Source organism: Tyto alba, unplaced genomic scaffold (genome assembly GCF_018691265.1).
Source record: "Tyto alba isolate M040663 unplaced genomic scaffold, T.alba_DEE_v4.0 Super-Scaffold_40, whole genome shotgun sequence".
Taxonomy (NCBI): Eukaryota; Metazoa; Chordata; class Aves; order Strigiformes; family Tytonidae; genus Tyto; species Tyto alba.
Genome location: NW_024881316.1, coordinates 23840139 through 24128496, shown reverse-complemented (window position 1 = coordinate 24128496; position 288358 = coordinate 23840139). Strand labels below are relative to the sequence as shown.

The following is a 288358-nucleotide window of genomic DNA, read 5'->3' as shown; positions in this document are numbered from 1 at the left end:
GTAGCAAAACAGGGTTATGAAGGGCACCTTAGACTTGCTGTGAAACAAGCTATAGGATTTAAAGCTTTTGGAAATTTCTCATTTCCAAAATTTGTCTTTATTTTTCACTTGGTGGGAACAATTAAAGAAAATTCAAGTAAAATTTACAGCTGTTTCTGAAAGACCTCAAATTGTGTTTTAGAAAAGGATAGGAAGGGGTAAAGATATTTGCTAATTGAAGAAAAAAAAAATCATCCAACTTCAGTAGTTAGTGTAAGCAGAGCACACATCTGAATCTCTATTCAAAGCAAAACACTGGAAAAAAAGCCTGCTAATTTATCATGACAGTATAATAAAAATTAGACAATATAAACCACTTAAAATTGCTATAAATAGTAACTTTTACTTAAACTCACATGCAGATGAATTTTTCTTAGTATGAAGGGCAGGAGATTAAAGACGTTCTGCCAAAAAAAAACAGGATTAAAAGATAGAGTTCAAATGTATATTTAAGGCTGGGAAAGATGAGGGATGGTAGTGATTATTTTAGAGCTCCACCAAGCACCTTTGTCCAATTAGCCAAATGCTTTCTTTTTCAGAACAGCTTGGAGGAGTCCAGAGCTGCTGGCTGGCCCGTGGAGCAGCAATAAGTACTGCTGCTGGAGATTGTTAATCTTTATTGTCTTTAAATTTAGTATGCTGTAGAGTGAGAGACAAATATGACCACTTATTGCAAAAAGCAGAGAGCAGGTACAAGAGCTGCATAAGCACAAAGTAACTTTGCTTCATGAGACTTCTGAAAACATGTCTTTTCATTTCACAATTTTTCCTTCTCTCACCTGGACCCCAAATTTGAGATTCTTAATTCAGAAAGTTTGGATCGTATCCCTAGGGGGCCCATTTCCCTGACTGCGTCAATGATCTTGCCCTGGATGTCTTTTTTTTCTTGCATTTCCTACAACTTTGTACACGAGAGATCAAATGAACTAAAATATTTTGGTTATTCTGCAGTGATCTTCAGAGTAATTATTTTAGCAAATACTTTTTATGAAGCTGAGCATCCTCAAATCAAAAAGATAAAAATTAGAGGGTATGAGAAAGTTCCATCTGAAGGTCACTGCTAGCATCAGAATGTTCTGATAAGAAAGCCTTAAATTTTTACTATGATTTGAAAATAATGATGATAATAATAATTGGTTGCATTTTTCCTCTCCTTCTCAGCATATGTGAGGCAAACTGTCAGATTAAAATGTGGGTAGGCCATTCTCTAACTTTCCCATTGTAGAAGACAGTGGTTATTTGTATATCCAAGAATGCTCTGATGGTTCCAGATTCTTGTTGCTTTTTTTTTATTATATCAACTTCAGAGTACAAATCCCACCCCAGGGGATGCCTCTTTAGTGCTATAATAATTAACACAATGATAGCCGGACTGCTAGAACAGTTATTATCAACATAATGAGTCAGCCTTAACAAACAAAAGGGTTGGGTCAATACAAAATTATTAGGTAGGCCCTTTCATTTAACCTCTTTTCACTTAGTTAAATCTTTAAATTAAAATCTTTTCAAATGCAGGAATAAGCTTTAGGTTTTGAAGTGCCAAAATGAAAAGATTTTCCGCTTTTGGCTGAAACTATGCTCTGAATTCATTGACATTTGCTAGTTGTTTCAGTCCTCATGAAACTCCTGTTCTGGATGCGTTTACAATGTCAAAATGTTTCACCAGATGTACTTAAACACAGTAATCAAGTCACCACTTTGTCTTCTTTTTGATAACCTAAACAGATTGAGGGGTTTTAGATGTTTTCTCCAGCTCTCAAATCATGTTGCAGCCTCTACAATTTCTCAACATCCTGTGCAAAATGCAAACACCAGAGATGTCTATGTCTTTTAATATCCATCTCATGGATGGGTTTGGAAGGAGAAAATCAGCTCCCTAGTGTGTCAGGAGAACAGAATAAGAAAAATATTTGAAGTGAAATACAAAGAGAAGATTTGGGAGAAAAGATACTATGATCGCAGTGGAACTACTCTTCCTTTTAAGCTGGAGATGAGTATGGGTGGTAGGAAGACTATGGCTATGTCAATGGACAATGAAGCAGCTTTTATGTGAGCAAGTTCAGAGTGCCCTGCACATCTCATTGGAAGAAGTATGAAGGCTTGTAGAAAGAGATTTAAGAAAGAAGGTGCCTCAGTTGCAGAGAGGAGCTGATACTGATCAAAGAAGAAGGAGTTTCTCCCAGGATCTTGATGGTGCACATCTTGGGTCTCGCTGAGGAAGGAGGGGAAAGATACAGAAATATGAAACTGCCCATCCTCTTTGATCAAGCATATTTACTCCAATCTCTGCATCCCTGTGGATTTGATTCAACACAAAGCATGTGCTGCCTTGAGGGCTCAGTGTTCGCTCAGTGGTATTACTTAATGGAAATGAAGGAGATGGCCAGGAAATCAGCACAGTCTGAATCTATTGGCGGAGGAAGGGGGAAGGGTTTAGTCTTGAGGCACACACTCTTTTGACAAGCCTGCCATCAGTCCCATCTCCCGCAGCTCCTTCAGAGAACAGCTGTGTCACAGGCATGAAAGCAAAACCAGAGTCTACCACGAGAAGTATTCCAGAATTAATGTCTCAATGTTCCTGTCCCTGTAAGTCCACTAAACTGATCTTGCCGACAAACACCTTCCTCTGCCCTGGCCAACTCAGTGGCTGAGATCCCCACCACTGTTGTCAACCTTACCTTGGTAATTTTTGTCTTTTTTTTTTTTTTAATTGTTTTTGACCAACTTTCCTTATTTTGACACCCCTTTCTTGTCTTTTGCAGCATCTTCTTCTGCTACAAATGCCCAGAACACCCCATGAAGTACACTGGAAAAATCAGTCTGCCTGGCATGCTCTGGCAGATGAAAAAAGACCAGTAGAGAAGAATACAAATACAGATATAAATACAAATACATAGTTTCTTTAGCTTCACTCTTTTGGAGTCATATTAGGAGTTGTATATATGTCAAGAGTGCAGTAGTTAAATTCTTAGACCATGACCCCACTACTGTGTCGAGTGCCAGTGTCAATGGCAGTTAAATCACACAAATTCGTGGCACTCCGTTGTAGCAGACCATCTACACCAGCAATTTGCACCAGAGCACTTCCATTCCAGGAGGGGGAAAAGCATCTCGGGCAGGACTAAAAGGAACAAGTCAAAGAGCAGCGGCCACTAGAGTGGAAACCTTACCTCGTTAAAGTCAATTAAGCATAGTGGGGCCAGGATTTCACCTCAGCCTTTTTCCTGCTTTAAGTGTGTGATTTGGCAGGGGAAAAGTTCAATTGAAGGCACACAGTTAGGCTATACATACAACAAAGAGGCAGGGAGGGGAAAAAAAAGCAACACAAAGGATTACTTTAAAGTTAGACCTCAGCCTCTTTAGCTTTACACAATGAAGGAAAGCACATAGGTTTCAACAGGATGAAAGCATACTTTATTTTGTAAAGAGATATCAGGACAAAACAAAGGACTGTAATTGTACCTCCTATCTGCAAATCTGAGGTGGTGAAGGAAAAGAAAGTGGGTGGATGGTTAACAAGAATAGCTTGAAACCATGCTTTGTTAACAGAGTAAAATTAGCTTGCTGAGAACCTTTATTTTCCACATAACTTTTAACAGGAGCATTATTTTACATATCTCTATAGTAGAGAGCCCATTTACAAATTTACAACAAGTAACCACTGAACTTGAGCTAATTTTTGTCTCTGTTTTCTGCTTAATCTGCTCAATTAATGACAATACTTTTGAGTTGGGTTGCTAGCACATCTATAGCTAAAAGCCTGTCAGCGTTTCCATTCTGCATACCTAGGGCACTTTCACACTGGCTTAATTTCACCCTGTGAAATGCACTCAATCAAACCTGGAAAAAGTTTAGAGGTAAAAGTATAGTTTTGTTTGTTTTGTTTTGGTTTGGTTTTTTTTAAAAAAATCATTCATGTAGCTCTTTGAAATGTAGGATGAACCAACTAAAATTAAAACAGAGGAGCACTCAATTCATGTCCTTTATGTTTGCTCATTTTTGAAAACATGAAAAGCCATGTGTGGGTCAGACCAGATGTCTGTGCAGCTCAGCACCTGCCTGCAGCAGGAGTTACAGCAGATGCTTAGGGAAGAGTGATACCCCTGCCCTCTCCTGCCATAATGCCCAGCTACTGCCATAGTATCGTCCCATGCATTTATCATATAAATGAGTTGTGATCTACAATTTGTATCGTCCCATGCATTTATCATATAAATGAGTTGTGATCTACAATTTGTATTGTCCCATGCATTTATCATATAAATGAGTTGTGATCTACAATTTGTGCTTTTTTTTTTTTTTTTTTTTTTCAGTTACATTTTAGCAGATGTATACCATACTTGACATCATAAAACCTGCTTCTAAGTACAGTTGTATTATTAAGTGTCAGTTCATTCTGCCATTTCTACAAACCATCTGTGCTGGGGTGCACAGGAACGTGCTTTTACTCTTGAATGTATGTGCTTGCATGGTGCTTAACACCAAGGAACTGGTGAGGCCTGTTGGTGCTGTCATCCAAAACGAGAAATCACAGGCCTGTTTTAAAAATCTGGCAACTCCTTTCTTTTTCTTTTCTAATATTTTCCATGATCTTGCAAATGCAAGATACAGACTGTCCCTGTCATTCATTTCAAAACCGGATCGGTTTTTGGCTGGAAGTGCCCTCTACAACTCCACTCTCAAATTCAGAAATAGAGGTTTTTCCACTCATTTTTTAGGACATTTCTACCTTGTGGAGTGAATATCATTATGAATTATGTCATGGCAGGTGTTCATCTTCCCTCACCTTCTTAATGCAGGAAGCATATGGGGCATTACCAACAGTAATAACCCCACTGAATGTCTCTACCAGCAAAGATGACGGGAAAGCCAACTGGCCAGTCTGGAGTTCCCTTTCATAAGGGAAATTCCGTGGGAGTTATGGGGCTTGTATAATAATAGCCTTATTCTAGAATATTTTCCTATGTGAACTTCATGTTCAGGTTATGGGCTTGGGGAAATGGTTTTTAAAGAAAGGAGGTAACGTTTCTGAATAACAATTGAGGAACAGGTCGATTCAAATTTAATTTCAAATTGTCGTGTTTTGGGGATTATAGATTCAGACTCCTGATCTTATCATACTATATTTTTAACAGGTTTCGTTCTTTTTTTTAGGTGTTCATTCAAATTTATTTAGCAGATCCATGTTCAGAGGAGGAAATCCCAACTTTATTAAATTCAAGAACTCAAAGAAAGGAAGGTAGAAGTATGTATTACTTGGAAAAATCTGTTGATTAATACTGAAGGGCTCTCTAACCAATTTAAAATTAAGATTAATCTGAATCCATATAATATATGGAAAATCATTCTAAAATTGCAACTCGAGAAACTATATTTTAGTCTTGTAAAGTTCAATTTCTTCTGCTACACCAAATTGAATGTGTATTTGCACTCTGAATTGTGCACATATTTAACTCTTGTCCTCCAAATAAACTCTTTCTAGAGTATTCATTAAATCAAATACTTTTTTAACATTATGTACTAGCATTTTTTGCAATACAAGAAACACAATATAAAAATACAATACAAAACAAATAAAATTATAATTTAGCTGCAGATTCATGGATTCATAGAATACCAGGCTGGAAGGGATCTCAGGGATCATCTGGTCCAACCTTTCTTGGCAAAAGCAGAGTCTAGAGCAGACAGCCCAGCACCCTGTCCAGCTGAATCTTAAAAGTGTCCAAAGCTGGGGAATCCACCACTTCACTGGAGAGGTTATTACCGTGGCTGATTATTCTCACTGTGAAAATTTTTTCTCTTGTGTCCAATCGGAATGTCCCCAGGAGTAACTTGTACTCATTACCCCTCATCTTTTCCATGTGACTCTTTGTAAAAAGGAAGTCTCCATCTTCTTTGTAGCCAGCCACCCCTTAAATACCAGAACACAATGATAAGGTCTCCCCTAAGCCTTCTCTTCTGAAGGCTGAACAAACCCAATTTTCTCAGTATCATTCTATGAAAACAACTATTTGTGTTCTCTTTTCGCAAGTGAAAGTATGAAAAATAAGTATAAGATGTAAATTATTAAATTGAAAATAAGTATTGATATCTACTCTAAGGTGATATCTGTTAACAAAGCTGAGGGTCTTCCAGCCAGAGACTGGGAACTGGGGTAGTTGCACCACAGCAGAAAAAGAGACTGTATGAATCCTTGCTGGTACCACGCTCATGTGATGGGGAAGGCTGCACCACCAGACAACCTTCTGCAATGACATTGAAGTTACAGTGAATAAACTTGTACAGAGGCTTACTTGCATAAGGCTGCCTAAAAATCCTGCTAGTCCTAGATCCTGTGTTTTCAATTATGTATAAGTTTTCCCCTGTTATACATGCTCAGGTATTATAAAAAAGGTTTAAGTGCTATACTGGAGGAGGGCTGAAAATACTTTATTTTTTTAAATCTTTGGAAAATTAACTTAAACCTCTGTGACCCAGACTGATCATTTGGAGACAGAATCCTTTAAAAATGAGAAATTAAAGAGCCTTTGTATAGGGGGAGAAAGGACTAAAAAAATGAAGCCTAGGAACCAATTATGCTTCTATATAAACCACATTCTGCTCAAGGATGCAGGTAAGGAAGGCTGTGCTCTGGAGCAGAGCTTGCTTCTTTTGCCTTTTCCCATTTTGGATAGTTCCCAACAACAAGACTATGAAACCAACACAGGAGAAGACTCCCAGTGTTATATTTTAGTAAAGTGAGTAGTCATACACACAAAGACTGAGTAGTATCCTGATGCTATACATTAAACTTCTCAGATTTCAGATTTCACTTCTACTAGTGATTTAACTGTTGCTTCATTATAATAGTTCAGTAATGCACATCAAATACCTAAAGGCCAGATGCAGTAGAAATTTGCTTAATCTACTTTTAGACCAAACATCTATGGATGCAATAAACTAATAACTTTAGAAGAAACAGTAGATTTCAGAAAGCAGCATCAGTATTGTGTTTTGACTATAAGGATTCCACTTGACAGACTCTTCTCTCACAGAGATTGATATCTCTGTAACAATTATTCTCACTGCATTGCATTTTAGATTAAGAGATTTTCATCCTTTGACTTTTCTGGATCTAATTAATGCAATATGAAGCAGGATACAAGTTCACCACATGAATTTCACCATTTCTAACATTCAGTGGTCTTATTCTGTGCATGCAGAACCAGCAAAAATAAGGTTATCATCAGGATCAAAAGTGCTGTGACAGTAAGTTGTTCACGGAAGTCGGAAGTTAAGATGGGCTGCTAACTAAACACCATAGCATCAAAACTAATGTTAGGACTCAAAAATGGTGGGATATATAAATGACAATACCAACTCACTTTCAATATAAATTGCTGCAGAAGTTTTTGGTAAGGCCTAAAACGTACCCCAACGTGTAAGCAGCTGTCAAAATGTCACACTGTCAGTTATCTAATATGGTTGATCCAATCACTGTTTCTCAGCCAATTACAAATACCGGTGAAATAAATATGTAGTACATCAGAAGCTTGTCCTGCAAGTCATCTATTAAAATAATAAGCTGGCTTATTTCCCAAAATGTGTGATGTTTTATGTCTCCTAGCAATCTCATCTGTATATTTAGGCTTTACTAGTCTAATTCTTGGGGGTGTGAAATATACTGGTACATGTCCAGTCTCCCTCGGATACTGTCTCAATGAACTTGCAGCAATGAGTTCCACCAGCTAACCATGACTGGTATGAAGAAACATTTCCATACGTCACTTTTACATCTGCTGCCAGGAAATCACTCTGTTTTTCCTCTTTTCTTTCTGCCAGTTGATCTTTCTGCTGAACAAGGTGATCCACCCAAATCTAGCAGCTGCGACTTGCTGTGATTCACATGGTAAGGAATGTGGTATTTCTTGGAATTTTGTACGGAGACAGAAGCAGACCCATGGTTTTGGAGGGCTGATCCAAAACACACGATGTCTTTCTTTGCAGTGAAATTCTGCAGTAACCTGTAGAACTAGTTTACAGTTTGAAAGTGGATGAGTTAAGTGCCATTGAGGTATTTTTTAAGTGCCACAGGTATTTTTAAAGTAATTGACCGTATTCCTTTGATGAACTTTGCCTGAAGGCTAATGACTGTGAACATTCCTACATAATAGGAGACTTCATTAACAGATCTTCGGCAATTGTCTTTGCAAAGGAAAAAATGTATGAGAGCTGCATGGCTTGGAGGAAACACAGGCTTTTTTATTTTCTCTCTCTCTTTTTTTTTTTTTTTTTAGTGAACTGAATCTGATGATGCAGTGACTGCTAAATTTTTCTGTTCAATAACACTATGGGCTTAATATGCTCTCCCATTCTTATTCTACAGATTTGCTGAAACTTATTGTGAAATCTGGTTTAGTCAGTATCATGGACTGTTTCAGTTGCTTTCCCCAGCTCTGGCCAACTAATGTTATTAGTCTTTATTAAGTGACTAACAATGTTGTGGACTTTTATGAGCTTCTACCATAAGATATATAACTTTGGTAAAATCATAGAGAACAGATTCATCCTGGAAAACACGACATACATGGCAAATGTACACCTTGTACTTGATAGGTTAACTGTGCATACATTTATTCAACATGCTTTGCTATATAAAGCGTCTGTTGTGTGATCTTTTGAAAGCTGAATTTTTTTTTTTTTTCAAAATATCTTTTGAAGGTTTTGCCCTTTTGTCATTATGGAACATTTGAAGGAAAAAAGTGTGGAGTTTTTTTTTTTTTTCCCCTAGAAATAAATCTCTGTGGAATAGACATTGATACAAAACAATTTTTCTTCAGTCTTATTCAGGGGAAATTTTAACAGGAAAGGTTTGAACTTAATTTTAAACTTCCTACATAAAAGTGTTACAGTTGCAGGCAGTATAAGACACATTAGAGGGTTTTTAAAAATAAATCGTTGATAGTTATGTAGACAAACCTTTTTCTATATCTACTAATCAGCAAGAGTACAGATAACCCTCTCCCAATCTTTATTTCCTTTTTAATAGTTTTGGCATGGTATCACAACTGCTGTCAGCAAAGCCAGAAAGCACATATAGCCGTTCATTTCCTGGTGATACCACAGCCATTACTCCACCTGATATTACCCAGCTTTGATGGATAGAAACAATCTCTCCATGCCCACAAACCACTACTATTGATTTCACCATGCTCCTTTCTTAGCATTTTGACACTAAGGACCCCTGGCACCCAAATTTTTCAATGTGGAAACTCTTTATCACCAAGGTAAATAAGGAAGCCACAGTTTTAATAGCTGAAGCTCACGGCAGGTCAGCTTTTAATTTTCTCAGTCCTGTAATGACTGGTAATCTCGTCACTTTGAGCCTTACTGTACCTGCTGGTCTCTGCTTAATCTACCTGGAAAAGAGATGTGGTGGATTCTCCTCTTCCAAGACATACTGCTTCTTACTTTACATTGTTGCCTCATTGGTCCACCCCACCCTACTGGTTTAACTTCACTGAAATGCCATATTTATCTACATTCTTGAAATATGCTATAAAATAATTTATATTAGGGCTTTATATGTCAAACTAGGAGTAACCCATAGGAAGACTTGATACTGTGTCTTTCACTGGATGGAGATGATTTTCCTTCAATGAATTAAAAGTTCATTTGTTATTTTAAGGGTATTCAGTAAGAATTTGTTCTGTGGGAGGGTGGTACAGTGGGGAAAGAGTGAGGTTTGGCTTGCAGCTTGAATTAGCTGGAGAATTTCTGGTTTTTGGTTGCACTTGCTGTAATAGTAGATTAGTCTATGCTGAGAGATTTACTGGGGCCTGCACAAAATTAGAAAACCAAATCTGCTTATGGTGAAAACTTCTCCACCATGTCAAAGCCTGCTTAGGTATTCTCTGTGCAATCCACCACTACCTGCCTTCCTCAGTCATCTGACACCTGGATCATAACAAAGCCATCTAGGAACATATATTTTGTTGCCTTGGATATGCTTTCTTGTATGCATGACAATGGAAACAAAGACAGACAAAGAAGGGAAAAAGTCTAGAATTCAATTTTCTTCATTTTTTCTTCATAGCCTAGCAATTATTCAAGAGATAAATGCCTGAATTTTTATATACATGGCAAAACATGTTTCCATGCATATTTGTGAATGAGCTACAATTATAAAATGGGTTTTCTGCCTCTGATTTTTTTGGTCAAAACTCTTCCAGACAGGCTATTTTTTGTCATAGGAATCTGTGATGAGCTTTTTATGCTTAAACATAAATTTAAGCTCATTTATTTTGATTTCACATCAGTACAGATCTTGGCATTTCTCTTTATTTAAAGCAGTGGAGATCTGAGCAGAATCTGACTTAATAAAAAAACCTAAAGTCCTATGGATAGTGAAAGTCATAGTTTTTTAACAGAAAAACTTTTATGCACATGTCAATGTTATTGAAAAATGTTTCGTGCCACAACAATTAGTGTGTAAATCTTAGTTAAGTCTTGGTTTGCTCTAAAGGATCCCAGTGTCTTTTTCCACATCATTTTTGGAGCATTTTTTTCTCTTTGCTCATACAATTTGTATATTTGTGTTTTATACTGAGTAACTTCTAGCAGAGAAAAGTTATTTGCATATGTAAGTCAAATTTAGGAATGAGAAACATGAGAAATCTATTTCATGGTTTTCTGGCCTGATAGCAGGAAACTGGAGAAGTAAACATTACTTCTCATCTATTGACCATGAAGTCATGTTATATTCAGTTATGAAAATTCATTTATAAACTACTACCTCTGTGGTTTTGGGGGGGAGATGGGTATTAGTTTGCACCTTGAAAATCACAAACCCAAAGGGTTCACTCTCATGGGAAGTCTGTGAGTTATATTAGTCTACGACTGGATGCTGTTTTTAAAAGCAGGGGTTTTGTTACTTAAAAAAAAAAAAAAAAAAGAAGAAAAAAGCCATGCTGGGACAGGAGGAACAAGTTATTTGCACTGTAGCAAGAAATCCTCAGATCAAGCAGCCTCTTTTCAAAGTGTGGCTGTGGAATGTAACAGCTGCTCAAGATTCTGCTAACTTGTGGGAGATTCATGACCAGTAGATTAATTTGCTTTTCACCAATTATAATTTATCTTACATCATGACTGTTTACATTTTCTCTGTCATCTACATGCATTAGCACCAGGTTAATGTGCAAACCATGTACTAAATTATGTCCTGTATAAATCTTTCCTGCTAAATACCACAGTCCTTGTCCTTACTTCCTGAGAATAACCTTTGATCTTCACATCAACAAAAAAAAATAATTACCATCTCTGCCCAACCCAGAACAAGTAATTTCACTCCTAAATAGCTGCACAGCTGGAGACAGATGTGTTCTTCTCCCTGGGTAGACCCTACAGGGTCTTCCACGAGGCTTTATATCATACTTGTCATTCGTTTATCAGTGTCCAAATGTTGTACACTGGAAATGTGTGTAAAACATTCTCAGAATTTCAAACAATAACAAATCAGAATGGGGGGGGTGGGGGTGGTAGAAAAGGTTGCAGGAAAAAAACAGAAGTCTCCCAGCTGTGCAAACTTAAGTAGCTGTATTAGCAGAAAATACACTCCAAAAGTTACATTATTGTCATCTTCAGCAAAAGTTGATTCAAGGAATGCATTGTCAATTTTCAAATCCAGTACCAGTCTAATGAAAAAATGTTTATAATCTTCCTTTAGCATATACAAAGACATACAGACTATGGCATGCTGTTCAGAACAACCATGCTTTTTTTTTTTTTTTTTCCAGAAACTTGTTATTTTATGACTGTGTTGTGGAACACCAGCGTCTTCTAATATCTTTCTTTTTTTCAGTTAAAGAAGATTTTTCTGTTGAGCATGTCTCAGTGCTTGATTTCTGGTTTTCCCTTAATTTTGCCTTCCTGTCTCTTTTATACATTGTGGGTTTTTGTTCCTTAATTGTATGAAAGATTGTATAATATCTTCTATATTAGAAAAAAATAATATTAAATAAGCAATATGATTAAGGGAAATTACGTATTTAAAATATTTTTTTTTCTATGATGTAATAAAGAGAAAGGATTTAAAGGAGAACAGAAATAAAAAAGATAGATTAAAGAAATATTTTTAACATTAACTTGTGAAATTCAATATCACAAGCTTATTGCAATCAATTATATGGCTACTGATAAACAGCTTATCAGAGTTAATCTTAATAAGCAAAGTTGTATATCCTAGGAGGAATATAAAAACCTTCAACGCAAATTTAATGAGCCAACTCATGTTAAGGAAAATTTTAAAAGCCCCTCTGAGATAAAATGTCATATGATTTTGATCCAATATGACATATGTAACTCAAAATGGCAAAGGAGCATGATGTTAAGCAGTCTGAGTAATTACTCTTTTAAATATATTTTTTTCTTTTAATTCAGAAATCAGTAGGATTCATTCAAAAAATGTCAATCATCTCTAAATGAGGAAAGAGTTTCCCAATTAGGTTGATTTTTTTCCTCTGCTTTATAGCTATTTACTTTGTCATCAGTCTTCCCTCATATTTGCAGGAAGCATGGACAGCCCTGGGTTGCTGCTCCTTTGTTCACCACCTTTCCACCTGACAGTGGCACCTCTCCCACCTCTCTTGATTTAAAACATCACAGTGAAATCAAGTAGGAAAACAATCTGGAGGGGGAAAAAATGAAATGGCCTACTGTCAAATGGCCATGTTCCCTTGGGTACTCTTTCTATACTCTGCTATTTGAGAAGTCTGGACAGACCAGTCTTCTCTGCCGAGACGCAAATCTCATCCTTGCTGAATGCTCTTTTTTTTTGTCCTGGAGGTGGGTCTATCTCCTTCTGTCAGTAGAAATTACACCCATACTAATGAATAAAATGAGCCAGGGTTCACCATGTGGCTGAAAGAACAAAGGATTTGGCATGGTGCATGTCCGTAGAGCTAAGTCCACTCCAGTCCCCCTAGGCAAGATGGCCTCACCCATGCTGCCTGTTGGGAACAGTTCCCTAGCCCATAACATCCCTGGACTGAGTCTAGATATGACAGAGTGATAACTAGCATGAGCCAAAACTATTTCCAGGGAGAATATTAGCAATTATTAACCAGCAGTTTGGAGATGGACAACAGGATGGACACAAAAATAGGATGAACCCATGCCCTGTCTTTATTTCATTTAGAGTAGACATAGAGTGACTAAAATCACCATCATGAGATATATTTCAAGTGTATATATGAAACAAATGGTCAAAGTTTTTGTGTGCATTTGCATATCTGTTGTCTTACTATTTTCCAGTTATAGATAATTCTCAAGCACTGCAGTCACAAAAAAATTCCTTCAGTCACATGGAAAACACAATTTTAATTTACAATTGCAGAGCAGAATTAAAGCTAACAAAACAAGATAAGGAGAAAAAGCTACTGTACTTTTAAACTGTTTGCTGAAATACAGTTGTATAAGCAATTCCTTTCTTTTCTGCAGTGAGATTCCCCAAAATAGTGAGCTGAGTCTGATGAAAATTAGATCAGCTACTATGTGAGGGTCTCATATTACATTCACTAGAGAAATGCAGTAAGCTTTCTTGGTCTACATCTCTTTAACATGTCTGTGAATGGAAGGCTTCACAGTGACCACAGGGTTCAGAGTCAAGATTACATATCCCGAAGCAACCAGGGAGTATCACATTCTGTATAAAACATTTTTCAGTTAATACGGCAAGCAATGATACTTTCAAAAGCTTCTAAGGGACTTAAAAGTGTAAGTCCCCTTTCCAGCCAGGACCCTGGTCTGTATAGGGTACAGTCATCAAAAAGCTGAGCACTATGACCCCAATGGTTTACATATCTCACCATCCACAGGAGTGATCAACAAGAGTGAAGTTGCTGTCTCTGGAGTTCAGAAGCTGAATGGAGAACAGACTAAGCTAATTAGCAGATACTGCTAAAGCAGTTTTGCAAGATTTGCTAGAGAAGAAGGCCCCACATAGCTGGAATTCATGCCATGAATTCCTTTGTGAACTAATATTTTTGCAGTCTTAGGAACAAAATGCGGTATTGGTGGTAAAAAGTAATCATGTCAGTGTTCCCTTTTACCTGAAAAGCTGAGTGTTAGAGACCAAGATGCGGTGGTGTGGGGTTCAGAGCAGCTTGAGGGGATTACAGCCCACACCTCCCACGTGAGTTCTTCAACCATTAAGGTAATGACCCTCATAATCATAAGCATATTTTCTCTCCTGCACAAATATATAAGTATACTACCAAAAGAAGAACTCTATCAGATGATATTAAGACCACTTTATCCCAAAATATCCTTCAGAACAAAAAGCCACCTTGTAATATCTGGTTAAGGCATATATATGTCCAAGAATGACAGATTGTATGCCATGTACCTGAGAAAACAAAGAAGACAAGGAGGAGCTGCAGGAACAGTCCATGAGTGGAAGATAGCAGTGGCTGCCCAGACTCCTGTAGGATGGAGAAGGCTGGGCTGGATGCTCAGCTAGGTCCCAGAAAGATCTGGTAGTGACTTCTTCAGTTCTTGAGTCACCTGCTACTACAGAGACAATTCTGGATGTGCAGTAGCTCATGTGATGCAGTCAGGTGCTCATGAGCAAATAGGGACAGATATGAAAATAGAAGTGCAAATCTTCCCCAGTTTAAGTGGCTGGAAACTGAACCTTCACAACCACTGGGGAGGATAAAACATCTTAATTCCTGTGTTTTTCATGTGGTCTAATCCAGTATGCTCTGATGTTGGGTGTCCACAGCAGTCCGAGCCAAGTGATCATCCTGCCCACCCTTTTCTCCCACCCTTTCTACTACACTGACTTGAGCATTTGACCAGCATTTTGTTCAGCGCAGTCAGCATGATGAGGAAACAACTGCCTTTTTTCATATCCATTTTCTGTTGGACTTGCATGTTGAAATGACTCAGCACAGGGAGGGCCAAAAAACTCTGAAAGGGAGAGGTTGGGACTCTGGCAAAGGGAGGGACCTTGACACCCAATAGTTAAGTCAGGTTATGCTTGCATGCCAGCCTGTTGAACCAGCCAAGGAAACAGGTAGGGATTGCCTGGGCTTTGCTGTAAACGTAAGGCATCTGGCTACTAAGCAAGTGTAGCCATCCCTAGAGCTCTCAAGGGGAGGTATTTAAGCACTTTCAGGGTACTTCACTGGAAGAAATTAGACTTAGGCAACTTGAGGAATCAATGATGCCTAAGCTAATATTTTTCTGAATTTATGTTTGGATGAAAATGTTTTTTTGTAGCAGTTGAGTATCATTTGGTTTCCTAGATCAATTTAAGATTTCTAACTTCTAGTATCAAAATAACTTTTGAAAATGCAACTAATGTCCCTAATTTGCCTAGGTATCTTTGAGAATTTTAGCCATTATATTTCCAAACCATTCAAGGACAGCTGTAAATTCTGTAATAACTTTTGTATTTTACAAGTGACTCCTGACTCCAGCTCCAAAACCGAAAAATTCATGGGATCCAAAGAGGGAAAAGAGTTTATACTGGAATTCTAATCAGATTTCCATCACCTAGTAAAATTGTTAACTCATAACATATATAACTTTTTATCAAAAAACAAGAATAAGTTTAGAAATCATAGAAATTAAAGACTTTTCAATTGCCAGTACAACCCATGGACTAAAATCTGGGGGTTTTGCATCTTTCCATTAATTGTCATTGATATATATGCTAGCTGTTGGATAAATTCCAGATCTAGGTTTCCTTTCTGTGTGCACAACACTGTCATAGTATGCCATGACACCAGAAAGCTTAATTTTTCACTGCTGCAGTAAGATGAGAGTGTCAAATCTCCAGGTGATATCAGTCAAATATAATAAAGCTGCTCCAAAATACACCAGCTGCAGATCTAGCCCAAGAACCAAAGCTTTGAGTCTTATGCACAATATCTCAAAGCAGATTAGTATACAGTAGTAATAACACAGCCCAAGCACTACTGTTTTCATGCAAAGAAACTGCGGCCTTTTGACAATGTCAAATTGGAATTGATACGAGTGGACTAAATGAATGCCTGTGCTCAACAGTCCCAAAATACAAGCAAAACTTACCATGAAAGAGGACAAGGGGGCCCTTAAACCATATGCTATGCGTGCAGTCCTTCAGAGAGGTCTTGTACTTTTGAACACACAATGCTGCATACACTGCCTGGGAGAAGCCACAAATCAGCCAAGCACAGGTGCACTGTCCAGAGAGACATGGATTTTTCCATCTCACTTTTACTTGTCTCCCAGAGAATTCAAAAAACTGAACCCAAAATGTAGAGCTTGAGACCATCACGTCTGTCTTCTGGCCTGTCTAGCAGTATACTGAGTCCATAAACTAATTCTTTGTGCTTAACAGCTCATTGTTTATTTGAAATAGATTCAGTGAAATAAAGGCTAACATGCTTTTCAAAGGCCCATCTGTATCCCAACAGGAGAAATTTTCTTTATTTATACATGCAAATAAAGCACAAGAACATCGCATGGAAAGACACACAGATATGAAAATACTGAGAACATATGCTAACAAATAGCTATCTAAAACCATTTTTCAACAATAGCGTGTGAAGAGGGAAATCAAAGATGTCAGAGAAAATGGTGATTCTGGGAAGGGTAAAATCAGTAAAGGGAGAATTATCATGACTTAGAACTTGTACCAAATCTCATGGCTTAAAGTAACATAAATACAGAAGTAAGTTTTCATAAATATTCTGGGGTTTTTTATGACACACTGTTCTGAAAGAATAGATGGTAGTGCAGCAAAATGGACATCTACATTGCCACTCTGTGCATAAGAGATGATGTTGCATTTCCTCAACTTTATCCTCTGTTGAACTTTGTACTGCCCAAAATCCACTTTTGCCTTACATTTTCTGTCTACAAAGTTTAGCATGAGGAGCAATTTGAATGAATGGGAGGCAGATTTGTGGATTGGGTCATGGAAAACTGTGATTAGAAAAGGTACAGAGCTATTTGTGTGAAAAGCAGGCAGTTGAACAAGGTTGCATGCAAGGTTAGGGTCTTAACAGCTAGCACAAGGAGAGATGTGATAAGAAACAAGAACAGACTGGTCAGACAAATAACTGTTCAAACAGGCCTTAGTATAGAAGGTGGCAATTTTTGATCACTAGTTCAAAAAGTACTTAATGCATGCTAGTGCAACAGCCAGAGGTGCAGATTGGAGACCGTAATGGTGGTGGGGTTGCTCTTCAAGTATTTAGATATCGAGGGGATATGCACGATGTAGACCTATCTAATGTAGATGTATTGAATATCCATTATGGTTCACCAGTGTGTAAACAAGGTTAGAGCCTGGAAAGTTAAGAAGAAAACTAAGACAAAAATGTTTCTCAGGGCATCTATATTCTTCCTTAAGGGCTTTTGATCACTCAGGATGTTCTGAGTCTACCATTTGTTGTGCAGGAGTTGAAACAAATATGTATAGCTAGAAACCAAAACAAGAACTAAACACATCTGGGGATATCACCTCACCAATATTTTAATTGAATGCACAGTCTTCTTGCTCCAAGCTATTTTAAGATAGTTCTCCTCTTTCTCATGACCTTTTAGATGAGGCCTGCAGTTACACCTGCCTTTCTTTTCGTCTGAAAATAAATAGCGAAATGATAGCAGTGAGTATTCTGATCCAGCAAGTTCACTATGATTTTGGAGATATACTTTCAAAGTGAAAAATTGTATATGGCACCGAGTGTGTGTGAGCCCCAAACCCTTCAGTTTCTAGAGACACTCAGTAAAAATCCCAATGGAGCTATACAGTAAAGAATATTACTATAACCACCTGTACTTCTGCCTGGCTTATTCATTCATAAATCAATGTCATCAGGGAAATAAAGATCAACACAACTGCAATGTATATTTGGGAATTTATTTCAGTTGTCTACGGCCCTGCACCTTGCATTACCATGTAAACCTCTTGTAAAGAGTCCTATAATACAATGAATCATCCCACTATGTCACTAGTTAGAGAAAATTCCTTTCAGTTCCAGTGAGACATCAGCTCTGCACATTATGTTTCTCAGACTTTTTCACAATACGTAAAAATTCAGAGAACAAGAACACTAACATTTCAGACTGGAGAAAGTCACTTGAAAGAATTTAATACCAAAAAAATTGATAGCCTGAGAAAATAACATCCTTTGGTAAAGTCTAAAGGAGTTCTTTAGGATGGAACAAATTATTACCTTGAATTCAAGTGAGCACATTAGAAAAAAAATTGGAAAAGAAGAGCCCAGATGAGTAACAGGCACAATTTTCTATTGAGGAAATGTATCAGATGGTGTGTATATGCAAATAACATATATGCACTAGCATGACTATGTATGTGTCCAAGTCTCTCATTATTATTAAGATATTTATCCTCTTAATTCTCCTGTGATATAAATAAATGTTGTTATTATTGTATTACAAATGAGAACTGAACAAGGTAAACATATCTTTGAAAATTTTGGCCTATCACAAAAAAAATCATATGATAGACTAGAATTCAGAAAGTCAAACAACATGTAATGCCAAAAGTAGCACTATTTCTGCTCTGCTCAACTGATTTGAATGTAAAAATGTCTCACAAAATCTAATTCATTTCACTTGTCCTTTATACATTTATGAGAAATACATGTAGATATGGAATATGTGTTTTCCAAAGTTTCATAGTGAATCAGTGACAGAAGCAGGGAAACAATCCAGAACTTCTGAGCTCTGTTCTTTCTCTTGCACAAGTGAAGCACACAACTCTGGTTTTGTGTCCTTGAAATTGTACCTTAGGTTTTAATAATTTATATGAAATGAACTTGGTATGTGACTTCAAATACCAATCCCCAGCCTTTCCAAAATTAATTGACTAAAGAGTTTTGATAGTCATCTTCCAGTCACTATTGTTATTTCTTTACTGTCCAGACAAAAATGAGAAGACCCATATGTACTAGAACATAGCCAAGAGTTAAAGTAGGCATGATATGAAAATTATACAAATGGTCTCCCCTAGGAAAATAGCTCCAACTTTTTTATTGATTTGAAGATCTACATCTTTGTGCATAAAAAAAGCAAAGGTTAAATAAGATGAAAACTTTACTAACGGGCCTCTATTTAAACTGTATTAGACTCTTCAAAATATCTAGCATACAATCTTGACCTTGGAAGAGGTTGAGAAGACAAGCGCTGTCAGTGGCTCTTACTCATACAAAACTGAGCCAGCATCAAAGTGTCAGTGGAACATTTTCTATTTTCATTTCATTCTCTCGGCGTTTTCACTGGAAATGTGTGTACATTTCAATATCACACTGCCAAAGTTAAGGAATTCTCAGCTTTGCACAGATGATTGCACTGTTCAGTATCTAGTGTGGTTAACCACTTCACTGCATCTTTGGAGCAATGCATGAAGGAGAGGAGCAGTCACCTTTTCACAAAAGTAGGACCCTCAGATATGCAATGAACCAAAGATAAAAATACTCAGAAGTACTCCTAACAGGACGTTAGTCAGAAGATGGTGCTATTATAACAGAACTTCTGAGGCAGCTGGGGCTCTACAAGAAACTGGAGCATACAAATCAGGCTCAAGAGAAAGTAAACCCCAAGTGTAAGTTGAAAGTTGATTTCAGTGTGAGTTGATGTTCAGCATCTCACTGAATATACCTTAGAGAAGTGTGTTCAGTGAAAGACCCTTTGATTCTACACCTTGGCTTGCTTGCACTGTTCACATCAAAAGGGAAATACACAGAAAAACATATACTTTAAACTGCCATTCACAAACTTTTGCAAACTCATTTGGATCTTATCAGCTCACTTCAGAGACCCTTGAATGATCAGCAACATTTTTATGTATTTATATACCATATAGTGTACTTCCATGTCAAGATATAGGTTCTGACTGAATTGCTGATGGAATTGCAAACAACCTGGAAATATGCAGTAATACAATTGCACTGCCTCTGTAGCAGGATTAGCGGAAGTATCTACACAGAACTGCTGTGTCATATAGAATTAGCCTTAGAAACACTTCATTTTCTCTTTCTAAGGGAAAAAATGGAGGTTCCCCAACTTTTCATAAACAGAATACTAAACCTTCTGCAATGTAAAAAGATTAAAGTGTGACCATGAGGGAGAAGAAGCTGATGTCAGTGGGAAAATGAGCAAACAAGAATATAATTACTGAAACATCTGTTTGCATGTAAATGAGTGTGGCAATTACCCACATAGCAAATGGGTGATTAGAAATGCATGAAATTAGAATAGTCCACAGGAAAGCTAATTGCAGTAATTGATATGATGAGTGAGATGGATTCTGCAGGATTTGAGCAATTGAGGGAATTAGATTATAGACAAAAAGGCAGAACCGTTAAGCAGAAAACACCACATATGGGTTTTACTGTCTGACAGAGTTCTCTTCCCTGCCAGAAAATCCATAGTATAATTTTTAATATCTAGAATATAAAGAATGTACATTTACATAATGAAAATCCTACTGGGGACAGGTGTCCTCATAATGATTCAGGTATGTTCAGAGGTTACTATTCCTGGCTGCACTTCAGTACTCTTTTGAAGGATGCATTGAGTAAACTTCTAGCAGAGAAACCTGTTCAAAAAATTGCAAAAATCATATTTGTGAGCTGAAACACCTTGATTAGTCTGACATTGTTTGAACACTCAAGCAGACTGCTCTGCTGGAAAGCTGATGGGCCATAGTACTTGGAGTCAGGGAAGCGTAAGTAATGACTGTAAGGAGAGGGATATAATAGGTGTCTATTACATTTAGTTACTTAATTTTAAAAATATAAATACAAGTGTGCCATCTGATTCCTGCCTTGACAATTATTATTTGGCTCATTTTTTTATAGTATTTTCAATAGTAGAGGTCAGTTAAAGGGAAAGATTTGGAGAAGTGAGAAGAAAACATTGTAGGAAACAGTTTGCAATGCTACTTAGTTATTCTAGAATAAATCTGGAGGAAAACTACTGCTTTTAATGCAGTGTGTATTTACATCATGGAAAATACTAGGAGAATGGTAAAAGACTTAAAGACAGTCAGTGGAAATGGGGTGTAACATGATTGAAGAGAGGGGTCAAATTCTTTCCTGCCAAAAATGAGCAAACCTCTGTGAAAATGTCAGTGAAGCTTCACTCAGAAATGTCAGGAGAAATTTTAACCAATGTGGGAATTTCACAACGAATACTTTTCTGTTGCTGAAATAGAGCCCTATCTTTAAGCACTTTTCTGATTAAATGCAGGCACTTTCAGCGAGCTCTACCATGCACCGTTCTGCGAGACACCTCTCCTGTTTCCCTGCCTTAAATATAAAGATGCAGAGCTCGGACAGACCCCATGTCTGGACTGTGTCAGAAAAGGGAACCCTGCAGCTTCCAGGCTCCTTTCCACAAATGCGGGAACTCGCAGTCCCTGGGGCTGCTGGCTCCTCGTCTGGGTATGTCGGCACCCCGTGGCCTCAGCCCCTGCCAGGCTGATGGGGCTTCTGCGAGGTACCGACACAGCCCGGGCTCCCCTGCCCTGGTGGCCCCTTCCATGACACTGGTGTGGACTCTGCAGATCAGCAATAATACTTTTCAAAACTTTTAAAAAACTGTTTTCATGTTCTTTTTTCAAACTTCTAATTGAAGTTTGGGAATTTCCACATTCAGTTAAATTCTCAAACTTCTAATTGAAGTTTGGGAATTTCCACGTTCAGTTAAATTCTGAAGCATGAAATTCTTTCCCCAGGATTTTAAGTCATGACCTTCAGACATTTTTTGTTGTAGATGAGTGAAAGGAAAGAGTAAAAGCATAAGGACTTGGTTATAAGAAGAAATTTGAAAATTAAACAGTTAATTGTATTCTGGAATGAATAATGTTCTCATTACCTCACTGTCCAATATGGATAAACAGAAAGAATCAGAAATACATCTACGAGTATTTCAAGGGTGCTGTTAATTTTGATAGATTTTGTATTTACACAAATGTATCTGAGAATAAAAATCTGGTCCTTGGATATATGTCCTGAGATACGCAATGTAGGTCCTGCTAGTTAGCCACTCTTTAATGTTGACTAAATTAATAGATTTTAAAACGCGAAACATAATCAGGCTCAGTTGTTTGCTAAAAATTGTTTCCTCAATGGGAATCTAAGCCTTTACTAGCTCTAACAATTTCATTTTTAAATAGTAAAACAATTGTGATGTTCTGCTTCTTGCTAAATGCACAAACACTTTTCACAGGAAGTTTTCATAGAACTCTATGCACTTACCTACATACCTTTATCCACAAGAATTCATACCAAGATAGCAAACCAAGAAAATTCCAAAATGCACGCAAAAAAGAAAGAAAAAGTGAACAAAAAGATTTCTCAAAGATTCACATCCCAATTAAACAAGTAACTGACTTGGCAGGTCTTCTCTTTGTTCCATCCCTTCAGCACAGTCTAGGAAAGAGCATTCCCTGTGGGAGCTCTTAGTCTTGAATAATAAAACAGATAACATGCAGAGAAGGCTAAAAAGAGCCATTGCAGAGGTTAAGGGAGAAACACTAATTTTGAAAAGGAATCCCAGTGGTGAATGTGTAATTGGACTGAATAAAAGAGAACACACTTTCTTGTGGCAAGTTAATATGAGACAGATCAGCAACCAAGAAAATAATTAGTCATGAAAAGCTTTGTTTTCCAATTAGATCAGTTTAGGGAGTTTGATATATATGCCATGTTTCTGCACCACATCTTGTCCAATTTTTGGTCTCTGTGCAGTTGATTAGCTCAGGGTTTGAGCCTGGATTTCTCTTTTGTGGAAGGACTTATCGGGGCAGAGATGCCAGAAAGATCCCCCTCCAAGTTTTCTCCTCACAATTTTATTAAAGAGCTTTGTCATTTTTATAAATGTTTCTGCTCACAAGTCAGTTGGAGACCCAGAAGAGACCAGGACAAGTTATACAGAGAAGATCCTGCTCCCACTTCTCTGCTTCAAAATTATTCTCTGAGAGAGCTGTTCCCTAGGAAATATGTTGCTGTCATATCTCCAGCCAACATCTGTCCTGAGACCCCCTGCTACACAGATATTAACTCAGTCTCAGTCTTAACGCATTGTTGAACTTCTCACTGAGCAGGAGCAAAATGTAAGGAAGAAAAGGCATCACTGCCTTCAACTCTATTGATGTAGATTTACTACACTGTTGAAAAGGTACTCCAAGATCTGCTTCAAGGAGATCTTGTTTGATTCCCTAGAAATAGCTTTAAATATAACCAGTAGCACATAGGAAATGTGTGGTCTGCACCCTGCACGTCCTAGTTTTATCAGTCACTGCTCAGGTTTCCACAAACAGTCATGAAACTAGAAAAGTACTTAGTAAATGCAAAGTATGGGTAACCCCTAAGATTACCTATCATCCATGAAAGTTATGAACTACAGGGACAGGAGTGTCAAGTATATGCATCACTCCACCAAGAGTGTGGGATAGGGGTTAGAGCACTGGGACACTGGAGATCTGGTTATCTCCCCTATACTGCCTCTCATCTGCTCTTCTCTTAGGCAAGTCTCTCCACTTTTCTGTACCTGTAAAGTATCAATACTAATAACACATACCTCTTTTGAAAAGCATTAACATCTGCTAAAGCAATGAAAGTATCTTCATTCATATTAATAATAATAATTGATGGTGCCCATCTGGAAGCAAAAAAAATGCAGGATCAGAACAGAAAGTATTTATCTGAAAATATAGCAGTCAGGAGAAGTGTCTGTGTCATGTGTTGTAAATATGGAAAACAGAATACAAAAGGCCCATTTAATTCACATGAGATTCCCAATCCCTCATGTACCATGTTTGGTGCTGATTTATTTGAATTAAGATGGCAAGAAAACCTTCTCTCGCTGTTTTTTGTTGGATTTTTAGTTTAGTTTTCTTTTGTTTTTAATCAAGCTCTTGCTCAAGCCCTGTGAGTAAGAATTCAGTAACACATTGTAAATCACAGTTTGCAAGTTCTGTGACTGCAGATGAGATAGTAAAAGATAATGCTGTATAATTCACATGTGGCTTGTTCGTCATTCAGGCACCACATGTCAGATTCTCCCTATGCACAGATGACTGTGTGAGCAGAAAAGTTGGTAGAGATTGCAAAGAACATAATTTTAAAGTTCTGGTTGTTAGAATCCTTTGGTTATTGCTTAAACAATTCAGAATCTTATGAGTACAAGCCTAAGCCATTTTTTTAACCATCTTTGAGTCAAAGTCAACTTACCATGAAACTGTTTCAAAAGAAGAGCTGACAAAAAAAAAAAAAAAAACAGAAGAAATACAGAGTCAGCAATACAACCTTTTCCAAGTGAATGGTGGAGAAAATTATATTCCAAAATGGAAGTGTCTGACATTCCATCATGATAACAAAAGATTTCTCAAAACTTCACATCCCAATTAAATATCCCAGTGAAACTTTTTCAATAATATAACATTATTTTAAAGGTGTCAGGGATTGTCATTGACCCCAGTTGCTCAGACAAGGTCTATAGCAGAGCCATTGTCCTAAACTCACTTTGTAGTCTTTGGAGAGCAATAGGAGAATTGTAATCCAAAAGAGTAATTTCTCTATGTTGTCCCTAAAGAAAGTCTCTGTTCTGGTGTCTACAGTATAGATGTAACTGATACCACTCATGTATATACCATTTAATAAAATGAAGCTCCAAACTGTCTGAATATTGACTCCTGTCGTAATATGAAGACTAACTACTGTTCTATAGTTCTATAGGCGTCAGTATGCAAAATAAACAGCTGTACTCTCCTGTGCAGCGATAAAGGACTGGTTTCTTATTCCTGAATATACCTGAGCTCCTCATATGGCTCCATTTATATTACCTACTTGATCACTCAACACAAATTCAAATTTACCTAACAGCCTAAACAGGCCACTGCAGAAGAGTCATGGGGTTGTAAAGAACATGTTGGTCAGGACAGCCCTTCGGACAGATACACAACAGAACAAGGAATGATCATCCCTTTTGTTTGAAGATATGCATGCCAATGTCTGCCCAAGATATCTCTAGCTAAATTTTGTACTGATTGAATGTATTGATGAGTTGTCAGCTACCAGACAGCTCTACATGAATTTAATGTTTAGCCTGATCTTGTATCAAAAGAAGGGCTAATGCAATACAAACAAGTATGTTTTTGACTATCAGCAAGTGCCCTGCTCCCTAACTAATTAATTTGAAACCTTTGGCCAAAATCAGAAAAGCTCAATCCTATAAATACTTTGTAGAAATGAGCGTTGAGATAAAGGAGAGATGCCCATCAAGTGGTCTAACTAAAGGAAGACTGTTACGTGGGTTCACAGCTTAGCACATCAGAGAACTTACAAATGCTCCACACTTCAGTCAGTCAGAGCTTACCTTGTCTTGGACATCAAAATCACACTCAGAGAACAATGTGCTTCTAAAGGGAAATTAAATCACTGCTGCAACACTATTCACCTCTCAACTCTGACTTACTCTGGGTGAATACTCCTAAGCCTTAGAAGTGGTCACTAGTAACATCCTGTAAGCATTTGATTTTTGCCCAGAATGTGTGGCAATTGTGTTAACATTATGAGTGAGTTGAAGTTGAAGAAGCTCTAAGTCATAACATAACATGAATTCTGTACAGAACTGCTTCTGTTTTCCTGGTTTTCATCCCTTTAGACTCTTTGGTTATTAAGGATATAGAAAAGCTTGAAGAACTTTAAAAGGAACAAAACTCTTGTGTTCTAAATGGTAATGGAATGGTCTTTGTAACTATAGAAATAGATATAGCTATAGATATGGGCATATATGTAATACAATTTAATATAATTACATAAACATTGTTATAAATATTTGTGTATATATTATGTATAAATATATATGAAATAACAGGTATGTGAGAGAACCAAGCAAAAGAACAAAAAGCCCTGTATTAAGTGCTAATGGAGAAGGTCTTACCTGAACAAGTTTATATGAAAACACACAAGTATACATGTATCCAGCGGTTGCAGAAGGTGCGGTGCCACTATCCTTCCTTTCACACAGAGGAATGACCAGTTAGGGATTTATGGAGATTTTTAAAAACTGTTTCTCCTTTGTAGTATATTTTGAGTAGGGTATCAGCATTTGGAGGCATGATTTAAAAGCATGATTTTTATTAATAGTGTAGTTGGTTGGCCAGCTGCATCTTAAGAAATAATAAAATAAAAGTAATTTTGCAAAATTCCTGTACTAAAGAATGAAATGTAACAAAATCTGTCCATAATTATTGGTGATCTATTGTTTTTACCTTTAAAAGAATATACAAAGTCAGTGTCATTTCATCATGTGTCTCAGAAGTAAAATCACAGTGGAAGAAAACAGTATTACAGGTTTATTATGTCTCAAAATATAGAATATATTCCAACAGCATATTTTAAAGAATAATATAACAATAATCTTCAGTTTCTTATTCTCAAAATGCTACACCATTATTTAAAAATATATTACTTAGTGTACCCAAAATTGAGTTTCCATCAAATTCCATTTAGAATAAATTGAGTTCAGAAAAGCATATTCACCTACCCAATTTATACAGAAACCAGTAAATTTTTAAGACAACCCAGGATTTTAACTGTTCCAAAATGGTAATTCAGTTGGAGACATTACATTTTGCTATACACCCTCATGCATGAACTGCAACTAAACGTAGATATGTAGGTAATGTCAGTATAAAATAGAGATGGATGTGTAGAACAGAACTGTTGTATTAAGGGAAAATAGCTCCAAGACTGAAAACTGAACTGTTACTTTTTTTTTTTTTTTAAATAGTATATGCTTAAAAAGGATTTATGTATTACTCGAATAGCAAGATAAAATAAATTAGTTTCTGCAAAAAAGACAGTTGCACATTCACATGTATACACACAGTCACACGCACATGCTGAATTTATCAGTCTGTAATAATCTGAGTTTTCTGAAATATGCTTTAAATAACCAGAGAAGTCAGAGTTTACATGAATAGATTGTCTAAAGAGAAATTGTTATGTTCTATTCATTTCTTCACAACTCTCTGAGAACTGTTTAAATGAAGCATTTTTAATCAAGGCAATTAATGATAGAAGCATATATTATAATTAGCCATGTAATAAAGAGAAAACAGAGTTTCTATTTTCCAATTTTCATAACACTAAAACAGAAGGGGTGTCCAAAGACATTAAATGTGGTTTATTCAAAATAAGCATATGGATAGTGGTGGTGGGAATGTTAATCTGTAATTAGTTGTTCAATTCACAACCACAGGATTTCATTTGAGGCCAAAAATTTAGGCACATTAAAAATTATTTATATGGATTCAAGATTTTTTCAAAGTTATGATAGTTAATGCTAAAGAAAATGAAAGAGATCCCATCTTAATTCTCATGATTTAAACCAATCTCCACCTGATAGAAAATCAGATGGGACCAAAAGTAGGCTACAAATTACCCAACAGCTCATTAAGAAATGTGTTTTTTGTTTTTTCCTGAAAACAACCACCATCAGAGACAAGGTTTTTGATTAAACAAGTGACAGCTGCTGCATCCCCTGTGCCTTCCCTCACACACTCAGAAAACCCATCCAGAACTGGGAGCTAAGCAAAGCAAAGCTCTTCCACACCCTGCCTTCTGTATATTTTATGTATATAGTAATTTACGTATATAATGGGAAGGGTTATGTGGGCTTTTTGTTTGATTTTACCTTGTGCTGTTATTATAAAAATATTTGCTGGAGCAATGTAATAGATAATAGGCTGATATGATTTGAGGTAAGAATGTTGTAGTTCAATTTTTAGCGTTAACTTGGAAAGTCATAGAGGTGAGAGTCTGTCTCCACAGAATTCCTGAAGCTTTTGAGCCTTTTGCAAACTCTGCAGCCCACAAGCCAAGAAGTAACATATTCCTCCAGTTACACTCATCTTGTTAAAGAAAATAGAACAATTATGTGCAATCTTTTCACTTCTATTTTCTATCTACTATTTATTTACCTAATCACTGTTCAACATTTTATTTTTTCTAATGGAGCAGAACTTCTAAAAAAAAAAATATGTTTAGCCAAGCAGTTTTGTTTAGTTTTTTTTTCTGTGCCTTTTTCTAAATAAATACCCCGCCACAGTTTTCATTGGCACAATATGACCAAATGTATTTTAGTATCTTTAACAATATGAAGCAGTTACAGAAGTTCTGGAGTTTCTAGCTTAAAAAAAAAACCTATATGAAGGCTTTACTTTAAAATATAGAAATGGAATTAAATAGATTTCAATATGGTCAACTGAAAAATTAGTTTGAGAAGTTCTACTGCATAGTGAGGTGACCCATAAAATAAATGATTCTGAAATTTTGCTCAGACAAAAGAAACTGTATACTTTTAAATAAATAAAAGCTACTATATACATTATACTGTACATTTAAATGAGAGATGACATGAAATGGAATAAATTTAGGACTGCCTTTTCATCAGCAAGGCTCCTATCTTGACTTTATTACAATTCTGAATAAAACCCTCTGCTTTAGATTATTTTTTTTTATTCTAGTGGCAGCCACATGAACGCACCACCATATTCCTGTATTTTTTTAAAATAACATTGGAACTGTCATCAAAGTAGAGCACGGAGATTGCATTCAGTTTTGTTGGTGCACAGCACGGCTTTGGTACATGATCAGGGAACATCAAGTGAACCTGAAAGACAGATAAATACATAGCTCATATATCAAACAGAGACGTACAAGGACAATGTCAGTACAAAACATGTCTTTGCAATTCAGAGAGTGCTGTGGTTGCAGATTTTCCTTGGTAAGCAACTTTAAAGCACAGTTTACCTCCAGAATGTTGCTCTGATTTCAATTGTGCAGGCAGAGTTATACAATAATAGCAGATGGAGAGATAAATGAGGAGGAGCAGCCAAGAAAGAAAGTTGGTTTTCAGATGAAATTCAGAAAAGAGGTAGAGTTAGGCAACTGCTCAGGAAAACTCCTAAACATGTTGTCAGTGACATCTGTGCTGAGGACAGTGCTTAACATGAAGTCCAGGCTCAAGCCCTGGGTGTCACTGGGACCCCAGCACATGCTAAAATGCTTTTCCTGTATCAGGGTCCCAGCATGGAGGAAAGTCTTATGCAGACAGCAAAGGCTGTGCAGGCAAGGGCTCGTGCTGAAACTGTTTTCAGCCTATGAAATGGTAAGATGTGGGTTCTCAGGCAGCATGAGTGCATTTTAAGGTCTTATCTAGGTCTCCATGGATCCAATTCTACTTCCACTGAAGTCAAAATCAATTCATAAGTTGGGTGCCAGCTGGACAGAAGGTTTGGGGAAAGGACTGAGGCAGGGAAGGCTTTATGTTCACTAGACTGAAATGTATCAATGAAAGGTTAAAGAGAAGGAAAAGAGTTTTGAACAGCATCCCAGAATGAACAAGATCTAGTGGAAATATCTGAAAATGGGGGAAATACAAGTTCTTTGTACTTGAAAGAAGGTTGGATGTAATATTCTACACATGCTGAAGACTTGGAAACTGGGGAGGCCAGAAAAGAGGGAGTTGTAATAGAGAGGGCAAGAGATTATTAAGGCATGGATGAAGTCTTCAGCAGTAATAGGTTTCATTTGTATGTTAAGTCTTTGTAAATCTGTTAGAGCCATCTGTCTTGCAGTGATATAAGCCCAGAGCCTTTGCCAGACAACAGAGAACAGTCTATCAGGAAACGATTTTTACATAACTGTTACCATGAGAAGGTCTTTTGAAATGAGCAATAATAAATCCTGAAGTATCAGTTTAGTAAGGTTTTAGACACACATTTAAAAACAGTTTAACAAATGGATAGCAGAGCACTGGAAAAAAGAATGATTGTCCCTCATCTAGGCAGATGTTTGCCCTGCCATAACTCCTGGTCTCACCAGCCCCTGCCACCCCAGCTGGGAGCTACATGGCCCTGCTAGCCCCACATGACAGCGATGCTCACAGCCTTTTCAAGAGTGAGCCTGAAAGTCAATGCAAGTCAACTTGCTGATCCATTGACTCGCATGACCAGGAGGCCAACGCTACTCCAATGCCTGCTCTGAGGGTGATGGTAAGAGAGGGAGGAGAAGGAAGCTTATATAATTCATTAAATGCAGTCTGTCTTGTATTTATAAGCATCTGTATTGTCTGTATGCCTAAGTTCAGTCTCAGAAAAAGAAGAGAGAGAGAGGTACTGGCCCAGCATTTCCCCTATTCTTGTTACAAAAGAAAAAAAAAATGAGTCATTAAAGTTTGGAGGGGTACCAAGGAACAATCACTTCCCAACCCAAAGAGTGGGTTTTTTAGAATGGTGTAATCAGTATGGCTGGGAGATTATTACATATGGATTAGGGTGGGGTGTATGAATAATTGTTTCCCAAGCCATCCCCATGTGCACACCTTGTGTAAATCTGAATTTTGTATAATTTAAACCAGAAAGCATTCAACTACTGTTATCTCATCTAATTTATGTGCAGTTAAAATTTAATTAGCCTCATGATTTTTTGGCTGCACAACTGAATGTATGTACAGTACATGCAGAGGGAGACACACCATTCCAAAAAGGCCATAAAAAGGAGGGAAAATTTAAGTATTAAATTTAAAAAATAGGACAAAGTACACAAATTTCTTAACAGTGGGAAAGTAACCATTTTTGGAATGGATAGACACACAAGAGAAAGTAGCAGTGGGCCACTTCTAATTCAACAGTCCATAATTGAAAGAGGAAACTGTAACCTGGGAATCTCACTGATATTGGCAACTTTTCTGGACAATGTCTGAATAATGCTAAACTATTGCTTTGCTGACCTATTTGTTTTCAGCTCAGGATTGCATGTATGCTCTTCTTCATCGTCTCCTAGGCACATTGCTATATTCCTTGCCAGCTGGCACTTGCTGTTCCCTTTCACCTGAACTCTTTACCACACCTCTGTTTATTTCTAACCTCTGACATTTTTCCTTCTTTTTGTATATCTTGCTGACTCTAATTCTAGTATAGAGGAATAATGTTGCATTGGTGGCTGGACTTGGAGATTATATAAATAACAATAAATTAAAAGTTGAATGGAAAGGAAAAGGCCTCATCACATGCTAAAGGTTTAAAAATACCCCTCTTATGTAGAAATACTTGGCAATTTTCACAAGCAAAATTTGTTTTCTATCAGAAAGAAATCAAACTTTGTTTGTTTGTTTCTGTTTATTTTTTTTGTTTTTTTTTTTCATTTGTGGGTTTTTGTTTGGGGGGCTGACTTCCCAGAAGGGTAGTAGCTGCACTCATTTCTGAAGGAGAAAAGGTTTTTCAGGACCAGATTTTTAATGTCAAAATCAAATGAAAAGATCATCATCCACGGACAGACTCATCAACATAGTCTGATGGTCAGGATACTTCCCTATCATCAGTTTAAATCAGAGGGAGCTTTACACCCATGTTTCTCTAATTGCAGTCGAGTGCCTTGACCTTTCCAGAAACTAATTAGGGATGGCAACACTTTCTTATTCCAATTTTGTACTCCCACTCCCTCCTTGTATATTACCTCTCATTCCAATTCTTAATCATTCTGCTAATACTGATGTGCTTCATAGACAGTGCTTAGCTGGCACAGGTGAAAAATCATGACCAGACATCAGACTCACAGCATTACATTTAGACATAGTCTAAAGGTCTTGATTTCTGTAACTAAATGCTGCTGGTGTAGAGGAGGCCTAGCCAGCTGCTTCAACTAAGATCATCTTTTTGGCTGCTCCAATTGTTGCACAGGACTAACATAAGGACTAGCAGAGGCAGAAAGTTGGCTGCAAATCCCCTTCTATATGTACCAGGCAGAGCAACAAATCCAAACATGCTTATTTATAAATTGCATTTGTTAGCCAGGCATGACTGAACACCATTCCTTACATGCAAATGCATCTGCTTGCAAAACTTCACACTGAATCACAGTTTAAGTATCTTTGCCAAGAGTTGACAATAGAGGTCCAACAGAGTGGCCAATAGTCAACATTTCTGGAAGGTATAGCATGTAGATGTTAACATGGAGCTTCAATAAGCTGCAAAAAACTCTTGGAAATGGGACCAGGGGGCCCCTTTGGTTCCTGTCTGCACAGTTTTCCAGTAATATGACACAGTATTCTCATGTGCTATTGCATTTGAAATGGAAAGAAAACCTACCACACAGGCTGCTCTGGACAGTTCATCCTCTCTCCAGCATAATCATCAAAGCACATCTTTGAAATTGGTTATCATTTACCCAGAAATAATCAAAATCCAATAGTAGTAAACAGAGAGGAAGAGACAGCCCCTACGCCAAGACACAACTGCAAAATAGGCAACTACAACATAGGCAGAGGCATACCAGAGTCTGAACAATGGCGTGATTTGTTGCATTCATGTGGGCATTGAGGGGGAAAGAGCACTCTCCATCACAGTAAAACGCAGCATAGCCCTCCGGTGCAATAATCCAATCCTAAAACAAGAACAAATAAACCCACTCATTTTTTTTTTTTTTTCTCTTAATCACTCAGGGAATTTAAAACTATATCAAACTAAGACATGTCTAAGGACAAAACGAACTTCAGAATACAGCATGTTAAATTACTTTTTTGAAAAAAAAAAAAAAAAAAGAAGTGTTTGCTTTGTTCATGCAGAACTCAGATGACAATTAAATTAAACTTGGAAATCTGTACTGAATACCAACTAAAGAAACTATAAGTAATTAAAGGTCAAAACAAATATACTTGTCAGAATACTTTCCCAAACCAAAAATCTTGAGCACTTCTTGGTGTAAAAGTAATTAAAACACATCCTCTTTCTTCAGCATACTCAATACCATTAACTGTATTATTGCATGAGACTGAGGGTTGCTAGAGATTACTCATTGGAATGTCGCTGAATCATGCATTTTGAGTATTTCTAGCAACACAGCATGGGAAAAAGACCACAAGAGGGAAAATATTTTAAAATGTTAATGAAAGCTATGTGTTTAGTTTGCTGAATTACTCCTTTGCCAGGCAAAGGTAATGGAGGTGCTGTGGGAAGGCCAGAGAGGATAAAGTACCTATTTCTTGGGCTTTGTTTCTTTTTATCTCATGTCACACTGAAATTCACTGATCAAATATTGTACAGCGTAGCTTTGGCTTTCCAACTGTAACTTTGAATTCTTCAAGTATTTCTTGTGAAAAACATAGTTTTTCTTTTCTTTATGGACACCTTCAGTGAGTGATCTGAGAGCCTTGCACATCTTGGGGCATATCAGGATTTACTGTTTCAAAAAATGAAAAAGCTGTTGACACCTGGAAAAAACTGTGATCTACAGAAAGACAATGGCTCACTTGTTCAGTAGCCTGAGTTCAAGTCAATACCACAAGCCTGCTCTGTGGCCATGGACAGGGTGATTATGCTCTGCAGATTTGGGAAAACAGTCTCTGCCTACTTCAGGCTGCTGTGAGGATAAATATACTACAAAATACCAGGCAGAGTGGTGAGGCCATATGAGAATCTGAGCTAGATATGTAAAGGATGAGCTGTCACTAAAGAGATGATAGCACACTTTTTCGCCTCATAGGCTTGTTCTGATAATGGAGAATTGTTTTGAAATAATTCAGAGTAATGTGAAATGCACAGACAGCCATCTCTGAGTTCTTACCTACCTATGCAATATTTCTAGGTTATAGGGTGCTGATGGCCTTCTTGTTCTTTCTGGAAAAAAAAAAAACCCTAGGTTGTTCTTTAGTTTCTTTTCTCATAATATCCTGCCTCTATCTTTACGAACTTTTTCCTACAAGTACCTTCTTTGTTGTTACTGTATGGCAGGATGAGTTTTTCCTGGAAATTATATAAATTTAGCTATGGTTTTATAAAGACCACTGAGCATTGATCCAAGCTCTAATTCCCTACAGACCCTACCTCAGTTTAATTTCTCTGACCTGCAGTAGACAGTAATGAACCAGGGAGAATTCAAGTGCAAATTTCAAAAGTTCCATTGCTCAGTATTGGGATTTTGGTTTCATTTCCTGCAGATCTATTCATATATTGAGTAACAGGTCAGGTTTATCTTCATGTGAATGAACCCAGATCGTGAAGCCATTAATGTATGCAAAATCTTTGACAGAACAGCAGCTGAAAAAGGTAAAGTGATAGTGATGGGGATTAATTACAAAATGTATTTAAAGAGTTTGTGTCTCATCAGTGAAATACCGATTACCATGAAGAAAACAGAGTGGAAATAATGTGTTGCTGTAGAAGAGATTGTGCCAATTTGAACTGATAGGAAACAGCATTTATAATCATACCTGCCATCCTAAGTCTCGAAAACTCACGTAAAGTTCATGTTTCTTACATGCTTGCTTTTGCTCACTTGTGTTATAATCTAAAGGAAGAAAATAATAACAAATTGTTTAGAAGCATTGTTAGAACTGGCTAGAAATAGCTATTTTTGATCTCCTGACCAAGCTGTACAAAGGAAAGGTACAAATATACTGTCATTTATATTCCTAGGGTGGGTTGTAAAGGCAGTGTAAACTTGGAAATACAGACTCAGCAGTGTCAACCTGACACAATTTGTATACACAGATGAGACGATGCATACAGCATTAGGGGAAACAGGTTTACAAGATGTCTGTTTGCTGGTTAGCTAGGTAACAACTTTGATAATATGCACACAGGTAATCAAAGGAGAACAAGTGAGAGCCTGATTCAAGATATGGAGAAGTCATCTGTATGTTGACACAAGTTTAACTTCCGGGTAAAGAAAGTAACCCAATTCAAAAGATAAATTAACAGTGATAAAATTATCCTGAAACAACATAATTTCCAAGTCTGTTATTTAAACATTAACACATTTTGTACTCCATTTTTTTTAACCATATTTTCTGGAAATATTCACCAGTTGATGATCTTTAGTTGGTAATACTAATGTAAACAAGTAGACTAAGAGTTGCTTTTTAAAGGCCTGAATCTTTCTGCACTGTCAGATATGTCAGGATAGAAGGACACAGAGAACGTTTCTTACGTGCTTCTCCAGAGCAGTCTTAATCCTGGAGAAAAATCTAGTACTTGTTCCTTTCTGCTCCTGAGTAACAGGAAAGGAAGGGGATAGGGTCATGCCTTCATCACATTAGCACCCCAGAGCTGGTTTATAGTGCTATTCAAGTGATGTCATCAGTGAGGCATGCAGGGAGGACAGGCTGTCTCCTCCGGTTCCATTTCAAGAATGCTTAAAGTGGCTTTTTTGAACCAAAATAATCATTCTGGCAGAAAACAAACAAACAAACAAACAAAAACAACAACAACAACAAACCAACCAACCAACAAAAAAAAAACACACAAAAAAATATTCATTTTCAGGATAGAAATTTCTTCTAGGAGCAATGTTTTAACATTAAAAGACTTGAGTCCGAGATAGAAGGATCTCTACTGAAAAATCCCTGGAAAATTAAGGGAGAGTCCCTTTTCACATAAAATTAAAGAAAGGGTTCTACACTCTGTGAGATAACACTCTGTAGTGCTTCACTGTCCTTGCAGAAAACTCTTCCAAATAGCTGCCTAAAGGAGCTTTTCTGCAAATTTTCCAGCTGCTTCTTGTCAGCTGTCCTGGTCTATGCTATCACCATTTCTCTGGGTTCTCTTTAATTTCTCTGTCTTTCTGAAGATGTGATAGCCAAAACTGAACACAGTGCCAAATAAAGTAAAATAATTATTTCCTATGATTTTGGATTATTTTTCTGACAGTATATCCCATAACAGGAGTTTTGCAGCAAAACCACACTGTCAAATGACCCGTTTCTATTCTTTTTTTATATATTCCTGCCTAGTTGCACAAGGATTATGTTGTATTTATGTGAATCAATGAATATAGAACAGGTTAGGGGTGAGGATATTGATGAGAACTGCAACACAATGGAACTGCAGCAACCATGATATGATGGAGTTAAAAGGTTCTGAGAGATGACCAAGATCGACCACAGCATTGTGACCCTGGAGTTCAGGAGAACAGATTTCTTGATCAGAGATCTTATTCACATGATCTCATGGCAGACTGGCCTGGAGGTCAAAGGAGACCGGGAGAGGGGGCTGATCTCCCAGGACAACCTCTGAGAGAAGCACAAGGTAAGCCCACTTTCCTGTGCAGGTCAAGCAAATATGACACAAAGCCACTGTGGCTGAATAGGAAACTCTTGACTGAGTTCAAATTCAACTAAGTAAAAGTAATGTGGAATTGGGATGATCTACACAGAAAGAATATAAACACATTGACTGAGCATGCAGGAATGGATGTTAGGAAAGCCAAAGTTTAGCTGGAATTGAACCTTGTGTGGGATGTGAAGGTCATCAAGGAGGACTTCTATAGGTACATTAATAACAAATATAAAAATACAGATTAATTGTTCAGTAGAGCAGAGGACCTAGTGACAAGGTCGCAGAGTAGGTTAAGGTACTCAATCACTTCTTTGTCTTGTGTTTTACTGACAAGATTTACCTTCAGGAATCCTAAGTCCCCAAGCCTAGTGACTGAAGCTCTACTCACAGTAAAAGAAATAGAGTTAGGAACCACATAAGCAAATTGAAGATACATTAGTCCATGTGAGCAAGAGGGATGAATTTCAGGGTGGGGAATGAGATAATCAACATCATTGCAAAGTCACTTCCTGCCATTTTTGAGTGTTCATAGTGACTGGAGGATATTTCTGATGATTCAAAAATAGAAGATGTCACAGCCATCTCCAAGAAAGGCAATCAGCTTAACCTCAGTTTCTGGGAATTCTGTGGAGCAAATTCTCCTGGAAGCTGTGTCCAGGTGTATGAAGAACAAGAAAGTGTTTGGGAAGAGTTAGCACAGATTTACTAATACAAACTACCTGATTGATTGCCTAACCAACCTGATTGTTTTCTGTGATGAGCTGACTAGCTCTGTGGGCTTTTGCAGAGCACTGAGTGTTGTTCATTTTGCTTTTAGGAAGGTCTTTGATATGGTCTCCCATCATATTCTTAGAGTCAAATTGGTCAGACATGGTTTGGATAGGTAAAAAATATAATGGGTGGAAACTTGGCTGGGCTGCTGGGCTCAAAGGGTTGTGATCAGTGGTACAAAGTCCAGATGGCAGCTGGTTACTAGGGATGTCCCTAAAGGATCAGTACTGCTGCCAAGACTGATTAATGTCTTGTTAGTAACCTGGACAATAGAACAAAGTGTGCTCTCTGCAAGTTCACAGAGGATATCAGATCTAGGAGGAGTGATCAGTCTTCCAAATTACCAATAAAATGTTGGACTGAATTAGGTCCAGAAGAGACTTAATGACATGTCATTCAAAATACCCACCCAAATTTTACTCTTATTGGTAACGTGCTCTTTGAATATGCTTTTTCTTTTTTTTTTCCTAACAGGTTATATACCCACTTTCTGTTGAATATACGTGGGCCCCAATATATCTCCTGAAACTGTGTCATAAGTTGTGCGCAAGTCAAGATATATCCACTTGCAGTACTAAATAACTTGTTTTAGTACCACCAGCGTTGTTAAATTAGGCTTTCTAAGCTATAATACCTCAAATCCTCATTCCTTTTGAAAGATCAATACTGCCTTCTTTCCTAGCCCTTTATGTACTAATTCTCAATGACAGTCACTAAAGGTTCTCCACAGGTAGTTAGCCTCCTGCTACCTTCTCAGATACTCTCAGTTGCCCCAGGGTATGTAGGGTCAAAATATATACCTACATCCTATTGGAGTCCTGTGTCTTTCTGGAGTACCCTCTGGAAGCAAGGTAGGATACCTAAGACATTACAAGTTTTCAAAAATCTATATATGCCTTTAATATATCCAAAGCTGCTTAGTCATATTTTGTGGTGAGTTGTCTGTAATAATCTAGTATGTTCTGCACATACATTAGAAATAAGGTGAAGGTTATAGAAAGCAAAGGAACTTTAACTTAAAAAAAAATGAACTGTGTTTCACTGATCACTCTTCACAAGGATCTATATACAGATTTTAACTAATATCAGTGCTCACAGGAGGTAAATATTGAGCTTTTCTGTTTCAGCTATTAGTGGAAATTTAAAATTTGGTCATGTCGAATGCAAGTCACTTTGCAAAAAAACTGTGACTGAAGAATGTGAGAAAGATATGCATATGAGAAAGGAAAATCACAATCTGGTTTTAGATAGCACCAAGCAGGCAAATAAAAACTGAAGACTGTGCTTTTGCCAGTTTCCTCTCAATTGTGACAATTTCATATTTAAGAATATGTACAAAGGTTGTAGCACCAGAAGGTAGCAGAAGTCCCTACAGTTAAAGGAGAAAGGTTGAGTAATAAATATGTAAGTCATCACATAGATATCTTAACTGTCTCAGTACTCTGAATTATTTGAATATAGGTTAACCAGTGGTGGATGGGCGGTCACACCAGAACATCTGATAGGATGGTCTGTGTTTCATATGCAGACATATATCTGCAAGCCTTCTAACCCATACATCTACAAAGAAAGTGAGACTCTGGCAAGTCTGTATTCCTTCCTTGTATTCTATCTTTCATATAAGAAAAATGTTGTGTGTAATGTAACATTCCATATAAGTATCAAATGTGACATTTATAATAAGATCTGGTGCCAAGGATTCAATTTCACATACTGTAGCTTCAAGGCCCATATGCTTATTCTGTCAAGAATCAAACCCGTGGGCTATTGTGACTAAGAAAACATTGTTCCTCAGCTATTCAGGGACTGCAGTTGGGGTCCAAACCCCTACGTAGCAGAAAGAGATGTGGAAAGAGGGTAAGAAAATATATTTATAAGAAATTTAATGATTTTTTTTTTTTTTTGCAATGGAAGTAAAGACATTTAGATATGTCTATATATACTGTCACAAAGTGCTATGCTTTTAATTAATTAGTGTGACATCAACCAGTAAAATTCAGGAAATGTAGAGTTAAATATTGTTTTTGTTTTTATCTCACTGCATTATGAAAAAAAAAAATGTAACTTTGTTTTTTAGTTTCCTAGTGTAAGTCACTATTCACTATTTAAATGTGAATATCTTTCAGTGCCCAATTACACTGTAACTCTTTATAGATCATGTTAAAAAAAAAAAAAAAAATTAAGCCAGTCTTTGTTTTAAGGAAGAGGAAGAGTTATGTGATGTACTTCGGGAACAAGTTGTCTTGTTTTGATTTCTTTTAATTATTTTCCTTTTATCTACAGTTTGAAAAAAGTACAAATGGGTAAGTAATAAACAGTTCAATCCTCTGTGCCTGGCAGGCAGGTGGAGTCTGAATGCTAAGTTTAATTCTGTCTGTCTTCACACTGCATTGAGGTCATCTTCTCTTGATGTTCTTAGCAATACAGGGATGCTGACCCCAAAACTGTCAACAATTGCCCAGCTGTTATAATAACTGACACATACAGGCTTAATTTTCTTCATGTTGTGTTTGTCTATATCTTCATGAATAATTGAAAAAATGTGTTGTCCATTGGAAGGGAAGAACTGAGTTGCCCAGTGGGACTTTCTTTTTTGATGTACTGAGAATACAGTAAAGCTAATCTCTGAGGTCTAAGAACTTAGAACAGAAGGTGGCAAAAGGAAGAAGACAAAAGAAAAAAGGCAAGAGTCAAAAGGAAGATGAGAGAAGGCAAGGGCAAAAAGAAAGAGGAAGAGAAAAAAAAAGAAAAAGGAAAAAAAGGGGGGGAAAGAAACAGAAAAGGAAGAAGAAAAAAGCAAGGAGAAAAGGAAGGCATGACTGTAGTAAAGTTGGGATTGATATGCAAAGAGAAGTATAACTGAAGCCTGTGACACAGAAATGACAGCATACCTATCTGGGTCTGACTACATAACCTCTGGCTATGTAGATGAGCAATTTTCACTGTCAATGTGTGGTTTAGATACTGTAGGTACAAGATTATGGAACAAGCTCAGAAACAAGGACCTACATCACACAATGACATTTGCTCATCACTGTGTTTTGCATCAGGGAGTGAATGAAAATTGAATATGGTCTATTGACAGTCCACCATGAGGAAGATGATTACCAGAATTCTCAGGGGTATTCTGTGGTTTAAATTGATGAGATTCATTATTCTTTTAAAGTGCTGCTCATTACTGGAAGCTGTAGAGAACTAGAAGAATTGGCCTTCTCTCACAAGCCTGCAGGACTGTAGCATATTTCCCCATTCCTGGGGCCGGTGAATAGGAGGAAAAGGGCATAGCTTTTCCTTGATAATAGGCTTTCCTCATGGAAGGACTGTATTCTGCAAAGATGCAAAGATATGGGAAATAAGAATGTCTTCTCTCCTCCAAGTGTTTTTTGCACACTGGACCATCTGGATAGAATCTGCACATTGCCTTTGTAGCCAGTGTGCTCATCTGCAGATTTAAATGAGTATTGTTGTAATAGTTATTAAAATAAAATGTGGTTTACACTCACCTGTAGTGTGAAAAGGCCCATCACTGATCCTTAATAACACCCAAATAAAAGGACTTTTTTTATTTGTGACATGGGGACTGTTGAGGCAAACTTCAAGGCAAAAGCATGGAAGCTGATTTGCCATGGTGCAGGAACTACTTCTCCAAGCAGTTTTGCTACAGAGGATGTTGCTGTGTGAGGTTGAGGTTACTTATCTGCCTTCAGCTTTGCCAACTATTCCAGCCTGCCCACATCTTGCTGCCTCCATTTACAGTCAGAGGTCAATGCCTCTGCCTTTAATGTAACTACACATGCAATTGCTTCAAGAGGTTAGGAGAAAACATGTTTCATAATGCACATTTCACTAGAGGTGTTCTGATTTTTCTTGTTTTACAGCAGCTCTGGAGCACAACTGAAAGCACAGATGAGGTTGACTGGTGTTTTGAGACATACAGACAGCTCTTCCTGAGGTAATTCTCATGTCAATGCAACTTGCTGGCATGTGTAAGGTTGAGGTTTTCCCAAGGTGAACCATCAGGGAGCTTGTGTTCAGCTTTCCTGCTATGATCCAGGAGGCTTAACAAATCTGTTTAATTATCATTTCCTCATGGACTAGAACCATAGGATTCAGTCTGGAAGTATGATGTTTATATTTAGGTATCCTGTATGTACCATGTACTTAGATGATTTGCCCTTCCCCCAGAATAATGTTGTTATCAAAATTAGTAGACATTTTCCAGGAAATATGAAAATTCTTTTAAAAATATTTTTCTGTGCAGAGTGATTACTTACCCTTGAGGTAAGAGACTGTATTTTGGAGTTAATGCAGCTGCACAGATCATGTTTGACCATATTTAAAAAAAAACAAACCAAACCAAACAAAACAAAACAAAACGAAAACCAAAAAACCCACAACAAAACAAAACAAAACAAAACCCCAAACAAACAAACAAAAAACCCCAAAAAATCTACCAGAGAATTCTCATGTTGTGTCATTCAGTCCAAACCTCTTTTATCAAAATAGGGACATGTAACATATGTTACCAGTAAAATAAAAGGAACAGTTTCTTCAGAAAAAAAGTTGATGATACTAGAATTCAATTAATCTGCTGAAGTAAATTAATTAAAAGCGAGCACCAGCTATCAAGCTTAACTGATGTACATGCTTAAACCACATCTGAATTACAAGATGCTAAATCAATTTTTAACTTGCATTGTTTCAAAAAAATCTGAAGAAATTCAAGCAGTTAATGGAGTGTTTAGTCAATATAACTTCATAAATAATGAACAATTTTAAAAATGCCATTCAGCTATAGATTTGTAATTTATTTTTTTACTAATAAAAAGCTAAAATTGTCCATTTTTAATTTTAAAGTGACGTTTTATTCCAGTAGATCACCTGCTAAACTTTAAAGAAGTTTAGAAAGAGAAGTTATTAAACTAATTTATGATTTTTTTAACAGCTCAACAGCAGTTTTTGGTTGTTAAGGCAAAATTCATCCTTGTGCAGAAGACCAGGGAAAGGCTTATGCATTGCATTAGAGAGGTCTCTAATCTGCCACTGTCAAGGTTCTGAAATGGATATAAGTAATGCATAATGCTCATAGCAGTTCTCCTCAAATAGATGAGTTCCACTCCAGGGCTGAATTCTTTACACTAAATACTACTTTGCTTACTTGTAGACAGCCATGGGTCTTAAGAGTAACATCTGTATTGAGGTTTTCATATGCTGGCACTAGATCTGCTGTGCTTTTAGAAAGATACATATTCACACACTGTCCCTGAAAAGTAGAAATGTTGTTCAAAAGTGAGAATATTTAGGAAGTGACTTTGTGACTCCAGCTGAAAGGAGCATTTCAGGAAAGAGCTGGAGCAAAATTTATTCCAGGATCTAATGGGACTAACAATATTTTCACTTGCATTATTGTCAATACCTTTCAGGTAAATAAGGGATCAAATTCACTCCATTCAGGGATACACTGTGTATTTACATCAGTACGTGTCAGCTGGTCTGAACTCATAAACAGTTCACACTTTCATAGATTGGTTAAGCTTCCTCATTTCCAGTATCCAGATTTTTCTGTTACATCTTGTCTTGAAAGGCGGTTAAACTAGAGTCCAAACACTGTATTCTGCCGAGGCTTCCTAGAAAAATAGTTGGGGTGCAACCCTTCTCTCTCTACTTTTTTCTTATGCATAGAAAAGATCTCATCCAGTTGCCTATTACATATGACAAGTTTCAAGCTCAGATACAGCCCTTCCCAAAATAGTTGGTCATTTCACCCTCCGGAAGCCCATGATACATGTAAGTGACCTGACTCACAGAACATAAATCATGCTCAGGGTCAACATAACAAAAGAGGTTTAAGCAAAGCTAGAGGGGTAGGTAGAGACTGAGTGGGAACAGTTTCAGGCACTTCAGCCACTGAGCAGTATCTTGTTGAGCTGCCGTGACTCCACTGCATTTGAGCAGGTGCCCATAACTCCTGCAAACAGGCTAGTAAATCATAACTTCATCTTACCTCCAACACTTGGCATCCTAGAAGACTCCTGATGACTACTGGATTTGTTGCGGTTCTGATTTTTCCTTTTATTGTTGGCTGCTCGGACAGAACGGAAAAGCACTTCACTTGCCTTGAAGAATGCAACCATGAATGGTTGTTTTGACTGAGGCCCGTGTCTTCCAATCAGGCCAGCAGATTTAACATTGATACTTCGACCTATAAAGTAATGAAAACTGTAAGTTAAAAGGCGAACTTCTGTTCCTCCTGAAGCCATGGTGGGAGTTCAACTGCTGACTGAAGCATGGCAAGGATTTTGCCAATAATCACAAATTTACATGATTAAGAATCCTAACTACTTTTTGTTGAACGGAACTAAAAAGACAAAAAATTCATCAATTTAAAAAAGTTTCAACAGCTTTACAGATATGGCATAAAACTGCTGTCTCCGTGCACTATATAACTTACTCATTACACAGATACTTTAATTCAGTCTCATATACACATTTATAGAACTGAAAAATAAATGAGCCCCATTAAAGTCTATAGGCTATAGAAAGGATAATGTGATGTAGTCATCTAATTTTTGCATCACTTGAGTGTGAGATGTGGAACCTTATATCCTCAAAGCAAATCAGTAGCAAGTAGAAGTGTAGATAATAAATATAATTCTGCTTTAAATATTGTTCAGTGTTACTTAAACTGATGTTCATTCACTAGTAAATGTAGGAAGGCATTCAGTTGTTCAAGAGGACAGAGTTTGAAATATGTACATTATTGACTCTGGTTCTGTTCCCAAGGGATGTGCATATTTCTTTAAAATATTTGTTCAGTCAGGACTGTGTGGTAACCTCACTCTATTATAGGATCTAAACCTCACTAAAAGAAAAGAAAGCAAAACAAGTCACTGAAACTGCATCAGTGACATTTTAGCAAATAAACCCTTGCTCTTAACAGAATTTATTTTGGCAGCATAAACACTTTTGTGCGTACGTGTATTATGCAGAGCCCTTCAACCGTCAGAAAATGAGACAGTGTCATGTGAAGCTGTGCAGCTGTGCTGGGTGGGGGACACAGAGGTCCTTTAAATGGGAAGGTACGGGCACAGGCACCACTTGCTCTACGTGCCGTTGGGGTGCCTGGGGATCCTTCTACACCGACTGGAAAAGTTTGCTACGCAGGCGACAAAGGAGCATCTGCCTCACAAACATATAATACCATTAACTCAATCATCCTGAAAAAAAACTTGCAAATAAGCATAGGAGTAAACCTTATAGAAATAAGCATATAGGTTTCCTTTTCAAACACAAACTTACAGTGGCTGTACGCCAGAGTCTATATTTCTTAGAAAAACTCTATCACTGGCGTAAATGAAAGAAGCAGTTTGATTTGTGGTTAAAGTAGTTTCCATTCTACTTCCACTGTAACAAATGTATTAATTCAGCTCAGACTTCCTCCTTCTGGCAGCCCTTTTGCAGTAAAAAGAGAAATTAGAAGTTCCAGCCAAATACCATACCTTGAACTGACCCACTTCAATACATAAACACTTTTACAACATGTTTATTCAGGTGTAGCACTTTAAATTGGTTTAAGATGTTTCCAGTGACAGAGAGCCCAGCAAAGGCAAGAGAAGAACTGAGAAAGTTAGCAGTTATGGAGCAGAGTAACTGGCAACATATTCTGAACAATTTTGATAATTACTTTTCTGACTGCAAGGGAAAAATATATTTGTTGAAGCTTCTGATTTCATTTTAAATGGCTTTTTAGTTCTGTGTTTCTTTAATTCTTCTTTTCATGTGATTGAGTTACTATTAAATAATTCAGTAACATTAATTTCTATATGTTCCAATCTTCTGTTGCAAGTCAGATATGAAAAACTGTACAGACTATTCTCTATTCATTGCAATATGGACAAACTAGCCTCTTACCACAAAGTTCCAAGTTTCCCCTCATTTCTAGAGGGAATATTTTTATTATTTTTCTTTATTTTTTGTTCCAATGACTTTCAGAATTTTAATTTTATCTGTAAAAGATTAATACCTTACTGGTGGACATTTTAAGAATACTATTAGATTTATATACTGAGGGCTGTAAAGATGTGTGGAGGTTTTCTGAATTTAAATCTAGGTTCTCTGAATTTACAATGGTGGATATTGTGTGCGAAGCAAAATATCCTTCAAACCAATGTGAACTCCCTTTAAAATAACTTTTAATATTATTAAGTTTCCTCTGGGTTTCCTTCAGACTTCAGCAATAGATGGCTATTAAGATTCCTCAAGTTAAGGCTTACTTGGTTATTCAGGGTATAGATATATACTATAAAAAATTAATCCTGTAACCCACAGCCTTTTTACACACAGAAACAGTTTATGTGACTTTATTCCTTTATTTGCTTGATCTTTTAAGCAGCCAGCCTGAATTTTTAGGACCCATTTGTTCAGTTCATGAATGGTATATGCACTGGATCTGCTTCTAGTGCAGTCAACAGGAAAACTTTTATTAATTTCTGTGGGTTCATCATTAAATTTTTCTCTCTCGGTTTATCATATTCCTTAGCTTAACTGCAATTTTCAGAAGATGAAGCAATCAAAATATACACTGCCCTTGAGACACTATATTTCTTCCGAGGAGGGTCTATGAACTGTTTGGTTTGGAAATTCAAACCACATATGTTGTCTCCATTTTAGGTTGCTTCTGTGCAAAAGAAAGTTTTCATTTACAGAACTTCTATTATCCTTTATTAAAAAAAAAAATAAAAAACCCCCACGCATGTGGGAGATTTCCTTCAGTCTAAGAACAGAGAGCTTTGCCCCTTCCTGAACAGGAGGTATTTCAAATTAACCTGCCTCTGAAATGCATCAAGTTTTCTGCCACAACAGTAGCTCCATCTGCATGCCATGGTCTTCTTAGGTAGTCCTCACCTTTGTCCATAGTGTGGATTTCATAATACAGTAAGAAAAATCTTATCCAAACCTGAACTGGCCTTTGTAGCAAGAAGCATTCATAAGCTTCATTTTTAATAAATAATTTTAGTCTACCATTTATTGTAAGCATTTAGAAAACTCTTGGCTTCGATGACAACTGAAAATCTGGATCTCTCCAGCATGTAGTTGTTCCATACTGTGGTATTAAAGCAATATTTTCTGAAATCAGCTGAATGACTCAAGCTGACCTGCTGAACTACACCTTCCCTCAGAGCTTCACCCACATGAAACTGGTAAAATCAAAACAGCAAGGTGTGCCTCTCTGCTTCTCTTGAACAAGAATTGAACATGGTCAAGCATCCTGAAAATTGAGTTTGGTTTTATCCTTCCTTCATATCTTCAATTTTGAAGATTTTGAAGCCTTTTCTTCAGACTTCAGAAGAAAAAAAGAAGAAACTGCAAAAAAAACAGCAGTCACCTACCTGCTCCACTGAACCTAGCCACTGCAATTGCCCCTGCACATAGAAAAAACAAATAAGCAGAACAGATAGACTTACTCTGTACAGGGACAGTCCAGAGCCTTTGTATTCCTCACATTCTGGCATGCGCTTCTCAATCCTGTTATGATAATTTATTGTCTCTTCTTCATATTGACAGGTATATTTGGAGACTAAGACTTATTTAAAGCATTATATTCCAAATCTGCTGAACTCCTTAGTCCTTATTCATACGATTTTGAGTCTTTGGCAAGATGCATTTGTTTGACTTGGCTTTTAAACTTATTTTTGGCTTTTATTCTATTTGATAGTAAAGTGCCCTTAGCAGTTTGCATAAAAGCTTGTATGGAAGTGCTGGTTTGACTGGCTGAACTGAATGAATGCTACTTGCCTCTTCATGTTCTGTCCCCTTATAATAAAGGAATCACTGCTGCAAAAATAACTGTGACGTTCAGCTTATAAAAAGGTCCTACCTCGACAATTGTGATGATTCTGTTCTTTTTCTTTTAACCTACAAAATAGTAACAGCACTCAGGATGATAACCACGGAGCTATTTGCTGTATTATGTCCACTTTTCTGCTGTCACATGCAGTTATATCACACAATTCTTTTCATGAACTGATCAAGTTCCGTCTTAAAAGTTCATTCTCCTCCGCCCAGCTGCTCCAAATGGAAATGCAAGAGCCCTTCAAGCTTTCAATAACAATCTGTCTCACAGTCCGGACCTGGAGACATCACCTCGTTTTTCATGACATTCAGAAAGATGACTTCTTCTGAGATCGCCAGCATGGATGCCAATGACAGTGGTAAGATTTGTGACTTGGCTGTCTCTCCTCAGGCAGTATATATTTTATGTAAGGCATTGAGCAGACACTAATTTTGCAAGAGCCTTCAGCCATTATGCATCTTGGCCGGATTTACACTGGCAACACAGGACAACAAGTGATTCCAAGATCCATTATTTTGTCCTGAGTCATCGAACTGCAGCAAACCACTCATTTTGTTATGAAAAACAAGCACTTATTTACTTTCAAAAATGTTCAACAAGCCACAAAACACATTTTGCAGATTAACCACTACTGCTAGGTCACAGTAGTTATTTTGGTAATAATTTGATGTATTTGTAGAGGGAAATTAAAACTTTAGTGATGCTGAGAATTCATTTCTGGTTTGCTGAAAAAAAAAATTTCCAATGCCACAGCTATGGTTTCCTCCTCATGAGAAATGATATCTGAAATGAGGATTGAAAAAGACCTTTTGGAGAAAGACCCTGATTATATAAGGTCCAATAACATCTAATAATTGACCAAAAACTGTCCTGAGGCGTTGAGTCTGAAAACTCGCAAAGTAGTATTCAAAATTAGATAGAAACTTGTGTGGTTTCTCATGCCTGAACAGTACTCTTGAGAGCAATGGGACTTCACAGAAACAAAAGAATTGAGGTAGAATTTGTCTACCAAAGCTTAAATGAAGGCTTATTAAAAAAAAAAAAAAAAAAAAGAGAAGAGAAAACCTAACAACACTCACATGATGTTCCATATATAAGACATACTCAGCACTCTAACTCCGAAGTATTTTATACTGTCCCCATTGTATCTTCTACATAAACTGTTATGCAAACTTTTCCTTTGGTGGATATATTTATCTATATCAACATAAAATATACTTTTGAAACAACCTTCTTGTGTTTTATTAACTCTTCTGCTCCCTAGAGGCATTAAGGAATTCTGAAAAATGGGTGGTCTTGGATGGTCAGCTCTGCATTTCCTAGGCTTCACAGCTTTAGTTAAAACTAAAGATTCAGTTTTTGTTCTTAAAATCTTACGTTTATAGGTTTTATTCAGTTCAGTTGAAGGAATTTTGCGTATCTTTTGGTGTTGATTTTGGTATTCATAAAGCTCTTGAAGAAAGCACTTGGGAACATGTTAGGAACCATGGTATGCTGTATAATGTGGCTGTACCATGCATGCTTACACAAAAAATCAGATGTAATCATACACAAATATGCTTGCTAAGTACTAGATTTATCCTTTCAATTTAACGTACTTAAACTGTGAATGGTTTGTGGGAGTCGTAAGGCTTTTCTGCACAGTTAAAAATGTGTTCATGAAGACAATAAGATGAGGAGAGATAAGATTAATTGGTCATCCACCAACGACTAAAATGGATAAAAGCCTTCTGAATGAAATGAAAGGCAAATACCATTATCTCTAAAATGCTGGTGCTGAGAAGCAGATGTATCCTTCATCTGTCTGGGGACCAGGGTGGAGGGGGAGCCACACAGCTGTGCAGCCAGGACCAGTATGTACCAGTATGCAGTGATGGCAGGAGAAGGGGCAGGAACCCATCTCACCTCCCTCACACTCCTGCTTAAAGTCAGCGTGCCCTTACTAACATAGGGTGTGTTCACATCGCTTGCTACAAGCAGACACAAGAAAATGCTGACTGTATTTCTGACCCAGCTGGAAACAGGGGTTACACCTATATGAGTAAATTAAAGGGTGGCCAGGAGTGCTTCCAGGCACTGGAGCTGGATCATCTGCTCTGCTCAGGGTGGGAAGGTGCTCCTGGTGCACTTAGGTCCTACGCCAGCAACACCACAGAGTCCCCAGCACCCCAAGGCAGTGCTGCAGGGATGTCTCCCAGAGCGGCAGCTGCCATGGGGTCACCCTGTTTTGGAGACTGAGAGTCATCCCTCCAGCTCATTTCACACCACAGTGTTCCTGAGCATGTTTAATTTACTAGTGTAACTTTGGCCAAAGACAGCTCTGAATTAGAACTCATGTAGCTGTACTTAGGCAGTGCTTGAGCCCAAGCTAATAAAACCTGCTGAGGGGCAGGATATATTAGCTCGGGTTCAATGCTGTGCTAACATGGCTATATGGCTTCCAGATGGCTCAGAATTTAGGCAGAGCTATTGCTTGCCAAAGTTCATATATATATCAATATAAATATATATATCCCAAATTCCCTCACTGTAAGGACACTAATGAAGGTGAACTCACTTCTGATACTTTCCCTGTAAATACTAGATCCACCAGGAGACTTAAAAGTAACAACCCAGCAGCGTTCTCCACAGTACCTGATGGATACCATGGTCATATAAGTTAGGGGCCAAGGATGACTGGGGGCAACCTCAGGATGAGACTGATCACATTTAATGTTGCAAAGGTGAGGCCAAGGCCAACTCACTATGGCCAAGTATGTAGCCAACTACCTGAAGAAGTCAGGGTGCTGCCACACATTGCTATGGGTTGAAAGCAAGCTAGCCACTCCCTGAAACTCAGAGAATGTGGCTATGTTGCCTCTCTGAAGGCTTTGTAGGAGAAAAGGACCTTGGATGGCCCAGGATGAAAGGAGAGGCTAAAAAAGAGAAAGTGTGTTTCTTAATGTCTCCCCCATCATCGCTGGAGAAGGACCTCAGCAATCCTTCCTGCATCATGTAGGATGCAGACAAACCCCCTTGAGAGGACACATTTCGGAGTGTACCCAAATATGTGCTGGAGAGAGAATTGGCCTTCCCCAGCCTTCACTTGGATCAAGGAACCTATTTCTTTCAAGTTTCCCTTTGTTCTGAGGGAAAAAAGCACAACTGAAATAAGAATCAGAGGCGGGGAGCTGAGGATTCCTGCTGCCTGCCCACCTCAAACAGTGGGAAAGCCCAAAGAAACCTTCCATAGGACTATGTGGTAATAGAAATCATCTTAATGAGCTTTTCAAAGTTGCCACCCGCTTCTTCCCCTCTGATGTGCAGGCATATGGAAAATAACTGAGAGCTGCAGTAAACTAAGAAAAGGCACAGAACTACATGGCTGTAGAGGCTACCCAGGATATTCTATTTATGGCTGTGTATTTGGAACCTGTTTTATTCTGTGGATCATCTATAGTCATCATTACACATTACCTCCCTCTCCCATTTTCTGTAGACAACACTAGATTCTCTTCAGCAATAATATAAACAGCAAAAGGAATATTCTTGCAGTTATTTATACTTCACCAGTAAAAGTGATATTCAAACCGCTGCTAACTTCCAATTAGAAAAATGTTAAATGTTAATACAAAGGTGTTGATTCACTGGAACATGTTTTAAGTCTTAGGAGACATATGGTATATATACAGGAAAAACGTCGCATGGAGTTTTTTGAATTGTTTCTGCATCTGCATTGATTTTATGCTGCAATTCATCTAACACCCGCACTTCCATCAGTGTGAAAATGATCACCTCTCATTTTTGAACACCACGGAGAGTTTTGGTGTCAAAAGAAGGGAATTGGCCAAAAGGGGATGCTGCAGAATGTTGAGGAGACATTAAAAAAGAGAATCAAAAAAACCTGATCCTTAATTTACCACAGCCCCAGGGAAACAGTGCATTATATGTTGACAGCTTCCATATGTGTCATGCAAACCTTTATTCTTACTGTTCAAAATAAAATGTCCCATTAAGAGAAAAAGTCTACATTTCACGTTAAAATGAGATGTATGATACCAAATACTGTCTTAAAGAAAAAAGAAAACACATTCCAATGTCATGTGGCTTTTTGTACTTTTTCAGTATTTTCAAAGGGGGGAAAAATATGAATTACAACAACCAGACATTCTTCCAAAGTTGTTTTTATCACACTGTTATATTAAATACTTACAAATTTTTTTATTCCTTATGTAGACATTATTATTATTTATGCACCATCTTCAGGGATCACCAAAGAAATATATCTACACAAGTAATCACCTAAAAAGTCACTGAAAGATAGCTGTAAGAAAGATTATAGTTAATGGTAATGCTAACAATTTAGTAGCACCCCAGAGTCTCAGTAATTATTTGCACTCCATTTTAAAGGTGCTTTATGAATAAATCTAAAAATTAGGATGTATTTACTGAGTTGATTACCCAGGGCCTTAAGGTGAATACCTTAAACGGGGATCCTCTGATTTAACAGAATGCCATTTAGTTTAATGCTCTGTATCAGTAGAAAGGGTAGTGGATCAGTTCTTATCATAAATGTCTCTCCAGTTATGGGGGCAGTACTCATCTACCTCCCAAAAACTTAATGGACAGCTGGAGGCATGACCTGCACAGCCTAAAGTTGACTTGAGCCAAGGGAAGGTTTTTCAGCTGATTTGAACCAGTCTCTGAGCCTTCGTAGAAAACTGGTTGGAAGGAAGGTGGGTGGGGTTCTCTGGGTTACAGACTGAGTCCACTACATACTGAGTCATGTATAAAAATTCATGTTCCATCTGTACACAAACGTGTCATTCAACTGCTGGTGTTTCTAATAGCTTCCAGAAGTAACAGCAACCCAATAAAAATAATCAAAGCCTTAAGAGTGAAACTGTAAGAGCACGAAAGCATGATTTTCCTTATGCTAAACTGAAGTGTTATAGCACAGGTCTTCTCTATAGTTTTGAAAACTTTAGTCCCTAGAAGGGCACTCTTCTCACATGAATAAACTGAAAAAGGAACAGACAGTCAGGGAAGAAGGGAATTCCCTCCTCTCTCAAGCAGCTGTGTTGAGAAATTCAAATAAGTGAGGTGCAGAAGGTAAAGCTGCTTGTGGCTTTGGAATTTAAAATAGAAAGTTATCTATCACCTTTCTGATCTTGGGAGTAGGACAGGGGAAATATTTACATAAACTATTTTTTTACAATTTATTCAGTGTATTAACCTAAAGGTTTCCTTTTACCCATACAAACTTTCCTGCTGTTTACTGAACGGATATAATTTTGAGGCTAGAACCAACAAATTGCTGGTTCCAGGGTTTCTTAATGAATGGTTTTCATGGATATTTAATTTTCAAGAATTTCTGCATTTGAATCTCCTGGAAAAAAAGTCAAGGATGGAGTTTATTCTGGAGCACGAAAGCTGGCCAGAAGCCAGTCCACCCAATTTGGATGCCTGACGGAGGTGTCACCTCTCCAGAATTTTAAGGTCTTAAAAATGGCCTCACAAAACGAGGCTGCCTAAAAGAGCTGCTCTCCATTCAACCCAAGCTCAGGTGTGGTGCCTTTGAAGGACAGTTGAATGCAGAAACAACATAGTCTACTTCATGTTGCTACTCCCCTTTTCCACAGACTGTACTCCGACCTTATAGGCAGTATTAGGTGAAATGGTTGACTGCTCTGGTTTGAGCCTGCCAACTCCCTTTTTAAGCATCATGCCTAAAGGAGGACAGTTTTTGCATAACTCTCCGGCAGCCGAAGCACTTGTTGAAAAAGTATGAGAGGCTTTGTTCACAGACCAGCTGAGCCTGAGGGAGAATTCACATCAAAACCGATGAGAAAATGTAGCCAGAACAAAGAAAGAAGAAAAAAATATTAATCCTTACACCAGGGTTTCTTCTGCTACTCATTAACATTATGTCAGCTAAGGTTTAGATTAACTGGCATCATAGATCCCTTGACCTCTGACATAAAAAGCTTTTTGACAAGAAAGAGCTAAATCTGAAAGTTTGCTTGTAAAGTAGTATGGATTAAGTGAACCATCACAGAAAAAACAGTATATAAGTCTCTTTTTATTAGTTTCTAAAGAAGTCTAAGTCAAGAACATTTCTTCCAAAAATATTATTTTGCATTGAAATGCATTTTCACTTTTTAATGAAGAGCATAACTGTGAATAATGTAGTAGCCCAGTAAATTTGTACTAAAACTCCCACAGCTCTGACTTCAGTTTTGATAGTGTTCTTTCTAATTTTCATCTTATTAAAATTTTCAAGATTTCAAATTTTTAACCCATTACAAGATTTAAAAAGTTTTTACATGTTTGGTTTTTTTTTTTCAGAAGATAGTAAACCAATTCCCACATTACCCTATTGATAACCTTTCTCCAACATCAATACCAGCAGCCACGAGATACGTCCTGAACTGTCCTGAGGTTTTCTTAAATCTTTTTCCACACTTCAGCCCAAAAAGCTCTTTAGAAACTTCCTAAACAAAAATTCTTCAAACCCGCTTGAGTTTCCTGAATGTGATTATCGGTGGAAGAACATTAAAATGGAACTTCATTCTGTATGTAGGCTGTATGTAGGAGCTTATATCCTAAACTTAATTTAATTTAACTTGATTCAGTTAGCTTTGTAATTGCAATATATTACACAATTAAGAATAGTAGAAAGTTTACAAACTATAGCTATGGCAGAATAAGACTTGTGTTCTTTCCTTATAAACTTTCAGTGAATTGTCACCCGGTCAAGTTAAAAAACACCTGTCCAGAAAAGATTCCTAGCAAGAGATGACAAGAGCATATACAGCATTATGATTTACAGTTGCAATCTTACCGTCCCCGGTTTCAGCGCAGAGTTGTAAACCCAGATTGTTCTGTGGATTAATCACCCAGTGATTGCTGGTCACAGTAATGTCAAACACAAACCAGCCCACATCAGAAGCTTGAGCCTTTCTTGTGTCTAACAGGAACAAGTCTGCATCCCTAAGTTAAAGAAAATAGAGTTAAAGCATTCAAAAATTCTTAATTTTTGTCCTTAATTTCCTTGCTGACAATAACTTCCTGGAGTCCAAATGAATAATACTTTGACATATCCTTATCATGACACAGTACAGCATATGCTGTAGCTAACATGTAATTGTTAAGTATAGTACAGGTATTTCCCCTGAGAGGCCTTTCTGAAATTAGTCTCAGCATGTAAAAACTACAGCTCAGGAAAATCTGAAAAATCCAGCTTCCTGATATAAATACACAAAATATATAATTGAAGCTGTGTATAAAGTATTCATCTTTCAGCACTAGAATTTCTCAGGAAGATTAACTTTTATAAACCATTCAGTGTAAAAGTCAAAAAATGACAAAATCACGTTCCAATTTCAACTAAAATTTAAAGGCAGTGTTGCTAAAAAATCTGTTCCTAATCTGTTACTAATAACATATGACAGCAGCTATATCTTATGACAAAACATGAATAGATGATAGTTCAGACAGTTTCATATTAGTACAGATATTTAGAAAAATAAGTCTCTATAGCAAAATAGAAATGATATATCTATTCAAAAATGTAATTATTACATTTTAACCCTCAGTTCCCTGGTATATTCTCAGATTTGTTCCCATTAAATCTTCCAGTAATTCAGAAGGGCTGCTCAGGGGAGTTTATATAATTGTGTTACTAAATGTTTAGCATGGATCATTTCTTTGTTCTGTTTTCACATATCTCCTGACACAGTTGGTTTCAGAACCACATCTGTATTACAAATAATTTACTACAATGGCCACACTAAAAGCCAAGATATTTAACTCTCATCAGTTTCATTTTACATACTTCTACAAAGCAACATGCATTATTAAAAACTGTTTTCGCCATTTAGCCTTTTAAACATAGATCTATACTTATAGAAATGTAATTCTTTTCTGCCATAAATAGTAATCAAAAAATAATATACAAGAAAAAATATTTTATTCTGAATTTTGACTGTCCAAGTCAACTAAAGACAGACTTGTCTTACACAGACCTTGGAATCATATTGTTACCATACAGACAGCATGAATATATGTTTCAGAGAGACTGAAATAATAGGCTTTGTGTAAAAAAAGCGGATTTAAAATTATGATGGTCCTGTCACTGTATTATTATGTTGCTTAATCATAATGACATCACAGGAAGGTACTGTCTGTCTTATCTAGCCTAAACACTGTAAATGCATCTAGAAGGTCTGATACTGAAAAAAACATCTCTTGTATCTCTCAGAACTGTGCTTTTTCAGCACTCAGGAAAATAAGACCAAATGAGCCATGACAAGCATATGTTTACTTACATGTGAGAAATATCTGCAGAATTAGGTAAAAGAGCTCAGAAATTATAAAGGAGGGGGGTTCTTTTTTTTAAAAAAAAAAAAAAAGAATAAAATTAAAGAGCTTTCTTTCAAGTCACCTTTTTTCCTTCTGTTAAAGTATAATCTTTTGCTGGGCTCTTATCAATTCTAGTTTAGTAGAACTGTGCTAATGACCACACAAGGAGAAAACATACATTCTCCCTCTGGAGCTAACATGGAAACAGTCTTACAATTCAAAAGAGCCTGACCTGCTCTGCTAGCACTGAACAAATTAACAACGTACCACAAGCTCATAAATAGTACTCTCTGGAGTCTTAAATGCCAAGTTTTTTCTCTAATAAGCAGTTTTATCGGAACTTTAAAGCTGAAACTTTTAATTCTGAATGCGACAGTCTTTAAGATGTTTATAAATACTTTTGTAGATTTAATAGAAAACTGCAAAATGTTTTGGAATATAAAATATTACAGTATCACAGTGCTATAATTTCACATTTGTCTTGTCTCCTCTTAGCATACATAATTGTTTTCCCATATAGATTCTTTCAGCTCCAAACTTTGCTGGTACTGATATGAAATGTTCTCAAAAGTCAGGATGCACAATGTCTCATCTGCCAAATGAGAATAGGGCACTATTAATGACACAGTACAGAAATCCCTACAAAGAACAGATTTCCACTGTGAATCTCTCCTCAACGTGACTTTGTTACTTTGTACTGCAACAGAAACTCACACCAAAGTGTCTTTGGCATCGATATGTCAATCTTCTCGCCCACCTTCCTACAAGCATAGTGATCTGACTAAGATAATAGACTCCGGGAGGCAGATTGTTCTTACCCATTAACTCAGCAAATGAACCAAAAATTATTGTGGGTGTCTAGAGAAAACTAAAACTGATTCTTGAGAACACACAGTAGATTTGAGAAAATGTCTCCGGACCAATGTTAATGACTTAGTCCACATAACAGCAATTTACTACAGAAATTCAAAATATTTGTCAGGAAAAAAAAACAACTTTTTTCACAATTAATACAAAGATAGGGTGAAATTCTGATCCCTGAGAAGGCACTGCAAGCTCTGGGATCAGGATTCCCCCATTAGCTGGTGTCATTCACTCAAACTTCTCATCACATTTTGTGACATTTTAAATTTCAAAATTCTCCTTTATTCTGTAAAAAGAAAATAAGATCACACTTAAAATGACAAACAGCTGCAAATTTTGGCTCTAATTTAAAAAAAATATTTCTATTTAAAAAATCACCCACAACACATAATAAAAAAATAAGGCATTATGTCGTAAATAGCCTGAAATGCAACAGTGAACACATTCAAGAAGAGTACAGCTGATTGGCTTTACCTTTATGGAGGCAGTTTAAGTTTAGTGATCTCAATCTGGTCCCCAATGGCCAGTTGTCTACAGCAGAAATGCTACCACAGTCAAGAATTTCAGCAAAGAGGCTGCGGGCAGAACATCTAAGGAGCTCTGCATCTCCTGGGTAACTTAAGGAAGTAAAGGTGGAATAAACCATCTACATGTTTCTTGAAACCCAGAAAAGTTTTCAACAAGATCAAATCATGATTACTATGTAATAGGCCATCCCCATAATACTGCTTCACCTCTCGCCTCATTCCAGAAATCTGCTTTAGTATCTTAATGCCACTTGAGGATTCCCTAATGCAGGAAGAATCCTTGGGGTTTAGTTAAATTAGTGGCTGGCTGCCACCAGATCATGAACAAGGATTTGGCCTGTTGGACTACATGACTTTCGTCATGAGAAAAGATCCGGGTAGGAGTACATTGGCAGGGCTGTGTAGGAAAGTTTGCCTTGCTATGGGCTGTGCTTTATGTGTTTCCTTAGAACAAATAGAAAACTTCAATCCCGAAGACTGGAATTTCAGCAAACTCTGAGTGAATTCAATACACACACACTTCAGTGGCCATGCTGCCACAGAGACAGAAAAATGTCTGAGACTACAACACAGTCCTTAGTCTGCAGCTCAGAAACCCTAAACCCTGACCACTCCTTGCCTGAAAGCATAGCAGGACTGTGTTTGGGATTGCAGAGCCGTGTCAGACACTCATTTTTCCTGTTCAAAACAAAGAAGGGTGGAGGAGCATGGTCAAACCTAGTAGTTTTGCTGTGGTATGGCACTAGTAAGGAGTGTGGGACATTACAGAACCATAGATTCCTGAATGGTTGGAGTTGGAAGGGACTTTAAAGACCATCTAGTTCCAACCCCCCTGCCCTGGGCAGGGACACCTTCCCCCAGCCCAGGTTGCTCCAAGCCCCGTCCAACCTGGCCTTGAACCCTTCCAGGGAGGGGGCAGCCACAGCTTTTCTGGGAAACCTGTGCCAGTGCCTCACCACCCTCAGTGTTCTCTCACCTTCACATTCTGCAGTTGCAGCTTCTGAAAATTTTGCACCTAAAATCTCATGTACATATATGGGACACACCTGAGGTGACAAAGTCAAGAATAACACTATTAAAGACTAGGCCCCAAAACAAAAGCTATGGCTTTATTGAAAAAAAAAAAAAAAAGAAAAAAAAGAAAAAAAAAAGAAAAAAAAAAGAAAAAAAAGAAAAGAAAAGAAAAGAAAAGAAAAGAAAAGAAAAGAAAAGAAAAGAAAAGAAAAGAAAAGAAAAGAAAAGAAAAGAAAAGAAAAGAAAAGAAAAGAAAAGAAAAGAAAAGAAAAGAAAAGAAAAGAAAAGAAAAGAAAAGAAAAGAAAAGAAAAAAAAGAAAAGAAATGAAAAGAAAAGAAAAGAAAAGAAAAGAAAAGAAAAGAAAAGAAAAGAAAAGAAAAGAAAAGAAAAGAAAAGAAAAGAAAAGAAAAGAAAAGAAAAGAAAAGAAAAGAAAAGAAAAGAAAAGAAAAGAAAAGAAAAGAAAAGAAAAGAAAAGAAAAGAAAAGAAAAGAAAAGAAAAGAAAAGAAAAGAAAAGAAAAGAAAAGAAAAGAAAAGGAAAAAAAGAAAAGAAAGAAAAGAAAATATTAGCAGTAGCCCTTCTGTCTAGAGGTATAAAGAAGCTTGTGGGAAAAGTTCCTTCTTTCTAATTTGAACAGTGGAGAGCTTGTGGTCTTCTCCCATCCTGTCCCACTGAGGCATTTGACTCTATATACTCCATGTACAAGTAGAGACTTGCAAAATCAACAGTAGGAGGGAAACGTTTAGTCTACATCTGAAGCTTCTGTAGTTATATTGGTGAGATCAAATGGGCAGCATATCTTTCCATGTCCCCCTTACCAGCATCATGCTTCCATTAGAGGACATGGGGCTTTTATGTTTATAAATGGAAATATAAAACATTTATAAATTTTTGTTTATGTATTGAAAGAAATCAAGAGCATTCTTTAATGGATTTGAAGACAGCTGTCATTTTAACAAGTCAGACAATAATAAATTGTAATCTTGCTTCAGAGTAGTAAGCAGTTTTGCTTTCTCTAAAATAGAATAGAAACCACATGCTGGGAAAATATTAAAAAAAAAAAAAAAGAAAAAAGAACACAACAAAAAATAAAACTTCAAATGGATTAGGAAAACTAACTTTTCCCATTAGTCCTTAAAAAAAAGTCTGTTGAGTTTTCAGGTGAAGAGCTTACATCACCCTAGCCTTCACCTGTGCTATTTAAAAAGATGTTTTGTTCCTTCATGTTTCATTCCTTCCTCCAAAAAGTTACTTTTAGAACCTACGTCAAAAGAATTTTTGCAAGCTGATGACAGAGGTGAAAACAATATCATGCACTATTTTGTTCATCTCCAAACTTGCTAAGAAAGCAGAAGGTATTCTGGAAGGATGAGTGCTTTCCCTCCTGTTGAATCTGCACCATTGATAAATGTTTATTGATAAAAAATGTTTATAGCCTTAAATATTTTATAACTTGATGTTCAGAGATCTCACCTGGAATCTTGTGCAAGCTCAAGCTTCTGTGCCCAAAAAAGAGATCTGAACTCTGGCCCAGCCTTCAAGCTAACCGGGGATGGGGCATTGTTTACCTCTGCAAATTTAGGCTGCCATTTTCTTTGCTTTTGGTAAGCATGCCAGGATAGAAATGTTTTATCTGTTCCAAGATGAAGGAGAGTTTTTGTTTAACTCAAAAAAAAAAATGTTTTTTTCCCCCCACTTTTCTGAGAAAAGACAAATTAATTTAATTTCAATACCCAAATTTTAGGTGTATGTAGCTTTTTTCAGAGGCATCTTGGAATGGCTAATAGTTTTCAATGGGAATTTCCAGGTATTTAGCTACTTTTCCTGGTGAAATCTGGTCATTTACTTAGGTCTTGTAGAATCATAGAAATATGTCACACACAGAGTTCTGCAAATGCAGGTTCAGACATTTGCTCATGTGTAACATCGTATGTGGCACTTAGGGACATGGTTTAGTGGTGGACTTGGCAGTGTTGGGTTTACAGTTGCACTCAGTGATCTTAGAGGTCTTTTCCAACCTATATGATTCTATGATTCTATGTTTCTGTGATTTTAATTTTCAGTTATGGTGAGCAGTATGTGTTAAGTGTGCATATGTCATCTTAAAATTGGTGCATGACTTTATCTTTCAATTACGTTCTGTAGAATACTAAAATGCATGCAAAAAAGTCATGCTCCTTCAAAAATAAACAAAGATAAACAATCTATGTCCTTTAAGGAACTAAGAAAATTTTGGCTTGTAGTACCTCAGTGTCAGCAAATGGTGCATTCCCCAAATCCAGTTGCTTAGACTGTGCTTACGTCTCTACCGTTTGCTCACTGAGAACATGAACCCTCACCCCCTCTGTTCATGGGCAGATTATTTGATGAGATTGGACATGTAACTCTCCATAAACCTGGAATAAATTACACTGAAGATAAGTTTTATTCCTGCTCAGTATTTGTTGTCGTTGCCTAGGAAGTAATACTGCACAAGCCACAGTGATAGCAATGATGCCTTACCGAGGGTATGCTTATGATCAGTTACTCTCTCCTTACTTAAGATAGAAACATGAGACATTATTCAGGATGAGATATGTTCATGTCAACAGGGTACCTGTTTGGATACTCCTTGATGATCTGATATATGCTAATCTGAATGGTTTCATTCTCAAAGCGGCTGTTACTTCGATCTTTGTATATCCGGAATTCGGCTGCTGTCACTGCCTCTCCGTGTGGGATCTCAGTAAGGTCAAAGCGAAACTCTTTGTAGTGTCTTCGCTGGTGGGAGAAGTCTTTGTCCCTTTCAACTGTGAGGAAAAGAGTTGAATGTAAATTAAAGAGGTGAAACGATGCCCATTTCCCATGATTAATGGAGCGTTCCCTGTGCTTGGGAGTAAACAAACAGGACAATATAAAACTGTGCAAATAATAAAACCACAAGCCCAGACACACTTCCAGTTAAAGGAAATTCCACCAGCCCAGTGTCTTCTGTTCAAAAGAAAAAAAAAACCTCAGTGGCTTTTATACAAATTCCAGAAGCTGGAGTGGAAAGAATATCAAAAAAATCTGAAAGGGGGTGTGTTGTAAAGTAACTATGGACAAAATAAAAGCTGTGAAAGGATTTAGGACTTCAGTGTAGTCATAAGCACAGCAGTAGTAATGTCAGAGCTATAGATAACTTTGGAAAACACTAATTGCCGCTAATAACCAGGCAGATGAGAGGAAAGTTGCTCATTTCCACTTAACGTAATAAATTCTGAAGTGGTACTAAAGTGCACTGCAGTGACTATATATTTAAGAAGCAGTTACATCATATAAATTAACACATGTTGTACTCTAATGGCATAAACGTCATCTTGTCAGTGGTCAGAAGAAGGAGCTGTGGATCAGGACTGAGTGGTTCTGGCACCCCAGCAACAATGGGAGCACACTCCTGTCTTGAGAAGTCCCCTCAAACCTGCTGCAGGTGGGCAGGTGCAGCTCCCACTGCTTCTAACACTGCCACAGTTTAAAATAAAAAAAAATTAACCTCAGCACTGTTTAATTCAGGCTTGAACAGAATTTTAAGGGAGAGTAAAGAGCAGATTTTAGTTTATTTGAGTTAACAGCTGATTTGGGGCTAATTCTACTGTCTGCTGCAGTTCTGACAATGAGGTAGGAACAACTTTTTCAATTGAATATGTGTTTTGATGTGGCAAGGGAACCTACAGGCCACAGTACTGGCTGATGACCATTTTAAGGGATTAATACCTCAGATTTTATGGATGTGGAAAGGAAAATGATCCATGGTTTCCACTGCCACAGAGTGCAACGTGTCATTGACCTGTGAAGAAGCCATGCTCTGTGAGAGGAGAGAACTCCTCACTTCTGGAGAAACTTTACCTGCCTTGTGAGATAGGTGCTTTGTTTTACTGATGATGGACAAAGTCTAAAACACTCAGAGCTGGGGCTCAGTTTGGACAACCAGCTAAACATTTATGACTGCACCCAGCTCCAATAAATGCTTCCTCCTATAACTTCTGCTTTTATTGTATTTTATATTCACAGTCCTTGGATCTGAGGGAGGAACAATGTCAGTTCTGAAAAAGTACATGTTTAGATTACTAAATATTATATATATGAATGTGTACATTATTACAATATATATGTGTATTTATACTGATATGCTCACATATATGTGTACAACCATGCAATTTCGCTTACATATACAATGTGTATGTTTGTGTGTGTGTATAAATATATATATATTTATATATAAAACTGCATGTGTGTATTATTATAATGTATATGGGGTCTTATGAAATAGAAATGCACTAAAAGAAGAAAACTACATTTTGAGTTTGCCATATAAAGATACAGTTGCAGACATACTAAAGTGAGAGCTATTGAAGGAATAGGATTTACACTATTTCCAGAGTAGTAGCTACTAGTTAATCACCTGTGGCCATGTATCTAGTTCCTTGCAGTGTACTTACTTCTCACACGTTCAAAATGTAAACTATCCTTGTTTTCATTAACATATATTTTTTTAAATGTACAAATCAAAGTTGCCTTAAGAACTACCAAAAATAAAGCTTATAAGCTATAAGAACACTTTATCTTCAGTGAAAATGAACTTTCTCCTGGTTGACAAAAGGAAATTTGTCTGCTGACTGTGAGGTTTACTTGGCTCAAGTGCATGTTTAGCTTACATGGGTTTGCCATCATAGACTATGTAGAAAATGTAAAGCAGAAAATAGGCAGAAGCATGTAAACTGACTGCTCTGTACCTGAAGATGAATGGGCCGCTACTGAAGAGAAACAGGATACAGTCTATTTAACAGCTCCACTGCCTCGTTCTAAACTGTGAGATATATACAGAGATCTGACTTGAGGTTTGGGGGTTGTTTGATATTTTTTTTTTATGTCCATGTAAAACCTTTCATTTTGGAGAGAACTTGGCAGAGATTAGCATACGCAAACGCACTGAACCAGGGAGGACTTTTTCTAGTGTGAAGAGTCTGCTGCAAGATTCTAAGGTTATAACTGAGCATTTCAAAGCTGACATGGAACAGGTTTGTCTATAACTTTCAAATGAAAAATATATTAAAGGCAGACAATGTAACAACCCTTTCTGATATCTCTGGTTAGCATTTATTCAACAAGTATTTACCAGCATGCGTGGGTAATTAAGTGCTACTCACTATGAGTAAGCATTGGAAAATTAGACACTGAATAAAAGGTTTAAATGCCAGTAGTCCTGGCCTGTTCCATTTTTATTTGGGTTTGAGGTTTCCTTTTGTCTGCAAAGTACCTTCTATTTAGTAACATTAGTTTGGAAACAGCAGTTCTCTCCCTGTATGTTATAGTTTGAACAGAAACCTCTACAATACCCTGTGACAGCATCGGTGGGGTACCCTCAGGACCGTGCACAACTGCTGAAAGAATACTGAGAGCTGCTTCCTGACAGGCCCAAAATTAATTATTACAGCTCACACAGATAGTACTTATCTGTGTTTCCATGTATACCTAAGGAAGAGACAGCACTGCCATCTGAAAGGGAGACAAGTTCAAAATTTCCTTGTGTCAAGACAGCATTTACAGGCAGGCCATGACTTGGGAGCCACAACAGCCTGAAGACATGGAGGGTTGTAGAAAACAGAACATTTGAGTCCAGGGAGGTCCCACTCTCCACAATAAAGCCAGAATTTCAAACTGCAAATTTCTGTTGGCCAACGTACAAACCATAAAAACAATTTTTACAAATTTAAACAAGTTAAAATCTTGCACTATATATTAGACTGTAAAAAAAAGCAGTGATGGTGATGTTGCAATAATGACTAATGGATAGAATGATAGCCAAATTATAAAAGCTAGATGTTATTTAATGATAATGAGTATTTTAATACTGAAAATAATACACGAGTCTTGGTCTCTTCTGCATCTAATAAATGCCTTGTCAGGGAAGACTGTGAATGCTCAGTAGTATATCTCTTAGGTCCAGTGTCCTGCTGAAATGGTATGAAGTGCAGGGGGGCACCAGGCCTCAAATATTTTTATTTCATACGCAAGAACTTTCACCACTGGCAGTCTGAAAAATACAGGTTAAGATTTTTAAGTATTCAGTTCTTCCAGAGCATTCTCATGTCATTCCAGCTCTGCTTAGCTCATCTGCCAAAATACATCTCTGTGGGACTGATCAAAGCATCTAAAAACTGGTTGACCAGAAAATCAGGAAGTGCTCTTTTAACTATTGGAGGAATATAGTTTTTCTAAGTAAAAAAACCTAAAATATTAGGATCAATGCTGATTACATCCAAATTCTTCATTTGCTCTAATTGATCAGGATTCTTAGCATCAACTTTTTAAAATGTTATTTTTATACCACCTGAAACTAATATATTCAGCACTATGGTTACATCAGACAAATCATGGCTCAGGGGAATATCACAAACACCTGTGTGTAAGATGGGAAAGAATGATATTTTCCACCCATGTGGCAAACTGATGAAATATTTATATTGCATTAACACTAAGCCCAACTCTAAGAAGAATGAAGACAAATTTACACCAAAAGGATATTTTGGAAAAGGGATCATCTTTTATACCAGGGGAAATACCATGCACTTTCATTTTAAAAAGTATTTGTCTTCTGGAAAAAAAAATACAAAACACATATATGGATGGCCAATGTAATAAGTAATCGGTATTTTACCAATTCAGCTATAAATTTCTGATTAACTGTTGACTGAGCTTAAAAACTGCAAAAAGTACTAGCAATGGATTTAGGTGGTAATGCATGAGGGACTATTAGACGTGCTCTTTCGTTAGTGATTAGCTCCCCACTGACATGTGCTTTGCTTTTCCTGAAGAGGTTGGTATGTGGTGACATAGGGAAAGTGAAAGCTTCTTTGGCAAACCAGGCAACAAACCAAAGATATGTTGTAATAAACTGATTTTACAATGTAAGATCCCAAATAGATTCACAAATAGTGAAGCCTCACTAATCAATTTAGTGTCACTGTTTAACTACTAAATATACATGTCAAGGCAAAACGGAGGGTCTTACAGACCTCGAGAAACTCTAAGGGGCCATTTACACTAATCTCACTGAATTTCACTGTTTGACTCTGAATTCTTTGTATAAGCACTAAGTAAACCAGTCAGTTTTAATCACTTCAAGGTGATAAAGGTTACAGTAAGCTGATACACTACAAACGACACTCGTTTACATCTTGAATATAATGAAAAGATAGTTTATCTACAGTGAACACTTGTGGTTATCTGACAAAAACAGGTCAAAGGTTCCAGGCATTTTCTTCTGAAATTACTCAGTGCTCCCTCTAATGACTGATAATTGAAAGCAGAGGCTGGAAATATCAAATGTGGTAGGTGACAGATAAGCAACAGATTAATGCAAGTACTCTGTTACAGGACACTAAAAGGTCAGAGGCCCTAGGAATTAGCTATTCTGCTACTGTGAAAAGACAGACATCAAATAGCTGTTTACCTCATTCTTGCTCTTCCCTCCAACATTCAAATTCTGGAAACACGTCCCCTCTTCCACGATTAGACTATTTAAGGTGACTCACTTTTTAGAAAATAAGGCAACAAATATTTTGTTGGGCATGTGGATAGGAGAAAAGATGTGATCCCAGAGCAGAATGAAGGAATTATTTTTTTTTTTTAAAAAAAAAAGCTATGCTAGGTGTAAGTATTTTAATGAAGTGTATAGGAGAAAAGTTAAGCAGCATGTTCATCAGAACATCATTCTCAATTGAGGAGACTGGATAACAGATTTTTTAAAATATATTTTAAAAGTTTGGATCTAAGTTTATCTCAGCAAGTATACCTTTCATCTTTTTATTCTGGAGGTCCTAAACATGCAAAATCTAATTCAAAGTTTGTTGAAGTAAATGGCAGCTTTTTCAGTCTGCCCATTGGCCTTTGGATGAGGACTACAGTCTTCTAAAAAAGGTTTTAAATCGAGTGAATTTTTAAAGTCCAAGTGTGATGAAAAATACTTTTCCAAAGTGATTATTTAAAAAAAAAAAAAAAAGAAAGAAAAAAAAGCTAACAATGTAAATAGTTGTCTAAGTACTACTGCTTTAATAGGTTTAATCTGTGTTATAGAATGGTAAGAATCCTGAACTGGACTCAGGAAATCTATTTTGAGTTAGACATTGAAACTGATAAAAATAGTCACCCGTCCCTAAAGGATTGTTTCGGACACCAGAGACGGCTCCCTGATACAGCCAGTGGAGAGGCACTTGTGTTTGCTAAGGGTCAACTGTCTTGCACCAGCCTGCAAGAAGAACAGAGGAGTTTACCTTTCCTCTTTAGTCATCTGCAGCTCCAGAGAATAGGACTAAGAGATAGACCTTGCTCAGTCAAAGGACATTTCAATCTCTATCAGCTGCTTTCGATGACTGTGTCCTAACTGCCAGGATGTAGAGTAGCCCAGCAGTGGGACATCTTGGGCCACAGCACAGAATAAATGCAGGGGTCGGGGGTCAAAATGAGAATGAAATAAGTTTTTGTTCCAACATCTGATACTTTTACTCATTTGACATTAGGCATTTCCTAGATAATCATTCAGCTGAGTGTTTTAACTACAAAGCTTCAGAGTCATACACCCACTTGCTTGTTCTCCTTTTAGTACCATTTTCTGCATTTCTTTTTATCCATTTTCATCAGCAGAGTAAGGGAGGGCTGGTGTCCCCATGCATATTCTATAGGAAGTAGTAAGGGAAAGTGGGATCAGGTTAGGAAAGCCAAAGCACTGACAGAATTAAATCTGGCCAGGGAGGTCAAGGGGGTGTTGACTGACAGCCAGCTGAATATGAGCCAGCAGTGTTCCCAGGTGGCCGACAAGGCCAATAGCATCCTGGCTTGTATCAGAAACAGTGTGGCTAGCAGAACTAGGGACGTGATTGTCCCCCTGTACTGGTGAGGCCACACCTTGAATGCTGTGTTCAGTTTTGGGCCCCTCACACCACGAAAGACATTGAGGTTCTGGAGTGTGTCCAAAGAAGAGCAACAAAGCTGGTGAAGGGTCTAGAGCACAAGTCCTGTGAGGAGCGGCTGAGGTTGTCAATCTCTTCTCCAAGTAACAAGCAATAGGACAAAAGAAATTTGACCCAGTTGTGCCAGGGGAGGTTTAGATTGGATATTAGGAAAAATTTTTTCACAGAAAGGGTTGTCAAACATTGGAACATGCTGCCTAGGGAAGTGATTGAGTCACCATCCTTGGAGGTATTTGAAAGATGTAGATGTGGTACTTAGGGACATGTTTTAGTGGTGGACTTGGTAGTGCTAGGGTAATGGTTGGACTCCATGATCTTAAAGGTCTTTTCTAACCTAAACTATTTTATGATTCTATGACCCTTTAAATTAAAAATGTAGACAGGAGTTGAAAATAGATGTCCCCAAAATTACATTCCACACATACCCTGTCTTAAACATGAAGTTCATTGTTAGAAACTTAATCCAAATTCTGATCCTCTTCCTACTAAGGCAAAACTATTTCTGTAATCAGTGAGAATTTTGCTTAATTAGAAAGAGTAATTCTGCAGAAAATTTACTTTTTTTTCATTACAACAGTTCTGATTCTTAAGAACTGCATTATTGCAGTACTGTATATTTGAGTTTCTCTGTATTTATTATTATTAGACTGGTTGTATTTAAAGTAATTATAGATTTATAGATTTACAGATGTGGTTTTGAAAGAATGATGTAAATTGCTTTTAAATAAAATACACTTTCTTATTAAAACACAAAGCAGAAAGCTTGATAGGTCATATTCTGAAGCAAGCTACAGTGCTGTAAATTTAGTGTTATTTCACTAAATTATTCATTTTCAGTTCAGCTACTGACATCAATGACCAACATTTGGCTATTTTGCTTAACTAAACTAGGGACAGTTTGAAAATTGTTTGATTAAATACTGTGCAGTTAGTGGAAGTTTCAATAAATGAAAAATCATCTATTGTTTATCGAATCTAGACTTTTAATGGTAGAACATCCCTTCTGTAATTGCACAGAATTACAGAACTGTATGAATTACAAAGTAATTTAAGTCAAGATAAAGTGAATGAAAAAAACTGAAGCATGAAAGAGTTCCCAGGAACTCTATAACAGTGCCTGCCAGCAACTTTTATAAGCACAGACCAAAAGAAATGCCTCGATCAAAGAGGCACAACTGTGCTTGGCTTTCCAATGTGTAATCTCCCAGGTGTTCTGTACAATGTGAGATTATCTATGATGACTTCTCGTTGCTTCACACTAAAATATGAGATGAAATAGACATTTTAGTGAAATTACTGGTTTTCATTCAATAGCCAATATTTTGTTGAAAATGTCATTGGTAAGCATGTGTTTTTCATTGTTTACTCTTCTTCCAAGTCAACTGCGCTTGCTTAACTAGTCAAAACAAGTGCTACACTGCAGCTTCTCCAATAATAATTAAATGCTGGAAGGCTTTCGGTTGTTCATAGAGAACAAGTGGAAAAGCAACACCCCACTTTTCTTATGTTGGTTTGATCCTGGACAATGCAAGAGTAAGAGTGAAAAACCAGAATAAAGAGATTGAGTTTTGAAAGTGAACAGAATTATGAGAGTCTAAATCTGGGTATTATCATGATCTTAATACAAAAAGTAGTTGACAAGTGATACCTCAAAATCTAATTTTTCTTCTGGTTTCAACAGTATTATGCACAGCACCCTTCAACCTCCCAAATGCAAAACTTTCACTCCAATTGTTCAACTTTATTACGAAGCACAACAGAAAATACACTGCATTCATGTGCTTTTTAATTCTACCAAGAGTGGTAGAATGAATCTCAGCTGAATCTTCTTCCATAAATTTTAAAGCTGATCACAGATTCTAGGAGTAACAGTAACACATCTTATTTTGGATGTATTTTGTGCTTTCAGTAGTAACATGTGCCAAAAGAGGGAAATGTCACAACCAAGGGTCTGGGAGAAGGCAATGAAGAAATAATAACATGCAGTTTGCTATTTCAAATGTAGTAAGTAAGGGCCCTGTGATTTCTTCAATGTTATAAGTCACACTGTATTACAAATGCACTCTAATCACAAATGCCTCTGTTAAAAATATGTATCTACTAGGTTTTTAGTTGTGTTTATTTTCATCAGTGTTAAATAAATCTTTGCTTGAAAGAAAAGAACAGACCAAAGAAAAGATCACTGTATTATGTAGTTATGAGCTAATGCATAGATAAATGAGCTAATCCTTACACTACCATGCCTGAGGTTATTAATTTTGTCTGCATTTTCAGTGATGTCTATTTTGCCTGGGCTTTGGCAAAGCCAGTACATTTTGATACCATCTGTCAATAGGTTTCCATTATTTTTTCTCATATTTAATTTTGTTTTTCTATAATCACAGATCATCAGAAAGAAAACTAACAATTATTCCCAGGTTTCTGACTGTGTGTGCAAGTCAGGATGTCAGATCAACACAACCTCAAGGTTAACAAATGACAGAAAAAAAGATCCCTCTTGGGTTCAGCTGCAACTGAATAGGAACAAAAGCTATACCTCTGGGATCCAATGGTCAGAAAATAGGTGTAAGTTATAACTGTTTTGACACTGTAAAAGTATACAGATGGAACATAACTTTTGAGGAGGGTAAAAGGGCATATATCATCATAGGGCAACTGGCAGGGGAGTAAAAGCTAAACATTAAAGCCCATTCTATCTTCCCACATCTCCTTAGTTCCTGCTCATGTTAACCCTCCACTCACTTCCACCCAGAGGTGGCAAGTCATTCCACCATTTACCATGCACACGTCATGTCATAAACTCCATCCATTTCACGCTGTGGAATTTGTTGGAAAAACTTCCATGGAAGTTGTGTCTATGTGCTGAACTGGATACAACTAGATAGGCACTATTTTCTGCTTCCTAAATGCTCACATCTGAGTATTTTTATATTATCCATACCCATTAACACTGACTAAACGTTCCATAAAAACGAGTCCAGTTGTAACAATGATGAGGAAAGAAACCCTCAAGAATATCTCATTTAGAGAGTAGAAAAATTATTACATATGAAAAAATAAAAATTATTTTGATATGCTATATTATAGATAGGATATTAAATACATTTGCAAAACATAGCTGATCACAGACCATGTGGCTAGCTAGTATGTCAGCATGGCTCAAATGAATTCAGAGTTCCTCAGATTTATATTTTGCGTGCACAGTTGCATACTGGGCTAATCGCTGTACTAACTGAGCCATCAGCTTAAAAATCAAAATAGTAAAGAGATTGGAATTTCATTTTATATAAGTTGTTAGCCCTCATTTTGAAGGATTGCCCTGTATATGCTTGTTATTGGCCAACACGAAGGAGCTACCTAGGAGAGCCTGAGAAGGCATGCTGAGAGACAGGTTTATGGGGCCAGGAGCATAGCAGGGATGGGCCCTCCCAAACATCGTACCTAGGGGCAAACAGGAGGAAGATGAAGAAGAAGAGCAGCCATGAGACTGGGCAGCCATGATGAGGAGTGGAATTTTCAGATAGCAGGTTTTAACATCCAGTTTGGGAGCTGGCTGTGATTTTAACAGCATGTTGTACTGATTCAAACTACATCCTCTCTTCTGCAGCTCTGGTATTCTAATCTGATCATCATTTATTCTTGAAGAGATTATTTCACCCACATATAGCCCCTTCATACGGAGTAAGTCCCCTCAACAAGAAGGAAAAGACACATGGACTTATTTTTCCTGAAAGAAACTTAAACCTTATAAAATTTAATGAACATTTCAACCCTCTCTCAGGACAGAAACTCAGAGACTGTAAGTGAATTAAAAGATCTCTGCATTAAGCCTGAACTGCCAGAGGACAGGAAAAGCAGCCTTCACAAGAAATATTTGTTCCACTAAAGATCTCAGATGAGCTCCAGGTAACATGACAATAGGGGGTCATCCTTCAAAGTAGGTTATTTTGGACAGACACAGAAGTCTCAAAATGTCATAAAACCCAAGAAAACAATTTTGAAAGTAGAATGAAAATCAGGACACTTTGAACACACAGAACTGTTCACACAGTAGTTGTTTGAGTAAAAACATCATTAAAAAAAAAAAAAAAAAGTAGCAATGATTGATGTCAAAGTATAAAAGAAGAGTAAGATCTCCCTTCTCTGTAATCCCTCTACCACAGAGTCACAGAACGGTTGAGGTTGGAAAGGACCTCAGGAGGTCATCTGCCTCAATGTTCCTGCTCAGGCAGGGCCACTTAGAGCTGGTTGCCCAGGACTGTGGGCATGCTTGTATCATTCCTACATTTTCACTGTTATTCCATCTGGGAGTACGTATCTCATATTCTTCACCAAATTACTTACAAACACAATACCGAGGCTGATTGTAGAGGTATCTATAGCTGTAACACATGCCTGGAACAACAAAGATGATCTCCTGAACCTTGTATTATATGATATAATACTGACTTTTCTCCACTCCTAATAGTTGAGATGATGTGTCTCAGACAAAATTTTGGTGTCCTTCTGAGCGTAGGGTAAGAATGATCAGGGAGTGGGAACCTGACCACTAACATAGTGCTTTTATTTCAAATGAAATCTTTTTGGTACAACACCATTAAGAATATTTGGCATGTATTTTACAGTAACTGATCAGCCTTTGCCTTTGCAGATGTTTGTCTTAAACCTTTGTTTCTACTAAGGCTAGAAGTGACTACTGCCCTAATCTTTGGTGATAGTCCAGGTTTTCTTTTTCCAGTAATTTAAAATCATCTGCTACCCATCCCTGAAACTGGAAGCATCACAGTCTCTTTTGGGGGCTTGCTTTCATTCCTATTTTGATGACAGCACACTCCCTACCTGAAGCAGCATGGTTCTGTGGAGTCCACGGTAAATCTTGTTGACCCAAGGTGGTATAATGTTAATAAACGAAGCTTCATTCCTGTACAGCAGCAGATGGCAATGTAAACACAGGATGAACAGGTCATAACTTAATCAGCAGCTGTGCCCATGGAGACAAGTTTTCAGTTCGCATGTGTACCTGTTTCATTGATTTGAGTCCTGTGACAAACCTCTTTTACATTAGTTTTCTCCTGTACACACACGTGCTGGTAAGCACATCCTTTACATTTTTCCATTTCTAAGGAATATGTACAAATATAGAGAAAACAAAACACAACTGCTGGGAAAACAAAATGGGGGCAATATATTCTTAATCTTAATGACATTACTCCCTCCATTCTGACCCAGTGAAATGCAACATGAACTCAAGCTACTTGGTTTTCACTTCATAGCATAAAATGTCTCTGGATTTTCTATTATCATATATACATATATAAAAATACTGGTACATACATTTTATAAAATATTATTTAAATATATTTACTCAAATTAATATATATATACATATATATATAAATTAATCTCCTGGTAAATGTGATCTCATTATGATATACAGCCTCAGTAAACACAGCAATAAATTCAATAGTTTAAGAAGTGATGAAAAAAAATATTACTTTTTGAAGACCAATAGTTAATAGCTATAAGATTACATTAATAAAGGAGCACACCAAGGAATCAAAGAAAAGAAAGAAGTTTATTCTGAAATAGTACCTAATTTTAAACTACTTTGATAAACAATACTATATTGTGTTGCACTAAACATACCTCTCAAAATTCTGAAAAATAAACTAGCCTTCCCTGCAAGTCATCATATTTAATTTTATTTCAGTTATACTTACTATTGTTTAACACCAAAGAGGATTTAAGCATTATGATCTTTTAAATACCTATGATATTCAGCAATTATATGTTTTATTTGTAATCATATAAGCTTGTGACTTAAATCAACAAGTAAAAAACATTTAACTATGTAAAAGTAATTGTGTATAGTTGAAATGTAGGTTTAACCTTTGCTGCCTGAAAAACTTATTGCAGACTTCTGGTTTTCACAACAATACTGTTCAGTTCATGGTGATAATCATGGGCAGTACTGGGTCAGCCTAGAATCTCACAACACAGCACTAAGTAACTTGTCTTTTTCATCTAGAATGTGATGCATGCTGGATGATAAACCATTTATAGTAATACAATAATTATATGCAGTTTACTACTACAGATAAATAATTCTTTGTGGCACTTAATTCCCCAATAAGTCAGTGTTTTAATGAAATAAAATTGAAATGGTATTCTTTTGTCTTGTGATTCTTAAAATCTTGGGACTGGATTTTCACTTGATATTAATAGTTTTAAAGCTTCTATTTCTTCTTGCCTTCATTCATTTTAGGAAATCAAGTTTACTACGTTCTTATAAATCAAGTTTGTGTAAAGTGAGATATGGACCAACAACAATAGGAGGAAGCATATAAATATCTCACCTTTAGTGAGAAGAGAAGCAATATGGTCAACCCCATGTGTTTCAAAAGACATCAGATATATGTAAAGCATTATAAAATAAGAACTGTTTGAAGTTGTTCTCTGGCCCTTTAGAGTGCCCATTTTCAAGAACTGCATCTGTTTCTGGATGTTGATTTGTTTTCATTTTTGTTTTTCTGCAACTACAGGGGGTAATTGCTGCTCTTTAATGAAAACTTAGATGCGCCCATAAATCATCAATGCACAGAAAATCTCATAGTAAATATACAAGTCTCAAAAAGCTCATGGGAGCTGGTAATTCTAGGGAAGCATCAGGAACTCTGAAGTTTTGGAAAACCACAGTGAGATTACTTGTAGCAACAGCTGCTTGTGTCTCTTATATCATCATATTGTGAACTTCAGCCCTTGCAGTACTGATGATAGGCCTCTCACTCCTTCCTTGATCTTTTTGGAGAAAGCTCCAAGCTGAGATCAGAGAGGAGAAGCTCTTGTCTGAACAAAGAAAATTGTATGATTTTATTCTCAGAAGTACCAAGATCCTAAAAGGAAAAGGAACAGTTTAAGGATCCAATTTTGCAAACAACTGGACAAGGCACAGCTCTTATTGACCTCACTACGAGATTACTCAGCACCTCATACCACTGAATTCTGCTGCTGTTTTAGTCTTCAGCTCTTTGGAGCAGATCCATAAACTCTCCTCCTTATTTCAAAATGTTACAACAGGATGTAATTAAGTACAATTAACAAGGAGGTCAAATGGTCATCTGATAAACACTGGCCCAAACAGGCAGCTTGAAAGGTCAGGGCTGCTAAAGCCACATACTATTGATGGGAAAGAATATTATGATTTAAGGGGGAAAAAATCCCAATGACTAAAACTGAAGATATTTACATGCTTTCTATAGTACATACACAAAGCCATGAACACAGACTGATACACATGCACACATGCCTCAGAGAGGCACAAATCTGTATTCTGAGGACAAGAGCTAAACTAACCACACATTCTCTCTCCATTGCACCAGATCTGAAATCTCAGTTTTGGTGCTTTTATTCCAGTGTTTCTTTTTCATTATTTTGTAAAACTGTTTTAATAACAGTAAACAGACTTGTTGCTTTTATAGAAGGGGTTTTTTTAGATGTTTCTAAGATAACACTTGAGATCACCATGAAGAAACACAAGGTGTTGTGAGGCTCAGAAGTGAGGCATTTTACAGAGTTCACAGACAGAGTAAAAAAAGGCTGCACAAGAAGAAAGCTATTTTAGTACTCTGCAAGGTCAAAGAATGAGAGTGCACAGAAGGGAAAATGAACACAGAAGTATTTGCTCATCTTCATTTTATGGATTGGAAAGCAAGCACACTGTTTTCATTCTCGGTCTGAGGGTCTGCAGGTTTTTCCTATTTGACTGCTCAGACATTTCACTGTCTTTCAGGTTTAGGCTAGGCTGGGGCCAGGACAGACTCACTGCAAAATTTTTGCATACATTTCATGTGCAAGTCAGCAAGGTAGCCTGGTCAGGAGTAAGAGATTAACCTTCGGGATCACTAGCATGTTATGACTTGTAGTTATTGACAGATACCTCAGCTGAGGTAACCTTGGGAACAACCTTTCCCAAAGTTCCTGCTGGATCTCAGCCATCATAAATCACCACAAAGACTAGAGCTGTTATGGGGTTGTATACTGGGCTTGCTCTTGCTCCCATGGTTTTATCATCCACACTACTATTCACCCACTCTTTTGATTTCTCAGCTAACATTTTTGCAAACCATGCAACTAGAATCCCATGGCTGCAGTCACCAGGTGCCATCAGGTGCCATCCACCTGCTGCTCCAAAATCAGACTCAAAGCATTCAGTGTCACTTCTCTTTCATCTTCTGTAGTTTAGGGTTTTCAGGACATAGTTTAACACATCTACCTCCAAACACGATGCAATCCATATCATAAAAGTCCAACACAGCATCTTTCAGAAAGTATTTTGCAGTATCTTATAGTTGAATATTTCCCCCTCATTTTTAAAAAAGGCATGATTTCAATGGAAATGCCTAGAAAAATCGTTATAAATTTATAATAATTACTCTGGATTATGGGTACAGTTTTTCCAGATAATATCAATATAGCTTCATTAATTTGAGTACAGTCAAATACAAGAGAATTAGGAGAACAGTAATTTCATTTGATAGGCAGTCTACAATGGGATAGAACCGCAGAATCATTCAGGTTGGAAAAGACCCTTAAATTCTCATGGGGTCTGGCTGGCTAATATTTCTAAGTCAGATAAAGATAAACCTAACAGAAATTTCAGCTATTAAAATTCCTACCTTCTCCTGATTCTCCTCCAAAAAGAGAATTAGGTAGAATTCTACTTCTGCAAAGCCACTGGTTGTCAGCTATATTATGTACCATCACTAGCTGTCTTGATCAGTTTTCTAGGCTCTGATTCATTAATAATTGTTGTCTCAGTTTGCCCTGAATAACAGTGGGACAAAAAGTAAAGCCACATTCTGCCAAGGTACCACATATGCCATTGAGTTGTGTAATAGTGGTTGATAAAGCCAGGTTCTCGATTTATTGCACCGGATAAATTATTTAAAAAGAGCTGGGCACTTTTGGAGCATATCTCAATAATAGTGGGAAGTTTCTGAGTGGAGAGCTGAGCTGTGAAAGCTCTCATTTTGTACTTGTTTCATAGTAATTTTTTTACATAGAAACAAATTTATAATTCAGTACAAAACACAAAACAGCTCCTGCTTGGTGTACCCCACCCACAAACTTAAATAATGTAGTTGTCAGGGTTGACAAGTTCTGTCTGCTGTAGCATTTCTGTGTTTTATAGGAAATCTTAACCAAGGGTGTTATTTTAAGAGATGAGCAAATGGGGAAACCCCATGGCCTAGCCAATAAAATATGAACTTTAGGTGCAATGAAGCACTCATAAATATGACTCAGAACAAGGGGATTCATTGTTTCTCCCAACCCCTTTTAGCTGCTCCTCTGATCTCAACCTCGCTGTGTGCGTCATGGCAGCCCTCATCCTTTAACCTGCGGTTTTTAAAAGCTAGCTTCTACATTATTTATGGCTGCAAATGTTAGTAGCCAGTCTGTGTACTCCCCGCATACACATACTGAAGGGTGGGGGGAGTTGCATTTTATTTTGCAAGGATGAAAAGTTTTGCCTGGGGATCCAAGTGCCTGGTGAGGTTGAGGTAGTTTCTCAGCCATGAGGGATTGAGAAGAAAACTGCTCCCTTCACCTGCAAGGCTTACTAGGAGAAGAAACCCATACCTGGACTAATTTTCTCTTTCATTTGCACATTATCTATCTTTATCATGTTCTTTGCCCTTTCTCTGTCAGCCTGCACCTTCTTCTCCCTACTGCGATAAACTTTCCTTCACTTTTGTAACCTTACTGGTGTAGGAAATGCTCTCGGTGCTACAACATCACTCTCCATGTGAGGCACAGAGGAGCAGGACTAACTCTCCCAGTAATACCAGTTCCTGCAGAATCTGCTTTTCTGTTGTGAACTTTTCCCATGCCCAGCAGGTCTGTGTTCAGCCCCGCACACTGGCCATTGCCTACTGAGAAGAAGAGAGCTGTCCTCCCTGTAAGGCTTGGTCTGTGTTTTGCCATTTTTCTCTCATGCCTGCTCTCATTCCTTCCCTCTCCATCTCCCGCGCTGTCGCCTAGTCTCAACGCTTCTCGGCCTTTAATCCCTTCTGCAGCCAAATACCACTGACATAAAATTAAAGTTCAGTGACCCTGCCTAGACGGCGGGGGTTAGAGACAAGGGACAGGACAAGTAGGAGAGGATGGGGAAAAGTGTGGGAAATAATTATAAAGTCTGGTAGCCGCCAGAACTCTCCTGAAGCCCTGGGGAGCCTTTCTTTAGCTGGAGGCTGCAATTGGCACTTCATAAACTGTTCGTTCTCAGTTATGTGGAAACACCAGATGACACCTAGAATGATCAGACTGTAATCAATCAATTTGCTGTGAAACTCTATTAGTTTGTGGGTAAGCTGAAAGAAATTGCCATGTCTAAAAAGAGAAGAAAAAGGAACCACCCATGTCATAATTACCTCCATAATTTAGGCAGTAAGTAGACAGGTAGACATGGTAAAATTCTTTGCATAATTTAACATACAGAGAAAATAATAACAGGAGCAATAATTGTGGGAGATCACATACGTGCCAAAGTTGTCCTCCCATTAACGCAAACAACACGGGGTTTAGGAAGAAAACCAAGAGGCTTTCCATCTACTCCATCGCAGGCAGATTCCTCCCCTAATATTCTCTGCACAGAGGCGTCTCCACAAGCCTCCCTATTTCTCTTTCATGGCTAGCCAGAGTCACTCCAAGATTGTGTTTTCCTGGGAAAATATGTACTGTACAATACATACAATCCCCACAACCCCACCCAAAGTCTGTGTTTAGTCTGGAAAGGAGCACTTTCTAAAGAAGAAGCGGAACTGGGTCAGCCGTTCTTCCCAATGGGAAAAATATTAATAATAATATATATTTTTATATATCCATACATATATATAGCTTTTCACCATGCACGTCTAACCATCTGCTAAATCAGTTTCTCTTCAGTTATCTGCAATTTCTTTCAAATCTGTCGGCAAGGAATGTCAGACAGTTTTATATCCCAGTTAATGGAGAGCTTGACATTTTTTTGGCTGAGTAGATACAATAATTTACTTGGATTTAAAGTGTTAACTTTGGCAAAAAAATTAATTGACAGTTATAAAAACACTATTTTGTTAGATGATATTTATGGATCACACACAAACCTATTTTGAGGTAGAGCTATATAGTTCATAAGGTTCATGTAACATAAGACATTTCAAAGGAAATATAAAATATTCCAATATAAAACAACAAATGTAGTGTAATTCCAAAAATGAATATGGAGAATATTTCTTGCTCAAAATCAAAAACAATCCTTAACAACCTGCTCTGTCGTCACACAAAAATTGTTTAAAACTGCCTGATGAATTGTAAGGATTCAGTGAGGATTTTTAGGGAATGTCATCCCGTGGGTAAAGTTCTTTTGTTCTAGAAATAAATAACATTATTTTGCAAAAAACTGTCTTAATATTTAATTTTACCATAGAAAATTATTTAATCGTTAATAGCTATTTGTAATACTTGATTACATACCTAGGTCACAATAAATTATTTCAGCTCATTGATTATGTGACTAAAATTTTATTAAGTGAAAAAAACTGTTAGGATTTCAAGATGCCACTGAGGTCTACGTTGAGTGAAGATTAAATGAGACCTGCTTGATCTAATTTGTTGTAAATTTTGTGTAAAAGAGTGAAAAATATCATCTTATTGACTTTGGGTTGTCATTCAAAAGAACTTTACAAATGTTTTCTCATTTTTTCTCAGTATTGATCCAACTCCACAAATAAAGGCATGGGGTTTATTTGTTATTTAACAAGTTTTATCTCTGTAATAGCATCCCTCTGTCCAAGGCAAGATAATAGCACTATTTCCGTCACTTCAGTTAAGGCTGTGTCAATATTTTCATTAGAAGCCTGCATTTTATGGACTAAAACTGTACCACAGCCAAGGAAATTCACGTAAGGTTAAAATTAAGACAGCAACATCTGAAATCCAGTGGAAAAGAAAGAAAGAAAGTGTGCTCATTCCTAAGCTTTGAGGAGAGAAGTTAATGATCCTGAGGCCTTTTTGTGTGTATCCTTCAAACCCAGCTCCCCTTCCACAGCTCCTAGCATTTTATAGCTTAGCACTCCATATCCCTCACTGATGATATGTTAGCTGTGAGTGGAAGGCTGTAGAGACTGAATTAGTTTAATTCAAGAAACTAGCTACTATATATGCTCAAGGTCTGACTGCAGTTAGGAATCCTTTCTTTTTCATGTGTAATGAAAATACATTTGTACAGGTATTCGGTGTGGATTGATGTACTGTAGTTTTCTCAAAGTATCTGTATAAAAGTTGTTCTCTTCCATGTTAGCATTCTTCGATAAACACAATGGGCCGTAAATCTTGTGAAGTTATGTATTTCCTTAGTAATTCAGGTTTTAAAGAAGAACATAATCTTTAAGACAGTGTACAAACTTGGACTAGAGATGCTGGAGAAATATGAACAGTCCTCTATGCCTCAAACAGGCTAAATTTCCTTTGATTTCAGCATCTGATTTAAGAACTGATCACAACACATGTGGTTTGAGCATTATTATAATTAGGGTTGCAGAATCACATTGTGTGTGAAGAAGAAAAGTTATCTTTCTGGGGTATATCGGTTACTTAAAAAATCTCCGTAATATTGTATCCTCCTTTAAATTAGCATGTGTAGGTCAGGGCCACAGATTTTGTAGTGATCTTCACATCTGAGTTTTTGAAATTAAATTCATATGCTAAGAAGGAAAACATAACAGAAAGCCACAAAACTTGCATATTTTTATCTCCTATCTTAGAGAAATTTCATATCAATTAATAGAAAAATATGGATAAAGAAAACAGAGTTGCTTAGCAAATGCAGCAATCTCTTTAGGGAAAAATTTACAGATGTATTGTAAACAAATGAATATACAGACCATTTGAATTGCATGAGAAGGAACACTTAAGTATAGTGGATTTAATGAACACTTTGATGCTAATGGAAAATTCAGCCCTTGAAATTTTTAAATGTAGTTTATAAAAGTGCTGCTGTTTCTCCAAGCCTCAGTCATGAGCATTTTTTTTATTCAATTCCCCTCTTTTGGTAAGAGGTGAAGAGTGGGAACACTAACATTTATCTTAACAAAGTCCTTCCCTAACTAAATTTTGAGTGAGCAGAAAAGTGAGTAGGACTACATGAGTATTATTTGTCTGTTCTCTGAGGAACAGGGTATCCTATATATGTCATTTTGGGAGACTGGCCAAAAAGAAGATGCCAGAACTCTAAACAGCCAGGGCTTTGCAACAATATAATAAAATATAACAGGATAAAAAAACATCCAGTGAGGAAAACAAAGTCCTGAACTTGTAGGTGATATAATCAGATCTTTGAAAACCCCAGTGTATTTAGTGGAGGATTTATTCTTTGACTGCTGGACCAACCCCAGTTAACTCTTCTGTTACACTCATCAATATTTATGGAGAGCTGCCAAAGCACACAGTCTTATACAAAATACAGGACAAGACATAGTCTCTGTCTTGTCGTATCTTTCAAGAAAGAAATAGATGGAAATTCTGGTATAAATTCTGGCATAAAGAGAAGGTGTTTACAATTTTAATTTCAGAAGTAAAGGCAGTCTTGTTTTTCTCCCTGGTTGCTTGACAGAATTATAATTGCAGTTCCCTTGATGATTATTTTTTAAATTTGTTTTTGAAAGTGAGGTATTTGCAACTCTGACAGGTTGAATTTTATAAAAATTAGCATTTAAGTTTCAATTTTTATTCTTTAATATAAAATTATTCATCCTTGTCTATTTTTTTTACTTTACTTTTAAATCTTATTCAGCCTTTTCAATCTTATGCTTATTGAATATCTCAGCTACATATTTCTTGTTTTAATATATATGTCTTAAATTATTATAACTGGCTACAACTATATACAAAAGTTTCAATTTAAAATATCATGGTGATTAATAAAGCTTTATAATTACACTTTATGTAATTAATGGTGTACAAGTATGAACATGGTGAATACGATTTCCAGACCAGATTAATTTGATGCAGGTTGACTGAGACTTCAAATCTAAAACCAGTTGAGTTATTACTGTGCTACATCAGCATTTATTGATTTTAAGGTAGAGTGTTAGCATTCACTTATCACTGCATATTTTTCTCCATTGTACATTAAAAGAGCTTGCCCTCATCTGTCATGATCTTATACTGCATAAATCATGTAAAATGGTTACTTGTTTTCATGATTTATTTCATTTTTGTGTTAATTATACTGAAACATAGGATTGTTTAATAAAAATGTTGAAGCTAATCTATATAGGTCATCAATATTTCTTACGCACATTACACGGTGGAATGTGTGATAAACCACAATATCCAACATATATGGTAGGGCATTTAAAATCAATTAGGATTTAGACTCACTTAGAGCTGAGACACATTTTAATTTTACAAAGGCCAGAAAACCTGGTATTTACACAGTATTTTTTTATATGTTAATGGTGTCTATTAATCAGTCACTAGAAAAATAAAGCATGTCACCCCCAGTTTTCACAGTTTAGAAACATAGGATACACTTAATCTCTCAAAATTACTTTCATAAGGCAACATTGACTTCTCAACAAAATGAGACAAATATTAGAAACTTCCCAGTCAAGGTAAGATATTCAGTGGAAACTTGAATTCTCCCAGAGAGAGTTTTTGTCTGGGGAAGCACGGCAGGATCAGGCTAGGACATATCTGACACTGAGCCTTCAAAGACTTCTACTCAGGCACTGCAAGAAGTCCTCTTGAAATCAAAGACGTTTCGTGAAATCAAAGTCTCAATCCCATGGGTGTTAGGGCCATTGATGAAATGATCTGTGACATATTTACTGAGGGAATTTCTCAGGACACACAAGGAAAATTTTTGCAGTATCAGGGCCTTGACTAATGCTTAGGAAATCAGAACATTTCCCATTTTCCTTTATAATATTGGCATTTTAAATTCAGCTGACTCCAGATACTCTGGGTAAATCAAGGCATACAATGATAACTTAAAAGTAATACAAATATAATATGTAACTTTCGTAGGGATGAGAACCACAATTTCAATAAGCAGAGGTTTAATTTTTTTCTAGTCTGCTATTTCAGGAGCAAGAGCAACAAATAATGTATTTAGAGTTGTGGACACATTACTCTTAGGGAAAAAGATCTCAGAATTGAACACCTCTGTATCTGTCAAATAATTAATGAAAAGTAATTTTATTACTACTACAACTAAATTCCAGGGTGTAAATTCTAGAAATTTGAGTTGAGGATTTTAGTGTTTGGAAACATTTTTAATCCTGCAGCAAGTATTAAAGACCTGGTAGACATAAAAGGTACAGAATGTATGTGATAAACTGAAGGTATTTTGGAACTTGTGTCGTTTAAAAAGTTTCTACAGAAAGTATTATCCTGGAAAGCAGGAGTTCATCAGATTTTGTACGACCTTATGGAGAAACTTCACATTTTCAATTAAATCTCTTGCTTTTCAGATCAAACAAGAAGGGATTTTTGGCTAACTTTATGAGTCCTGCAGCATTTAGAATACTTATAACAATAGTAAATATATTTCATTAATTGTTTGCAGCTTTCTTAATGAGATTTAAGTTGCCTTCTATTAAAGAAATCTGTAACTACTCTTTTAACCACAGCATAACTGGTAAACATGTTTATTGTACTCAGAAGCCAATATAATTTAGTTTTATCAGTTTTTGTGTCCAAATTGATATTGGTTTCAAAAGCATTCTTTGCTTGTATGTTTCTGATGTTTAATACTCTACTGGTGATTTAATTTATTTATGACACAGAAAATAAAAACCACTGAAGACTCTGAGCACCATGGCAGTATAATAAAATACAGTCTGTGGTTATTAAATAGAAAAAACAAAAAAACAGAGACAGATTATTTAAAATCCAGCCATCCAGCTGAAAAGATAATAAAACTCTGACTCTTACCAACAGAAAAAAAAAAAAAAAACAAACAAAAAAAACCCAACCAACCTAAATAATCTAAGAAATCTTTTTTTTTTTTTTTTTCTAGAAATGGCTTAACTTTTCCCTTTTCATAACATTCTAGGCTTTAAAATATTAACAACCGATGTTTGTTCATGTCTGAGCTTTAAGCAAAACAGTGAGGGAAATAGCCAAGCAACAGGCATAAGTGTTTGATTTTTTGAGATTTAAAAAAAAAAAAAAGGAGTTAGTTGGCCTAAGGCTAGAATTTTCATTACATCAATGAAAGAAAGAAAACAGAAGCCAGCAGAGGGGAGTTATAGAAACTGACTTTATATAAACAGTGAGAAAAATCTTTTTCCATGGCCACCTACTATGTAGCTACTTTACCATCAGTACGACTTTTCTTTTACCAGTGGAACAGCAGCCCGGGCCCAATCCTGCAATTTTTGAACAGGTTATGGTCCGGCTGAGAGGTTTGTCTCTTGCAGGATCAGGCTAACAGTTTGTCAAACAGAGCAGAAACAAAAAATTTTTCCACATACCTAAATTGACAAAGCTCATGACCATGTCAGCATCATTCAGAAAGTTGGTGTCGTGCAGGCTGGCTAAGGGAGGATTCTGTGTGGTCAGGGGGGTCATGCGAGATAATTGTATTCTCCGTGAATATCCATTTGGAGAGGCAGGGTATCCTTTCCGTATCCCTCTGCTCTCTCCTGTCATTGATCCCTTTAGTGAATATTCCAGCTCCTCAGTATCCTCTTCATTTGTCATGGCATTATACAGGTCCAGCATGAAGAGGGGTGCAGAAGAAGCCTGCTTTCCTGGTGAAAATGGTCTGGGTCTGTGAGGTAAACCCAGGATAGAGAGAATCTCTCTCTGAATCTCCCTTCTCTCATGGTTCCGCAGCCTCCTGTAAATAAAACTTGAATGGACATGATTGTCTCCTAAACCTCCCTGTGCGTGACCCACCAGAACCCAGCAATTCCAGAGCAAGCCCATGAAAGCTTTGAGCGCAGTTAGGTTCATCTTTGCAAAGAAAAAGAACAAGGAAAAAAAAAAATTAAAAAAAAATCTTTTCTCCTACTTGTTCTGAGTTCCTATGAGATCTGCTTTCCCAGTGGCTGAAAAATAAAATTTACCTATTCTTCATGTCAGTGTCAACTCTAAACGTAACATCTTTGGTGATTTTTCTCCCCCCACCCTGTTTAAATATTATGGAATGTGTCAGGTTGCAGTTATTTCTAAGAAAGCTGAAATTCAGACTTCCAATTTTCCACTGTTGTTATCGATTTTTCTGCATTTATGGAGCAGAAGACCAGTATTTTGTCAGCTGACCTAGGCATTCCTATATAAACCTTAGATAACCAGGTCTTTGGTGGGGAGCTGTATTAGCAAGAGCTGTTCTTCTGACACATTGTAGTTCCCAGAGTTATCTTCCCTTGTTATTCTGAGTTCTTCGTACACCTTGCGCTCTTCCCAAGATAAAATCCTGAGTCACAGATTAGTCTTGATCTGTACCTTGGTGGTGTAACACATATTTGTCCAGCAGCCTGGTGATAACTTTAACATCTTTTGAATCGCCTGAGTGTAAAGTAATTCTAAAGCATGTACTAATCAAATTAATGTGTTGCCATGAATTTACTCTCAAAAAAAAACCTTCTGTAAATCCATTCAACCCTTTTCAGCTTCTGCACTGTTATTTCCAACTCTAGCAGGCACAAATATAACAGCTCTCTTCAAGAGAGATCTAAAGACTAATGTAAGCACAACCCTGCTGGGAAAGAAGAGGCTTCTCATTGTAATTTGAAACGGGTATAGCAAAAAAGTCCTTAACCCTTCTCTTGCCAGACAGAGCTTTAAACCTCTCCCCCCCCCAATTTACTGTAATATACCTAATTTTGGCTATCGGCTGTTTTTTTCCTAACAGCTTACATAATCAATTTTAACTTTAACAATTTTAGAATATATAGATAGCTAAAGGCATGGCGTAATGTGGAAGCACTTGTGAATCTCCTTATGAGTTTATGGTTCAGTAAACTGCAATAGGAAACTCTCATAACAGACTTAAATAACATTTCATTAATTCAAGAAATGTTTATACTTTAGGTAAGTTTAGCAAACAAAGGTGACCTTTTTAATAAACTCTGTAGGAAATTTTGTCCATAAGGCTTGATTCACTCTTTTCTAAAAATGTCGAGAATGCAATCTGAATGAATACAAATTTATTCAGCAAGCGAGATTTCAAGTTGTGCATAGCCAATGGTGTAATTATGGTTATAGTCACAACTTTCATAAACTGTAATTTGCAATGATAATTTATTCAAAGTACATTTTGACTCATAAATCACTATACCAAATTTCCCAGTAAATATCAAAAGCTAAGATTTAATCCCACAGCCTATTATTAACTGGAGAAAGAAACAGCTGAAATGAAGAAATAAGAAATATTAAATAGCCTTTAAAGCTGCTGCCTATGAAGTTAAGGTTCATCTTAGAATTTTTTGACAGCCAGCAACTTGTGTTTTCCTCTAACTAAAACAAAATTACAGTGTTAAATTTCATATTGCTCAGATTATTGGTGGTCATTTTCCCCTCTCCTATAATTTGCCTCTGGTTTTGAGGAGACTTTCCTTTGATGAAGGGGGGAAAAAAAGACCAGAAAGGTTAATACATGACATTGAGGAAAATAACATGTATAGAAAATGCATCCCATCAGGTTTTCCCTTACATGACTTACTCCTACTCAGCAAATCACACAGTTCTTGAGCAAACTTGTGAGTGTGACAGCAAGTACAGTCACACCCTAAGAAGGCAGGAACACTTTACCTAGTATATTAAGCACAAATGAGCTTCTCTCATATATTGTATGTCCTAGCTTATATATACAGCCTAGTTCAGCTATCATTAAAATATAGCTGATTCTCGCTCATAAATCAGCATGTGTAATGGACAATGCTTCTCCCAAGGAGGATTTCTCTCATGCTAGACCTGCTGAAATAACACTAAAATTAATTATGAAGCTATTTCGCAAAAGTCCTTTTGTTCTCTGCAGAATAGCAGTCAGAATCAGAATAAGTTTTCCCTCTTCATTGAGCTTTTCCCTCAAAATCCATTTGTTGTAAGAAAAGTATTATTTCCTGGTTTTGTTTTGCTTTCACTTGTCCTGCTCAGACAGTTGCAATGTTACACATGACTTTAGCATACATATATCTTTTTTGAACTTGACCATCATGTACCCTTCAACAAGGTTTATTTCTCTTTTCCAGCAATATATTTCACTTTTTCCTGTAAGCATTCATAAGCCAGTGGATTGATTGCTCAGAGGACTTAAGTCTTCAGCCTATCAGTATGTCCAGCAACAGAAACTTCCTATATTATCCAACTAGAGTGTGTGGATTTCCACATTTAGACAACCTTTTCCAATTTAAAAAGCAGAAAATGCCCTTACATTTGGGGATGCTTTTATGTAGTAAACATTTTTCCAGACAGAAACTGAGTAAGAAAACATATAAGCTAGTAATCATATGTTTGATGAAAACAGCTCCTGTTATTTTCAGATGGAGCCACATCTAAACTTGTAACATAAATACAAAGGATTTATTTTACATTAACCTACCCTACACTGAGGCACTCAACATGCTTGACTAGAACACAAAAATAAAAATAAAAATAGTTTTTATTAATATAAACACAATGTCCTCTTGTAATAAATCTGTGTTCCATAAACAATCATTGTTAACATGGATATCTCATACATGAGAGAGATAGTTAGCTCTAAAAATTAAAGCCTTTGCTAAAGAAATGAAAGGCATCTGTAATAGATGATAGGTTTCATTTCATATTTCTAATATGAATCAATTTACTTCTAAAGAGAAAGTACCACATACGATTTCAACATGTCAAGATATTTTATTTGATAATACATAAAAATAAATTGGCAGAGATATCTGGATGTAGTTCAGGTTAGGGTTCAGTTTCAAAGTCACCTTAGATCTAAGTTTCAAGTTTTACAACAAAAAATTATTCCGAGCTGTTTGCATAATATCAAAACTTAAAAGAAATGCCACATTCACACCATTTTTAGATGCAGGCAAATCAAAATAACAGTTAAAGTCAGTATAAAGTGTTGACCAAAAATCAAAACCAGGGGTTTGAACAAGATGCCCCAGAGATTCCAGTTTTACCAGCATCTAAAACTGAAATTTTGAAACATAAAACTTACATGCAGATAGACCTTCTTTCTTCCCCAGATACCCAACCTGAAAGCAACATAAGAAATCGCCTCACCAACCCCTATCCAGTCCTTTAAACATAAAAGGAAAACTGGAATTACTCCAGAAGTGAGGTCCCCTTAGGGATAGATATCTGACAGAAGAGCATGTAACCAGCAGAGCACCTGGAGAGCAGGGTCTCAGGGGCAGGAGAGCAGCAGAGCACCGTGCAGGCACCCCTGGCAGCATGAGATAGGAAGCAGTTGCAGGAATTTCTTAAACAATGTGGCCTATATATACATGATGATTGAATTCAGGGCTCATTACATCTGTACTAACTTAAACATTGTTAGAGCAAAAATCATAAGGGAAGTAATGAAACCTGGGAATCCAGATCTCGCCTATCTCAGATCCCAAGGATCCTAACACTGCAATGGTGAAAAAAATTATAACTATGCAGCAGGTCACTGCACATGAGAGTGCAATTGTTTTTATGGGCAATGCCCACTACTCAAAAATATGTAAAATCAGTGGATGGCTACTGAATGCAGAATCCCTCCAGGTTCTCAATATTACATTAGCTGAGAGTGATTTTCCACAGCAGTGGTTCTCTCTAACTGTCTGACAAAATAAACTAAAACACAGACCCTCTCCAAGATATTTTCAGTCTATATCTGAAACTTGCGCATGCACTCTGAATGATTCTGATGGCCCTTTCCCTCTTAATGACCAGCTAAAACCAGCATTCAGATCAATATTATGCATAGATGATCCAGAACTAAAAATGTGTAAATCTGTCCTTGTTATCTTTCTGCAAGGCTATTGCTGCAAAAGGTACATGGAGGAGGACTTCTATAAAAAGGTTTCATGAAAGCATGTTGCACACACACCATAGTTAGGCATACCTGTTATACTCCCTGTATCCAGGTTGGGTTTACAATGGTATGGACTGCATGAGGCGTACGTTCAAGCTGTTGGATGTAAGTATGCATGTGTTCATATGTTCCAAATGTCCAATCAACAAACCATGTATGACATCTTTCACTCAGCTTTTTTTTTTTGTATAATTTTATTCAGTTGGATGTTGCACGACAGTTGTATTCTTACCCTGCAAACATAAGAAAGAAACACAAACATATTTTTCTATATCAATAAAATATACGTCTCCTAATGCAAAGGGAGTTCCATTTGTAATGGACACAGTGTGAAAATTGGTAGAATTAGCTGCAGAAACTGGCAGTTGAGACATAAACTGAGTATTATATTTGTAAATGTTGCATATCTATATAAACCCCTTTTATTCTGAATAATCTCGCAGCATTTGTTAATTGATAGACAGGAACCGTGTCAGATGCAGAATTTGGAAAAGAAAATTTTTTCAGTGTTATTACTTTATTTAACTTTATATCAGGATGGAAAGATAGCTGTCCTGAACCACAAAGATAGCTAAGCTCCTCAACCTCAGGGGAATTTTAAGGTAACCACTGGGGTTTTACCCAACATCTATGTGCTTTGCACATATGCCTGGTCATTGTTAAGCATTATATATAGAGAGTACTTCCATTTTATGCTGCAAGCAGAGGAATGCATTGCAAAATAATACTTGCTATGTGGAAGTGTTCAATACCTAGATTATAGTGCTATTTATTCAGTTACCAATCAGTTTCCTGTAGCAAAAGAATTTTTCATCCAGGATTTCAAAAGCTTGGGCAAAATCACAAATCAGCCTAGGAGGTAAGTCATCAAGCATTTTATAGATTGCATTTAATAGAACACTTTGTTTAAAATTTACAGAAAGACCTCCAGCTTTAAGTATAATCATCTGTGAAATTTGTTCTATTCATAGTACACGCACAATATTGTAAAGCTATCAGCACAGAATAGTCTGTAGCATTAAAAATATACTCTAACATTAAGAAAATGGAGAAAAAATAATTTTGTAATCTGCCTGAAGACTTTTTTTAAGCTTATTTTTTTCAAGGACTGAAAAAAGAAAGAGAAACTTGTTTTACACATACTCTTCAGAATACATGAACCGCAAAATATACAATTAATAATATGATCCAACATCAGAGTGCTGTCATTTGCATAATTTACAAACCCAAAGAGCTCCCAGAAATCCCCTTTGGTTTACAATAAGCCTCTAATTAGTTAAAAAAAAAAAAAAAAAAAAAAAAAAGAAAAAAAAAGAAAGAGAGAAAGGATCTGCACTGAGTCAAATACAAAACACTTGGACAAGAACAACATATGTAAGTAGCAAAGCATAGCACTTTTTAAGAAGATTATTCTTGGCTCAGCTTGCAGAAGGGTTTTATTGTGCCCCAGCTGCAGACTGGTACCTGCTGATCTCCTTGTTCTCTGGCTGTAGTACTGCCACAAGCATTTTGTGGTATTCCCGGGCTGGCCCCAGCGCTTTTTTCAGGGAACCTCTTCTGCCTCTTGCTGGCCGTCTTTTTATTTTCAACTACAGAAACGTATAGAAATTAATTCCTAAATGGATGCCTTCTACGTAGCTGCATTGCACTATTGTTCATGTCATGAAATACTCTACCTATCTAAATATAGGAGTTATTTCTTCCCTCCAGCATTTTGCTACTAAATTCTATAGCTGTGGCTTTAGCACCTCTACTGGCAACTGGATGATGCAGCAGTCTCTCAATCTCTTAAATTAGTTTTGGGGGGTTTATACCTTTTTCATGTGTTTTCTTTTATACACGCTCTTCCTCTCTTTCCTATACTTCCTCCCATTGTATGCCTCTATGTTTAGGCTACAACTTCGATGTGCTGACTCTGATCCCACACGGACTTTCTTTTCAGCTTTTTAAATTTTAAACTTCTTTCCCCTACCATCTCTATTTTCACATTTCTTCTTTCCCTCCCCACATATCTGTGGACAGATGTTATTTTCTTCTTTTAAAATTACTTCCTTTGTTTAACAAAGCTTCCCCTTTTGCAAGAGATCAGCTGGCCTCTCAGGCAGTAAAAGAGGAGCTGCTGCTCCAGCACTTTCAATTAAGTGAGCACTACCATGAATCACACAGTCCTTGAGAGACCAGTCATCTCTTGCTGTTGCAGGAGGATTGCAAAAGGAAAAGATGTTCGTGGGACCATTGCTAGACTATGCACACCCTAAAATTTTCGGTGTGTGCCAACTGATCTTTATACAAGGCCTTTTTCGGGTGTGGGGATCCACCAGGGATGGAGGCAGGTCAGACCCAGATGAAGAACTGTCAACAACTCAGCTACAAAATACTGTAAAGTTTTCACTACAATGGCATTTTCAGGAAAATAGACAACATCAGAGTCAGCTAAGAATCAGCAGTACAATATCAGGGGTTTTGTGGATTGTCCAGTAATATTAGCAAATGACACTAGCTCAGTCAGAAAGGACATTTTTTGTATCCTGAGTGTTTGTATTAAATCATTATCATAAAAACCCTAAAGATGGTAGAAACCAAGCTGCATTGAGACAGGCAAGTGTGTGAACACATCATGGAAACCATTTAAACTCTCCAGGGTTGGGTCTATTCAATTAGCCAATATGCAGCAGCAGAAGTTGCAATGGCCATAACACAAGTCAAGAAGTCTTTAAAAAAAAAAAAATTGGTTTCCTGAATTTCTCTCATTGGACCATCCTCCCTTCTACCATGTAATGCCTTTATCTTTAAAAATTATTACAACTGGCCACAGTTGATTAAATTTATTTAATCAACAATGGATAATCATTGCCAAAATTTACTACAATGGTTTGTTCAAGCCAGAATTTAAGCTGGCAAAGCAAAGGAATAAAGCAAAAAGCCAGTTTATGCTGCTGGCATAGAAAAGTCATTTGTTTGACTCAGAGCTTTGTTACAGTGGTTGAGAAAAACTGAAATATTGGAGAAGGTATATATCTACATTGCACTAAAATCTGTACATTGAAGTTGAAAAATCACTTTAGATGCTAAGCTTTCCTTTATGTAGCCAGAAATCTGTAATCAAGATCTGCATAATGTTAAATAGTGTAATCCATGCCCCTCATGCTCCAGGCTTAGGCAAGATGATCATGATTTACATTGCAACCTTTGCATCCAAAACTGCATTGTAATCTAAACATGGAAGAGAGACGTACAAGCAGTACTTCATTTCTGCTTCTTTAGCTTTACTACCTCAATGCTTCTTCCTTAGCATTCAGACTTTTAATTTGGAACAAATGGTATTTCCTGTAGGAATTCTAGTTAAGCCATGTAAATTATAAAACAGCCACAGATGCAGACTGGGACTGCAGAACAGTCTTTTCCTTTGGGAAGTGGATTCACAATTATATTTTCATAGGTTTTACTATTTGTTGTTCAGTGATACTTATCAAAAAATGTATCTGCTTCTCTAGAAACTGAGCACTGAATCATAAAAATAAACTGGATTTTGTTCATTCATGTCTTAGATTAGGATGATACATGGGGAACCTGTTCAGTTTATTCAGTTGTTATATCAATAGTGGTCAATAGGTCTGGCTTACTTCCACATAGCCCAAGCACACAGGTGTACCTCCTCATGGTGATTCCTCAGAGCAAATGCCCAACATTTTCTGTGTTCATTTTCTCTTCTTTATCACCATTTGGTGATAAAATGTGCACTGGGACAAATCAATGAGAGTTTTCTATGACTTCCAGGCAGATATTTTCCATATGGTCCTGTGAGCATCACTAGAAGCAGACGCAATAGGCTGTCAGGAAAGCTTCAGCCTCAGCTTTGTTATCCACTTTTGAGACACTGTTGCTTCAAGATCTAGTCACATCTTCCTCTGGCATGAGAAGGGCGCTGGAAATCCGGGGTCAGTCTCACAGCAGAAACATTTTGCAATGATTTATTCTGAGGCCCAAATTTAACTAATTCTATTTGTTCTCACTTCTTCACTGTAATTGGAAGTTAATCAGTCTTCACTATTTCCGTAAAGAATCATGAAGTTTGTTTTCCTGTGTTTATGGACCTTCAAAGAGCTAAAATCCTCTGTTTCTAAGCAATGAAGGATCCTCTTGATGCAGATGAAAAAAGAAAATATGTTTATACTACAAGATGGCTAGAAAGTTTGAAAAGCATAAAACTACTGGCTTGCTTAGTGCTCTCCTAAAAAACATAAAGATGACCAAACAGATTATTTGTATTTAAAAAAAAAAAAAAAATGAAACAAAACTTTTCAGTCTATGAATATCTTTGCCAAGTTTCAATCTAAAATTATTTTTTATGGCTACATTATAAATTACTTAAAAATGGGGTTTATAATGGAAATGGTGACAGACTTAACTATGGCGGCACTAGCAGGCGCCAGCGTAATTACAGTCTTCTCAAGACATAACTTATTACAGGCTATGCAGCAGAGCCAGTATTTTGTATTTTAATTAAGAAACCTGGATTTTGTTTGTAATAATTGACTGTTATGCCGCCCCTCTTGCCAGGACACTCTTGTAAAAGAGACTCTTGCCTCTAGTAGTCTTTCTTTGTTAAATATTTTAAATACATTTTATATTGTTGACTGGAAGATTACATGTATTTTATAGGTCATTATTAACTGTCTTTTGGTGACTTCAGTTGTTCTTTATTTTTTAATGGACATTTTTGTTCCTCTCATGTGTGACCAGAAAAGGTTTACAGTTTAGGGGTCTGAGAAGAGGTAACACTATAGCATCTGCGTTATCTGCCTTAGTCTGTACCATGCAGGCCTTCCATAAGAAAGCATGTTATTTAGCTATGCTTTCCTAATGCCTTAGGCAGGTACTATGGACTCTGTTACCCAGTGGCACCAAAACACTTTGACCTTCTCTACACTGCCCTGACGTGGGCATCACCCCAGCTCCCGCCACAAGGCACCTCTGCTGAGACGCTACGGAGAATTTCAGTTCCTGGACACTGAGCCGTATTTACTACTTACATACAAGCTCTTTTTGTTATATGTGGCTGGAATAAAAACCACGACACAGAGTAGCCCCTGAGAAACATCAGCTCTTTTCCGGTGGTTGGGGTGAGGGCCGGGCAGGCAGTGTGGTGACGCCACACAGGATGCTGTCACCTCCTGGCTCCCTCCGCCCTCCTCACCTTTGCCCTTTCCCTCTGCAAGAGTGGCTACTACCAACACCCTCGGTGTGTTTTCAGGTTTTGCCTTTGCTTCTTGATTTCTTTTCAGTTGCTCTTCATATTGCTGGAGTGTATGTCCTCCCATAGCCAACAGTGACAAACAGCATCAGCCCCTTACATGTATGCCCCATGAGCATTGGGTATCTAATTTTAACAGGAAAACTGTGGTGGTAATTAGGTATTCAGAGAAGTACTTTGATATGCACAAAATTAAGTAGGTCACACGTGTAATTTAAAGTCATGTAATAATACTAGCACACAGGCACATACACAAATGAGATCAACAGAAGTGTTTAACTTTTTAAACTGAAAAACAAAATATGAATTGAAACAGTCCAGGACTAAGAGAATATGTTTCTCATTTTTTTTTTTTTTTTTTTTTTCTGTGCTGACTGGCACTGGGTACAGCAAAGCCTCAGCTAAAAGCGTTGCTCGCAGCCCCTTTCTTTCTCTCTGTTTGGCCCAAGAACGATGCTGTTATAACAAACAGTATTCAATCATTTTCCCCCAGGAATATCTACCAACTGGAGAGATTATCAAAGTTAATTATGTCACTTCCTTTCTTTTCTCCAACACACTCGCAGTCTAAGGAAGGAGATTTACCAGCAGATCTCTCCCTACTTCCTCCTACAGAAGTTTGCCTCCTGCCAAGGGGACCTTCAACAAGTCTTTACTGCCTTTGGATCTTCCAAGTGGAGCACAGGGTAAAGAGCATAGGAGATAATCTACCACTACATGTTTTGGAAAAATAACAAAAAAGCAAGAAAATAATTTTGTCATTTTCCTTTGAGTCCTGCAACAGCTATCACTATTACATTATTGTCGTGGTCTGAGCTTGCTTGGCAACCAACCACTATGCAGCCACTCTCTCTCCCTTCTCTTCTGGCAATAAGAAGGGACAGAGAGCCAGGCTTGGGGTTCACGATAGGACTGGGATGGGGAAAAAATCCCCCTTTATGGGCATGAGCAAAAGGCAGACTGGTTAGGGGAAGAAAAAAAAGAACATACATTTATTACAGACACTAACAACACGTAACAGAGTAGGACAGTGAGAAGCATTGCCACATCTTGAGAACACCTTCCCCCCACCCCTCCCTTCTTCCCGGGCTCAGCTCTGCTCCCGATATCTCTACCTCCTCCCCGCAGGGGCACAGGGGCAGGGAATGGGGGGTGCAGTCAGTGCTGCCACTTTCTCCATCTTTGGTGGAGGGAGCTTCTGGAACTTGTTCCCCCTGCTCCATCATGGTCCCCCTCTCACAGCAGACAGTCCTCCACAACCTTTCTCCGACATAAGTCCCTCCCAGGGGCTGCAGCGTTCCCCACACTGGTCCGTCATGGGTCACTAACTTTCTCCAACTGGATTCCCTCCCACAGCTGCAGCCCTTCCCGAGCTGCTCAGTGTGGGACTCCCCCGCATGCTGCAATCCTCCCAGTGCTGTATTACAGCAGCGGGGCTACCTTTTCCCATGAGACACCGGCCTTCTTCAGGCACAGCACCTTGATCATCCAGGTGAAAAACCACAGGCCATAAATCAATGTCTTCTTCACCGTAGGTCTTTATGGATGGCAGGGGGGGCTGCCCTGCCATCTCACCACAGGATACAGGGGGGTCTCTGCTCCGGCACACCTCCACCCTCCTTTCTTCCTCTGTTCCTCCACTGACCTTGGTGTTCACGCAGCTGCAGCGACTCCTCCTCACAAGTCCCACTGCTCGTCACCCCGTCCCTTCTTAAATACGTTATCGCAGAGACGCAGCTGATTGGCTCAGTTTCCAAGCAGAGGTTGAGCTGACTTGGTGCTTCGGGAGCTTTGAGAAGCTTTTCACAGGGGCCGCCCCTATAGCCCCCTCCCCTGACACCAAAAAAACCCCCACCAGTCACTCAACCCAGGACTAATACCAAAGAGTTATCATTATGGCCAAACAGCTGAATGAAAATGGAAATACAGTATTTGTTTTTATTTTGTGTCCTTGAAGAAAAAATACAAAGTGAAGATAAATTTAAGGGAGAAATGCACAGCAAGAAAATTGATAGAAAATTCACAGGAATTATATTACAAGCCTTTCTAAAATCACTATATTTGAGGTTTCAAATATCTCAAATATCACTCTTCACCAGCTATTTATTAGGTAGCATTGATTTCAACTGTATGAGACAAAAAAAGGCTGGAAAATATACTTTAGTGATAATGCTCAGGCAGAAAAAATGGTGAACAAGCAATAATCTATGGGATGACTAGAAAGGCTGGAGTCTGAGTCTAGGATCATCAAGACAAGGTTCAGTGAGGTTCCTAGGAACAGCAAAATCCAATTGATGCAGCAGTGGATCATTTTCTGGATGCTGACTTGAACTTTGCTTTTAGTCAGGAGAAGGAGGGAAGATTTTAAGGTGAGATTTCAAGCAAGTTCCAATCATCTGATGCTATGTGAGGGAAGGAATGCCCTTGGATGGGTTTTCCAGGAGGGTAACACTGCCCAAGCAGAGCTGTGGAGGTGAGAGCAAGGAAGCAAGGTGGGGTGCAACTATGGGGATTTAGAAAAGCCAGTAGATTTGACAATTGAAAATGAAGAATTATTGTAGTAAGCGCTACTGTAGGTTCAGCTCCCTAAGTTCTCTGCTTAGCTATATACTAAAACACCTCTTTATCTGATCCTCCAAATACAGCTCAAGTAATATTTCATCACACAGGAAATGAGAGGGACCAACAAACAGACTGTGTGTGACAATGAAAAAGAAAGAAAACACCAGCCCATCATCTGACTCCTTTATCCAAACTGACTAGACTGATTGCCTTGACATCATGTTTATCAATTCCACATGTTTTGAGGGGTTTGGGACCTTTTTCTAATTCCCAGAAAAGGATGCCTACAAAGGTGAAAGCAGAAACCAGTGGAGTCCATCTCCTAGGAGTATGTATTTGACTGTAGCACTTTGCTATTTTGTGCAGTAGAAGGGAAGTTAATAAGGCCTTTTTAAAACAGCAAAAATGTGAAAAGGAAGATGTATTTCAGAAACAAAATTTACAATAAAAAAGGTATGGCAGAAAAAGCAAATAAAAGAGGATAATTCTGTCTTCTACAGTCAAGAGGAGAAGCTCTTGTTCGAGCTTCTACAGTCAAGCTACAGACACAGAAGCCCTTGAAAACTTTCCACTTGAAGCGTCTCATCATTGTCAAGATTTACACTACTCAAGAAGAAAAGAGAGATAATCAAAAATACTATGGGGAGTGAGTGTTAGAAACCAGAATTAGTATCAGTCTCACAAGAATGATACACAAATATTAAACTAATAGAACTAAATCTCTGCCACCAGATACCAATAACAGAAAAATATTGTCATGGTTTGAGCGTGGTTGGCAACCAACCACCGCAGCGGGTCACCCTCCCTTCCCCCTCCCCACCTGGGAATGGGGGAGGGAATTAGAGGGGTGAAGGGAGACTCGCAGGCTGAGACAGGAACAGTTTAATAATGGCAATAAAACAAGAACAATGATGATAATAGAAAAAAAAAAAAAAAGAAATATATAAACAGGCAATGCACAACGTAATTGCTCACCACCCGCTAACCAACACCCAGCCCGTTTCCAGCCAGCGACCCCGAGATACCAAGGTCCCACAGTCGCAATCCTGGAAGGGAGAGAGAGCTCCTTCCCAACCACCCCTCCTCTATATAGTGAGCATGACGTTCCATGATATGGAATATTTCACTGGCCAGTTAGGGTCAGGTGCTGTGGCCGTGCTCCCTCCCTGCTCCCTGTGCCCTTGCGCACGGGCAGGACATGGGGAGTCGGAGAGTCCTTGAAGTCTCAGTAGCAGCTGAAAACATCAGTGTGCTATCAGCATTCTTCCCATACCAAACCCAAAGCTAAATCCATAAACACAGCACTCATCTAGTCCCTGAAAAGGAATATTAACTCTATTTCATCCCAAAACCAGGACAAGTATAATAAGTAGAATAAAATATTAAGGGTTTCTAATAAATAATAAATAAATAATAATAAATAAAATGCTACTTTTACAGGATTTGTCAAAAAAGAACTTCTCATACAAAATGTACAAGAGCAAAAGCTTAATTTTGTTTACCTGACAGCAAACCTTTTCTGTCTCATATGATTATGTAAATAGGAGGGTCATTAAATCTGAGAGCTCAACAGGATCTGAGCAACAGGATTATGTGGTATCACTAGCTATTGTCAATCTGTGTGCAGGTTCTGCAGTCATCTTCCATTTGTTCTCTGAACAAATGGTGGAACATGACTGCTTCTCAGCTGGAATTGTTCTGGTGGCTTCTGTCATAACACTGGAATGATAGGAAATGTTGGCCAAATCATGCATGCTTTAGTCAGGCAGTGCACCTAATTAAGTCAGTGGGAGATTTTCCCTTTGGGCAAACTGTGAATATGGGCCTCGTTTCTGTATTCACTCACAGATCGTGATTCTTATCTTTTTCTTTCTTTTTTTTTTTTTTTTTTTTTTTTTTTTTTTTAATGTCTCACTGGAGGATGGTTTGAACACTGTCTGGCTGTTTAACGTGATAACAATCCAGTCCATGATGTACCAACTCCATTCTGTGTAGGGATGGAGTCAGATTTAAAGGTGTATATTTCAGAGCAAGAGCAAACTCATTCAAGCTAGCTGTAAAATGTACTCTGGCCCCATTCCAGCAGAGCACTTAATCATATGCTTATCAGTTAAAAGGATGACTCGAATACTTCAAATTATGAACACGCTTTTATGCCTTGTTGCATCACACCCAGAACATTTGCACTATTATCCCAGATTAATATTAAGCAGAGACTGAAAGAGATGAAATGAGAGAGAGGTTTAGAGCAAACTGACATTCCAAGCACTGCAACACACGACTGTGATATTTTGATCCTGCTAATACTTTTCAAATGGATTGTACAACCACCTGCTTAACAGATGAGTTCCCTGATTAGAAACATGCCTCTGATCTTCAGGTGTACTCATTTTTTTAAAAATAACCTTTTTTTTAAGTCATCCCAAACCATTCCACTTGCAATTAAATTGAAGTCATCAGTATTTCAGCTTCCTGAGCTGCATACTGAGAACGTCTTAAGGTCTTTCCTTTTTCCAAAACTATTTCTCTTACTTGCTGTGGATGACACAGTATCCAAAAATTCGGAAGCTCTTGCAGTTGCATAAGGCAGTCCCAGCTGCCTGTGGGTGATGGCTGAGTGAGGTTACGGGCAGTGCTACTGGTCAGACTCCAGTCTGGCACAGCTTCTTTTTCACAGCCACACGCACCTTTTGCCTTCTGAACCACAGGCATGCCCTACTTTTACACATTGACCTGCTTCTAATGAAATAATACAAGAAGGCTGAGAAATATTTGTATGATAAAGTAGTAAAGAAATTAGTGCTTTGTACAGTTGATATAAGCTAAGTTGATTTTTAGTTACTGTGTTGTTTGATGAAAGATAATAAAAGGAATATATCAAACCAGATAACTTCAGGCATTAAGGCTCAAAAGACAGTAGCTACAGACAGTTCCAGTTATACAAATGCATACACAAACAAGAAATAATGATAAATACTTGGAAAATTACTTCAAATGGGACAGAATCAGAAGTCTAATTAAAAAAAAAAAAAAAAAGTAGGAGAGCAAAATAGGGGAGGGACTCCAAGGACACCAAAATGAGAAGATGATATTGTATAGAAAGTTTTTCATTGTAACCCAAGAAAATGCAGTGAAAGTTTGACTGTGTAAATAACTGGTCAGTGTACGTTTCTCAGGAAAAAAAAAAAAAAATCATAGTAGATATTTTGGCCTAAAGCTTTGTGATTACTATCACTATGTAAATATGTCATCTTTAGATTACAAATCGATATTTTTTGTACACCCTTGAAAGAAAAAAGAAATAACCTGTAAAAATAAGCCCCCACCATCACTTTTAATGTTAGTATGAGGCAGCTAGTAATGAGAATACATCATTTCCATGCTCACTAGACATATTTGGCAAAAGAACCAAGAGTAAAAGCAAAGACATCCACACAAAATCTTAATTCAACAAGTAAATGAGAAGTGAAGGAACACCAGTTGGCTTTTACATTACATTTATACTTGTGAATCAATTTTGCACAGACACACCATCATTTACATTTCTTATTGCACCTCCCACTTACAACAACATGAAATACCTGACATTTTATTTAGAAAACTACTAGCTAAATAAAACAATCTACAAACATTGCCCATTGCTTACATCTCCTCTCGTTTCCCATTGAGGTAGCTTAAACAACCAGAAACTGATCTCAATTATTTTTCATCTTAACTTCACCATTACAGTGCCCGGCTTGGTTTGACAGCAACAACTCAGTTCCCTGTTGGTGACTATTAGGGAACTTTGTAGGAGAGACAGCGATGCCCACTGATCACCTGGGGGAAATATGATTCTTGTCAGTGGACCACCCTCTCTCTGGTGGTGGTCTGGAGTCATAACCATCCTGCCTAATGGTCAGCAGCACATGAGGCTCCAAAATATGATTGTCATAAGGTTAGTCTCTTCACAGACAAAATAGAGAAACAGGTCTAGCCAGGATATGTTTCATGCCTCTGGCATCCTCACCTTTCTCAAGAAATTAAAAGCCACTAGAATTCTGTGCTCTCTAATTCTCCTAAAAGAAGAGCACTGTTCCCCAAACACTCTTCAGCTTTTCTGTTTAACAGAAGGTAGGTGTGTGAATGATTATGTAAAAACAGTTGTTCATGGATTTCTAACATGTGATTCTTCCATACAGAGAAAAGGGAACTAATAAAATACACTATATCATCAATCTGCAGTGGCATAAAGCATCTAGCTATCTGACTTTATCCAGTAGATCAAGAGGTCATTTTCACCACGTGTGTCATTTATTGCTCAGTACAAGTATCAATGCATTGTTTTTAGTTAAAATAACTGTGGTACACTTACAAACTGGTTATGTCTAGAAGACAGAATAATACTGAAAATTAGCAATCTCTCATAAAAACCACTGACATTTTAATGAAATTAATTGAAGAAACTATTTACTAAATATTTCAGTGAATTATTAAACCAAATACATCAAATATCTGAAATCTATAAATAATGAATTTTTAATCTGTCAGAGTATGGGTTGAATATATTATATGATAAATATTATTCAGCCCCACTAATAAATTTCCTTAAACAATCTTAATCCTGCTTGCTAGTTTATGCTAGAGTAATATATGGCAAGCACTGGGGTTTCCCTTAGAGTTTGGTTTTGTATAATAACAGAACTCACCTTTTTGGAGAAAAACATTTACTATCAAGAAGACAGCTATATGACAATCTTGATAGAGAAGTTGGTCATACTGTGGGCAAATTTAATAAAGAAATAAATCAAACATTAAAATAATTCTCTGAGGAAACTTACTTCATTTGAGGGGAGAAATAAAGGTTCACCAGTAACCATAGTGAGTTCATATTATTGCCATTGTTTTTATAAGTTGTTACCATGACTTTTTTGACTTTTGGGCTAGATTGGACTTAAAACACAACAGATGGCTACAATTATGTGTCTGTAACTTTTTTTTTTTTTTAGAATAACTAAACAGAGCACAATAAAATAAACAGGCTTATATTCCAAAGAGACTCTTGTAGTTTAAGAGAGCTATACATGGTTATTAAGAAAAAAACCCAAACTCTCTAGACTCTCTATACAATAGGAATAAAACATAAATAAGAAACTAGTTTTGCAAATATGCTGTATTCAGTAAGCACATGGTTCATTCCTATAATCTAATTTCTTCAATTAGCAATTTCATGAGCACTGAATAAAATGAAATCACATTATAATTTTGTGATTATTTGGGGTCTAAGTGTGCATTCCTTTCAACAGCACAGCTTCCACTGGATTTTGTCTCAACAAGAAGTGCTAGCTTGGGCTCTTTTTAGAGTAGTTTTTAAATAAGCACAGATTAATTATAATATTTATTACCTAGAATGAGTGTTGAAGAAGACTTTGGATCAACTGCTTTTTAGAAAAAGATATTTATTTAATTGACTCATGGTACTTAAATTTGTGTATCAGTTGACTTAGTAAAGGGCAAAAGGAGTTTAACAAGAAGGAAAAAGGCATGGAAATGAAGAGAGTATTGACTAAACAACACCATTAAATCAACAACACAGTGTGAGGTGAGCATCATTGTGTATTTAAGACTGTGTTATGTAACATAGATTATTTTAACACAAGGTACTTTGAAGAGTATAAATGGCCTCAACTATTGCAAAAGCAGGGTGTATCTGACACGAAATATCAGATTAACCTTTGAACTTTCTAGCACTGTTTTCTGCTATTTTGTTTTTAAACAAGGCCGTTAATTTATTTCTTCTCTACAACTTTTCGAGCTATGAAGGCATTTATCATCATAAATTTTAAACACATGTGTAGGTTACTCAAGACTTTGGATATTATTAACAATATCTTGGTGATGCTGTGACTGGGTAAGTTAGCAAGGAAACATCCATGGACAGGAATGAGCCTTTCTGATCCTGTCACACCCCAGGCTGCTATGGCCAACCCATACAGCACAATCCCACAGTCCAGTTGCCAATATGTGACTGAGGCAAAAACTGTTTTTTTCAGAAATCACTGTAATCTCTTCAGTGACTACATGACCATAGCTGCAAGACTGAAATGTCAATCTGAAGTTTTGCAACCTGAAGTCTTTGCCCTCATTAAAAACATACTCTAGATAAACTTCATGACCTGTGGATCCTGTAGACAGAGTAGAAGAGACTTGGAGATGAGTATGAAGCACTCATGCTCTGTGTATGTAATCTATTTCACCTATGAAAAATAACCATAACTTGCCCAGGGAGAGTCCTGTGGGGGTCTGTATCCCTAATGGTGCAGTGTCTTCATTTACTCATGTTTGTGGCACTCTATCCTCATCCCTGAACACCTTTAGCACATTTCCAAAACCATCCAATAAGCTTTGAGCAGACCGCACTGGAGATTTTTTGACATGATGGTGGCAGCACACTGAAGGATTGAGACAGTTTATAATAAAATGCTTCCTTCCTTCAGAAGATAAAAAAGCAGTTTCTCGATTTTGGTCCTGTTGACTCAACAGTTCTGACTGATCTCACCTTTTGCTTCTCATTCTGACTGTACACAGCTTCCATGGGACATTTTGCTTTGAAAAGTGAAATTTTACACTACCTATCAAAAGCAAAGAGAATTTTTATAATAAGAAATTATCTAAGCTGTGAAAACAAAGGTGACAAGCATGAGAAACTTAGAAAGCATAATAAAAGTGTGATAAATCACAAGACACAAGCAAGATGTCCGGTTCAGCAAAGCCCTCCAGCATATGCTAACCTTTAAACACATGCTAAAATTCATTGAGGCCAATTCCTCTTAAGTACTTTATTGGATCCAGGATAAGTTGTAGAATACAGTAAGTAACAAAAAAGGCCAATGGACATGTCATATTTTCAAGATTTCTACATATTTACTAAAACTATATACAAACCAAGGTAATTTTGCCTTCACAGTGTCCACAACTTTCAACTTATTATGATATCAAGCTCATATTTTCTGTATTGCTCTAATTTTTGTAAAATTCTTGGTAAATCTACACACAGACATAGAATTATAGAATCACAGAATGGTTTGAGTTGGAAGGGACCTTTAAAGGTCATCTAGTCCAACCCTGTCCTGCAATGAGCAGGGACATCCTCAACTAGATCATGTTGCTCAGAGCCCCATCCAATCTGACCTTGAATGTTTCCAGGGAGGGGGCATCTACCACCTCTCTGGACAACCTGTGCCAGTGTTTCACCACCCTCAATGTTAAAATGTCTTCCTTATATCTAATCTAAATATACCCTCTTTCACTTTAAAACCATTACCCCTTGTCTTGCTTCAACAGACCCTGCTAAACACTTTGTCCCATCTTTCCTATAAGTCCCCTTTAAGTACTGAAAGGCTGCAATAAGGTCTCCTCAGAGCCTGCTCTTCTCCAGGCTGAACAACTCCAACTCTTTCAGCCTTTCTTCATAGGAGCGATGTTCCAGCCTTCTGATCATTTTTGTGGCCCTCCTCTAGACCTGTTCCAACAGGTCCATGTCTTTCCTGTGCTGAGGACTCCAGAGCTTGGTACAGTATTCCTGGTGGGATCTCACCAGAGTGGAATAGAGGGGCAGAATCCTTGACTTGCTGGCCATGTTTCTTTCGATGCAGCCCAGGTCATGGTTGGCCTTCCGGATTGCGAACTCACATTGTTGGCTCATGTCCAGCTTTTTATCCACCAGTGCCCTCAAGTCCTTCTCAGCCAGGCCGCTCTCAATCCTTTCATCCCCCAGCCTGTATTGATACTCAGGGTTCCCTGGACTCAGGTGTAAGACCTTGATCTTGGCTTTGTTGAACCTCATGAGCTTCACATGAGCCCTCTTCTCAAGCTTCTCCAGGTCTCTCTGGATGCCATCCCATCCCTCAGGCATGTCAGCTGCAACATTCATGTTGACGTCATCTGCAAACCTACTGAGGGTGCATTCGATCATACTGTCTACATCATTGATAAAGATATTAAACAGTACTAGTCCCAGTAGAGACTCCTGAGAGATACCACTTGTCACAAATCTCCATCTAGACATTGAGCCGTTGACCACTACCTTCTGGATGCAACTATCCAACCAAATCTTCATCCACTGGAACAATCGACCCATCAAATCCATCTCTCTAATTTAGAGAGAAGGATGTTGTGGGGAACCATGTTAAAGGCCTTACGGAAGTCCAGATAGATGACAACCATACCTCTTCCCTTGTCCACTGATATAATCACTCCATCATAGAAGGCCACTAGGTTGGTCAGGCAGCACTTGCCCTTGGTGAAGCCATGCTGGCTGCCTCAAATCATCTCCCTGTCCTCCATGTGCCTTAGCATAGCTTCTAGGAGGATCTGTTCCATGATCTTCCCAGGCACAAAAGTGAGGCTGACTGGTTGGTAGTTCCCAGGGTCCTTCTTTCTAAACTTTTAAAAAATGGTTTCAATGTTTCCCTTTTTCCAGTCACCGGGGACTTCATCTGACTGCCATGACTTTTCAGACATTATGGAGAGTGGCTTTATAGCTACAACAGCCAATTCCTTCAGGACTCTGGGATGCATCTTGTCAGGTCCCATAGACTTATGTATGTTCAGGTTCCTCAGGTGGTCATGAACCTGATCTTCTCTTATAGTGGGAGGGACATTGCTCCTGCAGTCCCCATATTGCGGTTCATCCACTCAAGAGTTGTGGGAAGAGAGATTTCCAGTGAAGACTGAGGCAAAACCATGGCTGAGTACCTCAGCCTTCTCCTTGTTTGTTGTTATCAGTTTGCTAGTCTTGTTCATTGAGGGGGTATGCTTTCTTTGACCTTCCTTTTCTGGCTGACATACCTGTAGAAACCCTTACTATTCTTTGCGTCCCTTTCCAAGTTCACCTCCATCCACACCTTGACCTTCCTGACCCCATCCCTACACAACCAGACAGTGTCCCTATACTTTTCCCAGGATACCTGTCCCTGCTTCCACTGCCTGTGCATTTCCTTCTTGCCCTTCAGTCCAACTATCAGGTCTTGACTTAGCCATGCCAGTCTCTTGCCTTCCTTTCCTGATTTCTTACACCTGGGAATCGAAAGCTGTTGTGCTCTATGGAAACCATCCTTAAAGATCTGCCGGCTCTGTTCTGCTCCAGTTTCCCAGAGTCCTACTGACTATCTCATTGTACAATTAGAAGTTTGCTTTCCTAAAATTCAGGGTCCTGACTTTACTTTTTGACTGAACCATGTCCTTCAGGACTGCAAACTCCACCAGTGAGTGATCACTGTAGCCCAGGCTGCCTCCAATCTTGATGTCACTGATTAGTTCACTTACACTGGTGACCAGTATCACATATCCTCTGGTAGGGCTGTCTATTAGCTGGCTTAAGAAGTTATCCTCAAGAAGTCTCCTGGATTGCCTACATCCCACCTTGCTATTTTTCCAGCAGATGTTGGGCAGTTGAAGTCCCCCAGCATGAGACCCTGAAAGTGTGATGCCTCCTGTAGCTGGAGTAAGAAAGCTTCATAAATATGTTCCCCTTGATAGCGTAGTCCATAGTAGACACTAACCACAAGGTTTCCTTTGTTGCCTTGGTCTCTAAATTCTATCCATAAGTTTTCAACCTGCTTGTAACTACTTTTCAGAGACAGCTCTTCATGAAATTTATCCAGTCCGGCCACACATATACTCAAAAATGCCAGGGGAAATCAGGAAAACAAATTTGCTGTATCGCTGACACTTATTTCAGAAGTGTTGTGGACAACTACAAAGAATGAGAAGAAATAGTATTGTTTAAGGCTGGCTAGAGCAAAACTGAGATGGATACTGATTAAGTTTAATCACTGGTAAAGACTGGAATCTATAACTTGACTGACATGTTGTGAGCATGGTTCATAGAAAAGGCTACACTGAAGGATATTCACATACATTGTACAGAGACATTTTCTGTATTTGATATTCCTTGAATTGTGAAGTATAACTTTTGCTTGGTTTGGTTCATTTTCAGTTTAATATTGATTTCTAATGTATGGAACACGTTTTGTTTCTTACTTTAATAGTTTCTTTAAAGTCAACTCTTCATTTTAATTCTGGCTAGTTAAATGTTTCCTAAGAATCTTTATAAGCAGTTGAGGACTACATGAAAAAATGCCAAGGACACCACATGAAAAGGAAAACTCTACTCCAGTTCTTTCTAACCAAATTCCATCAGCTTCTGTTGAAATCATGAACTCACCACTTTATTTATGAGAGTAAAGCTGACACTCATGAACCCAAACACTCTCCAGAAGTTTGATTTTATAAGATCTGATGAAGGATGAAACAGTGAGGTCTTAGATTTGTTTAATAGGTGAAGAGATATGACCACACCAAAGTGTAAGTGGGAACTGCCAGGTTGGTGCAAAGAGTTTGTCTTCAGTCTTGCAGCACTGTTTATATGATACTTCTCTCTCTTCTACAAGAAAACTGATGGGGGAGTTTTCTACAACTTGCTCAAACACTTCATGGAAAGGAGATTAGTTTGGCTTTAATTTAACCAACTAAATTGAGTGTTATTACTGGAAACAGCTCTAAGCTTTTCAATTCCCCTAATGAGGTCCAAACTTCTATGGATGCTATCACCTGAGACTACTGTAATATTTTATTTGGATTTAAATCTTTAACTTGGCAGGACTGCTGCGTCTCCGTGGACACCTCTCATTTTAGTTTTATATTCTCCCAGGTGATTGATTACTTATCCCCGTAACAGGATTCCTTTTCATATCGAGGAAGCTCTAACCTCCATTCCAGCACCATACTGAAATTTTAGCAGATATGGGATGTTGGTTTTGTTTGTTTTGTTTCATTATCAAGACCAAACAATCCATTATATTGGATTTATTTGACAGATTTTTCAGGGCACCTTCATTTGCTGAGCTTCTTTGATTCTTAATGTCATTTGGAACTAATCTCTTCTGCTAACATGAAAGCAAACTAAGAGCCAAGGTTTTTATGGGAGACAGGAAACACATATTTAAAGGAGTGCTGTGTTATCTTTTACAGCAACAACAAAGGGAATATAGACCCAAATATACCCCCAAATGACACAGTTGATTTTTTAACTGGTTTCAAGTGTAAGTCTTCTTGAATATTTATATGGTATCAGCAAGAGCATTAAAACTTGCTTAGAACTATAACCACAAAGCAGCATTACCAGTTACCCTAACCTGTCCAGAACTCTAGCAGGTCTCAGATCAGTTGGAAATGTCATCAGAAGAAGTTATTTCACAGAATGAACTGTTAACACTTCCTTTTGTTTAACACTTTCCCTCAGTTTTATGTTTAACAATAGAAAAAGAAGAAAAAAATATAGGCAATCATTTAAATGAAATTCTTTCTCTCTATATATAAAAAATATATATAAATATATATGTATATATAAATATACATATACAAATATATATGTATATATAATTATATATATATAAATATAATAAAAGGATGAAGAAAGCGGAGCATAAAAAAACCCCAAACATCCAAAATAAAGGGTGAGTTCTAATAAGTTAAAAAATAATTTTCTTGAATCAACACATGGTTTTAGTAGTTTAAAGTAATACAGTTGACTTCTTCAAACTACACAATAGAGGGAAGGGTGTCCTTTGAAATAAACATTTGTGTTCTGTTCTTCCTTATGTAAGGTAAGAATTTAGAAGTTTGGGGGTAGCATTAGGGTAGTTAGCTTCATTCTGCACAAGACAATTTGTGCAAGAACACATTCTCCTTTCTAAGGCTCACGTCAAGCTGGAGAGAAAACAGCTTAGTTAAACTCCAACTGTGTATCACTGTCCTGTCTTTTGGTAACTGTTTCCTTTCATCCAAATGAATTCTTAAACCTTTATCTTAACAGGATAAAAGGGACTTCTTCCAGTTTTAAACATATGTGGTAGTTTAGGAGTTCTTAAGGAACAGAGAGTTCTTATTCAAGATGGATAAGCATACTCCAAGCATGCCAAGGAAAATGCTTTTTTCAGGAGCTTGGGGACACGAATGTTACTAAGCTGCAGAAGCTACTCTGAGGACTGTACCTGATGCCAAAAGTACAGAGGTGCTTTCGGGTACTGTTAGAAAGTCTCCTCTGTCAAGCCAAACAAGGTACCTGAAACCAATTTATGCTGAGAATATGCATCCTCGTTATGCTCAGCCAGCCCCAGTTTCCTTCTCCAGAACTGGATTTCCTATTCTGTCACTGGAGTCATCAGAACAGATTCATCCAGACTAGAAATATATATATCTTAGCTAGGTTATCCCACCCACTGGCAACAGCTCATCTTAAGAGTTTAAATGAAATGATAAGTATTGTGCCTAAGAAAACCCATACAGGGAGCAGCATGCAGTGGCTGACAGATGCTGATGTCTGAAATGGGGAGTGATGAATCTAGCCTGCTCCTTTCCCGCCTCTGGCCGCAGTCCCATGGACTGACATATGCTCAGTCACCTGTGAAACATTACACGGACCAACCTGGCACACAGGAGAGCAGTGAGGGAGGGCAGCGTTCTCATTCATGCCGCAGGGATGCTGCGTGCCCTCTCGGGCAGGAGTATGCTCTCTGGAGACATTCACTGCAAAAACCAGGGGAGATCATACTGCCTATGTGCACAGACTGATTTTGAAAAGGCCTGTTATAGATTTTCCCATGAGTTGAAAAGGTCATATTCTGACTCTATATTTCCTTTTCTTACCCATTTCTCCCCAACATAATTTCAAATTCTAACTTCAGAGTACTAGACATCAAGAGTCATTCAAATAAAAGATCCCAGATTTTTATTTATTTTTTTTTTTTTTTAAACATGGAATAACTAACTAATTTTCTCTATGCTTTCTTGGAAATGGTTGAATCTTCTCAGCCAAAAATTTCCAAAAAGTTCAGCCTGAGGCACAGCCAGGATATAAAATACTACCCTGAAGAAGTGTTACAGGTCAGAAAAATCATAATGGGCAGAAAACTGGGGGTTAGATCTAGAAACATTAAAAGCAGGGGTGATTCTATTAGTCTCAATAACACACAATTTACATAAGATCTAGGAAATGTTTTGAGTCACAAGGACAAGTTATCTAAGTATAATCTAATTAAGGCAAACTAACTGAGCTCCAAGTGTTGTTTTATTTGGAAACTTTCTACTGATACTCAGCAGTTCATCTGTTCTGTGGATATAAAACAATAGGGTAAATTTTGCTGGAGTTAAGGTCTTTCACACCGTTTTGATTTCCACAGAATGTTTCAGAATATATCACCCTCAATCTGAGAGGTAGTTGGGTTTTCCAATGTTTCCAGCCAGCAGATGTTATTGAAGCCAAACTTATATGGAAAACATTCACAGTAAACAATGGCATTAGCAACTGCAGCATTTGCCTGATGGTCAGAAAAGCACTTAGGGAAAAATAAGTCAAAGCATAGATACATATTTACATACATGTGTGCATGCTGGAGAGAGAAGGATTTCTACGAATATGTGCAGTGCGTACTTGCTGAATTATTCAGTGAAGATTCCAGCTTCTGGAACTGCAAATGGTCTAGGAAGAGTTGACAAAACAAAGATTACTGCTTTGTCACGGTGTTGTACTGAAACCACATTAAATTGAGCATCCATTAAAATGTTAGGGAAAACTATTACTGGGTAAAAAGCTTGCCATACAGCAATTCAATATGCTACCTAATATAAAGCACTTAAAATACCTATGGTATATTACATGCACAGTCTCAAAACATGATGCACATTATAATGGAAATTATATAATGGAAACATTATAATGATAGTATTTGCAACAGTTTCACCTTTGCAGCTTCTTTTAGATTAGTAGATTTTTCTATGTATTTATGTCTTATAGAAATTTCTATAACCCATATATGATTTCAACGTCACGAGTACAAGAGAATTTTGTAATCAAACATTTACGATTTAATTTTAACATTTATTTGCAGAGAGAGTGGGCCTATATGCTCAAAGAAATTTGAATAACATATGACCAGAGATGCTTTTAATAAGTAAAACCTCTGCAGTTGTGGGCAAAACCCAGTATTTAAATCCGGTAATTGTAATTTTTGGATAAATGGCTGAATATTCTGGTCCAAAGTATCTTCTGCCATCTAGTGGGGAAAACGTCTAATAAGCTATCTTCAGGCAGGGTTCTGCCATGCTGCTCTAAGCAGAAGGTAAAGATACTTGCACTGATTGAAAAAACAATTGTAATTGTTATGCAATTAGCAATAAAACACTTTCACTTCTGAAATTTTATTTAATATAAATATTTCTCCAGAAAATATTTCATTATTATTCGATTCTACAAAGAAAGACTTTAAACACTGGATGTGTTTAATGCCATAACTTTATCTCTTGAAGTACTTCAGGGTATACTTAAAGTTAAACATATCAGGTACATACCAAAGACCAAAGTGCCATAATATCAGGCAACCTGAAGGAGGAATCCAAAGCAATATTTTCAGTTTCAAGGAAAAGTCTGAGATGGTTTGCTGTCAAAATGCAAAGGACTAGAAGACAGTGTACTTGCATACTGGTTAAAACCTCTTCCAAACAATGGTACAGTGATTTCAAAAATCCTCCCAGTTACTTGTAGTTTATTACATTCAGGATGTATAACTTAAAAAATATTTACTCCAGTACATAATGAGATGAGAATTTTATAACATTTATTGCAAATAAAACCAGAAGACAACATGAGAGTACCATAACTGATCATTAGTTTTCCTCTTAGCTGAGCTTCAAAGGAATTTAATACCTCACATAAACAAATCAGAACTGTCAGTCCCAAGATGCAATATGCTATTGTATTTACAGACACAATAACAATCCTGACCTTGAAGTATACCTTAGAAAGCTGTGATGGACACTTTTGTAGGAGGAAAGTGACAGGAATTCAAGAAAGCCTCTAATATTCCTCCATGCTCCCAGAGTCAAGCAATAAAGGAAAGTACAGCTTAAATCCACAAAGACTGTGCACAGAGAAGGGCCAACACTAGATTCAGGAGCCCTGAATTCAGCAGCTAAGAGGTTGTTCTAATCCACATCCAAATAAGAAAAATCACAATTCAGGCCTGTCCAGATGGGACATTTCATCCTCATTATACCACTGACTAGGTAAGTGTTATTCCCCTGAAATCCCTCACTCATCTCAGAACTGGGCCAAATTCTGGCCACAAGGACTCATGTTCAGGATCAAGGTGTAAGACACCCTGGTGTGACAGTGAAGGCCACTAGAAAAGGGTCTGTGTGGTGTGTTGGCCCCGGCTGTCAGCTAAGCTCCTACACAGCCTCTCACTTATTCCCTCCCCCACCATTTGAACCAGGGAGAAAAGAGACCAGTCAGGAGTGAGGAAGCTCATGGGTTGAGAAGAAGACAGGGAGATCAATTTCCAGGCACTGTCATGGGCAAAGCAGACTCCACTTAAGGAACTTAATTTATTGACAATTAAAATAAATATTTAATTACTGATACAGGTATTGGGAAACAAAAGAAGACAAACATCAAAGCAGCTGGGGAAAAAAACACCCTTCCTCCTTTCCCAGGCTCAACTTCAATTCAGGCACCTCTCCTCCCCCTCGTTTGGTCCTCACTCCACTCCTTCCCACCAGTTACTTCCCCTCCCTCCTTGTTCTTGCCACAGGTCGCACTGAGTCCCTTTGCTGAGGTGACGGGTGGCACAGGGGATGGGGATCAGTGCATGGTGGTTCCTCTCTGCCTCTTCTTCCATCTCTCACTTTTCCAATGCTCCAGCATGTTTTCTCCATGGGCTTCAGTCCCTCTGGACATGTGCCATGCTCTGCCACCGAGCACCTCCTACTCCTCTGACCTCGCTGCTCCCTCTGCTGTTCCTTCCTCAGTTCCCTTCCCCTCTCTCCCTTCCCCTGTGTGTCCCCCAGTGAGTTTTCCCTTTCTTAAACCTATTTCCCCCAAGGCACCACCATGGCCTGCAGTGGGTGGGTTGGAACCGGCTGGAGTGTCCGGCACTGGGCAGCCCCGGCCTCCCCTCACAGAGGATGCCTTGCAGCCCCTGGGCACTTGCACACAGTACAGTGTGGTGTCTAGAGGAGATGATTAATATTAATCTAGGTTTTAATTATTTATTTTTTATAATATCGAAAGTATCAGTAAAGGAAATCATACATCCTACATTGGAAGATTATTCATTACAGTAAAAATAAAATTAATACTAGAGTAAGGTTAACCACTCGTGTTTGTTGCATTATTTGTTCTCTTCATGGGATCCCTAGTAACTAAAAGGATCAGGGAAATATTTATGTACTGTTCCTGTCTGTCTCAAGTGCACCTTTTTTCAAGTGACACAATGGTCTGAGCATTTACACTAAATCTAGCAAACAAATGTAAAGACTACAACAGCAAAATCAAATACATTCAATATACTAATTTCCACTGGATGAAAAAATATCTCTTGTCTTGGGTATGAAAGCAGTATCCAGCCCTCTCCTCTGTAACCATCTTGTGAGACCTACCTAATTCTGATACAGAGACAAGAAAAACACCTGAAACTCCTGTTTATGAACGTTTGTCGTTACTTCCCTATATATGCCAGCGCTGTTCCTTCTAGGAACAATCGGGTTTCAGGTGGTTAGGTAGGGCTGGAGAGCAAGTGGATTCACTGGAGGCACACCAGAAGATGGCTTTGATTAGCATTGAAAGCTAGCTGTTAACATTCAGATGAGGATTAGCCACTGTCCTGCATGTCAAATGGAAAGAAGAGATGAAACAAACAGTTCTATATTCACATCTAAACTTCACATCATATATTTCTCCTAACAAAAAATGATCAGGAGAGAAAGGAAGGGACAGCCAAAGTTGCATTATCTAAGGTCTCAAAGCTGCCATCCTCTCAAGTCACATAGGAAGGTACACTTTCCACTAAGGAGCTTCTCGAGCAATTTACAGTTACTGTCATTTACAGATGTAACATTATAGAAAACACCTAATTTGTTAGTGGAGCTCAAACCAACAGACTTGTTCAGAGCATAATTACAGCCAAAGGTCAACACAGAAATATCTGGGAGATGCATCTGGTATGTGAATACCTGCTACAGCTGATACAGCTCATGCATGATTTAGAGAAGAGACTCAGCTGCCGATCTTCCACATCCACAGTGAGTGTTTACTACTGTTTGCTATTTTTCACTGGCTGAAAAAAACTAGACATTAGCTACCTAAGCAGTTGGCCTGAATTAGGATTTTAACTCTAGAAAAAATATAGATGAGGAGAGATCTAGAGCTGGCACAAGCACAGCTGATTAGGAATAGCACTGCAGTATCATAGTTCTTTAAAAATATAGACCAAGATGAATTTACATTTAACTCTACTAGCAAAACACAAAAGGTAATCCAAGTGTAGCATTAAGCCTGCAGAAAAATTACTGTTTTTTTCTTTTTAATATTATCATATTCATTAAGACTTTTATCTGGTTGAAAATCCAAACACAAATGAACTGACCCACTTTGCCATTCAAGTCTGATTACAAATCTTTGACAGAGAAGCACAAATAGCCACTATTCACAGATAACATAATGAAGCAAGTAGAATAAAAACACTTTTCCCCCTGAAAACTATGTAGGAACAAAATAATAATAAAACAAAAGTCTGAAAAGAATAAGAACAATTAGCTTATTCCAAGATCTGGAAGTTTTTTCAATTTATACATCAAGATTCTGGATGGATATGTCATTTCAATTTTCTATGCGTCTGAGACCTTTGTTAAGCATAGGTGTTGTAACCACCACGGATATGTTGTGAAGCTTCATAAGACATTTAAATTTACTAAAATTGACCAACAAGAAAAGAGTGGAAACAGAAATCAAGACTTCATGGCTTCCAGCCTTAGCCTCTGTACCAGATAAAAAGTTCAGTGATGAAATAAAATGCATTGGTTTATCCCTTGATTAACTTGCTATGATTGCATGAGTATATTGGAAAAACACAGATTGCTGTCTTATTTAAAAATTATAATGTGATCATAGAATTAGAGATAATGTTGCAAATCATCCTGATGAGGAAGGAGAAATAAAGGTCTATACTTGATCTCAAAACTGATTTTTTTTCTTGATTCTTTTGCCTAATCAGACAGCTTTAGCTCTTTCTTACATTTATGATTAAACAACTCTCTAATTTGTAGTATGTTTTCCTTATTTTTCTGACTCGTCAGAAATCAGGTGCAAAGTATAATTTAATAGGTATAAGATAAAGCTGTCATAGTGAGATGGGGTATCTAGAGAGTCTTCCTTCTTTCATTAAGAGGTACAAACTTTCAATGTCTTCCCACACTTGTACAACCATATATTTATATCCTCATACACAGCACAGACTAGCTTCCCTTGAAGTATTAATTATCCCAAAATAAAATGTAGCAACTCTAGTTTTCTGCAGAATGTGCCAAAATATTTTTCTGTGTTGAAAATTCCTGTCTTTTTAAGGGTCAGTTTTCTAAGGCCAGTTTCAACCTGACTGCAGCTAGCAACTTCAGGATGAAAAATAGGAAGGATATGTAAATGAAATCCACTACAAGGTTACTTTAGACAATTTTTTGTAAAGGGACTGCCAGAACTATTTTATAGTTTTTTATTTGTGCAGTGCTTACTTTAGCATACATGTAATAAATAGTAATAACCACTCTAAGCGGTAACATAGACTGACCTTTAAGCTCCACAAGAGACATACTGTACAAGAGCTGGTCATAACTGTATTTTTAATTGCATTCTATTTTTAATTACCATTTAATCAAACAAATGTCTTTTATAATACTGCCCACATCCTCTTAAGCAATCGGTGCCTTTTTTTTATATACAACCTTACCAAAAAGGTCACAACAAAAGTAAGCCATTAAGTTATCACAGATAAGCCTGGAAGTAATTATGTAAAGCCAAACAAATCCTGACAGAGGAATTAAACAAATCAAAGTTCATTGTTAGAAGGACTAGAGCCTGACCTAATAACCTCTTGTGTTTGTTCCTCAGATTCCATGAGAAGAGAAAAAGAGGTCCTCAGAAACCCAAGATAAGAAAGATTAGTATTAAACATGTTTATTAACATGGCAGTCCTTCACGACAAAGGAGAGTTGGACCATGTTGTACCAGACACTGCAGAGGCACGTATATCGTACTTCTACCACCACTGTCAGAAAATCACTCTACTAGTTTACCCCAAATTTACCCAAACTAGAAATAATCTGTTAAAAAAAGACAAGTTTCTAAAACGTCATTAGAATAATTTTTAAAATTCAGAACCAATCCCAAAATTAAGTTGGAAATAGGGACTGTTTAATCTATCATCAGACTGGATGTAATTGCAGTTATGTGTAGACTGAGTTGTGGGAGGTGGTGTGTTTTTTTGTTTGCTTTTAACACACTTGATATTTTTATATACACTTCAGAAAAATGTATGCATTTAAGCAAGATTTTTGGTTTGAGTGTTGTTTTTGTTTTTTTTTTTAGATTGCCTGTATTTTTAGCAGGAAAAACACTGTATGACATCTATCATATGACAAATGTAATATTTGAAGAGCCAGTTTTACTAGCTTTCATAATACCATGATCAATCTTGATCAACCCTTATGGAAGAGCCGAAGACATTCTAGAGATCTAATGTAAACTCAGAGTTGCTTATTATGAGAAAGTAACTATTCAAAATCTTTTTTGGACATGGATGCAGTTTAATCAAACTAGACATTAGAAATTAAAGTTTTACTTAATTTAAATCAGTGAAACATCCCCTAAAATCTATAAAATCTGGGATGAGGGTCTGTCCCTCTATTTTCAAACTTCCCTTTGCACAAGGTACAACCAGTAAGAATATTGTACCTCATTGCAGTGCATGTCTTATTAATATAATCACAATTTATTTTTGTAGGATTATGATCACTTTCCTCTCGGCTTAGACATAAAACTAGAGCGTGAAGCCAAGAATTCAGTAATTTTCCATATGTCTTCCCTCTTCAAGAGATATTTCAGTCACATAGGGAACCAATAACTCCTAAATGTGATAAGTTTCTGTAATAATTTAAATATATTATTTCCATTACATGAGCCCACAAGGGTTTGGAAAACCTTTACAACACACTTGCATTGAAAGGTACAATAGTTCTTAGTTCACTGAGATCAATAGGTTGATTCCAGAAAGTTCATTTCAAATGATGGAAGGTTTTCTGATCAAGGACATTAGATTTTAAATAGTAGACAAAGAAATTAAAAATTTTGTACACCAGATGGCAATGTATTCTTAAAAATGGCTGAATAAATTGTTTCATGGAGATCATTAGATCACTGCTGTTTATTTCCAAGTAGCTTATCTATAGGACTGTATTGATTAACCCATTACTGAAAGTGAGACCAACCCAGAAGACATTGATCCAATTGAGCAGATCTGACTCTCCACCTGAAACTCTCAGCAGAGATCACCTTTTCCACAGGGTAAAATTTCAACTTCCTTTTTAAAGGGCAATTTTTAGTATTATAAACTCCAATTGCTTAAGTTGAGATTTCAGATCTATATGAGTAGTTGTATTGTAGGCACTTTTTCATTTGAGAATTTGTAAAATAATCTAATGAAAAAGGGTGCTCAAAACATAAAGACATAGTAAAACAGCATTAGTGTTTAGCAGCAAGTCAGCAAGTCTACAGGGGTTCATCTGACAACATTCAACATTGATAGCTCTTCAGAGATGACAAGGTTTAGTACAAAGAAAGGTGTCTAGAAACATTCAACACAAGAACAGGTCAAGGTATATGTGAAACCTTAAAAATCTCCTTCTATGTAAAGAAATTTAAAAATCTCAGATGTATTTCTTAGACTTTTTTTCTGAGTAGCAACATAGCTAACAGCTAAGCCACACTGGCACAAGCCTTGCATGGTGATTGTGTGTTTTAAAACCCTAGAAATAGAGGCTTAAGCCTATAAATCATATAAGTATTTATCATGCCACCATAATAATTAAAACTGTTTCTCACAGAAATTCATTTCTTCATCTCCATGCAGCGAATTGTTTATAGCCTAGTTCTTCCACTGGGGAAGAAAACTGAAATGTCTTCAAACATAGTAATGAAAACTACACCCTTCCCCCATGGAGAGGAATCCAAACAAATGTTTGTTCCAGCAACAGAAGTTTCACCATCCCAGACACAAATATTCCCTTACGGTTCATGTGCTCTTTGTATCCCAGTAGCAGGGACTTATGTGTCATCAGACATTCAGTGTAGATCCAAGCTCTCTTCCAGGGTCCTGGTCAGATCTTGGCTTTCTACAGTGATGGCTGGGAAACTTCCTCATGGTCTCTTCCAAAAGTCCTGTCTTAGTCACCCAGCTGGAACCAGTATCCATCCTTCTTATCACAACAGCTCTGTTTCAGTGCAATTTCAGGTTCCTGTCTTTCACCACCTTTTATCAACTACACCCAGATAGACCACAGTCCAGCTTGCCACAGATTTGCAGCTTCATATAATCATAGAATACCAGGTTGAAAGGGACATCAAGGATCGTCTGATCCAACCTTTCTGGTAAAAGCACTGTCTAAACAAGGCCCAGCATCTTGTCCACATGAACCTTAAAAGTGTCCATTGTTGGGGAATCTACCACTTCCTTGGGGAGATTATTTCAGTGAATTGTGAAAAATTTTGTCTTGTGTCCAATCTGAATCTCCCCAAGAGTAACTCATACCCACTACCCCTCCTCTTTTCCAGGTGACTCCTTGTAGAAAGGAAGTCTCCATCTTAAATACCAGAACATGGTGATACAGTCTCCCCTAAACCTTCCCTTCTCAAGGCAGAACAAACCCAATTTTCTCAGTCTTTCCTCATGCACCAGGCTTCCCAGTCCCATGATCATCTCTGTGGTCCTTCTCTGGACCTTCTCCAGCTTGTCCACATCATTTTTTTTATAGCGGTAACCAAAACTGAACACAATAATCCAGGTGTGGCCTGACAAGAACTACAAGAACTGAGTGGGACAATGACTTCTTAATCTCTGTTGATGTAACTCAGCATCCTGTCGGCTTTCTTTGCCACTGCAGCTCACTGTTCTCTCATAATGAGCTTGTTCACCAGGACCCCCAGGTCCCTTTTCACAGAGCTGCTCCCCAGCTGGGTAGATCCCAGCCTGTGCTGCATTCCTGGATTATGATTTCCCAGGTGCAAGGCCTTACACTTGTCCTTGCTGAACTTCCCAAGGTTCTTGTTAGCCCACTCTTCCAGCCTATCCAGGTCTCCCTGCAGGGTGGCTCTCCCTTCTGAAGTTTCCACTTCCTCACTCAGTTTGGTATCATCAGCAAACTTCATCAGGGTGCACTTGATCCCATCATCCAGATCACTGATGAAGATATTAAACAGCATTGGGCCTAACAACCATCCCTGGGGGTCTTCACTTGTGACAGGGTGCCAGTCTGAAAAGGAGCCATTTACCACCACCCTCTGGGTGCAGCCTGCCAGCGAGTTCCCCACCCACCGCACAGACCACTTGTCTAGACTGTAACGCACCAGTTTCTCTAGGAGGGGGCTGTGGGGAACCCTATCAAAAGCCTTGGACAAATCCAGGCAGACAGTGTCCATTGCTCACCCCACATCAACTGAGCAGGTAACTTTGTTGTAGAAGTTTCAAGAAAAAAATTACACTTGGTGATTCTGTGCTGGGTTTTCCCAATCACATGCTTCATTTGACTTGTGATAGCCCCCAGGAGGATTCATTCCACGACTTTCCCATGGACTGAAGTAAGACTGATGGGCCTATGATTTCCCTGGATCCTCCTTTTAGGGCTTCTTGCAAATGATCTCAAAGATTATGGAGAATGGCCTTGCAACAAAATCAGCCAGCTCTCTTAATACCTTTGGGTGGATAACATCAGGGTCCATTGATTTGTAGAGGTCAAGCTCCTACAATAGTTCTCATACCAACTCTTCTATCGCTGATGGTGGGTCTGTGTTTGCATCAACCTGGATTTTTGTTGCCAAGGCCTGCTCTTCTATCTAAGAGTATATAATTACTTCTTTTCCAAAACTTCTGAGAAATATGTGTAACCTGAAAGTAGGTAGTCATAGTTCTAGGGCTGTGGATGGGGTTGTTGTCTGGGTTGCCCACACTGTTTACAAGTTATGTTGCTCCTGTCATGACTTTACATGATAGAGTACCAGCCAGTCTAGGGATGTTGCAACAGATTGCATGGGTGGTATCCCAGTAGTTCTTCCTATCTCTGCATGAAGTAGTTATAGGTCATGCAAAACTACCCTTTAACAAATAAAATAATAGCCAAAAAATCTGGTAAGAATGACAAGGTACCTTTCAAAATTTATCAGGCACATTTTAAATGTAATAACTTTGAGACTATTCTAAGGCTGTATTGATTATGTCTTTAAACACATCTTCCTTTCAGTAGTCCATTCCAAGAGCTTGCTGTTGGGGACTACTGTTAAGATCATGATGTGCCTCTTTCAAGGCATGACACATTTGTAGGAGCAACAGTTTACCAAAAAATAACACATACCTTTAAAATGAAAAGCTAGCACAAAAATATCCACTATTTAAAAACACCATCACAAAAAAAAACCCAAAACACCTCCCCTAAAAAAACATTATATTTTCAGAACCATGTTAATTTTTAGCATATATTAACAAACGATTTTTTTGCTTACTGTTTCTCCCTCAAAATATCGCTCTCAGTTATTAAAAAAACAGGCTCAGAAAATGAGTTGTATGGGATGCCATTTCTGTATTGTTAATGCAAGTGCTGATTTTTCCTGCTTACTTCAGTCAATAAACAAATAGCCATGGATTTCATCAATGTAAGGAATTATGTTTTACAATTATTAGCATAAAAATTCATTTACAAAATAAATTCTGTGTGCCTGGACAGTGGAAACTACTTATTGTTTTCAGCTAATCTATACGTATGTTGTCCATATGGCTAGAAGTTTTAAGCCTGTCCTGAACACTTACAAATATTTTCCAATAAATCCTGTTATTCACCCTCCCTACTCTTCCTAATACAAGGATTTATTGATTTTTATTTAAAAGCTAAATATTTTTAACGTGTCAGTTATACATACCATTCCCTCTATGCTGCAATATTTTTAAGGGATTTTGGATACATTTTTGTCTTTAAATGTGAAGTCAGAACTCTACCAAACCTCAAGAGGAGTCCAGTTTCTGTTTTCACAGAATAACAAGTTCAACTGTTCATAGATTTTAATTTAATGGGACAATATTCATTGTAATATTTACTTACCATCTAGGTTATTTTCCAAGCAGGGAAATAAACAATTATTGACAGAAATTGAAAAAACAAGGTACCTGCAGTGATCATTGTGTGCAAATTCAAGGCAATTCCACCCATTATGAAGAGCATACAAAGAGTTTAAGTCAAAGAAATAAAATCTGTGACTATTTCTAACCCAGCTCTAACTCCTTTGCCCTTACATACTTACATCAGTCCAAAATAAAATTTGACCACTTACATAAAAAAGCCAGAGTCCAAACCAATGATACTTTCCTCCCATTTCACAACATTTCTGACCCGATAACATTTTTCATCTAGCCCTAACAAACATAGCCAATGTTACAGATATATCAAGATGAAAATACTGCATAACATGCAGTATATTTTTATTATGCCTACCTTTTCAGCTATAGGTAAGACATTCCTGAGCCTTAACCTAACCCACTCACATACTCATTACAATCCAACCATAAAGACAGGGAGCTTAATGACAAAATCTGACTGGGAACCAGCTTAAAAATGTTGGCAGCCAATTCATACTGCCATTGCTGCTGCAGCTGAGGCTGTTACCAGTACCCAAGCCAATTAGTCTAAGCAAGATCAGCTGTGCTTGCACAGATAGGGTCACATTTTAATTTAATATTTTTAATAGTTTGACTGTGTATTTTAAAAGTACTGGGGAATAACTGAAGAAATTGCTGAATGAAATTTAGAAAGCTAAGGTTGACAGCCTTATACTTGCTATAGCATTTCTCCTTTTTGAATTTCACTTTTTACTCTCAGGCCTCCTTCACTTAGCTCTTTTCAGTGAGTAGGCTTTGCCAAAAATAGCAAAATGCTCTGGCAAATAAACTTGTGGGCTGCCATTATTAGAGTGACTAATGGCTCAGGTAACCTCCATTTGTGAATAACAAATGCAGAGTATCATAAAATAACCTGATGTTCAGAAATTTTGTGCAGTTACCCACTCCCCCCACTGCAAGTCAATCCTTTTAAGGATTTGAAATTGATTATGAAAGATTATTAATCAGTCTTGACAATATGGGCCTTTTGTACCAGGTCATCCCAAATGGAGACTGTAGAAGAGGTAGAAGCTGCCCCTTTAGAACCTCCTCGTATCTTCATTATATAGCAGACTTTAATTAGGTAATTAATCTGTACCAAAGAAATTACCATAATCAGCGATTTCCCTCATCTTATGGTGATCAGATACAGTCTGCAAAAAGACAAAAAAACATTGTATTTTAATCATTGTAAAATCAGACATGATTTTAATACTAGAGTGAAATTGTTTACCATGAGGTAAATGAATAGACCTGTGTGTGCAGTGCCAATTCTGAAAAATAATAATCAGCAATTTACATTAAGATCAAATAATGTAACATGTCTTAACTGATTAACAAGGTTTTATTTATTTCAGAAATCAGATATTCAAGAAAAATGGTGCCATAATTTACATTAAAAAGGCTGTTACTTTCCCAGCAAATTTTAGGAAATGATTTGAGGACTATACTGCACCTCACTGTGAGTTCTAGTTCATCTGTCCTGATTCCTCTGAGCACTGTGTTTTAAAGCACAGTTCTAGACCCCTGGTGTAAGCAAGACTGCAAAAAACTCACTTTATTGATTAATGTTTTACCAACGAGAAAATTGCTAGTCTCCTTTGAAGCAAAATAAGAAAACATTTCGCTGGAAATGATTTTGTATGTGAAATATAAGTTAAATGGTACTGACTGAATTTACTGCACTCTGACCTCCTCAGTTTGCATAAATCATGTCAGTAGGTTCAAATGCTTGAAAAACATCTAGAATGAAGTGAAATTCTTCATTAACTGAATCCCACAGTCCATGTGAATGCTATAATTTCCCTGCTTTTAATTCTACACTATTCTGAATTCCCTTAGTGCCTGCAAAAGAGTTTACAATGCTTCCCTGAAGTAAGACCTGCAGGGAGGACTTCCACATCACCAAACTTCAAGCAAATATCTTTGTTTTGTTAACATCTGTATACAGCTAATAAACAGACCCATCTAACGGGTAATTCTGAATAGGAGCAATGGATTACTTCCTATAGTAGTGTCTCTTTTTGACATAGGAGCTGAACTGAATTTAAGGTTCTCTTTGAATTCCTTCCTTTCTCTTATGGTTTCCTACACATGGGAATACAGGGAGACTGCTCTCTTACTTAGGTATTTGAGTTAGATGCCTACAACTTGACAACACGGAACAAGCCATATGTCTCTCCTTAAAAGATATTCTAGTAATATAGACTACCTGTTGCATTGTCATTGCTTCAGCTTAATACACTTTCACTGGTCAGGGGTATTATGACATTTTGTCACCACCATGTAAATCAATATCTCAATTTCCTTTATGGGTAAATTAAGGCATTTTTTTTGTCATTTTTTGTCTTTATTAATTGTTAAATAAGTGTTCATTTTGTGAAAGAGGAGATCACATTATACTGCAGTCAGATATGTCCCTATAGCAACTTCATCCTAGTCTTCAAAACCCAGGTGAAAAGAGTGACTTTCATCTACTTCTACAATAACATTAGTTCTTGAATCTTCTTAAAAATGTGTAGGATTGCTCTCCACATGTAAGCTCAAACAACAAACAATTTGATATAATTAAAAATTAACTCACTGCGGTGCAGAAAAAAAACCCAAACCTCTCTCTTTGTCCTAATCTTATTTTGGACCATTGCTGACAAGAGGATCTAGCTGGTCAAATTTTTTCCTACCTTTCAGGCACTGATTCTTTTATTAATGTTGCGTTACAGTTCCCCATATCTTTATTTTGCTGAATAACATAAAAACCTAAGTTCTAAGCAATTAGCAATTCCAATTAAATCAGGATATTTGGTAAAGATTTTATTAACAAATAAAACATCTTCAGTAACAAAATTATTGATCCCGATGCTCAGGGGCATGGTTTGATAATGCCATCCTGTGACACAGCTGCTAGTTCTGAGCTATAGGCTAGAAAACAACCTTGAAGTCTGTGACACATTAAGTACATCTTGTGGGTCAGACAACAACATTTCTATGTTGCAAACATTAGTGTTTAGTGGATAATATATTAACTGTACATTGTTAAACACAGAGCAATGGAAACTTATGTCTAACCATGTATGGTAAATTAGAGTTTATATTTCAGTTCATCTGCAATGTAAGGGAAGAGGAAGAGCCTACAATAAACACTTGTCCACTTTGTTAAACATCATCAGTAAATGATCTAGTGGTGCAGTTCCTATTTAAGGGTATAATGTTCTTACATATAGTTTCATGACAGAACAAAGTCAAATAAACTTGGGGCCACTACACACTTCTCTTGTCTGCTGTCACTCTTCTCACTGATGTCCACATATAACCACATTGGCCTACTGCTGGGAACACCTATTGTCCAGGGTGTGATTGCTTCCCCACACAGTACAGAAATCAGTGTTATCACTCAGCAGAGAACGCACTTTGCCCATAACAAGTATTTAAGAACCAAAGAAAGGAAGTACTTTTTCACACAACACATAATTATATTTTGGAACTCATTGCCACAGGATGTTGTTAAGGCCAAAAGCATAAATGAAGTTAAAGAAGAGACTAGACAAATTCATAGAGAAAGGGTCCACCAGTGGCTATTAAAATATGATTGTCCAGATGCTGCCTCTAGCTCAGGAAATCCCTAAGCCATTGATTGCCAAAAGCTGAGGAGAGAGGAACAGACATATAACAACAAGATAAGGCTCTGTACTGGTGTGTTATTCTTTTGTCTGGATACTTATGAAAAAAAATAAATAAAATCAGTGTTCTATGATATACTTTCAGTCCTACCTACAAACTTCTGATCTCGAGGTAACTAAAAGTTAACCAAATTTGGCAAGAAGTTGATGGAAATAGAACAACAGAAGGCAGATTTTTTTAATGCCTCTAAGCTGCAGCATCAGCTCAGCTTTTATTGAATATACAAGACACAAATATATAGGAGATCCAACTGCATTGAAACTCTGTTCACAGGGCTATGTGCTATTACAATTTATAAATGCTGCATAACATATTAAAATAAGTAGAATTGGATGAAAGCTATACTGAAGCATATAATGAATACTTAACAGTCAATGTAGATTTTAGGTCACATAAAAAAACCCCAATAATCCAAAACTCAGAGTCAATCCAGCTGCTTAAATGCAATCAATACATGGCATGAAATAAAACAAGGAGGAAACCCACCCTTAAAAACAGTAAGAAACAAAATTGTTTACATTTGGTAGTCAAAACGTACATTTTGCATTACCATTCTTTTCCAGTCACATGCCATAAAGTCACATCTGCACCAAATGTTTTACTCCCTCTCTTTGAACTCCTTTGAAATGTTTCCTTGGTCTTTTTAAAAGAGTGTAAAAATGGACTCAGACAACTAATTCAAGATCTGTTTTGTTTCTTGCCAAGATTTCCTTTCAGATTATTAAAAGTGCCTCAAAATTTAGCTAAACAAAATAATAGTGTTGGAAAAAAAATTAATGATTCATTTGAAAAAAACATGCTCCTTGGCAAAAATGAAAGGAAACTAATAGGAGACAAAGGCAATAACTGAAGTACTTCCTTGTAGAAATAAGCATGCATAAATGTTAACACTGATTCCTTGTAGTCAGCACACATGATATGAAATTGTATTAACTCTTTGTGTGTTGTACAGTATATATGGCAGACCACTACAGACAAAACCATTTGAAAAAGCCAATGTTGGTTCATGATTTAACCTTTTATCCAGCAAAAAATCTCCCTGGCATTCCTGAGAGAGCTAGAGAGTCTATAAAATATAGAAATAAAAATCTGTCTTGCTAGAAGTTATTGCCCATTGGGGAAACTCTAAACCTGAACACAAAGCATCAGTATAGAAAGACTACAATGCTTGGCTGGGAAACAAGCATGCCTATGGGATTGCTTTTTGGATTGACTCTGACTTCAGTATATTTATTTCTGAATCTGAAAATTTCTAGCCGGTAATAGTCCAAAACCACAATTTCATCTTTTAATATTACATCAGAAGTGTTTTGTATCCTGCCCAACTTACAGTACCTTATAAAGAGAAATAAATCAATGAAAAAGCCCTGAAGACCAAACTTAGTACAAATGGCTCAATTCTAAAGTGTTTGCTTGTAGTCTCACTGAGTTCAATAAGGAAGTTCATATGTTTAAGTGCGAAGGCTCAGAACACCCTGGGGAAAATGAAGAGTGGATAATTGTTTCTAACATATCATTTACATGTTGTGAGCACAGGGAAGTCTGCACTAATTCATTGCTTCAGTCACAGAGAAGTGAGGAGTCTGAATACTAACCTGACATTCAGGGAATACAGAATGTTAAGATTTGCTTGAGATATTTTTTTTTTTTTACAAAGTAATGAAAATGACGTGCAATTGTCTCTGTCAGACAATCAATTTGTCAATACAAAGGAAACTCTTTTAGTGGAAATGCAATACTGAAACTATTTTAGGAGAATAACCATTCTGGTGCCTGGAGGGCTTAGTGAATGCATCACTGCATGTGCACAGGGCAGATGGCTGTGGTCTCGTGCCAGTACCAGCTCTCTCGCACTTCTACACTGCCAAGCCTACATCCCTGCCCAACTCAGAAGGAAATATTTGATTAAAACTCAAGTCCATTCATCCTAAATATTCAGCAATAGCAGTACTTAGGGGAAACCACACATATGTCACCAAGATGAATGTCTGCTAAGATACTCCTGTATCATTTTACATTGATTTCTAAAGAATTTCTACTTAAAGTAAAAGCCCGTCAATTTTCAGGACCCCAGCAACTGTATAATTGCCTGAAATAAGCCCATTGGAGACTACTGGAGTTTGTCCAACTGCTTTAATATGTCTGGGGATGAAATATATCAACTGAAGTGACTAGGTAGTAAGACTGGGGCAGATCACCTAGGGCTCCAGATGAGCTTCCCATCAGTTTCCCACAGCTCTTCTCCCCAAACAGCTCTCTGATCAGGAAATCGCAACAGCTATACTCTGCTGACTGTGGATATGGCAATCAGGCTGTAACTACTGTGTGTATACTGTGAGTTGAAGGTTGAAGGCTTCCTTTTGATAAGTGTCTGAAGGATAGCAGCTTAATTATTTTCCAGGGCCTCAAGTTAAGGGTACAGATGAGAACATGGGAATAAAATATATTAGTCAAAAAGTAAACAATTTTTATGTGATTCTGTTTCTCAAGATATTTCCTGTAAATAAAGGAAAATTTTTCATTCTTTTTACTAATACAAACAGTTCAATTCACTTGTTCTTACATAGGCATCTAGTGTCATTTGGGATATGCAGAACTCATTGCATGGTCTTAGAAGCAGAAGCGTATTCTTTCTTTTGGAATAAATAATGCATTTCAGATGAGAAAATTCTGACTTTAAAAAAACAAATGTCAGAGCAAAGTTTAAGTATGTAACATTTTCATAAATAGGTAATCTCAGCATAAGAACCATTAATTTTATACTGACGTTCCTGAGAGACATGCTGGAGAAAAACTGTAGTACTGGCCACCTGTACTTTCCAGCATATTAGTGCTGAACCAGAAAGATAATCTCAGCAAAGGTGATTTTGTAAACTAGACTCTAGAGAACAGAAAATATCTCACTGCTGGTCTTACCTGGCCAAGTATTAAATTTTACCTGAATAGTCTCTGTGTTCACATAAAGCAGCAGATCAGGTAAAGCCTTCAACAATTACAATACGTTTTAATTGCACCCTCAAGAAATCTTCAGTTAATTACTGAAGGCCTAGCTGAGGCAAACTCATCTGATGTACAGTTCAGGTGTGAATATATGAATAACAAGGTAAAGTCATCTCCACCAATGGGGAAGAAATGTAAATTATGACATTTTTCAGCTTGATGAGACTCCATACAAATATTCAAGCCTATATGTACACCTGTATGCATCTGTAAACCTCTTTCAAAATTTGTCCTAATAAGATTAAATGTCATTGAACTTTAGGATTTTAAAAGTCTATGTCCCTTTTGTAAGGAAATTTTAAACTATTGTAATTGTTAATATCAACTGTGCTTGCATTCATTTTTTTTTGTTTGTTTGTTTGCATCCCAAAGATTGACTTTAAATAAATATAGAATATTCATTGAAGACAGTTATTAATTACCGTCCAAAAGCCTCAAAAACCAATTTATATATTTTCAAAGAAACAGACCTGTCATCCTCTGTTTAAACTGAAGCAGCTGTCAGTATCACACACTGTAATCATTCTTGCAAAAGCCACTGAACAACATAAATTCTACAAAATTAATAAATAAATTTTACATCTATATTTGAGAAAACAATTTTTCACAGGCAACTTACAAAGCAAAGTGAGAGATAAAATTTCCATTAAAATTATTAATAAATTTCCATTGTCTTAAGTCTGTTTCTGAGTTAAACTGTACTAAATAAAAGAAACCTGATCTTGCAAACTGACTTAAACTGGCAGACAAGACCTAAATTATCACTTAGGTCTATACTACCTTCATGACACGTTATGCATCCTTTGGACCAGCTGAAGTCTTACCTCTACACTAGCAGCACCTTCTAGTGTGCACTGGCCCCAGCTCCACAGGACCTTGTGCCTGCTATCATCCAAGCCTTTCCATCTCACTTAAACTAGACACATCATGGACTTTTACACAGACTACATTTTAGACTTCTGGAGTCTATTTGTTTTTTCAGTAACTGTTTTCAGGTGAGCTGAAAACCTCCAGTGAGAAGTCACCCAGCAACATACCCACAGGTGACAATATTGTGGACTTCAGCAATTGCACACCCTCCCGCAGATGTAGCACTTCAGTCAAACTGTCTTTTGCTGGTCTGTGTGACCTCTCTCTGAGCAAGAAACATTTTAACATGCAAGAGGTAAACTATTCCAAATGTTGTATGTGAGAGAACTACATGTTCCACTCCAAAATAGATCTCAGATGTTTTCTAGCATGTGTGCTACATTATTTCTAGATAATGTAGGAAGATCATGGAGAGATTCATACTGACAGAGTAGGTGTACAATACATATGTTTGTCCCTATAGGCACAGAACAATTTAAGATCACAGTGTGATCCTATTAGAACATCATCTCAGTTTGTCAGAAAAATATTATATTGCAATGGATCCCTGAACCTTGTTAAATTAACAATGCAGAATGGAAGAAAATTACTCATCTCATTTTTGCTTCATGGAAATAGGAAAAAAACAGCTAGTACTTTAGTTAAGCTAAGCATTTTTTCTTTTTTTTCTTTTTTTTTTCCATAAGCATATGCATTCAGCAGCTTCAGATTCCAGTTACATAGATCCAGTCAAATAGAACATAAAACTAGAAATAAAACTCATTCAAATCCACCAAATTCTGGCTGAATCAAAGTAAGTTTTATATAAATATTGTCCCAAACTATAAATTATTCTAAGGTTTGAACCAAGTCCAGTTTCCAGAGTACTTAAAACTTGGCCCTGACTCAATGGAACATGACCAAGAATCACCAAAATATTGGCAAAACCTGGGGAACCTGGCCTGAGAATATAACAAAAGCCAAAGCCCAGAGAGCTTCACATTGACAAGGTGTCTGTGCATTTTAATGTCACCAAGACAGTGACTGCCTCCCCACATACTTGCTTTCTTCAACAGATTGTAACTTGTAGACAACTGAAAAACATTAATGGAAAGGATTGCTGAATGTTATCATAAAATATAATGTTTAATCAAAACAGGGTAAAAGCATTTGTATGAGAAAAATAGGGTTTGTTGCAGTTATGATTATTTTGGTTATGAATGGAAGTGCTGTGTTTGGAAATACAAGAAAACACAGCACATTTGGGATCAGAATTACTTCCCTGTGCACAGCACTTTTAATAGAAGTTCTGGTTCCATTGGTTCCCACAACCCCTTCTGCATGCTCCTCTGAGTGACAGCAATGCCCAAACCAGCTGTCTGCTGCAAATCAGGTGACTCGGACATTTTTTGCTGTGTGACACAAAGCTGCAGGACATAGAAATCTCATTTTCTGTATGTGTGAGCTCGGTTAATCAGGTACTTGCATTACTAACCTATTAATATCTAAGCAGGTCATGAAGACATAGTGTAGCTTTAGCAGTGACTGGGTCAGACAGTGTCTAGACCATCTACAAACTAAATGGTACTTTTTAATTCATAGATTAAAAAAAATCATAGGTAAGTATACCAATTTTAGACCAGAGAAAGGAACATAAAGGTGACAGAGTAATTCCAGAGTGGAAATTTAACCAGAATCTCTGCAGTCAAAATCACATGCTAGTCATGGAAATTGCCTGGTTATGGGTAGATATGAGAAAAGCATACATATAAGCAGAGGATCATTTTAACATAGCCCAGTAGTCAGAAGGACGGGCTGGCCAGAAGTCTCTAATTTGGAAAGGGAATGGAGTCACAGTCATTTTAGTGTGACTTATTATCATAAAGAGCATCATCATTTTCACCATTCTGTCATTACATATCCTTGCATATCTTTGAACAAAGATATGAAGTAATTTTAATGTAAGAAGAGATGACATAGTCTCTTTAGTTCAGCAAAGATAGCAAAAGGAAGATGTGCTAGAGGTCCATAAAAACATGAAATATGTGGAGAAATTTAATAGAGAAGCACTATTCACTGTTTTTCTTAGTATAATAATCAGGCAGTACCCAATGTATTCACCAGGCAGAAAGTTTAAAACAAAGGAAGTAATTTTTCTCACATAATTAAATTTAATGCACAATTAAATTGTGGAAGTCATTATCACAGGATGTTGTGGAGGTCAAAAGTCCAAAAGGTTCTAAAAGACATTTAAAAATTCTCATGGAGAATAGATCCATCAGAGGCTACACAGCATGACAGTCCAGATGAGACCCACAGTTCAGGAAATGCTTACAACCACTGATGGTCATAAATGAAGAACTCATTCCAGGGAAGTGAGCAAATTAAGCATACTCTATCAAATTTATATTAAGTGCCTGATACTGGTCACTGCAAGGTACAAAATAACAGGCACAATGGACAGATGATCTGATTCAATATGGCATTACTTATGTTGCTTTCTGTTTGTTATTTCTATGAAAGAAAATTAAATACTGAGTGATCGCCACTTTGACTTGGTAGTATCTTAAAAATAAAACAAATTGGATAAAAGGAAATACAAGGTACATAGTGAAGATCAGATGCTCCCTGGAGCACCATGACTAGAAAAGTGAAGAGTTCCAGTTTTCCTCTTGGTTAAATTTTTTTCTGCTAGTTAATAATTCAAGAGGAAAAAGCTATATTCCTTTTATGCTACTCAAAAGCAGCACATTTTGAAAGACCTATGTATTTCACTGCCCAATTTCACATAAACAGCTTCCAAAAGTATTGTATGTATTTTTCACTCTAGTAGTAAGGATTTGATAAGTTACCTATATCATTATGATTGCAGCATCCAAATAAATTTTTTGAAAGCAAGTTTTCCTCAAAAATCCTGATGATGTATGAAATACTGATGCATGTTGGAGAGCACCAAAAAATTGAAGAAACAGACTTTGCTGCATGTTGCCATTATTGCAGGGATTGCTTCAACTGCAAAGCAGTATATTTATAATTACATGTTTAAAAAAGACTGTATACATGAACTTAGAGCACATTATGTTAAAATACAGCCCAAGGCTACAATAATGTGTCTTAGTAAGGAAATTTCCAGTTCTCCTTACCATGTTTACAGAAAGACGTGCTATATTTTAACATTAGGCAGAAAAGTAAGTTTCCATAGGCGATGACCATAGCAACAAGTAACAAGATGCATTTTGGTAGCCAGCACATGTGGTAGTTCTATTAGCTTGGAGTTTTCAAGCAAGAATCCCCAAAGATCAGCTGCACACGGGAGCTGCTTAATTTTGTGTCAGCTACATGTACTTTTTTCCAACTCAGCAAACTGCAGATACTTTGGCTAGAAATTAGATGGTTCCTGGCAATTTTAAGTGCTTGGAAGAACATATGCTAAGTAACTTTCTAGTTTGTTTTGCCCTCAACATATTTGAACAATTAAAGAAAAAAAAAAAAAAAAAGGAAAAAAAACATACACACACAAAAAAAAAATGATAGAAATTTTTGCAAATTAGGTAGGATTTACCTTCCTTAATAATTAGAGGTATCAAAAGAAAAACAAAACTTTCTGCTGCCATGTCACCAGCAAATAGTTTTACTATTAGGATACTAGTTATTAGTTTCAGAAGTAGATCTGAGTATCCAGTATATTTTCATCTGATGTCCTGATCTGACAACAGCGAAGCCAAAGTAGAAGGGAGCTAACCACAGAATTCAATGCAACCAAAAGCATAACTGGCTCAACCAGCATCAAACATGAGCATGCTCCAAATGAGTTTGTACAAGCTCACACAATATAGATGTTCAAAGCAGATTAAATGCCTCAAGCCTGTTTTGATACACATTTTGTACAGGAATGGGTGGTATCTATGGAACCAACCAGTTTATTTATTACTTGCCCAGGGCTAGACTCAGTCTTAGCCCATCCTATTTTCTTCTTCTCTCCTTTCACTCAAGAATACCACAGCTAAAAACTTAGATTTGTGTGAAGGAAGTGCGCCCTCCAACAATGCAAAAGGGAAGCTTTCTCAATCTATCATCTCTGTTACTTCCACCTTGATTGGTGCACTGGGGATGAGTGGCTTTATAACAGTAACTCATCTTTTCTGTTCCTACCCTTGTCTGTTGTTCCTGGTCATCTTTTCTGCTTTGGTTTCTGGTCCCTTCTACATCATGCCTTTAACATACCCAGTATTGCAGCTTCTTCATCAAATAACAGGAATCTATAAAACATCTAAAAAAATATACTTTTGGGATACAGAAGATTAATAGAAAATAATAGCTTCTGCCATCACATGAAATAGGAAACATTGTCCATAACTAAAAGGCCCTGATAAAAATTCTGATCATACGGATCAGCAATTTGATCTAGCTTCGAAGTTGGATTCAACATCAAAGCTGGCCCTTCTTTGAGCAGAGAGACCAGATGACTTCCAGAGGTCCTTTCTAATGTAAATTATTCTATGTTTTCCTGTCCTGTAAAGACATCCTGGCTACTAACATCCACTAAAACTCCCAAAGGAGAGATCCAATTATAATAACCACTTATTTGTATGCATTTCCATAATCACTATCTTGTATGAACATACTCCAGGCTCCAATAAGCATTTCCCTCTCTGTAACCACCTAAAAAAAAAACATGGAAGAAAGGGAAGTGAAGAGGTAGCTGCAGAGGAGTTTCCTGACAGAGTTACAGAACAGGAAAATTAAGATCACAATAATATGCAAGGACAAAAATGATGCATCCTCAATGTTTCATTGCAGGCATCTCCTTGGCAGAGCTTCCACTGCTTCTGTGAAAGCTGTATGAAGACAGGAATTCCAGTAAATATAAACATGTACCAATCAGGATTTTTTAAAGAGTGAGTCTTATATCTACTGAAAGTCAGGAAAGAAAATAAAATAAAAAAGTCCATCACAAGAGTTGCTGTTAGTAAACTCTCTCAAGAACAGCAGAAAAGCTTGAGAAGAAAGTGGGTGTACTGAAACATGAGAAATGCAATGTGCCTGAAGCAGAAGCAGAAGAAGATCTGGAAGTGTGAAGGCTCTAGGTTAGCTGAAGCAGCTCCACCAGGAGAGAAGGAATGTGGCTGCTCTTGGGTCAGGAAATGCTGCTTGCTTTGTTCTAGCAGCCAGGGCCAATAACTGATTGTTATCTTGGTGACTGGCAAGGAATCTACCCTACTGACTTTAAAAAAAGAAAGAAATGCCCTAAGGACTCTGCTGCTTCTTTGTAGTGGTGCCTATACATTTCAAAGAGCAGTGCTTCTGGGACTCAGTGCTGAGGAAGCTGGAAGAATGGATCTGCTGACTTGTGAAGTATCAGAAAGTGCCACTGCAAAGGGCCCCAAATCCACTACAGAAAAGCTGCCAGGGCTCATCTGAATCATAGACTACTACACCACATTACTAACCCACATATGCACTGATGATTCCTCTGGGACTAAAAGTGTTCAGATCAGAAATTACTAGAGCCAGAGGCTCAGATTATATTCTCCTCAATTCTTTCATAAGTATGAAAAAGCTAGACAACGACTGACATCTTTGGATAATATGATGTATACATATGCTTTCAGGGACAGAAGGACAAAATAAAAGCAGTTAGCAGAGAGAATAGAAAATATACTTTGGCTTCCTTCTCTATACTGCAAATAGACTGCTGCATAGATGTGGTGGAACATGAAAAAAGAAAGGAAAGAAACTTTTTAGATACAGTGATCTGAAACTCTTGGAAGAAATTTTGGTCATTGAGGATTACTGATTAAGGTGGCATGAGAATCAGAAACAAAAAAACAAAAAAGGTCATTTGTCAAGTTGCTGAATACCTTACATGGCTTCATCCTAAATCAAATAGTGCTAGCAAAATCTGTAAGTCTTCATATAATCAAAATTATGAGCTGATAAGAATAACAGAGATTTATTTGATATAGTGTTCACAAAGATTTTACTTCTTCAGAACTAAAATACGGTAGGAAGATGATCTAGGTATCCTCTGGAAATCATGGCTAGATATATATTCATGTAGGATTTAGTGTAGAGGGAAATAGTGACCACATTCCTGATAAAGACAACAGTGGTTATCCACAGATACCTAGAAGAGTAACAAATAGACAAAAGCTTTTGTGGGGGAAACCAGTGTAAATATCCAGAGCAAAAGAGCTGGTCCTATTGGGAGTCCTAAAACAGAAAGGGAAAATGAACACTTCTATACTAGTAAACTAACAATTTATTAACTTGCCCAGGTAAATGAGTTAGTGACTTCCCCAGACAGCAAGGTCAACTGGCATGGAGATGGCTATGTCTAATGTGATGAACTCTCTTGGTATCTAAAACATGGTGCCTACATGTGCATAGCTCAGTGAGAAGGTCTCTGGAGTGTTTTCACTTCTGAACTGTACCTGGCAATTATTTGGGAGAAAATCAGTCATCATGCCACAGAGTTTTCCAGCAATTCACTGACACAAAAGCATTCACTGGCAGTGCTTCACTTTCTAGTACAGATTCAACCAGAGAGAAGGATTCATCCTGCCTGTTCTTAATTTACCTCCAATGTAGATGCTACTCCCAACATAGTAACCCTTAGTATTCAGTAAATGAAAACAGGCAATTTTAGGAAGGATTTAATCTAGCTTAATTTGGACATTTATTTTAAAATTAGGAAAAAAAATCAGCCTATTTCTCTCTCCTGACTGTGGACTACAAGTTCAGATAGAAATGTCTGCAATGTTTATGTCTACATATGGTCAGATGAATTTCACACAGAGGAGAAACAAAGTGTAATGAGCAATTCTTGGATACAGAAGAGAATGACTGTTCTCTCATACTGGATTCCTAAAACAGGCAGAAGTGGGTCAAGGATGAGAAGCTAGAAATCAATTCTTCTTAGGATGACCGTGAAGTTACCAAGTTATCATTCACTGTATTAATTTCAGACTATTTCTGCAATTTAGCAATGCCATTTTGAGCTGCAGTCAAGTTTTCTCTAGCCTCTGCCAGTTGCCTGTCTTCTGCAAACATCTTGTTTTTCTCTAGTGCCAAGTACAGGTCACACATAAAAATTTAGAAGGGCATCAGCCCCAGAAGGGTCTGGTTTCACTTCACTAATATGCCACTTTAAGAGCCAGCTGCCAGAAACGTTTTTTTGACTATAGGTCTCCATGCAGTTTTGTATCCACCTCACAGACAACCATATTTCCTAATTTGTTCATGACATTCCCATGTGGGGCAGACCAAAAGCCTACATGAGACAAGCTGTATAATAGATGCTGTTTTCCTTTGTCCATTAGACTACTTGCTCTGTCAAGGAAGGATATTAAATTTCTTTGAGAAGATGTTTTATTGACAAGCAGTACTTTGCATTTTTATCAATCTCCTATTTTCTCATCAAATAGGCTCCATTCAAAACTACTTTTCCTTCTGTGTTAAATGTAATTTCTTCTCTTTTTGCCAGATCTCAAGGATTCCCTGGCATTCCATGAGTTCTCCGAGAAGAGCACAGTCATTCAGAAATTGATTTTTCCCTAAGTAAACTCTATAGTCTATATCATGCTATATCAATTTATCTAAATATTCATTAACTGACCTTCCTTCTTCCACATCCCATATTCTTAACATTAATGATAATAAGAATTGTAATAAAATATTTTGGTTTAGCCAAACTTTCTATTAACATTCCTTTTTTGTCTCTTGATAATTTTAAGTCTATTTGAATCTTCACCTTCCCAATTTTACATCTGCACACTTATGCCTCACACTTATGCCTCCTTTCAGAGCACAGAAATATGCCTGTTCCTGTTTTCATTGTGATTACTTTAATTTTCCAGTCATTGAATGCTTTACATTTCTTGTATCTTACTATATTTGCCTTTTTCCTCTGCATCAGAATATCATTAGGCGTATCTTCAAAGCACAGAGAAAACTTCTTATATTTAGAGATAAAGTTGACATGTCTTATTATTTTATGCTGCACATTGAAATACAGAAGAAATACGAAGGGTTTATTGTTTAAAGATGTTCTTTGAGACACAATGCATTTGACTTGGATGATAACATTAATATTTTATGGTACATGTGGACTGTGTAACACAGAAGTCTCAAAGTGCTCCATGGAGAAAATCTTGTTTACTATTTTCATGCTTTCAACAAGTTTGTATAACTTAATGCATGGGTTTTGGAGGAAATAGAAAAAATATGAAATTTCAAGAAAAACAAGTTACAACTACTTGGATGCCAAAATCTAGGCAGAAAATACATAAAAAGTAACTATGGGGTTTTCTGAGTAATTAATTAAGAGGAAAAAAATCATAATACAACTACAGAAAAGTATAACAAGCACAGTGTATACTCAGCATCCCTGTAGAATGGAAAAATCCCTCTCCCCTTCCCCCAGATTTTCTACTTTAACTTTATCAAGGAAAACAATTAAACAGGAGGGCTTGTTAAAGAAAAAAAAAAAAAGTCTAAAAAGGTTTGCAGGCATGACGGAAACATTTTAAACATCAAGTTAAGAACTTAGCAAAAGAAAGAAAAAAGGATAGAAAATGAAAAAATAAAATTATTTAAAGTAAGAAAGCAGTTTAAATAACTAAATCAACATATAACCAGATGGGAAAGTACTAAAATTGTAAATGTAAAACCACAGCAAGACAACAAAAACTCATTAATAAGAATGCAAACAAGAATGATCATTGGAATGTAGTATGCCCAATTTTTCAAAGCTTCTCAGCAAAATCCCTTGCTAAGCTGAAGAAAAGAAAATACCATGTACTACATGAAAATTCTTATAGGAAACTAGTAATTAGTTAAAAGACCGAAAGATAGGTAGAAATAAAGAAATACACTGAGATGGGAAAAATTTGCTCTCAGGTCTCTTTGGCTGCTCCACATTTTCAGAAGTTATGTGGAAAATGGAATAAATAATGAGTTCACAAATATTGCCAAGTTCACAGATGACACAGATGTACTCAATATCATCAAATCTAAAACTGGCTGAATAGAGCAATAAAAAGTTTTCACTAGAAAGAGTTACCAGGCAATTAAATTGCCCAAAGATGAGAGCCATTATCCAGAAAATGAAAAACTATGTATGCAGGGGGAAAAAAATTCCTAACAATAGATACAGAAAGATGTGTCTGAATTTCTTATTACTTCTCAAAGACCTCAGAGTTATTTTGAATATATTTGTGAAAACATTAACTCAAAGCTCAGCCACAGTCAAAAGTCAAATATGATTTGGAACTACTAAAATAAAAGAAAAAAACACATTAGAAAACTGTAAACATAATATAGAAAAGGTAAAACACTGCATCATGCCATGACATCATGCCTTTCAGGGTATCATACAACTAGGAAAAGCTCAGGGAGAGAGGCAATGAGACTTATATGCAAAGACTCCTGTACAAAAGACCATTAAGTAGATTAGGACCTGAAAAAGAGATATTTGAGGAAGGATGTGGTAGTGATCTACAAAATCACGAAGAGTATGGAAATGTTGAGCAGTTTAACTCACAGACTGTAGAAAAGATAAGTTCAGTGATGAATCCATATCCAGTTTGGAGAAAATCTGGAAGATGGATGAGGGAATGAAACAGCTGAGTGAGAAGTCAGACACAATTAAAACACCCTTTGCAGGTTCCATCACAGAACTGATGTGTTTCATTGTCACACATCTCTTGTTTTACCAAAAAAAAAAAGGAAGCGGGGGGTGGGGGGGAGGGGCAGTGGGGGAAATATCAACATCCTCCAACTACTAAACCCAATTGTTTCGCATTTCATACAAATTCTGTCTCATAATTAAATTATAAGTAATAATTATTTATCTGTGTAACTTATCAGCTAGTTTTTTGTGCTATGTTATTTAACAAAAGTTTTGGCTGAAGCAAAGAATAAGGCTCTGGGCCTTCTGACTGCTTTTTTAATATCTCCCATTTGTATACACATATGGATTTCATTTGTTTGATTGTAATGGGTTTATCTGCCTTGTTGGCTTTTCCCTGCTGCCCACTCCCCCTGCCATTTTCTTTTTTCTCTTTTTTCTCCAAAAGCTTTGCTTGAGTTTTCAGGAATGAAAAAACTTACCATGTTGTGAAACAAAGGAAACATAACTATTTAATGGTCCTTCAGGATGAAATTGTAGGAATTTTATAGAAGGACAATTATAAACCTCGGGGCGGAGGTTTTTGTCTTTTATGTGTATAGTAGTTTAGCCCATTTGAGCCCAGGACCAGGACTGGAACTGGCCAAATATTCCCCTTCCCCAGCCACTGTCTGATGCAGAGACCAGCCCAGCCTCGGCATGGCCGCACCTTCTCCTTTGAAGTTACCCAAGCACTTAGGCAGCACTGATACTGCTTATTAAAAGCAGATGTGAAGTTGGTCTGGTGCCTGAATTCAAGCCCTACCTTCACCGTCCATGCACGGGCATACCAAGAAGAAAGTTTTGGCACAAAACAGCCTTGGTGGCCTCACACTGGGCTCTGTGCCTGGCCTAGATACCTCTAAACATCTCAGGTGCCCCTGGGGGCATACCATGCTCTGAGTTCCTCATTCTGCCCCAGAAGTGGGGCAGAAACTCCTCCAGCCTTGACTGCATGTGCTCTCAGTTCTGGTTGTCTGAGAGGGGGTATGAAGGTAGCCAAGGACTCAGCAGGCTCCAGGATGTAGGGCAGTAGTGGCGGAGAACATGCCAGGAGCCCTCTGACACCAGCAAAGCAGAGAAACTCGGCACATGGCTTATTTCCCAGCTAGGCAAGATTCCTGGGCTAGGCTGTCCTTTGCAGAAATCCTGCCCCCACCCTCAGTCCAGGATCCCTGCTGCAGCCTGGTCTGCCACCAACATCTCCTTCAAAGTGTGGCAGCTCATCTACAAGCAGTCTGCAGGAGCATCCATCATGGCCCAGGCCCTAGAGGAAACATCTCGAAATCAGGAAGAAGTTCCAACCCTCTTGGCTTGAAGACACTTAAGGTTCCAGCCAAAACACCAGCTTAAAGACTATCTGGGGGCACTGTCACTGCTTGTCTAACTCATGCCACTCTGTAAACCTTTGTACCAGGGTGAGAGCACAACACACTGGTCTGACTTTTAAGACATTTAACTGCAAATACAGCAGTTAGGCCTCTTTTCAAAACCTGTTTCCGTAGGCTATGGGCATTCAAACATGTGCAAACTTCTCTGGGAACAGGAGTAGGATTTCCACTTTCCCACAAACAACTTCTGGGTAGATGCCCTGTAGCCAGGGCTGTACAGTAATTCTCTCCCTCCTGCTCCTTGCAGCCCAATCAAACCCTTCAGTCTTGAGCAGGACTCAAATGCTCTCACCTGTATTTTGAATGAGTGCTTTCCAAACTAGCCCACTTTATAGGAAAAGGGAATTACAGTCATATTGGTATGTACCAAGAAAAAAATCTTCAAGTGACTAACTTCAGATGTGGTTAATGGGAAGGATGCTTTGCTTCCCTCCTCAGCATGGAGAGAGGTGCCTCCAGGGCAGAATCTGAGGCTGATCTGTTCCTAAACCTTTCCCTCTCAGCTCACTCTCAACAGCTATTTACTAGTTCAGGAAATCCAGGTACCTCACTGAGGGCTCTAAAGTCAGATCTAGAGGCCGCTGGCTGTACTGGATCTGGCTCATTTCCCTTCCACCCCTTAAACTCCTTCATGTCAGCTCCCCGAATGATTATACGCACTCTCAGAGTGACATAGTGAGTAAGTCTAGAGAATTTTCACTTCTTGGACGAGCTGTTTTCCTGAGTGCTCAGTGTCACAATGAGAGAATTTTCAAGCCTCGTCTTTAGTCAGTCTGGAAGAAATATCTCTTCCAAATTAAAGCCAGCCCCTGCTTCCTTTTAGTTTTAGCATCTGATTCATTAATTAGGGACTGAGGCTTATATATTTACTCATAGCATGAAAAGATTAATTCATATTCCAAAGACAGGAGATACTTGATTATTGATTTGTATTCAATCAGTTATAAAACCAGCATAATAGCTTCATCTAGAAAGGCAAGTATCCCTTCGGACCTGGAATTTAACCTATCCTTACTGGACAGACACTTGTTCCAATGAGAAACAATGGAACTATGCCTGTAGCATTCCTTCAGCTGTAACTCTGGGAACACTTGAAGCTCCACTGTTTCTGAATAGCTTTCAGCATATGCTTTTCCTTTCCAAATTCTGGGTTATTTTTTAATATGAAAGAATACACTCAGTCCTAAACAACGTGGAATAGTAAGTTGCTACTGTCTTTCAGCCACCATTACTTCACATGCATTGATTTGAAGAGGGACTTTTTACAAGGGTGTGTAGTGTGAGGACAAGGAGTAATGGCTTTAAACTGAAAGAGAGTAGGTTTAGATCAGCTATAAGGAAGAAATTCTTCACTATGAGGACAGTGTGGCACTGGCACAGGTTGCCCAGAGAAGCTGTGAATGTCCCCTCCCTGGAAACGTTCAAGACCAAGTTGGATGGGGCTTTGAGCAACCTGGTCTGGTGGAAGGTGTCCCTGCCCCTGGCAGGGGGGTTGGAACTAGATGGTCTTTAAAATCCCTTCCAACCCAAACCATTGTATGATTTGGATGCCATCTTTTGTTAAATGAGCTTTCAGATGAGAAAGATATTGCAGAGAGAACTTGATCATGTATATTAGCACTGAATATATACCTAGAGCTGAATGAACATTGCTGAACTCCTCATAAATGTTTGCACTTTAAATTAATGAGCTGCATCTCTTTTCTGACTTAAATCAACACTCAGATAAAGCACAAACACAAGGTACTGTCTTTGACGTCTGTGCAGGACTGAACTTCATCTTAAACAGTTTCAGAAATTAATTTCATGACAAAGTACATCATTCACTGAATATTCACAAAAAGGTGAACTTTTAATATAGTTGAAGCTGAGCTATTAACTCACTACCTTGAGCATAGTAAAGAGGAGACAGAGGTGAGGTCTGCCTCATCAAGTAGCATTTTCAGGCAATCTGTGTAAGTGCTCCTCGTGGTACCAAAGTCTCTTGAATTACAAGTAAATTTTGTCTGAACATACTTTAAAACAGAATATCATGTTTTAGATCATGAAGGAATTGCTCCCCGCAATCAGATAGGTCATGATCACTGCTGGGAGAAGGGGAAAGAACTCGCCTCTCTCGATTGCATGAAAAATTGCTCACTAGAAAGTTGTTCCTAGCTTTATCTAGAATGTCATCAATACAACTTTGCAGCTCCTTCAGACATCTAAATCACTAATGACAGTTTTGTTTATCCATCCCTATTTTTTTTTGCTATGAATATTGCCCTGCAACATTAAGCCTAAGGCAGAATAAGAAAGTAAAAAAGATGACATTAAACTATAGTACTGATAGCTGCACTGAGATGTTTTCCTTTGTTTTAGAAATGTTGTAGGAAAACAAATTCACTGCTTTCATTTCAGGTAACTTGACAAAGCCAGATGTCAATAATTTATGAATAAAATTCTTCACAAAACTCCCAAACCAGTGCTTCCAGGCAGACAATGTATTTCCAGCCTGCTGTTTCTAACCTTTTTGATTCTTAGTTCTATAATATAGGGTGGTAGTTTTCTTTAAGAATTAGTACATAAATATGATAATAAATAAAAGGTGGTTAAAGGTGGAGTCATTCCTAAAATCGTTTCTTTTGTATTCTTCAATTTCAATACCTGTTTCAGAAACCTTGTCCGAGGCCCACTGAAGTCCGATGAACTTGTAGCTATTTTCTTCACCACTGAAATCCTGTTACTGAGCACCATGTGATTTGGTTCACTAGGAATATGACAGTGACTGCTCCTTCCTCAGAAAAGTTTGAATAACTTTGTCCTAGTTGTTGTTTAAAGCAAAATTTGAAAAAAAAAAAAAAAAAGAAAAGAAAAAAGAACAAAAACCAGTAAACAACAGTAAAAGTTTACATTAACAGCTTACATAGAAGTATATGAGACCAGCTCCTCATATTCTAGGTCACAATTATTATCTCTGTACAAGCTGGAAGTATGTGAAAATGTTTCTTTCAGTTCCAGAACTATTTATTTTCCTGTTTCTTATTTTTCTGTTTCTGGCCTGAGTAATCTCTACATAGACCAGAAGTTCAGGGGTTTAGGTTTGTTGGTCATTTAGAGATTTTTTTCTGTAGAAAATTACCTGGAACTTAGCTGCACTGTCTAACTTGATATTTTGAAAGAGAAATATCTTTTCATGCAAAATGTGATGTCTTAGCTATATCTGTAATTAAACATTTTCACATAAAAGCGTATATATCAGTAGAATCTAATTTGTTAGTGAAGACCACATGGTAATTTTATCCCAGCACAGAAGTCTGTAAGTTTGACAAAGCTGTTATTAAACACTGCTTCCTATGTACAGCTCTTGGCAATATTTATTCTGCTATTTAGAAGGCCACAAATAAGTAAAACACTTGCACATGCCTAGTTTGAAGCCCACAACTACTTCCAGGTCTAATAGTCCTAAGGACTTTACTCATCTACTTGCATATACATATGTGGCTCACCAATTCAGTGATCCAATAGATGAGCAACAATGAAAATAATGAAAGGAAGTAATTTCTGAGGGCTCACATATCTGATAGCTCAGTGACAGACGACCTTGTTCCAGCCTCGCGCACAAGCTGCTTGTTGGCCAATATTAAGGTATCTGCAAGCCAACCATATAACACATATATATAGATGTTATATGCCAGCAAGTGAATTGAGCTTCAGGTAGATCATGGACTATGTGGATTTCTGAATCTAAATGAATGTGAAAGACCTCCTGGAGGCCAGGCTGCTGCATCCCACATACACATGAATTGCAAAACAGAAGTTAAGACTGACAGAGAAGAGAGATCATCTGACCCCACTTGTAATGCAGATGTGAAAGTAGAGAAATCCTTCATTTGACTTGGAATTCCTCCCAAAATCTTAAGGCAAATGGATCCCAAAAGCCGCTGAAGATCTGGGGCAGGAGGGAAGTGGAGCAAATATCCCCTTGCTATTTTATGTACAAGGAAAATGAGCAGACAAGGTTTTCTGAAGTCAGTGTGCCAAAGTGCACAAGCATGTGTCTTTTTTTTTTTATGATCTAGCACAGCAAACAAGATTGCTGACCATCAGGGATATGCTCGAACACCTCCCATAATCATAAAAGAATTCCCATTAGTATACTTGTTATAAAAATTAATTTCCATTTGTCAACACCCAGTGCCCAGGGCTCTCAGGGCACTTTAACAGATGACAATTTGTTTAAACATTTGTTTTAAGCATTCAGATGGAGGAACATTTTGTTACGTAAAGATACATTTCTGCAGAATCCAAATATTTTTACTGGAAATTGAAATTTCACTTCTTCCAAACATAGTATTTCTTTACTTGGCATATGGGCACAACAGATGAAGTAAATATGAGAAATTGCTTCAACACTGAGAAAAGGTTCTTTTCAATTTTGAAGAGTTTGGAACTGATGTTAAGACTTCCCTATTTTATTTCCTTGAAGTCAATGATACATAATACCATTAATGCATACATTGCATACTTTTGCAAGGAATAAATGTTTGTATCATCTTCACTGATGTAGAAGAAAGCATTCTCCAGACATAATGAAAGTTTTTCCTTCCCAGGCATTTCACTATTGGAATTAACTACTGAGCTTAAATACTTGAGTTCTCTAGCCTGAGATCTCCACTCAGGTGATCTATCATTCTCATAGTAACAACCTCTCTTTTTGAGTAGCTTGATATAGTGGCTTTTTAATTTGAGGATGAGAAAAGGAACAACAACCCCTCTATCTCTCAGATAATCCACATTATATGAAAGGTATCTGCATTACCAGAAATGACAGCATTTTAGGACTACTTTCCTAAATTTGTTTAAAAGCAGTAGAACTTAGATATAGAATTTAATGGGAAACATTTTTAATTTCACAGAGATGTAATATTTCAAAAATAAATTGTTTCATTTTCAGGTTGAAGTTAAGAGCTTACATATTGAAAGCACCAGCCTTTGCCTATCACAGTCTCATCAGTACTCCAGGAACTGGCATGGAGAAGCAGATAAGACCTTGCACCAATTGAGTATCATCAGGAATTTCAACAACCCACATGAGAACTCCATTCCACACAGTTGGGAGCTGCTGGCTCTCTCACACGTAGACACAGAGGAACAATACCATTCTTCATTCAACCGGTGAAGACCTTTCCATTCAGTTTCCATTTTGACAAGAGATCTTATTTGAACAAACAAAGAACCTTTTGTTTGAAAATATTTGCCTACCTCTGCTCAGGAGTTTACTTTGGTACAACTCAGTTAACAAATATTAGTAGAAGAAATTCTACACATACGAAACAAAATGTACAAGTTCTGGAGAAAACTAGTAGAAGTATTTACATGCATAACCACAGGATTTACTCAAAGAGCTCAGGATTTACTCAAAGAGCTACAAGGAATTAGTAGGAGCATGACATAAACTCCAGTGTTTGTTCCAGGCATTTGTGGATCCGTAAGCAGCATTTATCACAAGTACAGTTATACATGAGGAGCTGGCAGCTGCCATAAGGTCTTCTGCCTGACAGAGGCAAAACTATTGTCATTCTCCACTTGCTTTCCATTGCAATTCACCTGTGGTCAGATTATACTCATCTGTTTGTACAGTAACATTGTCCTTTGATGTAAGTATTTCTTTTTCCTCCCAACATATTCACAGAGGGCAACTACAGCCTTTTGCATGGTCTGTTTTGCTATACTAGATAGGCAAGCCAAAGTCTTTAGATCTGAAGGGATAAAGACACTGTTGGATGTTTTCTATATTGCAACCTATTAAATTGAACCTAGTTATATCTCTAGGCAACTCTAACTTGTTTAATAAAAGAAACACGCAGCCTCAATTTTTAAGCAGTAAAGGACGGGATACACAGTAAGGGTTTTGAGCTTTATTTGCCCTATGCCCAATGTAAGAAACTGAGTTCAAACAGGCAAGAAGTTTATTCCTCTAGGTAATTACTTTTACTATCAGATTCTTTCAGGTCTGGTGACAGCTGCAAAGTAGAAAAGAGCAGTTTTCCCAGAAAGGTGAAGATTTCCCCTGTCGATATCTCAGAGCTGCTTCCGACCACACAGCTAAAGATCCCCTACAACACTGGATATGAGTCCTTCTGCCAGCAGATGTGTTCAGCATTTGCCACCTTTTCCAAGCAGTCCCCTCACTCTCACACAGCTCAGCAACCAGGTGAGTCACAGAGAGAATGATCACATAATGGTAATGGTAACACAGCTCTCAACAGCCAGGCTACAGCCTGTGCATCTTCCATTAACTCACTTTATACCTCAAGGCCCAAGGAAATACTTGGCATTTGCAGCCCCTATTTACAGGAGCATTGCAAGCACAGGAGAAACGGAAGTAGAAGGAAGTAGAAGGAAGATGTGGATAGAAACACACAGGCAGTACAGTGTGACATTGCTTAAGGAAAGCAGAAGTATAATTAAAAGAAAAAAAGTGAGATTAAAAAAAAAAAAAAGCCATTTGCAGACAGAGGAAAAAAACAGAACAAATAAAGCATCTATCACATGAGAAAAAAAAGAAAGAACATATTGTGAGGATCCTGTGAATGGACAAGTTACACGTGTGCCAAAGTAGATAGGCCATGGGTGTGACCTGGAGGAGGAGAGCAGAAGGAAAAAGAGAAAGCCAACAAAATCATGAAACCTCTATGGATTACACTTTGCAGGAGATCACCGTACAGATACAACTGGCCTTTAAACCGTAAAAAGTAAAAAAATCTCCACCCAAAATACATTTTCTTAGACTTCACGCTGTAACAGTGTTAACTGTATAAAATTTATAATTTCAGTGCAATTTGACTCTCTCATTTTAACACTGTCCCTTCTACTCTGCTTAAAAGCTAAGAGTTAATCTCTGAAAGAGATGATGTAGGTAGCAGTTCTTTTCTCTTTTAATATATCAGTGCTTCCTCTCTAATCATTTACCTATGCCACATGTAACTAGGAGAGGAAATGAAAAGGTTTTGGCTATTTTTAATCCAGTTGACTCTGGTCGTCAGGACATACATTTTTACAACAGGTATTTTGTTCCTGGCTAGATGGTCGCAAAACACTCCCACAGATATAGAGCCTATACTGTTCCAGCTACACACACACACACATTTATAGATATAAACTATATAAATAAATATATAAATATTTTATAATATTTATATATAAAAAATTAAATCTATCTATACAGCTACATAAAAATAATATATATTAAATTAGATTTCTATTTTATATAAATATGTAAAATATAATGTAGTATATATAATATATAATATATAAAATACATATAAAATAGAAATATATAAACTATTTCATAAATATATGTGTATAAATATAAAAACCATAACACAATATTTAGATAATATATAAATATATACATATATATCCCTCAATATAAATATATATAAATATATATAAAAATATATATATATAAAAATACTCAGAGTCCACAGGCAGAAAGATAGATAAAATTTATTAGCCGTAATTCATTTTTTCAATTGGCCTCTAAGGTCAACTAGTTTGCTAACAACTCAGATGAAAACTAGTTCTTCCACAAAGAGAACACTTGTTGAAGGCAAACCTGCCATAAGCCAAATATTCATGAAAATTCTGTACATGCAGTCTTGTCACAGAGCCATTCTTTGTTGTCAACAACTTTTAACATCCCAAAATGCTTAGTTCTGACACTTATTTTCCAGTTTACTGCTTTCTCCCTTTTTCCATTATAGCTGGGAGCTTAGTTCAGCTGCATTACCTTCAGCAGCAACAGCCCTCAGCCTGCGGGGAATCGCACGGTTCGGATCACGTGCAGGCCCAGTAAAGGCTCCAGCTCATGACAGACAGGAGCTGGAGTCTCCCCCCAGGAGTCACCAGAACGTTCACAGACATTATCACTCTCCCTTGTCAAACATAGCTCCAAGTTACTTCTTGTCAGCTGATCACCAAGTATGCATTTAATGGTGGCTTATTCACTCTGCATCCAGTTTTTAATAAATGATGTTACGGTGGTTAGGGCTATGCTGTCAACTTCTCAACCAGTGAAACTTATCATAACGATTCACTAGTGAGTTACTATTACAGTATTATTCCAAGGTTTCTCAAGCTTTTGCCAGTATGCATATAATGCAAAGACATCCTTAAGGCAATGATGTCATTGTGAGGAAATATAATATTAATCTACTTCTATGTCAAGCTTTATAAAATTTACCTTCTCATGGCAGACTCTACCTGATTTTATCCACCAAACAAGTGAGTTTTCCTACTTATTATTGACTATATCTACCTGTTAAGGGACTATTCATAAGGAACTTTTAATAGCTATTTACTTTTGACAGTTGGTACTTTGCAGGTACTGCCAGTAGCTGCCTGCACATAAGTTCAGAGGTACATATATGCCTGTTGATATATGGCAGGCACCTCCAACAAACACTAGTGTGCACAAAAGATTTGGTTAATAATTTAGCAGCGATCTGTTCACAGTGAATACTGTAATGAATACTGAACTCTGCTTCGGTTAGCTTAAGTAAGAATGAACTGCCCTTGAGAAAGCTTCTGGCTGTTGGATTCCTGGATGTAACAGATTCTCTTGGGCAGGGGCAAAAAAAGAAAGTAGAGTGGATTTTATAAATGCCAGTTCAGCCCCTTCCTAATGAAGGCAAATTAACCCAGTTCCTCTGTGCAGATGGCTTTGGATATTTAGTACGAGATTTATATGACCACAACATGCAAAGCCAGTTTCTTTTTCCTCAGCTCTAGATTTGTTGTTTTTTTTTTTTTTTTTGTTTTTTTTTTTTGTTTGTTTTTTGTTTTTTTTTTTTGTTTGTTTTTGTTTTGTTTTTTTCTAAGAAGCATTGTAAAAGGATTTACTGTGTATATAAAAAAATCTCTTTAAACTTTCATAACACAAACACTGTTAAGTGCTAGCATTTGCTTGCCAATTTCCAGAGCAGGAGTTAGATAATATCAGGGTGGGACAGTTGTTATGATCTCTTGAATTCTCATCCAGAACGTTGGTCCTGGCTGTCAGAGATTCCCCGTGCTCAGCACCAACACATTTGTCTCAATCTTCCACCTCTGGGAGGTGTCTCACTTCATATCAAGGGAGGGTGTTATACCCATAGTTTACTTTCTTATATATATTTTTTTTGTTGAGGAGGAGAAGCACAATTCATTCAAAATATATTAGAATGGAGGAATAAAGCCAATGATTTTTTTCCTTCTCCTTCATTTTCTATCCAGGCTACTGTGCAGCTTAAGCTAGTTTTTAATTCAGGCTCTTTCTTGTCTACATTAAAGGTAGGATTCACTCCCACATCAGTAAGAGCTTCACATACCTCGAAGAATCATGCCCCAGTTAGAAGAGAGTTTTTTTTTTTTTTTTTTCCCTTTTATCTCAGTTAAAGAAAGTTATTTATTTGAAACACCATTTCTAGGCATTATTGTCTTTTTTGTATTATATTTAATATGTGATTAATATGTCACAGAGATACCACGATTTTTTTTCATGTTTTAAAAAAGAAAAAACTGAATACAACAAATGGAACACTCTCTAGAGCTTAAGAGGTTCCAACATGAGAAAGATACTTTTTGCAGGCAATATGGACATACGATGCCATAACAGTCATATGGCTAAATCTTCTGATGAATTCTCACCTACCTTTTCCTTAAGTGGAAGAATACTATGTACTTTTATCAGTGACAAGAGGAAACTTGTCAAAAAGTGTCAAAAAATCCATACAGAGCACTTAAATAGTTCTTTAAGCCTATGGCAGACAACCAAGGACCCTCCAACCTGCCAATATACCTTCTGGAGAGCTAGCTAAGTGGCCAGACACCACTTCTGGAAAAACATCTTCTAATGCTTGCATCTTTTGCCAAGAAAGGAAAGAATAACACAGAATAATACAATATACTGGAACATTACCAGAATATTTCTTTGTTACCAAAAAGCACTTCAAATATAGCAAATACTAGGAGGGGGAAGAGGCTTGTAAAGAAAAAGCAATGAATCACATAGTAATGATTTCCCCATTGTAAAAATGGACTTAGGTTCTCCAGGACATATAGATGAAGTCCTTTATGAGAAAATCTTGCTTATCAACATAATAAAATAACCCACAAATATTTTTTCTATTATTTCCAGTTTTAAACATTTCAATAGCATCCCAGAAGACAATAGTTCTTAAAATGGTTTTTTGTCTCTGCTGAATATGCATTAATAAGATGTATTTTGATTTATCAGCTATCTTTTCCTCCTACAGGAAAATATTATAGTCTCTTTTCACAGGAGTTTGATTCAATCTGTGTGAACTATGACCGATCCTGACATTGTTTTCTGCCAGAACAGTCAGAAGAACTGACAAGGAATTTCACTTAAATGCACCTTGACTATTCTGAGAAATAAGATTCTCTAGTTCTGAGAGATGCACAGCTAACAATTCTCAGCTCCTCTCTAAGAGGCTGACCAACCATAAAATACACTGGCTGCACCTGAAACTGACAGTGACACTTTGGCTCTGAAGCAGTAGCAGGACTGTGATAGTTCAGTTCTTACAAGACTAGATTTTATTCTTTTACTTTTTCATTTTTGATTGGAAGACTATGATATCTTTCAGTTAAACAGATGAAGAACTGAGAACCATATGTATACATATATATATACGCACACCATATATATCTATAAATATATATTTACCAAATAAATCTGTACATGTGGAAACCTTCTGTGACAGCTGGACTTTTACTAAATTATATATATGTATATATAGACACATCACTCTATATGTATTTACTCCAAACTTCCCTAAGATCCTGGTTCTCCGGAGGTGCAAATTCCTGAGCTCCATACACCACTGAGCTCTCATTAAGAAATTCAGTTCCTACAGTACTATTTTGCAATTCTGCAACTTTATGTCCATGTACATGCCTCAGTATCTAAGAGGCAATAGCACTCAATGACCATAGTAAAGTGGTAAATTTTAAATCCATTTTACACACACAGAGATATTATGAGTTGAAGCTGTATTCAAAATTTTTGTGTAGTGAATTGCAGTTCCTCTACTGACACCAACAGGCACTAGACCAACCAGGAAGTATATTTTTTAACTTAAGGTGACATAGCAAGGTGCTACTAAAAAAAGTCCAGAAATTCACTTTGCATCTTACTGTTTGCTTAAAAATTAGCCCAAGATCCAGTTTTAAAGACTATAATCAGGAGAGTAAGTATATGTCAGTTAACAGAGTTTCTCATAACTGTTTCCAGACAGTATCTGGTGATGGTGACATGTTTCAGTAATTTTTTTTATTCACAGCTTCTGACTGCAGATCAACACCCACAAGAACCTCATATAGTTTGCATGAATAGTAAATAAGAGTCTCTCTCCTGTGGATCATTAATGTGATAATACTCAAGTTTATACCATTTGTTTAACCTCTTACTTTAGCATTAGTTGAAGATCTGGGCAAAATACTCATATTCTTTGTTAAAGGATCCAATCAAGATACGATCTTGAACACATCTACATTGGCAAATTTGTCAAATCCATTTTTGAGGAAGTATGGCAGGTTCACAGACTATAATTCAGAGCAAAATACCAAAGATACAGCAGTACTGAAGCTCAAAGCATCCAAACATCTCAGCAGTTAAGGCAATCAAATAGATTCAGCTTCAAATTTCTTCCTTTTGCAGATCAAGGGTTTGAAGTTTGTTTTATATTCAGTGAAGCCTCTTAATTATTTTGTTTTCAAACTCATTCCTTTCTTACTATCTTATACAAAGTGAAATAGCTCCAACATGAGATTTTGTTTTAAAGCTGTAACAAAAACATGCACTAGCTGAGCTTGTACTCTTTAAGCAGCACTGCACAGAAATACTTGTGCTACACCAGACTGAGCTACCTTAGATACCAGAAGGAGTAGAAGAAAAGTAAAAGTCTCTTTTATTTGCATAGACAAAAAACAACAACAACAAATAATTAAGACAAATGTTCCTTAGCTGCCTCCCAAGATGAGAAACAGAACACCAACCACCTCAAGTGTATGTATACCAATGCAGCCTGGGGAACAAACAGGAGGAACTGGAGCTCCACGCTCAGTCAGAAGGTTATTATATCATAGGAATAACTGAAACATGGTGGGAGAGCTCCCATGACTGGAGGATCATGATGGATGGCTATAGGCTGTTTCATAAAGACACACAGGGAAGAAGAGGAGGAGTCATGCTTTATGTTAAGGAGAACCTTGAACGTATAGATGCCAACTATGGTGATTGTGGAAGCCCTAACAAATGCTCCCAGGACAATATCAGAGGGCTCATCTCCAAGAGGGATCTTACAGTAGGTATCTGCTACTGATCTCCAAACCAAGACAATAAGGTCAATGAAGAAGTATTTGGGGCTTTGGGTCAACAGAACCTGTTTTTTATGAGTGACTTCAAGTACCCAGACATTTGTTGGAAGAACAATACAGCAGTTCACATGTCATCCATCAAGTTTCTGGATTGTGTAGAGGACTGCTTCCTCATACAAATGTTAGATGTGCCAACAAAGAGTGAGGCACTGCTGGACTTGTTACTCACAAACCAAGAACACCTGCTTTGTAATATCTCGGTTAGCAATAGCCTTGGCTGCAGTAATCACAACATCGTGGAGTTTGGGATCCTGCTGAGCACACTGAAGCTTAGTACTAAGACAAAAGTTTTAGATTTTAGAAGAGCAAACTTCAGCTCACTCTGAGTTCAGTTGGGAGAGATTCTGTGGAAAGCTTCCATGGAGGCTAAAGGAGCTAGCAAGTGCTGGAAGTTTTTCTAGAATGCTCCCCTGGAAGCATAAAACAGCCCATCCCCTTCAAAGGTAAGGGAAGTAGGTGGAGCAAGAGACCCCCTTGGTTTAACTGCAAGCTTCTGAGTCTGCTCAGAACCAAAAGAGAAGTGTAGCAGAGATGGAAATGGGGACAAGTACCTACTGGGAACTCAGAGGGCATGGCCAGGGCGTGCAAAGATGCAGTTAGAAAAGCAAAAGCTCAGCTTGAATAGCAATTGACCAGAGATGTCAAGAATTACAAGAAAGGGTTCTTCAGGTACATAAACAAGAAGCAGAAACAGGAGGAAAATACTGGCCTGCTGTTAAACAGGAGACATGAATTTGTCACCAGCAATACTGAAAAGGCAGATGTTCTCAACACTTTCTTCACTTCTGTCTACCAGCACTGCTGGGCCCCAGGCCTTGGGATGAAAAATCCAGGTTGATGCAAACACAGACCCACTGTCAGTGAAGGAAGAGTTGGTATGTGAACTACTGCAGGAGCTTGACTCCTACAGATTGTTGGGCTCTGACCTTACCCACCCCAGGGTGTTACAAGAGTTGGCTGATGTCATTGCAAGGCCACTCTCTATAGTCTTTGAGAAGTTGTGGAGATCAGGGAACATCCCAGAAGACTGGAAGAAGGCTCATGTCACCCCCATCTACCAGAAGGACTTAAGCAAGGATCCAGGAAATTATAGGCCCATCAGTTTTGCTTTAATCCCTGGAAGAGTTATGGAACAAATCCTCCTAGGGGCTATCACAACTCAAATGAAGCACATGATTGGGAAAAGCCAGCACAGATTCACCAAGGACAAATACAGTGAATAAATATGGAAAAGTAGTCCTACATTGCTATCATATAATACCCAAGAATTAAGAAAAATGAGAAGCTGAACAGAGCTACATGCTTTGATTAAGTATCAACATCATTGAGGTACGACTGATATTCCTTACCTAGAATTATGGACATATTTGTAGAATTACTCATTCCCTATCAAAAAGGTGAAGCAGACAACTACAAGGATGACCAGGTTATGGGTTATGGAAAGCCTTTCAAACGGGTGGAAAATAAAAGGTTTGCTTGCCTAACCTAGCAGATGAAAGGTTATCAGGGAACACTGATTTTCTAAAAGATGCCAAAAGAAAAGAAGTAACTCAAGCTAAAGACAACAGCTAAGAATGAAGGGATGTAAAATGGCCACCAGTAGATGCAGACTGGAAATTGTATACAGATCCTCAGTCATTCAGAAACAACCCTCCAACAGGACTAATGGGGTGACAAAACCACAACTATTTTTAAAATTGAAGAATTGATATATGTGTGAATTTGAGTAAATGAAATTATAACCTAAGCTGGTTAACAAACCAGTCAGACTGGCTAACAAATCAAGACTTTTTTCTTGTCAAATGCACTACCTTAAAATTTTCGTTCCTCTTGATAAAACTGAAATGTTTGGTTATAAGAGGAAATGTTTTGCCTAAATGAATGAAAAAAAAAAAAAAAAAAAAACAAAAAAACCAAACAAAAAAACCTCCAGAAAAGTGAAATATTAAAAAATTTCCAATTTTTCCACCATGTTTCCAATGTAGAAGAATATGTGTGTGTTATTTTAAACTATAATGAAAACAAATATTGGGATTTTTTACAGGTAAGGAATTCTGGTTTTCTGTTTGCATTCGCTTCAGTCAGAGGTCCTTCTGACTTGCTCTTTTTTTTTTTAGTTTATGCTTCCTCCCAGGCTCACCAGTCACACCACCATACATCTTATTGGAAAAGGTGTCTTAAATGTGGATTTAAATTAGCATACAGTGTGCACAGCTCAGAAAGGTTCTACAAACACGGTGGGATTCTGAGACCTTCCCTGACGCAGTGACATGTTTCACTTCCAGTTCTCAAAAAATAAAAAGTGTGAGACTGAACACAACAAAATAAGAGGTTTCTAGATTATTTCTTCCACAAATTCAATCAATGCTTGTTCACATGAGTAAAGTCCTACAGTGTGTACTGAGGAACACTTGTATGGGGAGAAAACTTCACGCACAGCTTCACTTCTCAGGTCTAGATCAGTATCTTTCAAGAATCATCTTGGAGGTTTTTCGAGTATGTTTTATGAGATGTAAATGATTACACTCTGCTGTAATCAAGGCTGTGGTTTGGCTAAGCTACTCACTGCAAGCCCCCTTCCACGGCCACGGGTCTGGGTGGGCAGAAGCCCCTAGGCACAGCGCAGCCTTGCAGCTACTGGGAGCCCAGCAGATGGGTGCTGCTCCCAGGGACTTCTCCAGAGGAAATAGAAGGATACTGAGGGAAAAAAATGCAGCTTGGAGGTAGAAGTATCCAACCATGCATTACAGGCATCACTCTTTTCTGTGACACAGGACACAGTTGACTCTTGCAATCACTCACCAAACCATCACCAGTTCTTTACAAAATTTTATTTTACCTTGAATGTCAAGCATATTACCAATCTCTGATAATAGGACAACAGAAAAACAACACATTAGAAAAAGCCACTTATAAAGCATTGGTTAAGCTCAATATAAGACTCTGCCTTAATTTAAGAAATGGATTTTAAATTCTCATGGGATCTGTGCCTTTGCTCTTTACATAAAAGCAAGTGGTACACCTCATTAGCAAAGCATACAAGGAAAATTACACATAGCTTGCTTAAAATGAAAAAGGAAACAGCATAACAAACATTGTAGCTCATCAGCCAGCAGTTAGACCTTTCTCCTTGTAAACCTGCTTCTTCAATTTGGCAATTGCAGTCCTTGAGGAGAAAGAGGAAAGGGTATATAGCTTAATACTTAATTACACAGAACTTTTACATTGGTGTTGTGCAAACATTTTTTAATTTTTATTGTTGTCAAATTATAGCTACAAGCCAGCTATACCAGTTTTTTGTTCTTTTTTATGTTTTAATGCTATTGTCATGTAAGTTGAATCACCCACATGGAACCTTTTGACCTTTTGTTGCTGACAGTACCATCTTCAATAAAACCTTGTCCCTTCTTGAGCCAATAGTTCTACTCTTACATTTCACCTTGATTTTAAGTGAAGAGTTGCATGGCAAAATAGGTGATATTACGTCCACAATAAATCCAGACATTTCTCTTAATTTATAAAAATCTGATATATGTTTTTGCTCACAGGACACTTTGAGCTATGACATGAAATGTACACAAGCCAATGAGATTCACACACATATGAAGTCAAAGCCAGCCACATTCTTTCAGAATCAAATACTGTATATGTTGGCTGCATGTGAAAAATTTCACAGTAATTTATACCTGACCAATACCATTTAAGGCCTAATCCTGCTCACAGTGGCGTCTCCAGCAATTTTGCAAAGGACTTCAGTGGTAACAGGAGTATGATAGGACACTTAAATACTAAATATCAAATCTTATAGTTAATTTTATTCCTATTAAAACTGATGATCTCTTTAAAAACACTCGAGATTCAACTGATGCAAGTTATACAAAAATTATTGAAGTTTCTTTTCTAAAGGAACGTATAACCTTGGGGTTTACAATGTCAGAGGTACTTTTGTTCCTGCTTATGGGGTTATTGCTGGTCACCTTCCTGAGACTTGAAAGACCATAAAAGACAAGCACCATACCTATTCCTCTAAATTATTGTATCACAAATTAATAATTTGGTCCCTTTCTAAATGGATCTCTCCCCACAATTACACTAAAACATAGTGATGGGTCACAAATTCCAGGGGGTCCAACTGGTCCTGGCATTCCTGGACTGCCTCGATCTCCATCTTTACCAGGCTGCCCACGCTCTCCAGGACGTCCTTCCTTACTCATGCCCGGAGGACCTTCAGGACCTTAACAACACACATGCAATGAACAAATGCATCACAGAGTACCTTTATTAAAATGAAAACAAGAGCAAGTATGGATCTTCAATCCCCCTGCTCTTTGATGAAGTACGCGGTAAAAGAACACTTCATTTTCTGAAAACGTCACTTGTCAAAAACTGCTTATATGTTTATATAAACAACATGATACCTTGTTAAGATATTTTTTTTTTCTAAAAGCATGTGAAAACCACTTTAAATAAAAATAACTTTTAAAAGGAAATATAAAAGTCCACTTTAATACACCGTTATACTTTATCATATAATCTGGAACCGGTATGGCATGAATCACAGTTCTATTTCTATTAATTTCTCTGGCTTTTGATCAGGCCCTGATATCTCTTCCAAACACTCAACTTCGCATTTTGCATGAATACACTGCTGTTTGGAAGAACATTTGCCTTCACTAAGCAATGCTTACAAATCACATGATTATATCAGAGCTCAGTTTTCCAATAGTGGCTGACTTCAGGATCCATCTATCAAGAAACAACAGTCTCAGGAACTAATGTCTACAAGACCTGTCTTATATTAAATAATGTACTATATGACAATTGAAAAGACATGCAAGAAGCAGGCATTAGCCATAAAACATACATGGTACTTAAGATGTGTAAAAACTATCTAAGTTTTCCAAACTGTATCAATATTGTTTCTAAACCACATTTTTAAAAAAATTATTAGCATGCACTGAATCTGCACAGCTGAACCATCCCTCACCTGGAGGTCCTGGGGGGCCTTGGATCCCAGGAACCCCAATTCCTTGATTGCCTTTTGCACCATTTTTCCCTGGCAGTCCTGTGAATTAGCAAACACATGTATACCTTTGCATACTAAGAATATTTTCATCCAATGACTTAGGAAGTCAGCATTTGATAATACTTATTGAATAAAAATTGTAATTGTTCAAAAGCAAATAATGGGATGTAAAATATGCATTTCCTTGTAACCTGCACAGTGTAACTGGGTTCTAAATTATCCTCATTTCTACTGAATTAAGAGCTGATGTAGTACCTGTTAAGCAGATAGCTGCTATGAATTGAGGGAATAGGTGACGGGCAATTAAGAAATTTGCCATCACTGCCTTTCCATTGGCAAAATTTTTAAGAAGGTATATGATGGAAGTATAAGGCATTCACCACAGTCCCTGTGGAATACAGAATATATAGACAATCTTTTACAACATATGGCAAAATTTAATCTCCACCAAAGAAATACTGAGGCAAAATATGTGCTCCCTTACACCAGTACAACCCAATAAATTCAGTTTTTTCATAGAAGAGATACCTATTTTCCAACTCTTTACAAAACAGAAAGAACAGCCAGAACTGTTAATATCAGCTCCAGTGGAAAACTGCACATTCTCCTATTGGAGATTAAATTATAAAAGCAGTACAGGCAAATCACCATTACATCCAAAATTAATGTGATGTGCTAGGTCACAAAGAAAGTAAATATTTACCAACCATTTGCTTGCCTACCCTTGGCACATGACTAGTTAGATGTATTTAATACAGTTTCCTAATTATTTTGATGCTATAGGCAACAGAGGCGCTGCTGGGACCAGTAACAACATTATGGATTTCACGCAGTCTCTTGGTCTGGTTCCAGACTATATATTGATACTTAAAGTCTGCAAATACATCACAGAAATCAGTTGGAATGCTCAGACAGATGAGTCACCTGAAAGCATAAACCTTAGCTTGCCTAAAAAGAAATCAGAATGTTTAAGAAAAGCATAAAGAAAGGAGTAAAAATCCTTATGAGATAAAAAGAAAAAAAGGAGAAAACCCCAGGAAATCAGAGGGAGTATAAAGTCTGTCACATGCCAAAAATCAGTCTACATGGTAGTAAACAGTAAATAGCCAGTGAATAAATACTGTTCTTTAAAATAGCAGAAACAAAGAAGTTTGGAAGAAAATAAATTAGAAAACATGGAAATATATTTAAACCAATGTCTATGCATATTTGATCTAAAAAAAAAAAAATATCTAAATGCAGTTAAAAACATTTACTTGAGACTAAGAACTCTCTAAAAAGATCAGGACAAAGTTTGACTGTTGTAGAACTGAACACTAGCTATCTTGTTGTATACTTGTACTTTCTCCTCTGCCATGCATTCTTTGTAAGCCGTGAAACACTCACATTGCACCAGGTCCTCAATTACACTTTGTGACACAGACTCAGCTATTCCCTTACGCCACCCTGCACTAATTCCATGCAAAACTGGAAGCAGAAAACAAAGTCATAAAGGCCATTAGCACTGTGACACATGCACGCAGTACCTCTTGTCCCACGAGCCCCAGGGCGACCCGGGATGCCCGTCAGCCCCGGAATGCCATCATTCCCTGGTAAACCAGGAAACCCTCTGGGGCCTTCAGGGCCTCTGGGACCTGGTGGTCCTGGAATTCCCGGGGAAGCGCTTTGGGATTGACAGTGGTTACAGTTTTGTAGCCTTCCGCTCTGGAGGATGGCAGGCAACTGGGCTGGGAGAATTCAAACAAAAAATTGCTTAGAGTGTTGCAATAATAAAATATAAAAATATTGCCCCCCTAGCCAGTCATGCAAAAACAGTTTCCTCTCTTCAGAGAATATGATACCTTTAGGAAACGAGATGGTAAAGTATGGAACCTGTGGTGTGGAAATATATTTCCACACCTGTAGGAGAACAAGCGATAAATCAGCAATATTGATCTTGCTTTCAAGAAAACATCTTTATAACTATCAGGAAACTACTTTATCAATTTAAACAAGGACAGTAAAGAGGCTTTCAAACTTACTTCTCAGTACATCTGAACACACCTCTCGAATAAATTGCTCTGAAAATTCTCGTGCCTGAATTGAACAGAGAATGGTTAAAAAAACAGAGTGTGCGTTTGTGCAGGGTTTTTAAGGTATCCAAAATCACAAGTTTGCAGTCCTATACATACAGGTTTTCCATCTGATCCAGGTGGTCCCGGGGGTCCTCTATCTCCTGGCTGACCTCTGAGACCAGGAGGTCCAACAAAACCCTGGATACCCGATTCTCCTTTTTGCCCATTGATGCCTCGAATGCCTGGATCTCCTTTCTCACCTTTCTGGAATAAAAATCAATGAAAAGCCAATCATATCTTCACAGACTATTTGGAAGCTAGGTAGCACCAAGCAAACGTATCTGAGAAAATCTTCACTGATGTTCTTCAAAAAATGAATGTAAGTTTTCACTGAAAATTAATTCGATACTGACATTTATTTTACTAAAATGTACTGAAGTTTTCAGATTCTTCAGTAACTGTTTCAGAAACAATTATTACTAGATATATATTGTAATATATAGATATATATTGTATATATAGTAATATATACCTATATAATACAAATATAACTAGAAATAAATTACCATTTTTTTAAAAGGACCCATTTTACTTACTAATGAATATAAAACAATAATCTTCCTTATTAACATATAGAAGGAAAGCCTTTGTCTACTTTTTTGTGAGAATTAGATAATTTGTTACAGTACATTAAAATCTCTAGAATGATGGAAAAATTAGAAGTGAAATTCTGACATCACTGAAATTCTTGGTAAACTTACTATAATAATCAAGACTTTTATCCTATGTTTGTAGTGTATAAGACAAAGGAAAAAAAATAGTTTGATTTGAGTTAGGGGTTTTTTGGTTTTGGGTTTTTTTTTTTTTTCTGACTACATTTATTCTCCATATGATTGATAACAACTGTAGTCCACTTGCTTCACTGGAAAAGGTTAAAGTAATACTGGAAAATATTTTATTATGTCTTCATCAAAGCATTGGTTCTTCTATGTATGGAATTACCTACTGCAACAGTTCATGTGGAACTCTTTCCTTATGCTGGAGCCAACAAAACATCAGTACAATGTAATTTGATACATACCCAAGATTAAAGTTAGTATACTATGTTTGCTCCCTGATGAGTTTTTTCCTTCCATTTTTGCACAGCTTCTGCATAATGTTATCAGCTGCTTCAAAATTTTCTTTCACCCTTTCCAACTATTTTAGATAGAATTATGGAAACAGGGCAGCAGGATTACTATATATGGCAAAACTTACTGCAAATAATGCAAGTTTAAGAAGCACTCAGGTATTCGGTCTTCATAGACTTACACCGAATTTTAAAATATGGTATTTATATTACTTTGTATCATTCTGTATAGTATTTATCAACATTTTTTACATCAGAAAAATTCAAAGCTTTCTGGCTTGGTCTAAATTAGTAACAATGCCCAGAGCTCTCCACATGAATTATTACAGGGTAGCAAGCTTCAAATTCAGTATCAGATTACTAGTTTTATGCAGAAAGCTAGCCAATAAAATAAGGCAGATAGTTTCTTCCTCTTAAAAAAACAGAGAAATGAGACAAAACGTGACAGATATCAGTCAAGTGCCTAAGAGTACTACTGGAAAGATGGTCTGTCTACTAGTAAGATGCTATGCATGAACTGAACAACACTCCATATCCTCTTCCCACTACAAATGTTATACATGAATTCAGAACTGACTTTATCCGAGGTTGTAATTATATTTTCTTGATACCATCAACTTGAATGTTACAGTCATAGAGAATTTATACTCTTAGTTACACCATGTAGATTTGTATTTGTTCATTTCTATTACATAATTACAAATGGTTTTATCATTTAACAGGGTCAGCAAGGCTCAGAAGTAAACATATGGAGCATACGTAGCTGCCTGTGGCTATACTAGAAGCTGTATGTGCAGGGATCTGAAAATCATGCTGTTCTTGTAGCTAGAAGTTATTTGTTTTAATTTTAATTACTTTTACCGCTATGAACTATGTTTACATAAAAGACATCTGACTTGCAAGTTGATTTATGTTAAAGGGGCTAGAAAGCATTAAGAACCATTGAAATATTGGGAAACTGGCATCTATTGTAGAAAAAAAATTACAGGCAAGAAGCCAGTACAAAAACACCAGGACAAAACATTGGAAGCATCAGCACAACTGACTGCAGAACTTGCCAAAAAGCAAATGAAGCTGCTAAGGGAACATCTTCTGCAGTATATCTTGGTCTTGTAATGCTCAGCCACATCCCATGTGTGGCCTTGTTTGTTGACCCTTGCTATTGGCAAAGAAAATTTAAAAAAAAAAGGAAAAGAGCTCAATAAGCACTAATAACTCCAGACTGAAGAAATTTTTTATTTAGGAGTCAGAGTTTAACAAAATAAAATATTTTATAAAAATAGAAAATAAACTAATTTTATAGGTTTGATAAGCAAAAAAAAAAGCCAGCATTATATCTTACCATATAGTAAGAATAATATTAAAAGGATTTTTCAGAATACATTATTACCATGATTTACAATATTTAAACAAGCTAGTTCAATAGTATACAAGGAATCTTTTGCCAATTTTAGCAATTATTTAACAAAACACCTATAAACCAAACAGTAATTTTAAGTATTTCATAGGAACACAGCAGCTTATAGGGCAATTCATGTGTTTAAATGCATAAAATTATTTAATTATCAGAATTGAGCTTCCAATTAATATGTCCAGTTATTGATATGCAACAATGCTTTAATGAAAAAGGTTTGAAGAAAGATATCTCTAATTAAAGTTGAAGGAGAATTATATTAATGGGACAGAGTGTACCCTGATTTCCCTAAATATTGGAAAAAATAAAAATTAACTAACAAAGTTAATTTTTTAAATACAAATTTGTTAACACCATGTAACACAAAGATGAAAAGGTCTGGCCATAAATGTATCTGCATTGGCCAAACACAAGGGAAAAAAAAAAAAAAAAAACAAAACAAAACAAGATGGGACTCCTAAAAATATCCTGGAGACCAACAAATGTAGTTTCAGACAGACCAAGAGTAGTCCAAGCAGCTTCCCCTTATGCCCCTCAGGTTTGAGGCTGAGTTGAATTACGCCTGTATAAACTTAGTAGGAGAGAAAAACAATTCTGCCCTGCATTTTCTCAGTCAGTCTCAAAGACAGAATCCTCTAAAAAAAAAATCTTTGTAAAGGCTTCATCATATTCCTCTTCTTTAGCTTTGAAATAAAGGCACACAAAGAAATCTCCCTAGTGAAGGTTAAAACACACAAGTCAAATAGTTCAGCTGTGGAAGACTTTTATGGAAGCTAAAAGTACAGTATATCAGCACAATTCAAAAGGAATTAAGCAAATTAAAGATTGACATTAAATGCAATGGCCTTGACCTCTAGCTTAAATGCCCCTAATTTCTTGACTGCCAAAAAGAGTAAAGGTATGTAAGGTGAAGGATCTTTGTGTATCCTGTTCCTTACTTTTTCATCCTGACTTGCTATTATTGGCTGCTGCTGAACAATATGGATAATTTTGATCAAGTATTCTGTATTCTCTTACAAATACATTTTTATTTTTCAATGAACTTAGAATCTCTAGATTTTATTTTATTTAATTATGTCCTTTCTTCAACTAGCTCCTCAGTTTTGTTTGTTTGCTTAATTATCTTATATACTTGGCTTTAATTGTTTCTTTTAATCTTTCATTTCATGAAATATGTATTTCACTATGTCTCTTTTTAACTAATACTTCTTTCTGTTCTCTGATATTTCTTAATTCATTTCTCTTCTGTTACTTATAGACATGTGAGTACAAAAGTAAGACTGTAAAAACAAATTTTAAAGATCACATAATTTGCAGAAATAAATGGAATAATTTTGTAATACTGCATTTGTAATTACAAAATACTTACCTCTCCTTGTTCTCCACTCAATCCTTCTACTCCCTTTAGGAATTAATATGAAAAAACAAATTAATAAAGCAAGTTGAGCCAAATTACTTGGAATCAAAAAATAATATTTTTGTCCTTTGTTCTCAATAATTAATCACAAAAGTCAATTTTTAAAGGTTCTGTGATTGCTATTTGTATAAAAAACCAAACTGCATATAAGGATGAAAAATGTATATGATTGTGAATTAACACTTTAGTGTTAATTAACACATGATATTATGGATTAATATCATATACCAAAAGGATAAATTGGGAATATATCATACATACTACAAACAAATAGACATCATATAGGCATATAGACAAAACCTTTTTCACCCTACAGAAGACAAAATTTGGCGTTGTAGTAAAAGGAAACTCCTGATTCTACCTGTTTAATACTGTCTTACTAGACAAAAAACAAGTTCAGAGCCTTTGAAATACAAACTTAGTTTGTAAACCAGACTTTGCATGTTGGGAAATGGTTTTGGTGTCATTTCTGCCAAATGGTTCAATGGTGTTAATGATCAATAAGTTCCATGGCAAGTCATTCAGTACAGGCTTTTTCACTTTTCAGATATACTCCTGTGGACAAGGGACTCTGTATAGTGTTTTTGAGAAGTCCTGGAGGCTTGAGAAACCTTGGAAGGACCTAGCACTGTCTACCAGAAGTGTCGGAATGCATGATTTTTTGGCTGCTGACCAAATTAGATAAGCATGGGAAACAATTATAGACACAGACTGTACTATTTTTTCAGCTTTGTCCAAAAGAAAAACCGAGCAAACAACAGCAATTCAGTTGCATCATTCTATCTGAAAAAAAAAAAAAACAAAAAACAAAACAACTTTTCTTTCACTATCAATTTGTTTTACCTTATAATTAAAATAATAAATATATGACAAATGTGTCCATTATTTGCAAAAGGAAAGAAAAAAACCAGAAAGTTTCATTTGTAAAATGTTAGAGTAGGACATTACATTTGGTTAAAACCAATGATTGACCTTTTAGTTTAAACTACTTCTTTTCAAAAATATCTGCTCAGCTTTACTACTGACTCCTGTCAACCCACGTACCGCTGAGGGCAATAAAACTAGGCTAACATACAATCTAGATCTTCTGCCCATGCTCCACTGGAACCAGCTCCTTCTGGCTAGACAGGCAGCTGTATTGATGTTGTAATTCTGAAAAAAGCAACTGTGACTTCCTTTCAAGTCTAGTTTTAGATATGTACCTCTAACAAATACTTCTCTGTTTAGACACGGCGTAGATTATGTAGTTAACAAGTATTTATAAATACTAACTATTATTTTCTGCGGTATAACAAGATAGCCAACTATGACACAATCAAAATACATTGGCCCAGAGTTAAAGAGAAACAACTGGATCTCACTGATTTGCAGCTGAAACAGGAAACATCTGTAATTTATGAGCACAGAAGATGTCAATAATGACTCCCAGTACTCCTAGGAGGTAATGAACTACATGAAAATGTGGCATGGTACATGCAAAATCTTAACATCTCAAGCATCGCTCTTATAACCTTTACTCAAAAGCCACTTTGTACTATTATCTGCATTTTATGTTATTTATAATTGTTACATGACAATTGTCCATAACTAAGGATTTAATAAAATACTCCAGAACAATGTACTTCCGTTCTGCTTCTCAAGAGATAATATCCTAGAACCTCAGAAACATGTAGGTAGGAAGGGGCCTCCATAGGTTCGACTTCCTTTTCAGAACAGATCCTGCTAGAGCAGGCTGCTCAGGGCCCTGTCCAGACAGGTTTTGCCACAGCCTCTGTGATCAACCTTCTCTCCAGTGTTTCACCACCCTCAAAGCAAAATGCTTTTCCCATATATCGAGTTGGGAGTTCCTGTGTTCCAACTTACGTCCATTTCCTCTTGTTCTTCCACTGTTCACAGCCGAGAAAAGTGTGGTTCCATCTTCTCTGTATGTGTAGCATTTGTTTTTTAAAAAACATTAAGGTTCTTTAAGAGGTAATTTATATAACTATGTAATCACGTTATACATAAATATATTTCACTTGATGCAAAGAACTATCCATGATGATGGAAGTAATCTTAAGAAGCAAATATGAATCATGGCTCTCTTGAAGTAGGATCACTATTTTAACAGTACCTGCAAGCCTGGATTTCCTTGTCTTCCTTTTTCTCCTTTCAATCCCTTCAGAAAAAAAAAAGCACATTTTCTTAAAATATGCATCTGTCTGAGAGATATAATTAAACTATCAAAAATAGCACAAAGAGGTAAACCCTAAAGTCTCATCCTAAACCAGTCTCAATCAATCTGAGAAGTTACTCTTGAAGAGTTTAGAACAGAAACTGTGCAGAACGACAGAATTTCTAAATACACAGAGAAGTCAAATTAGGATCTGAGTAGTGACATGATACTCTCCTTTTTCTTGTAGGTATTTCCATGACTTTTAGATAACAAGGAGGAAATCTCACTTACTATAATACAGTAGGTAGGCAGAGGCCAAGTGACCTTACTTTGACTGTGAGCGACTATGTGATCCCACCATGCCTGGAGCAGGGAGGGACAGAACCCATCCTGGGGCAGTGCTGGGTCATGTCCCATCCCCCTGGGGCAGCAGCACAACCACCCACATCCCCCAGCCTGCACCACTGCTAGGACCACACAGCTCTGCACAAAATGACAGTAGTCTGCTCAACCTCAGAAACGCAGCTGGAAATTCCTACTAAGCAGTCTGGGCAGTTTTCCTCAAAGAAGAGTTAGAGTTCACTGCTGTTGTTCTTAAAGCAAACCTTCCATGGAGCTTAATCTTTAAAAAAAGCTTCTGAATTAACACCTAAGACTTGTACTAATAGTGTTGCCAGATGACTTAATTAGAAAAAAACTTGATATACCTGGATACCAATTTCACCTTGGTTTCCTTTGTCCCCCTGCAAAATATTAGAAGAAAAGTCCATTGTACCATGATTCGTTTCAAAGAAGTAGTCTGTGTTTTAATTTAACACAGTAAACACAAGAGAAGCATCTAATAGCTTTTATTTATACTGAATAAAACCAAATCACTTTATCCCCATGTACACCAACAGTGAGAAAAGTACAGAAAGTTATACTAAGAAGGGAATCTGTCCTAGAAAGAACTATCAACAAGAAAAGTGGATACTCATATACCAAGTTAAAATTGAAAAACACAACACAGAGGTGGCAAATCCAGCAGGATCTTATCTACTCAGTGTATGGGAGTGGAGAGGTTATAAGCAAGGAGGGAGGCAGTATTTCTGATGGGTTAAATTTCATCTGAATGTTAACCACTAAGTATGCTTGCCTTCACTCACAGAAAATAGAGTATAAAAAATTTCTGTAACACTATAACCCCACTGAATGCAGAAATTATATATAGCACACCAAAGAAAAAAATATTTTTTTGATCAGAAAAGAAAAACTGTATTTAGATTTACTCAAAACTGTGTAACGACTAAATTACACTTCCACCCAGTCCTTTTGACCTTCATTGAAATGTTTATAGTAAATAAACATTAGCTGGGTGATTGGCAATCAGATGGTGCAAATGGAACTTAAAAGGCAAGCATCAAGGTTTATCAAGTTGTCTGAACACCATCTAATTGACACTGGAAAGAAACAGGCTGATCTTGAAAACTATTGATGCCAACTAATGAGAGGTATAAAATATGTACTCCCAGAATGTGCCTCTCTCTTCATTGATTGGAAAGAAAACTTAAAGTTATGGGAGATGGCTCCTGCCCTAACTCTGAATTCTTAAATCAGTGTGACTATTTAAATGGATTTGAATCAAAATATTGGGCTGAGAACATAGCAACTCATGAAACAAAAGACAGATCTGTGGGTGAGGTACAAAACTGCATTTAATAAAGAAATGAATTGGGATGGAGTTTTTTGGATCTGTTTTGCCAGTCTTCTTGTAAGAGCCAAACATGTGTGTGTTTGGTTGTTTTTTTTGAGAAACAGAATGCTTAGTTAAATGCTAAGCAGTAGTAAAGAGGATATTTTTGCCATGGCAAATATTTTCCTGATCAAAATTCCCAGAAGATGAGGGCATTTATGCCCGCTGTATTTGGTTGTACTGTACTTGAATGTAAAATATTAGGTTTCAAGTTTTAAAATAAGCTATAGCTGAAAGACTTAATTTCTTAATTTTTACTGTCAGATGCCCAAATTGCACTTTTTTTTCCCAGAATAATTCAGGAGCTTGTCATACTTACCACTTGTAGCTCCAGCTAACCAGCAATATATATTCTGACTTGCATCTTCATATAAAATGAATAATGAGTTTTGCAAAAGCTTATTCAGTTTAAAATTCATAGAGGTTCCATAAATTTAACAAAATCTCCCTTCTTAAAATCAATATTACTGTCTTCGTACATGTATCTTATATGACTCTTAGATATTTAAACTGAATATATGGTGATAATGAAACTAATTAAATTATTGTTATGATGCTGACTTAAGTCACACTTCCATTGGGCTGCAGTAAATTTCGAAAGACTTAAGCCAGGAAATACTGGTCCTTATGTGTTCTAGAAATCACTGTTTTGAAACTAGTCAGAAAACTAATTTTTCTACATCTTGTCTTGGAAATGGAACTCAGGTTCCATTATCTCATTTAGCTGAGATAACCATCCTCTAGCTTCCATTGACCGGGGACTGGATTCAGTTGTCTAAACATAGGCTTTTAAGATGCTCTAGGCAACCCAAGGCACCCCCATATGTGTCTAATGACATCTGAATTACTCTAGCATACCTAAGACATCCATACATGGCTTGCATATATGATACTGGACATACACAAAACCTGTGCCCTTCTGGAGCAGAAGCTGAAGTCTACTGGAATACCTCTGCATGGGATTTTCATAAAATGTTAAATATGACACCACCTTTCTAACTTACTGCTTCTTTACCCTTCAACATTTCTTTCCACAGTGAAGTACCTGATCCATCCCTACTTCTGTAATGCCTTTTTATGAAGGGCTTCATCCTTCAAAAGGTGGTTCTCTAAACTGTTGGTAATACTACATTTCATTAAAACTTATGTTGTAGCATTTTATGTTGGCAGTTTCTCCATTTTGGACATTCTCTCCTCCCTAGGAGAAATGATTGTTTTTCTAAAGAATGGTCCTTTAAAAATATCCTAACTATTCTCTAATAATGATGATGTATTTAGAAAAAGGATAATAATGATCACTTATAAGAAAAGCACTTAAAATAAAAGATGCAATTAATGTAAAACTGGAAAAAATACTTACCTTTATACCCTGGGTACCAGGAATACCTGGGTATCCTGGTTCACCTGGAGCACCTGGTACTCCTAGTTCTCCCTGAATAATACAATAGGTCTGTGTCAGTGATGTGCTGTGTGTAAAAATGAATATTACATGTTTTCTCATGATATGCTTTGATTATGATATTTTGAAACTTTATAACTGAGGACAATTGAAATGTCTGGAAAATTTCTGAAGGGTTGTTGAATACAGCGAAGCCACAAAAAGGACCCCTAATTCTTAACCTCAATTTTTTAGTAGCAACCTTTTTTAATAGCCTTTTAATACAGTTGATGTTGAGTTTTCAGAATTATACAAATCAAACTATCTGAAGTAATGCCAATGTTTGCAGGTTTGAACTTCATGAACAGCTGACTTACATTGCCTAAGTTTAGTATAAAATTAGTAAGAGTAAGCGATCAGATGGATTCTGATGCAATTCTAAGTTAACTACTGTTTTATTTTGAAACAAACTGCCTTGTAACTAATTGTGGAAAATCAGTAAAACATGGAAAAGTAAATCAATCCCTTCTTTAACTAGAATACTTCCAGATTCATATTTACCTTGGCTCCTGATGATCCTGGCTTCCCCTGTATTCCGGGTTCACCTTTATCACCCTATATAACAATATAAGAGTGTGGCTGATACATCAGTATGTTTTGTCACATGTGGTATGACTAGCAAACATAAACAGACACTGGTGGGAAACTGGTTCTTAAAAACAGGTACAGGTAATGACAAAAAGGCTAAAGTTCTGCTCCCTTACAGGAAACTCAAAATTTCAACCTTCTTTCAGGAAAGATGAGATACTGACAACACAGTGTGATCTGCCAGCCTCTGCTCACCTGTCCTTTCCCCACCTGCCTCACTTCCCTTGCCCAGTCACACCATGTTTGTGTGTGCCGACTTCACATTTCCACCATCTTATTTAATAAAACTCTGATAATCCTCAGACTTGTCTGAGCCAAAATATTTATTTATGTTTATTTATTTATTTATGCTTCAGTTTTTATTGTAGCCTGTGGAATTAGGCATATATCCGGTATGAGGATTTTCATTAAAATCTAAGGATTATTGATTACTTCATGATGCTCTTCCATAAGAACAAGCTTATTAAGAATGATTCTGTAAGAATCGGCTTATATTCTGAATGAGAGATAAATATACAAATCAAAAGCATTTTTCACAAATGAAAATAAAGCTAATTAATTTTTAGTCATTTCATAAATACTAAATCTTGTTGACCACAGCAAACATTGATCACTTTAAAGAATGTTACCTTCGGTATACAATTTTAAGTAAGTACTTACATACTTTTGGATACAAAATAACGTATGGCTGGAAATGGAGCTAAATGTAAATACAAAGTTCGAGAAATGGATTCTATATTCCTAAATATTCTCTAGGACATACAGTTCAGTGCTTACTGGCCAAAACTCATTTTGGATTAAATTAAAAGGTTACACTAACAGATCTGGATTTATAGTATCTATTTTAGTTTCTGAGAGCATGGGTCAAATTAATTCTTGCTGTAGCTGCAGTACAATCAATAAAGTTACATCTGAAATAAATTTGGCTCTTTGGATGGAAAAAGCAGCACGTACTGTTATTTAACACAATTAAAATATAAATAAATGTAACATGGGCAGAAAGTTCTGATGTATACTGAGAATTATCTGGCTCCCAGCATTGCAGAACATTTTCCAGGACTGTGAAGCTGAAACAAAGTCTCATGACCGCTTCTGCAATTGTTCCAAACCTCATGGGATGACAGGCACCATTTACTGAGCTATATTAAGCTCTCTTGAGACTGAACTATCATATAAGGTAATATAGGGAGCATCATACAGATACTCACCAATATTCAATATAATAAAATATTATCAGCATCACAAACAAATTAACACAAACACTTACCTTAGGCCCAGGAACTCCAGGTAGACCAAATGAGCCTTCTGGTCCCATCAAACCCTATTTATTTGTGAAGAAGGCAGAGACATTTCTGTACTAAGCTAGAGGAATAATGGCTTCAGTATGGTGTATTAGTATCAGTATTCTATTTCTATAGTGAAATAAACAGGAAATATAATGTCTTTTAACATATTACTACACAGGCTGTAGCTCCAATACAGCACAGTGGATTATTCAGACTTTCTATGGCCTAAGGAAGGGCTACTGTGCAATGGAAAAAAACATGCAGGAAAAAAGCACAGAGCTGTCATGAAATACTCCTGAGAGAAAAAAAATCTGCAACTCAAACCCCCGTCTGTATGATCTAATCTTTAACATATCTTTAATATGTCCTTAGCTATAATTGAAAATGACACTAGAGTTTCTTAGTTTCCATTTAGGGTTCTTAAAAGCAGCAAAAGTATATGCAGCATTTCATAATTCTCTTCCTCTTTCTGACTGTGTGTCCCTCAAAGGTTGCCATGCCTTGACTGCTTTTGCAAACTTTGTGGAGATTTGTCGGGAGCAGTTAACATTGGGGCTACACCCTTGCATCTTCTGCAGAATCTTTAGGATTGAACTGTTCATTCAAGAACACAACAGCTTCTGCCATTTCAGATCATGACACGTCAGCACATGTTTAAACCTGGAGCATTGCCAAAATAGTCCCTAGGACTCCTCTCATGGAAATATGTTGATAAAGGTGTGTTTAGTTGTCTTTGTTCCATACATAAAATAAGAACTAAAGGATGTTAAACCAGCAGAAGTCTGGCTTTCTTAATTTCTGTTTAAAGTTACTTTCAAGTATATATTAGAAAATGAAACTTTTTTAAAAATCATACTTTCCAGGAAGGAATTCTCACATATTATTTTCCACATCTGGTATTAATATGTCTTTCTCACCACTTCATCTCACTTCACTTTGACTCTAGAACTGCATGTGTCAATAAAAACAATGCATTACTGTTTTATATGGACTTGCATATACTCTGAAATATGATCTGCTATACGAGTGTACTTAAGACACAGCATAAAATAAAAGCATAGTAATACAGAAAGTCAAACAACTAAATAAGGCTTGGAAATCTAACCTGTCAGAGATTTAAGTTTTATTAATGATTCTAATGGATACGATTTTCAAAAACTACTGTTATTATTGTTATTTAATCTTTGCTTTCATATAGATAAAAACGACTACCTTTCATTTGGTACTAAATGTTAGGAACTGTTCAGGTCCATGACATTATCTCAGACCTCCTTCAAAAGTTACATGTGATCAAAAATAAATGTATGTCTACAGTAATTTGTTACACTGACTGTAACTCAGTTATGCCATAAAAATTATTAACTTGCTTTGCTAAAACTAAAAGGATGGCTTTGTTTCTACAAATACAAGAGAAAACTCAGAACATTTGGAACAAGAAGTAATTCTTTGTAGCCAGGGTTTTCAGCATTTCATCAATTTTCTGGTACTTCACCTGTGCTTTACTGTTAACTGAGGCAGCACAGATTAACTAAGGTTTCTTTCCTGTTCTATTGTAAGAAACTACTGGTCATCAAAACTTTCCATCAATAAACATAGCAACTTGCTCCTTATGGCACTGACACAGGTCTGTGAATACAAATAAATGGTATTAATCACATGACTAAAACTTAAGTAACTTTGCTGCCAGTTTTCCTGTCTCAGACCTTTCCCGTTCAGTCAACTGCACATGAAAATTCTTCTGTTAAACTTCAATTTCTCTAAAATACTAATAATATCACACATCAAACAATTTCAAACACTTTCCTGAAGCTTGAAGATTATATCTGCTCATTCTTACTTAGAAAACCAGTAATCTTTTCAAAGATGATGCAGTCAATCTAGTGTAATCTATTATTTTGTAAAGGTTTACTATACCCTATGCCATTTCTTTCATAATTTTGGAACAGAAATTACCAATTCGTCTCCAAATGAAGTGAGGTTTCTGAGGTTTGCTTCCACCCTAAAACACAGTGTATCCCCATTAACCATTTGCTTATGGCCTATGTTCAGCACCAGCTTTGTTACAGAAAGCGTAAGAAAACATTAATTTGGTTTTGGAACCTAACCTTGACTATATTAATACTGCCTTAATTCACTTGCACATCAGGCCTACTTCTTTATGTTTTCTCTTTTTATTTACATAGCAAAATAAGGCTTTATTAAATTTCATTTCACTGTGAGGCTTAATTCAATTAGGCTGTTTTAAATCAAATTTCATGTTATCTACTGACATCCTCACTTCTGAAATACAGCTCTCTTCATTGTGTGATCTTTTTGGCATTCCTTGAAGGCTTCCTTCCTTATTATTTTCCTAATATTTTCTTTTAATAATTATTTCCTAATTATTTTCTTCTCCTCAGATTACTGTTCTGTGCTCATTACCAGCATGTTAATCAGTAGAGAAAAGCAACACAAGTTTGGAAAGCGATAATGGGAAGGGATGAGAAATGTGACTGGGGGATTCCTGGCTCCTTTCACATTGCCACCTCAGTGTAGCCCTGTGTTTCAAGTCATGTAACACACTGAGAGTCTACCCTCTACCAACTTCACACTAGATCACTTCTAGTTTATGCACACACCTGTCCTTGGATTACAGAAGTGGTAAATGTTCATCACAAATGTCCCTCATATATTTATCTTATACAAAGTGGAAATACATGTACAGAATAGCTTGTTTGGTTTGGTTTGGTTTTAAATCAGATATATGTATATGTCCACAATGACCTGCAAACATGTAGTAGAGGAAGCAAATCAGAAAATACATTTAGTATAACTAAAGGTCAGACATACATCTGCAGGAAAGGGAGAAATAAAACCCAGTTGTCCTGGCTTCCTTTCTTGCCCTTTCATTACTAGGCCATATTTGATGTATTTCATTTTAAAAATTACAGGAAGATGACTATATTAAATCAGTACATTGCAAGAAGAAAACTTTCAGATGCAATACAGGAAAAACTTGAGAACATAATCTGAAAACTGTGGCATATAAAATTAAAAGAGAAGAGCAGGTCCTGAATAAAAATAAAAAACAAATCAAGGACTTAAAATGTAGCATTACTCCTCATTTACCAGAACTGACTGTTTATGTGGCAAATAAATTAATAAATTACTGATGTTGGCAATGTAATAGGGATAGTTATTACTGAAGAAGAACTTGTTACTGAGGAATTTTCCCAAGGTATTAATAGACCATCCACAAGCTTTCCATCTGTTTTTTCTGGAACAAACATATTCAGTGTGACTAATACAAGGAAAATCCCACTATCTTTTCTGGTTGAAATTCCCTAGTGCCGTATAACGGTATTCAAATATTCCATGCATCAATTTCCTACTTATTTTATCAGGTGACAAAAGATATATTAAATGAGTTGACAGGAAACATGAATACATTAATTTCAAGTGTATCAAGAACCAGATGTTATTTATCTAAATAAAATTTGAAGAAAACATGGTAGGTGAGTTACTCGAATAAATATGTATATTTTGGAATCCCACAGGGCTTTATTATAGCTGATGATACAGCCTTATGGCATTTTTTTCAGCTTTGCTCAGATTTTCAGTAATAGGCAATAAAAATTATTAAAGGCACAGGTGAGAGCCCAAATGTGCATGTGTTAACTAAGAGTAGGGTTATGTGAACTTCCAGTTCGGGCAATGTTTTGTTCAAATTTAATCTAAACAACTGCAATAACTGGTTGTTAGGGAAATTTATTCTTTCTAGAGAAGATCTTTAGGTGGCTAAAAAAGTCCTTTAAATTCATGAAAAGAAAATGAACCAGTGTACTCACTTTACACAACAGGGCTTCTGACAGCTGTAATGTAGTGGTCATGTCTGTGGTAGAGTCAGGAAAGGAAGTGCTGCTGGGTGGATGCAGAGTAGCTGTATATTACGCAGGAAATTCTGAATGTATTGGGTAACAGACTAGCCCAGAATTTGTAAAACCCAAAACTGGTTTCAATCTTTCTCTCCAGACAGAACTGCATTGGTTTTAATTGATCATATATTTTATTAAGGAACTGTGAGCATGGAAGAAGAAGTGAGCTCTTCAATACATTTATAGACATCCATAGCCTTATATATAATCTTTGTTGTCTGGAAACCAGAGTCAAGTTTTTTTAAACTTAGCATTATTCAGAGAGCAAGTTCAGGGCTCTCTCCTATGTGGTTATCTACAGAGATACAGGAGAAAGTACAAACCACACCTAGTTCTGAATTTTCTTTGATGAAAAACTATAAAACAAAGCAAAAAAATAAGAAGATAAATGGGAAAGAAGATGAGATCTGTGGACTGTACAACTTTGAAAAGTCTATTTACAGTTTAACAACCTCCTCAGCTTCTTCAAGTGATAAACACATATCCATTTGCATTCCACATGACTACCCAGTACTCAGCAAAATCAGAGCATGCTAAAGTAAAGATTTAAGAGTCCTTTGTGGAATCAATGATCTCAGCATCATTCTGATAAATGTACAATTGAAATCAAAAGACAACCTCAAAAATAGTGAAATTTACTTGTAATGGGATAGATATACATTACTGTACAGACACACCGCAAGCCTTGACTTACAGGTTGTGTGATCATTCCTCCCTTTGGAGGTCTGAACAATCTGACTGATTAGCACCTGATTTAAGTGCAATTCAGATGCAAGATCAAATAGAAACTTGGGAAGGGTCTGCAAATACACTGAAAGAACTTTTAACTGAACGGATGCACATATCAAAACTTCATCACCAAGATACAATAAAAAACAGCAAGGATAGAGAGGATTCAGATTTACATAAGCCGTAGGTCAAGTACATGCTCCACTTATCCAGGTGGGCATATATTGCTCTTATTACCAGGAGTAATTGGAGAAGAACAGCCTCTTTCTAGAAATAATGATCCAGAATCCACATGTTGTAACTGGAGCATACAATCTTCTCTAAATCTTTTATTGTCAAGTCTGCTGGGTGTCAGAAGAGCATGGGACTCCTCATAACCAAGCTCAGAAAATCCACAAACAAAAATTACCTTAGCTGGCCAGATGTAGGCAAAATCTGGTAAACTGCATCTGACTTAATCTTTTGGTGATTATTAGAGAGCCATGGAAAAGGCATAAAACATTATCTCTGTGACTTCAACTCAAAAAGTGTAGAATTCTAAAGAAAATCAGACTGTACTTCCAGTTGAAAGCAAGTGACAAAATTTTGGAAAACGCCATTCATTAAAATGACATCAAGAACAAATTTCCCACTCCTGATTCAATATTCTAAAGTGAATGAGAATGTCTGACTCAAGACTCATATGTGACTCAGATATCTGACAAAACAATTACAATATCTTCCCGGAAAAGAAGAAAAACCCTTTCATTACTTTACTTGGGGATGGAAACTATCACCTCTTCAGTCACTATTTGCTTACACTGAGCCCTTTACCTGGGCTCCTCATAAAAAAAATCTTCCTGAAGCTCTGAATTCCAACACGTCAATGTGTATTTTCTTTTTCTCTGGAGAAAAAAAAACTCCTGGTTTGGGGTACCCCTTCCATCTTAGGAAGGAAACATACACCAGTAACAATCTGGACAGAGAAGTGCCAGACCCTGCTGAACATTCCAGCATTAGTATATAAATGACACTTAGGCTAGCAGCTACCTTCATACTCAGATGGTTAGTTTGGCATGCAGCAACATGTAGTTACACAAGACTGCACATACCAAGATGGTCAGACATACATGTTGCTAATCTCCATCCAAACAAGAATTCTCTTTAGAATAGGGAATGATGCAGCAGGATGTAAGCCCCAAATAATTTTGATATCAGGTCTGCCCTTATGTACTCTAGAAGATGTTAACCTTAACTAGGATTTTAGAGAGATTTAGCAAGACAGAGGATCAAAAGGTCCACACTCAGATCCTTAGCATCCTCTTCCTTCCAGGTTCCTGTAACACTCCAAAATGAGGCACAATCTACCACAACCACCTGGGTAAACACCACTGGAGTCACTGAGAGCAGAAAAGAAAGGTCCCTGAAAAGACTATTCCTGTCCTGCAATAAAAGGTAGATACTGACAGTAAGATGGCCTTAGCAGTATGACAGTAGGCATCCTGATGACTGATGAATGAACATCAAGCCCCTTTTAGAGAGCCACTGACTATCCTGTATTTGACTTTGCAGGTATGGATTTCCTTAAATTCAGAATGATCCCTCTCCCTTTCTTCTACTTTTAATGCTGCAAAGTGGCATCTAAAACTCCTTTGTCTTTTAGAATGGATGAAATCCAGCCTGACAGCTGTTAACAATCTGTTAACAACTACCTAAATCCAAGAACCTATAGCAACATTCTCCCACCTGTTGCCAAAATATCAAGAGGCTTAACATAATGGCAAGGACACCAGAGAGAACAGTTCCCAGCTTTCACCCACCATTTCCACACTTGAAATATGCTGCTGGGCTAAAAACTTACATTTGCCATAACCTTGTCTTCTGCTACTGAAAGAAGGAATAATGTGACTTCTAACCATAGTTTCCGTATTTAGGAATAAAATGCTCGGTGTCATTTGTGCCTACATCACTATCTAAGCTTCTCAGTCTCTTCTTCCATTTCATGAATGCCATCCGCTTATTTCTAATGATTTTCTGAAGCTCTATCCAGAGCATTTCCTTTTTGCTGCTATTCAGATCCCTTGGCTTTGTTCACATAATTTCATTTACTACTTCCTTTTACCCTTCATTTCAGAGAGAATTATTTAGCAAGAGAATTACTGATCTGAGAACAATTTTTGTAAAAAGTGTTTATATGTTTGTCTCTTATTTATCAAAGCAATGCTATTAAAGCATTTATAAAAATCTCATACTTCAGGTATTAGAAAACTGATTACTATTGTTATCAAAATCAAAATCACAGAGTGGACTCTCTGATTACTTATCTTCAAATGCATTTCCCAAACTAAAGAAATTAAGCAGTATCTTACAGTTTCCCATGTAATCATACTTATCCCAGTAATAACACTACAGAAATGCTGAAATTTCCCAATTAAATATTTTCAAGGAACTGTTTTTTTCGGCTTCCTGAGAAACTGAAGTTTCTTCTATTTGGATTGGGCATGGACAAGCCAGTTACATGCATAACATACAATGAACAAGATGAGGCAACAAAGCAACAAAAAAGCAAGCTATCTTCTTCCCATTGTTGTCCCACATTAAAACACTTGTATATGCCATTCAGCTACAAATCAAGAAGTGTTATCTAATTCTTTCCATTGTTACTAATTCTGTAGCCCGAATACAGCTGCATAAAGTCTCTTATACTACCATATGGCTATATACACTAAGAATAAACAACAAATTTCTTAGAGGGTTAAAACTTTTTAGTTATTTAGTGCTACACTGTCCATAGAGATAATAACATTAGTCTTAATTCTGTACTTAATTCTCTACAGTATTTACTTCATTCTAGCAGTAGTGGTATATATTGATCTGCTTGTGGTTGAATACAGGGTAAAACATAAGTTCTTTAGGTAAATAAAAAGTCACAGTAAACAGCTTATTTCTGATGTTAAGCCATGTATATCTCAGGCAAGTCATAAGCATTTTAGCCATTAAAGATAAAATACCTCTAGAAAACTGCAAAAAGACATGCTAACGGTGTTTAAGCAGCTGTTCCTTTTGCATTTTAATTTTCCATATTTTAAAGTCTATATATACTTGCACCAACTTTCAAAACAATTATTTTACTCCTGTGATTTCCAAAGGATTATAAAGAACACAGAAATCACCCCACTCAGACGGTAACAAAGCTGTGGTAAACTGGACTGTCCAAAAAGAATGAATTATTTTCAGTTTCCTACATTCCAAAATAAAAATCTCTCTTTAGGCAGTTTGGGAATTTGGTGATCTCAGCTATTCTCACAGTCTTTGTCAAAAGAGCACTATCACAAAAGCATCCTGAAATTAATCTTCAAAAACCCATTGCACACTATGACAATATTTAAGTCAACCTTAACTTTCAAAATAAATCTATTTTAATACTTTAAAAGTTAATTCAAAGTTAATTCAGAGAGTAAATTCAGACTAATGTTTTTCGGATTTGTTTATCAAATGTGCAGTCAGGAAATCATTTTGAAAAGAAAGTTGGGTAAACATTTTGGGGGGAATTCAGAGACTAGACTTAGTCTGATCATCTTTGTCAACCTGAAAATGCTAGGTTGCTACTGTATCTGCCATTGTTTGATTGCTTATTACAAGTATAGAATGACAGCATCAGAATTATTTGTTCATAATACCATTTTTCAAACTTACAGTATCCCCTGGTGACCCTTTTGCTCCTGGTTGACCCGGTGGTCCAATTTCACCCTATATTTTTTAAATAAAGAGAAGAATTCTGTGATTAATATATGCATAGTTTTTTAAAAAAATAAAATATTCTTTAATTATGGATATTTATTTAGTTAGGGTTATTTCTCAGAGTATTATGAAATTAACTTTGTTACTTTTACATTATTCATTCCTGCTGGAACAGCTGAAAAAAAAACTAATGAGAGATTTTCAACCATGCCACAAAGAATTTGGAGCATGCCTCCATTCATTTGCAGCATGATTTGATGACCTAAACCCCCGCTATGAAAACTCTCCTCTGAGCACAGTCTGAACACTTACTTTGGAATGGGTGTATATATACACACAGGTTTTAACTGTGTTTTGAACTATTAATAATACCTTTTGTCCTTTTGCTCCTTGATTTCCAGGGATACCAGGAATTCCCTGAGGGAGAAAAAGAAAACCTTTTAAATATATCGAATAGTTCATCCAGAAAATAATATATAACACCACCCCCCTTCATGTTCTCATAAATTTAACATTTGCCATATGATTGGGGTTCAAAATATGGGCAGGAAATAGAAAATTAAAAAAAAAAAAACACATAAGAGAAAAGAGCTTCAGATGAAAACATTCAAACTATTTCATCTGGGGATACAGTGAAACATTAATGTCCAGTTGCTCTCCAGTACTTTCATGTCAGGAGTCCATGTCCAATGCCTGGCAGGCTCACATGCTCCTGGTTGCTCACCAAGGGCTGCAATGCTTTACTGAAAAACCTGACTGACACTGGGAGAGAAACTACTTTTCATTATCCATAAAATTCCCCACATAAGATAGCTCTAAAGTCCTGTTCAATAGGACCATAAGTATGACAAATCCTGTTTTCCTATCTAATATGCTGTGACTGTAACAGAACATAAGAGATAGCTATAATTATATTTGATGTATGCTAGCTTCCACCTCAATAAATACTTAAAGATCTCTGTCATTTCCTCAGCATCACTGCTCATTTAGCTCTACAGTATATCTCACAATTTTCTTACAGTTATCATTTACTTAAACATAATTTAGTTTTTAAACAAAACTCCATACATACTTAAAACTGTTGTCTATGTTCAATTTATTTTTTATCTCAAGTAAAACTGTTCAGATTTATTTACTGTTCTTACTTGTACTATTTTTTCTCTCAAGTAAAACTGTTCAGATCCATTTACTATTCTTACTTGTACCATCATTAATCTGCAGCAAGAATTTGGCTTACAGACTTTACATTTTAATCTAATATTGAAATTAATATGCTGCAGTGAAAACAAGAGGACTGTTCTATATACCACCAAAACAAATGAATTCTGTGGGGAAAAAAAAAAAATAATATGAATTTAACAACCAGGAATAACCTGATAGTTTCCATATGGACTACATCTGTGTAATGCTGGCTTGGAAAAGATAGTTCAATTGTTTTGCAGTTTACACCCAGTTTCTAGTTAATAGTGACCCCATCAAGCAGAAACAGTTCATTGGTCAATGGCACATGTGTTAGCAATGGCATCCTGAGCATTTTACAGGTCATCAAAATTCCAATGTATCTATCATTAAAAGAAGAGATCAAATAATATAATAAAAAGAATTGGAAAACAATGCCTCATTCTGAGACTTCTACTTGCATTGTGTAACATAACTCTTTTCGCTAAACTTTCATCCAAAATCACCTTAGATCTTTTGCACAAATAAAAAGATGGGAAATAGGCCATATTTATCACCACATTTATGAACTTCCAGACCTGTCCATGAGTTCTTAGTATAATTATTTAACAGTTAATTTCTGTTGCTGTAAAATATAAAACTAAGTTATAAATATCTGAACCTGTAATACAAAACAGAATTTCATATATGCTCGAAAAACCCCTCCCACTAGGCAGCAATCTTTTCATACTGAAAGGATGTACCAGAACTTTCCGTGGTTCCATTTCTATGCTATTTGCAAGGCTGAGAGAAGACAGTTCCACATACTTAAACAAGACAGTGAATGATTTACCATTATATAAGCATGCCTAAAAGAAGAAACACAATGTCCTGATGAACTTTCTTGGCTAAAAGAAATTGCCGATACAAGACATTTAACTTTACCTTTCTATCAGTGGCAAAGAAAGATAAAACTCAAAAAAAAATTGTAAAACTAAGTCACATTTCATTATTTCCCCCATTTTTTTTTCTTCTGATTGACTCTGCACTACTGAAGTACATGGAACTTAAGCTCTTATTTCAGTGGGAGCTGGTCCAGACCCTTAAAATTCTCTTATGGCTCATTGACATTTATTCAGCTAAGAATGAATCTATCACTTATGCTAATGTAAGTGATTCCCAGAGTATATGGAGTGGAGATTTTCAGTTATTCTCCACCTGTCAGCTGGCACAAAAGAAGGAGAATGAAGTGGCTAATTTGGTCACAAAGAATTATTTTTTCCCATCAGAGTTATTTTTCTGTATAGTTTTCATGGTTCCATAATTACAAAGACTAATTTCTGTAGTATCAGCTCCAGGATGCCTAACAGATTAAATCTAGTTTCCTTCTCATTATCTATTCCCAATCTATTACTTCCTTTTACATGGATAATTTCTGGTTATGCCAATTAGAATTATTTGCACTTTCCCAGATGAGAAGGTTAAAAAGCAGTTCAGATATCCTGAGTTTCTTCCATAACTTTGAGGTCAAAAGCCAAACCACGCTCTGGAAACGTGTCTTGTCCCTAAACAAAGGGTTCACATGCTGTACAAATCCTCAGAATCTAAGTATTTTTTTGTCCACCATGACTAATAAGGCACTTTTAATGGGAAATTATGTTTAATAGGGTGACATAACACTAACTAAACTACTATAGAAAACTTACTCTAATTATTAAAAAATGTATTCTTTAAAGCATGAGGCAAATCAACTAGTTTTACTCCATTTGTAAGATAAAAATGTAGTTTTGTGAAGAGTATATTGTAACTAAAATTATCACAAATGCCTGTGTTTAATCAAAACTTAATATGAAACAGATTCATCATGCAATTTTTCTGCCACTAAGGGACACACAATGTTTGGAACTACTACAAATGGGAAAACTGCCACCCACTGGGAGTAACAGAATCAATGCTACGGAATAATTCATGATTCATTGGCCTACGGAAAAAAAAAATTGCCTTTGGGGATGTCCTCTGCAAAGCTATCAAGCAACATTTGGTTCATATGAAATAAGAAAAATGGGTTGTAATTCTAGATTTTTTTTTCTTTGTCTTTCCAGAAAACTTATTTTAAATGGTTTGTATTTATCATATATGCAGTTATAATACCGATAAAACATACACTCCTAGCTACAATAGCTAAAAATCAAAGCATCTACAGTGATTCAGTGATTTCTGTCCTTACATGAGTTGAACCATCTTACGCCTCTGAATCAGTTAATTTGTTTCCCTTCTTGTTTTACATCAAATTTCAGTGTTTTGTCATATTTAAAAATGAAGTTTATTGCAAGCCTTACCACTGCCTTAGTTCTTTCAGCAACACCAATCTGACTTTCTCAAACACCTTAATTTCATTGAAATGTCTTCCTCTTTCTCTGAAATTTTCCTTTAAATAAGAAGTCTTTCGTTATCCCATAAAAGCCTGTAATATTATTCATTATTTTATCCTTAATCAGCAAGTGCTATAATCACATGAAATTTAAAGCCAGCAAGACAGCCTAGTAAACCTAATTCCTTGGCTTCAAAACGTATCTAAAGATTCTCAACTGCAGTTTTATCACACACTGTTGAGTTTGTGCCTAAAACCTAATGCGATCATGTATCAGTCTGGCAGCTAACCAAGATTATTTATTTATTGAGACACTGCTGTCTTTACTCTTTGTTCAGCCTCCTTTGCCTGTTTAATCATTTATCTTCCACCCTGTGTTACCTGTGTGTACGTAGAAGCCTGACAGCTTTCTAAGCTCGTTATAGACCTGGGGAGCCTTTGCAGGGTACCCCCAGGACCTAAAGTGACACTTGAATGCCATGCAGGTATCTGAAATTGTCTCTGGCATCACTGAAGGAGCTGTGGGATAGCTGATCTACCCTTTGAAAAAGATAATCAGTCTGCTCTAAGAACTGTCATACACACCAGATGTTGCAGTTGCCCTCAAACATCTCATATGGATCTCGGTGCCAATGCCCAGGCGACCAAATCCCATACACCTTGATATCTCACTTCCTGGAGCAAAAATTATCTTTTTTTTTTTTTTTTTTTTTTTTTTTTTTCCTTGGCTTGTTTGTATATGCCTGGTGTGATAGGTCTCTATAGGCTCAGATAGCAAAAGATTCTGACAAAATCTTCACATAGGCTAGGAATCACAAGACACTTAGGGGTAAACTAGGATATCCAAAAGGTAAAAGGAGCTGTGGGTATGCTTTACCTGCAAGAAATAACAGTGCTTAGCCATGGGTCTCACAGCTTCATTACAGAATGAAGCTCAGCTGGGTATGCATCTAAATCCCCTGATACAGTCTCCCTCTGCTGCAGCCCCCACACCTGGGACTTCAGAACACCCAAACCCATGGATTTGTTACTACTGTGATGATGAGCTTTAAAGATGACACTTATACAATTCTGCATAGATATTCTATTTTATTCCGGTTTTAGCAATTTAAATAAATCTTTCATTCTTTGATAATACCTGGCAGATACAATGGATTCAACTGTAAAAGGACCATGGTTTCAAAATGCCTAGAAAATCTTTATTGTAGTTTTCATTAATCATGAAGTGTCTACTTTTGTTTTGGATGAATTTAAACAGCTGGATTTTTTTCCATGCAGCCCCATAAAAAATCCATTAAGTAAATTGCCTGAGGCCTTATGTACAGATCAACTAGGTGTAAGCATTTTTACTTAAGCCAAAAGATACATTTCTCAAATATTTTTCCCATTTTTTCTAGCTAGTATTATGGATTATTTGTAACTCCCTCATGTTTAACTTTAGGCTTGCGAATAGCAGAAGAAACCATGCATAAATCTTTTTCCAGAAAAAAAACAAAACAAAACAAAACAAAAATTATTTTATTCTGAAAATGAGTAATTATTACTCTACCCTTTATTTTCTGCTACTGTCTTTAATATTCCCCATCCCTTCAGTGCCTGGTAGGACTTCATTCTTCAGCAATGGTTGATAGCCCTAATATGGAAAGCAGGAGTTTCTAGACTATAGATATCATATCCATTATCATAAAATTCTATCTCTGGAACATGAAAAATTATAAAATATTTCCAAAAGCTTCTCTGTTATGAGCAAACTGTTTTGCAGTAAATTCCCCAAGAAGATGGAAAGAACATCAGTATAATCAACTTATTATTATTTAATTTCTTAGGGTAGGTACAGAAAACTGTACTCTTTCAACATACTGATTTAAACAGGCTCTTCACTGAAAACAGTACATCTGGACTTGTAATGTGTCAAACTTGATAATTACTGTTTAGGACAAATCACTATGGAATAGTTCTTCAAACTATCAATTCTTCTTTCAACATCAAGACAAAAAGACCTGAAATAATATATTTTTTTCTCTGTTAAAAATTAACATGATTTAAAAATTTATGATAAAAAAATACTTCCTGTTTAAACAGTGAGACCTTCTGAAAAAAATGAAAAAGTAGTAAAATGTAAGGTAACCACACACCCTTTATTTCAGGAGTCACTATTTGTGAGAAAAAAATCTACCAGCTTCTCTACTACTATTGTTGAATATTGGTAAATATTACGGTTTATTTTATGGCTTAAGATAATATCTGCTTTCATATTTTACTTTTTTTATGAGAATGGTCAGTGAAGTTATTTTGATGTGATTCTACTTTGTTTAAATTATATTAATTTTAAAAAAATGATGCTTTGAGTAACATTTAGAAACTTTTGCTAAAAGATTGTCACATTCTAGGTTGTTGCCCACTTACACAACAAAAATTTATGTTGTATTCCTAATGATCATTCATAATTCAGGCTGTGATACAAGCCTCACAAAAGACTCCCAGCAAGGCACTGAGAAACTTTAATAGGTTTCAGTCTTAAGAAGTCCATGGGCTTTTTAAGAGCGTCAGAATGGTGCTAATTTTGACCCTACTCTTTTTTCAGCAGTGTAAATGTCAATCAGGATCAGCTGAAGGATCAGGTTTAAAACAGATAAAAGTCGTGATGACTGATAAAAAGCTGTTTTTCCTAGTGTATATGAGTTCTCTGAATTATGTTTCAATCAAATGGCTCCTTCCACTCCAAAAAATGTGCAATTCTGATTCTGGGAAGACACTAAAGGACATTAAACAAATTACAGAAAAAGAAAAAGATTCACAAAAGTTATCTATCTACGCAGATGTTCCCATGATCCCTTTAAACACCTGAAAAATATGACTGTTTATGTATTACTGATCCTTACTTGAAAAAGCACATTTGATGATACATGAGAGATTTACTGGAGGTATGTAAAAAAGTACAAGTCAAACCATAATTTGGATAAAAGTACAACAGTCAAGATACTTTTTAAAAGATTACAGCAAATCCTTGATAATCCTAATAGAATGAAAGACACAATCCCAACTGGATAATGGATAAAAGTTTCTACTAAGGAAAGTAGCAAACTATATATAAAAAAATTCAATAAAACTGCATCTGCTACTTTTGAGTAGTTGGAATTGATGACAAAGAAAAATGGGCTAAATACAAAGAAGCATTCCCACAGACATGATGAGCATCCACTGGACTAACATAGCAGCTTTAAATTAAATGCAGGAAAGGAAAAAGCATTACCAAAATCTTTGCAGTTATAAGACCAGAGTTTGCAAACACTTTTTTTTGGCAAATCAGTTATTAAAAATAGAACACACATATATTAAATGTGGAACACAGTGACCCCTGTTGCATTGCCAACAACACAGACCTTGGAAAACTATAATTTGAAAGCTGGAAATACTAATAGAAAATGAAAACTCTGCGTATCCTGTCACAGGCTGAAACTGGTGCCACAGTTCCTTGTAAATACCCTTCAGAATAATATAGGTATCAGATTTGTCAAGTCTTCGTGGATCCAAAGGTGGCCAGATAAAACCTGAGCTCCCAGTCCTGTAGGTGACACCGCGATACCCTCCTCCTGCCCGTCGTGTCAGGCACCAGCCTCACAGTCTGTGCAAACCAACATCCAATATGTCTAAAAAGTTTACGGCGACTTCTAACAGCTGATAAACTGCCCCATGTTTGACACATGTAATCACACTGATATTCAAGGAGTTACACACCTCCAAATCTTTCAGAATTTCTCCACTAGGTAAATTATAGAGAAAGGCTTGTGATGGATCACACAATTTGAGCACCTTGCACACATAAGAGAGGGCAGGCTGATGACTGCAGAGCCTCTCCAGAGCGCACTGCCTGCTGCTCTGCTCCGTGCACCCAACGCGCCCGGCTGTCTGCCACCACTAGAATCAACACTTCTGTTCACAGAGGTTGCACCGATGTGGAAGAATGCAATTTTCAGTCATCCCTCTTTCCTGTAGTAAGGAGCCACTCAGTTAAATTAGAAGTGAGCAGGTTTGACAACAAATCATGCATTTTTTCCATATGGTGCACACTGTGAAACTTGTCACAGGATGTAGCAAATGAAAACAGTAAAACTCTGTTCCAAAAAGCACTGTAAAATTACTAGAAAATTGGTCCATTGCTGGCTATTAAGTAGGATGGGCCAGCATGCATTTTTAGCTGAGGAAGTCCCAAAAGTTCTGACAGACAGAATCTGGCAGTAAATAGCAGGTGAAAAAATAATTTTCTACTTACTCCTATCCACTGTCAGAGAAAAAGTTCTGTGATAATTCATTTTCTCTGAGTCTGCTTGTCAGTTCTTATTTTTTTTTAAGAAACATTTAAGAAAACTTTTTCAAAATTTTTTGCTCTTTCTTCCCAGTAAACTGCAAAAATGTTACTTCAGGGATTTCAAATCCTTCGTCATGTAATATTTTGGTTAAAAGGTGATGCATATATGACTAAATCAGGCCAAAATCATGTGATGATACTGCTACCCAATAGGAACTGTTAGGCACTTTGGCTGTCAGAATTTAATTCACATTCTTAAGTATTTCACTATGCATTTATTTATTTTTCTGATCCTAGGCATAACGTTTCTATTGAGGAACATACAAAATCCACTCTGTTAAAGATGTAATTTCCAACGCTTTATCTATATTACTGAAGAATTTGACAGTGTCTTAAAGTGTTCCTTGAAAACTGTGGGAGTTTAGAAGAAAACTGTAAGGCAAGAACAATGGAGAGATATTGCTGCTTCAAGATTAATCAGGAACATATGAAACATTGTTTACTGGAAGTATAAACACTAACTTTCCCAGCACTAAAATGCCAAATGTTAGCCCAATACACAACATATACCAGTCCAAACTTTCTCTTCAAGCATCTCCTACTTCAGAAAAGCCTTTGATGGATGTATGAAAATACCACACAAATTCAAGAATGCCCTAAGCATTATCACTGACATCTGGTGGATCCAAAAGAATGCAAATGAGTCCTTGTTTAAATATCATATGTCAAAGTAAGTGAATGTTAATCAATTAAGGCATACTTATTTTACACCAGTTTTACTATATAATTTTCAAGATCTTTAGTGGTTATTCTATTCTTAGTGGGGTGAATTAACCCATTATGCCTGGAAAGTACTAGATCAGATCAAATTAGATTAAACACTTAAGCAAACAAATAATTCAGTAAACTTACAAGGAAAGTAAAAAATGATTGATGAAATTCTAACCTTTCTAACTCAGATCAGCTACCCAGACAGCCAAACTGGATACACACACACACATATTATATAGTTTTAATACTTTAATCAGAGCCAATTCAGCAACCAATCACATTTTAAATTGAGATTTGGGATTAAGAAATTTTGATAAATAATACAAGATCAATTTACAGTTGTGTGGATTTGTCCATCCAACTTCTCAAAAATCTCCACTTGATCAAGTCAAGTAATTTTTTAGAATGTCCTTTTTTCAGTTCAAGCAGTAGTACGTTAGCTAACATATGAAACGTATATGTACATCATTTGCTCAAAATAACATAAAACAATTCATCAGAAACACTTTTGAATGATAATCAGCAATATTAAACTGACTTTTACCACTTAAAAATACATTGAAAATCAGATTGTATTGCTATAATGTTCAAATACTGATAAACCATCTCTACAGAAAGGCCCACTGCAATATTAATACTAAGAAAATTTAGTTTCTGGCACTCAGAAAAAAGGTGGTGATGTTGGTAAGCATGTGCATATTGCAGTCTCTGCAACTAATGTGAAGGTCTCCAGTCTTCTAAATGCAAAAGCATTTAAATGGGCAAACATTTATATGTATTTTTGAGTAATATTACTGCAAGAGGGGATATCTAATATGTATTGTATACATCCATATTGCCAGGCTGATTCACTCTTAGTTTCATATCAGATCTCTAGACTCCATCTCAGCCAAGCTGAGAACATAACAGCTGAAGGCAGAAGGCGAAGTATGAAGTGAATTTGATCATTCATTCAGTGGGAAGAAACACAGGTGGAACAATGTGTGTCACAGCTCTTACCCTGCAGACAGTATAAGCTTATGCCAGAGCACTTCATCAGGAAATTAAAGCTCACTTTCTAGTACAGATTAACTAATAAGTATTTTAAAGTTTCTACATGAAAATTACTAATAAATGACCAAAATTATTTTAATGCATAGAAGAAACTACATTATTCAGAAGAATTCGTATATAAACAGGACTAGTTCATTGGACTCACTCATGGAATACAAATAAATAAGCACTGCCACTAATTTTTTGCTTAGAAGATAGCTGCTGCACTCTTTAATAAAGTTGCACCTTCAAGTGTTTGCTGCAGGACAATTCTTTCAGAATCACAATGTTTTAACAGATTTTGTAATTTATATAAGATTAAAAATTACTAAGAGGCATTTTTACAAACAAGAAGCATCTGTGTATTGTAATACAGATCAGCAAGTCAGTAGCAAGATCTTAAATTGGTACAGCATACTGATCAGAGATATTTCTGTCTCTATGTTTACAAACCAGCTGCAATGGAATGATGGTATGTAACTTCTATCAGCACATGAATTAGTAAGAAAAGTTCCAGCATAGCCATAAAAAGGTCACTACAGCATACAAGAATAAAACAGACTACTCTGAGTATTGTTTATAACTATTTATAGCACATGCCATTCGTATCCCTAATAGGCTTACAACTACAGCTCCTTTCGTATTTTCTTACATCTTCTAAGAAATTGCCTTTGTTAACATTGCCTCCATAAAACAGTCTTAAAGAAATGGTGGCAAGGTATGCCACCCTTTCTCCACTTGGTTTTCCAAAGTTATTAAATTTGAAATGGTACTAACCAGAAAAATCAAAAAATAATACATTCCTAAGTCTCTGTACACAAAATAAAAAAGATACTATATGATTATAGAAATTTAACATAATTAATGTAATTGCATAGTGTGTAAAGACAGAAATTTAAAAATTAGAAATCATGAGGAACAGACAGAAAGTGTTAGATGGGAGAGAACTGTTAATTTTGCAACTTAGAAAAGCAGACATTAGTTTCCAAGTTGCATTAGGTCAGCGAGTCCAAGCTTATTACAGCATTGTGGCCACAGTCCAGCCTGAATTCAATGGGAATCTTTCCATTGACTTCAGTTTGCTCTGGATCAGCAACTATGCTGTCATGTCTTATATTGTTTTTTGTCAACTGGGAATAATAGAATAGTTCAGTCTAGTCTGCCTGAAGTTCCAGAAGTCTTTAATTACCTGTTTCTTTACAGCATAATTTTAAAGTTTATCTTCTTAATAACAATTAACTCTGATGAAAATGCAGTATGGAATTAATTTAGTTAAAATAACTTGTCAGTCAGAATGAAGAAGATAACTGAGGTTGCAAATAAAGTCTGTTAAAAATGTATACACCTAAAGTGGACCTAAAAGCTATAACTGACAGGAAAACATGCATTCAGTCTAAAAAATGTGGTTGAGCTTACAGCAAGCACTGTGCAATTAAAGAATGATTATTGAAAGTATTTTGCAGTCATAGCTGTCATCTCCCCCTTCCTCAAATGGGAACAAGCCTAACAACATCTGTTATAGTAGCTCCAGCAATCGAAGTCATCAGCAAGACTCTGCCCTGTCTACTCCAACAATTCAGAAATACAACAATAAGAAGAAATAAAGAAATAATTACTAAAAAACTAATTCAACTAGCCAAACCTACTTGTAAAGAAATAACAGTACATGGCATATGACTACAAAAGCCTTACTGCATCAGCTGTTTAGAAAGGAACACCCCATCTGAATACCCATTTCGCTTTATACATAAATGTATTTACCGGTCAAAGTCAGAATTGTCAACAAAGAAATCAGGTATTCTTTTGAAATCTATAAGACACCATTTGCAGAGCAAATACTAGTCCTTACTTCCCTTAGGACTATAATACCGACACCTTTGAAAAGCAGGCCATGAGTGTTCAGAGTTCAGCTGCTACTATGAAGGCATCTCAGACTAGTGGAAAAGCATGAATATTACATTTGACGCTAAGAATTTTGATAGATTCACACCAACCAGTTTGCTGAGTCTCCTGATCACTTTTCTCTTAAAGACGAACAGAAAATAATTTCTTCTAAATATAGTACCTATAGAGAGAGCACTATTTTATAGCAGTACCTCCTTTAAGGCAATGTAAAACCTGAATGAGTATTTAGTATGCTATGAAATATTTTCACAAGTATTAAATCCACACAACACATTATTTTTTGAGCACCGGAAATACAACAGGATTTTTATACTTTCACCTACCAATAGATTAAAAATAGAAAAACAACAATAATCAGACTAGGTGTATTAAAAAATAAACTAAGTAACACTTTCAGAAAGATATTTTTCACAAGGCCTGATGCATAGATATACTACAGGGTTTTTAGATTTGTTTCTTACTGAAGTATTTCATAACTCAGTATATAAATGCAGATATAAAATATAAATATTGAGTAAATGGCATCTTATTAACTAAAACTGGTACGAACCAACATAACATCAACATAGAGTGCATTAAGCAAAGCATATCATTGTGATCACTGAAAAACACATTTGTGTGTACATGTGGTGTAAGTATTTCAGTTCCATTTATCTCAGTCAGTGGTCATCATCTGTTTCAGTCAACACTGAAACACTCTGCTGCTCCTTCTATTTGTGAAACAGGAAAACAGGACTGACAAAGTGTCCACACATGATGTTGCATTCTCAAATATGGTTGTTATCAGAAACAACTCTTCAAATACAGTTCATAAATATGACCACTAAAAGCACAAAATGGGAATTATTTTATTTAAGTTGAATGTTAGCTTTCCTTCTAAACAGACTTGCACAGCTCTTATACTCTACAGCTTGTTGTAAAGGTTTTGACTGTGGATTTTAAATTTCCTTCCACGAATAGTTCAAAACAATTACCAAGTTTTCCATTATTCACAGTCCCATCCTATTCCACAGGTAACTGTCTACTTTCCTTTTCACATGGTCTACCTAACTTAACTAAGTTAAATGTACAGAAATCATGTTAAAATTACTTTCTGATTCTGTTATAGGCTTGAAGAGGTACTTGAACACCTTAAAATTTGCATATCTCATCTAACTATATTAGATAATCGTATAAAAAATGTTCCTATTTACACACCATTCATTCATTTAAAATTTTTCACTCAAATATGGTGGTTGTAGTGTTATATTTCTCTCCTCGGTGATTCTCATGGCTAGAGGCATAAAAGGGTGCAACTAAAGTGAAAAAAAAATGTTGTTGCAGCAGGTAAAAAAAGGCAAAATACCATTTTTCAGAATTTCCTCCATTCTCAAAATATTTGCTCATTTATATATGTTTATGAAATGACGGTCTGTGATATGTGTAAAGCTGTACTGAAGAAGATTAAAGTTCATTAGCATCAGCTAATGTTTAATAAGTAAATATCATTATTTCCTATATTATTATTATGATTGGCTGCCAGGCATGTGTTCCAAGAACAGGATCTCTAAGGAACATTGTCAGTATACAGATAACTCAGTTGCTAGTAGTTCTGTGTTTTGGGTCTGGTTTCTTCATAGTTTCCTAAGCAAAGACAGACAAGAGAGCCAACACTGAACACAAGACTGTTTAAAAAGCCATCTTGCCTCAAGGTGCTGTGCTCTAGGGGTTCCACTAAAGCCAATTTGTTCATAAAGAAGAGATCTGGAAAACTGTGTAATAAGGGAGAGTGGGGAATTATTACATGGCACACAAGAAAAAAACACCAGAAAAACATTTTGTTCTGCATACTACCATGTAACTAAGTCAGGAATCTTCTTTTCTTGGTTCCTGTTTCTATTAATCTCAGCATAGCAATTAATGCAGTAGAATTACATTAATTTTAGGTTTGCTTTCCAAATATACAGGCTACATGGCTATAGCAGTTCCTATGTTGTATTTAAAGATTTTTGCTTTATGAAGAAAAATACAGCAACATCTCTTGGAGATTTCTATATCCTTAGTGTATCTTTAGCACATTTCAGAAGAACTCTGCCACCATACCCCAGCATAAAATACACATTTTCAGAGACTGCACTGATCTAAATCTGGCATTCCTGATGCAGTTGTAATAGCTCAACAAACCAGGAGTATAGGTATAACAGTGGGAGTCAGCTCAGAAGCTGAAAGCCATGTTATGCTGCTATTGCTGGCACAAACGAGGCCACATCTGAGGTCTTGTGATGTGACCTAAATATTAAGGGCAAACTCCACCATTTTAAGTGTTTGCAGCTGTATTTCTGAAAAAATATGATTTCTGGAGAGTAAATATGAGCAGTTGCAAATGTCCAGACATATTACTTGTGGCAGGACAGCATATGCGAGGCCTAGGAGAGTGCTATAAACGTCCTGCCAGCTTTACCCACAAGCACTTACTTCAGAGTTCCCATCTGCATGATTGTAAACACAAGGAGAAGTCAAACACAGCTTCCACTGAAACTAAACTCTGACAAAACTCTACCTATGTTAAAAAGGACAGCCAGGCTGAAATTAAACTCAAATAGATCTTGATTTATTCTATCCTTTAGACAGTTGGCTCCTCGAAAAAATGTATTTATCAAAACAGCCTGTCATCACTAAGATAGATGACTAGCAATTAAACTACTCAAGTGACAGCATGGCCTATTTTTGTCATCAGTAAAATCAGCTTGATTACTAGCTTTACTAAATGCTGTCTAAATTATTCTGTCCATACTGTCAAACGTTATTCTTACACAGAGTGGGTAGGATTGGGATGGCCTGGCTAACTTAAGTTCCAAATAGTACTATTGAGGGAAAATAACCGCATCACTTGAAATTATTTACTTAGCTTTACAACCTACTTTTTCCTGTTCATAAATTTGGGGATTAATAGAAGTAATAACACACCAGATATGTTGTCCAGAAAATAACCACACTTCTCAGAGGCTTGAGGCAATGGGAGTTCAGCTCAGCTGTGCTCTCCATCCTAGACTGTTGCCTCTTAGATGTTGTCTCAAGACGCACTCATTTTGCAACTATGTTCTTTTTATTTGTTAAAGCAAGAGGGACTGTAAAATGGCTATTTTTAAAAAGACTAACTGTACTGGGTTTATGTGTCAAGGTTTTGGTAGCAGGGGGGAGCTACAGGGGTGGTTTCTGTGAGAAACTGCCAGAAGCTGCCCCCGTGTCCAACAGAGCCGGCACCAGCCGGCTCCAAGAAGGATCCACCGTTGGTCATCACCCATCAGCAATGGTGGTAGCACCTCTGGGATAATGTATTTAAGAAAGGGAAAAGGTTGCTGCGTAACCGAGCAACTGCAGTCAGAGAGAGGAGTGAGAATATGTGAGAGAAACAAGACTGCTGACACCCAGGTCAGTGAGGAAGGAGGGGCAGGAGGTGCTCCAGGCACTGGAGCAGAGATTCCCCTCCAGCCCATGGTGAAGCCCATGGTGAGGCAGGCTGTGCCCCTGCAGCCCAGGGAGGTTCATGGTGGAGCAGATCTCCACCTGCAGCCCATGCAGGAACCCCGCTGGAGCAGGTGGGTGCCCAATGGAGGCTGTGACCCCATGGGAAGCCCCCACTGGATCAGGCTCCTGGCAGGACCTGTGGCCCCATGGAAAGGGGAGCCCAGGCTGGAGCAGGTTTGCTGTCAGGACTTGTGACCCCGTGGGGAACCCACGCTGGAGTAGTCTGTTCCTGAAGGACTGCACCCCATGGGAGGGACCCACGCTGGAGCAGTTTGTGAAGAACTGCAACCCATGGGAGAAGTTCATGGAGGACTGTCTCCTGTTGGAGGGACGCCACACTGGAGCAGCGGAAGAGTGTGAGGAATCCTCCCCCTGAGGAGGAAGGAGCAGCAGAGACAACGGGTGATGAACTGACCACAACTCCCATTCCCCGTCCCCCTGCACCACTGCAAGGGGGGGAGGTAGAGAAATTGGGAGTGAAGTTGAGGCTGGGAAGAAAGGAGTGGTGAGGGGAAGGTGTTTTTTAAGATTTGGTTTTATTTCTCATTATCCTACTCTGATTTTATTGGTAATAAATTAAATCATTTTTTCCCCAAATCTAGTCTGTTTTGCCCATGATGGTAATTGGTGAGTGATATCTCCCTGTCCTTATCTCAACTTACAAGCCTCTTGTTATATTTTTTCTCCCCTGTCCAGCTGAGGAGGGGAGTGATACAGCGGCTCTGGTGGTCACCTGGTTTCCAGTCAGGGTCAACCCACCACACCAACTTAACAAATTAGGCCACGTCTAACGCTAATGTGGCTGAATGGAAGAAACAGACTGCATGTATGTTTGTGTGGGTGGGGTATCCATGCAACCTGCTGAGCTGTCCCAGGGCCACAGCTGCATCTGGCTGGCTAATGGTATGGAGTCATACAGTTTCAACAGTACCATCCAAGGCCTGTCTTGAGCTTAGGCAGCCTATTTGGCTATCACAGGGAGGGCACAGCAGAGTCCAGTCCCTCTCTCCCACATCAGTGCCCTAACTACTAGGGTATCCCACCAGAGAAGATCACACTGAATTGCACAGAAGAGGAGCAAAAAGGAGGCACGCACATGTTATACATCAGATACACACTGGAGGAACAACAGAAACAACAGAAGCAGTAAATTGCACAAGACATCCCTCACAGCCCCCATAATCCAGCTCACTTTCCATCAGATGAAAGCCAACTACCCTCTACTTGAATAGGGGAGCCCACGTATCCCATGACTGAGGATAGCTTTCATTTTGCATAGCCCAAGCACACACTTTTATCACAAAGTCGCTGCACAGAAATGCGCTTTGCTCTTCTTCCATGCTCTAAATACATGGGAGCACCATACTTGCCCATGCAGTCTGGTGCTACACCAGCAACAGAGGCAGATGAGCAGGTATGACTCGGTGTCATACATTTCCTACCGGTTACCTGGAAGCAATTTCCTGATCAGCATGTAGACTTTCTGCTCTTCAGAAGAACCTCCATTGATTATAAATGAAGCATATAGTGCAATCTAGCTTGCCCTGTTAGACTTTGTAAATCTTTTGTAGTTGTTGATATATTGGAAGTCTTCCTCTATATTATCTTATGGTGATTATAAAAGACTTCTTAGTGATTTTAATGTCTTAAATCCACCACTTCATTTCTCTTCAAAGCAAAACTATGGGATTTAAGTAATGAGTTTACATTCCTGTTTAAATTATTATATTGTGAAGCATTTAAATTCATTTTAAACCAAAATACATTTCTTTAGTAGATATAGGTCAGACTTAACCAAAGGTACCAGATCAGAGAGCTGTTAAAGTATTAAATACTTAGTTTTTGCAAGGTCAGTAATGCCTTCTCCTTCCTATTTTTTAGATTAATTAAAAAAAAATCAAAATTATGAACTAGCATTTTTGCTAAAAATTAAAAGAGACATAACAAGGCTAGGGACAATAACAGAAGTCTTGTTATTATCTCAACCCATTTCTTATGATGATGTACTAACTAACAATATATCAAAACCTGTTCATGTGGTTTTTATGTTTTTTAATTAACATTCACTTTCAGTCTTTCTTACATCTGAAGATAACATAGATTGTAAAAGATTAATACATCTCACAGTTATTTGGGGCAGAAAAAGAGAAAAAAATAAAGTCAAGCAAGGAATTATGTGTGTTCTTCACTTAAGCCAGCCAAGTGGGAAGAAAGTCTCTTGGGAATGATTTCCCAGTGTTTTGCACTCTACTCACAGTGTTTTATAAGGTTTTGGTGAATATATAAAAAATTTAAATAAAAGACCTTGAGAATTTTTCATCTGGGAGTCTTATTTCCATGTCCTAGTTATCAAAACTTTCTTTATCAGATTTCAGTACCATATAACACATACTGCCTCTCATTACATTTAATACCACAAAAATTTCTGAATATATAAAGCTGTATCTCCTTATCTTACAATTCAGAATGTAATTCATCTGGAAAGCAGTGTTCCATCCACTGAGATCCATTTACTGCTCTTGGCCTACAGAAGAAATACTGATGGTTTGAAGACAGCTGGCTCTCTCTCGGCACTCAAAACTTTCAGCTATTTCTACAGATATCTTGGCTCCTCTGCTTCAAGCAAAGTCTGGTGGTCTTAAAGAGCCAAGCAAGGAAACAAGGAGAACAAAGCCTAGCTATCACATATAAAGAGGAGGAAAAATGAGCTGCCCTTAGGAGTTGCCCAAACACCAGTAGAGGAATAATGTCTCTGGAAACAAGAAAAACAAAAATGCAGCAGCATGTTCTCCAGCTAAGCAAGAAGAACATAGATATAGATAACATGGACAGCGTAACAAGATGCAAGGAAGCAAAAGACCAATAATACTAGACAAAAGCGAGAGGGAGGTAGACAGTGAAAAAATGAACTTTAAAAGTGTAATTAACAAGTATATGAAAGAACATACACTGTGCTGCAAAAATGAGAGTTAAAAACACCCAGAATCTTTCCTTGTGTAAGTAGCTATCCATATCCAAACATAACACCCTATCAATAGGAAAGAGGTCAATAATGAGACAATTTTATAACATATATACAAATTGATATAGAAGAGCCATGTAGTTAAGAATCTTTTCTTATAAGGCGTCTTTGATTTTAAAGGCTCATTTATTTATTTTGCTAAATCCAAACTTAAAGATGAACACCAGAAAATAAAAAATCAGTTTTACAAAAATGGACATATCAACCAATTCAAATCAACATCGATAAAACATCCAATGACTAAAAAAAAAAAAAATCCCAAAACAAATAAACCAGTACATAAGGATATGTCAGCAGTTTAATCACTTACAGGCTCTCCTCGATGTCCTTCTAGGCCTGGAGATCCAGGCTGTCCGACTTCTCCCTGTAAAATTAAACAGAATGTTAAATACAATACTCAAAAAAAAAAATCTTCTGCATAATAAAAATAATTATTTTAAATAGGAAATTATTATTTTTAAAATATGTAAAATTTAAAACCAATACACATGGTCAAGGCTTCATGAAACAAACATCTCTTAAAAAGTTTCAAACACAGTAGGAAGTGTTGTTAATCTGGTATTCCCTCATGCTGCATCCAACAGACAGCTGTCAAATAGTTTGCAAAAAGAGATGACAGACAATTGTCTTTTGAATCAGAACAGCAAGTACTGGTTGAAGAAGCACATAGAACAGTAATAAATTGCTACTGTCTAATTGTTAGTACAACTAATAGTCTGAAAAGTATTTCAAAGCATTTCAGAATACAGCAGTACCAGATATGATCAAATCTTTGTCCTTATTCAAAATAAGTACGATACCAAAAATATTCTGAAAATTTAAAGAATAATTCCAGAAATAAAAGCACATAAACTAAATGCAAAGATCAATAAATATATATATATATATATATAATAATCTGGTAATAATTAACTTAAAATTACAAAACCTGTACTTGAAGTAACAATGGGTAGCATATGGGTTTCAAGCCATGCTTTTTTTCCACATTCTTTCCCAGAATGAATATTGTAAGAAAACAGGAAAGCTCCAGCAGAAATTTCCTTCAAAGACAGCCTGTTACTGCTCTGAATTTGATTACAGACCCAGAATGAAACAACATTTTATAGCAAGCAGATGTTGAAGTCAAGCTGACAAAATGTTTGAATTAAAAATATGGCTTCTGTTAACTATTATAAAATTAATACAAACTAATGAGTATGTCATATTTTTGTATTACAATAACTAAATTAAGAAAATAGTAAAGAAAACGTCTTTCATCTTAAATGTACACAAGTTCACATAACTAACATACTGAATTATCTGTCTCTTGTTTACAAGCATAAAACCACATCAAAATACTCTCCAAATTCATGTTTTATCAACATAATACATCACTCTGAAGGGTCCTCAGTGACAGCTAAAATTTTATGTTAAACAATTGACTACTACTTGTCCATGTTATCAAATACCAGAGAGGAAAAAATCTAATAACTAATTATTTTTTTTACTTTGTATAGGACCAGAGAAGGAATTTCTCCACCAACTTAGCAGAGATATGTGTGTGTGTGTGTGTGTGTATATATATATATATATATATATATAAAAATAAGGCTGGATTCATTTGAAATAAATTCATGCAGTTAACTAAGCTCCTATCACAGCCAACAGAAGTCTAGTCAAGACAACTGATGGAGGCTTGATTCAGCTGACCAGCCACCAGGAGCTCAATTTCATTGCCCACACATAGACATTTAGTCATATTTGACATACCCTAGGGTGTCCTGTCTGGGTTCCTATTCCCATTCCATAAAGGCACTGTCTTTCCATATGACTTACGTCATTTGTCAGCTCCCTTAGCATGTTTTGGACACTAATGCATCACAAATGCACCAGACACTTATGTAGGCAACTAAACTGGTACCTACAAATCTGCCTTCTTTGAGCTGAATTGCTCTCCAGACTCCACTGGCATTACTGGTTAGACCTCCATTGACTTTAATGGCAACACAGGTAGCTACTATGTCCATGGACACAAGCTTAGCTGAGTGTTTTAAGAACATCTGTTAAACTTTCTTTGCCTGGCATATTTACAAGTGTCAGAGATACATGCTTTTGTAGATATATATTAATAAGAACAATTTGTAGGCAAGTATCAATGGGAGTTGAAATGAAATGAATGTAGGGGCATTTAAAACTAAACCAACTGACAAATAAAAAGTCCTTCAATATCATAGAAATAATCTGCTATTGTTGCTGAAATCAACTTCAGAAAAATGAGCAATAATTTTTTTTTTCTATAATTAAGAATTATAACTTCTTTTACTAATGTATTGTAAAGGTGTAAACTTAACGGTAGTTAAAAAAAAAAAAAACAAAACAAACAAACAGAAAAAACAGTAAACCAATTTGACATAAACCAAAGTTATTCCATTACCTTTTAGCTACGTCTCATTAGTATTTTCAAAGAGAACAAATAAAATAGTAAATACTGAATTTACCTACCATAAAAGTTAAATTTTATACATACTTTTTAAAGGCTGTTATTTTAGAGGTGTTCTATTAAATTTTGAATTGCAGGATGCTTAGTTATACGCTGAAGTTGGGTAATTTTTAGAATAACAGTGCTGTAGTGTTGTATGCAAGTGATAACTCCTCCCCCTTTAACTTCAAATTAAGATGTCTACATGTGTTTTTCTACCCAAAGTTGTCTAGAAATCCATTAGGGATCTAAGATCCCATTACAGTGAACTTGTTTCAGTTACCTAATTGCAAATGCCTGGTGCTATCTGGGCTGCTCAAGGGCAGCCAAGGCTTCCACATCTGGCTGGCAGGTACCACCTACAGGAGACCAGAGTCCTTCTGAAATGGCACTTACAGGTTACCTGAGGTACCCAAAACCAGCAAACAGGACTGCAAACTTATAAGTGATCTCACAAAAGGTATAGCAGTTAACAGCAGCTGAATGACTTTAGAAGCTCCATTTAGTACATATATGAAGAGCTTGACTCAGTTGTTGTCGTGGTTTGAGCCTGGTCGGCAGCCAACCACCACGCAGCCACTCTCTCTCCCTTCTCTTCTGGCAATAAGAAGGGACAGATAGCCAGGCTTGGGGTTCACGATAGGACTGGGATGGGGAAAAAATCCCCCTTTATGGGCATGAGCAAAAGGCAGACTCGTTAGGGGAAGAAAGAAAAGAACATACATTTATTACAGACACTAACAACACGTAACAGAGTAGGACAGTGAGAAGCATTGCCACATCTTGAGAACACCTTCCCCCCACCCCTCCCTTCTTCCCGGGCTCAGTTCTGCTCCCAACATCTCTACCTCCTCCCCACAGCGGTGCAGGGGCTGGGAATGGGGGGTGCAGTCAGTGCTGCCACTTCTTCCATCTTTGGTGGGGGGAGCTTCTGGAACTTGTTCCCCCTGCTCCATCGTGGTCCCCCTCTCACAGGAGACAGTCCTCCACAAACTTTCTCTGACATGAATTCCTCCCATGGGCCACAGCACTCCCCACACTGCTCCATCATGGGTCACCAACTTCCTCCGACTGGAATCTCTCCCACGGCTGCAGCCCTTCCCGAGCTGCTCCGGCGTGGGACACCCCCGCATGCTGCAATCCTCCCAGTGCTGAATTACAGTAGCGGGGCTACCTTTTCCCATGAGACACCGGCCTTCTTCAGGCACAGCACCTTGATCATCCAGGTGAAAAAACACAGGCCATAAATCAATGTCTGCTCCACCGTAGATCTTCATGGGTGGCAGGGGGGGGCCGCCCTGCCATCTCACCACAGGATACAGGGGGGTCTCTGCTCCGGCACACCTCCCCCCTCCTTTCTTCCTCCGTTCCTCCACTGACCTTGGTGTTCACGCAGCTGCAGCAACTCCTCCTCACAAGTCCCACTGCTCGTCACCCCGTCCCTTCTTAAATACGTTACCACAGAGGCGCAGCTGATTGGCTCAGTTTCCAAACAGAAGTGGAGCTGACGTGGAGCTGGGGGAGCTTCGAGAAGCTTCTCACAGGGGGCCGCCCCTATAGCCCCCTCCCCTGCCACCAAAAAAACTCCACCACTCACTCAACCCAGGACAGTTGTCAACACATAAACATGTAGAGCCATTTCCTGCCACAAATATATCTGAAAAATTTTTCACAATGAAGACAGTCAAGGATGGAAGAAGATGCTCTGTTTTGCAGTCTCCATCCTTGGAGGTTATCAAGACCCAGATGAGCAACCTGGTATGGATTCAGTGCTGTCCCATTTGTGAGCAGGAGACTGGTTCAGGAGATGCCTCAAAGTCCTCTCCAGTCTGACCAAGCCTGGGATCCTGCTGGATCCACTTCGTTAGCAGCTGCTGACTGGAAGGGTTTATGACTCTCACGGGTCTTGTGTCATACCTCCCTTCTTCAGCAGATGTCACAGATGTGCCATGGTATCCCCAACTGCTCTAGACAAGCATGGTCACTAAATGGAAGAAAGACCCATATCTCCAACTACAGTAACAGGAATTTAGACAAATGCACTTAAAAGTACACTTGCGTTTTTGGACACTGAAACAACACTAATCTTGAGCAGGCCTTCATCACTTCATTATTATTATTACTAAGAGAAATACTACAGCAATGAAGCTGCTGTTAAGAAGCAGCTTTAGATCAATTCAACTGAACTTTTATGTCGCATATTGACAAAAATTTTTGCCTGTGACCTTAAAACTGATACTGCTAAAGTCCATCTTTTCACAAATTAGAACAGTGCAAACAACTGGATAAATAAATAAACAAAACATCCAGTGAACGCACAGACTGCATTATACATTATAGAAATACATTAGAGATATATCGGATCCTCTAGTCTTTTTTACAGTAGGCACTTCATCCACTTGAAAAAATGTTCTAAATTAAATATAAAGGGCACTGCACAGTGAAGAGACTACAAACATAGATACGAATTCAATACTGAAGGTGTTTTCCCATAAATTTCATCCAGCTCCCTTCAAAAGCAATAGTAATGATTACTTCCTTCTTAACTGTACACAACAGGTATGTTCTGCAGCATATGCTTGTATATAAATTTCATTAACATATTCACAGAGTTAGAGAAACACATACAGGCTAAGGGAGACAAAGTATAAAAAATCTCTGATGATCACTTACACTTAAAAGCTTTGCTGCTGCTCACAAACCAACTGAAATCAATGAAGTCTGCCCATTGACTGCAATAAACTTTGACATTTCCTAGTAACACACATTTTTTAAATTTCCAGTAATTCTCCACAGAATGAACTGTGTATATTTAGACCAACAGAAATGGTATTGAAAAATCTGGCAATATATGAATATACATTTGTACATACCTTGAAACCAGGATTTCCCGGTAATCCATCTTTCCCACTTCTGCCAGGGTCTCCCTGTAGCAACGGTTAACAGCCATCAGTAGGTGAATTAACATGCACAAGTTAAAGGCAAATTGTCTTCACAGAACTTACGGATCGCCCAGGTATTCCTGGAAACCCCGTATCACCTTTCTCTCCTTTTGAACCCTGAGAAATATAGCAAACAAAAAGTAAATAGTGTTCAATGTTTATGCTGCAAATTCAGTATATTTAACCTATAATTCATCTACGTTATTTCTTATTTTGAAAATGTATGGAAGATTTATTTCTTTCTTAACACAGGTAGTGGTCTATTAAAACTACTTCCTGGTACAGAAACGTAAATATGCTCTAAAATATAGATATGTGAACACAGACTGTCTTTTAAATTGCTTAAAACTCTAGACGAATAAATACATGAAGAAAATATAAGGACAGGTGAAAATGTAACTGTTAAGATTGGATGACCAACATATGTTCTCTGAAATATAAATATTTACATACAAGCACACCCTACTTTGTATAAATTACAGGTTAAAACAATATCTCTCTTCCAGGCAGTTGTCAGTCTCACTCCATTTGTGTGCTTCTCTCTTCATTCCCCTTACTCTTCAACCTCTTTCCCATTCACTTATATGGTTCATGTATATTTCTACATATTAAAAAGCACAGACTTCTTTGCAATATAACTATTACATGTACCCTACCTTAAAGACATATTTGCAAAAAATACATTTATAAGCAGTTTGTGTTACATTAAAATGAATTATGTCACTCCATTAATAGAAGGATGAAGAGAGTTCTCAAAATATCCAAATAAGAAGAGCATGAGTTTAACATTACTAGACATAAACGTATCCAAGAACTTCAGTGGAAATGTTTCTGAGGTAGGACTGCAGAATTAAATTCTCTGTGAATATGCCTATTATAAAATCTCCCTGTTCCTATCTGGACCCGCAAGCTTTTCCATCTTGTTTTCTCCCTCTGTGCTGTTGAGGAGGGGAAATGAGAGAGTGGCTGGGAGGGCATCAGGCAGCCAGCCAAGGTCATCCCACCACAGATACCAATAACATTTTACTTTATTTTATGATAATAAATTTACTTGCCTTTTTTCCATATATTCCTGGCACTCCTTGATCTCCTTTAGGTCCCCTTTCTCCCTACACAAAACGTGTGAGAATAAGTTAATTTATTATATAATAAATGAAATAGAACTTGATATATACAAATATATATACAAAGCATACATGTATAGCAGAGATAAAATGAAGCAGACAAAGAGTTCCAATATAAAAATATACGCTCAAAACAGTAAATGCAAATCCTGAATTTTCCAAGCTCTTCTAGAGAAGAAACCCAGAATGTCCAACACTTCTTGTGAGGCAATCCATGGCTTGCAAGCTTAATGCTTCTATTTTCAATGCAAGGCACTTTGCGTTTCTGGTTGTTTCGTAGGTAGGTACCTAAGTGAAAATTCAGCTCTTTGAAAATTGCTGCACTCTTCTGAAGACTGTATTTGAAATGTTTAAAACACAAATTTTTGAAAACTAAGAAGTAAATCCAGTTGGATGAATTTTCAGGAGAGCAAAAGATATGGTTGATGATGTTTTGGGGAACATATATGTAAAATAAACTAATTGAGTTAGACCAGAACTATCCTTCAAAATGCTGTCACTCAAACTGAATGACTTCAAGAAAATGATATATTTTTTTTCTTTCTTTGACACATTATTTGTGATGAAGTAGTTTTTAAGTAGTAGTAAAATCAAAGTTCAAAGTAAATAATATAGAGTCCCATAGAACAGAAAAAGAATTTTAAAAACAGGCAGTTTCCATTGCTTGATATGTATTTATTAAAGTCCCATGGCATGTATCTTCCTTCAGTTTCATCATCATAGCTATTCATTTTATGTAGTTCATCAAATGCACTGACACGATATTGTATATAAACTTATTTTTCCTTTAAATTAAACTACAGAGCAAACTGAAACACTTGAGTATTGTAACAAGAAATACTTAATTTCAACCTTTGGTGCTGGCATCCCATGTAATCCAGGAAAACCAGGTAGTCCTTGGTCACCCTAAAAGAGCAAACATATTTTAAATCCTTATATCTAAAAGAGTAGTAATATACTACAATAACATTTATATTCTCAGTGATCAACAAATAGTGGAAAAACATTATATATCACCATATCAACTACATAACATTGGTATGCTGACTGATGAGAGTTTGTTGATTTTTAAACAAGATTAAATACATAAAAAAGAAATTAAACAATCACTAAATGTTTTCGAATATATGTTACTGCAATCTCTTAATAAGACTTACGGAGGTTCAAAAGTAGAGATTTAGCTTTAACAAGAGGAAAAAAAGCTTCCAAATAGAGCTTTGAAAATCTCTGTGGGAGCTGTGATAATTCCACCATCCGCTCCTAATTCCCCAAAAATAAGGAAATTCCCAAAATCTGTGATGCCTTTGCTCATACCTCTTACTGAAAATATCAAAGACCTACTGACTTTATCAAATTTCTCACCTGCTTGCTCTGGATGAGTGAAGCATTATAAAATAAGGTATTAAGTAAAAAAATAAAGTTAAACCAAAATACACTGATAAAACAACTTTGGCACTTTGACAAATGATTTCTCATTTCAGAGGAAGAAAGAATCCATTTTGATAAAAGCAGTTGGCAATTGAAAACAGAAGCTAAAACATCAGGTTTTTTTATTGTGCTCACAGGTGTCAGATACAAGGAATTCCAAAGCTTTTGCTATTGGTGCTGAAGATATTTATCTGACAATTTGTTTGCGAGCTTCCTTGATCAATTACAAAAAAAGGCTAAATTATAACTTGGCACTAACTGACCTGAAACAATAAAAACAAGCTTAGTTGCTTGTTTCAGTAGGCAGGATCTACTTCACTTAGGACAAAAAGCTAATCATCAAATCACTTTTGAACAATCACAATGTTTTCTCTCTGTTAATATCTAACTCAAAAATTATTTGATCTAACTCAAATCTTTTCTCGAGCAATATACTCCAATCTGCTTAACATATTTCAATCATAAAGGAGGAATAGTAAATTATGCTCAGGAAGTTATTTTATATAATATTTCAAGTTGTAAGACAAAGGGTAGAAGAAAACATGACTCAGTGGCACATAGCAGAACCATTTATGTCTAAGCAGATTTGGAGAGGTCTGTCACATATTCACAGAAGACAGGAACATGACCACAGGAATGATAGCTTGTGGGTTAATGCTATCAAAATATCTCTCAACAAATAAGTACTGAGAACAGGCAATGTAATGGAGTTAGAATAATTAGCAAAGCTTATAAAATAAACACTTAATGCATCCATTGCTTCTTAATGAAAAAGAATGGAGCCTTGATTTCTGCTCAGAAGTGGTAATTCAATTATTGGATAAACTAAAACACTTCACAATGGAGACAGTATTAAATTAGTTGCTACAGAAACTTTACAACTAATGGGATGAAATTAATAGATGAAAATTTGGGCTGAATCATCAGGAAAAAAATTCTAATGGCAAGATCTATTTTACAATGGAAGAAGTTTTCTAACACAGTGGTGGAAGCCCTGTTTCTTGGCACATTTTCAACAAGGCTGGACTGAGCGTTAGGAAATATTCTTTCAGTTATAACCCTGCACTGCCAGGAGAATAGAGTTTTTCATCAGCAGCATCTTACTTTCTGCACATGGCCCAATACTGACTGATCAATTAGATTAGATTAGATTAACATCTCAAATCAATCAGATTAAGATGCCTAAAGCACAGAACACATAAGCAAATTTTTCAGCTCTAACCATGAATTTGAGAATTCTGCTGAACAGTGATGAATTTAAGGACCTGCTTTTAACACTGGGAACTTTAGAAGAAGGAAGTTCTGCAGTAAAATCTGTTTGGAAAACAAGTTTTTGTTTTACCAAAAAGGCTTTGAAGTTTTAATAAACAAAAACAAAATACATTTTTATCACAATGAACTTAGAACTTTTCTAAACATAGGGCAATAGTGTGAGAGAAGGGTGGACACAGATATTTACATATCAAGGAGACTAGCCAATAGCCAGTTTATGCACTGTGTACACAGAAGATCCAGATTCAAGTTTATCCTGATTACCAGAAGGGAGTTATATATAAGCTTCCACATCTGTCTGCAGCTCCAAGCTACTGGCTATATCTCAGCTAGAATTTTTCCTCAAAAAGCTTTGGTTTCAATTAGTCAGTGTTTTCTGATAAAAAGTACCATCCAAAAATTCCTACCTAGCTCATCTGGATGCTCACTTAAAGAGAAAAAGGATGAAAAGAAACCATCCTGACAGATGCCTGTATCCGACTTCCAGGTACCCGTATCTAGATAAGCTTTATAAATATAAGTTGTTCAGTGCAATAAAGGTGTTACTGGCAGAGATAAGCCTATATGAACTTTATTAAATAAAGCAGACCAGATTCAGAATTGAAGCAACATTCTAAACTTAGGATTCTCATTCCTTATTATGTTCTTACTAAAAAATTCTCACAGAAGCCTCATGTGAAAATACTGATACTATTAACTCTACAACCAAAAATTATAAATGGTAAGAGTAAAATCTTTTTATCTATTACTCCTTTTTTCATTTTTTTTTTTTTTTTACCTTAGCTCCATCTTTCCCTGGTTCTCCCTTGATACCTTGGAAGCCACGTGGTCCCTAAGAAAGAAAAAAAAATAAAATGAAAACTAGCCCGAATACTAATACAATCTGATACGGAATGAGACACAGATATGTAACACAACATGACCCAGGGACTGATGTGTCATCTGGCCGATCACAACATTTTGGCAACTGGATACAAAAGCAGAAGCCAGCATGAAATGTATCCAGCATGTATGAATATGGCACACTATCATAACCCATGGTTGGGGAACACCAAAACAATTCTTGGCTCTAATCAAGGACCACCCCAGGAAAAAAGGATGTCACACAGCCTGTACCAGTCCAGAGATATCCCCTTCCCTTTCAAATGTCTGCCATACAGTCTTCATACATGTCATGTTGCAGGCTCACTCTTGGCCTCAACATGCTCTCAGATACTTAATTCAACAAATTAGCAAGTCCTTGACTATCCGGCCACACTGGATCATACCACAAGTAAAATACAGCACTGGTTTCCAGTAACGGTCCCAGTAAGGGCTACTAAATTAATACAATGAAGAACAAAAAAGAATTATTCTCCATATGTCTGGACTTTATTGGAAAGCTTCTTTTGGACATGTGAGTAATCAATCACCATGAAAAGGCTTCAGACTACTGTTACTAATTCATAGAAAAATGGAAGGAACTACTGTTTGGCTTCTGGACCAGGATGAAAAGGTCTAAGCCCCAGCGGAGCCCTGCTCCTATAGGCCTTACCTAGCAATGATTAGATTTGCAGCCTAATTATCAGCCTATCTACAAACCTCAAGGCTATGAGAGTTCCAAAGCAATTCACCCACGGATGGCCACTGACTTCATGTCATCCCTTGAGCCCTTTTCATTTCCCACACCTCAACTCTCAATGACAAACAACAATGGTTATTGGTAGAGAGTTGGCAGGATTTGTCCCAGATCTTCAAATTCTAGGAATGAAACAGAAACTTACTTGAACCCCTGGAGTTCCTGGAATACCTGGAGTTCCTGCTGATCCCTGATATCCCTAAGGAAAAGAAACCAAGACTTGTGACATTTCATAAGTTATATTTGATATGTAAGGAAAAAACAATCCTCCTGGTTACTAGAGAACTGTTGTCACAACCCTGTCATTTTAGGTCACAAATTTTAGTAATTGCTATCACAATCATACATTCGAGATTTAGATTTCATCTTTCAGAAGGTTTTTCTCTGCATATGAAGTCTGCAGCCTCCACACTTTACACTAAAATCCATTATCTGAGAACTGTAACATGTGAATGTAACAAACATGTTGTTTTATTCGCCATTGGGAAAAACTGAAAAAAAATATAAAAGGAACAAATTAACCCACATACGTAGACACTGTTTCTTCTCTCTCTCAAGAAAAATAGCTGAAAAATCCCAGGACATTTAAAGGCTTATTTCCAGGTACAGAAATAAGCTTTAACAAACAAGGCATGTTCTAATACATTATGCAGCTAGTTTTATAATATCTCTAAATAATAAAAATTCCATTCTCAATACTAAGCACTTAGCTATGAACTTGAAGGTATGTAACAAGCTATGAAAGTAAAAAAAATAATTTGAATGACTGGGACTATGAAAAGAAATACTGAATAATTCATGAGTTGAAAAGAGACTTTCAGGAATGCTTTACTAGAGATCAATATTGGCAGAACAAGAGAACCTTTTCAGAACCCAAAATATATGCCTGAAGGTGTTCTGGCAGATTGGATTAAATGAGTACAGCAAAGATAGCCAGTTTTTATGCAAAATTAACTACTGCTTTAGAAGAATCCTTTAACAGAGGCAAGTAACTGAAGAATAGGAATTTTACCTAGCTCCATTAAAAACATGGCATTCCAATGGACAAAATTAACTACAAAGAGGTTTGGGTTTTTTTTTTTTGAGAAAACATACAAAATGAGAAATTGTCCTATAAATCTCTGAAGGTATTTGGTTCAGAGCTTTCAACAAGCAGACCAAACTAAATTTGATAAATCCCATAAAATGGACTAACCAAATCCAAATAGTCAGAATTTGATCTTGATTGAACTGTAAGAACTAATAATCCTATTTCTAAATGAGATTCAGTCTTAAAAACTTAGCACAAAATTTAATGGGGGGACTTCCACACTGGTAAAGAGGAGGTAATAGAAATATTTCAGTACAAGGAAGGCAATGTGTATGTCTGATCTGTCCTTTAAATCAGTCAGAGCTTCCTGGGAATAATAAACAGAGCTAAAATTATTTGCTGGGTCAGATACAAGAGAGTACTTGCTGTGCCCTCTTCCCAAAAGACATTTGAGCAGATGCCTGACAAGCCAGCTGGTAATGTTTAATATAGAAATAAATAGAATTCTAGGTCTCTGTCATACATGGATCCTTTATCAAGCATTTCACTTTTAGTGCTCAAGGCAATTCTAGCAAAATCAGCTTTAACTATAAATTGTGTAGCATTCCTAAATTGCTTATAGGCCTCCCAGGTAGCTTAAACAATTTACCAAGCCAAAAAATGCCTTTAAAAATTTATCCCTTTATTTCTTCTCCAAAAAAAGCAAGAGGTTTGTATGACTTCCTGTAGGATATAATTTTATATAAATAAAACTTTATTTTACATTCTAGATCTCTGAAATGCAATTTCCCTTCCTCCTCCTTCTGAGTAGGGGAAGAAGTAGAGGAAGACAATTTCCTAGCTGAACTGAATTTCAAAATTCACAAGATGAATGGAGGATGGCAGAAGAGATTTCAGCTTACAAAACTGCATATTTAGCTCATAGCTAGATCTCGTAATGTGATTTCAAAGCAAATCAAACACCTTGTCAGTGTTTGTTTAATGGAAAGCCGGAACAGAGAAGATTCTAAATGAAATTCACAGAAAGTCACAAAAATAATAATCATTCTATGGTACATTAACACAGCAATTGTTTGGACAAGTTAAAAACACCTATAAATTACAAAAACCTGCCTTCATAAAAACTGAGCATGTCTTTGTACCACAACTGCTTTTGCAGTACAGATCATCAATCTATATGCGAATGCCTACCATTTTTTTGCACTAAAGTCAACTCAAGCTCTCCTTCGCTAACCTCAAAGCCCTCAGTAGGAGTACGTATGTGACATACATACATATGCTCCAAGAACAGCTGTATCATAGCTGACATTCCATGTAAAAGGGACAGAAGTGAAAATTCCCTTTTCAGTTCACACAGGCGAGTTCAGGACTGAAGGTTCATTTTCAAATAAGGTGAAAGCACTAAACTTGCCACCAAAAAGAATTACTTTTATTTGGAGTTGGTCTTCTCTCATGAACTTTTCAGAAGACACACAAATAGTGTGTAAAGTATTACAGCTCACCCTGAATTTGGTCCTCAGTTTTGAATCCAGTTGCCTGAACATAGGCAGCTCCTGTCTTTTGAGATTCCCTAAACACCCACCCAGTGTTAGAAGATAGTGGCACAAAATATTTGGGAGACATTCATCCTTTTGAAGCAGTGGGGTGAGAAAGAGAAGATAGCTTACAGCATAAGGATCCCATACCTCTTGGGGTATGTAAGTTAAATATCTGTTGACTAATATGGGAATGTAGACACTCAGTGTCTCTGTATGCATGCTAATACTAAATGTAGGTGTTTTAAATTGAATCTCACCTACAATGTTTCAGCAATGTTGTCACTCAGTGCTACTCCACAGCACTTTGTTTATATTCTCATTCACTATTTTACATCAGTGTAACTGAAGTCAGAATCATATAAAATCCCCCTCTCAGTTTGTTCTGGGGGGGAACAGTACTGACAAATTTATAGTGCCTGGAAATCTGTAAAGGCAAAGTGATAAACAGCAAGACACTGAGATGCTTAGTTTTGTACCAAATGGCTGGGTATTTAAAAAAAAATCACAGATAAAATGTAACTTTGGAATTCAAAGAAAATGGCAATAATTTACAAATAATTCTAGGGGAAAAAGTTGAACAGATTTCTTAGACCAAAGAATTTACATAAAGGACACAGACAAACTAGCAATGCTGTCATCATCAGTGAATTAAGAGCCTTGCTGGAAAATTAAAGTTCATTTACCTGTATGGGAAAAAAATTGAGCAAGAAGGACATATGAGAAGCATTAGTTCCAGAGAACTTTTAGGTGCAATAGCGGAGTAAACCCCAGAAATATATCTTCAATGTACTTGCATGCCTTAAGGACAAAAGTTCAGACAGCATTCATAGGTGTATTACATCAGACAAATATAAAATTAAAAAAAAATAGAGGACATACTGATAAGGCAATGACAACTGCCACTGCACACTTCCTTACTGAAAAGCTTTTGGTGCCACTGAACAACACAAATGACAAAGGCATGACAACAGGACTACTTGCGAAAGACAAGGGAGAAGTAAACAAGCTCAATTTGGCTAGGAAATAACCAAGGATCAACAGTAATGGCCTAAAGATATTTCAGGACTGTAAACACTAAGTAAACAGAACTATTTAGGGTGATGTAGCTAAGCATAATGGAATTCAACTGCAAAAGAAAACATTAACTTGGTGTTAGGAAAACAACCTGATAGTGAAGTCTGTGGACCTCTCATGGAAGTCTCTTGCGGAAGGTCTTTAGCACATTTAAAGCACAATTTTCTAAAGAATTAGAAGAGAAGTTTTCAAACCCTTTTCTTAATATACATTACATCTTAAAGGATGGAAATTCTTATAGCTATTCAGACATGTATACATGCCTACACTCAAATTTGCATCATGCTGTGACCTTCTCCCTCACTGGCACTATCCGTAACTATAATCCTGGGGGCAACAGAAATGTTAGAAAGTACTTGATGTATTTGAATTAAGTGGTTTAGCCTTTCTCTAAGAAGTTGTTTATTATCTAATGTTTTTGCCTCAGATCCTTCCTCCTCCTCCTTTCTTCCCATCCTACCCCCTAACAACCTTCTTTAATATCTCAATATGCCTGGACTCATCTGCCTACACGTTTCTCTTTGTCCTGCCCCTCTGGACATGTTGATCATTCAGGTGGTCCTCTCCAGCAGGTCTGTTTGCAGGCTCTGCCTGACTCCTTTCTCCAGGGCTTTCTTAAGTAGTGGTAACTCAGGAGCTCAGAACAAGTGTCATCTCCTCCCTCTGTTAAACACCTCGGCCCTGTAGAAGGACTCCTAGTGGTATCTCCTTCCGCAGGCTACCAAAACTGTCTCTGAAGTGAAGCCCCTTTGTCTACACATACCAAAACATGAAAGAAAGAGCAGATCCAGCATCAGGTAACTAAATGCAGCTTTTACCCTCCACCGTGAATTTGGGGGTGACTCGACTAAATATCTGTAATCACATCAACATTATTATGGGAAAAGTAGATTTTGATTACACTTCCTTCCATTGACTACTCCACCATCTGCCAAGGCTTTCATACCTCAGAGTCACTAATGGTATATTTTACCTGAGCATGATGTTCTGGGCTCAAATACCACAGAGGAAAAAATAAAATCCATCAAGATTATTACATAAAAGGTCATAAATCCAACTCTGAAAGTTCCCAAGCTTCAGTTATGTGGGAGATGGGATGGTGTATGAAGGGAGTATCCTGCTTGCTGCTTAGATGTTCATTGTTATCATCTGCCCTTGGCCACTGCTGAAGATTGTCATATGGTCTTTTGTCTGAAATGTATAGCTGTATGCAACACAAGTGAGCACCACGCATCGCCCTGATTTCAAAGCAGTCAGTCTCAGTGAAGCCATTATATGACTGTATTCGTCAGAATGGAGCAAACATCTTTCCTCTAAGAATAACAAGGTCGCAGTGTTACTGAGGAATATGTATTTTTCTGGAACTGAGAGCAGCATTTTACAGCTTAATTATCAACTATGTCTGTGAAAGTTTCCTGAGAAAAGTAGCTGCAAAGTTTGTATCGACTTCAATCCCCAGGCAAACCACACAATAGCATGGGTAATCCTATGAATACATGAAACTATTACCCATTTTTATTCCAAAAGTACTGTTGTTATAGCTGGCCATTGCCATTATACTAAGTTCATCATAAATGATCTGGCCTTCAGTTGGTCACCAAATATTACTAAACTCAGGACAGCTGTAATAATGTTCTACCGTTTTTTAAAATGAAATATTGGAATAATCAGAAATTACTTATTATGTGAGGCTCTGATACCTTATGAACTCTGTATCTGGGTATATCAGTAAAGTCAGTCTCACCATATTATTTTTAAACTGCTTACTACTTGTGGACACTGTAAAGACAAGGCAAATGGTTCTAAACTTTCATGAATGAAACTAGATAGAATACTGGAAGATTGTCCAGATTTGCCAGCCACGTGGTTCAAAGTTCAAAATTGACAAATGAGTGCATTTTTTCCTTTCTTTCAGCAGACTGATAACCTATCACCTCTATCAAACACAAGTGATCAAAGCTCAGACTCTGTTTTTCCCCTTAACTCAAGTTTTTTTCCAGTACATATAAAGTATCCTTTAGAATAAAAAATGGCTTTGTGACCACACAGCCAGGTTGCTGAACATTCTCAGGGCCAGCAACCACTCCAACTGATTCTTTCTGATGAATAATGCCCATTAAAATGAATTCCAGTTGAGATTCAAATACTATTTTTACCTTTGTGCTTATATACCAGTGCTATTTCTCCTGATAAGACAATTTAATAATTTCAGGTCCTGTATGACTTTTTTGATTGAAAAATACCGTATTTTCATTACTTATTCCGATTCTCACTTTTGTGCTTTTCTCCAGTTACTTCAATCGATCTTTTCTGTTTGTATCAGAGTATGAAAAATAAACAGAGGTGGCAATTAAAGGGAAAAAACAAATAACATATAAATAAAACTATTAAAAAAAAAAAAAAAAGAATGACTGAAAATGAGTTATGTTTAGGTTTACTTCCCCAAATATTACAGCAAACAATTTTACTGGGTAACACCAAGTGAACAGCAATTTTCTGGTAATACTGAAGATATTCATGGGAATCATTTTGAATTTTTCTGGACTAAAACTAACTTAGGCATTACAACAATCTAGATAGCCCACAAACAATAATCTGTCTTTGGTTTTTTTTACTTTAAAAATCAGTTACATACAGTAATTTATATGCACGCCTAAAACCCCTCTCAGAGGAATAAACATTTTGTTGACCAGTTATACTGTTCCCAGAAAATGAATATCAGATAGGCAAACTGGAATAACTTTAGAGAAGAACATAAAAATGTTCTTGGGAACAGAAAGACTGACTTTCCAGGAAAAGATTTTCATGCAAAAGCCATTTATTTAAACAACCCTGACTACGCAACTACCTGTAAGCCTATTGCACTGTCTCAATTAAGAGCTTGCTTTTCAGAGTTCCCCAGGGGATACAGCTAAAAAGATTCATATGAACAAAGTTATCTCAAACAAGGAAAATCATTGACAGCATAGAAAACATTCAAGTCATATTAGCAAAAAAATAAGGAAAACAGAAAGAAAAAGAAAGAGAAAGGAATCTGTTTCCTTGCACACTGTATCTAAAGGGTCTCCCATCCTTCATAGCTGAAAGTCAGCCTGGAAAGAACACAAGAATCTACTGTAAGGAACAACAATGTACTGGCCAGAGCTGCAGATGATCTAATAGGTTTGCAATTATGTCCTTACAAAGAACAAGTGCAAAGAGGTACAGCTGATATTTAAAAAAAATTAGTCAGTTAATAAAGTTATAGGATTTAACTGTAAGCACTTTGTATAACATATAAACTTCAATTCAGCAAAATGATAAAATCTCTCCTTTAGCAGGGCTTTTCAATTCTCTTTTAATTGTCTGAGATACTTTTGTTAATCTTTGTTATGTTCAGAGAATGCCCACCTCTGCACATTATGACTCACTTACAGGGAAAAAAAATCACTGCCAGTTTACAGAGTTACAGAAAGACTACAGTATCAATTTATTTCTCCTTTATGATTCACACTGTTACAAATGTCAGTGCTTATGGGAAGATATATGTCAATGAAGTGAAAACCTGGTAATAAAAGTATGAGAAAGTCGTAACAAATTGGTTCTATAACAATACCATTGCAGCTGACCGGACACTTCAGAAATAAAGTCTTAATCTATATTTTGAAAGAGGGAATGGAAACTGACAGTTCTCTACCAATATCTAGTCCATTCTGGCTTCACTAAAGCTTACACAATATCACTTTATTTTTCAAAATACCAGAGTGAGCTGGATGAAAGACAGCTCTGCTATGCTTATCCATACTGCAAGTCTACTTCTAGCAATCAGCACGGCCAAACTCTGATGGAAACTTTCTCCCATGCAGCTCTGGGTTGAGACAGTTTATACAGCTGTCTTTGTATAGGAGAACAGAACTGCTCTTCAGAAGCTTAAGCACCATCAGTAATCAACTGAAAAGTGATTCTGATTAGGTCACACTTCCCCAGCATAGATTCCACCCATTCCTATTTTAAAACCTCTATTTTCATGATTGTCTAAGAACTAGTAAAATGTAGTATTTTATAGCAATGGCAATTTCAATTCAGATTGGTTTCTCTATTTCTAGTTCCAAAAAACTTTGACGATAAGAGCTATCAAAAGCTGTTTAAGACAAAAGCAAAAGTACAAAAATGTTTTCATATCACAGGAAAAATTAGGATCTTTGCTTGTGGTACTGCTGAAAAATACATGTACTCATTGTTCTTCTGGGCCATCAGGGCTATCATGGCCAGGTTTCGATATACCAAGTCCCAAATCTTAGACGAGGAATTTTCAATTTTTAGAAACATTTGCATTTCTTGTTTTCAGTGCCTATCTTTTTTGCTATCAAACTAACTCTGCTTCCAAAAGGAATCACAACAGTTAAATGAACCAGCTGCTATCCCTAAGAAAAGGCCTACACGTAACTAAGCAACAAAATTGGAGAAATGTGAACGTTTTATAATGTGTAGCATGGAGCTTTCTCTTCTTAACTGGTAATATCTATTAGCCTTACAGCATACACACTTCCAACCAAGTATCAAACTCGCTGCTTCCATCTTTAGCTGACACAGAAATGAAATGTGTTACTAGTATTAAAATTCTTAACAAAAATAGAATGTTAGGTGTTTTTATGAAGACATCAAAGTTGGTGGCTAATACCTCTTTAGTAGAAATAACATGCTAGAGGTACCAAAATTGATAAGCAAAGGCAGATTTGGAAAAGACTGATTAGTTACAATATCCTCATGAATCCTTCCCCAGGACAGAAAATCTACTAAAAGGATGAAGTTGAAAGGTCCAATCCAGCCCTATGTTGCCCTTATGTGAAGTCTCCAGTTTGTCAAGTGTGGCCCAAAATGGCCCAAAATAATTTAATGTCCCTTTTAATTCTCAACCAAACCCATAGACTACTAGTTTCCCAGTCCATAATCCAATGTTTCTTTCATAAAAGATTTTGTCTTCTCTGCACTCTTCACTTACATTTTCTAATATTTTGGGACATCTTCTTAAATTTTTATTCTCAATAGCATTTGGGACTCCTCCCTAATTGTATTTTCTGTGAATTTCAAGACATGATGCTTACCTTCTCTTCTACTTCACCATGGAGATTTCAAAATAACTACAACCTAAGGACTCAACCATAAAATTTAGTCTTCACAATAAGAATAAAGTGTTACAATGAAATAACGAATTCTAGTATGTGCATGCACATTTCTTCTGCTTTTGGTATCCAAGCAGAGAAATCATCCTCTTCTAAGAAGCAAATTTTGTTGAATGCTCCCAACTGCCTTTTACCTTTTCCTTTTTTTTTTTTTTTTTTTTCAATAGAAATAAAATAGCTTCTATTAATAAAATAGTAAGCAACACCAGAGGCCACATTCTTACAAATGAAACATGGGTGGTCAAGTCTCCCAGCTTTTGGCCTGCTTTCTCTTAACAAACCAGAGGCACATGCACACCACCACTTTGGTGATACAGGGACTGCAGGCTGTTAACAAAACCTTACTCAACAGAGAAGTTTGGCTGTCAATATTAGAGAGGCTTCCAATTAGATTCAGAGATCTAATATATATTTTTAGTGAAACCTTGGGCTATTTTAATATATTTATTTGCTTTTATTACAATTTTATTACAATAAAAAATGTTAACCATTAAGACCAGATGAGCCATTGCCAAATCTGTTGTTGTTTTTATTTTAGGGACATATGTTACTCATCTACTTTCTTCCAGTCTTCACCATTCATACTAATGGAATGCCATCTTAAAAAGTAAAATCTAGGGTAAGAGAAATATACAGGTATTTTTATGATGTATTTTTTTAATACATAATGTTTATAAGTGCAAAATATCTATATTTTTAATATTCTATAAGCATATCTACATATTTTGATGGACTACTTGAGGCAGCCTAGAAATAAACTAAATGAATCAACTTTAAACATGAGAATCAATCCCTAAAACAAAATAGACAGGATTTTAGCTGCCCTAAAGTGCATTCTAATGCAAACATTCTTAAGCAGTAAAGATTGAAGGTCAGAAGGTGATAACTGCTGCAAACTGATGCAAAGACAAACAGGAGCACTCAGAGACTGTTCTCTGCTTTACAACAGTGCCTACCTAACTCATGTTATCATATTTACAGTATTTTAGCTGAAACAAAAATACTATGGTTAACATATTCATAGACTTGTTACATTCAGATAGCACTTAAGTGACATTGACAGTTTCAATGAATGGAGACAAAATAATCTGAATTTGAAAACCTGATATCAGTAGTACATGTTTTTTTCACCTCTTATTGTTGCATTTACAATAGATGACTAAGTTTTTAGTACTCACAGGCTTACCATCTGGACCAGGCTGACCAGGATAACCATGATTCCCGGGCTGCCCAGGGTCACCCTATAGAGAAGCAATAAGTTAACACACAAAAGATATGAAAGAGCATTTTAAAATGAGCACAGAGCAACCTTAACCCTAATACATTCCACAAAACAGCAGCTGCAAGCCCAGATATCTGCTATTAAGGAGTAATTAATACACCAAAAAATAACTGAACTTGTAACCCCCTCCCCTGGGAAAATTCTCCCCAACTTCTGCAGGACTTGGAGAATTGAGCCCATGCTCAGTTATAGCACAAGTTTGGCCCAACATCTCAAATGCTTTCAAGCTTTTTAACATCTTAATCAACAAAAATAAAAGCATTTTTCAGGAAACAGATGAAAAAAACTTTATTAAGGCCTTGTTAATCTAGCAGTTCTACTCTGAATAAAATTCTCGCCCTTTTTGGCTGAGTCTAGTTCTTAAAGCAATAGTACTGGAAAGGCAAGAGCCAAGATTAAAACCTGCTAAATACTAAACACCTTTCCACACATTTATTGCTGCTTAAAAAAGATATTCTTTTAGATTTCTTCTTCTAAGGCCTTGGTAATTATTTTTATTATATCTGTTATGACCATGTTAAAGTCGGTTCCCCAGGCTTCATGTTTATGGTAGGAAAGCAGGAACTTAACTTTCTACTCACTATATCCTTCTAGTGTATTAAAGTTCTCTGTTTGTTTTATTAAAGGATTGATTTGAGCCCAGCAAAATCCAGTAAGACTTGATCTATAAAAACATTTTACTTCTACAAGAGCGCTAAGCGGGTACCACTTTCTTCAGCCTGAACTATCAACAGACCTGCAGGTCAGTTACAACTGCAGAATTGTTAAAAACTAAGAGGACATTAGGAGGGAAGTAGGAAACTAGCTTTCAGTGTGACTGAAAAAACATCTTTTCACATATAAACCACAGAAATGTAATGTTGAACTAAATTAGAAAGAATACAGAATAATGTCTCTTTAGAAAAGAACAACAGTTATATTTTTTTAAAATAATAATAGGTTATCCAGAATTATTGTTGTCCAAATTAATCCCAGGTTTGAGATTTGAGTGAAAATAAATTTGCTTTCAATTATACTATTTAAGCTATGAAAATTTATGCTTTCAACATGAAAAGGTTAAAATATCAGTTACTTGTATTTTTAAATTATTTTAAATAATTTTATTGTACTCCACTAATATCACAAACACACAAATTAAGTTTAAATTTATATGGTTCCAAAGTCCAGTATTCAAAAGTTAAGAAATACTGTAACAAAAATAACCTATACCATTTTGAATTGGCTTCCTTTTCACTCTTTCTGCAGTCTTGTGTTAGGCACCATCTTGTCACCTGTATTACTGAGTTATTCCAAAACAAATATTATACTGCAATGCAATTGAAAGATTGCACATGAAGCAGAATTCTAAATAAAACTGTATAGGCTACCCTAATTCTGACATTTCATACTCCTTTGTACTTTATAGGATGTGGCTTTCAATTTTTTTAAAATAATAAATACTTTCTTCTCTCTCTCTTTTCTTTAATATGCTTAAGAGTAAAAAAAAAAAAGGTAAAAGACCACAAAAATTCTATTACATGAAATAACAATGATCTCCACCTTGTGGATTCTAATTCCCTGAATAGAAACCCTTACCATTCTAGCAAAGATCCCTTTGACTTGACATAGCTGCAGCAGACTGTTAACCCCTTACGTAATGAGAGTAGAGGTTTTTTAATCATTTGCTTAATGAAAGGCAAGTGGTTTGGGATTTTCTTGTCTACCCTTATAGGGTAAGCTAGTAACTCTGGAAGCACTGCTTAGCACAGTTATTCAGAAAGGTACTACAGCAAAATACTAGGGATTTGAGTTTGCCATGTTAGACATCTGACACTCAAGTCTGGTTCTCATTTTAATCCTCCACCAACACTGAAGGGAGGTCATCAGAACAACTACGGTGGAACTCTGCCAGTAAGCATCTACTCCATTCTTTAACAAAGAAGCAAAAAAAAAAACCCCTCTCCATTAAGAAACGTTTATTAGCAAACCATTTCATTCTCAAACAATTAACAGTGCAAGATCATTTGTCAAAGATTAGCAAGGAAACACAATTTAACATCCATGAGCATTTTCCTTAAAAAATTAGATATATTTGTGTTATGAGTTACGGCAGCAGAACTTGGGCTTGAGGATCCTAATCACTATATTCATACACTGGAAACCAGAACTAGGAGAACTTGTCCCTTACTTTTTTAAACTGCCTGACTATGACTGGCCAACATAAGATTTGGGGGGAAAAAAAAAAAAAAAAAATCATGTACACTCAATAAGACATAGTGATAACTTACTTTGGGGCCTGGAGGTCCTTGTTTTCCTGGTGGGCATATGCAGGGGGCAGGCGTTGAGCCTACATCACTAGGACCATTCATACACTACCAAGAGTGAAACCAGCCATCAATACACATGCCAAAAGCATTCAACAAACATATCATAACATTATATGAAGCTGATTTTCCTTAGGTTGCATAGGTTCTGGCTTTCGCTCGTTTGTTCAGCTAGAACTTCTGCTTACCTGAATACTGCCCTCCAACTACTTTGCATGTATGAATTCATCATTTTATCCAGAAGAAAAATAAATAAAAAATTAAGTACTGATACTGGGCTGATATCCAGAACTCTATTTGCTTTTCCACAAATATTTTGTCATATAGTTTGATAATTTTAAATCTGGCAACACATAAAACTCTTCTCCGAAACTAATCAATATTCATCATTTGAAGTGTGATCATATATCAAATATAACTATTTAATTAAAGTTTGTAAAAAGAATCTAATAAATATTATGTATAGGATAAAGCCCACAACCAGTGGGCATGTTATCAAGTGTTACAAGCCTGAAAAAAAACAAAGCCCAAGTCTCCTACCTCCTGTGTATGTGTTCCAGCTACAGAGCTACTTAAGTAAAGGTGGGGCATGGCTGCTAACACCAACTCCTACAAGTCACTAGTCCTGGCCCTCAACGTGCCCATTCTCCAGAGTCCATTAGGTGACCTACTCCGAACTATGCTCCCTATACAAACAGCAGTAAACACTAAACCTTGGCAGACCACATCACCCTCTAGAGATTTTTTTTTTTTTTAGTGCATTTACTTCTCACCACAGAGACCACATGAAACCTCAGTGTTTTACCAAGGCAGGCAAGGGGAGAGCTACTAGATCAGATCCATTTGCCCTAATAAAGGCACCCAAAATTTAGATGCGTCTGTACTAAATCTACATGCTAAAAATAGATTCAGTGGATTCTTTTTGACCTAGCAAATTCTCAGAGATATGGAGAGGCAAAAATTTAAGAATCCAAGATACAGAAAAGCAGATTCTGTATTTATTATCAAAACCACTTTCTATAACATTTTAATCATATTTTCTAAAATAATGCAGACTTTTTACAATGTTCTCTGAATGGAATTCTTTCTCAGGGTCAAATGGCTGATCAAAACACAAATCCAACGTTTCCATTGCAATGGTACCAAGTGGAGTTATGAGGATGGCTAGGGAAGCTATCATATCAAGCCTTCAAAAAAGCTCCCCTTCAGGGAGCTCCCATTAGCATGATGCAGGTAACAGCTACCTGACTGCGCATATCCCCATTCACTTTGCAACAGCATCCAGCCCTGCAAATAAGAGCAACTGAATTGAACCAGGGAAAAAATCAGGCCATTTATTCTAATACACATGGGTTTCTTCAGAAAAATTGGTTTTAATTCATCTATTGCCTAGAATTCAAATTATGGAAATCCAGCACTTTTAAGCTTAGCAAACCTCTATCCATTTTTCAAAATAAATTGTATATTCCCTAGAATAATAATAAGTTTATATAAAGTCAAATACTACCTTAAACTGAGTTTGAGCGGTTTAGGATTGAGCCTACCTCTCCATTCTGAAACAAGAAGAAACACAGTTTAAGAGTACAGCAATATTGTTAATAAGCAAAAACCATTAATTTGTAAACACTTACAAAACTGATCATAAATTTAGGGCTGTAACTGTCAAGAAATTATAATTCAAAATTTCAGACTTTCTCAGACATCTGTGTAGCTGCTATCAACGCATATGAATTTTTTAGTTCATTTCATTTAAGGGACTTTCAACAGGAGGTATCAGTAGCAATTTTTAAAAGACAATGACAAAACCAGAATCAATACTGAACCATGTAAATATTTACGTACCAAATGTCTAGATTTGGGTCAAACCTTTTGCGAGGAGTAATTTCTCATAAAAAAAAAAATCCTCTGCTTACTCATTCATGTCAGAGAATGTACCAAAATCTTTCTAAAATCTCTGGTCTCTGCCTGCATCCAGCATCTGGGAAAACACAGCAGCACAGGGGCAAGGCTGGCTTCTTCTCACTTTCCTGTGAGACTGCATTAGACTCTGCTATCAACTGAATTGAGTTTTCCAGAATTTGCAACACCAAAAAACAATCCATCCCCAAATATTTCAGCATACCAACAATGAAATTGTCTGTCTTAATGGATTAGTAGCCACCATTAGCTGCACCATGTACAGGAGTTTTCTAATGCACACAGTCACCACAGATTTCACACACAGTCTGTGGAGAGAGACAGTTTCTTCTGTATTCAATTTTCATCTCAGGCAGTCTCTAGAGAAGATTAACTTTCTCCATGGATCAGAGGGGGAACTTAAAATTACTGTGCAGCTAGGTATCTCTGGGAGAGGGGATGAATTCAATGAATTCAGGCTGTAATTAGTACATACTGCCCCTGCTTAGTTCAGGAGTTCTGATGACACAACCACACTGACAGAATACAACCACAAGCCACATATTCCTCCTTGGAGATCATCCAGTATTTTTATTTTCTGAAGGAGTCCAGAATTTCATGGGTAAAGTCCAAATTTAATTTACAACAACAGCAACTGAAACTAAACTGGCAAAAAGCAATATTTATGCTTGGCCTTCTTGCCAAATCACAGAGAACACAAGGTATGATGGACTTTTTAGTGTTTGCTCTCTTGATGCAAAAATTTTTTTCATATCCTACTTCTATTTTGTAAAGAGCAAAAAGATATGTGGTGCAGTTAAATAGCCAAATACTAATTTACTTCAGGATTTAAAACTAACTTTACAAAAGTGTTCCTGAACCCATTAGCTCCTGACCCACACAGTCAGCTTGCAGAACAGCTAATAATCCAGGTACCTACTCGTTGCTGTGATTGCAATAGACACACTGGCCCCAAACAAATAGAAGAAAAACAGACTAGCTGGTGGTCTGTGCAAGTCTGGCAAAATATAAGATAACTGGATATTGAAGATTCACAGGTTCTATTGTCAAACTGGCAAACTGGTTCTAATAATAAACCACATCACAACATAAAGAATTTGGATTTATATAGTAAGACACTGGTGTCTGATTATCTTTAGATCAGTTTGGTTTAGACACTAAACAAAGGAGGACGTTTTGAAGAAAACTGTACATACAAAGCAATCTCCTTCTTATATTTTGAGATAGGAGCTGAATTTTTTTGAAAATCTGGCTCCAACTGCGTGTTGTGAATGGTTTCCAAATCCGTTTACATGTGTTTTACATTCCCTTGCATAATTAACTGTAAGTAAGAATGCAAAGAGAGGGTCAAAGGGTCCCCATAAGCTTCCTAACTGTGTACATGAATCAAAATCCTGAACAGGATTTTGTTTTTATCTTATCCATAACATACTTCATGAAATCTTGGCAACATTTCAGTTAATGGGATATTTAACAGACATCAGCATAGATACTTCTGATAGGAAAAGGTAATTAAAAAATATAGGTTTCTTGGTTATGTACAAAAATTTCAGAGATTAAATGACCTGAATAGCAGCAAAAAGTATATCAGATAAGTTAAAAAATAAAAATTAAAGTATTTTACACTCCTACAACCTAGTAGTTTTATTAATCTATAATGTTTAAAACCTTAAATTGTAACAGGAGATTCTGAGATTCTTCTATACTGCTGTCAAATTTCTACCAAAAAATATCTAAACTAAAAAAAAAACTTTTAAAAAACTTTTGTGCAAAAATAAGGCTGAAAACTGACAAGTTCTGCGTCACTTGATATTGCACAGGTAACAAGCATTTGTTTGTACCATCTGAATCAATGTAGTATTACTTATTTAAGAATTCACTGAGCTTTAAACAGTGATTTGTAAAATATGAAAGTAGTCCTCAAAAGTTCATCTATCATACTCACAAATCCTGGGATCTCACAGACAGTTTCTCGATTATTTTGCTCTGGGTCACAGTAGATTCGCAGTTTTTGTATATCAAACTATAATTCAAAACATAAAAGACTTTTTTTAGAGAAAGTGTTAATAGCCTGACATTAAGTTAGTTTAAACTATACTCTTCTTAAATTATATAATCTACAAGTTTAAAAAAATGAAAAAAAATATTAAAAAGTAAGAGAAACTGGAGGTCTGTGTGTCTATTACAGTTAAAAATTAATTAAAGATGTAGAAACATTTTTAGTCAGGCTACTCACGATGATTAATACATGCAACCAATTAAACACCCTGTAACAGAATTATTTAAAGAAAAATAATCAATCCAAGATTGTCTTTTTCAAAATAATAGAAATCACCACCCTTAATCCTTGGCAATAAATCCAAACACACACAGCACGAATTACACTGGCTGCCAGTATCACTGGGAAACAAGTTGCAATAGTACAGGCAAAACCAACCTTTTCCTTTTTACCTCAACAATCCTGGGAAGATGTTTCTATGCTGACCTGTCTCTACTAGATGTAAGATTAGTAAGTTTTGGTGAAGCATCAGAAGATTTCCCTGACACTTGTAAGAATTTGATTTAGAGTTCAGTTGTATAACGTAAAGCTTTAAAAATCAACCAATAAAAACACTGGCAGCAGGTAGGCAAAAGTTTTTGACATTCTGCTCTGTCGCCATACTCCAGAAAAAATGAAACCACTGACATCAGTTTTTCTAGCACAAACTATCATGACTGCAAAGAGAAAAAAGCTCTGTTACACTTATTTGAATTCACAGACTGTAAGTTGGGGGGAAGAAAGCACAGAAAATGGAGTCTGTTAATACCATGCCTACTAATACGTGTTTTCAAATTTAAAATGTCTACAATTAACAACACTTAACTATGTACACAAGTTTATCATCACTATGCTGGAAAGCACTTCAGCCAGTAAGACCCTAATTGAATCTAGAACACTTGCAAAATATCACTGGAAAACATCTGAATCAGAGCACAGAAAGGAATGAAAATTCATCAAAGAATCTCTGAAGAAAATTCTCATATCATACTTTGTATCCAACTCCAACTGATTTCTTTCTTAAAGGATTTCAAAATACTTTTTCAAGGAAAGTCTGTGTGCAGATTCATTAAAATATTTCTCTATAATCATAGGTCAAATAGAAATATACTGGAAAAGTTTAACTGTTAATACTTTGCAAAATGAGTCACAGTCTAAGAAAGTGGAGAAAGGAAATACCTTTTTTAGATTATAGAAATATAAAATTGCAATTTCTACTTTTCTTCTAGTCTGCTATTGTCGTGGTTTGAGCCTGGTCGGCAACCAACCACCGCAGCTGGTCACCCTCCCTTCCCCCTCCCCACCTGGGAATGGGGGAGGGAATTAGAGGGGTGAAGGGAGACTCGCAGGCTGAGACAGGAACAGTTTAATAATGGCAATAAAACAAGAACAATGATGATAATAGAAAAAAAAAAAAAATATATAAACAGGCAATGCACAGCGTAATTGCTCACCACCTGCTAACCAACACTCAGCCCGTTCCCGGCCAGCGACCCCGAGATACCAAGGTCCCTCAATCACAATCCCGGAAGCAAGAGAGAGAGAGCTCCTTCCCAACCACCCCTCCTCTATATAGTGAGCATGACTTTCCATGATATGGAATATTTCACTGGCCAGTTTGGGTCAGGTGCTGTGGCCGTGCTCCCTCCCTGCTCCCTGTGCCCTTGCGCACGGGCAGGACATGGGGAGTCGGAGAGTCCTTGAAGTCTCGGTAGCAGCTGAAAACATCAGTGTGCTATCAGCATTCTTCCCATACCAAACCCAAAGCTAAATCCAAAACACGGCACTCATCTAGTCCCTGAAAAGGAATATTAACTCTATTTCAGCCCAAACCAGGACAGCTATCAATAGAAGATCTTAAACAATTTGATATTCCTAAAATGTTCTCAGTTTTATTTTAGATAATGTCTTCTTACTAACATTCTTTAACTCAGAAACCGTATTACTGGGAATCTATAATTTATAAAGTCCCATTTCTGCAGTGACTTAGAGGAAAAAAAAAAAAAGATGCAACAACAACAAACCAACCAACCTTCTAATCCTAGAATGAACAAAACTATAAAAATGGAATAATACTGCACCAACACAGAAAATGCATGAGACGATTACAATTCTGAAATCTCTACCTTCGTTGCAATAAGTGCTTGAAGACCTATCAGAAATCTGTGACAAACATTCAGCAGTTTTCACAAAGGGGTGCTTTAGTATACACACAATGTTACCACCCAAAATGCTGAATCACACACACAGTGCGTCATCCAAGTTTCCATGTGCACTTTTAGAATATGATAATAATAGAAATGAAGCTTGGCTACAAATACACAAAATTCAAGAGTAACTGAGTAAAGACATCTGAAGAGAGTTAATGAAGATGATGCAAAACACATTAATATATTTTAATAGGAGCAGTAAGGATCACGAAATTAGTGTGCAAAAAAAAGCATAACTTTCAAAACAACCAAAAGTAACATCTACTTATGTAATTCAGTATTTCATACAATGGTTTGGGTTGGAAGGGACCTTAAAGATCATCTAGTTCCAACCCCCCTGCCATGGGCAGGGACACCTTCCACCAGACCAGGCTGCTCAAAGCCCCGTCCAACCTGGCCTTGAACACTTCCAGGGAGGGGGCAGCCACAGCTTCTCTGGGAAACCTGTGCCAGTGTCTCACCACCCACACAGTAAAGAATTTATTCCTTAAATCTAATCTAAATCTGTCTTTTTTCAGTTTTAAACTGTTACCTCTCATCCTATCACTACACACCCTGATAAAGAGTCCCTCCCCATCTTTCCTGTAGCCCCCTTTAAGCACTGGAAGGCTGCTATAAGGTCTCCCCAGGGCCTTTTCTTCTCTAGGCTGAACATCCTCAGATCTCTCAGCCTGTCCTCATAGGTGAGGTTCTCCAGCCTCTTTGTGGCCTCCTCTGGACCTGCTCGAGCAGGTCCATGTCCTTCTTTTGTTGGGGGCCCCCGAGCTGAACACAGCACTGCGGGGGGGGTCTCATAAGACTGGAGCAGAGGGGGAGAATCCCCTCCGTTGACCTGCCGGCCACACTTCTCATGATGCAGCCCAGGACATGGTTGGCATTCTGGGCCGCAACTGCACATTGCTGGCTCATAGTTAGCCTTCCATCCACTAGTACCCCCAAGCCCTTCTCCACAGGTCTGCTCTCAATCCACTCACTGCTCAACCTGTATTTGTGCTTGGGATTGCCCTGACCCATGTGCAGGACCTTGCACTTGGCCTTGTTGAACTCCATGAGGTTTGCACGGGTTCACCTTTCCAGCCTGTCCAGGTCCCTCTGGATGGCATCCCTTCCCTCCAGCGTGTCAACCACACAATTTATTTGTTTGAACTGTCTCCATTACTATAAGTCTAATTAGTAACATCGTTACCACATTGCTATAAATAGAAGGAAACAATCTATTCAGCCAACATCTGGAACAATGTCAACATAATAGTCTTCACCACTGGTTTACACAGCCTTTACTTATACCTTAAGTTTTGACCACCTTTTTGGTGTATGCAAAGAACTGAAGGCAAAAGGACTTTAACATCCCTTAGAATAGAGGAGAACCTTGGTACAGTGGTATTCAGGGGGGTTTTCCAGCACAGGAGAATCAAACAGTGGCAGACTGAACATCAAATATTTGCAGTAAGACAGAAACAGAGTTGACACACCTTGTAATTTTGTGATAGCTAGTGATGAGAAAGAAACTTCATCAAAACTTTATTCTCTCTCTCTTTTACCAGCATAACCCATACACTGATGGAAGGAAATTATATTCAAGTGTGAAGCACAGAGGAAATCCCCTGCTTTGAGACACTGTTTCTTAAATTCGGGCAACCCCATTGCACCAAATTTGTGTCCCGGCAAAAATTAATGTCCCTTGAAGGGGACAGGATCTATCAGTTGTGCTTAACTATTAACATTTTGTATATTAAATAGCAGCCTAATGTAAATTAGAAGAGTAGGTTCAAGAAAACAGAAGGTACCAATGCAATGTTAACCTCCAATAGAATTTCTGAGTTATTGTGGTTTTAGCATATGCTTACCTGTACAGTTTCTTCCTTTCCAGAATACTTTCCTATTTGGGTTAGACCACTGATGTAAATACCTAAAACAGGATGTAATGGCTTCATTGCAATTTCTTGGCCATCTATATACAAAGTTACAAAGTCTTCTGTTACTAAGAGACGAATTTGATGCCAGCCTTCATCAAACAATGTCTAGGAAAAGTGAAGAAAGCAGACTTGTCTAAAACAAAATGTCTTCAATTTAAAAAACAATAGAACTGCATTTCAACACTTAAACTACTGTTAATGCCAAGTAATATTATAACTGAGAAAATTATATTTGCTAATAATTAATCCCTATTTCAGAATTATTTTATAACTCACACAGATTTTTTTTCAGTCTGTGATCTTGAACATGCTCAAACCTGTATTTATTAAAAATATAAAGCCAGAGGCCTTTTTTTCAGCAGTGGTATAATGTCTGAAACACTTCAGATCTTAAATCATGATGAAAATGAATTGGCACTTGAAAGTCTTTCTACTTAATCTCTTGTGAAAAAAATCTTAAAGACGACATGATATTGGTAGAAAGAATAACACTATTGCAATGAATAAACCAAATATTTCATTCACCATCTCACAAAACCTCTGGCTTCTAAAGCTTAAGTTTTAGTTTAAACAAACAGCATAGTTCTACAAGTAATAGAAAATAAGAGATACCTTTAAAGAAGTATTTATCTCACCTATCTTAGAAATTAAATTCATCATGGGAAGAAATTCCTTCTTGAGCCTATCCATTAACTTCAAAAACAATCTAGTTCTTTAGCCTAGCATAGGCTAGATGCTTATCTTTTATATAGCTAAATTTAGTAGAGATTAATCCCACACTAAATTGGTATACATAAGAGTAAACTGAAATATAACATACTGAAAGATTTATGTATCCTTGTTATCTTTTGTAGACATAAAAAGAAATTAAGATTACTTTATAGTATACACCCTTAGATAGCACCTCTGTTTCTATTTTATTTTCATTTGTAGATTGGGTTTTTATTTACTTGCAACAGCTCTCATTACAAGATAAAATAAACAATGGATCAGAAAATAAACACTTCAATTTTTCTGAGTAAAAGTGATAAATTATTATAAAGGTTTAATAAATAAAATGGTTAATTAAAAGCATAGTGACATTTATAGTGTGTTTAGAGATATACAGCTCTAACAAGGGCAGAAAATTATTGTTCTCCATAATATCAATACAAGCATGGAGAAACCCAAAAGAAAAACCAAAAGTCTTCTTTTCATGGTGAAGTTCATGGATACCTGGGACTGCAGGAGTAAGATTGATTTGTCACTGTGGCTGCCAGAAACAATTAAATACAGATTTTCAGATTGACTTGAAACTGAATTTTCTAACAATTTCTAGTAGATCAAGTTTAACATTGGTTCTTAAGAAAAAGTAAAACTATTTCACCTACAAATTATCATTACATGGCAGAGGAAATTTGGAAATAAAAAGTAAAATTCTCCATCCAGTAACAGAAGAACAAAATAGCTCTCCCTAGCAAAAGCTTAGTAGTTAAGACCTTCTCTTCGATAGAAGTCCTTCCTTCTCTGAGGATTTATATTTCAAATACCTTCAGCCTGATTTGGAGTAAGGATTCAAATGCAGGCCACCGCTTTTCAGAAAAGTTGAACCCACTTGGACATGAAGCACTCCAGCACTAAATCTTTCCCACTCTGCCTGCTGAAGCATCCCTCTTTCTTCACTGAAATAACACTCCCTGCCTAGGAATGGGAATATCTGGGCTGCCTACTCCTATACTAATACAAAGGAAAGGGTAAAGACATTCAATCTCCTTCCCTCTGTCTCACCTACAACTGAGATAATCTTTTTTACAAGAGTTGAAAACTTCACTAGGAAATACTGAAGAAAGGTTGCAAGAGAACCTTCAGATTACACTAGAAGACAATAAAGTTGGTTTACACCCAGGCGGGTAATCCTTTCAGTGAGAAAAATAAATAGTAATTTTTATTTAGCAGAGAACTGGGCAAATCCAGATTGAACTCTCATTTTGTAAGCTAATATTTACTCTTCTGGAGAAGTAAGTAACTTCTGCCATTATGTATTTTGAAAGAATTTAGACACTTAACAAAACTCTAAAAATTGACTATTTTAATTCACACTTTCTAGTCTACATATCAAAGGCAGAAAATACTTTCCAGCATATGTTAAACAAATAGGTGTGTGAAAAAAAGTCTCTGTGATCTTCTCAATTATCTGCTGGAAACTACTGGTGGAAAGCACCTGCAAAGCGTTTACAGTGATGAACACTGCGAACACTCTGTAAACACAGGTAAAGTACCCACCATCTGTTTTTAAATGACTAAGCAGCCAAAAATAAGATCATGCTTTTTTAAAAAATATAAAGTGCAAAGGAATAATGTATACTTAAATGAGTATTCCAGCATGATGATGACTTTCTCCTTACCTTTACACGAGGTGCAGCAAAAGTAATAACTTGTGTGCCATTTATTAAGCTTGTTGTAGTGAATGATAATGTTTTCTCTTCTCCATTAATAGTGACTGCTATCTGTGGTCTCTTATCCAGACTTAAAATTCTCCACAAATCCCATGTCTTTTTCACTTTAAATCTTTGAGTGGAAACAAACACGTAAGATGGAGGCAGACCTTCTGGAAACACATTCCTAGACAAGGTGGGAGGGGGAAATAAAAGAAAGTACTTGAACATTCGTATAAATCTTAAAATAAGTCTCTCTCGCTTTAAGCAAAAAAAAAAAAAAAAAACACCTTACTAAATTTAGAAGTGTATTTATAAATTTAAATACCTTGTCAATTCTGACAGGTCAACACGTGAGGTTACTTCATAAGCTTTTGCATTAGTGGTTGGTATTTGAATTCTCTTTTTAACCTTTTTCTTCACACCTAATCCTACAAGAATGTCAAATCCTTTTTCATCTCGAGCTGCCACTGGAATTCTTGTTGGACAAACAGATTCTGCAAAGTAATAAATGCAAGTACAGTTTGAAATATGACTTAAAACTTTCAAAAAGTAACCTCCCACCTACCTAAGTTTTGTAGCTGCCTTTCAAGAAGTAAAAGAGGATTGAGAACTGCCAGTTAAGTATAACATGAGAAAAGTGACATGCAGAATCCTCAGAGACATGAAATGAGAATACTGAGATGTCATATTTTACTGCAACTACATTCACATACTGTTTTGAATTGACACTAATATATAGTTAAAAGGCATTACAACGTCTGACCAATAAAAATATTGAATTTAATTTCTAAAATCCTATGGTTTCAAAATGCTACAAAATTATACGTTCGTCCACAATGCAGTAAGAATTTGGATTAATCCAGTATCACTCCCAACTATAAAACTGGGTTGAAAATGGACAAAGGTAGAATTATCTGCAACTGTATTTTTCATCTTTGCTAGAAATGGACTCTGATCTATTTTTTCTGTTACACTGGAATCTGCTTCAAGCTATTCTCACTGGACAAATATTGTGTGACAAGTTTTCTGTGGAAACTAAAGTCAACTGAACATTATCTCTGTTTAAGTCTCTTTACACATAAACATTACTAGGCAGTGGACCTAAGTTGTCTCAAAAAAAAAAAAAAAAAAGGTGTTTTTCAGAAAATAAGTGTTTCTTCAGAAAAGTATCAGTTCATAGAAAGGGAAGAGGTTAGGAATACATTCCAAAGAAGGGGTAGAGAGCTTTCTCATCTCCATATGGACCAGCCATGGGCTGGAAAATTCACGTTTCGGTGCCAGGGACTTATCAGCTCAAAGGTCTAGACTGACTTTTTTTATAATATGAGCAATGCTGCACAGATGCTCTTTCTAATCAACCCAAGGCCAGTCAGAAGCTACCCCACTCTGGTGGGGAAGGTAGGATATATAAACACTAAGAAAATTCAGCTAAGTGTTTGCATAAGCTCTCTATGGCAAGAAAGGACAAGCCATCCGAATGGGACATGCCACAGGTACTTGAGGCAGCTGCAAGAAGCCACATAGTTTTCTTTCCTCCCCACAGAAAAATGTCACTTGACTCCCAACTTAAAAATATATTAAAAGTTATCTGTCCAGTTCTACAAGAAATAATTGCAAGAACTCTCTGCCTACATTTTGGAAACTAAAGTGTCTACCTTCTGAACGCTTCCAAAAAAAAAAAAAAAAAAAAAGAATACAAAGTCCAACGCATCTTTTCTTCTTACTCTTCTCAAAACACAGATGAAGGATTTAAGTCAACATACTTATGAGATTAAGAGTAAAATTACTTTATTTTTTTCAGATTTTTTCGCTGTGCATTCTTATCATGGAAACATTTTCTAAACAAATTTATTTCAAAGCTGAATAATGGTCATATTGCCATCAATACAGATTACAGACAATCATACACACAAGAAAATGAACACAGAACACAAGAATCTCTTATCAGATACAATACTAGAAATTTGGTGTAAAATCAAAAATAAATGCAGAAATAGGATTTCTTTATGTGAGAGGGCCATTATTCTGCATCAATGCCAAAGTAACTCTTCAAAACTAATACAATACAAATTAAGCATGTGTAAAATTATACATTAAGAAATTATTCTTTATTTCCAATGGCACATGGCACTTGGGTCTTCTGGATCATCTTTCAGCAGCACTATTTTGATAACTAACTGAGCCACTATACGAGATAAAGAAGTCAGTGGCAAATGTGTTTCCAGTCCATAGTAGCTGTCACAGCAACTCTCTAGTCTATACTCAAATCTTGTTCCCTTTTAGTGTTTTGATATAGTTTTCAGATGCTTTATTTTTCCTTCCTGAAGCATGAAATAACTTTCTGATGTTACACCCCTTTATCTTGCACAAAGGAACTTTTCTCAGCATCTTCCAGACATGCTTCTGAGGTCTGCATTGAGTATTGTTTTTAAATGCATTCCTGAGACAAAATCTTCTATATTTTCGCTAGAGAACAGTAATACTACAGGAACATTAGACTTTGAGAATAAATATTAAATATTCCTTAATATTTGGGGACTCTTTTAGCCACATTGTCCTTTCTGGATGACAGATTTGGCAGATTTTTTTCACCTTGCCATACTCTAAAATGAACACTAGAGTTCCCAAAAGACACACAAGAGCTCTCCATCTGCAAAGCCGTTCATAACAGCATTACTCACTACATGAACCACCAAACCTCAGCCTCCATTTTCCAGAAAGGAAACACTGACCCTATGCTCTTATATCTATGTTCATGTAATAACGAAGTTAAAAATGCCATAAAGGCTAGCATTTTTTTAGACATTAAAAGTAAAACAATCAAGATAATTGAAACTTTTTCAGGCGACTTCATGTGGTTGATCACAGCCAAATCATTGCTGCTTTGCCCTCATGGAACTTCCCCTCCCAGAGTCTAAAAGAATTTTAACAAAATAAATAAAATAATCCACCACTCAGATATAAAATTTCCAGTTTGCCAGTCTTTCAGTTCACCTGCTAAAGACATTGCAATTAAAAATGAAGCTGCCAACTGGCTCTGATCGCTCTTTGAGAGGCATCTCAATGCTAGCATGAGGGAAGAGCACAGCATACAAGTGCAAGCAAAGGGTCAAAGTAAAACAGTGAAGGATACTTTTGTGTATGTAGTCAACATTTGCAGACTACTGCTGTAAGAGTGTTGTCAAATATCACAGCTGAACTTTAAAGGATACTAGTTAATTTAATTCTGAAACCAGAAAATCCCTCTTGATGAAATATAATGTCACTACTTCTAGACTTTATTTAAATAAAACATCATGTTTATTTTGGGGAATTTCTCCCTGCGTGCAGTTTTATTAAAGAATTTAGCTGCACTTAGCTGATTGAATTTTTGGACTGACCACCCTACTACATCAGCTACAAGGAATTATTATGATTTTCATAAGTGTATCAAGAAATAAACACTATTATCCTCAACATAAGTGTAACCATATTTTTTCAATGAAGTCCATACCCAAAGTGAGAACAAATGAAGACTATTTTTCATTCTTAGTAAGTGCAGAAATATGGTACAACTGAAATATGACTTGCAACAATCCCTGAAAATAAAACACATACTAAATAACATTGATAAATATTTATTGTATATATATGTATATATATGTATATATATGTGTATATATATATACTGTATATATATGTAAATATTTACTGTATATATATGTAGAGTCCTTCTGACTGATACATTTTAGAAGCAATTTGCTTTTTTATATATATATGGGAAAGCCATTGTTTTACAGTTAACACAAAACTCAATGCAGTAATGCTTCTAGCATTCTAAACCTAAAAAAGTCATTTTACAATGTTGGTCTTGGCTAATTCTTCTATAAAATCCCTCTAAAAAAGATCATAACAGCTTGTTACAATTCCAGGCATTTGCCAAGAGACTGTCTTCTGGGTTTTTCAACACATACTAGTGGTAGAACTCCTGTTTGTAATGATAGGTTATCCTCTCAACTGTCAAGAAGAAATGCTAGACTGTGGATGAGTATCAGCTGCACCTAGGAAAAGGATAAAGTAAACCCTATATTCTCAGCACTATGAGAATTGCTCAACTATTTTAGGGTTTCCAAACTTTATCAACGCAAAAAATTTGGGGCTTGGGGCAAAATGCTTCATATTGAAATTAAGCACACGCTGTGTGAAAGCACCATATCTTTCCCAAATATACCCCTTTGTTTAACAGAGAAAACAACATTTTGGGAGCAATTTCCACAAACAAGATCAAAATAAAAGACCACAGTAAAGATTATCAGGTGCCATAGGTTACATTAATCATTCATTCTGCTTGTGAAATAAATATGGGTACAGAACTACATTCTGCACACCTAAAATATTTTATAAGCAATTGCTTACCTTCACAGAGTTTCTGCTTTATAACTTCTTTAATTCTTGATATTGCAATATAATCTTCAACATAAAATACGTAAGTTGATGAAGGCCTGTTGGCAATAGCTTTAAGTTCATCCTCCTCAATTTCTGAGCCAACACCAATAGCAAACAAAGTGATTTTGTTTTTCCTTGCTTCTGCTGCTACATCTTTGACTTCATCTTGGGACTTTCCATCAGTGAGAACAACTGCTATTTTTGTTAAAAATCTTGAAGATTTTGCAAAAAGGTGGTCAAAGGCAAACTGAATAGCTCTTCCTGTTCTTGTATTTCCTCCCAAGTAATGTATGGACTCCATTTCCCTGATGAGGTTCTCGGTGGATTCATGAGTTCCAAGGGGAATTTCAAGTACAGGATAATCACTGTACTGGACAACTCCAACTTGAATGAACTTTGGCCCTATGTCAAAATTTCTTGTAATATTGACAAGCCAGCTTTTGATTATTTCAAAGTTTTCTGGGCCAACACTGTAAGAGCCATCTAAGATAAAAACTAAATCTGCCGGAGCAGTTCTGCAACCTAAAAGGAATTAAAAAAAAAAATAAAAATCAAACAGCAAACAAATATTTTAATGAACTCTTCCACTTTCTTCTTCCACAGGAAATATTTTTCATATCAATTACTGTTTTTATTAGAATCTATATTGACAAATACATTCCATAAAAAAAAAATAAAAAAATAAATAAATGAGCTGAGTTTATCAGAGAAAACCAGATTGTTTCTGTAAGCTACCCAGACCCAACTTGGTATCTGAAAACCATACTGTTTTCTGGTTTTAACATTATCACCAGAAAAGACTATGAAAAATTCTGGAATCCAGTTCCTTATCTGGCAATGGCATTTCATGCAATCAGCAGAGAAGAATACATTTTTGTTTTCTCTATAACTCTTTGTCTGCAGAGGTGATAAACATAAAAACTCATTTCTGTTTGCAAACAAAGCAAACTGCAGAGGAAAAGCTATAGTCTGAATATTCCAAAATTCAGCAGTAATATCCAATCCTTTCACAAAAGCATTTTAATTTACTTATGACACTGCTACATGGCACTTACAGAACTAGTTATTATAAAATCCTGTCTCAATTCAATGTTGATGGTAGCATATTCTGATTTTAGTAGAAGAAAAACGCTCAGTGAACGATCTCAACCTCCAGAATACAAGATCACATAAGCATTTAACATAATGTAACTATGTGATTACTTAGGCATGGATTCAGATCTCCTACCTGTAGTCGCTTATAAATGAAGCTTTTAGACTAAATTGCTAACTACAGGCCATGAACTGACACAAGCATTTCTATAGCACAATTCTATCCATCTTACATGCACATCCTCAGATGGAGGAAATAAATCGCTAGAGGAGAGAATCACCTTCCATCAACCATGAAAGGAGCTTAGATAACTGACACGTGAGGTGCCAAGGAGATGGCCAAAATCAGAAGAGATTATTTTGATCCCATGGTACATGGGGTCACGGGGTTGCTCTGTATTACCATGCTTTCTGTTTTGTGAAAGGCTGCAGCTCCACCACAGGAAGGACAGCTTTGCCTTGTCCTGACATCTGCCTACAGACACTTCTGGTCAGGTCAAGATTTCACCTTCCTTGAAAGCAAGTGACAACAGTCTGCTGGAGAGACACTTCTGCAGTGTAGCTGGTGGTGAAGAGAAAAGACACTGGGAGAAGGAAGCAAGAGGAGAGCAGAGTCCATCACTCTGTGGTCCAGGGACGTGAATCACAGAGTCATTTCAGTTGGAAGGGACTTTGGACATCACTGAACCCCGCTGAAAGCAGGCCCAGCTTAGAGCAGATAGACTGAAAAGAAAGTATGTCTTTCTGGAGACCAAAAGGAATTTTGTGGAGTTTGTTGTAAAGTACTGAAAATTGCTGGATTGAGATCAAAACTGGAGGAAAAAGACCTACCCTGAAAGTATCGCTGTGGCCAGAGGGAAGTTTTTCTGCACTTTTGATTCAGTCCCATTGTCTTTCAAAAAGCTACCTTGCGTTAACTTTTTGTCTTCTATAAACCAAATTTAGAGTATAACACTTGGTTTGGTGGGGTTTGAGATGCTAATTTTGAAAATCTTCTTGAATGAAGGTCTGTCCCAGAGCTGGGGTCATCTCAGCTTCCTCTCACAGAACCCTTATTTTTCTTATTTAGTTTCTCACATAACATTAAGCTATTTAAAACATGACTTCTGAAGAAATGAAAATATAAATACTCAAGACACAAGTTTAAATCAAGACTGGAGCTTTACAGTTCCATACGCCCCTTGGGAATGTCCAAGACACAAAAAGCAATAAAGATATTCCCTTCTTAAAGGAAAAATAAGATATTTAAGTTACTTATATATTATAGGATTTTCACCAGGAAAATCATATTGGAAGAAAATCACCATCAACAGAAGTGTACATGTGAACCTGAAAATGGATACTATAAATTCAAGGCATGCTTTGAAGTTGCCCTTATCTGAAATATAAAAGGTAAGACTTACTTGCTCTTGTTTCCCCATCTTCAGCTGAGATGTAATCATGAAGTAGAAGAATTAATAGAGTATGAATAAATGTTACGAACTGTGCCATGTGTATTTTATTTTCAAAGTCTCAAGATTAAACTAGATGGGGAAAAAATGAAAAGAAAATACAGTGTTATATTACAAAACAAATCCAAACTTCTGTGTTTTAAAATCTGTGCATGAGGAACAACTTTGAATAGAATCTGCAAGCCCAGATGTGCAAGGCCAGCCTGCAATGGACCACAGACCCATAAAGCATCAGTCAGGCATGTAAGCTCAAAATTGATATTCTAAACTCAACAGTTCTCACCAGCCTTTCTGTGAAAGCTCAGTTTTCACCAAGGCATGTTTATATACTTCTCCTGCTAGGTACTTACATGAGTAGGTTATATTCCCAGTGCCAGTCACACTTGTCTAACTGCTATCCCACTCTGCAGCCATTATCCAAAGACTTGACAGCTATTACTCCAAATTATGGCAAGTAAACAGGTATTGGTGGGGAGATGCTACTTCAGCCTCAACCTACACACCTAGCTACTTCAGGGAGCCTGGGTCACTTCCCACTCCTCTATCCCAGGCTGAGATTGCCACCAGAAGTCAGGGTCTCAGCGAGCCCCAGCCCTCTCCCATCAAAGCCAAGCCCCACAGACTGTGTACCATAACACCCAAGGTTACATAAATCATCATAAATCATATGCATCTTCAACTTTTGACCTTTTCTTCTGTTTATGTCTCCCTTGTTACCATGGTTTCTGAATTATTATCCCCAAAAGGGTCCTGAAGCAAACATGCAACTTTGGTCTCATGTTGCTGCCATACCTATTATTTGACAAATTTACTTAAATTAAGCCATATTTATTACTTATGTTTATTTAAAAAAAATAATCATAATGGGAAAAGATACATTTCTAGAGTACTGTATTAGACATCCATTCATTTCAAGACTGAAAAAAAGTATATTGAATCTCTTTTGTATTATGTCTTCTCATACTCCAATGCAAAATGCAATTTTTCTATCTACATTTTATCCTCCACTACAAAACATAAACACCCTGACAGAAAAAGGGAGGATTAACTGCTGGTCTCAGTAAGTGCACGCACTGGTGCATGAGAACTAGCACGGGCTGCCCAGAGAGGCTGTGGAGTCTCCATCCTTGGAGATACTCAAAAGCCTTCTCTACATGGTCCCAGGCAACTGGCCCTAGGGTTTGGACCAGATGACCTCCAGAGGTGTCCTTCAGCCTCAATAATTCTGTGACCCTTTGATTTCTGCTAAACTATGTGAAAGGGTACTTGTTCATGTAAGCAGCAATTTGGTCAATCAAGTGTATAATGAATATAACAGAGGACAGATTTTTATAACAACTTGTATCTATCTGCACATTTTAACAGAAACTTTTTTCCCCATTGAGTTACTTGGTTTGCACTCAGAATAACATTGTCTTTGTGCTGCTTAGTACTTGGCCAACCAACCTACTGCTTTTAAATTTTCCCATATTTATGGGAAGACTTTTAAACCATGAAAAAAAATAAGTTAAATTCAGGACAAATTTTCGATAACAGTTCAGGGCCAATTCATTGCACTACCCTTCAGTGTCACTAATTTAAGTATTTTACATCTAGCCAGAAGACTAAATATTCCTAAATACTAACAATACAGCCTTTACTAACAATTAAAGGCTTTGCTTTATCAGTCATGTTAGTCTTTATCTATTACACACCACTTTATCACTAACATTCTTGCTGTTTTTTTCAGCCCGTTTCCTAGAATTGATATGCCTTCCTTGAATACGGCCAAGACTTTCCCTTTTCATATCTTTTTCTTCTACTTGTAAACCTTTACTTATTCCCACACCAAAATTATGTACACACTCACCCAAGGGGTCAAATATAAATTAAAATATTTACTACAGAACAAAATTAAAGGTCAATATATATGGGGGGGGGGGGAGGGGGGGGGAGGAGGGTAGAGTGTAGGGAGTTAGCAAAGCAAGCTGTGTGTATTTGTCCTTTTTGTATTGCTCATCTTTCAGTTTGAACTCTTTAGGATAGACAAGGTGCCCGCTACATTACAAGTAATAAAGTACTGGCAGATGTGCTGAAACCTCTGCAGTGCTGGAAAATACTATTCTCCAAAAACATACCAAAACACAATTCAGCATGCAGACTGAAAGTGCCTCTTAGGAGAAGAAATAGGTAAATGGAAACAAGTAATCGTTTTATTTTCCAAGATTATTCAAGGGATTAAACTTAAGAGAATGCTATTTAATCACTATAACTTACTGAGCAGCCATCAAGCAGCCAGTAAGCTGTTTTCTGCAACAAAATTCTACAGCAATTAAATGCAGACCTTTCTTTCTAAAGACATATATACCTCACATGTTTTTAGGAAAATTATATGAGAAAAAGGGACTACATAGTTGTGAGGGCAAGACACTAACAAGTACTGAGGCATCAATTTCAATGTCTGGTTCATTTCTGGTAGATTCATGATCTGTATTTGCCAAATCAAAGATGTGCCACAAAATCAGTAGGTTGATTTACTCTGGCTTTTCAGTCAGCTGCCTTGCTTTTTTCACTGCTTATAAAGCACTCAATTTCATTAAGACAAAAAAAAAAAAATGATCTCCACAACCAACCTCAAGAAATGCACAAAAGTCAATTTCCATTAAATGCTACTCCTACCTAACATAAATACCCAAAGTTAATAATGAAAAAATCATAATTATTATGTTATAACTATCACCATCAGATTACAGATAATTGTAAGGTAACACCATACTGTGTTACTCTTATTTCCTTGCATCAGAAGGGGTGAGAAACCAGATGAAACACTTTGGGGTCTATGGGATAGGACAGAAGATGCCCTGTTCTAATGATGCTATACAAATACTGGGATGCCAACTTAATTTAAATAGATTAAGTGGCAGTTTCTTGTCCCAGCTATTTGAAAAAGGTTCTGTTTAAACTATGAAATTAAGTGTACGAGTAGTAGGCATATAATACATTAAAAAAATTTTACCATAGTAGAAGTGGACAATTTACACTGATTATTTCAGACTTGATGGTTTGTAAGATTCATCATTTTTAAATCACTTTCAGCCTTTTCCATGGCAAGTGTTTACTGAAGACTAAAACACATCTCTCATGAGGTCAAATTGAGCAATACTAAAGAACACACAAAATTAAATCTATGTGGGAATTTGAATAGCAGGTAACCAAAGAAGGACAATGGCATTCTCTGAGAATATCAGAAAGATGTCAAGCTATAACTGAAAAAAAACCAAAACAAAACAAAAAAAAAAAAACAGACTACTGTAGAGAGAGCTGATATATATCAAAAAAACACAATGCTGGCCCCAACAAACGACAAAATCTTATACACTCCTCCCACCACCAACCCCAAAAGGAAAAGGTCCAAAAAATTCATAAGGAACAGTTGTGAAAAATACAACTGAGGAAAATATCACAACAGTACATTAATTAATTTTTGGTGTTTGTCATCTCTGTGGTTCCCTAAATGGCTACTTATGTAAAATCCACAGAATTTATGCAAAAGGAAAATAAAAACCAAGCGGGTTATTGACTTCACTGCATCAGTCTTCACTAAAAGAGTACAGGAACTGCTACTATTAATACTGCATTATTTTTTTTTTAAATAAACCAGCACACTAAATCTACAAGTTATTCTAATGCCACACTCCCATGTGCTCCGTGCCATAAGCGCAGGTACTTCAGGTCAGGTGGGGACACCAGGATCCTGCTCACTGGCACAGATCTCCTTTCACCAACCACTGCAGAAACCATTAATGCCTTCCTTCAGCCGCACAGCCCCCTTTCACCTCTGCTCATCATTCCACAAACATTCACCCACTGGTACCTCCAGGCATGAACCTCCCAGACTGGCAGGAACGAGAAAAGCTATAGGGCAGAGGAAGATGCTCAGATCTGGCTGGGTGGGAAGGGGAGAGCAGGGGGCTGTGAGCAAGCTGTGACCCCAAGGAAGGAGGTGCTTCACAGAAACACTAATACCTCACCGTGGGAGAGGTACAGGTGAAAGCAGCATTTACTGTCTGTCCTGGAGTATAAAGAGTGTCAGGAAGCCTGGCTTAGGAGCAGAGGGGAAAGGTTATGTCAAAACCACTGCAAATAGGAGCTGAAGGGTGTTACAGGGGAACCAGAAGTAAGGAAAGGAAAATTCATGGGGGTATGCTGTGGTGTGCTCCACTCATCCACTCAGCAGAAATGTGCCGTCCTCTGAATTTTTCAGTTCTGTGTTTGCCTTCTATCATTCATTTGCAATCATCTCATTCATGTATATATTTTAAACAACAGGCAAGAATTAATGGCACACCCCTTGTATGACCCTGCTGGTGAGCTGTCACCAAGTTCTTAAGACTGAAAAACAGGAGTCCCAAAAGAAAAACAGTAGAACAAGAAAGAAGAAAGGTCTGTAAGTTCCTCCTGGCCCCAGCCCCACCTACCCAAACTGCTGTTCACTGTGCAGCCCTGGCCTCGCATGAGGGGCATGTCCAAACTCACACTCATTCCACTGGTAAAAGAAATAACACTGGGAATACCTTCAGAAGCTAACAGACATCAGTGTGGGGGGAGCACAGGAGGGAATTACAGGGCAGGAGTCACATATGTCATACTTCTCACAGTGAAGAATTTCCATTCTTCCCTAGTAAATGCTGCAGCAGTCTTCAGTGTATGTCTTTAATATTGAAAAACATTAAAATAATGAAACTATCACAACAGAGCAAGATTTCTTTTGGTGAAAACCATGCTCCAACTTACATTTCTTAAAAAGAATCAGTAAAATAATCGGCAAATCAAGCTTATCTGATTTGTAGAATCAAATTGTACTCCATCAACGGATCAATTTTTCCATCTATTTGTGAGAGTCCTTCTGTATTTCATTTACAACAAAGCCTGAAAAATATGAGATACTGAACTTGAGAACTTCATTATAAGTATAAAGCCAAATAACTACTGAGTAGTCCAAAATGGACTTATTAATAGAAACCAAAATTAAAAGGATAAACCCAAGACTTAAGCAACAAGCCAATGAGGATTCCAGGAATTATCCAGTGTTCAATTTATTTGAAAGAAAATATTAATATAGCACTGTACTTTTAACAGTCAAAAGATGCCAAACCAACAACTCCTGAGATCAAACTTCTGTGTCCTGTCAACACAGTAATTACAGCACAGGCAACAAAAGCGTACTTGAAATTACTTACAGAAAATACTTGTAGCTACCATGGAGAGGCCACCATTAATATCAGACCAGGACTTCTCTACTGACATTGCCAAAAGCCAAAATTCATCACTGCTGATCACATCCTTTCTATCTCCAGGGTTTTTAAGAGAAACAAAGTTGTCTCTAGATGGGCCATGCAAGTGCTCACTGCTTTCTTCTCTGCCCTCGAGAGCTCTGCTGGCTGCTACGAGAAGTCAGGGACCTCGTGCCAAACTGCTGCTGCTGGAGCTGTGGCAGCCGAGTTAGACTGCACAGGGAAGCACTAAGAAATGGTAAATCTGTGCCAGCACTGCACAAACAGAGGGACACGGGATTCTCACTTGCTCTTTATTTCCTCTGGATCTACAAACAGTAGCCAGGGCTCAATGATCCTTACAGGTCCCTTCCAACTCAAGATATTCTATGATATTATGCTAAGTTATATGAAAAATAAAAATGAAAAACAAAACAAAAAAACAAACAAACAAAAAAAGAAACAACACCAAAACCCAAAGAATAATATTCTAAATAAACCTTTCAGCCCCTGTCTTCTTCCAAATTATCTGTTGTGATTAGTTTGTGGTTTTACCAAACGTAGCCAGAAAAACACATTTATCAAACTACTTTCCCACCTCTCAGTTATACCAAACCACTTTTACTGTATGGAAGCTCATGGAAGAGGAATCCATACAGGGTTACTAAATAAATACACTCATTTTGCATCCTGCTCAAGTAAAGGGTTGTGGACTGAGAGAGTATTAGTGGAGAAATAGCATACGTTACTGTATTTTTCAAGGCACTCCCCATGGTTATTTAATTTTTCCACCTTAAATGGGACAGTACACTGCACCCAGAGGCTTTGTAATTCTGGTGATGCACAGGGTGGCAGGCACAAACCTTTGGCTATCTCCCAACTCCACAAAACTGTTTAAATTAAAGCCACAAGGGCCTATCGGACATTAAATGAGACAGGATACTAGGTTTGGTGGACATTTAGTATGACATTACAGCCATTCTTCTGGTCTTCACTGTATGCTTTTTATCTTTATTTTTTACATGCCACATTGATAGCAAAAGGAATGTTTAGAGAGAGTGGAAACAGTCCCCTTGGGTGAAACAGTCTATCTGGCAGAGAGATCGCAAACAGCTTATGTAAAGGCCTCTGCTCTGAGCCCCTGAAATGAGGGGTTGTAGAGTACAACAGGTATTTTTTAGTATCTTTGAGACTTTCATCAGGACTCAGGCAAGTTTCAGGAAGGGCATCAGGCCCTTGAACCATGACCCTCAGAGCAGCAGTATAAGAGCCTATTCTCCATCAAAGGAGAGTTAGCAGAGTATTATTTCTCTCTTCCTCAAAGGCAGGGGAGAAAGAGGGTATAAGAAAGCTTGGCAGCATCAGCCCGTGCCCTGTGAGTGCATGGTCAGAGACATAAATTACAGCCTCCCCAAAGCACATTCAATTTTTGTCATGTGCAGGAGGAAAACTCAGTGAAGTTTGACAATTGCTGACATATTGACTCACCTGCATGCTGTCTCGTTTTAGGCAGCTTTAACCGGTTGGACAGTTCCTGCAACATGTTTCTTTCTTTCTTCTGAGTGCTGGAATTTTGCTGTGCAGCAGCTTTTGCACAAATAGGGACACAGAACACCGCCAAGTAGGAAGGAAACTGAACTCAGGTTTCCTATACAGTGGATATGTGGTACAGCCACTACTGAAACCAATAGCCTCTACTTGATTTTTTAATTAATTCAAGGCTGTCAGTGCATTAGAGATGGCAAAGGCATGCAACTTCCAGAATAGCCTTGCTACTCAGCAGTGCACAACAACAGCATCTCCTGTATGAATGCACAGCAGAACTTCACATCCAAATTAAGTTTTCACTGGGAAATGTATGTGCGTAAGCAGGTTAAGCAGTATCTCCAATTTGCATTTAAGATGCACAAAAGCAGCACTTTCTGCATCTCAAAAGGCCGTTTACTGATGCAGTCTTTCCATATACATCTTTTCAGCATCCAGATAAGTATATCATTTCACTCATTCCAGAAATACTCTCTGAAGAAACTTTCCATTTAGAGCAATTTGGAATCTTCCAGAATCAAAAATACTTGTTTTTCGGTGCAGTTTTGTCACTATTCAAACTGGGGAATGAAGAGAGAGATTTCCTTTGTCTGAAAACCCTGGCTTCTCTGCTGCATGAAGATTTCTTGCTGAAGAACTACACTGAAGAAATATACTGAAAGGAGTTCCTTCCTTTACTTCTCACTGCTAGTTACTGCCTAAGAAGGAAGCTAGGAAGTGTATGATTTTAACTTTTTACAACATTCTGAGAAAATAACCAGAATAAAGGTTATATATATTATCTCACCTTATAAGTATAAATTAACACTTCTATCATATTACATCATTGTGTAAACATCTCTTAATTCAACTAGATTGTTACGTTTGGCCTACAAAGGAACAAATATTAAAACATTACAACAATAATGTTTGAAAGGATATACAGGAGATTCTTTGCCTTTCCAAAACTTATGCAATACTACAGAAACTGCACAGCAAGAGAAAAGCAACCCTAGCAATCCTTATTTATATATATTAAATAATGTGGAAATATAATGCAATATTGCATCACCTTTTTTTTACATTTGTTCTGTTTTCAAAATTAATGGGTTTTACAAAGTTAGTGCAATTTACATTTAACTATTTATTCCTAACTCTACCTTATACTATCAGTCCTAAGCGTTCAAAAAGTCTATGAGGTTACTCCAAGTTAATTACTTTTATCAAGTAATACATCTGAATCTGTATTTATTTCCACTTGGATTTCAGTCCCATTCTGCATTCATGTTTTCCACATATTGTTTCTCTTCATTTATTTTTCTTGGTGAGTACAGCTGGTGGGGTTACTATACTTGCAAATAAACAAAAATTGAAAAGAATAACAGCATTTTCTGGGAAGGGTGAGGCTGCAAAGACATCATTAATTCAGGCTCAGTTTACACATACATATATGTACATAAATGCAAGATTGTATATAAATAGATAAAACCTCATACAGCGATGAGTACATTAGAGTATTTGCTGTACCATTTCTTTCTATTTCTATGTTGGAATTAAATATTTTGGCATAATCACCAGTATAATTACATTCATACCAGGACTGTTCTACAACATTAAATATATGCTTACAGAGTAGTTCAGATGAGTTTTTATTAAGAGGGGCCAAGAAAGAAAATTATGTATTTAAGTTACACATATTGGGAGTTTTCTTTATTTGTTTTAAATAGTACTAGTGCAATGAAAAGTAGTTGTAAAATGGTTTCGTTCTGGTTAAGCAATACCTGTACTTAGTCTAGATAAGAATATATGGCTATACAAAGTACACAGTTAAAGTACACAGTTGGAGATATTTTATTTCCTAACCCTAAAATTAAGCAGAAAGCATTGCCCGGACTCCCTTAAAAAGAAAAGGCTTATGGGGCTTCTGCTTGGGCCTTCCCTCCCATTCCCACCACCTCTGCCGTCTTTCTTTTTACAACTCTGGCAAGGGTAAGAAGCACAGCTTTGTTTCTCCTCCTTCTAAAAATCTAAAAGCCTACCTGATAGACAGACTAATGAACAGTGATCTCCAGACAGAGCTGGAGAAACACATGAAAGAAGTGAGGAGAGATGCAAAGATGCAGCTGAGTGAGTATATCAAGTCCCCAGCTGCAGCCATGGGAGCTGTGAGATGTCAACAGCAAAACAGCCTGGATTAGCTGAATGTCCAAGCACCTGCAGAAAGTGAATGAATATTGGAGACCTCAGGGAAACTGCACCATCCCAGCTCGCCTGCATTTTCAGAAATCAGTGTCACCTGCCATGCACATACATCTGCGGTCCCACAAGTACACCTCGTGTGCTCTGCTCCTGCTGCTCAAACGTTATTTGGATTTCTCCCCTAAAGCTCAGGAAAGGTAGTAACAACTCCTTCAAGTTTATGTTTGGTATTTCATTCATCTGTGCCACAGCCACAATTTAAATATCTCATTAAAAATGGTTGACTTAACAGTCAAAAGAGCATTGCCCAAACTACTGGCAAAGCAAATCACTTCACTCTTCATTCCATAAGACATTTTAGAGATAGGTAAGAAAAAAACCCAATGGACTGGTAGTTTAAATTAAACTATTCTGCAACATGGTTACAATTTCCACTATTAGAGGTATTCAATATAAACAAAATAAACCCACAGGAATTAGTACTACATGGTAAGATTACACTCCACATTTATAGCTTCGATATATATACTACATAAAGTATCATACAGACTATATAAAGGAGCAGAGAAAATTAAAGAAATTATATTTTCAGCAGATTTCAAAAAGAAGGCTTTGTATCAACTGTATAAAGGCTTTATATCAACTTCGAAGGCGTACATCAAAGACTGAAGTAAGCAAATGACACATATTATAACCCAAGCAAGAAGATACATATTTCTGAAAGAAAAGAATCCTCTTAAGTGGGATGGGCTGTTTATTTTTCATATGATTCATTAAAGCACAGCAAACCCACAGACTCCTCCAGTCTACAGCAGAGTAAGTTTGTGTTCATGCTCCAACATCTGAAGTCACAGAAGGCTTGTATTTTTAAATCCATTTTATTCTGGCACTTTGCACTTTGTTGGATTTACTCCCATTGCGGGGGGATGCTGTGCAGGGTTAAAGAAAAAGGAGGCTTACCACAGCATTTGAGCTGCTGGACTGATACACAATTGATTGGAAAACAGTATAGGATGGGCAACTTATGTAAGCAACCACAGTTGGCAGCTCAGCATTCTGGCTGCAACAAACGAATTTGAGGTCTCCCTGGAAACCATGATTTCACCCTGTCTGTGAAAAGCCCATGCTGTTATTTCTCTCTTTATCAAGCAACTTGAGACTCCACAGAATTTTCCCTCCTTGGTCAGACCCAAGGAAAACAAAACAGCTAATCAATAGGATAAAATCTGACGCTCAAATTGTACAGTTGAAATTAACGTAGCACACGATAATAGGATTCTGCTTAAGAAATGTTTGAACATACTCCTACAGGAAATCCAAAAGTTTGGATTTTGAGTATGGACATGTACATGTATCTACGTTAACAAACAGGGAAACAGAAAACAACTTAATACAAATAACCACCTGGAGCAATAGTTTGGGAGACCATTTTGTGTGAGCTAAGGAATATGGAGTTCAGTTGGGCCAGTGACAAAAGTTGGTAAACAGAAGGAAAACAGTCATTGGGGCACATAATGTAATAACTAGATACTATATGTAATAATTATATATAATCATATATAATTTAGCAATGATACCACTATAGCAATTGGCTCAAGTCTTTGAGAAAGGTGTAACAATCTCTAACAACAAATGTTGCTAGCAAGAGTCATAGAGGCAATATAAAAAAAGAACCAACCCAAGTGAGAACCTCTAATGCCATTTAAAGACTGCATTAGGATCATGCCTAGTTGACAAGAGATACACAGAATTGCTCATCCATTACTGCTATGGTCTCAAACTCCTCAGAGAAGCAAGCCAGCCGAGGATTCAGAAACAGTCAGTGCTACCAAATTCAGCTAGGTCCTGGTATGTCAGATACACATTTCTGCCAGTAACTCCTCACTCACTTCTTTCCTTTCCCCTAACATATATTCTCTTACCATCTTTTTATTTTCGTTCTCCACATTTAAAAAAGGGAGACTAAGGCTGGCTTAGCTAAGATGTTATTTGCAATGTGATAACTGCAACATTTGCTCTGAAAACAACAGAGAATCAGTAAGAAACACACAACAGGTGACTTAAAATAAGTTTGCTATGTGCAGTGTGGGGAGGCGGCCAGGGCCATCCAGCACTACACAAGCCATGTCTCTGGGTATTCCCTCCCCAGAAAATTCCTGTGTATTCCTCTGCTTTCAGCATTGTTTCACACAGGTAAGTAGCATTAAGAAAAAATAAGAAGCAAGCCAGCAGATACCATACAAACCTCACCCTGCATGCTGCAAATCACTTTTTGACATAGAAAAACCACCAGTATTTCCCAATCCTCCAGATGGGCATCTGAACAAGGAGCACACACATTTAGAAGACAAATGCCATTTCAACATCCATACAATTACATGAAAGTTCATCTGCTTTGCCAAAGCCATTTTGTGTGATCTTGGGAAGAGAAAGGAACATTCAGGATATTTTTGTCATCTAGTTTAACCCCTGCATGCATAAACTATAGATTGTTTACAAGAAACTGGATTAAACTGCGTTTTAAAGAAAAATATCTGATCTTGTTTTAATGACTTGAGTGCACCTCTCCTCTCCCTAAACCCCTAATCTTTTCCACTGGCTCATCAGCCCCACTTTAAAGAAACTGCACCTTATTTCAAAAATTAATTTGTCTGAATTACCAGCCACTAGTTCTGCCTATGACTTTCTCAGCAAAACTGAAAGGTCCCCTGACTTCTTTCTATCTGTATGTATACACAGTCCAAGCCACCACTCAGCCCTGTCCGTCATATACTAAACAACTTGACCCTCGTAAGATTCGTGTTGCTATACTTTTTTTCCAAATCCCTTCTCCTTTTTGTTACTTTCCTTTGAACTCTATTGTTGACATAATGTTTTTGAGGTGTGGACATAGAACAGGGCACAATATTTTAGCATGCTTGTTATTGCAAGATCCCAGATTAATTCTGTTTCTACTCAAAAGCCTTGTAATTCTGTGCTCCATCGACCCTGGCTGGATGCCAGGTGCCCACCAAAGCTGCTCTATCACTCCCCTCCTCACCTCGACAGGGGAGAGAAAATGTAGTGAAAGACTTGTGGGTCGAGATAAGGACAGGGAGAGATCACTCTCCAATTACTGTCATGAACAAAACAGTCTTGACTTGGGGAAATTAATTTAATTTATTACCAATCAAAATCAGAGTTGAATAATGAGAAAATAAAAACTAAATCTTAAAACACCTTTCCTCCATCCCCTGCTTCTTCCCAGGCTTAACTTTACTCCCAATTTTCTCTACCTCCTCCCCACCAGCAGTGCTGGGGGATGGGATTTGCAGTCAGTTCATCACCCGTTGTCTCTGCCACTCCTTCTGCTGCAGGGAGAGGACTCCTCACACTCCTCCCCTGTTCCAGTGTGGGGTCCCTCCCACGGGAGACAGTCCTCCACAAACTTCTCCAACGCACGTTCTTCCCACGGGCTGCAGCTCTTCACGAACTGCTCCAGTGTGGAAGCCAGAATGGGGATGCTGCATGCAGTCCTGATCAATATTGTTCTGGGGCTGTGTGAGTCTAAGTGGGAGACAGGATTAAAATCAGGGTCTCTTCCTCTCTCCCCTATCCCCGACCTCCCTACCTAAATGCAGAGAAAGCTGCAGGGAGATCTCAGTGCAGTCTGAAACTACCTAGAGGAAAAGTATAAGGAGATGGAGGCAGATTCTCCCCACAGACGTACAGTGGAAGGATGAGGGGAGATAGGCATATATGGGAACAGAGGAAATCCCAACTCAATGTAAGGGAAATATTTTCTACCAGGAAGATGGACAGACAAAATCTCCATCTTTGCGGTTATTCAAACCTAGACTGAACAAGACCTTAGCCAACCTAGGCTAACCGGGTCTGCTTTGAGCAGAGGCTGGACCGGATGATCCCAAGAGGTCCCTTCCAACTTCCATGTTTCTGTATCCCTGCAGTTCCTTTCCAGTACCCCTCCTTCTCACTCTTCAGAGTATGATTTTCAGGGCACTTGCCTGAGAGGTGCACAGCCCCCATCCCTCAGACACATCACCCTTCTCCAAGCCATTTGCTTTTCTGATCTGTTCTGTTGCAGAACAGGGCCTATGAAGGTAAAATAAAAGTGTGATGAAGAGGAGAAAAGATGAAGAGGTGGGACAGGGTGAGGAAAGCAAGCCAGGAAGCCCTGACCTCCTGCCACCCCAGAGGACAGAATGAGGCTTCAGGGGTGGCCACTGTCACCCCTGATATCTCGACCTCGCCTCTTGGCAACAGGACCAGCAGACAACTGAGTAACCAGGAGCCAAAGTCTGGGTACTCAAGAGTATACCCAGCAGCCACTCCATATCTCCCCCATCACATGCACAGAATATGCAGCCATATTCCTACATGTGAGATGTCTACCAAACATCTTCCAGGTTGAAGTCAGTTTAGGTTCTCATCACTGGAAGAGAAGGGAGGAGTGAGTGGTTGTGTGGTGTCTGGCTGCCGATCAGGCTCAAACCACAACAGTCAGCAATGACAAAATAGTATTTTTTTGTTATTATGACATCTCAGAGGTGCTTAAGAAGGAATTAATCTTGTGGTCAGAGGCAGTAGGAGTCTTTGTAGCAGACATCCACTATCTCTTCAGCTTTCAACTTTCAAAGTGGCCTTTCATTGTCTGTGATTCTTTAACAAGTGGTGGTATTCCCCCTCTCATGAGTAACTCCAGCTCTTTCGTTGTTTAGGGGCCAGTGTTTATATTAACGTGTTAAAAATGTTCCCTACATGTCTTTGTGTACTTGAATTTTCACATATGATACTTCACTGTTGGATACATAGCTCTGTATCATAACTGCCAAGCTATCACGCTCTTGTTTTATGATGAGCCATAACTTTGGTGATGCTGAGTCATTCTCCCACTACTAAGCTAGTAGAACCGTAAGTACCATCTCTTTTCTCACCATGAAAAAGTCCCTCAACCCTGTAATATTGATATATAACCATTTATGTCCAATATTTTTGCTTCTTTTCTCTCACTCCTGGCAATCTGTGCTAATGGCCACTTACTCAGCCTTCAGACATTCACTAATCAGGATTTAATAGTACAATAGGAGTACAATTCCAAATCTCAAGGATACCATGAAGACAATTACCCTCAAGTCTGAGAGGCATTTGTTTTTACAGTTACAACAGTCAGGGCCATGAAAGTTTGTTATGCACTTGGAAATTCTCAGAAATCTCAATGTTCAAAACTGCAGAAAATTATTCCTCAGTCGTTGCAGATAATTCCTCACAAGTTGGCACTGCAAGGAAAGAGTGGGGGTGGAAGGCAGCATCCTGTTCCATCTTGCCAGGTTACAGTACATAGGAAGAAGGCAAATTCTTTCCTCCCACTCTACGTCTATGAAGAAATCTTCAGCATATGGGTCAGAGAATCATCTGGGCCCTATGAATGAGATTTGCTACTATACTCAGCAGTGATCCCAAACAATCATAAGCACCCATCACTCACATACCTCTTAGGTTTCCACCAGGGAAGCAGAAGAAATAAGGCACTTTTTTCCGACTCTTTTAAGCAATTATTAAATATTATTTAGCATAAAGACCATGTTACCTCAGACTACTCTGACAGAATATACCTTTTAGAATATTATAGCTCATACAGTAAATAGCTGAAGACTGTCCCATTCTGCCTCCTTCATGCAATTCCACTTGCAACTTTTCTGTTCAAGAGAACAGAGCAAACATTTCTGCCCTTCCTTTCTTTTTGACATTAAGGGGCTTAGAATTTGTTAATAATTCAGGAGTATCACATTTCTGAATCAGCTAACTTGACTTATATTAGCAGCAGGCGAATTAAATGTCCATTAGAGGTTAGAGCAATTCAGGAAACATTTTTTCTTTCAAAAGCACAGCTTAATTTTTCCAAAGTAGTTCCCGTATCTCAAAACACACAAAACATGTGTAACTTATTTTCCACACAGTCTGTTAAGAAATGTCTACTGTCACCAACATAGGTTGCAAAACAAAGAATAAAACAACATGGCACACTTGCTAGGACATGCGACAATATACAACACTGTATACTGATGGCATCAGACAGGCTTGAACAAAGTACAGGTCATGCTTCCTTGAATAAACAGGTATATAACTTACCTTTCAGAGAAATCCCACAAATTAAAAAAGCAGATTTTATATTGTCATAAATTTTAATTCATGGTTTTTGAAAAAATTGAAAGGAATACAATATGTTATAATTCATGCCAGAAATTTGACATTTCTAAAGATGCCAGATGCACTTTCAGACATATTCCAGAGTTATTCAAGTTAAGATGGACTTTTTTTTTTTAAATGTCAAACTTGTGCTCTTAGAAAAATGGGTACATTTGGGGTTTGCTTGTTTGTTTACTTAAGAAGATGAATTTATATACAAGAGAGAATTTTAATATATTCTGTGTTCCCAACACAAAATCTTGAGCATCACTAACCATGTTTCAGAGCAAACACAGTGTTTCCAGGGTTTATTCTGGCACTTGAAGCTAAAGATTATACAGCTGGACAAAAGCACCATGCATGCAGTCTTAGTGACTTCATATAAGGAAGACTTACGGAGATAAATTAATCTGTTAAATGTCAGTTCCAATGTGTATTTCTTACAGTAAATGAAAAGCCATGGTTTTAAAGCATTACTCGCACAGATTCTTCAGACCCTGGTGTTCCACAGCCTTTTGCTCTGGTTAATTTTTAAACACTTGGTGCAAAGTATTTACTTACAAAATGGGGTGCTGCTAGTGCCTATCATGATACAAATCAGGACCTCTAGATTCATCAGAATTCATTGCCTGCACTTATGCTTTGGATCATCAACAGAAAATCATTTGGTTTATATTTGCTTTCCGTGATGCACAAGATTCATGTTCCTTTCTATAGTGTTATTAGAAAATATCTATTAGCTTTTAAATTGTGGGATTCATAAACTGTCAAAAATTGAATAAGCCAGAAGCATGAACAACCATTAAACAAATACAGAACAAGGTAAAGAAGAAAAAAAAAATTCTATACCCAACTTATCCAACATACAGCAATAAATAATTTATGTTAGACAACATACATAAAAAGAGATCAAAATGGATCCAGATTAAGCGTTTCTAAACATATTCCCTATTATACAATGTTCCTTGTCTATGAAGTTTGCTTTACAGACAAAGTTTTAGTGAACTAAATTAACATGAATTAAAAAAGACATGTTCAAAAGTGCCTTAAAGCTTTATTTCTGTATTTCAGTCCTCTAGTAAGGTAAGAGGTAAAAGCATGGTATGACTAATAGGTGTTGAAACCTCTGTACCAGAAGGCAACGTCCTGTGGTGAAGGATAGCCTGGAGTCAGGCACAGCCTTTGCTGGGCAAGTCTCATCCATTGGTGCTACAGACCATCATTGAGGGAGTGTCAGAAAGACACTTCAGCTCTGCTCAGAGACATCTTGGAGAGGAAAATCCTAAAGAAGCTATTGAGTGTGCTGTTGTTCAAAGCAGTATAAACAATGCACTTGTGTGCTTTAATTTTGCAGCTTTGTTTCTAATACAGCAACACACACACACAATGTTTGCCATTATCCTTGACTGAATAAATCAGACTATTCACAGACCTTTGCTCTTCATCTAGTAAGAAGCATAATCTCTACCATAGCTGACACACACACATCTCACTTTGGTCTGGTGTAAACAGCAAACTGCTCCTCAGTGATGTAGCTTGCTTTTGGACAGCTAACACCCAAGACGAATCAGAGATCTCTAGTGTTGGCAGATGTCAGTTACGCTGCAAGGATCACTTCGGAAACTGAAAATTTTATACCTATATTTATGGTTGTCTGAAGTGCTGGCAAAAAAAGGGCTTGAAACATAGAATACCACACATAGTTACACCACACCTCATACTTCTCCTCTCCCATCCTACCTCTATCCAGAACCTTACCATTTAAACTTTTGCCAGAAATGTAAGGTAAATGGCTCAAATTGTTTCAGATTGAGGAAGGAACTAAACCTTGGTCTTCTTTTATGACTTATGCTCTAACCACATGAGATATAGAGTAAAAAATACTGCTTTTCATGGACCTTCTTCCAAAAACATGTCAAAAATTCCTGCTGGATCAGGATCCACAAGTGAGAGAGGGTTTTCTACTCTGTAAATCTTTCTAGGAATCAAGCTTGTGCTAGGTACCTACTGTGCCATACAGTTCTAGGCATGCCTAGAGTCAGATGCATAAGTGTGTAGGATTTTTTATTGACAGGAATGCAGGCATAATGACTTCAGTTACCCCCAGGGTTGAGTAGAAGAGTCTCTATGGCATTCAGATGTCAGACCTAGGCACCTACAGTAGAAGATACATACCAAAGTACTTAGGCCTTAGAGGAATGATGTAATCAAGACTCATTTCTGCACCTGCGGGTAGCCCTTTCTAAGTAAGTCAGAATGTACTAGTAATGCAGAATGCAGATGCTCTGCAGTAGATCCTGTGCTTCAGAACAGAGACCCAAAATTTAACTTAGGTGCTGTTTGCTGAAGCTGCATTCCCAGAAATCCTGATTTCAGCAGTCTCTCCCTCTCAGGTTCATTATTCCATTTCTTCTGTGTTCCCATGTGTCCCACGGAAACTGGCAAATCAAGTTTCTTTACCGTGACTTGAAAAATACCATTAATTTAACTTCAGCTGCATCAGTATGCTCCTCAGTGTCTGCCCACAAGAAAGACAAGTTTTTAGAAATTTGTAAGTACTCACCCAAAGCACTTTACTGGTTTCACCTCTATACAGATTTTGATGGTCCATTCAGTAACGATTCATTCACTAGCACAAGCCAATATTAGTATTACCTGACCTACAGCAAAGTGTACAGAAACTTTTGTACAAAATTTAATACTAAAGGAGAGATGGGCAAATTCCTTTTCAGTAAAGTTCAATGTATTTTTATACAGTAAAGTATACTACAGGCTACATTCTATGCAGAAGTATAAAAAAATATGTAAACTATAAAATAAAATGTAAAATAAATACAGCATTTACTTGCAAGTTATAAAAGTAGCGCCTGTGCATTTAGAGAAAATGAATCATTGTACAGACATTTTATCACTCCTTCAGCTTAAAATGACTGAAATGACTGGGTGAACTGAACTGCTGTTTGCACTCAAAAAAAAAAAAAAAAAACCAAAACAAAAAAGGCCCAAAATAAATTAATAGCAATCTCAGTGGATCATATCATAAAATCTGTACCTGGATTGTAATTTGTTGCATTCAGGCCTAAATAAACACAGCATTGTCTGAAGGACTGGCCTCCAAATGAAACAAGTCAGGAAGTCATCAAAATAAATAAGAATACACATTATATTGTATAACTTGAAACTTTAAGTAATGGCTATTCTGTTTCCAGTTACAGAATGATATGCCATGTTCTAACCTCCATCTAACATTGATTTTCATATGAAAGAAATAACCACAAATCAAGAAGCATTCTTTGAAATTTTATTCCCCCAATTTTGATACTGTATTTACAAAATACAAAACTACTGAAATACTGAATACAATGAGAAAACCAATTTAGTAGGTTCAGTCACATTTTTATAGAAGCTATATTTGCCAGTGCAACAGTGGTGGCATTTACAGGTACTTTAAGACCACAAGAGTTACATAAGTGGTCTGTGAATTCTAGATACTATACATCTTTATTTACCACTTCAGAATGACTTTGTATAAAAATATCATCTCCTTCAAAAAAAGGTGTTATTGGAGGAATCTCCAGGTTATAGTATCAACATCCAAAGACAGTGTGCATAATACCATAAACCCTTCTCTTAAACTATAAGAAACTGATCCACTGTTTGACTAAAATGGATTTTCTTGTTTCTAAGCCTTATTCCGAGATGTGTGATTATATTATATATTCTTATATGCTCTGTATAATTCATCAGAATTCACAAACAACTTGCAAGTAACAGATTTTAGCTGTAATTTAGCCATAATAACTATCAACTGGATCACAAACCATAAGTATTGCTTTATATCTTAGAACTTTAAAATCAAATGCTGTCATGCGTGCTTCAGAATGAACTTGTTAAAGATGAACTCTAGACACATGGTTACTGGTTCCCAGGTAGTATTAAAGGGGAAAAAAGCACATACACAAACAAAGACATTCAATTCCTTTTCAGCCACGTAAAATATGCTTCCATAATAACAAAAGGAGATTTAAAATATCAACCAGGGAAAATGTATAAGCAAGTGAGACTGGAAAATAACAACTTCAGGGAAAACATAGCAAAATGTGTGTGTCATGAAAGAGAATAGGATTATTTCATAAGAATTATCATCATAAATATTATTTTTTTCCATGGTATCAAAATATTCTCTTCATCTTGGCCTATTCATTTTCAGAAGAGAAAGGCTACCTCCTGTTTATTCAAACAAGAAAATAACTTAATGATTTAAAGTGATTATATATTTACTCCAGGTGTCAGTCATCCATGCTTGAGTTCTATGGTGTTAGTGTAACAGTTTTCAGGATGAAATCACCATATAACAGAATTTTCATTTCACTTTGATTTTTGAGCAAGATTTCATTGCCTGCAGTTATCCAACTTTCCAAAGGCATCCGATAAATAATTCTGCAGGAGCAGAAGACATATATTACCCCAGCTCTATTTAAAAATCATATAGAGCGAACCAGGAAACTAATACAAAACTGCATGTAGTCAAGTGCTGAGGAGCAGAGAGAATCAGGTCTTATGCAAAGCACTGAAACTTTTGCAGAGGAAATGCTCTGTACTGGACAGCTCCGAGACAGTTTTGTTTTATGCCTTTTCCTTGCTATTGTCAGGTACCATCAAACCATGAACTTGTGATTACCTATAGTGAGTACTTAGCATAAGCAGGTATACTTATGTACACACAAAAAAGAAATTCTCCTTTGCTAAAAACACCTCTTCTGAAGGCAGATACTTTATTTAAATTCAGATCAGAAAAGAAAGTAAGAGGTAAAATAAATTGAATGCCTTTACTCTTTAGGAAATAAAAATTAAGCTTTTTTCTTGGTACTGCTTGGCTTCCTCGAAGACAACTATGTGCTTCTGAAAATTAGGTGCAGCTGTCCTCTCTTTTGAGCTCCTTAATGAAATCCTCTGCATCCTGACTTCCCTCTCCTTTTTGGCAAAAGTTGTCAATGTTCGTTTCAGCTGAGTCATGAGCACACCATGACCATGTGGGCCTCCTTGCACAGCAAATGGACTTAATCACAGGGGCATACAATTACATTCCTTTCTCCTCACTGCAAATTCATCAGGGAATAACAAACATAAAACTCCATTGTCTAGGACCTTAAAAAAAAAAAAAATCACTGTTATTCATATTCAGCAAATCTTCCTCCCCCTTCCCCACCCCTCATTCTTTTCCATGGCAGTAAAAAAATAAAAAAAATCCTTCATCACTATCTTCTATTATACTGCAAGAGTATATGTTTCACAGTTTAATATATTGCCAGCATTTAGATACATTTTATCATCAGTGATTTCTCATGATTTGTGCAACCCTGAGTAAATAAAATTGATAAACCTTCAGGTCCTTTCAGGGATAGGAAGAATCTCCTCCAGATGTCCTAATTGCTATTATTTCCCCATTCTTCTTCTTCTCTCAACTTCCAGCAAGAGCTATTCAAAAAAACATTTAATTTGGTTGGTTGGTTTGATTGGGGTTGCCATCAGATCCTCACTTTCTCTGCAAGTGACAGTTTTTGAAGGACAAAGAGGACTTATTTTCAGTAGGTGAGAGTTTCAGTTTCCTTTCAGTAAGACAATTAGAGGTTTTGGCTCTGAAAATTCCCCTTGACATATTAACACCTTTTATTTTTGCATTTCCATCTAAAAAGTCTCCCTTGTTTTAAGTTGCTATGAAGTAGTAAAGGGCTCCACTCTTCACATAGCTCCAACATTCTTGGCTGTACTTTTCCACATTGTTCTATTTCATGAGTTGATGGTGAATCTCATGGTGTATCTCAAAAGTTCTCTCACTTTCACCCACCCAGTCTGCTCCCTCCTGATGGATACCTTTCAAACAAAACGCAGTAACTAGGCAGATACCATTCCACTTGGGAAAGGAGGGCACACAGCTCCTTACCAAGACACAGACATGCAGTTCATCTTATATTATGACAGGAGTGATCTACTTTATCTTTTGGTCCCGTGCTATCAAGGCCAAGAATTTAAGAGCTGGAGACTCCCACATCCACCTCCCATAAGCAATCAATCCTCCAATTAAATTCAAGCTCAGAATTATATAACTTTCCCCTGGTTTTTGACTTGGGCATAAAGTCTAATCTCAGAGAGCGACTTCCCACAGAGTGCCTTTTTTTTGAAACATCTCCCACAGCTGAGGAAGGAATGAATTCACAACCCTAACAGTCCAGCAGTGGTCCACTCCCATTTCTTCTATCTTCAAGTCATATTCTGTATAATTCACCCACCCTTTAAATTATTCCACAGATGTGCCTGCCTCCTGTTCTCCACATAGGACACTGCAGCTACACTTACAATGTTTATTTTCTCCTCTGCCTTTTTATTTAACTGGGAATATTATTCTATCTTCTCTACTTGCAATGAGGAAAGGGGAAATTGTAGGAAACCAGGGTCAGATACCAAGTGCAAGTAAGTACGAACATACTGATCTGGTCAAAGAGAGCTGCAAATAAAGGAAGAGACATGTATTTAAACAGCCTTGCCTAGACCTCAGTCTAATGGAGTCTGTCTGGGTCAGAGCGCCAAGAGAGCCACCCAGGTAGTTAAAAGACTAAGAAAAATAAACTATTACATTTGGGAATACTGAAGGAAATAGGTACTTCTCTAATTGCAACTATAATTTGAATCTTTTAAGTGTCTGATATCAGGAAAAGAATTAAAGTACCACTTCATACAACTTCCCTTAAATGTAAGCATTACACTGATAAGGTAGAAAGTTCACCATGGGTCCATGTGGTCCCTCCCTGGCAGCTCTGCTGCTATTTTGGCTAAAGTCCACTCAATTGTGCACACCTTAGTGAAGCAAGGGTTATACCACAATATTTTCAACTGAGCTCAATAATCTGGTATTTTAATAAATTGTACCAGTGATACAACTATGTAATGTTATCTTGACCTCTCCACATAAGACACTGCAAGCTGTTGTGGAATTAGGGAATTCATAAGGGGGTGAGAACTGGAAGTACCTACAGAGAGCAAAGGAAGCACAAGGTAGTCTTGACAACAGAGACCTCCCAAGCATCTGTTAGAGGCTGAGCCTAGACATCCTCCTGCTGTTATACCAACTGCAGCACTCTTCTCTTATGTTTCTTCAAATCACCTTAATTGGGCTCATTTTTATATGCTGCAACAGTTTGACTAAAAAGAAAACTTTTGGAAATCATTAACTCTACTTAATGAAGAAAGTACAAATTGTTATAAAATATTTTGGAAAATACAAGCTGGCATGCTTTAAAAAGCATTGGCTTAATCTCAAACTAGAGCTCAGAGGTTTTTTTTTCCACTTTCTGTTGATGTAGAATATAAATGAGTTCAGGCAAGTTAGAACATGTTTTATCAACACCATGGCTCTGAAGATTTATACAAAAGAAAGGGGAAAATAACTGACAGTTTGAATAAGGCAAATAAATACTGTACATTTTTTAAGTTGGACTAAAACAAAAGAATACAGAGCTTTGGGTAAATGGTCTTTAAAACATACAAAAATGTTCCATGCTAACCAAATATCAGTCTTAATATACACTCCAGCCATGTAAGTTAGGATACTCTTCACTCCTAAATTTCTCACCTTCAAAGTAAGACAAATCCATTTTTCCCTTCCAAAGACAGCTTGGATAAAGATGCTTTTCTGTCATGTTCCACAGACAAAAATCTTTTTTAAAATCCTATAAGTTTTGTCACATCGGCAAATATACAGCATGCTACAGCCACTTCACCCATGGATATGCCATGTCCAGACAGACAGATTTAGAGCCCTCAGAGATAATCTTAACTTCCCAGTTAAAACATACAAAATCCCAATAATCACTTTTATGTTCAAGGCCTTTTACACTCACACACAAAGCTGCACACTTGTAAGCAAGTAGTTCACTTCTATCAGCAGATTCTATCTATGCCAAAGATTGGGAATGGCAGAGCTACATCCCAAACTGTTGATTAGCATCTCCCATTTACACATACTTCTGCCACCACCTCTAAGGACAGAGGGGAATGTATGTGAAGCGGTAGCAGGACCTGCCATACCCCTCTGCTCTACATCTCTCTCATGTCACGCAGGAATGCCAGAGAAGCAAGCCTTGCTCTTCAAGGTCACTGAAGTGCTGTCTTCACCTCTGTACAGTTCCCTTATCTCTCTTTATACCTCCCTTTATCACCTTCCCAACAGCCAGAACAAGTGACACTGAGACCCCAGCCCCTTTCCGAAAGCCTGGGAGGGGGAGGAGAATTGGCAGAGGCCAATGATGAGGGAAAGGAAAACTGTTAGCTTGAGAAAAAAATGGACGGCTGCAGAGGTGGTAAGAGGCACCCACAACATGGAACAGTGGAAAAGACAATGAGAACTGGTCGGGATCAAAAGTGGGAGGGAATAAGAGAGATCTTGTTGCCGCAAAGCTCCCCCAAACCCTCCTTGTCTTAAAAATGCCCTGAGCCCTCCTCATGCCTCCGTCCCTGTGTCAGTCCCTAGAAGACCCCACCCCTAGTCCCACAGCCGTAGGCAGGTGGCCCTTACAGCCACCTCTCAACCCCCTCTTGCCCCAGCAAAGCTGTGATTGATCCCAGCCCCTCCTTGTCTTCCCACTACAAATTCAGCGTGCTCGCTTTGCCACATCAGTATTTATTTCTGTCTACATTGCTAAGAAGCATTCAGCCTCTCTTTGCTATTAGTTCAGCGTCGCATGCCTCAAACCAGAGCTTCAGAGCAAGCTACTGGAACTAATCACGAGAGAGAGAAAAATCTTGGAATACAAAACTCTGAATTATGAAGATGCCTTAAAGTACTAATATACAAGGCAGAAATTTAGATTTCCTATGTTCTAATGCAGTATTCTTAACAGGCTTACTTTGAACTGACAGAGTATTCAAGCAAAAATGTAAATCTCTCAATGGCAAGAACGCTAGTTTTACTTTTCACCACATCAAGTTCAAACAAACTTCCCTGCAATTTTTGTATGTTCTTAGTTCTAGAGAATGTGTCTCATTCCAATGCCTGTGTGTTTTACTTAGAGCAGCTATTAACTTCTCACTATTTAAATCCTGGTTTATTACAGCATAAAACACACTGATCAAAAGATCAATTATTCAATCCAGCATTGAAACGATATAAAACACACAAAATTCCAAAAGGTTGACATGTATTTACTTTGTACTCTTACTTCCATTCATAGTATTATTCAGAATGATCAACACTGCTCATCTCCCTGGTTTCTATCTGCTGTTAATCACGAATAGTGTGCCTGACATCTACCCTGGAAGGCTAAATCAATCAGCACTGCTTTAAAACAATGTCTCTGCGGATTAATGATAACTTAGAAAAATTTCTTTTGTAAGTCTCACAGTACCCCAGTACCATAGAAACTAAAGAGAGGAACAAAGCCTCTAAGTCATTTCGTGTGTGCCCCCACAGTTCTAAGTTTTCTTCTACCATATATTGTTTTTTTTCCACAGCCAGCCCAGTTTCAAGTGAAGCAACACAGAAGCCTTACAGGGTTGAGCCCTTTTTCATGGGCAAAAGCAGGGAAGAAATGCCAAGTTTTGACTACCTTTTTTTATTTAACAAAGCAATACGTATTGCTACGGTGTAGCAACCCCCTTAATTTTCTGCTTACCCCTAAATTTTACTCCAGATTAGCAGAGTTGGCTACTTAAAAGCAGACCCTGACTGATGGAGCCATCCCCAGTGCAAAGGTCTGTGTGTGGTCGCTGCTGGTGCTCAAAGGAGGGCCTCCAACCCTTCGCCCCTACACGCTCCAGCACAGGCAAGCCAAAGACATGCTGCAGAAGGACTGGGTGCTGAACCACACATGTCTGTTGCAAAGAACTCTTCCAGAGACCTCGCTGTTTTGTGTAATTGGGGGATATAAACTCTCCAGCAATCTCCCTGTGACTGTCACCCTGGGGCAAACGGCAGCGAAAGGATTTGCTTTCCAGTCTCTGTAGGCTCATCCTTCCTAAAGCCCACCTCTTCGGATACTTCAGATACCCCACTGCTGTGCTAATGGGTAGATCTCACACATTTTAAACACAAACTTTGCATCAGCGAAGCTTTGAAATGTGTCAGGGCCCTCACAGCACTAAAAGGCCTTTACTGGCCCCTTCCCACAGTCCAGGGCCCCACATATGGAGTCTCCGGCTCCCCACAGCCCTGCCCAGCCTGGCCATGGGCCCTGCCGAGCTGGGCCCACATCCCAGCCTGGCTCAGCTCATCCCCATCTCCAGAGAGGTGCCCAAGGTCCAGGGCTGCCCCGGAGCCCCCCGGCTGCCCGGCTCCTGGCCGGGCGGGGGGACAGGCCCCGGAGCCCCCCGGCTGCCCGGCTCCTGGCCGGGCGGGGGGACGGGCCCCGGCTGCCAGGCCCTGCCCTGACGGACCCTCCGTGGGGAGCCCCCACTCCTGTGCCCTGACTAAACGTGTCCTTTCAGATGGTTCAGAGAAACCGACAGCGTGCGGAGCAACAAACTGACATCAGAAAAACTAAATGCAAGACAACACACATTTTATAAGGTGCATTTTGGTCTCTTCAAGCACTCTAGACTGCCATACCACTGCGGCTGCGATGGGAACCAAGGGAAGGAGCTGAGGAGGAAGTAGCAGAAGATGTTGCATGAACAGCATGTCTTCAGAGGGTTTACTGGGCTCAGCTCTGGTCATGCCAGCTCAAAGGAGAGAAAAAAAGCAGAAACAAAGTCATCTTAATAATATACATGACTAAGCACTAAAAAGACCTGTCTTACAAAGAGACACTGGAAAGATTGAATCAGCTGTATTCAATGCCTCTCTAAAGTAGTAAGGGCAGAACGCAGGGACACAAATAATACCAAATGACCTAGAAAGAGAGGTTAGGCCTTGTCTGTTTCCACTCTTATAAAACAGGGATGTTCAAAAACCTTAAGTGTTCCTTTTTTGGACTGTAAAGCTAAATTTCACAAGCAGCCACTGGAAACAAAGAATGTAGTAGAATTTTTAAAACAGTATGTAAATAGATAATAACAACACAAAGAATAACACAACTTGAGCAAAGCAGCAAAAACTTTTAGGTAATGGAGGTAAGGGAAGAAAAACACTGAGTCTCATTCCAGCCACCTATTTCTGTAATTCGTTTGGCTAATAATTTAACTGGGCAAAAACCTTGTTTAATGCAGTAGGACAAACTACACTTTTCAAAGTATGTTTAAGAACTGAATTATAATCCAAGTAATTTCAAAGATGATGATCACAGCCAAGATAGAGGTAAATTAAACTGAAATAGCTTTGCCTCATGGACTGCCTGAGACACACCTGTAATACTAAGGACCTGAAGGGAGCAATGTGATACAATTTACAGAACTGTACTTTGAAACTAAGCTGAAATCTCCTAACATTTACCCATTAACCAATTTAATGGTTGTGATGGTGCCAAACCAAGACGTGATGTTCTTCCACAGATCATCCACCACTGCTCTTAGACTTCAAATGTAAATGCAGTTTGAGCAGAAGGAAGAAGAATCACAAAATCTAGTATAAAAGTTAGTCATGTGATTAAAGTATTATAAATGGACGGGTGAGCTGTGTTTCCCTTACAAAGCCGCTTCTTTGATATGCATGATCAAAACAAAGAGTGTGAGTTCACAGGCTGGCATCCTGGTAGCCTCTGCCACGCCTGGAGCCTCTAAGGGACCTGGTGTGGTCATGTAGTGTCTCTCACAACAGGAAGGCAGAGTCACCCTTGCCTTAAGCATTTCAGGTAAATGTTTGTTAGATCTAGTCTTAAAAAGCTCCAGTGAAGGAGATTCAACACCCCACCTGGACAATCCAATGCTGAATTACCTGTACAATTAGACAGGACTTTCCCTACCATTTAACCTAATCTCTCCTGCTGCAGTTCAGCGTGCTCGTTCTTGTATCTCCACTGGATGTGGAAAACAGCTTGTTTCCCGCCACTCTGCAGCAACCAATTTCACAATTGAAGATTGTTATCTTGTCTTTCATCAGTATTTGCTTTCCTAGACTATAACATTCCAGTTCTTTCACTATTTTCTCATAGGTTATGTTGTCTAGATCTCTGATCACCTTTGCTACTCATCTCCTGCCTAACTGGTAAGACTCTGCTGGAACTGTGGTGTCTAAAACCCCAGACAGTACTGGTACCAGACACAGACCCCAAAGTGACAGCTACCAAGAGATGCCATCAGACATCTCCTGTTATGCATCCCAGAGTGATGATTGTCTTGATTCTGCACATCTTTAACATGCTGTATTCTACCAAAGTCTTCATGCTGAAAACTAAGTTTCCTAAGGAAAATACTTAGCACAGTTCTTCAAATAAGTATTTTGTGCCCATTCTGTAGTTCAGTATTATGAATTTGAATAAATATTTGAAAGATATATAATAAGCAACCCCACAATCAATAAGGTTTGGGGAAAACTTCCAAGGAAGTTTACTAAGTCTAATAAACCCATAAGGCTTCCTCAGGTGCCTGAAAGCTGGAAGACTTTCAGAATCAACCAGTGGCCTGGTTTTCCAGACTGTGAAATCATTGAATTGGAAATCAAATCTTTTCAGCACAGTAAGTACCATGTACATCTAAGCATTACACAACTGAATAGCAGTAATCAGAAGCAGCCCACGGAGCAGATTTTTCTTTCCAGGTACAGAAAAAAAGTAGAACTGCAGTTATTACAGACACTTCTACTTTACTATCATCGTAAAGTCTGAACTCCCATGCCACAAACTATTAAAGAAGTTAATACACAAAGTCAGTAACTCATTTGACCCGTGGTGCGAGAATAAAGCAGATATCTGGATGGCATAGAAGAATATAGCATGATATAAATGATTTCATCTCATGCTATTAACTAAGGGAGGATTTCAAGCAAGTACAATCTGCCTGCACGTACTGCAATCACATTGCAAAGGCCCCCCCCCCCCCCCCAAAAAAAAAAAAAAATAAATAATAAACACATCAGCGACAGAGTCCACTTTCAGGTCCCTGTTAAAAAAGGGACACGCGTTCCTGTATCTCAGACCCACGGCGTTCCGGCGCGCACCGTCCCCACGCCCGGGCTCCGGCGTGGGCAGCGCGGCTGCGGGGAGGGGGCCGAGGCCGCCCCGGTGGCCGCACCTGCGGGTCTGTCCCGTCCCGTCCCGTCCCGTCCCGTCCCGTCCCGTCCCGTCCCGTCCCGTCCCCCCCCGCCTCACCCCCTGCCCCAGAAGCGAGGGGAGCCTCGCAGCGGTGCATCCCCCCCCCCCTCCCCGGGAGCCCCCGCTGACCTGCCCAGGGCCGCAGGCTCTCCCTCCGCCAGCCGCGCTGCCCACCTGCCACCGGGCTCTGCCCCACGGCTCTGCCCCACGGCTCTGCCCCACGGCTCTGCCCCACGGCTCTGCCCCACGCCAGCTCGGCGGCGGCGGCGGCGGCCCCGGCACCGCGCCGGCAGCCGGAGCCCGCCCCGCCCCGCCGCCAGCACCGCCCCCCGCCCGGCCCCGCGGGGGGGCGAGCCCAGCCGAGCCGAGCCCAGCCGAGCCGAGCCCAGCCGAGCCCAGCCGAGCCGAGCCCGCCGCTTTGCTGCTCCCCTCCGGCACCTCCTGTGCACCCCGGCCCCCCCAAACCCCTACCATCCCCCCCTTACCCCGGTAAGGGGTCGGACAGACTTTCCCTGGACTCGGAGAGCATCCCGAACCCCGGGCTGTATCTGGGATTAGCGAGGTGTTCGGTACAAGAGGGGCCGACCGGTGGTTTGAAGTAACTTGGTGGCGATGCACCTTTCATTTCAGAAGTACCTGGTTCGGGGAGCTCACTGTGAGATATTATTTGGCCACGCACCTCAGCGCTCCCGTCGCACATGTGGTTTCACACTTTCTGAAGTGAAGCTGTCCCGCAAACCTCCGGTAATCACACGACCCGTTCATTCCTGTCCGTGTTAGCAGCACCCATAGCAGAGCTCAGGTGCAGAAGACGTTTTTCTGTCCATGCAAAACTATTGGCACTTGTTACCCAAATGCCTCCCTCCCCCTCACCCTTTCGGATAACACACACTGCAAGGAGTTGTGATGGAGGAATAGCTCTAACCCTGCAGCTGCAAAGGCAATGCCCAGATGGGCACCTTGAATAAATTCCTGTCCACCTCCCAGCACTTCTTTCTCCAGGTGAATGACTTAGGCAAGCCCTGGCCTGTGGAGACTGCTGTGTCTGGGAGACAGGCTGGTGGGAACACGTTGCCTTTGAGAACTGGATGACCTGCCTGTGACTGCATGACTTTCCTATGTTGGAGGGGCGTTAGCAAAGCCAGAAGCTGGTGTCCTTCACTGTCTTTACACAGACTTCAAGAACCTGCACACTTGAGAGAGGTGTGGCAAGCCTGGCACAGACAAAGCAGTATTTCAGACCTCTGGGGCTATTCCCTAATTGTTCTTAGTCACAGGTTTTACCTAGATGATGTTCCTCATGTCTCTCCGTACATGTCCATGAATTTCCTGGAGGAACCTCAGAGCTGTGCCACATGGGCCCTGTCCTCCTGTGAAGGAATGCATATGGAGAAAAACATTAATTTCATTACATGGATGTGGCAGCTTTCATCGGACTGCCTGGCTAACATGGGTCCAGGGCTGGCAGGTAGGATGGGGAAAGCAGCTTTACTAGTTCTCTGTGAATAATATACATGTTTTCCCAAATATGACACCTGCGTTAGGAAGCGGTATGGGTTACAGATGCCAGTAGTCCCAAACAGAGGCTCCTTGCTCTCATATTCAAGGTTGTCATCCCCTCTGCCACTGCCATATTCAGGATCTGAGGACATCTTGTCTTCTTGATGCTATATGCGCTTTTCCAAGACATCGTGGGCTGTTTGTACTGTGGGCACAACAGCACCCATGACCAGTTCATCTATTTTGTAGTCAGGGTGGATATCACTAAGAACTCAGCTTCTCTCTTCCCACAGATCTTTCTGGCTTGCCTTATACCCATGCCTGTGTAGAAGCTTGTGTTTCCATAGTACATTCAGACAGGAGACAAGTCTGGGTTCAGACAGAACCCCGATATGCTTTAACATGCAGCCTCTTCTGAGGACTGCTGAAGAGCAACAGATTTTTGTGAATGAACAAGGCAGTAAGTGCCTGTGTTGCATGCTCATACACAAACTTCAGTCAGACATCTCCACACTTGACAGAAAGAGCTATCACCTTCCAGTTAAGTGCAAATAAGAAAGAAAGAAAATAAACCAACCCTGCTGTTGTCTGCCTATCCAAACACAGCAAAGGATCAAAAGATGCTAAATCATATCCCAGAAAGGCACTATCTAGGAACATCTGAAAGGAGCATCTCTGACATCAATTCCTTGTTCTCCATCCTCGCTCTGACCCCACATTGAGCAAACTGTCCAGGTCAGCAATGAAGCAATGTACATCTTAGTTCGTGATGATGCAGTTTGATTGCTGTCAGTGAATTCATTCATATGTATGCGTATACATATACCTAAAGACACACACATATGTGTGTTTTGCGTGTATTTTTTTTTTGTATGTAATAGAAGAGCCTCTAGAAGAGAGATGCTTAAGGGATTCTGCGTATGAACTCTCATAATGTAGACAATACTTATTTTAGCTAATAAAAGTTCAAGAAGAAAAAAAAGTAATAACTTTTAACTATACCATGGGCAGAGAACAAAACAGCAAATGCCAGCTCTAAGAGGGCTTGAATCTGACAGAATCAATATTTTTCAATGTGTAGCACATCTCAGCTCTTGTTTGTACGAGGAGAATATTTCTATTAACAGCATGAACAATTATCCACTATTCTTGGACTATGTACTGTGACTCCTTAAACATGAATCATTTGCAAGTTTTGATGATGCTCTGTTTAACAGCTCTGTTTCCTGGGAATCAATTTAGAAACATTCTAATGATATATATATATAAACTTTGCCTTTAACAGGATCTACACTTATGTCTAAAAAATTACAGTAATAAAGCAGCAGCCTCAACTGCAACTAGCTATCATATGACTTAAATCCACCAGTGATCACCCAGGCTTCACGAAATATTTTTTTGTTTAACTTACACAAAAAAGGGGATAGGAAGGTAAGGCTTGTTAACCCTTAAGCTGGTCATGTTAGAAGAAATGATGCACAAAAGTGGATGTGAACACAGCCCCCAGAAGTTTATTGTTTTGCCATTATAATGTTTATTTGCCCATTAAGACTCTCCTACCATTAAAATATAAAAACAGTGAGGTTTTAGCTGATTACTTATCAATAATATTTTATATTATTTCCTATACACTGAGTCTGAAGAGGGGAAAAAAAATAACATTCTTAGTAAAGCATAAAAAAGGCATGGTGCCCAGTGGAGCCATGCAAAAGAGAAATTAAACGAAAACGCAGACTAAAATCGAAGAATGAACTGTGTCCAAATTAGTAATTTTGAGGTCTCTGCTACATTCCTGTCTTGCTTCAGGCAATCAGAAATTGTGTCATCCTCCTCCCACACTGTGAAAGCTCTCGATGTCTTTCTTTGTCTCAGGATTCTGTGGTTTCAAATTAAGTTTCTGGTTATTCTACAAACAAGTCACATTAGCCAAGTCTATGTACACAGAAAACTGTTTCCTTGTGGAAACTCTCAGTAGTTACATTGAGCTAAATCCATATTACCTAAATATATTGAAGATTCAAGCTTTACTGACTGGGATTAAGAAAAGTACCTTTCAAAATGTATTATTCAATGTCTATTTTTCTACTTCTGAAATAGGAATCACATTCTGCAGCCCTTATTCTTCCTTGCCCAAGAAAAAAATTGTTTGGCATTTTTTCCTCAGTGAAGTTTTAAAGGATGAAATAAAAAGGAGCATAGTTTTTCTGTCTTGACAGAGGAGAAATGCTTGGAAAAGATAAAATGTACATTAATAAACAGTTCTCTATTACATAAGTCTGCTTCTGTAATGACTTGCACACCAGTAGCTTTACTCAAAAGAATTACATGGTGTGCGTACTGGTGTGTGTATTAGTGTTTGCAGGGCATCATCCTGAGGATGTGAGTCATGGAGGTACCATGACTCATCGTCGTAGAAATCATATAAGGTCAATTTTCCCAAGACCCATTTCACCAGCCACAAATTCCCCTTTTCCTTCCCTCACATCAGCAACACAGGGCCCTCTCCCATGCCCTTTGGTGCAGGACAAATGGAACAGATGAAGTGATGGGACATGAAAGATGGGCCATGAAACAGCATCTTTTAAATTCTTAAACTGTTCTACATAATAGCTAAAAAAAAAAAAAATACATCTATTTAGACTACACTCTTTGGGTCATGTAAATTGAGAGGTTTACATCAACTTCTGTATTTGTTACTAGTGATCACATGTAAAATAGAGACATTTCAATGTATTGTAGAAGGCTGGGCTGATATTACTTATACATTCAAGCTTAATAATATTTTCTGCTAGCTTCAAGAATAATTTATAGTTTTCAGGTTTGACTGGCCTGAAGTTTCAGTGAAATTCTGTGCCTATGATTTCTTTACTTTTAGCCATCCTTACGATCAGCCAATAAATAGTAGAAAACCAGCCAGGAACCAGGAACCGGAGAGGTAAGTGTTGATGCTGAACCAGCTCAATTTCCACCCATGTATGATAGATAATTTTCATGGGACCAGTCCCACTCCTGGTAAATAGCAATACTTCTTTTCACCTCAGCAGATGGCTAACAAATGAAGTGCACTTACACTCCTGATAAACATATACTTGTCTGTGAATGGCAATATTTAGTAAGACTTAAGGCTGTGTTTAGGACACCAGGATCACACCTAACACCTTAATGAGGGTGCATTCTAGACAACTTTAAGCTTCATATGAAAACCTACTAAATACAGGAGCTGACGTAATCACACCACTTAGAATTTGCACTATAGAAAACTAGCAATGCAAGATATTTTCTTAATTCTGCTGTCAACAACCACACCACATTCTTAAACCATCTCTGCAAGATCAGGTTGTTTTTTAAGGGACAGAAGTCTGACAACCCTACTGCATACCAACATTTTTGTGTTTTATGTCACTTCTCCAATAAATATACTTTGGTTTACCATATTGGCATAGCCAAGATTCTGAAATTAATTCTGCATTATCATGGTGAGAGCAGGGACTGGGGCTGGGAAAAGAGAAACTGGAGCTAATGTATGAGAAACGAACAACTGGAAAATAGTAGTTGGAGCCCAGGATGTGCAAAACAGAAGTTTCCACAATCCTTGTCATTTAAACCATTGCCTAAAAAAGCTTGGTGTTTGGAAAGTTGTATTTCCATAGTTAAAGTGATAGCCCTTCATAGATTAATGATGATAATGTAGGCACTCTGGGCAATTCATACAAACACCTAAGTTGCGTGTCCACTTTAGGAGCCTTGTCTCTTTACATAAACACTGGAGAGAGAGACTTCTCCAAGATATATGTAAGAACATTAGACTAGGTCTTTATCCTTCACTAATAATACAAACCTGGAATGAAGTTACTTAGTGTGAATAGCCCTCATTAATGAAATAGGTCTTTCAAAAATTTGATTTTCAGTAACTGTAGCTGTTAACACAAAAGATTAAGATTTTAAATGCACAAACATTTTTAAACTTGGAACAAAATTAACTCCTTGGTCTTGCAAGATTTTACACAAATCTTACAGATTTTTATTCACACAAAAAAATAATTAATAGCTAGGCTCCCCTCTTTTCACTTCACAGTGTTATATTAATTCACTAGGCTCATTTACACCTTTAGACCTTTTCAGTATACCACACTTATCATGACTCAGAATACAGAATCTGGTCCCACATGTATCATTTTCACATAGTCAGGTGGTACAGAAAGTTTTCCCAGATAAAATCACTCTGATTTGCCATGTGGAAAAGGAAGAAAAGAACAAAAGTAGAATTTATCACAGTTAGAAGGCTGCGCATAGCAGACTCCAGTACTCTAGTGCACGAGGTGGGGAACTTCCAGATTCAAGAGCTGTCCTGTAACTCAAGCATCTTGTAAACCACACTGTGAACTATTTTACTATCTTGTGAATGAACATAAACCATATTCATCAGCTGAAGCTCAGAGCTGAATTTAGATGTGCCGTCGGCAAAAATTGTTCCCAATGTATTTGCACTGTCTAACACCCAAGATTTTTTCTGTGATGTGATCATTAAGTTGCTGCAGCTCAGTAAAATGCAGGTCCTAAAATCTGATTTTTACCATGTACATTATATAAGAATCATTCTAGAAAGCACCTCCACAAGGAGATACTTAATTTTAGCAGCCGTTTCACTGTTGTTGCTTTGGATATAAGGGGAGCAAGAAGAAAGTTCAGTCTAGCTTCAAAGTGCTGCCCTGCCATTCACAACAGTTATGACTGGTGACTTCTGCACAAAAAAGAAACAAACAAGTAAGTCAGGTGAGCCTAGGATTTCTGACCTAGCACATTCAAGAAGAACTGAAGCAATAAGCAGCATTTAGGAAGTACTGTGCATAAGAAGTGTGTTTAAATATTAGTCCCTTTTAATTTATAGGCTATTCTCAATACAGAGAGGCTGTAACTTTAATAATTGCCTATCTTGCTGTTGTTACTGCAAGCAGAAGACAGGATGTGCAGGAAGGCAGTTGGTTGATCAGGGAATTTCTCTAACGGTCTGCTCAAGAGATGAACTGAAGCCCAAGTGAAAAGTCATTTTGTGAATAGCTCCTGGTGAAGAAAGAACACAGTGTATAAAACAATGATCAAGAATTGAAAGTAATGAGCAGAAACTGTCATGGAAACTTAATGGAAGCTTTTTTTTTTTTTTTTTTCCAGAGGCAAAACATGAGTGATTGTCAATGTAATTGGAAAATACTGAAGGACTTCAAGGTGCAGAAATCTCACAAAAATGTCACTGTCCAGATGAATGAGAAACTTTGTTTCTTAGCTGGCTCCAAGCCACGTGGTATTTAGAGGTGTAGTAGAATGTAATATACTTCAGAAGCATGAGATGGTGGAACAGACTATGCTGAGGAATGTCATTTTACTGGAGAAGAAAATCTGGGATTACTGGAGGGCTGGCAGCTGTTTTTGGAACGACCCAGAGCTTCTGAGTTTCCTGTAGCACTTCTCTACAGACATCCATAGCGCAGAAGTGGCAGAGCTGTTGGACTGGTTACTGACCTGCACGAATGAAGCAGTGCTCAGGTGGTCGGGATGAAGAAATTGTGCTTAATGCTAATCCTCTGCCACTGCAGACAAGAAAAGAAGTGCATGTTATTTTGTGTGCTTTCTTTTGCAGTAAATTGTTTTCTGCTGTTATAGTATTAACATTTCCAATTAAGGTGTTTTGATAAGAGATTTGATCAAAGTCATGGGAATCTACAGGGCAGTAATAGAATAAAGTGGTTTCTGGATATTTGGGTGCTTAATGTCAATAAGAAGTGTGACCTCCTGAAGCAATGGCCTTGCATGTAGGGTGACAAGGAGGGCATTCTTGCATTACTCTCATTCTGAGCAAGGGCTCATTAATAGAGTTAGAAAGATAATAAATCACCATGCAAGTACATCTATAAGGTTAAGAACCGCTCTTTGAAACTGGGACTGCTGTTTTGCAGAACTCTGGTTAAAGCTAGATGAAGGATTGAGCTCCGAGGAAAAGGAATGATTAGGAGAAAGTGCAGCTAAAGAAAAAGCCAGTCATGGGGTGAGTGTACAATGGGGCTGGTGATTCAGAGCTTCTTAGGAAGACAAAACTCAAAAGCAGTGGAGCAACACAAGAATCAAAAAATCTAGGAACAGATCCAACAGAATTGTCCATAGAAAGCCATGAAATTAAGTGAATAGAGCAATTATTTTGTAACTTATGTTCTTGAAGTATAGTGAAGAGCTGGGCACGTAAGATGAGGAGCAACAGTGAAGCATAATTCATGGAATATTGCTGGGATGCAGCAGGCACACTCCCATTGGATTTCCTAGCATATCACATAGTGGTTAAAAAGAAATTAAAATTCATGCTAGAGGATGGCTTGAAGCAACAATTACCATGATCTTCCACATTTGTATCAAACATCTGGTAGAGACATGAAGTGACATAAAGATTTGTATTTACAAAAGTCCGCATTCACAGAAAGGCCAAGATCATCCACCTTATTATACAAGAGACATTTTGGAAAAAAGGTGAGGAGGAGAATATATTCACAGTTTTAATTCATCCGATATGTGGATATCCTTCAAGCTGAGTTATTGTTCAGAGATACAGAGGGAAATAAAACCAGCCGTTATGATAACCTATGGATTGTTTCAGTAGTGCAGAATTCCTTTTAGACTTTTGAATGCACCAGGGACGTTTCAGATGTTTGTGAGGAGTATAACCCAAGTTCTGAGGATCAAAAAACTTCCTCACATCCTTAAATGACTTCATATGTTCTCATAAAACATGGGTGGAACATCTGGTAGAAGTGGAAAGTACTCCAAAACTTTTTAAGAGCCAGGGTTTAAATTTGTAAGAAATAATGCTCATTTACAAAGGATCACACAATTTTCCTGAGACAAAAAGTCGGTGATGGTGGTCTGGAACCTTGTGTCCAAAAACATGGAGAGTAAAATAATGGAAAGTTCCTACATATGTGAGGAGGGCACAGTGACTTCTACAGCAGCTTTGTACAAAATTTTTACAGAGCAGAAAATACTAGCTACTCTTCTGGACTGAAAAATAGTCAAAAGATTAATCCTGAAGGAGGAAAGGACTTCTACATTATGCTGTGCCTGAATCATTCCAACTACTTGCCATAGACCTGTGATAAGGCAAAGTTTTATGTTAAGTTTGTACTTTGAAAAAAATAAAAAAAATGGTCAACAGGCACAGAACAAAAATTGTCAAAGGCCAAAAATAGAGAACCACAAAAGTTAATTTTTTTTGAGATCCTCCACTTTTCTCATAAATGTATTTACTGGGTATAGAACACACAAGTACATAGACCGCAGACTCTGGAGTGACTCCAGGGATGTCTGTAAAATTGTGAAGTTGCCTAAACATGCATTCAAGTAACACTACAATGCTGGAAAGTGAAAAGTGGTTATTTATTTACACTCAGCTACAGACCTAGTAAGAGTAACTTCATCCCTAATTTAGGACGACTTCTAAGAATGACAGTTACTTTGTAAAGTGACTTTTCAGCAGCACTGGAGATGGATTTCAGCTGACCAGGTCCAGTGTGCTATCTGAGCACCTGTACTCTGTCTCATCTGAAAAAAAATCCAAAAAGCAAATAGAAACATTCAAAGAATGTCAAACTACCTCACATCAGTTTCAGTCCAACTACAGGCTAAACCCATAATCAAATGCTGAACCTGACTGGGTATATCACTGTAACTGCATATGCCAGATGGAAGACTATGTAGGTTTCAGAAAAATAAAATCATTTTGAAAAATAAAATTCTGCTAATTATTAAAATGATTAGCAAAAGTTAATTATAAAATCATCCATTACTGTTAATTCCTAAAAAAATGTATCTTAAGCAAATCTGAGGGCATGGAATTCAATTAATGATAAACAGGGGGATGGGGCAGGAAAGAAGCTGTCAGGAGCCTCAAAAAATCATGGTCCCTGTCCTAAATCATTTCCATGAGGTGTTTGCCTAATGTACTATTAATGATGTCCAGCAATAAAGAATTTCCACTTCATCCAGTCAATCTTTTAGCAACTTTATTTACCAGTATTGTTAAAAGCTTTTCTTAGCTAACTTTATTTTTGTTTCTACTGTGTGTTATACCTGCTACTATTATCTTACTCACTTTTGACTTCAAGAGCAGATAATCTTTAATACTTTTTTTCAGTTTCCCGCTTCTAAGACTAATAGCTCCATTTACCATGTGCATTTGCAAATATCAAGTAAAAAATCCTAGTTTGCATTTTAAGAACAACATATTTTTCATGTTAATTAAGAATTAATAACATTTAAGTGCTTATCATAAACTATGTGCCACTGTCTTTAAAGCTACAGAAGCCAAAGGAAAGAAAACGCCAGACATTGAAAAATACTGCATCTGTACTATAGTCTGGTTAATACTAGAAATTTATTGCTGATGTAGAGAAAGAACTTATGTGGATGAAATCTAGCCCTGTTGAAAATCAGTGACAGAACTGCCATAGGTTTCCTTAGGTCGAGGATTTCAAGAAGGGAGACATATTTCCCTGTCAATTACATGATTTAAACAAAGGCTCATCTTCCACTTTCTTTACTTCCTCTCCACTGTTTGTTTTTTGTTTTTGTTTTTGGTTTGGTTTGGTTTGTTTTTTTTTTCAGGATGTCCCTCTTCTGTGTGTATTATTTTCCTGCCTTTACCTTTGTTCAGATTTTTCAAATATCTCTAAGTTTTAAGCAAGTGAGAAAATAATGTTAAGCAGCATTACATTGCAGTAAACCACCTAGTTCTTGTTCTAGTCTTCCATATAAAAGTTTTATAGTTACTAAAGTATAATAGAATTTTGTAAAAAGTACTCCCATCATATTCCACAATCCATCATATTAAGACATTATATTTACTTTCTACTGAAAATTCTTAAGTTTATATCAAATAAAGTACAACTCATTATTTCCAGTACAACAGACAATAGTGCTGGGAATTATTCAAGGTTTGCATTGTTTTCCAGTAGAAGATTTTATAGCTGAAACACAGACTTTTTATTCTCATGACATTATTCTAATACTACATATTTAAGCACCCAGTTTTTATTAGTCTCCTCTTGCCAGCTCCAAGAAACAGCCACAGTAAGTTAATTTTATACTGAATACTTCTATTCCTAACAAGTTGTCAACCATTCACTTAATGTAATTTAATAAACATAAAGACAGCTGTCAAAGTGCAATCAACAAGGGAATAACTATGTTACAAAAATTAGATAATGGAGGTTTTTGTCAAAGGATGTTATAAATTTAAGTTAATCAGAAATGCTCAAGGCTAGTCTAAGATTCAATGGGTATTTTTAACACAGATACCTGGAACAAGTCCATGATATCAGACTTGTGGCATTTTCAGAAATGGCAACTTTTCCCTCAGTCTGCCTAACACACATGAAATCCCACTAAGTAAATGGATTATTCCCCCTTCACTTTCAAGAGCTAAAATGTGACCATAGAGCCAGGAAAACATGGAAAGCACTGGGGTAAGGTAGGAAAAAAAAAAAAAATCAGGGAAGAGTACATAAAATTGAATTGCATTTGAGGAAATACAGACTCCTGAATTGACACGCTGACTCAGTGCCGCAAGGCTTGCCTGGCTCCCCAATGGCTCGCTGCAATGTTTCAATGATTTTCTGACTCCTTTTCAAGTCTACTGGACCCTGGGTAGTCCAGAGAACAGACATGAATTTTCTTTCCAGTTCTGTAGTTTCAAGTGCTACTGCTCAAAGAATAATCAAGTCCATCCTGTTATTACACAAGGTACAGAGATAAACTGATGCAGTAAAATTGTGACTAGCATAAAATCTGATCCCAGTGTCTTTGGGAACTTGATTTCTGGAAACTTAGGAAGTGAATCAAGAATAATACTTTCCTTCAAGATCAACAGATATTAATATTATTGTCATCATCACTAGTTACTGCCCTTTGGCATTTGAGAAAAAGATGATAGAATATGTTTTGTGTGACACTGAGCAGTTTTTCTTGATAGTACACTCATCACAATAAACTGGCATCAAATAATTAAAAGGAAGGTAGTTGAGAAGTCAACACTCAGTTGAAGAAGCTTTAAAAAAAAAAAAAGTGTTAAGATGCACCTTAGAGAAGAACAAGAGTGAGAATAAACTTTTTGAAAGGGTGTCATTTTATATTGCAATACACTGAATTCTACCTTAACCACAGGAAAGGGAAGGGATGGTTTAGCATGGAGGCTGGGACAAAAAAAAAAAAAAAGAAAAAAAAAAGACAGGCAACAAACCCAAACACCAACAAACACCAAAATGATGTTATGAATGAGCCAAATGAAGGTGACTGCCACTGCAACCTCTCAGCAGCCCCAAAGGGAAAGAGGGCAGACAAGGTGCCAAGGTGGAACCGCGGGGTGAGTCATCCCAAGGTTCATTTACTGAAAGGTCAGTGGGGAATGGGACAGGGACCAACCAGCATTACTCAATTGCTCTGTGAGTTAACATTTCCCACACTCCGGCTTTTTTTCTCTGATTCCAGCATGTCCTTCCACTCAGCGTTTTTTATTTGGAAAATTTGGACTATTTCCTTGGAAAAATGTATATGCTCAAGTTACTAGAAGCAGTTTTGTAAACGACTGCACGTCCAAAGCCCATGTCAGCACCACACAATGTCATTAAGACTGTAACTTCTCCTGGGCTAATAGAATTAGCCCATGAGTACTCTGTACAGTTTCTGTATAAATTAATGACATGACATTCCAATTTGGCTAAACTTTGTCTCAAGTTTCTGCTTTTTCTCTAAATAGTGAAGGGAACAGAAAGAAACATAGCACAGAGGATAATAAAGATAATTCTGTGTGTTTCACAGATAAAACTATTTCTATCCCAATAACTGAGTGTAGTGTGTCTCAAATTCTAATTTTCTTTACTACAGAAAGCAAGGGTGAAAAATAAACATATTTGACCATGTTATATTTAAATACAGCAGGGTATTCTGAGTATGCCCAGCTATATATTTAAAATTAAAAAAAAAAAACAAACAACACAACAAACCAACCAAACCACAATACCAGAGCCCTCTTGAATATTTAATGTCTTCAAGGGTTTTTTGTTTGTTAAGTCTGTTAAATTGGCATGCTCCTTTTACTTCAAGTAAATTTATTTTACACATCATCAAAATTAAATATTGGCAAGATGTTCTTGGAGTTAATTTTCTGAGATATTCTAATAATATTGAAATTTCCATTCAGATTTTAAAACTGAGCATTTTCTAAGTGATATCCGAGAACTATAGCGATCTGATAAATGAACCTAGCATTGATGTATAGACATCAAATATTAAAGTTATACCTAAAACTATTCAATAAATCTAGTAAGATAGGTGTGAATATCTTGAGGCTTTGTTTCTTTTGAACAGTGCTGTGGTCTCACCGTGCCACAACTCCCAGAACTGAGACCAGCTTAGAGAACTAACTCCTGCCAGTAAATTTGGACTGGATTAATGTGCAAGTCTTCAGTGAGTGTGCCCAGCAGACTACCTTTCTTATTTTACATCTGGCATAAGAATATACAGACAATTGGAAAACATCCTTCTTTCCCCCACTGCTCTTGCCTCTTTCTACCAAGATTATTTCTATTCAGTAAAAAACCTCAACATAACAAACACATTATTTGCAGATATCACATCTGTTTGCTGAGTGCTTTCTTTTATTTAGAAATCTCTGCTGATCTTCAAATATGGATAAATCAAGTTGTGTATAAGCTTTGTATAGAATACAGAATTTTGTGTATTTCTCCATGCATATTCAGTGGTATCATGTCTTCAGATTTTAACCCAAAGATTAGATGAAACACAGCTTTAAGCAGTTTTGTCTAAAAATCTGTATCATGCAGGTCAGAAAAAACACATACACTTTCATAGTGTTGGGTACATCTAGCAGTGGCATTCAAAGTGAAATAATAATGCCTTAATTAATGAAAAAGAGAGAGTAAGAATCATGCCAAAACAAGATTCAACAGTTTGTTTCTTTCATCCAATTCATTGCAGAGATTTCAAAGTGTGCTGCCAAATATCTTGGGCCTGATATAGCTGACCTAATTTTAGTTATTACGACTTGGCATTCATTGCCCTCTAACGAAAGAATGCTAGAAATACACTGTTGGGAACTACCCTTATAAATTCCAGATCAATCACCCTACACACAGACATAATCCTCCAGGTGCTGATCTCAATCCATTCCACCACATGCTCTGCCCACCTGCTAGGCAGTATGTCTTTCAAAGAGCCACAGTCCTCACAGCCTCAGAATAATAAAACACATAATAAAGACATTCTTGGACATTGAGTTTAATAGGACAAAAATATTCATGAGGACTAACCATACTGCCATACTGGTTACTCCATCTTTCCCCTGTCCAGGCTGCAGAAGAAACCAGGAGCACCAGAAAGAGTAGAGAAGGGGGAACAGAGGGAGTTTTGAAGCAGGGGTGTTTGAAGGGCAGAGAAGCAGGCAGATGTAAAGGACAAATTTTGGCAACAAGGCCAAATACCCTGTAAAAACATCCTAAGAAGCGACAACACTAGTTATGGTTCCCTCTCATGCATATTGTAGAGAAGGCATTTTCAAAAAAAAAAAAAAAAAATCTGAAAAAAAAACCCAGATGAACCAAAATTGTATGTTCTTATAAATCCTTAGGATTTCTTAGGTCAGTCTTAGGATTTGGGGACTTTACAGCAGACAGATTTTTTATGCCAAATTATTTTCCAAAGAGGAACAATATTCACTTATCGTAACAGGATGTGCACATACATGGGACGTGTACTGGATCACAATCTTAACTTAGGCTAGTCTGCTTCTGACAGAATTACACATATGAAAGGACACATACAGACTGTGTTTTAAATTTATTTTTATCATGAACATTTTCAAGAAGAAAACTTACCTCTTGGTTCTTGGTTACCTTCAGAACCAACTAGTCCATAACCTCTGCCCCCTTTATCTCCATTTTCACCATGCTCACTTGTGGGGTACTAACCATACTGGGGTGAGGGGTGTTACTCACTATTAAATTTATCAGCTTCCCTCTAACTCTCTGAACTAGTCATCCACTATTTTACAACTGGTCCAACTCCTCCGTTAAATTGGAAAATCTGCCTTGAGTTACAAACCCAGTCAAGACAAAGGGACGGCTACTGGTAGGAGTGATCAACTCAAGGATCTGGATCATCTGGGAACATATACCTTAGGAAGGGATGTTCATATCCTCAATACTAACAATTTCTTTTTGCAACACTGGAGTAGGCGAAAGTTTAAGACACCTCCTCATGTCATTTTTCCAAAGCTGCAAATTCTGATCAAGGTGGGAGTAGGAGAACAGCAAAGCCTCTAGCTTCATCAACTGCATCCTCCACCAAAAGGGATGGGAAGAAAAGGATGAGAAGCCATGGCAGCCCCTCTGAAAATGCTCTCCTGTAGTTGGTGAAGAAATAAGAAAGAAGGGATGAGAATGTGAATCTGGACATGCAGAAATCTGCCTCTGCTTACATACAGAAAGGGGGGAAGACTGAAAAAAAAAAAATCCAATATATTATCGCATGAGATATTATTTTCAGATACATCCAGCTCGGGTGGAAGATTCATATAGTGCTGCTACAAAATCGTTTAAATGGTGGCTAGATTTATGTGTCCCTCTTATGTTCTTTATTAAGTTTTTTTCTGATCTACTTCTGCCACCCAGTGGATAGCTCATATGCAAACTCCCTGTAGGGTTTATTTTAAAAGATGTTCTAGAAAATATGTCCTTGGCTGTGTGATTCTGAGCAGGTACCTAATACCCCAAGCATGAGCTTCTTAGTGTGAGTATCAGATCAAAGGTCTGATTGGCAGAACAGGGAAAATAGGTTCTATAAAGTACTGTGGAACACAAATTTAATGGGTTTTGGTGTGTACCATAGTAGTGACTTTTTTTTCTCACCATGGTACTTTTATTCCTCAGGTTCACATCTCTGAAGAAGAGACGAAAATATTCCTTTCTCATACAATGTGTTGTCAAATAAAATTAGCTCATCTTTGTGAAACAGAGAAGATATTCCAGTAATAGCTGCCTGATAAAAGCCCTTCAGACACAAAATTATTTTCTAACAACAGTTCAAATATCATGAAATGAGAACATCTAGAGCCACATACTGAAGTCAACAAAAGGTCTAAAAGCTGTTCCTAAAGCAATATTATCTAGTCTGTGCTTTGCGCGATTTAACTAAAGCAAAGTTGTATTACAATAAATACAGTCAGGCTTGAACTGGGCTTTTCCTGACACTGGAAAGTTTTACTTTCCAACATGGAAAATATTCTTATAAAAGACATTTTGTGTTAAAATAGAAATTAAATTCATCTTCCAACTAAAAGGCTTCTTAAAACTTATTAAAACTCACATAAATCCATGGAAAAAATCCTAGTTGTTACTTTATCTTCCACCACAAATACCAGATGTAAAAAGGGAAGGCATTACAAAAGACTCTGAAAAAGGCCAGGCTCTGAAATCATCACCTAGCTCAGCAAATCTTTATGTGTGACTAGCCATAACAGTTGTGTGAACAATTCAGTGTTTACAGGACTGGGACTCACAGGCAATCTTATAATGTCTCTCATATATCCACCCATTACACATTCAAATGGAGGCCTGTCTATGGGCTGAACTTTTCTTCACTAAGATGGGGAAAATGGAGATGTTAAGACTGCTATTAAACTAAAACAGAAATGCATATTGCTCTCACTTCCATTCTCCCAAATGAGCACTTTTAGGAGAAATCGCTGATAAAGTTCTGATCGCATTGCATAGCCTTCATTTTGTTTATATACATATATATTCCTATAAAGACTGAATCACTTAATGAAGCTTTATTTTCACTAGCTGTTTATCATCAGTCAGTTGAACAGGTTGCGGGTAGTTTTGCAAAAGACCATGGTTATACTGTGCATCCATGTTAACAAATAATTTTCATCTTCTTTTCTTCAGCCAACCATGAATCAGTTTGACTCATCTGTAACTGTTGCCTCCAAAGTGGAAGGAACTGCTCCTGCAGCATTGCTAAGGTGAGGTTAAGATAATGAAATACATTATTCCTGGAATAAATGGCATTCACTTCTGGGCAGTGCTAGTACATACACAACAGTTCAGGGCAGATTATGCTTTTCTTAGCTGCTTCTCTGACTTCTGCCTGACCCAGAAATACAAATCCCCGAAACAGATAACTTCAAAAAAATCTGAAATATTGCCACTTTCCTCTTAAAGCAAATTTAAAACCCCTGTGCTCACCAACAGCCCATCCCCTTCTGTACCTTCCTGAACCAGCTGATCCTTCCTGCCTCTTTGCTCCTTATGCTCATAACTCAGTCTTATGTCACTTACAGACAGGTGTCTCCAGTTTGCCTTGCATTCCCAAGGGGAAAGTTTGGGAATGGTTGTTTTTCCCAGCTTCCTCTCTCCCTTGATAGTCTCACTGAGGAGAGGGATGCTAAGACCAGAACAGAGGGATGTCTGCTAGCAGCAAAAAGCATTAAACCCTCATTTCCCTTTGCCCAGTAGCTTCAAGTTTATGGTTCATCAGGGAAAACCTTAACTCAAGATGGAAGACACATCTAAAATATACACTATCTCAGCTATCATTTCCAAAGCAACAGGTCTGGCAGCAAAAACAGTGAATGAAGTAGCCTCTTGGCTATACAAAATTAACCCTTCCTGAATGGCATGGCCTCGTTTCTCAAGTTCTCATACATCCGTGTTACATTAACAAGCATAAACTGTGTCTTGTTCTGCTGTTATATAGCAGGAGATGTTGGGGAGAATGGAGGAAGTTTAGTGCACTTTGCAACCAAGGAATGAGCTTTTCTTTTGTGATTGCTGGTTTGTGCTACACTAGGATCACAGCAATTGGTCATGTGGGGTTTCAAAGAGCAACAGGAAGAGCAGCTTTGATATTCTGTATGTGATGAACAGTAAGGAAAGGAAGGAGGGACAGCCAGAAATTGATAATTCAAATAAGGAAGAACTCCAATAGAGGAATGCAAAGTGGAGACAGAGATAGATCGGTCCTTCTGGAGATACAAGAATATTACATTGACTATGTGCATATTCTTCTGTACATAAGAACTTTTCTTACAGCTGTAACTGAGAGCAAAAAGATTACTTTATGGAAGAGGTGGAGAACAGCAATCATTCTGCACTTTTATATTCTACCTCCTGTGAAGGTCCATTGGAACATATCATATAAACTTCACCTTACGGATAAAGAAGGAGAGGCCAAGAATTGGTAATAATTTACCTAAAGCCATAATTTGCTGGATTTTATCTGATACATGATAATCAGGAACGTTAACAGATTTTCTGCTTTCCAGTTCCATGTTACAGACTATATAAAATTTCCCCAAAATACCTCCCTCCCTGCCCCAATACATACTGTATTCCTCTCCCAGCTACCCACCCCCAGGAGGGCCTGCTGGGGTCAGGGTCCTGTGAATAGCTTTACAGACATGACCTTTCCAAAGGCTTGCAGGGGGGCTAGCAGCTCACAGCTGCTATGGAGAACTTAAAAATTAGCAGAGATGAAAACACTAAACCACTTTCTTTGGGGATGCAAGGGTACAAAAACTGCACTGCACCAGCAGTGGAATTACCTGTTCATATATGCATACTCATTTAAAATTCTCTAGCCTGGTGCACAAGCTGTTTATTTTGTTGTTACTGGAATGCATCAGAAAGAAAATATATTCTTATAGGAAATATATGATCCAGCAGACAAATGTAACCAGCCTTGTGAGATGAAATTTCTGTAGATGTTAGCCTGTTGTAGATTTTCCTGCTGGAGTGCTCTCTGGGCCATGAGTAAAGCGTGGCAAGCAGCATAAGTGATATAGTTTCATGAAAATAAACACTACAAGCAAGAAAGGTCTCTGTCCTAAAGTTTCATGAAGTAAATATTGCACCCAAGTATTCAATTTTGCTGTTGATTCCTCCATGGTATCCCGGACAAAGATATACAAAGGACAATACAGGAAGCTCAGAACAAAAACCACCAAGATAAATGCACTTAGCATGATCTCTTCGCATTTATTATTCTTAATGGAAATCCTGTGCTAGGGCTTATCTGGGAACTGAAGGTTTTTTTAAGGAATTAGGCTTTGCTGAAGAAAAAGCATCTTTTCTGAAAAAAAGGGTGGAGAGGAGACAAAACATTTTGATGTATAAGAAAAATAGGACCATGAACAAGGTGCATCTGGAAGAACTCTGCTTTCACTGTAAAGTGAATATACCTTGTAGCTTTGGCAACAGACCATCATACAAGGCTATTCTTAGTGCATATATGTATACTAAGAATACATATATGTACCTGATGTTATTTTTACACGTGTCATTTAAGACATCATTTTGCAAAGCGAACAAAATTTCTTGTTGTACAAGTCTGTTTATTCCCTTAACCATCAAAATTTCAAGAACAAAACTTACCTCTTGGGCCTTGATTACCTTCAAAGACAACTAGTCCAAAACCTGTGGCCCCTTCATCTCCATTTTCACCATGCTCACCTAAAATGTAATGAGTACAATAATTTTAATGTCTACATTCAAGTGGAAAACAGTTCATTTTTCATAGACTTTGAATTTGAAATTCACTGAGCAAAAGACAATATATAAAACAATATAAAAGTCTGTCAAAGATATTCCACCTTTCAGTCTTTGTTTTCCAGGATCACCAAAATCACCATAAAATCCGTCTGTCCCACACCACTCATCAGTTCCTTTCAACCTAGGATTGCCCTGTAAAATCCATAATGCTGTTGCAAATTAATTACTTCAGTTTATATTAATTCTTCCTTGTTTAATTCCAATCTGTAGCATCAAACAAAATAAATTATGAACAGTGGAAATTAGTCCAAATTTTCAATGAAGAAAGAACAAAACAGTGATCTCATTCTGAATAGAAGTACAGCTTGTCTTTGTTCACGACTTAGACTTTGAAAATGCTCTTTTCTTTACACAGAAGACAGAGAAAAAAAAAATGGTATTGAAGAAAAACCTAAGATACCTGTAGAACTTTATAAGGGACCTTCCTAGTGTGGGTAGTTATACCTGTGAGAACCGAGGATGTTTGTTTTGGATAATGATCATGTGAGAATAAGGGACAAAGCATCTACAAATGCTTTCTTTATTAGAAATAGTGCTTCAACTGTGATAGCTGGGAGCTGGTGTCATGGACCTGATCACAATTTATTCTGTTGTGGACAAGGAGAGGTCGCCCAGTCCCCCAGGCAGCAGTGCTCTGCCTTACCTCCCAGCATGGCTGTGGGTTAGCATGATTTGTAACTGGTTTCTATCTGAGCAGAGATTATGTGAAGACAGCAGGGAGGTTGGGAAAGGAATAAGCATGTGATTCACAGGTCAAATTTGAAAAATGAGGCTCGGAAGGGGTAGAGAGACATCTCCCTGCAGCGCAAGAAACCAGAGAGCCCATGGTGGCAGGAGGTGGAGAGGGAACACTAAAACCAGCTCAGGAAAAATGAAGGGATTAGGCAGACAAAGGCTGTTTAGAGCAAAGAAATAGCATACAATAAAGCCATTCTACATTTGTTTAAAAGGACAAAGCCAATAAAATCCAACAAACAATAACAGAAGCCCAGACATTCAACTGCATGGCATGAAAACTGAGATAAAATTGTGTGCTTTCAGTTTGGCACTGTGGCCTACACATACTGAACTGTGTGTTAGGAGAAGTCAGAGCAAGGAGGGAACAAGAGTTAAAGAAGATGGGTACTTTCAGTCCTATTAAATTACTTATAATACAGTTAGGTTATTAACATGTTATGTGTCTATGATGTGGTAACTTAAAATTTGTAAAGTGAAACAACGTTATTTTTGCCTATTTTCCAAACCTGGCACACAATCTCTTACCATTTCATTCCACTCTCAAAAGAGTATTCTGTCTATCTTTGGAAAGCATCAGTAAAAATACCTCATTACTGTGGAATATTACATTTGGAAAATAAAACTAACTTATTTAGAGTTCATGACACTGTAGGCAGTGATCAGAAACAGAGTATATGAAGAACATACATGAAAATATATGAAGACAAAAAGAAATAGCCCAGATATTTTTGCTGATAACTTCTTAAACCCTCCCTCTTCTTTTAGATCATAAGGTTTTGGCTGCACCACAGTAATGAACATAACAACTCCAATAAAAGATTTGCTTTCTAATTTACTCTTATGTGGTAATCTTTGTTGTAGGTATTACAAAATACTAATCAACTATATATAATGAAATTATGAGCCTTCAAACATCCCTTAAGAACAGGAAAAGTGAATTATGGTCCCTCAAAATCTTCAGATTAGCGGGAGATTAATACTCTGGTTTTGAGTCACTGCTTGCTTTCAAAGTTGTTGAAAATAAAGATACAAATAAAGTTTTAAAACTGTTGCATATCATTTGGGGGTAGGATTTTAGAAAAAAAAAAAAAAAAAAAAACAAGCTGTTAAATTATTGCTTAGCTTGTAATAGCATTAAAATGGATTTATCTAATCTTTTACCATAACTTCACAGCCTGTTTCTCAAGGCTAACGTTAACATAGCAATGATCTCAAGTACTTGCTTTGGGCATTTTATTTTGTTTTACAGGCTTCTAATTTCTTCCATAGCTATTCTGTATTTGTTTTCCCTGTGGGAAAATAAACTCCCCCGGTTCCTATTGAAGGAAATGGAAAACTCACTTCAGCTTTAGTTCAGTGAGAACAAAATCATGTATAACATTACACCAAAGAAAGTCTTTCCTGTTCCTTGTACTTCATGTTCCATGTCACTTAGTGCTTCAGCTACATTTAGATTTGTGAAATGGGCCTATTTTTCTCTCCCACTACAGTTACCTGTTGCTCAGGGTATCCAGGAATATCTCTAGGTCCTGGAGAACCCATCGGCACGTTTCTGTAAAAGGGGCAGTTGCTGGCACATTTCTTCCTCACGCTTTCTGCAGAAGTTGAAGTCTGCTATGAAAACATTCTTTCACACACTTCTAGCTACATGAGTTTCTGGAAAAGGTAGACCCTGTAGCTAAAGAACTTTAGAAACATTAGGAAAATAAAGTAGAAACAGTTCCATCAGAAAATCCCACCAAAACGCCTCCTAAATTTCCTGTAATTATCTGGTTAACAATGTTTGGCTGTACTGCCCTCTTCTAGCTAAAGCTAAAATTATGTTTATAGTCCAAATATTCAAGTGTGATTATTTTTAAACGTGGCTTTTACAAAAATAAGGAAAAATTTTACAAGAAAATGTCTGCGATCTTATCGGTTTGGATTAATTTCCTTGTAAAGTTAAATTCAGATTCAGTGAGCCAGAAATCTTCCCTAATGCATTTTCACTGGCCTGAGAAATAACTTTTCGCCAGTTTTGTTCCCATTCTGATCCTTCTGATGTGTTTGTTATAATGATATTCTGCTGTGTCGGTTCAATTTCATATATCTTCTCCTCATTCTATTTGGCACCTTTTAAGATATTTTAGCTCAAAAAGAACAGCAAGTACCACAAGTGGTCCCATGGATGGAGTGGTGCCAGGCAGACCGCTGGCTCCAGGAACACCTTTCTCCCTCGGGTGGCCTTGGCATCAAACCTTCCCTGCTCTGCTTCGTCCATGGCACCTTCAAGCTTGTGCAGTCTTTTGTCTCCTTTCCTAAACAAATAACTCACTTTTTTAGTACTTTGTAAAGTATGGCTTGCCATAACACCATTGAAACAGTTACTTAGCTCTTCCTGGCTTTATTCAATTGTTTTTGCATGGAGTTCAGGTTAGAAAAATGCAACAGGAGTATGGAGAAAGCAACAAGTAGGTCAAACCCATTTCTTTATTTACAGTTCCTCCGACACCTTTTTCTCCCTTTAAAATAAAATATAAATGTTGATCTTGCATCTAATTTCAAACCCTAATTCCTTCTTAGTGGTTTATATACCAGATTTTAGTATGTATAATTAGTATTTCACAGTTTATTAGCATCTTCACTGTCCTGGGTTGACAGAGTGGTGGGGTTTTTTTTTGTTTGGTGGCAGGGGAGGGGGGCTACAAGGGCGGCCCCCTGTGAGAAGCTTCTTGAAGCTCCCCCAGCTCCAAGTCTGCTCCACCTCTGTTTGGAAACTGAGCCAATCAGCTGCGCCTCTGCGATAACATATTTAAGAAGGGACGTGGTGACGAGCAGTGGGACTTGTGAGGAGGAGTTGTGGCAGCTGTGTGAACACCAAGGTCAGTGGAGGAACAGAGGAAGAAAGGAGGGGGGGAGGTGTGCCAGAGCAGAGACCCCCTTATATCCTGTGGTGAGATGGCAGGGTGGCCCCCCCTGCCACCCATGAAGACCTACAGTGGAGCAGACATTGATTTGTGGCCTGTGTTTGTTTTCACCTGGATGATCAAGGTTCTGTGCCCAAAGAAGGCCGGGGTCTTGTGGGAAAAAGTAGACCCCGCTGCTGTAATTCAGTGCTGGGAGGATTGCAGCATGCGGGGGTGTCCCACGCCGGAGCAGCTCGGGAAGGGCTGCAGCCGTGGGAGGGAATCCAGTCGGAGAAAGTTAGTGTCCCACAACAGAGTAGTGTAAGGAAACGCTGCAGCCCATGGGAGAGACTCACATCGGAGAAATTTTGTGGAGGACTGTCTCCTGCGAGAGGGGGACCATGATGGAGCAGGGGGAACAAGTTCCAGAAGCTCCCCCTGCTGAAGATGGAAGAAGTGGCAGCGCTGACTGCACCCCCTGTTCCCTGCCCCTGCGCTGCTGTGGGGAGGAGGTAGAGATATCGGGAGCAGAGCTGAGCCCAGGAAGAAGGGAGGGGTGGGGGGAAGGTGTTCTCAAGATGTGGCAATGCTTCTCACTGTCCTACTCTGTTACGTGTTGTTAGTATCTGTAATAAATGTATGGGTTTTGTTCTTTTCTTAACGAGTCTGCCTTTTGCTCATGACCATCTGTGGTGGTTGGCTGTTAACCTGGCTCAAACCACTACATTCAGAGACCCAAGCAACCTACAAATTATCCATCTTGATGATGAAGGTAGTAGAAAATTACTGATATTTTATACAGAACTCTTAGCTGTACAAGATTAAAAATATAATAAATATATGTGGTTGACAAAAAGACCCCAGGAAAACAGCAAGTGTGAAAAGCTAGTCAAAATTATAAACACGAAAACAGTTAAAACAGTATTTTGAATCTGATTTCATTACAAGCACACATCACAAACTATCTTTTCATCTCTTTTAGCATATATACATAGAAGACAAAATTCTCCCTAAAGCTAGATGAAAATTTCCTTCATAGAAAGCATTTATAAGTCTCCATAAATGCTCATTTTTTAGTTTTTTGGGGTTTTTTTTTAATATTGATTATTTCAATAATTTCCACTTCAAATGATGTGTGCTTCTTCTCTG

At 37.3% G+C, this 288358-nt stretch overlaps 2 protein-coding genes across 3 annotated transcripts; both read right to left on the bottom strand.

Moving 5' to 3' along the window:
* Positions 1-26416: 26416 nt before the first annotated feature.
* Positions 26417-84233, bottom strand: BMP5 (bone morphogenetic protein 5). The gene is made up of 7 exons (XM_033009837.2): positions 83047-84233; positions 60136-60328; positions 53614-53762; positions 42942-43139; positions 34321-34397; positions 32385-32495; positions 26417-28722 (listed from the first exon to the last, which is right to left on the bottom strand). Exons 1-7 carry the CDS (start codon positions 83528-83530, stop codon positions 28573-28575), a joined length of 1362 nt encoding a protein of 453 aa, XP_032865728.2. The 5' UTR covers positions 83531-84233; the 3' UTR covers positions 26417-28572.
* A 69291-nt stretch (positions 84234-153524) lies between these two features.
* On the bottom strand, positions 153525-264662 carry COL21A1 (collagen type XXI alpha 1 chain). 2 transcript variants are annotated; one of them, XM_033009980.2, is made up of 30 exons: positions 264550-264662; positions 236034-236153; positions 233509-234060; positions 229439-229607; positions 229081-229297; positions 226628-226801; positions 222478-222555; positions 220160-220168; positions 218580-218663; positions 216209-216271; positions 206372-206425; positions 205387-205440; positions 202761-202814; positions 201840-201893; positions 200848-200901; positions 200716-200769; positions 195695-195748; positions 177682-177726; positions 177265-177318; positions 168928-168981; positions 167574-167627; positions 166995-167066; positions 164610-164645; positions 163861-163905; positions 161700-161732; positions 157905-158051; positions 157755-157809; positions 157260-157460; positions 155695-155772; positions 153525-154941 (listed from the first exon to the last, which is right to left on the bottom strand). In XM_033009980.2, exons 2-30 carry the CDS (start codon positions 236119-236121, stop codon positions 154754-154756), a joined length of 2874 nt encoding a protein of 957 aa, XP_032865871.2. In that variant the 5' UTR covers positions 236122-236153; positions 264550-264662; the 3' UTR covers positions 153525-154753. The 2 variants fall into 2 exon arrangements, with proteins under 2 accessions (XP_032865871.2, XP_042659544.1); XM_042803610.1 differs by having other exon boundaries at positions 264595-264662.
* Positions 264663-288358: the final 23696 nt, after the last annotated feature.

Excerpts from the sequence above, each read along its gene's own strand:
- COL21A1 (XM_033009980.2), bottom strand. The coding sequence starts at position 236,121 with ATGGCACAGTTCGTAACATTTATTCATACTCTATTAATTCTTCTACTT. Across the intron at positions 205,441-206,371 it reads CAGGAACTCCAGGGGTTCAA|GGACCACGTGGCTTCCAAGG; the intron begins GTAAGTTTCTGT and ends TTTCTTTCTTAG. Across the intron at positions 201,894-202,760 it reads ATGGGATGCCAGCACCAAAG|GGAGAAAGGGGACCTAAAGG; the intron begins GTTGAAATTAAG and ends CGTTTTGTGTAG.
- BMP5 (XM_033009837.2), bottom strand. The coding sequence starts at position 83,530 with ATGAACCTAACTGCGCTCAAAGCTTTCATGGGCTTGCTCTGGAATTGC. Across the intron at positions 53,763-60,135 it reads ATCAAGGAGTATCCAAACAG|GGATGCAGACTTGTTCCTGT; the intron begins GTACCCTGTTGA and ends TCTTTAACTTAG. Across the intron at positions 32,496-34,320 it reads TTCGAGACTTAGGATGGCAG|GATTGGATTATTGCACCGGA; the intron begins GTATGATTATAA and ends TTCTTGTTTTAG.